At 37.1% G+C, this 267,176-nt stretch overlaps 17 protein-coding genes and 1 long non-coding RNA gene across 39 annotated transcripts in view; 11 read left to right on the forward strand and 7 right to left on the reverse strand.

The window, feature by feature from the left end:
- Window positions 1–11,666, forward strand: part of LOC113062556 (ankyrin repeat and sterile alpha motif domain-containing protein 1B) — a 124,002-nt gene extending 112,336 nt beyond the window's left edge. For 4 of the 5 annotated variants that reach the window (XM_026232481.1, XM_026232488.1, XM_026232497.1 and 1 more), the window contains 4 exons: window positions 187–324; window positions 1,121–1,288; window positions 9,123–9,214; window positions 10,373–11,666. In XM_026232481.1, the coding sequence (XP_026088266.1) occupies window positions 187–324; window positions 1,121–1,288; window positions 9,123–9,214; window positions 10,373–10,421 (447 nt within the window). In that variant the 3' untranslated portion in view covers window positions 10,422–11,666. Of the gene's footprint in view, window positions 1–186; window positions 325–1,120; window positions 1,289–9,122 lie in introns of all 5 variants that reach the window. The other variant, XM_026232504.1, reaches the window with a different exon arrangement.
- A 10,005-nt stretch (window positions 11,667–21,671) lies between these two features.
- On the reverse strand, window positions 21,672–43,290 carry apaf1 (apoptotic peptidase activating factor 1). Its single transcript, XM_026232525.1, has 27 exons — window positions 43,130–43,290; window positions 41,520–41,739; window positions 41,246–41,435; window positions 40,969–41,166; window positions 40,398–40,587; window positions 40,195–40,307; window positions 39,719–39,850; window positions 39,290–39,528; window positions 38,969–39,136; window positions 38,765–38,896; window positions 38,568–38,681; window positions 37,920–38,104; window positions 37,692–37,818; window positions 37,481–37,606; window positions 37,162–37,302; window positions 35,553–35,678; window positions 35,104–35,256; window positions 34,662–34,790; window positions 33,736–33,861; window positions 33,506–33,625; window positions 33,288–33,413; window positions 31,446–31,571; window positions 30,659–30,787; window positions 29,863–29,988; window positions 28,932–29,057; window positions 28,118–28,264; window positions 21,672–22,611 (listed from the first exon to the last, which is right to left on the reverse strand). The coding sequence occupies exons 2-27, from the start codon at window positions 41,655–41,657 to the stop codon at window positions 22,453–22,455; spliced, it is 3,786 nt and encodes a 1,261-aa protein (XP_026088310.1). The 5' UTR covers window positions 41,658–41,739; window positions 43,130–43,290; the 3' UTR covers window positions 21,672–22,452.
- Window positions 43,291–46,234: 2,944 nt separating this feature from the next.
- Window positions 46,235–50,920, forward strand: LOC113062591 (vasopressin V2 receptor-like). Its single transcript, XM_026232539.1, has 2 exons — window positions 46,235–47,774; window positions 49,814–50,920. Exons 1-2 carry the CDS (start codon window positions 46,928–46,930, stop codon window positions 49,891–49,893), a joined length of 927 nt encoding a protein of 308 aa, XP_026088324.1. The 5' UTR covers window positions 46,235–46,927; the 3' UTR covers window positions 49,894–50,920.
- A 1,029-nt stretch (window positions 50,921–51,949) lies between these two features.
- On the forward strand, window positions 51,950–53,875 carry LOC113062596 (dnaJ homolog subfamily B member 9). The gene is made up of 3 exons (XM_026232552.1): window positions 51,950–52,035; window positions 52,785–53,015; window positions 53,113–53,875. The coding sequence occupies exons 2-3, from the start codon at window positions 52,799–52,801 to the stop codon at window positions 53,535–53,537; spliced, it is 642 nt and encodes a 213-aa protein (XP_026088337.1). The 5' UTR covers window positions 51,950–52,035; window positions 52,785–52,798; the 3' UTR covers window positions 53,538–53,875.
- A 5,044-nt stretch (window positions 53,876–58,919) lies between these two features.
- On the forward strand, window positions 58,920–60,835 carry spic (Spi-C transcription factor (Spi-1/PU.1 related)). The gene is made up of 5 exons (XM_026223273.1): window positions 58,920–59,037; window positions 59,385–59,472; window positions 59,564–59,685; window positions 59,780–59,876; window positions 60,128–60,835. The coding sequence occupies exons 1-5, from the start codon at window positions 59,035–59,037 to the stop codon at window positions 60,613–60,615; spliced, it is 798 nt and encodes a 265-aa protein (XP_026079058.1). The 5' UTR covers window positions 58,920–59,034; the 3' UTR covers window positions 60,616–60,835.
- A 1,130-nt stretch (window positions 60,836–61,965) lies between these two features.
- Window positions 61,966–65,022, forward strand: spi2 (Spi-2 proto-oncogene). The gene is made up of 5 exons (XM_026223279.1): window positions 61,966–62,376; window positions 62,516–62,612; window positions 63,610–63,746; window positions 63,832–64,048; window positions 64,348–65,022. Exons 1-5 carry the CDS (start codon window positions 62,374–62,376, stop codon window positions 64,671–64,673), a joined length of 780 nt encoding a protein of 259 aa, XP_026079064.1. The 5' UTR covers window positions 61,966–62,373; the 3' UTR covers window positions 64,674–65,022.
- Window positions 65,023–69,216: 4,194 nt separating this feature from the next.
- LOC113062604 (myosin-binding protein C, slow-type-like) lies at window positions 69,217–101,343 on the forward strand. 16 transcript variants are annotated; one of them, XM_026232624.1, is made up of 36 exons: window positions 69,217–69,438; window positions 74,924–74,941; window positions 76,844–76,906; window positions 78,354–78,614; window positions 79,637–79,684; window positions 80,264–80,314; window positions 80,895–80,936; window positions 81,535–81,576; window positions 82,290–82,400; window positions 82,496–82,644; window positions 82,741–82,858; window positions 83,239–83,290; window positions 84,082–84,138; window positions 84,605–84,613; window positions 86,157–86,320; window positions 86,950–87,082; window positions 88,159–88,167; window positions 88,470–88,594; window positions 88,718–88,823; window positions 88,921–89,087; window positions 89,239–89,404; window positions 90,398–90,504; window positions 90,593–90,729; window positions 90,814–90,973; window positions 91,053–91,157; window positions 92,012–92,200; window positions 93,695–93,829; window positions 93,927–94,094; window positions 94,214–94,302; window positions 94,407–94,599; window positions 95,223–95,362; window positions 95,532–95,691; window positions 97,185–97,321; window positions 98,085–98,271; window positions 99,315–99,354; window positions 100,635–100,808. In XM_026232624.1, the coding sequence occupies exons 1-35, from the start codon at window positions 69,417–69,419 to the stop codon at window positions 99,329–99,331; spliced, it is 3,837 nt and encodes a 1,278-aa protein (XP_026088409.1). In that variant the 5' UTR covers window positions 69,217–69,416; the 3' UTR covers window positions 99,332–99,354; window positions 100,635–100,808. The 16 variants fall into 16 exon arrangements, with proteins under 16 accessions (XP_026088409.1, XP_026088351.1, XP_026088370.1 ...); XM_026232566.1 differs by lacking the exon at window positions 99,315–99,354 and having other exon boundaries at window positions 100,635–101,343; XM_026232585.1 differs by lacking the exons at window positions 88,159–88,167; window positions 99,315–99,354 and having other exon boundaries at window positions 100,635–101,343.
- On the reverse strand, window positions 69,392–73,080 carry LOC113062693 (uncharacterized). Its single transcript, XR_003278573.1, has 3 exons — window positions 72,881–73,080; window positions 70,137–70,290; window positions 69,392–69,494 (listed from the first exon to the last, which is right to left on the reverse strand). It is a non-coding gene; the product is annotated as an uncharacterized LOC113062693 (long non-coding RNA).
- A 2,197-nt stretch (window positions 101,344–103,540) lies between the features above and the next one.
- Window positions 103,541–111,575, forward strand: chpt1 (choline phosphotransferase 1). Its single transcript, XM_026232680.1, has 8 exons — window positions 103,541–103,967; window positions 107,623–107,770; window positions 108,100–108,241; window positions 108,347–108,431; window positions 109,426–109,557; window positions 109,719–109,877; window positions 109,988–110,113; window positions 110,207–111,575. Exons 1-8 carry the CDS (start codon window positions 103,728–103,730, stop codon window positions 110,321–110,323), a joined length of 1,149 nt encoding a protein of 382 aa, XP_026088465.1. The 5' UTR covers window positions 103,541–103,727; the 3' UTR covers window positions 110,324–111,575.
- A 385-nt stretch (window positions 111,576–111,960) lies between these two features.
- On the reverse strand, window positions 111,961–130,964 carry gnptab (N-acetylglucosamine-1-phosphate transferase subunits alpha and beta). The gene is made up of 21 exons (XM_026232673.1): window positions 130,646–130,964; window positions 130,354–130,439; window positions 129,991–130,110; window positions 128,860–128,910; window positions 128,381–128,577; window positions 128,041–128,105; window positions 127,004–127,138; window positions 124,441–124,602; window positions 124,140–124,319; window positions 123,778–123,948; window positions 123,017–123,140; window positions 122,678–122,884; window positions 121,256–122,277; window positions 120,365–120,564; window positions 120,003–120,222; window positions 119,318–119,431; window positions 119,100–119,185; window positions 118,928–119,026; window positions 118,677–118,844; window positions 115,746–115,836; window positions 111,961–113,100 (listed from the first exon to the last, which is right to left on the reverse strand). The coding sequence occupies exons 1-21, from the start codon at window positions 130,775–130,777 to the stop codon at window positions 113,029–113,031; spliced, it is 3,702 nt and encodes a 1,233-aa protein (XP_026088458.1). The 5' UTR covers window positions 130,778–130,964; the 3' UTR covers window positions 111,961–113,028.
- A 1,011-nt stretch (window positions 130,965–131,975) lies between these two features.
- Window positions 131,976–135,190, forward strand: dram1 (DNA-damage regulated autophagy modulator 1). The gene is made up of 7 exons (XM_026232686.1): window positions 131,976–132,287; window positions 132,856–132,923; window positions 133,488–133,630; window positions 133,861–134,038; window positions 134,212–134,270; window positions 134,374–134,466; window positions 134,636–135,190. Exons 1-7 carry the CDS (start codon window positions 132,157–132,159, stop codon window positions 134,678–134,680), a joined length of 717 nt encoding a protein of 238 aa, XP_026088471.1. The 5' UTR covers window positions 131,976–132,156; the 3' UTR covers window positions 134,681–135,190.
- A 376-nt stretch (window positions 135,191–135,566) lies between these two features.
- Window positions 135,567–138,183, reverse strand: washc3 (WASH complex subunit 3). The gene is made up of 7 exons (XM_026232695.1): window positions 137,999–138,183; window positions 137,813–137,911; window positions 137,658–137,723; window positions 137,282–137,404; window positions 137,048–137,155; window positions 136,397–136,461; window positions 135,567–136,284 (listed from the first exon to the last, which is right to left on the reverse strand). The coding sequence occupies exons 1-7, from the start codon at window positions 138,047–138,049 to the stop codon at window positions 136,191–136,193; spliced, it is 606 nt and encodes a 201-aa protein (XP_026088480.1). The 5' UTR covers window positions 138,050–138,183; the 3' UTR covers window positions 135,567–136,190.
- Window positions 138,184–138,896: 713 nt separating this feature from the next.
- Window positions 138,897–143,871, reverse strand: cwf19l1 (CWF19 like cell cycle control factor 1). Its single transcript, XM_026232702.1, has 14 exons — window positions 143,849–143,871; window positions 143,609–143,693; window positions 143,440–143,524; window positions 143,252–143,353; window positions 142,291–142,505; window positions 142,083–142,198; window positions 141,922–142,006; window positions 141,362–141,511; window positions 140,802–140,928; window positions 140,593–140,672; window positions 140,293–140,502; window positions 139,819–139,938; window positions 139,433–139,530; window positions 138,897–139,309 (listed from the first exon to the last, which is right to left on the reverse strand). Exons 1-14 carry the CDS (start codon window positions 143,869–143,871, stop codon window positions 139,165–139,167), a joined length of 1,641 nt encoding a protein of 546 aa, XP_026088487.1. The 3' UTR covers window positions 138,897–139,164.
- Window positions 143,870–147,844, forward strand: klhl42 (kelch-like family, member 42). 2 transcript variants are annotated; one of them, XM_026232708.1, is made up of 3 exons: window positions 143,870–145,568; window positions 145,641–145,834; window positions 147,053–147,844. In XM_026232708.1, the coding sequence occupies exons 1-3, from the start codon at window positions 144,802–144,804 to the stop codon at window positions 147,508–147,510; spliced, it is 1,419 nt and encodes a 472-aa protein (XP_026088493.1). In that variant the 5' UTR covers window positions 143,870–144,801; the 3' UTR covers window positions 147,511–147,844. The 2 variants fall into 2 exon arrangements, with proteins under 2 accessions (XP_026088493.1, XP_026088499.1); XM_026232714.1 differs by having other exon boundaries at window positions 145,641–145,786.
- Window positions 147,845–152,512: 4,668 nt separating this feature from the next.
- On the forward strand, window positions 152,513–172,857 carry LOC113062760 (nuclear receptor-interacting protein 2-like). The gene is made up of 6 exons (XM_026232723.1): window positions 152,513–153,125; window positions 162,753–163,103; window positions 168,828–168,910; window positions 169,447–169,574; window positions 170,092–170,144; window positions 172,465–172,857. Exons 1-6 carry the CDS (start codon window positions 152,973–152,975, stop codon window positions 172,582–172,584), a joined length of 888 nt encoding a protein of 295 aa, XP_026088508.1. The 5' UTR covers window positions 152,513–152,972; the 3' UTR covers window positions 172,585–172,857.
- Window positions 172,858–182,199: 9,342 nt separating this feature from the next.
- itfg2 (integrin alpha FG-GAP repeat containing 2) lies at window positions 182,200–190,104 on the reverse strand. Its single transcript, XM_026232733.1, has 12 exons — window positions 189,894–190,104; window positions 189,663–189,758; window positions 189,537–189,578; window positions 188,407–188,581; window positions 188,183–188,322; window positions 187,958–188,106; window positions 187,765–187,859; window positions 186,899–186,952; window positions 186,489–186,580; window positions 186,194–186,311; window positions 183,836–184,009; window positions 182,200–182,333 (listed from the first exon to the last, which is right to left on the reverse strand). Exons 1-12 carry the CDS (start codon window positions 189,987–189,989, stop codon window positions 182,254–182,256), a joined length of 1,311 nt encoding a protein of 436 aa, XP_026088518.1. The 5' UTR covers window positions 189,990–190,104; the 3' UTR covers window positions 182,200–182,253.
- A 1,258-nt stretch (window positions 190,105–191,362) lies between these two features.
- Window positions 191,363–198,065, reverse strand: LOC113062777 (ATP-dependent DNA helicase Q1-like). Its single transcript, XM_026232747.1, has 16 exons — window positions 197,796–198,065; window positions 197,244–197,294; window positions 196,621–196,839; window positions 195,839–196,018; window positions 195,636–195,742; window positions 195,368–195,566; window positions 195,122–195,288; window positions 194,954–195,029; window positions 194,380–194,528; window positions 194,183–194,300; window positions 193,700–193,838; window positions 193,380–193,471; window positions 193,087–193,303; window positions 192,864–192,990; window positions 192,392–192,531; window positions 191,363–191,769 (listed from the first exon to the last, which is right to left on the reverse strand). The coding sequence occupies exons 2-15, from the start codon at window positions 197,257–197,259 to the stop codon at window positions 192,415–192,417; spliced, it is 1,923 nt and encodes a 640-aa protein (XP_026088532.1). The 5' UTR covers window positions 197,260–197,294; window positions 197,796–198,065; the 3' UTR covers window positions 191,363–191,769; window positions 192,392–192,414.
- A 14,636-nt stretch (window positions 198,066–212,701) lies between these two features.
- On the forward strand, window positions 212,702–253,928 carry LOC113062792 (uncharacterized). 2 transcript variants are annotated; one of them, XM_026232768.1, is made up of 12 exons: window positions 212,705–213,026; window positions 218,052–218,117; window positions 224,132–224,309; window positions 226,907–227,383; window positions 227,497–227,958; window positions 231,322–231,477; window positions 234,962–235,177; window positions 236,236–236,321; window positions 236,921–237,032; window positions 239,104–239,172; window positions 244,991–245,220; window positions 253,858–253,928. In XM_026232768.1, exons 1-11 carry the CDS (start codon window positions 212,832–212,834, stop codon window positions 245,107–245,109), a joined length of 2,136 nt encoding a protein of 711 aa, XP_026088553.1. In that variant the 5' UTR covers window positions 212,705–212,831; the 3' UTR covers window positions 245,110–245,220; window positions 253,858–253,928. The 2 variants fall into 2 exon arrangements, with proteins under 2 accessions (XP_026088563.1, XP_026088553.1); XM_026232778.1 differs by lacking the exons at window positions 236,236–236,321; window positions 253,858–253,928 and having other exon boundaries at window positions 212,702–213,026; window positions 244,991–245,042.
- The last annotated feature ends 13,248 nt before the right edge of the window (window positions 253,929–267,176 follow it).

The raw sequence follows: 267,176 nt of genomic DNA on the forward strand, positions 1-267,176 counted from the left end.
TGAGGAAGCATTGAATCGATATTACGAGATGTGCTATTATAAGTCTCTTTATGATGTTTAATTGCAATTTTATTCAGTTGGCTAGTTTATACATACACACAAATCACATTATATTGACAGTATGTTAGAAATGTAGAAAAGAAAAAATATTATTGATTTTTGGTCGTATTTTTCTCTCTGATATAGAACATTATAGCCGAGCATGAGATCAGGAATATCTCGTGTGCCGCGCAGGACCCTGAAGATCTGTCCACGTTTGCGTACATCACCAAGGACCTGAAATCCAGCCATCATTACTGCCATGTGTTTACAGCTTTTGATGTGGTTAGTAACACGTCAGAAATAAATGCACTTATGAACTTCCTGATGAAGTATAAATGAAAAGGAGACATTAAATCAAAGTTGCAAAAAATTCAGAGGAATATTACATTTTATAAATAAAAATAAAATCATTATTCAAATATTAATGAAAATATTTGTGGTTATGACTTTAAAGAAAAGTATAAAGGTTATAAAGGAGTTAAGATTAGTATCACTTTAATCAATATTATCAAATGAACATGACAAAAGGTCAAAAGTGGTGAAACTATGAAAGTCACTTTTGTTTTTGTTTTTTGTAATCATGATTAGTTAAATGTATAGTGATTATTCATATATAATATATTATAGATAATAAAAATTGTTTGTGAAATCACTTGGTCATTTTATAGCATCTATGCAGTCATTTAAAGTACAAACCACATTTTCTTATATTAAATAGCTTTGGTGGCATGTTTTTTACATTTTCAGTTAAGTAAACTTGATTTTTTTTTTTCTGTGTTACCGTCTGTCACAGTAACACCACAGAGCTGTCTCTGCGTCAGCTATTCACAACACATTAATAATTTATAATATGCTTAAAGCATGTTTTTAATCATTTAAAAATCACTAAGCTCTGAAATTAGGTGGAAATGAGGAAATGTAGCTGCCAAATGTAGTAGCACTAAATTGAACTCAGATCTTGAGGGCATTTCCGTCATTTTCTCAACTGATTTGCAACAGCGTAGATCCCCCACAAGTGTGAATTGTGAGTTGATTTTTGAAAGAGCATCTCTGATCGTCTCTGTGTGTTTTCATATAGAATCTGGCCTATGAGATTATCCTGACGTTGGGCCAGGCGTTTGAGGTGGCGTATCAGTTGGCCCTCCAGGCCAGAAAGAGCGGCCACGGGTCATCCACTCTGCCAGAGAGCTTCGACAGCAAACCCTCCAAACCTGTCCCTAAACCTCGCGTAAACATACGCAAGTCTGTGAGTCACTTTGCCCTTTCAGCACTAACACACGCACAAACACTGACTAGAGCCTCTAACCTCAGCCTGTCTCACCTCATCCATCCGTACATATGTACACCTACACTGCTGCCTGCACACCTTGAACACAATCTGTGTGTGCTCAAGCTGAGTGATGCATCATGGGAAACAAAGTCTCTGCCTTGAGCTGCTAGAATGTGTGACCAGAATTACATTTTGATTTGGTGTACTGATTGAAATCTGGTGTTGATCCACTGTGTGTCAAAAGTTAAACTGTTATTAACAACAAAATCACTTGAATTTGCCAATTTCTTATTAATATCAATGCTGAAAACACTTAATATTTTTTACGTAAACCATGATACTTTTCTAAATACCAAAGAACAGCATTCATGTGATTATTAAAGATTTTGTAAGTCGTGTAAATGTAATTTAGTGTGTAATGTGTTTTTTCTATTTTTTTTTATTAAAACATCAATTAATTTCTTTTGTAATATTGCTATGATAGTTTTCGGAGTTATTATTATTAACTAATACTAGAAGGGGAAAAAAATCTAATCTTCAAACTTCAATCTTACTTTATTTCCGCCAGTTGCCAAAGCAACCTTTCTCATTTTCATTTAACTTCACATTATTAATATTAATTTAGTTTCACTAGACAAATTCAATTGAAATAAAAGACAAACTACTGTATATACCCATATGAAAAAAAATACTAAAACATTAAGTAAAATTAAAATTAAAACAGAAAATATAAAAAATCAACACCAATTCAAAATGTTAATAATAGTACCTCAATGATACAATATAAAACTCTGATATATATTCAATATAACATTTTTAACAACACCATGACAGATAAATACTTTAAATTGTTGTGTTGCACATTATAGTTCACATCTTACAATCTTATGTTTGTTAATTAAAATGGCTATTCTTTTAGGCCTAACTGTTTTGTTTTATTGTTTCAGAGGGAGCTTTTCTTGTCAATGTTATTTTATTAATATATTATTTTATCTTATCTTATCTGAAGGCCTAAAAATTTAGTATCCGATCTGGCCCTCAACCTAAAATCTTTGATCATTAAAAACAGCACAGATGAAACATGAATTTATAAGCCATTGATTGATTCCGACATTCGCATCATCTTCTTAGAGGCGCGCCAATATTTAAAATCAATATTGAGAAATTTGTGTTTGGCAGTTTTTTCTTCCCGTCAGCAAAAGTTTATTTGCATTCACCCCAGTGTGTCGCAGTCTGTCCCGAGGGACGGAGAGGTGAGTGTTTGATCTGTAAACGGCACACTCCATCTCCTCTCCCTTCAGTGTGTTTAAGGATGAAAGAGATTGATGAAAGCGTTTGCACGAAGCTCCAGCAAGTCGCTTCCTCCGGGGCAGCCTTCCTCTCCATCTGCCCTCATCCCAGTGCCCCTAGAGTGGGCACAGTACCTCCCTTCCCCCCTGCCACCAACAGGGATATTACCACTCTATGGAAGAGTCCCAGAATCATAAAAATAAAACACACCCTGCCTGTTGGAGTTGGATTACGATCAGGACAGAGAATAGACTGTTGCCTTGTTGAAAATAAACCGTTGCATTATTGAGTCCAGCTTGCAGAAATGACCCTCCCGGTGCTGCACTGTCTGTTTTAAAGACCACATAAAATGTGCGTCTATGTTATTAGAGTATATATATCTGTACAAATATAGGGCCAATATGGCACTTTAAATGGAACCATGGCATAACAGAACCATGCATGCAGTGAGAGATGTGGCTGAAATGGGCTTTGTAAATTCAAATCTGGCTCGCAACATTTTCCAATCCTCACACAGAACAGCCTCATTGACAGCAACCAATCTGGCTTCAGACTGCCTTAATCTCAGTTGTTAAAGCACTAAGACTGGTAAGAGCGGAATCCAAATCTTCAGTACTTATCCTGCTTGATCTGTCCGCTGCTTTTGACACTGTTAACCACCAGATCATCCTATCAACCATACTGGCAAAGGGCATCTCAGGAACCACACTTGGTTTGAGTCTTACCTATCAGATAGGTCCTTCAAAGTATCTTGGAGAGGTGAGGTGTCCAAGCAACATCTAATTACTGGGGTGCCTCAGGGCTCAGTTCTTGGACCACTTCTCTCTCTCTACATGGCATCATAAGGTTCTGTCATTCAAATGGCTTCATACCACTGCTATGCTGATGACAATCAACTCTACCTCTCATTCCATCCTGATGATCCAATGGTAGCTAGTCAGCTTGTCTAACATGCATTTCTTGCTGGATGATGGACCATCACCTTCAACTCAACCTTGCCAAGACAAAACTGCTTGTGGTTCCAGCAAACCCATCATTTCATCACACTTTCACCATCAAGTTAGGCACATCAACCATAACTCCTTAAGACCCAGAAGCCTTGGAGTTATGATTGATGATCAGCTGACTTTCTCAAACCACATTCTGCAGATTTGCTTTATTCAACATCAAGAAGATCAGGCCCTTTCTTTCGGAACATGTTTTTATATACAGCACATTTTTTTTATGTATATATTTTATTATTTCAAATAGTAAAAATGCCCTTAATTGAAGAGTCACCCATATGCATTCAAACGCAGGAGTGGACTCAAAGAAATGAACAGAACAGGTTGAAATAGAAAAAAGGGAGGGAAGGAATCTGTTCTGTATTGTGTCCATATGGACTAGAGGTACCTCAACATAATGAACAATTTCTCCTACACAAGGAAGAAATCAATATCTGAGTTACACCACACACAGTCACAGAGGATGCTGTTAGTGTTCAGAGTAACAATACACAAATAGTTTACTGTGCTTTGTACAGTAACAACTTTAGACAGTTTACAGTGCGATAGCTAGAGAAGTGTGCATTCTGTGCAAAATATGAGTAGTGCAAATACATTTAAAGTACTGTGACCAGAGCAGTAATAAAGCAGGTGCCGGTTAGATCAATTGGTGGTGTGGTGTGTAAAAAAAAAATATATATATATATATATATATATATCATGTAGCAAACACTTTTATCCAAAGCGACTTGGGTATGAGGACAGTGGAGGCAATCAAAAACAACAAAAAGAGCAATGATACATAAGTGCTATAACAAGTCTCAGTTATCTTGAACACTGTACAAGTAGCAAGGGATTTTAAATAAATATAATAAATAAAAAGAAAACAGAGCAGTAATAAAGCAGGTGCCGGTTAGATCAATTGGTGGTGTGGTGTGTAAAAAAAAAAAAAAATATATATATATATATATATATATATATATATATATATATATATATATATATATATATATATATATATATATATATATATATATATTAGTGCTGTCAAAATTAGCGCGTTAACGCATTCGATTAATTTGAAATATTTAACGCGTTAAAATAAAATAACGCAATTAACGCGGTTGCAGTTTTTTTTTATTTCCAGTTGTGGCCTATGTGTGTTCAACGTGCAAAGAAATATGGATAAGACCAAGGAAGGACTTTTAGATGGAAAGTTTCAGTATAAAACTCTGCCGGATTACTCTTCAGTCTGCCACAAGAAACATTATGACTGTATGACTGTAACAGTGCATAAATCAGACCTTTCTGTAACGCTAACGTTAATAAGCTTAAACGAAAATAAAGAAATAATTGTGTAGCGGAGTATTTTTTGTACACAGTGCCGCGAACTGTCAATCACTCCTGTGCGCGTGCATCACTGTCCTCCTCAGCAGCAACTTGCGCTCTCTCTCTTCATCAAGCTTTAAAACAAAAAGGGGACAAAAATATCATATTGTCTTTGTGCATAGGCTATAGATTAATTAGATAAATGAATATCTAAATTTGTGCCTTGCCGTCTACGGTATTTTTTTAGAACTTAGAAAAAAGATGCTGCAGCCAATGAACAGCCAGCGGGGGCTGCAGGACGACTCAACCTCCGCAGACAGTTTTTAATGTTTATCAGACAATAAATACTCAAGATTTTGCTTTAGTATAACTCACAACGAGTTTCACACACCTTCTCCGGCCACGTTGAGTTGTTGACACTTAACAGTGGGGAAAGCGACACATGCGCTATTCACTTGTATAACTTAAGGGTGAATGGGTAATGTAGTTACTGCTCTGGGTGGGATGAATTAGGAAGCTTGCATTGTGAAGGGCGCTCTGAAAATCGGCAGTGCAGGTAAAATCTATTAAAACAGATGTCCAAATGAGCGTACCGGTACGCTACAAGCACGTTCTGGGCGCACGGAGAGGTGGCGGTACGCTCAAGAGCTATATTTGGAAGTGGCGGTACTGAGTACTGGTGCTTACTGGCCCACTTAAAGCACTGGCAATGACTATACTTTGGAATTTTTTTGCAGTCCACTTAGAATTCAACATGGAAATCATTTTTGTTTTTTATTGACATTGATTGTTTTGAAATTCAAATGGTACTTACATGCCTGTGTTTTTATTTCTGTAATAAATATGGCTTTCAAGCCAACAGTTAATTTGGAGGATATTGATGGTTTATTGCAGGTATGTTGTTTACATGAGAAAATCTGTGTTACAAGTTAAACAAAAACTCCTCAATGTCATCTAGCAGACACTTTTATCCAAAGCGACTTGGGTATGAGGACAGTGGAGGCAATCAAAAACAACAAAAAGAGCAATGATACATAAGTGCTATAACAAGTCTCAGTTATCTTGAACACTGTACAAGTAGCAAGGGATTTTAAATAAATATAATAAATAAAAAGAAAACAGAATAGAAAAAGAATAGAGCAAGCTAGTGTTAGAGGTCTCTAGAGGTGTGAAGTGTATTATTTTTGGCTCATTAAAAATTCATCTTGCTGCCGTGTTCTGGATTAATTGTAAAGGTTTGACAGAACTGGCTGGAAGACCTGTCAAGAGGGCATTGCAATAGTCTGTCCAGCCTGGACAGAACAAGAGCTTGAACAAGGAGTTGTGCTGCATGTTCCGAAAGAAAGGGCCTGATCTTCTTGATGTTGAATAAAATATAGAGTGAATCCATTTGAAGTAGTAGTTACGTGACACCGTACTAACAAAAAGTACCAATAACTATATTGAAGCTAGTTTAGCAGGCAGTATATTTTTAAGTATATAACTATCCAATATTATAATTTATACATTTTGATACAATGAAAATCTCATTTCGGGGGAGAGCATTGAACATGAACAAATTAATGTTCTGAATATAACTATATCAACAAAAATACACCCTTATTAAATTTGTCAGTATTTTTAAGTTTGTAAGTACATTAAATGACTTAAAAATTAAAGTACACACACACACACACACACACACACACACACACATATATATATATATATATATATATATATATATATATATATATAAACCTGAACGGCAGCTTTTAACCAATTTTAACACCTGAATTATCTACTATACATGTAGGTAGTTTAGTGTAGAAGTCTGGGTTGGGGGCAGGCCCAAAACAGTGAGATCCTGCCAGTTCTATTTGAAGTGTGTAATTTAAGATAAAAATCATCTAATTAAAGAATTACCTATATACATTAGTGTGTCGACCTTCCCAAGCTTTGACCTCAGTGACCTTTTTGTTCCGCCCCTAGGTCATGCCCCCCTCTAGCCACTGGTCCCTGGGGCATATTTTCACCCCGCACCGGCCGCCTCTTCATCCTTCTCCTCTTCCTCCTATCTCACGACTCCTCCATCCACACAAAGTTCAATTTCAGGTCTTCTTACATTTCCCTTACCTCGATTTCTTTTCACCCTTTTTTACCTTTTTATTTTTAGGGCTGTTGGTTACTTAAAATGGTGAATACAGTATGTATTTATTATTTATTGTATTTTATTATTTACATTCATGTTAAATCGACAGCCCTAATGTGTTTTTTTTTTTGGTCTTTTTATTTTGCCCTTAATGTTGAACTCTCCCTTTCAAACATGAAATTTTCCTTTATTTATTAGACGACTCTTTCCAGCCAAACACATAATATTTCGGTGCTTCCATGTTTTCACTGTTATACACTAGATGGGCGCTATTATTAAGCTCCTGAATGAGTACAGAATCTCCTGATCAAAATCACAGACGAGGAAGACACAGAATAGAGCTATCACATATGTAAGCAGAGGGATTTGAAAATGAATGCTATCATAGTCAGTAATCCAATAATTTGTCAGCTTTTTGCTCAATGTTGCTTTTTTAAAATTATTATTACCTGCATTCAAGTGTTGATTAAAAAAATGATTGAAGCTATAATTAAATTGGTTTTTGGTAAATTTTTATGCATTGCATGTTCATATATTCCAATAACAAAATATTCTGGGGGTCCATGAAATTGTAGTGAAAAAGATTTAAAAAAATGCTGCCGGTGCCAGGAAACTTTTTCAGAATTGCTGAAAATAATTGTAACTCATTCCTTAGTTTGGGGAAGGACAGACATCCTCCACATTAAATTATATATATTTTTTTTAATTATTTTCTGTGGTAATCGATGTTTTGGGCTTTTCTCTAAACCAGACTATTCCTTTAACTGATTTCTTTCTATTATTTAACATTCTTTGTTCTGTTCGTTCATCTCTCTTTCTTTCCTGTCGTCCTTCGATGGTCCTTCCATCCTGAACATCAGCTGACTAAACACAGATAGAAATATTTTAAGAATTGTTATCCAAGACACCAACTCACCATTCCCTGAGCAGTTATCAAACCATTAAGCTCCTTTTCAGGTCGATGCCTCATATTAGAGGTTTATTGCGTAAGATTAGCGTCTGTTTCCTTTTTTAAAGCGTTTGGATGTGGAGAAGAATGAAGTTGGTGTGGGAGTGCGTGTTTGAGAGCAGTCAGAGGTAGCCAAGCAGTGTGAGGATTATGTTATTTGATATTCATACAGCTGCATATGGAAAAAGCTGATAAAGAACTCATGACAAGCCAAGAACAGACGTTAAGGACTCTGCGTCTGTGCACGCGTGCGCTCCTTCTGAGCCATGTATAGCTCAGCTTTATGTGGAGCAAGGCTGAGCTGCCGTGGCAACAAGGAACAGTGTTTTGATTGGTTGATAAAGATGTACTAGTTGTAGGGTAGTTTTGACCACAGCAGATCTGCAAGATGGATATTATGTCACTGATACTTATATCATATTCCATATATGAATCACATATTATGATGTCATACACCAGGGCTTCTATTTTCACAAGTAATTAATATTATTATTATTAATAATAAAAAACACTAAACCATAATGTGTAGGGTTAGGGTTAGTTGATAGATTACAAGATCATAAATTAGTTGAATTATTATAATTGAACATTAATAGTGAATGAAGAGAAGTGACAGAATGTGATGTCATACTTTATTATTCTTGGTATATTTTAGTTTATTTTAATTATCATTATTACTTTTAAAGCTTTTATCAATGTAGATTTATGATCATTTCTACGTTTTTGTATTGTAACTAACTTTTAATTAGTTGTAGCATATGTATTTTTAATGGACATGAATTAACAATTAAAATAAACATCAAACGTCAACCTAAAAATTGTTGACTGTTGTTTAACTGACACGAACTAGAAAATTATCAAATGCTACCATGATATTAGTTTAAACTTGTGGTAATCGAATTTTACCCATGATCAATTCTTAGCCAGGGAGTTAAATTGCGACACATCCTGCTGTCAAACTTTGTTGAAGTCACCTAAAGTTTAGTACAAAAAAAAAAAAAGACACATTCTGTGCATACGCATAAGATTGAAAGCGAGCGGAACCCAAGATCTAGCATGGCTGCTTAAAGCCCCTAAATTATTAGCGTATCCCGACTCATGTCTTCCTTTTTCCTTTGTACACCTCAGATGGAGCAGCCCTCAATGGATCAAAAGGGCCACGCCAACGTCCCCTGGATAGTCGAGCCAGGACAGGAAGCCAAAAGAGGAGCAAACACCAAGTATGAGACCACTATTTTCTAATATACACCCAAAATACTGTCCACTCCTGTGTGTGTGCCTTACAGAGAGCGCCCTCTAGAGGCCCTCCATGGAGCCACGGGCCCAGTGACCTGTGACAAGCCCGCGTCTCTCCGCCCGGCCAAGCCCGCCCGTTTACTGTGGCTTCTGCATGACGACACTGCCGCTGTCTTTTCTCTCTTTCGATTTTTTGCCCCTCTCTTTCTCTCTCTTTCTCTATCGATCTATCTCTTGATCTTACTCGCCCCCCACCCCCACCTCTCTGGCCGCAGCACGATACGGGAAGGTCCCGCCACACTGCCGATCCTCCTCCAAAGCACACAAAAAAAGTGTTGCAAGCGGTTGTTTTTCATTCAGTTTTTCCCCCTTACCTCTTTTGATTTCTCCTTCCCTCCGTTCCTCGCCATTCTTTCCTCGGTTTCTTCGGGAAGCGCCTCTTCAGCCTTTCCCCACCGCCCCCCTCGACTGCTTGAATGACAACTTAAAACTGTAATGCTGCTACAAGCCTTATAAACACACATGTTGTTTTGAGAGTCGAGATTTGCTTTCTATCTTTCTTTCTGACTAGACAGCGTAGGGTTAGCAAGGCGGGAGGGAAACGGAGAGATTTTTGCGAGGTGGGGCATCCGAAACGGCTGGCATAGAAGTGGAGATTGGACTTCACACAAAGGACATTTTGCTTGTGTTGCTTCTTTCGTCTCGTAGCAAAGTTTTCATTTTTAGTACCAGCGCTTGTCAGAGAGAGAAAAAAGTCTGCTGTAATTTAAATTCCCTTACTTAGGGGAGATTTTTTTGTTTTTTCTTAAACCGCTCACAATTTACTAGCTTGTTTTAGTCGGTCAAAGCTTAAAACTAAATGGTGGATGCATAAGTTTGTCAGATAGCATTTAACGAAGGCTTGCTTTACGACAAGACACTCGTCAAAAATTGTCTCTGAAATTGCGGTTCATAACTTTCCAAGATTTTTTTCCGTCGTATTTTCTTTCTCTCCCTTCTTTTGGTTTGGCCTATGAATGAAAACCCGAGCCAGTCCTGAGACATGCAGTGTAGTTGATGGAAAGCATGCAGTCCGTGTGAACTGGAGAAGGGGGGGCTTTTTTTATGGACACTTTGGATAAGTGATGTGATTTCATTCACAGGGCAATGGCGGACGCCCATGTCTATTACAGTGGAATTCAGAGAATGTAGCCTGCCCCTAACATGGACCCTCACTCTCACACGCATTGCAAAAACGGACCGCAAATACGGAACCTAAAAGCGTCACCGGAGCCTCTCATATCGCACTTGTAAGGATTCGCACAAGGACTTTTTCGCCTGGGACTTGGCTTTCGCGTACAAGGACCGTCGACATGGACCCGTGGCCTTTTAACGAAACACTCGCATGCGCTTGCACACACACACTGCATAAAAACAATAGGAGGAGACTTTGGAATCGGAATGTACACTTTTCAAGAGGAAGCGATCCGAATCACGTTCTGAAGGATTTTGTCGTGTGAGAAACGGACTTGGGAAAGATTCGGACGACTACACTGACTTTTCACCGAATATCTAGTCCAAAATACCATGGCATGTCTGGGCTGGGATGAAAATGGACATTTACATGAATTGCTGTATTTTTTTCCTTTTCTGTTTTCTATGTTTCTTTCTTCTTCTTTTCCTTATTTTCGTTTTTTTGTGGTTATTGATCTAAAAATATCAATATGCACAATGTGAATGGACTCACTGCAGTAGACAACAATGAAATGGACACGTCTCGTGCCAAAATCACTACGGAGCGGTTGTTGACGTAATTGGTGACGCCATGCAGATTAATATTCATATATTGGCAAGAAATTTTACTGTTTAATAGAGAACTATATTACCATTACTGTAAAATTTACAATTATTATAATTATTCTTCTTATTGTGCAATTCTCGTCTGATGTCGTCTTAATGTTACATTATTTTTTTATGACACGTTGAGCTCGAATACGTAGCCATCCGAGAAAACTAAACAAATATTATTCTAGTACTACGGAGGATGTTCGAACGTGTGGATGGCTCCACTTGTGTTTCAAATGAAAATATAAAAACAGATGTCTTATTTTCACTCATTGTCACTGTAGAATTTTGCCACAGTTATGTAAATAAATATTTTGTTGACTCATTGTTCATATATGTAATAAAAAAAACAAAGAAAAAACTTGTATTAAGAATGAGAAAAACAAAATAAATAAATTGCATTGGTAAACAAGGTACCAAATTTGGCAGGTCAAAGTGCAACACATTAAAACAAAACAACAGTATGTGCAACGGGTGGATTTGTTACATCATTGCTGACTAACATATGTGTAGATAGGCTTGGGCTTCCAGCATACAGATTTTGTAAGTTTGGTCTTTATTTATATTCTTGCAAAGCACACCGAATAAATCCAGATTGTAGATCCATTGTTCCTTCTGTGAGCCGTGTTCTTTTCTTTTCTCTCTGTATTTATTATGTGGGTTTTATGTGTGGTGTGTTTAACATAGTCTGGAAATTGGCAGACTCGTGTCTTAATAGAAGATTCAAGACCGAGCCTACAGTGGGTTTTGGTTATAAAATTGGTTGGTATGCATATCTGTCTATCTATCTATTGTTTGGTGTTCTTTTTATTTGATGTTCTGTCACTCCGTGTCCATATCTAAAGATTGTTTGTGTTATCTGTGTATGTACTTATTAGTGGCCTCTGGGGAGCTGCACCAAATTACGATTCTGTAAAGCCAGAGATCATTTAAAAGATGGTTATGATAAGGACGTGAGTGTGCGTTTCAGGATAACTTCCCCCTCAGGCGGGGGTGACATACGGTTCACTTCTCAAGCACTCTGTTTCCATGGAGCTTGTTTCTTTCTCCTCGTAGCTTGCTTAACACAGCTCGGTTATGTTCCAGGTACAGATGGAAACTACACAGCTAGTGTAAGACAAATGACTACTAGCACCTAACGAACCAATGCTCACGCTCACTGAAGGACATTTATACGACGAGCTAAATCATAGAGACCAAAAAGCTGCTGGCCGCGCTGATGGATTAGTTATTTTACAGTTTTTATAAACCTTAAAAAAAAAGAGAGAAGTTCGTAAAGCTTTTCTGTTATGTGTGCATCCAGTAGGCATTTCTAGCCTCGATTTGACCTGCAGCGCATTTTATTCCCCAATCTATAAAGCGTTTACAGCATCTTTCTTTCAGAAAATATATATAATCATATATAATATATTAATCAGACAGCATTTCAAGGGCCGTTTACATCAGAAAGATACGTTTGTGAGGTGAGACTATCCGACTGCCGTAACCTTTTATCAAATATCTGGCACTTTCCATTTCATGATGTTCTCACAAGAAAGCCAGAATGAGAGATAATGAGATAACTGTAGTCTTACGTCCCAGATGGCGCGTATCCCGAAGCCTCTGACTAAATTAAGTGTCAGGGGATAACCATTTATGTAATTATCTTACAGATCAATTAATTAACACTTACAGGATGTGCCAAAAAGATTTCTGCCGCGATAACTAAATAAAGGAGGCTTTACTTGATAGTTCAACCAGTTCAGTCATGTTGATATAAAAAGAACAAAAAGAGATGCGGGAGAGCTGAGGATAAGCGAGAACTGGGCCAGAGCTTTTGGAACACACAAAATCAAACTGTGGGGAACAAAAACAGCCCTCACCTTGCATTTAACATCTCTGACAAAAAGAACAAAGCTTGCTTACCCAACAATATCAGCAAATATTGACGTTTAGGATCATTGCAGATTAAAGTTACATCGGAAGCTATTATATGCGGTGGCGGGAAGCGTCTCGCTCGGTGTGACAGCTACAGCCTGATCTATCATGTAGCCTATTTCTTCAACTATTAAACCAGTTATTTCTTCAACGTTAAACCAGATTGCCTAATGAAAGAGAAAATGTTGGGGTTCCGTCTGGAGTTTGCAGTGGGTTTTCAGGATGCTGGTTTTCTGTTTCTGAATGAAATCAGATCTGTATATATATGTGTGTGTGTGTGTGTGTGTTTGTTTTACAACATTAAATAGTGAAACTTTTTGTAAAAACTTTAGGGCGCACATTAGTTTGGGGACTAATTGGTACTATTAACTATGACCTTTGCCACAATAAAGGTTAAATTTGCGGTTTATTAATAGTGTTTGAGTTCATGTATAGCCATGTAGAATAAGGAAAGGAATATGGGATATGTGCTTTCTAAGTGCTAATAATTGGCCAGGATGCTAGTAATATGCATGCTAATAAGCAAGTGAGAATCGGTTGCTAAACTAAAGTGTTACCAAGGTTTCTAACTAAAGTTGCTATAAAGATTTTAGGTTGTCCTTATTTTGTAACATGTTAGCGGCTTGAAAACTCCCATATGTTATTTATTTGCTTTATGCTAAGAATTAAATTTTACATTCACAGAATGACCAAGGATGCATATTAAGACTAAATTTGATTTGTTTGATTTTCTGTCGACTTCATCATACAGCTACTGCACAAAGAAGGTAGGTCAACGTGTAAAAATACACTAAATCATTAGAAATCGTGCTAATGTGAGGTAAGTAATGAGCTACTCATAAAACAGTAATACTATGTCAGTTTTGTCATTTGAAGGTATTTCCATATATTTCCTGACTGTGCTTGAAAAGAATGTTGAGGTTTAGAATTAAGATTTAATTAATATTGAGATATGAGTGCAGTATGTTGGTATGAATTTGTCTTGAAAGATTTAAACATTTTGCTTAAAGGGTTAGGTCACCCAAAAACCTGAACCCCTGATGTCACATGGATTATTTTACAGATGCCCTTGCTACGTTTGTGGACATGGGAACATTGCAGTTGTGTCACTGTCTATGGAGGGTCTAAGAGCTTGTTAATCATAACATGCCAAGATGAACAAAGGTCTTACAGTTTTGGGATGACATAAAGGTGAGTAATTAATGGCAGAAATGGGGAATTTTTGTGTGAACTATCTATAATAGATAGAACTTACTATATTTTTGAGTATGTTTGAGCCCTTTAAGAAATTATTTCCAGATGATGCAAGACCTAAATTTTCCCTCAGACTCTTATTCAAACCTTGCCATACTAATGTGAAGATGGACGATATAAAGGTTCTGGTAATGCAGGGTCAGCCATGTCGGTTGAAACTAAATCGGAAGTTACTCAGCATTAACTCTCGTTTTAACACAGACTTGTGAAACTTTCTCTTTTTTTGTGCAGACTCCGCAGGTTGATATTTTTTTTATTTTGGCAACAGGCGATTTGCCAGATGTGAACGACAACGACGTGCAGAGTTTTGCCAGTTAAAAGCAGCCATTGAGATGACTGGTTTAGTTTGTGAACAACTGTTATAAGAACCAGCTACCAATGCTACACATTTATACAAACATTTACGAATGTGAAGCATGGAAAAACGAATGATGTCAAATGGACGAAAAACTCTCTAATTTCTGCCAAATCGGACACAATGGCCCAAAAACTTTTTTGAAGTGTAATTTGAACCCAAAACGTTCCCTCGACCCATTATTACCTTTGAAAACACTGAAGTGTGCCCAAAGCGAAGCAGCCTTTATTCACACACTCGCACAAACAAGTTTGTCCGCCATTTTCTTCCCCAAAATCAGGCCTTGAGACATGAGGCGTTTCTCAATGTCAAGGATACTTCCTTGGCAGGACTGATCCTTCCAAGTCACTTCCTTCAGAGGCTAGGCGAGACTCCTCTTTCGCATTCGAAGAAAACGTAAATGGAACAGGCTAGCAAGTGCACGTAATTGCATCATTACGTCAGTGAAAAGGTTAGTTTGAATAAAGCTGTGAACGGTAACTTTGTTTGTGTTCTAAATGTAGAAAAATGTATATAATAAGCGAGTACACCATGAATCAATTTTCCAAACCGTGTTTTTAGCTCGTCCTGAATCACTAGGGTGCACCTATAATAAGTGTTTATATTCTGACTTTTAGATTGCTTCGGGGTACTGCGGCGGAGTAACCTAGTACCTTTGTGATTCTTCATAGACATAAGCAGAGAGAAGTAGTTCCGGCTACGATGTTCTTCCGCAAGACGCAAGCAGTTCTGTTTATTAACCGATAAAGCGTCAAAAGTTACCTACCGCAGCTTTAACTAGTTATTTATAAAAGAAATGCTGATGAAGCAACCAATTGTTATATGACCGGTCCGGTTCAGTTAACCATTTGTATAATTTACAATATCAATACGGTAGTAATTTGTACTGGCATTTAAACGTCAAACTTTACTTATATTTACTACAGTTATAACAAATGTTTGATAACGTAAATAAAAAACGTTAACGCCCCGACTACGCTAACGTTCGTCATTTTTGAATTTTTTAACTAGATAGCAAAGCTGCACCCATAGGATTGTGGGTGATTTGAGAGCGCGAAGGATACACATGCATCCTTTCCTGTGTATGGGATATTCTTCGAACGAAGGACTCAGTCCTTGGTTTAAATTCACAGGGTAGTAAAATGTCCATTTCACACTTAAGAATCTCGTTGGAAGTAGTCATCAAAGTACTTTCTTTGCTTAATGTTTTATAAATATTGTGAATCGGTGTCCTATGCAGTAGGAGTGTGTTCAATTTTGGAAGCGGCCTCAATTAGCTGGTTGTGGTGTGTTTAATTAGGTGTGGGGTTAAAGTTGGCTGCAAAACGGTCCTCCAGGAGCAGGATTGGAAAGAGTAGTTACATTTACTATTGTGCGTGTGAAATAGTCATTCCAATAATAATTTACATGATGTGGAGTTTTGTGCGAAAAAAGTTCAGTAAAGTGATTGCACTGCCTGTTTTACCAGGAAAGCATTTTGCACTGTAGTTTAATGGATGAGGAAAATACATTGAATGGTCATACAAGAGCAATATGTGAGTTTTGAGCTGCAGTGGATGGCAGTCACTTTTCATGGAGTAACTCCAAATTTGTTGTGTTTTCAATTAGCTTCAGAAGACATTGAATATAGTGGCAAACTCCAGCACTAGAGGGTCATCCCTGCTTGAAATTTTTTTTTTTTTTTTTTTTTTTTTTTTTCATGAAATGGAGTCGTTTGGGTGAATAACAGATAATGGGATTCAATGGTTTTCGGGTGAAGTATTTTAGTAACAAGAAACATAGCATGTATTTCCTCCAAAAGTTAACTTTGCTTGCAGCAGGACTAGAATCGTGTTCAGGAGCGGTATCGGATTGGAAGTTTAACAAGCATGGTAGAAAAGCGCAATAGAGTAGCCAGCGACAGTGAGAGCAGCTGACAGGAACCATTCTCAGGCCAAGGTTCAGGAAGCGGGGGCAGAAGATACGACACAGACGCACACGAGTCAAAAACATAGAGCCTCGCACAAACAGAGTGTCCAATGAGTAGTAGGATGATAACGACAGGTACTGATAAAGTGCTTTTTAGAAGGTTAAGCAGGTTTGAATACGTAAAAGTGTATTACATTGTGTAATACACTTTTACGTATTCAAACCTGCTTAACCTTTTTGTGACCTTGTTTGACTTTTGTATGTACGGTCATGTCTTGTAAGAATTTTGGGCTTTGTCGTGTCTTTCAGAGGACTACCAATTGTTCCTCCGCAACTGTGCCTTTTTGTGGAAAAGAAGTGAAGAACAGCTGTGAGTTTGTCAAGTGGTCTGTGACTGTGTAATTGGGCAAAGCAGAGTAAATAGTAAAAGATGAAATGTTCAGATGTTTCAAATGTAATTTGTTTAATATGCTTAAGAGATCCTTTGAAATGTGTAGTAGAGATCCAAAAGAGAAATTATGGGAGAGCTGAAAATGTAATGTTGTTCATTCTGCAGACGAGCTGGCTTGGGCGGTGGAATGTGTGTTGTAATTGAAAGGCTGACCCGTCCTGTGGGAAACGTAGCACAGGTGTGGCCAATCCAGTTTGTGGAGATGTACAGTCCTGGGCCAAAGATTTGGCAGTGACATCAATGTTGTGTTTTGCAAAGTTTGCTGCTTCAGTATTGTTGATTATTTATCAATGTGTTTCTACAGTATACTGAAAAACATTGATAAGCTTGTTATAAGTTTGAAAGGCTTTTATTGGCAAAAAAAAAAAAATATATATATATTAGTGCTGTCAAAATTAGCGCGTTAACGCATTCGATTAATTTGAAATATTTAACGCGTTAAAAAAAAAATAACGCAATTAACGCGGTTGCAGTTTTTTTTTTATTTCCAGTTGTGGCCTATGTGTGTTCAACGTGCAAAGAAATATGGATAAGACCAAGGAAGGACTTTTAGACGGAAAGTTTCAGTATAAAACTCTGCCGGATTACTCTTCAGTCTGCCACAAGAAACATTACTCTTCATTCAGTCTGCCACAAGAAACAGCAACATTAAAATCATGAACTCAAATGTCATTGTTTAAAATAAAAAAAACAATGACTGTAACAGTGCGTAAATCAGACATTTCTGTAACGCTAACGTTAATAAGCTTAAATGAAAATAACGAAATGATTGTGTAACGGAGTATTTTTTGTTGTCAATCACTCCTGTGCGCGTGCATCACTGTCCTCCTCGCAGCTGCAGCAACTTGCGCTCTCTCTCTTCATCAAGCTTTAAAACAAAAAGGGGACAAAAAGATCATATTGTCTTTGTGCATAGGCTATAGATTAATTAGATAAATGAATATCTAAATTTGTGCCTTGCCGTCTACGGTATTTTTTTAGAACTTAGAAAAAGATGCTGCAGCCAATGAGCAGCCAGCGGGGGCTGCAGGACGACTCAACCTCCGCAGACAGTTTTTAATGTTTATCAGACAATAAATACTCAAGATTTTGCTTTAGTATAACTCACAACGAGTTTCACACACCTTCTCCGGCCACGTTGAGTTGTTGACACTTAACAGTGGGACAAGCGACACATGCGCTATTCACTCGTATAACTTAAGGGTGAATGGGTAATGTAGTTTTCTGCTCTGGGTGGGATGAATTAGGAAGCTTGCATTGTGAAGGGCGCTCTGAAAATCGGCGGTGCAGGTAAAAGATTAAAACCTCTATTAAAACAGCTGTCCAAATGAGCGTACCGGTACGCTACAAGCACGTTCTGGGCGCACGGAGAGGTGGCGGTACGCTCAAGAGCTATATTTGGAAGTGGCGGTACTGAGTACTGGTGCGTACTGGCCCACTTAAAGCACTGGCAATGACTATACTTTGGAATTTTTTTGCAGTCCACTTAGAATTCAACATGGAAATCATTTTTGTTGTTTATTGGCATTGATTGTTTTGAAATTCAAATGGTACTTACATGCCTGTGTTTTTATTTCTGTAATAAATATGGCTTTCAAGCCAACAGTTAATTTGGAGGATATTGATGGTTTATTGCAGGTATGTTGTTTACATGAGAAAATCTGTGTTACAAGTTAAACAAAAATTCCAATAAACAATCATATTTTGAATTTAAATAGTTTCTTTGTCTTGAGTTTACATTAATTATTTACATTTTACATTTACATATCCAAAAAGTTTCAGTCTTTTAATTGCGATTAATCGCGATTAATTTTAAAAAATTGTGCGATTAATTAGTTAATTTTTTTTAATCGATTGACAGCACTAATATATATATATATATAAACCAAGTCAATCTTTACAGTGTTGAACTTTGTTCTTTATAACATCTCTCTCCAGCATGCTAGATATTAGCTTCTGGGCCAAATCCTGACTGATGGTGATCCACTGTCGCTCTGGGACGTCCTGAAGAGTTCTTCACTGCAGTCGATCCTCTCTCCTTGAAGTTCTTGATGATCTGGTAAATGGTTCTTTCAGGTGCAATATTCTTTGTAGCCATTTCCTTACCTGTGAGGCCTTTTAATGCAAAGTGGTGGCTGTACATGTTTCTTTGGAGATGAGCATTGCTAACAATAAACACAATGCCTGGAAGCACTTCTTGCAACAGCTTAAGCAGCAAACTTCGCAAAACACAACGTTTATGTCACGGCAAAACTTTTGGCCATGAGTGTACCCGACTGCAAAGATAATTTGAATCTCAAGTAACGAATGAAGTTCAATGAGAAAGAACACGGTTACATGGTATTTATTCCATGAAGTGTTCCAGATGGTAAGTAACAATTTGTGTGTAGTAGGTGTAGGCCCCATCCCTGGATATGAAGGTGGGACAGAGCAGAGTCTATCACCATGGATGAACACTGCGAAAAATGAAATGGAGTTGAAGCGCTTATATGCTCTAGTTTTCAAGCAGTGATTGGCCAGAGCTCTTAGTATGAATGGCATGACATTGGAGTGTCCTTGACCAAACCTGGGCTGAAGTTTGCTTTTCTTCAGGAGGAGGAGATAATTATGTTTCATTACTGTTGGAAGTGAATTGTGCAGGAAGGTGGATCTGTAGGAAAAGGATTGGGGGCCCCTGGTCTGGTGCAGTGTGAGATAGTGGTGGTGATTGGAAATGTTCTTGTCCAATCGACTCATCTAGTAAAGGAGCTCCTGGGACCTGGCAGCGTTAGCAGGCAGGTGTGTTGTCAGGTTAATGTAGTGCTGATTGAGGTCTACCTTTTATACTTAAACCTTGACATTATCACGAACAAAATGAGTGGAAGTCATTATGAGGCAAAAACTATTTTCTGACAATCTTTGTGAAATTACACCATGTGAACTTTTCAGAAGACAGTCAGCTCCCCTCAGAGACACATTCTTATAAACTTCCAAATCAATATTGAGGATTTTCTTCCAATGGTTCATGCAAAATGAACAATGACCGATCTTCCTGCTACTGTATTTTTCTCTGTGCGACCATCTTCAGTGTCTCTGGCCTGTTAACGCTTCTGGCGTTAACACTTCATATTTTCACATAATTGCATTGCAACAATTTGTGCAAGTCCAGTACAGTGTGTTAAATAAGGCAAAAAAAAAGGGTGTGTGGTAAGAATGTGAGGAAAAAAAACAAAACATCCAAAAACACAAGGAAAAGCAGGGCCTGTAGCACTCTTATTCATATAACGTCAGAAAAATTGGGTAGAAAGTAAGTCAAACTAGCCAAGTATTAATCCTTACTATTTTGCCCCCCTCCCTTTCTATTCTGGGAAACAGGCTAGAGCAGTGGTTCCCAAATCTCTCCTGAAGGCCCCCCTGCCCTGCACCTTTTATATGTCTCCCTTATCTAGCAGCCCTAATTCCACTCATCACGTTAGTAGAGACTGTGAGAACTAAATTGGGTATGTCTGATTAGGGAGACATACAAAATGTCCAGGGCAGGGGGGCCTCCAGGACAAGTTCGGGAACCACTGGAATAGAGGATATATCTTGTCCTCCCTTTTTCAGGGTAACAAACAGTAGGTATAGACAAGTCATTACTAGCCTCCTCCAGAAAACTACTGTTGGTCCATTCCAGTCCTGGATTGTTACCCTTCTCTGCACATTATGTATGCCTTTTCACACACCTCATTTACATCAACAGCTCATTACAAGACCTATCCATGACCAGGAAATGAGCACATGATCTCAATCAGGTGTATTACATAAGGGACACATACAAAATGAGCAGAGCAGGGTAACAACCCAGGACAGGAATGGACCCTAGTAACGACTTATTGGGGACTTCGAAACCTCATGTCTGACTCACAATATCCACTTTGCTGCAGAGTTATTCTCTAACACACACAAGCTAATGTCTTCAGGATCACTACTAAAACACCAGCATTGCAGGTGATCAGGGTTGGAGCCCAACTCTGCAGTAAAGTGGATCTCACAAGCCACATTTCAAAAGCGCTGCACTAAACACTACTTCCACAGCTTGCCCCCATATCCTCACCTCTACATATTTCCTATGAAACCTGCACTGGCACACCTCATTCAAATTGTCAGCTTACTAGTAGCTACTACAAGAAATGAATTAGGTGTCCAATTCAGGAGCCACATTACATAAACTGCTGCGGGAACAGGACAAGCTGGGGAAGCGCTCAATCCCTGACTGATCCTCCCGGTCACATCTCACGCCAACCACACCCTGCTGTTATCCAGTGTTTCCATACTCCAGTACTAAGGACCTGCCTCACACAAGGTTTCCCATGCTCCCTGGGACTGGAGTTCAGGAAAAACTAGTACAACTCTCCCCACTACATTGCCCCAAACACAATCCTGGATAGAGAGACTCATCTCACCTCAAAACACAAACACTACATCATACTTACCTCAAAATGCACATCTCACAAACGTTTGCAAACCACTACTGCTTCAGCTCCACAATGACATTTGGATGTGACCGTTCGCTGTCTGTTCCCATCTGCCAATAGGAAGTGTCAGAAACACACTCAATATAAAACATTTTTACACACCTTACCTGGGACATGAAGAAAACACAAAATCCACATGCATCTACTTTCATGCAGTAAAGTGCTGGGGAAAACAAACATGCAAATAATACATTCATCAACATCAATTGTACCATCAATGATGACACTTACACTTCTTGCCTTGCTCTTCCTTGATTGTATTGCATTTTACATTCACATTGCAACAGGCTTACGCACCAAAAACAATTACACTTTCACCTTTTGGTCATCCAATAGTGTATCTGCATGGACAAATTGGAGTCTAGTTACAGCATTTCACTGTCATATCATTACACACTGACTTACAAGCACCACAAGCAATTCCTTTTCACAGACAATGTTCAAATTGTGTAGTTAGTTTTTTCCTCATCTCACTGAGAAACCTCACCACTAACTGTGCTACATTCCCATGATTTTACTTATCCACGCACATTAAAGTCTGTAGTTCTATATTTACAATGGTGTTTGTCATTTCATTGGCAAGCCAGCTTAAATCCCTTGCATTAAACTCCACTATCAGTAATCACACCTGAGCCTTCGCTACAAATTTTTGTGCAAAAATAAAAAGCACAATGACCCAAAATGCACCTTACACATTAAGGCATTGCTTCAAAAGCTTGGCCTCAGAGGAAATCCCAGACTGGGCTCCGTACGCTCTTTAAGAAACGGATACGAAGGCGTCCGTCAATGTGGGTCACAGTACTTGCTTTAGATTACAACAGCACAAAGACATGTCATGGAAAAAGACAGATTGTTCAGTTCTATATTATGAAACATCAGTAAGAAAAAGCATTTAAAATAATAAGAATATGAATGGTTTTGAAGTCATCACGATTTTTTGCACGTACAAAGGTTCTCCAAAAAAGTTTTGATTCTAAACCTTGTACAGTACAGAAAACATTTTTTTTTAAACGATATCTAGAGGCTTCCTCCCTCCACCTTCTTTAAAACGTAAAGGATTCCAATGCCGTCCACAGTGACGAATGTGGTGAAATCAGCTGACACATGGATCTTTTTCAGATTGGCTCCCATCGTGTAGAACGTCTGCAAGGCCTCTCCGGTCTCCACGCTCCACCACTGCAACAGAGGGAAAAATTAACTAGAAGAAACGTTACCATTTTCAACAGCACAAGGACAAGCAAAACTTCACACGCTGACACCTTAGGGTCTCTGTTCCCTACAGCTGCACAGAAACAGAGAAAGCGGCAAAGGAAATGTCATCAAATGGCTGTTAACAGAACTGCTAAATGAGTGTGAATGCCGTTAGTTTGGCATGCTGAGAAGATGAGGCCACCGCGCAGCTACCGGCCACACCATCAAACGACGACAGATGCCTTCGATCGTGGTGCTCGTTTTTACGGTCTCCGCATACAGATGCACAAACACAGCCCCTGACAGATATGTTAATCAGACAGCCCTTTTGGTGAATTTGCATTTAACAACCTCATTCTCCACAACTTACTGCTGTGCGTTTAAAAAAACACACCCCAGTCAAGACTGAGTTTTCTGCCCAGTTTATCAAACCCCCAAATATACAGCTACACCGAGACAAGACTGCATTGCACAGATACCACGCATTGCATCGCTTGTACGGTTTCTGAAAATTTTTTTTTTTTCCCAGATTGCATATTCAGGTAAGAATCTGCTCTGCGTCTTCGGTCTCCAAAACCCAAGACAATAACAACAAAGGGTCAGCGCTAAAGGGTGAGTGGTCTGAAAACCCCATTCAGTCACAACTAACTCATTCGTTCATGCCCACGCGGACGTCACAGCACACACTGAATTATCTGTCAAGACATCACAGCCTACCATGCGGGAGGCTTGTAGATATCCCACCTGATTACTTCCACCATAATATGTTTGTAACTGCAGAGTGCAGTCCGGAAGACACACCTGACCTTGTTCTGCTTCATCCACTCTCCAAATACATATGTACCTTAAAATGCCACAAAAAAAAAAATTGCTTGTAGCCAAAGCAGACTAGACTGATTTCGACAAGGTTTTTAAATATTTTTTTCTATTGAACAAGAGAGGACATGACTCATCCAGACCTCAGAGTCTCAGTCAGGAGAGTGAGGGGAAAGCGTTCAAGGAGACTCTTAAATGAATAAGGACAATTTTATCCCTCAAGGAAGTGGAGAATTGCAGATCACCTCCTGAGACATCACATTTCCACACACACAAGCAGACTGGGACAGTTCAGGTCAAAAGATCAGGGGTCAGCGGTCACCCTCTGACACTACGGGCATTGTGAAGTTGAGCGACAAACCCGAGGGTACAGAGGAACTGGCTGCAGTGGCCCTGTTCCTTCTCGTTCACTCTCACCCCATGTGTTTTGGGTTGTTGACCACAGTGACTGGGTTGGTCAGGCTACGGCTGCTACTCAGTCAAAAACACAATGTCACTTTAAAGTGAACTTTCCATATGAAACTGTACCAGGGAATGCTTCTGTTTCTATCCTCTTTTGTAAACTAAAATCTACAATTATAACGGCAGTGTTTGCGTAGTGTTTTGGTCTGTTACTTGTAAGCCTGTCATACGGTTCAAAAGGCTTGGAATGTAACGTAAGAGCCACAGGATAGAAAGGCAATTGATAGTTGGGTAAAGCCGCTGCGCTATGGGTACGCAAGAGAAATAAAGAAAGCAGAGCCTTCAAGTGACAGGTGTTGCAATCTGTGTCAAGTTCTCCTGTGGTACAAGTGCTTGTTCAACCGTTGGCAATCAAAGAAAAGAGACAAATGGATTGAGTGAATTGTCTCAAAAACCATTAAACATTGAGGCTACAACCAAAAGTTCAAAACCAAATCAAAAGGAAATGTTTCTTTACCTACAAACAACTCCTCTAACTTTCATTTGGATTAAAAAGGCTAAACTGATTTTCCCATACATTTTGCACACAGAGTCCGAAATTCTCAGTTGAAATTTTCAAACATTAAAAAATAAATACGACCCCACCTCGTGTCAATCATGCTTACACGATTCCTACAAATCTTTCCACAGTCATAAACATGATTTAGATCAGGTCACATTTCCTACATTATCACATCCATAGCAAACATTCTGATAGGAAAGCATGACAAATACGAAAAAACATGAACATTTCAGTGTACAAGGACCTTTAAATCAGTGGCGACCTGCTGCCCATCGTATAATAAAATGTACATTCAAACAAATTGTCTCTGAACCATTTTATTGAAAATGAAAACCGACAAAAACTCTGTGTGCATTAGCATTCAATTCAGTCGAGTTTATCAACTACTCCTAGCAAATTTCACAACAAAATACTTTCATCTCCAAATCTCCCCTAGTTTTTCCCCTCCATTTCCTCTGTCTAATAACTGCCAGGATGGCTGTGAACGTTGTGTAGAAACGACAGTTGTGACAGTGAGACTAGAACAAGCCCATCTCCCTTACGCATCCATACTCCTCAGAGGAATTGTGAAACTCTGGTCATTCCATTGGGTTTAGAATTTCTACTGCTAAAAAAACAAATCAAACAGCTTTTTACTCACGGTTGTTCAACAGCAGAAACAGACAGAGGAAGTAAAGAGTCTCTTATTTGCAGGTGAATGCTGAGGGAGGACTCAGAGCAATAAACCGCTGTGATAGAAACGTTCTGTCTGGTAGAGGTGAAGGTCTGGATGCCCTGGAGCTGATGTGTGTGAATTACTATACCAGTCTCCCAAAAGCAGCCAAATCCTCCAGAGGACAAACACTACGTGTGTGAACGAAAATGAGTCTGGCGGTGTGATTTAATGCTTATGAGCCTCTTCCTCACTAAAGGTGTAATATCCTGGCTGACCTCCTCATCCGTTTCTGCTCTCCTCCAGGAAATATTTAGGTCTCACACGGAGGAACGCTTTGTCACTCGCACTCAGAGCTACAACAACCATTTGTCTTTTATGAGTGAAAGCTAAAGTGAAAGCAGCCTTTATAAATCACTCAAGCACACAACACATTTCAGTAGGGTCATTCTGTACGCATCCTGCATGCTATTTAACAATGCTGCCTTGATTTAAAATGAATAAATACAAACGTGACGCGATGGCCTGATGCAGACATCCTGACAAATGAGACTGAAAACAAAGCCGAAGGAAAACAGACAAGGAAACAGCATGAAAAGACAGATGCCCTGCCGATTTGTCCTTAGCAGATGAAACTGGGTTGGACTGGAGATGTCGTGTGTCAATGACAGACCGAGACAAAAGGACAGAACGCTCCTAAAATAACAGATACTGGTTTCCATGTCAATTAGGGGTGTCGATAGGCATTGATGATAAAAGTGATGCTTAAATGAAACTGATGTTTAAAAGACCTCCAAAAATGGTAATTCTGTTATTACTGACCCTCATGTCATTCCAAACCCATCAGACCTTCAGAACACAAATTAAGATATTTTTCTTGAAATCCAAGTGCTTTCTGACCCTGCAAACACAACTGACATTTTCAAATGGACAGAAGGGGTAGTACGGAGATTGTGCACAAAAAAAATATTCTTGTAGCTTAATAAAACTACAGTTGAACTCCTGATGTCACATGGACTTTCAAATTCCTTATCACTTCCTGGGCAATGAACATGTCAGTTGTGTTGCTGTCTCTCGGATTTCATCAAAAATATCTTAATTTGTGTTCTGAAGATAAACTAAGATCTTGCCTACAATAATAATGCAAACAACTCCAGTAATTATCTGGTTGATGCTTCAACAGATGGCATTGTTGCACCTAAACACTGGTTGCAACTTGTCTCAAAAATTACACAAACACATCAGAAGACTGCACCCAAAAAATTATGGTTCCAGATTCTTACCTCCTCCTTAAAACCCCATTTTGTGTGACTATCCCAAAAAAAAAAAAAAAAGGTAAGAATCTGCAAGCATTTACTAATTCCTAATGAATCCCCGACTCGCTGTATGACTCTAAACAAACCGAGATCTGTTACCGTGAGATGGCAGCAGGCCAGAGAACAAAAAAAGTTGTTTTTGTTCTCTGATGGACTGAACTGCAAATGGTGTCAAAGAACAAGCATCGCTGATGGCTCTATGCAAACAAACATGCCATTGACAAACTGCAGAAGGCAGACATCAAAAGATGCAGATGCAGCTGAGAGCCAGATCACCTCAAAGTGAACGCAGAAAGCTGTCGTGCTGAACAAGCTCAGGCATGGTGATGTACAGTACACCAGACTGTTCCTGCTGTCTGAATGACAAGCTAAACTCAAGAGTTTAATGGAGCAAACGAGGCTGCTGTCCCGGTGCATTATGACACCTGACAAGATTCAGCTTAATTTAATTACTTTGCTATTCTTTTAAATCATTTTGGGGTATTTTGGCTTCATTTTATAAACACGATTGACGATAGAGGAGAAGATGGTTAAAACGGGACAACATTACAGTCTGAACTGCTACGAGCAAGTTGAAAATGTCAGTGTTTGTCTATAATCACATGTCTGAAATAAAAGCAAGACATGGGCAGGAAATTAAATACCTAGGGATCAATCACAGGATCAACTATTGCAACAGAAAAAAAAGACTTCACAACATCTGCTCCGATATATAACCGGATCCTGCAGGCGACGCAAGTTCTCAAATCACAACAGAAGTGCAGGAGCCGCAGCGTGACGACTCGCGTTTCACACACCACACTCCTTTGTGTGGTCGTAGCAGATTTACAGCAGGTTTGGTTCGGTCTGATGAAGAGGTTCGGCTAGGGATTTGGCATAGACTCGGACGATGATTCATTTATCATTTGATATTACAGACAGCGGGATCCTGAGTGTGAGGACAGTCGGCGATCAATCAGAGCTTATTATCGGGTCTCCGACGGATCTGACGCTCGCACGCTCAAACGGAGGGTCAGCCTGATGCAGACATGTTTGATAAACTGACAGATTGATGTGTGATGAAGCATCATTACGCTTGTGACACTTACACATTGTACAGATGGCTCCGAGTATATTAATAAAGAAGTCTCAAAGCGTAATGGATAACGGCTGACAGTGCTGATGGAAGTTAGTCTCGCTCCGCTCCTGACACAATAATGTGTCTCTGTGACATGAGCGATCGGACGAGCGTCTGCATGATAATACAGATCAAATGGTCATGACGTCACAAACAACAGACTGGCAAGACTTCATCTTGGTTGCACTTTTGCAGATCTGCACAACGCCTGAAAGAACGCAGGGCAATGGAGCATTGCTATAATTAAGTTATAATTATAACAAAAATAATAAAAAAATGGTAATAGATTTTTAAATTGAATACGATTCAGTGGGTTTATTTTCATTTATGTTCATTTATTAAATATCTGCTGACGCTGTAAATTACAGGCTTTTAGACCCTCATCTAAGACACTCTTAGGCTCCTAACGTTTGCATTTTCTGAAATCGGGCGGCAATCATTTATGTTGCTTTATTAATTTACCAAAAAGAAAATTATGAACAATTGTATTTTTTTATTTTTAGCAAACTGTAAATCATAACCACACATTAAATCACTCCCAGGTTAAATTTAGAGTAAAAAAACAGCTATTTTCCAGAGTGCACCACTGAGGATCTGCTTGTAAACAGTGATGTAAATGTGTGTACCTTGATGTATCCGCCCGTAGAGACCAGTACCCCGTTATCAGGGGAGAAGTGCAGGTCAGTCACCCATCCACCGTGGAAAGAGTCCATGGAGTCCTTGGTGCCCCGTGAACAGGTCTTCAGAAGAGCTCCATTCAGCATGCTCCACAGCTTCAGATACACAAAACAACATTGTTACATAAGTAATAGGTTATCAAAATGCATGCAACACAATGTAGATTTCACAAGTGTTTTTATAATGCATCAGTTCTTCCTCTAAAAAAATCAGACATTTCTTATGAGAAGTTAAAACCCACTAAATACAAATTTCTCTTGTTTTACAGTACTAAAACCCGATTTACAGTTATTACACAGTGATGTGTGGCAGTAAGTCGTGTTAAATAGAGACATGAGGTTTGAAAAAGCACCACAGGCCATGAATTATAACATCACAGCATTTCTCTCTTTTTGTGGTTCTCTCCCTTTCTCTCTTTGCGAGAAGCATCTTTAATTGATGAGGTAGATTTTCTTCTTAACAGTTCTGAGCACCGGGCCGGTCTCCCCACTAGAAAAAACTTGCAGAACTGACAGATGGGAAGCTGAGTTTTAAGGTTTCAGGATGCATTTGTTCCTACATCACTGTTTTTAACATCTCTATTTGCCCTCAATGTGGCCATAACGTCTGCTCACATTCACAGTTACGAAAAGTAAAACGAAAGAGGCACTCAACATACCAAATCATAACATCTTTCTGAAGCTTGATTGGGGCTGCAATCAGATCTCTACTGCTTTTAACACAGATGATTTACAACTTGAAACAGATTAGGATTATACTTACCCTGATTTCTCCGTTGTCGTCGCCGGTCGCGAGTAGCATGTTGTCCCAAGAAAACCGGCAGCTACGGACGCAGTCCTTGTGTCCCTCCAGCAAAAAAGTCATCTCCCACGAGGCACTGCTCCACACCTTGGCGAACAAAATCAGCAGTTATGAGCCATTTTACTGCATGAACTGAACAGGAGCAAATCTGATAACATTGCCATTTTGTGCTGTAAAATAATTTGAAGCGATCTAATGGCATTTTTGATAGATCTCTTTGTGAAATTGTTAATCTAATGATAAATCGAATCGGAACAATGTTGAGCAAATGATCAAAACTGCTGCTTGAAATTTGTTTTTCCATCTCTAATTTTAGTCAGAGTTAATCATTATTTGTGGCGGCTCCATTTGGCATGAATTATTTTTTTAATCAGCTCTCCAAATTCACTTTGCCGTCCTCTCTCTAGTCAGTGAGTAGTTCTGGCAGGCAGACGTGAACATGGCGTCTCATTAGAAAGCTCTTCTGGTATATGCGGTGTCATACGGAGCGAGAGCACTTCATCTCATTACGCTCTCAGATGAGCAGACTGGACTCTGACCCCTGATACCACAAACAGAGGGCGTCATGCTTGTGTGTACATGTATCTGTGAGCTTTTGTACTGCACTCATGCAAAGTTAATTAGGCAGAATTTGGCTGTACATGGCATCATTAAGGCAAGCACCCAGGGCTCAGTAAAGATACTCCAGGTAGTCACCTAGCACAGTCCTTACACCGTGCCAACACAGACTCGCACCTACAGTACAGTAAACAAACTAACAGTGTCACGAGAGCAGCTGTTCACACAGTCAGAGGCCAGGATCTAAACACAGAGGCGGCCGAAGCTCAGAGTTCAGTGTGAACAAGATCTTGTACGCTGAGACTGATGTATGAATCTGTGCCTCTTCTCTGACCTTAGCCGTCCTATCAGCCGATGTGGTGACAAAGAGACGTCTGTCGGAGGACACGTCACATGACAGGACAGCACCCTTATGACATTCAAGGTCTTGCAGCATCTGACCTCTGTTCAGATCCCAGACCTGCAACAAAAACAAAGGGACTGCTTTGCTGAAAATGCCAGGCACTGTATTAATATGGCACACTTTGAGAATTGAAATGCATTACGATTGTAAACTTACCTAAACAAACTAAAAAAAAAAAAAAAAAAAAAAAAGGTAAAAACCATATGAAAGGGTTGCTAAATTTAAACAGTCTTCATTTTTTCACATTATTTTTCTATTGCTAGATAATTACACAACCAAAAAAACAATTCTAACTATTTAGACAATTGAAATGGAACCGAAAAAAAAACAAAAAAACTTTTGAATCAAGACTAAGCACCTCTTTTTAAAGACTGAATTTGAGTGGCTCAGGACCATTTTTGTACCCTATTTGTGGAAAGTGGCAGGAAGTTGTGGACCATGCAAACAATCTTTCCCACAGAAGCCCTGATTACAACTGGGGTAAAGTATAATGATGACTACTGCTGATGAGATCCTAGAAAAGCTGTTTGCAAGCGATTAAGGGCATGCATCACCTAATTATCATAATTGACTGTGCTTTCAGTCCACCATTTGGGCTTGATAACCATGTTCTGCTCTGAAAGCAATGCAGTCTATATAGTGTTAGATGAGGTCTACATGTCATCCTACATACTCAGTGGATTCATTCATTGGCAAAGGCAGAGAAATTAGAAGTTGTTCTGTTTACCTTAACAGTGCCATCAAACGACCAAGAGAACAGGTGAGAGGAAGTAGAGCTGTTCAACAGGTGAAACTTCCTGACCGGCTCCTTATGGCCCTCCAGCACGAGATACTCACCAGTCCTCCACTTCCACACCTGCAGACAAAAACAATGTTCATCCTCTCAAAGGTTAACATCTTAGGTCTCCTGAAACTGATTTCCCAAGCATACAGTATAGCATTGAAGTACTGATTTTGGTTCAATGTCATAAACTGTTTGTACTACAGTCTTATCCATTCTTTACAGCCATTCACAATCAATTACTAAACAGTCACTCCCCCCAACACTTCTTCTGCTTGTCATCAACGACACAATGAATCAATGAGTCCTGTAATGAGCCCTTTAATGAGCCCTGTAATGACCCAGTGCCCCAAACTTCTCAAACCAACACAACAGCTGTAGCGGAAGTTTGGGAGCATGTGGCGCAATTACTAAATTGCAAACTGGTAGACTTGTCATTCAACTCTACTCACAGCCAGAAAATAATGCATATAAAAAGGTTACACCAAACTTTTTATATATATATATATATATATATATATATATATATATATATATATATATATATATATATATATATATATATATATATATAGCCACATCCCAACACAAAAATTGCACAATCTTTTGTAAACATGAATGTTTAGCTAATTATGTTTTAAAAAATATTTTGTGATAATTAACATTTGTTTGTATTTGACAAAAGAATTGAACACAATAGAGCACATCTTTGTTATGAGAAACCGTGACTTACCCGGACAGTGGTGTCTTCTGAGGATGTGACGAGGGTTTCACCATCATCAGTGAACTGACAGTGGTGAACAGTCCTAGTGTGACCTGTGAGCATCTGTGATGTTCTTCCAGATGGGACCTCCAACACCTTCAGACAGATAGACAGACAATGTGAAACTTTTGCATAGTTTTACTGAAATTAAAACTAAATAAATAAATATAGTGACCAATATGGTGGTGGGGTCAACAAGACATTGACATTACCAAAAACAAAAAACCCTTTAAGTATTGAATGCATTATCTAAAAGACACAACTATACATGAACAACATTATAAATGTATAGGCCTGAACTACTAATGACACTCATATACAGCTGTAATCTCAAACTTCAGCAACAATACTTGTAAATGTGATTAAGATAAAGTGCACACTCAAAGATGGGTTAGTTTGCCCCTCTGTGTCCGGCATTCAGAAAAGCCAGACAGACTATCGGCCCTCTCTGCTGCATTTAAATCTTCCAAACGCAAACTTCAAAAGCTGTCTGGGGCTACGGGTGCGTGAGCTGTGTTTTTGGAAAGTAAATAAGAGGTATTTTTGCTTGCGGTGCTGGTGTTGTGGTCATGCAGGCACTTGTTCAAATGCAGTGAAAATGCAGATTTTAGAAGTCAAGAATAAATGTGTACAGAACCATCAGCTTTGAAGTTACATTATTCTTCTGAAATCAGTCTAATAGGCTGATTTGGTGCTCAAAAATCAGAAAATGAAAACAGCTGTGCTGTTTAATATTGTTACGAAGCCTTAAGCTTTTTTTTTTTCAGAATTCTTTGGACAGCATTATTATTGAACACTAAAGAAAAGGTCACAAGTAAAATCGCTGTAAGTGTGAACAGCCTGTAGCATTTCACATACCTGCCTCTCACTGTACCTGCACTGTACCTGTCTCAAGCCCTAGTGCCAGCACAAAATCACGCTGGAAATTCAGCAGCTGCAAGGCTCTCCATCCAACGCTCTTCAGAAACTGTCTAACTTTCCCTCTTCCTGTCTGCGCACACATACACAAACAAATACCTCCTCTCTTCATTTTTACACTCACTTCAATAATGCCAGGGCTCTCTTTTGGGGGAGAGCAGTAAACTGCATTTACTGAAAGAAAATTGCTTTAGTAGTGAACAGTTCACGTCTGCCCTTTTCTGCACAGTCCAGTGACAGTCTGGTGCCCTCTAGTGTTTCATAATGTTATCAACATTACCGCAGATGAAGGAAAGCCTTATATACATTTTTTATTTAAAGCTGCAAATTACTTCATAAAATGTTATATCAAACATGGTTTAAAAAAAAAAAGTAGTTAACTAAACTAACAAAATGCATAATTACAAAAAAAAAAAAAACAATTTGTGGTAAACCGTATATCACTGGCTTCATTTATACTAAACCGAGTTCATTGTTAACTGTTTTATTCATTTAAATTCATTTTACTGCTTTTCTAAATCAATCTGTCCATCTCTCTTTCAGGTGAACACACACAATCAGGCAGAGATGGAGAGGAGCAATCTAAATAAATGGTTATTTGGCAGTAAACAGGTGTAACGCAAGCTTTAGAGAGCACCACTTATTTTTATCAGTCAGCGGTTACACCTCTAGGCGTCCCCGATGCACCAGTCACATCTATTACACTACAGTACACACTGTACAACACAGGAGGACAACGCTCACCTCCAGCACGACCACATTCAGTAGAGAGAGAGAAGGGAAGGGCGAGAGATTAGAGGGCTAAGTGCAGTTGACAGCCATGGCAAATCTCATTGCTGGAGGCCAGTCAAAACACCCACAAGCATCCTGAAGGATATTTTTGAGCTGAAATACCTGTACAGTTCCGTTCTCAGTTCCCAGGGCCACAAACGAAGCATTTCTGCTGATGCATGTACAGCGAATCCTGGACGGCAACTCCTCGCTCTCAAACACGACGGCACCTGCCAGTCCGGTCCGTACCTGATTACAGAGTTAGTGTCATATATACACGCAATCAGCCAAAAAACAGCAGAATGCTAACACTAGACGCGCAGGTGTCTGATGGACCCTACCTGTAATCGGTTTCTGCTGTCTGGAACAACTATTGTAACGTCACTTTGGGAGAAGAGAACATCAGAATCCCTCTTCAGAGCCGCAGCAGAGGAGGTGTGAACCTGATCCGTCTCCCACAGCTAGACAAGCGTTAACACTTCTTGTGATAACAGGTCAATACTGTTCAAACAATAACTGCAAAAAAAAAAACTGTCAAGCTACAGGAAGAGAGGGACGGAAGCTAGCTTACCCTGATGGTCTGATCATCAGAGGAGGACAACAGGAGTGAGCCGTCAGGAGAAAACTGGACACAATGAACCCAGCTCAGGTGACCATTGCATTCGGCTTGCTTTTTACTGGTCTCAAAGTTCCACAACTTAAAACAAAAAAAGAAAGGAAATTAAATTAAGGTTTTATATTGTTAATTTATAATTCTGGTAATTCAGTTTCAAGATTTCAATACGATATGAATGTGGCTAATAACATTGATTGGACAAGGGCAGAACACATTTAACTTCGTCTGCATGTCCTGTAGAACTCAACTTGTTCACATTTATATCCACCTATTAAATTGACTCAAATGACAAAAAACACTTGATACCAATGATTTTCAAATTAATATAGTACCTTTGATCTACATTTTGACATTCCTATTTTCAAAAACTACAAATCTTCATGTTTTCAAAAAATTTAATCAGCACGATGTTTTCAACTTGTATTTAGCATCAAATCAGAATATTAGAATGATTTCTGAAGGATCGCGTGACACTGAAGATTGGAGGAATGCATGCTGAAAATTCAGCTGTCAAGGAAATAAGTTACTTAAACCTATTTTAAATATTTAACAATATTACTGTTTTTACTGTAATTTTCGATCAATTAAATACTGCTTTGATGAGAAAAGACCTTACAAAACAATCTCACCGACTTTTGAACAGTGGTGTATTATGAGGACACTTAAACACCTTAGTTTTGTTACAGAATCTAGAACACGACTAAGGGGTTACAGCAGGTGCAATGGTTTAAGAGAATTTCAACTGAATATTCAAGATTTCAGTCTTTTGGGCAAACAAAGTTATTGTATAGAAACAAAAACGCAAACCCAGAGTTAAGCAAGGCGGTGTATTTTTGGAAATGCTGTCTGCAGAGTAAACTCATGTTCATGTTGTGCTGTACCTCTACAGTGTAATGAGAGAGTGCCACGGCCAGCAGGCTGCTGTTGGGACATGCGTGACAGTACTGCACTGTGCTCAGACGACTCGTCTTCATCTCCAACAACATGTCTGATGTCTTCACGTCAAACACCTACAGTACATGCATACAACACAGACGATATACAAAGTTAACACACAAACCATGAGCACAGGGGAAACAGGAATAACCTCACATTAAAAATGTTTTTTAATAAAGTAACAATTTCAGTAGATAACTGATTTTATGAACACTTATCTGAATTGGTGCATTAAAAGTATATTCTCATAAGATAATGCCTGTTAAAATTAAGTGTTTGTGTGATTGATGTGAAAAAAATAAAATAATGAGCTGTTACAGGCACCAAATCAAAAATATTTAGTGGCGATGCCAACTCGTTTCACAACACCACTCACAAATCACTTACAAACACAGCGTTTCTGGCAGCACAAATGATCCGTGAGCCATCGGCCGACCAAGTGCTGCACTTCACGATGGCTTTTATTTCATCGTCACTCTCTGGGAAGAAATTACTGACATCAATTGATTTCCACTCGTTGGTAGATGACACCTCAAACAGCTGACAGATACAAAAGACAACAGTGCAAGAAACACATAAGACAACATCTGTACTGACCAAAGATGATCCAGCAGTTGGAAACCCTTAGAAATGAGAATGTAAATAAATGGACGAGGATGTAGATCAACTTGTTTTTATATTATATATATAATACTATATAATAGCGTTTAATTCTATAAGAAATTAATTAAAATTAAAACAAAACAAAAAACATGCATTAAATATGCAGGCACAATAAATGGCCAAGTAAAATTGCTGGCCAATAAATAAAGTGATCAAAGAAAGAGTCAAGCAACCTTCAAGGTGCCGTCACTGGATGAAGTGGCGAGGTAGGCATCATTAGGAGAAAAGCAACAGTGATTGACAGGCTCCATGTGTCCAAACATAGTGTTTTGAGAGGTCGGCTTGTTGGGGTTCCACAGCTGCAAGAAAAACGTAGAAGTGAAGGAGGGCAAAAAGCTAAGACAAACAGAAGAAAGGGATATCGTATGCTTTGTGTAGGGGTCTTGATCATTCTGTCAGGGTCTATTGAACAGGACAGCCTATGTAAGAGAAGAACATATTTCCTGCAGACTAAATGTCTTGTGTGCAACATCATATGCGGTTACATTCTCCAAATCTCATTTCAGGGTGTTTCTTTGGCTCCTCATGCCAAGATATTCCACGAAATGCCCCTATTGTGCTCACGCCTCCACTGGGGGGGGTTGCTCTCATTATATTTTTGACACTCGTGCTCGCTCACTCGGTTTTCGCACCCTCAAATGAACACAGCTTAACTGCAGACTCCTGCTGTCACACTCCTACAGATCTCCCACAATTCTCTGCAAAATTTCACAAGCCGTAAAATTACACGGCTGCCCCGTTCCCCTCCTCTGCTGTTCTGAGCAAGTGTCCTACCAGCTGTCATTCTCATTACTCATGTTCACCAAATCTGCCTCTAAATGTGGAAAGAGGAAATGGAGGGTGCGAAAAAAAAAAAAGTGCGAATGAGATTTAATTATCAAACTCTTTGGAGCTCCACTACTACACACCTGCTTTCTGCACAGTTATGCACTGGACATTATATGAAGCAAAATAGCCATGAATTCACAAGTGATCAGTCAGAATCATTCTGAGAAAATGCTTCCCTGGAGTGGCTATTGAAATAACTTGGTAACTTACTGAACAAATCGTGACTCAAAAGGAATATGTGTTACACAAAATTAGTTCATTAGAATATAATTACTTCGAGTACTCATAACAATTTACTTAAGTTAACAATGGATAAAAAAATAGCTCTTAAAATAGCACAAAAAAAAATTTCTAAACCTAAAAACAACAAATTATATTACTAAACTAGTAAAAATTCTAAAAGTTCAGAAGTAAAAACATTAGGGGAAAAAACCTTAAAGGGCTCATTGGATGCGACATGCACTTTTACAAGCTGTTTGAACTGAAGTGTGTTGGCAGCATGTGTGTGTGTGTGTGTGTACACAACCACCCTATAATGATAAAAATCAACCCAATCTTTTTTTTTATCTCGTTAAATAATTTCCCCTTTCTCAAATCGAGCCGATCTCAAATAACTGTCTGTTTAAACATCACAGAGCAGAGGAGCTCATTTGCATTTAAAGTGGCATGCAATAAAACAGCATGCTGTACACCGCATTGTTTTTGAGAGTAAAATATTAACCAAACCATGTTACAGACTTTTCATTAAGACCCTAAAGAATCATAACTTGTGGAAAATGGGCATCCAATGACCACTTAAACTAGTAAAGATTCTAAGAACTCTAAAAAATACAAATAAAAACTCTACTACTATCCTACTACTATCCTACTATAGGATAGTATACTATCCTACTATACACACACACACACACACACAAAAAAAACATTTTACAAAGAAAAATTCAAACTTCTCACCTTAGTGTTGTTGAATTTGTCATTTGAGCAGGTGGCCAGCAGGACACGTCGGCCTGTGTTGGTGAACTGGCAATGGTTTATCTGCTCCTCGTGTTCCTCCCCAAACTCTCTGATAAGAGTACCTCGCTCAACATTCCACAACTACAACACACAAAACAAACCTCGTTCTCCTGTCTGACTTTTAATCAATGTTCACAGAACTTTACCGCATAATGACAGTATAGAGTCAGACGTCTGTCAAGCAATCTGGAGCAAACTATTGCCCAACAGAAAGATTCTGACAAACAAATAAAATGGGCACAGAGACAGGCACACTAACCTTAACCTTCCTGTCACTGGAGCACGTTGCAATGTAACGGTCATCTGGAGAAAAGGCACAGCACAGAACGTCTTCGTCATGAGCCTGAAGCTCCAGAAGCTTCTCTCCAGAGGTCGTTTTAAACACCTGTTGATTACAAAGAGACAAATTTGGCCATCACATAATACTGCACAGTGTTGAGATGAACAGCTGGACACAAACTGATGTTTACCCGCAGTGCCTTGTTGGCCCCACAAGAGGCGATTTTACTCCCATCTTTGGAGAAGCCAGCGTAGTATACAGACCCCTGGTGAGGATGCATGACCAGCCGAGACAAACTGTCCTGATTATTTTTATTCCTAAAAAAAAAAGTCAAAACACCCTTTCAATCAAAATCAATCTGTTTTCAATCTACATTCTACTGCATGAAAGTTACTGTGTGAGGCAGTGAGATACATACACCCAGTCCAGATAGAGCTGCCCTCTGCTGGCCCTCTTCTGCGCCTGCATCAAGGCCTGTCTGTAAACCTCTGAACACACGGGCTGAGACAGAGCCAACTGCACTACGTCAGGAAACGGCTTCTGCTCCAAATGATGTCCGTTTAAAGACAGGAACTCCTGAAACTGCAGTCTCACCTCACTGTTCTGTGAAAACACCACAACATGTCATTGCACAGAACGGTAGGAGGTGTGTTATTGCGGCTAAGATCATGAGCAAAAAAATGTTCACAATAACTCTGAATGATCCATTACTTTTATACAGATTTGCTTTTTTTTTTTTTTTTTTTTTTTAAGTGCAGGGGGTTAATGTGCAAGTTTAAGGTTAATTTTTACAACCCAATTAAAATTTTTCAGACTTCAATATAAAAACATACATGTATAAAAAGCAAAAGTTAAGTTACAAATAAACACTTTTAAAAACAAGCCATTCTCAAACATGTTTACCATAAGTTGTCCAAACTGAGGCACTACAGTCAAAAAATCTGGCCTGTTTATTCAAACTGTATTCAATGTCAAATTTTATGTAAATACCGAGCAGCCTAAACTGATTAAGACATGCAACTGTAAGGAACATCAATCGAAATTAAAACTCAACAGTAATAAATACCTCTTTGTCTAGCATTTCACCATATTCTACATAATCGTTGATAAGATGGGCACATCCCATAAACTGAGCTTTCTCTTTGACCCAGTCCAAGGAAAACATCAGTGAATAAAGCTCCTGAAATGAGAGAACTGAATGTTCATGGCGTTTCAGTAAACATTTGAAGATTCTACATAAGAAATGATTGGCTGTAACATAACCTTAGACAGTCCTGCTTTAGACATGTGGTACGGGAGGAAGCGGTACCAATACGAACGGTCTATATCTCCAGAGCTGGGTGGCCTTTCGTTATAAAACTGCTGGTATTGACGGACAAGCTTTTTATGCAGCTCCTACAGGAAACACAACAATTCAGACCTTGTTCTCTGGTGGTCGCTCTTAAAAAGAGATGCAACCTAACTCACAGCAATTTGATCACGATTCTGTTCAATGAGGAAGTCCAGCTGCAGATCATGAAGGTAATAGTGGTATGGTCGCTGGTTACAGTCTCGAAACAGCAGAGATTTATTCACAAACTCCTGTAGGACATCCTCCACTTCCTCCAATTCCAGATCCCACAGCACTGACAGAACCTGCAGAACAGAAAACAAAATCCAACAACAAAAAGACTAGTTTACATGAGAGAAAAAAAGCCTCCTTATGTCACATTTGCAAGTATTGTAATGGTACTGATTCTGTACAATGTAGCACTGCTTTAGTAGTTGGCAACAGATTTTCAGCCTGACCTTAGCAGGCACTTTGACGTCTTTCTGCATGATGCTCAGGTCTCTGTACAAATCTCTGTGTTCGGGCTCCAAAACCTGCAGGCTGGCATCCATGGCCTGGTCCAGAGCTTCATAGTCATAGGACGATGACTTGCGGATCCGCTTGAACTGCTTCTTCTGCAGCTGTCGCAGGTAGTAGCTCCAGCGGTCAGGGAACTCCCTCAATAAAGCTCCAATGAGAGAAACAACCAGAGGGGAACCTAACAGGATGAGAAATATTTACAAAGGTCATGTGTGTAAAGGACTGCAATAAATGGTACTTCATTCCTATTACCATAGAATTAATCACTATAACGCCTTTTCTATTCAAAAAGCTGTCTTTAGGAGTTTGGTCACGTTTGATCATGTTTCAAGGTTCTGGTTCATTTTTGCATCAAGAGTAATTCGTACCTTTACATTCGCTCACAATGCTGCGGGCCTGTTCTGGAAGTTTCTGTGGTTTCTCGTTAACATACAAAGCAAGAATTTCCAGGCCTTTCTCCTCATCTAGACCACTCTCGACAGGCACTTCAAAGCTTGTACCTACAAACAGAGAGAGGCACACACACACAAACCCTTGTATTTCAATGAAATTAGGATGCTGAATTAAGCAAGATAACCGCAACAATATAGAGAAAGGAACATTTCTCTCATGAGCTCAGCTGAAAATAGCTTATCTCCAAGACCAGCTGCTCTCCATTATCAGTTTTATGTAGGCTAATTTAATTTAGTTCAGGATTTGCCTTTTTTTTTCAGATGCAAGCAGGCACAAGTTCCACCTAGACACAGACTAACCTAGACTTTTATTTAGGAATAACCACTCTGTGTAGTTGGCCCAGAACCCATCTACGTAACACAAACTGGATGCACTAAAGTTGACCACTCACCGCTTACGGAGTCAGACAGACTACGATTGCGAGTGGTTAGAAGAACTCTGCACTGGATATCAAAGGACCTGAGAGTTGAGCTGTCCCAGACGTCGTCCAGAATCAGCAGGGACCTGATGAACAAGAGAAAGTGGCTGATTTCAGTGGACTTGCATGTTCTGAAGTAAATACAAATAACTATTACCATATCCTTTCACACTCACCTGGGGAACTTGCGCAGCATTAGGAACCGTAGGCGCTCTTTGGCCTCCTCCACGGAGCAGGGTGGCCGCAGACTGGCTTCTGAACTTTGACCCTGCTCCAAACGGAAACACAAAGACTGCATCCTTACCAACAGGTCTGCCCGCTCACACTGGCCAAGAGAAACCCAGTGAACGCCACCTGGAAAACACTCTGAGCAACAGAGGAAAAATAATTACTTTTAGTCCTGCAGTCTCTTAAAAAAAATCCTTTCCCACTTTCAATAAATTTTTTTTTTATTATTATTAATTTGCCCACCATTAATTTAAAATTCATATTTTTTTGGTTTTTATTTTTACTCCATAGCATTTATCATAGATTATAGAATAAGCAAATAAACAAATGAAAAACTAAAATGCTACGACAAAACTTAGAACAAAGCCAAAAACAAAATACTAACATTTAAAAATAAAACAAAATACGCAAAGACAAATCAATAAATACTAAATCCAACAAAAATACATAAAATAAATTAAAAAGTGTACATTAAAAAAAAATAATAAAGAAATTTTTAATGAAAAATAAATTCATTACCCTTAATGAGGGCACGGTCTCGGACAGCTTCGGCAGCCATCACAGACTTCCCTGAGCCAGCCATGCCAAACACAGTGACCCAGCCTGGCGTATTCTGCAGTCGGTACAGCTTCTCCCGGATCAGGTTGAGCAGAGCGGGTCGGTTCACAAACACCATGGGTCTCTGAGGCACGCCACCTTCACTCAGAATCACCTGAACTAGAATAAAAACACAAAACTCTTAACAACTCATTTAAACCTCCTTCGAAAACAAGTTCATACATGTCTAAGTGGTTACCAGAGGGAGACACTCCATCAGCAAAGCTCTTCTCTCCCTCGGGGCTGAGCAGAGGAAGGTCACTATGAAGGAGGTTGGCCAGATCGCCATAACTCTCCCTGATCAGTGCGTTGTAGAAGGAGATGTATGCCCTGTTGTCTTTCCTCAATAGCACCTCTAACAGGGCTGCGGCCTGCTCTTTTCTAGTAGGCTGGGGAAGCAGAAACAGGAAAGCTTGACTTGCATTCACTTTTTATTCAAGTACAATGAAGCCTGTATGAAAACCACAACAAACCTTGCTAAGCACCCTTGATTCTTCTTCATTTGTCAGGACGCCGTCGCTGACCATGTGGTCCATCAAGTAGGAGGCTTTGATGTCCTGCTCCAGAGTGGTTTTGGAGCGCAGCAGGCAGCTGCGAGCACGTTCCTCCATCTCCACATAAGCAGCGGTGCTCTTCTGAGAAGACTGCACTTAATTGATGGTTACTTAATGCAATAGGGCAGGATACATTGAACTGTGTGGGAAAGCACAAACAAATTAAGCATTTTAATCACTAATCCTGGGGCCATAATACAGAAAAACCCAACTCCGAACACTTACTGGTTTAGTAAACCATGGGATTCTGTTAAACTTATTTACCACATTACATTTTTCACATCCTCACATTAGACTTGAGGTTTGTTCACACTAAGTTTCAATGACGGCTTAATTCTACGAGAATAGAGAAGTCTACAATATAACTAGAACCATAACAGAAACAATATCGTTGGAACCACTTTGTTGAAGTAGAAGATTTGTGAAATGCATGTTCGATCGCAGCATGTTCTTTATATATATATATAAAAAAAAAAATACAAAATTATTATGCATTGGTGTTGACATTAATATATTTATCTTTATAGAAAACATTCTTGGTGTAAACAGGCCTTTGGGGTGGGAGAAGTATGTAATGCAGGACCAGTACATGCACATGGTATATTTGGAAATTTACATTTTAGGCAACAGCTTGCTCCTTATTGATTTTAATTGTTAGTCCCGATCCTGGCTGTTGATTGGTCGGAACATAAAATCCACTATATTAACTGCTGAATTATCTCACTGCGCTGGGCTGATTGTCAATTCATTTACATTGCAACGTTTAATTAGGTCACGAACAACATCTTCTAGCTGAAGGATTAATTACATTAAACTAATAAATAAAATAATAATATGTTCTTAATAATGTGTTTTACTAATTAATATTCTTAAATAGTAACGGCTGATTAAGCTCTTAACACTAATTTTATTGCGCAACAACATTCAGTTAAGCAAGGCACTAAATCATCCAGCGGAAGGATGCCACAATAACTTTTAAAATATTTTGTTGTTGGTTTTTAATTTGGTATTACTTCATTATAAATATGGATCTTCAGACTCTTCTGTATGTTAAATAATAATCATAGTTACAAAGAATTTACTGCATAGTAGTCCTTCCAAAAAACAACTGCCTTCAAACCATGACAAACAAATTCAATCGAGTGTTTCCAAACTTTTAAGTGTTCTAAAACCAAAACTAAAACTTGTACTTTATTAACAAAAATAAAGACGTGGATCCGCTGTTATGTAGTAAAGTTACGTGTAACTTTACTTACGGTCATGTCACTGAATAAAAAGAAATATAAAATATTGTGAATAATTCATGCCAACAAGCGCACCCGTCCAAAAATATAATATATAATTTCAACGGAGAAACTACTAGGACGACTGGCAAGAAGAAAATGAATTCGACACACTTAATTTAAAGACTCAGGTGTGGTTAATCAGCCTAAAGTAACGTAACGTAAGTGGTGATTGTTAACTGACTTCTGATCACTTACGTTAGAGTAACAATCGAAGTTAATTTTAAAAGACATGGTTATACTTACAGATACTGTGCTTCGAGAAAAATTTGAGCGACATGAGAGAACATTTCCTGCTGTACAGACACAAATTACTTTCAGTAAAACATTACAAAAATAAATCCAGTTGATAAGAATCCAATTGTCCGCCCCTAAAATGTACTCTTCCTGCTTTTTGACACAAACAACTTCCCCGGTACGGTCTTGACCAATAGCGAAACGCCATGTAGTCACGTGGCACGATGAGGTAATGCAGAGATGCATATGTCTGTAACTAGGCAGATAGACGCATGCATAACTTTCAGAATTAACTTTAAACAACGGCTTTTCAGCAAAGACTACAGTAGTCAACATTTGAAGCGCATCAAAAAAAGTTGTCCTAAGACAAAAACGCATTTTGGTTTCAGGTTTTAGGACAATTTTGATGAAAGACTTTGATCCACTTCAGTTGTCTAGTGTAGGCTATATACAACTATAATTTAGGCTTAAACGACATGTCCTAATATAATAAATAATAAGAACATTAAATTCTATATTTATGTATAACAGTACTATTTTTATATTGCATGGTAAATGTTTCATTCATAAAAAGAGAAAATTATGACAAACTATGCCCTAAAACCTATTTTCTAAAAATCTATTTTGATCAAAATTTATCATTTAGCCTTTTAAAAGGACTAATGTTTAGACAGCATTATATATATATATATATATATATATATATATATATATATATATATATATATATATATATATATATATATATATATATACATACATACAATTATTTACAAACCAGATTCCAAAAAAATTGCACACTTTACAAATGAGTAAAAAAATGAATGGAATAATTTACAAATCTCATAAACTTATATTTTATTCACAATAGAATATAGATATAACATATCAAATGTTAGAAGCGAGACATTTTGAAATATCATGCCAAATATTGGCTCATTTTGGATTTAATGAGAGCTACACATTCCAAAAAAGTTAGGACAGGTAGCAATAAGAGGCCTGAAAAGTAAAATGTACATAAGGAACAGCTGGAGGACCAATTTGCAACTTATTAGGTCAATTGGGAACATGACTGGGAATAAAAAGAGCCTTTCAGAATGGCAGTGTCTCTCAGAAGTCAAGATGGGCAGAGGATCACCAATTCCTCTAAAATTTTGTGGCACAACATGGAGCAATATCAGCAAGGAGTTTCTCAGAGAAAAATTGCAAAGAGTTTGAAGTTATCATCATCTACAGTGCATAATGTAAAGCGCTTTGGATGGCCATGTGGTCTGTTGAAAGCGCTATATAAATGCAGTCCATTTACCATTACCATAATATCATCCAAAGATTCAGAAAATCAGGAACAATCTCTGTGCTTAAGGCTCAAGGCCGGAAAACCATACTGGGTGCCTGTGATCTTCGGCCCTTAGATGGCACCACATCACATACAGACGCGGCAAAGTGGAAAACTGTTCTGTGGTCAGATTAATCAAAATTTGAAGTTTTTGGAAAACTGGGACGCCATGTCATCCGGACTGTAGAGGACAAGAACAACCCAAGTTGTTATCAGCGCTCAGTTCAGAAGCCTGCATCTCTGATGGTATGGGGTTGCATGAGTGTGTGTGGCATAGGCAGCTTACACATCTCGAAAGGCACCATCAATGTTGAAAGGTATATCCAAGTTCTAGAACAACATATGCTCCCATCCAGATGTCATCCCTTTACAGGGAAGACCTTGCATTTTCCAACATGACAATGCCAGACCAAATACTGCATCAATTACATCATCTTGGCTGCGTAGAAGAAAGATCCAGGTACTGAAATGGCCAACCTGCAGTCCAGATCTTTCACCCATAGAAAACATTTGGCACCTCATAAAGAGGAAGATTTAAGAAGACCTAAGACAGTTGAGCTTGTATTAGACAAGAATGGGACATTATTCTAACTGGCAACTTGTCTCCTCATTCGTTTGTCAGTCCCAGACATTTGCAGACTGTTATAAAAAGAAGAGGGGACACCACACAGTGGTAAACATGGTCTTGTCCCAACTTTTTTGAGATGTGTTGATGCCATGATATTTAAAATCAACTTATTTTCACCTTAAAATTGATAAATTAGCTCAGTTTAAACATTTGATATGTCATCTATGATGTATTCTGAATAAAATATTGCAATTTGAAACTTCCACATTGCATTCTGCTTTAATTCACAGTTTGTACAGTGTCCCAACTTTTTTGGAATCAGGTTTGTATTTCCATTAATTTCTAGTGCCCTGTAAAATGCATTAATTACCTTGTTATTGTTAATGTTATAAATATTAATTATTCTCTTGTTTTTATTTGATAAAAGTTTATAGTGTTTGATAAAACGATCTATTATTTTAAGGTACTCAGGTGAAGTCTGTAAAAATGTTTAAATTGTTTCGGTTCTTGCTAGAGATGTTTTGTCTACAATAAAATACAAAAGTGCAAAACCCCCAAAAATAGGCCTATACTTTAATAGAGTATATAGAAGCTTTATTACGAGTCTTTGCTGCTGCAGTAAAGTAAAAAATTCTATAAATTAATCATAGCAAACAAATCAAGCTCATTAGTCACATTTAATCATATAGTCAAAGCACTCATCAAATATCAAAGTCAATTCATTACCAGTATTTTCAATCTTAAACACACAAATCCCAAAAGAATGATGATCAAAAGCTTGCTTTTATTTCAGCGACATCAAAACATTCTGCTTAATTAAATCTGAATTATGCTATAATTTAATATTTAGAATATGCATTTCAACAATAGAAAGGACAACCATATTTGAGGGTTTGGTCTCTCTCACTCTTTACATATGATGGGTGTTTTTTTTGCAAGAAAGTTTAAAATGAATTAAAAGGCTGAAATAATTAAATCAAGGGGGCTTGTAATATAGTAAGTATTTTTGCTGTTTACCTAGTCCCATAATGCAACACAAAATGCACTTTAAAGGTACAAACAGTATCTCTGTTAAAGAAACAGTTCACCCAGAAATTAAAATTGTCTCACCCTCAGGTCATTCAAGTTGTAGATGAGTTTGTTTCTTCATCTGAACAGATTTGGAGAAATTTAGCATCATCACTTGCTCACTAATGGATCCTCTGCAGTGAATGGGTACTCATGTCCAAACGGCTGATAAAAACATAACAATAATCCACAAGCAATCCACACCACTCCAGTCCCTCACTTAATGTCTTCTCATCTGATTCGGGAGAAAAAAAATTACAGATCAAACATCTGTTTGGACTCTAGTTCTGACGGCACCCATTCACTGCAGAGGATCCATAAGTGAGCAATTGGACTTATTTTGGCCAGAAGTGAGAGTTTAAAATTAAACGTTAAAATCTTATGCAAATCTGTTCTGATGAAGAAACAAATTCATCTAAATATGCATTATACAGAAAAATAGAAAAAGCAGAAAACTAATTTTATATACACTGCAGCACTCTTATGTCACTTTTCATGGTTAATAATATCCAAATCGTAAATTACCTTTAAAAGCTTATGGGAAGTACATCATAAGGCTACTTTGGTGATGCCATGTTGCGATTAATCTCAAAATATTAATGAGCTCAACCGCAGATAATTTGTCAAGTGTTTTTTCACAGCGTAATTGAATGTATGACTGAATGCCTGACGTGCGTGAACACAGGTACCGATGGTCACGTTAGAGTCTTCAGCACCAATTTGCGCCATAGCGCAGCGTGCAGTGTGCGTCAGCGCTCAAGTGCAGCAGTCAAACACATTCTCACATAACACACTAAGCAGACACATAACTTTCTAAGGTAGGATTTGATTTACAATGGCTGATAACCTTAATTGCAGCAGCGGTAACTGCTCCAGTGCGCAGGAAGCGTTTGATTTATCCGAGGGACACTTTACACTCGTGAAAGCTGCGGTTCTTGGGTGTATTTTCGTGCTGGCAACATTTAGCAATTTATTCCTCCTCCATGCCCTTTGGAAAAGACGGAAAAGACGGACTCGAACTCAGCTGTTTCTCCTGCACCTGTGCCTGGCTGACCTGGTGGTCGCTTTCTTCCAAGTGCTGCCGCAGTTATCCATGGAGATTACGCACCGGTTCAAAGGCTCTGATCTGGTGTGCAGAGCGGTTAAGTATCTTCAAGTGGTCGGGATGTTCGCGTCCACGTATATGATCGTGGCCATGACCATAGATCGTTATCACGCGGTCTGCAAACCCATGGTGTCGTTCTTTAGAGGGTCTTTCCGCAGGTACGTTGCCATAAGCGCAGCATGGCTCATCTCCCTGGCGTTCAGCTCTCCGCAGATGTACATCTTCTCTCTCCAAGAAGTTGAGAAGAATGTTTTCGACTGCTGGGCGACGTTTATTGAGCCCTGGGGAGGTAGAGTATACATAACGTGGATCACTCTGTCCGTGTTTGTTCTGCCAGCCGTAATCTTGATGTATTGTCAGATAAAAATTTGCGCAGGGATCTATTTCAACATGAAGAGGAAAGCCTTGCAGAGCAGCACAGGTGATGGGCGCTCCAGCACTAAAGGGATATCAAGCGCAATGCTGAAGACTGTCAAAATGACTTTTATTATCATCCTGGTGTACACCCTCTGCTGGAGCCCGTTCTTCGTGGTCCAGCTCTGGTCAGCTTGGAGTCCAAGCAGTGCGCCCACGCAAGGTAAGTCAAAGTGGCTGTCCTGATATGCTTCTGTTTGGAATTTTTATTTAACTTTGTGACACATGTTTTGCAAGTTACCAAGTTACCAGTATTATCAGTTTATCAAGGAATATAAATATGCACAAAAAATAAACAAAAAGGCAAGCAGGGACTCAACATGCAGGTTTGCGTAAAACCTGATAATCATGTTCTCCAGTATGGAACATCATAAACGTCGATGGAAGAGCATCTATGTCACAAATCTGCTTATCTGATTATATGAGCCCCCTATGTCTTAAATATTTATTTTAAATGTTATCATAAAATATTACTAAATATTGTTCAATATTATATTTGTAAATATATATGTCCACATTTCCCCCCACTAAAACCCCTCTTTTATGTTTTTTATTAAAGAACTTTTTTTCTGTCCTACACAAAACTGTAAGCATTACAAATAAAAGCACAGCAAGGTGAAACTGTAAAACATCAAGAGTGCAAAACCAACACATCCACTCACCACACACACACACACACACACACAAACATACACAGTTATACACACTAGGATGGCTATAACCATATAGCCAAAACGAGTCTGAAAAACACTGAAAACTAAAATAAGAGGTTGAAATCAAATCAAACCCAGAACGATTAAGCTCTGATAAAAAATTATGTGTTAATTTTTGAAGCATTTTTATAGAACTGTAATGTTATGTGTAACAAAATGCTTTCTCTGTGTTCAGGTTTGACTATAGTAATTTTAAATAAATAGATTAGATAAAGTTGTCTTTGAGAATGTTTAAATATATATCCAATCCCAAAACTTAATATAAAAATAAATATTTATATCTAAAAACAACTATAGAATTTATAGGCCTTTTATATAGTGCTATACAGGAATATATAGGCTAAACAATGGTAAAGCAGATGTTTTTCTTATTTTACTAGTTTACTCCCACCAGATGGCACTAATCTGGCTTTAAAAAAATAATAATTTTACAGGCATCGACTCTATTTTAACATAAAATACTGCATTCATTGAAAATTTATATAAAAATAGGCCTGTATTTATTTATTTTTTAATTATTTTTTCAATGGGCAGAAATTCATCAAAATTATTGCATAAAAATTAATTAGTGCCAATATATTATCTCAAAATACAAAATAGTTAAAAAAGTTACATTTCAGGTGTCCGGTCACTTTTGACTGTGAAGATCACAAATGTGACTCCCAAATGAGGAGAACCAGAGGGCTAAATATTATCATAGAATATTTTTTAATATTTTACAATATAATGTTTTTTATATTTCTACATTTTTTAATATTGTTTTTATGTTCAGGTCTAAATACATCAAAAACAAATTTAATAGGAACTGTTTTTTTCACATCACAGGTTTTGTCCTACGTTTGACCACACATCTGTAAATATTGCAAATAAAAGTGTCATTAAAAAAAGTAAATATAAATATAAAATAAATATGATCATTAAAAAAATCTACATATTTGGCTTTTTAGTAAACTTTCTTTTTATGTTCAAGTTTAATTGCATTAAAATACAAATATTTTGAATAAGAAACTGTTATTATATAATACATACTACATTTATATAATATGTTTATTTATGCACTGGTGAATTATATAATGTCCCACATCAAATAATAAAAAATAAAAATGAGTGCCTACATATACTGGTATAACCACATGCTGTGGTGATATTAACTCTTTTGATAATGTGACTAAAGGCCCATCAATGTGTATAAGTCATCATTTATGTACTGTATATATGATTACTCACAATCATTTTCTGTTGTGGGAACTGTCTATTTCCCCTCAGCTGCAGATATAGCAGGTAAATAGGCATTAGTAAAACCATTCATTAGTAGCCAACAAAAGACCTGATCAGATTAAACTGAATCATGTGTAGACACCAGATGGTGCAAACAGGCAATATTATTGCCCAGAGCACACAATCGGCTCCAAGTCTGAACACTTCCTATATGTGCAATTTGTTATTTTGTGTGTGATTCTTTATTTACAGTCTCATATCTGTTCTACAGGTCCAGTGTTTGTCACTATCATGCTCCTCGCCAGTCTTAACAGCTGCACAAACCCATGGATCTACCTGTATTACAGCTAAAACCTCAAGGACACTGATCACCCACAGTTCCTGCTGCTGAAGACTGCATGGTCTTAGCACACACTTATACATAAGCTATTTCTAACAACTGAAGGGATTTTGGCTATGGAAAGTTGCTGCCTAATTTGGCAGGGTCATTTGTTCTTATTAAAATAAGAAATATACTATGTGTGCGGCTATAAAGGGAACAAAGGAGAACTGTTTCCTTGTAATTGTTGCATGTGCATGTGCTAAACTGTAAATGTATGTAACTGTAGATATTCAATGATTCTGACAGGTGTATGACTAATGGCACCTTGCCTTTGTGTGATAATGTGCCCTGTGATTTACAGGTAATGAACCAGTCTTGTATCAAGAGAATAGTGGCTCTTATTTAAAGAAAATCAACTTTTATTATAATTATTTCCCAATATAGAAAGATATTTAGCACATTTAGCATAAAAAGAATCTGCAGATGTGACTGTCATTGCATGTGTGTGTGTGTGTGCGTACGAAGAGAGAGTCTTTTGTTTAATTTATAAAGCACTATGAATTGTTTCTCTAACCTCTGTAAATTGCAATCCATTTAAAGTAATTAAAAAAAGAAACATTATTTCCCATTCCTCATTTAAATGATAATGCAAAAGAGCCTGTGTATAAAGCTGTATAGGATTAAAATGATGTGTGACGGTTTCCATAGTCACAGTGTTTTCTCGTGCTTTCACACACACTCATTTCTTTGTACTGCAAAGCCTGTTTTCTGTCAAAGTAACTGTGTAGAGAATGCCTTCACGCATTTTGAAATGTGTTCCTTAAATAAAGTGGAATGAAAGGAGAATGTTCCTTTACTAAAAACCGGGAATCATCAGTCAGCATTTTCAGTGATCAGATTCTTAATTATATTTCCCTCCAGTAATTTCTATGCTTCTATTCCCTCTGATCCCATAAATAATGAAGGAATACTGAATATTTAATGCATCTGAATATAGTTCCTCACATATTTGTAGATTAAAAACAGTTAATCTTTTGGATGAGAACTCATGTGTTTAATTATTCTCAAAATATGTATTTTAAAATATTTATTTAACTAGGCCATAACTGTGCACTTGTAGCATGTTTAAAAACTGATTAATCCCATGTATGCACCAAAAAAAGAATATTCTTCATCCTTCAAATGAAAAACAATTAAATAAATTAACTCACGAAAGAGACTTGGTTAATGTGCTTAAGTTACAACAGTAAAAACATGCAACAAAGCATCTAACCTTTGTGGAATTGCCAAATGACACAACATAATTGGTTTGCTTTTTCACTGCACAAACTTTGTTTGGATTTGAGGCAAAATGGAAGCCTAAGGCAACTGTATCCAAGGTAGCTGTTGGGAAATGGAATTAGAGCATTTAGAGGCTGATAAAAATGGTGGAGACCATTATTGCCAAGGGTCAGGATGGAAGGCAGAAGTGACAATAAGTCAGCATTTTATGCTCCTTATCAAATACAATAAAGTATAAATTATGTCATTAAGGAAATGGCCTCTAAAAAAATAGGAGATTGGAAAGTATTACAAAAACAGCTGATTTATTTTGAAATTGAATAGACCAGCATCACAGTACACACACACACACACACACACACACACACACAAAAACAGTGATGATGATATGATCTGACCTCCCAGACAAGACAAAATCCAGGTACATTCAAAGAACAGTGAACTTGTAGAGATGTTGTTATGTAAATTTATGTTTTTTTTTTTTTTTTTTTTTTTAAGGATAACACAAAATAAACCTAGTTGAACATACAAACTCCTTATCTTATTCATCACTTTAAAAACGTATGTACTTTAAGAAAATCATATATTTCAGACGCATAAAACTGGTTTACAAACATACTTGTAAAACAGGTATAATGATGTCTGACGGACAAAAACACTTTGTCCTTTGAGTGCGGGCCTTTAACTGTTGACAGCTCACGCCTGCTATCGAAACAGAAAGTGACGTTCCGTCGATGTGGACCAATGAAAACGCTCGTAGTCATTCATCGCGGGAGTCAGCCAATCGCGTTGCGAGTCGTGGAGCAGTAACTTTAGCGCTGTCACAGCGTTCAGGAAAGCGATCAGCTGTTCTTGGTTTGATGTAACTTTAGCACGGAAACCAGCAGCGGGTAAGTAAAAACCAGCAGTTGTCCTACATCTGAAATGTTTAACTTTATAGCTTATTCATATAGCTGTTTGCGATATGTTAGCGAATCATTCTGTTCTGTCGCATGTATTGAGGATGAGGATATAATGTTAAACAGGTAAAAAGATTGTAGCTGTCAAGAACATGTCCAGATCACAAATCAATAGCAATATGAAATTATACATTTCTTTAAGAAAATGAAGCTCTTTTTTAAATTCATATTTATAATTGAGAACTATTCAAAATATATCTGCATCTCTTTTTCGGCACAATCAAATATTAGGATTAATTGTTGCAAATTTACACCTATTCTTAATACAATCATGCAAACAATAATAAAGTAGAAGTTTTTTTATACATTTGGTACCTTTTGTGCTGATTAAAATGTTAAAAAAGTTGACACTGAAAAGAAATACAATACATATAGGCTACAGATGATATAATTCATACTGATTAAAATGTGTGTTTGCACTCACACTATATATATATATATATATATATATATATATATATATATATATATATATATATATAGATAGATAGATAGATAGATAGATATAGATATCTATCTATCTATCTATCTATCTATCTATCTATATATATATATATATATATATATATATATATATATATATATATATATATATATATACATACATAGATAGATAGACTGAAATACTCCTTTGAATTGTCTCCTGACACAAAACCAACAAATGTTGACAATGTTAACAGGTCGGACCACAGGCATGGCAACAGTTCAGTCAGCGTTCACTTTGGCTGTGAGCATTCTGCTCATCACAGAGTTCATTCTGGCCGAGAAAGACTACTACGAGGTCCTGGGTGTACCTAAAGATGCGTCTGACCGGCAGATCAAAAAAGCTTTCCATAAATTAGCCATGAGGTATCACCCTGATAAAAACAAAAGCCCTGATGCTGAGGAAAAGTTCAGAGAGATCGCCGAGGGTGAGTCAGCATACCTGTGTAAAACAACACATGACACACCCTTCTGAATACTTTATGTGATGATCAGTTATTAAAACTATGTGTTTTTCATTACCAGCATATGAAATACTATCAGATGACAATCGGAGAAAGGAGTACGATCAGATGAGGAGCAGCCCGTTCTCCAGAGAGAGTCCGAGAGGAGGCGCTGACCACTTCCATCAACATTTTAGCTTCAACTTCGATGATCTATTTAAAGGCTCTGACAAGTTTGGACACAATCCTCATTTGCATAATAAAAGGCATTTCGAGAGGCACTTTCAGGCCCACCAAGAAGCACGCAGCAGGCACAGGAGGCACTTTCAGCAGTCTTTCGGTGGTGACATATTCGATGATATGTTTGAGAATATGGAGAAGATGTTCTCTTTTAATGGACACCAGACTCGGGCTCAAAGCAAGTCTCACGGTTCCACCAGGCAGCACTGTAGGACTGTCACACAGCGAAGGGGCAACATGGTTACAACATACACAGACTGCTCTTGAGTTAATGTGCACATGGAAAAGTCTTTTGGCTGTGTGTATTGAGACCACAATTAATTCTGTTTTGCATCATTTCTGATCATCTGCAAGAATCATCACATATTTTTGGACATAACATCCCCAGTTTAGGGATCCTGTGTCTGCCTTTATACAAAATTCACCATTCACAGCATATTAATAATGTTATTAACGGCTAATATTAAAACTTATTCTCAGTAAACACGATGACCTCATCCAAATGGCTAAAAATACTTTTTCAGATATATTTTAAATACATTTCAAAACATTTTTGTTTTTGTTTTAGTTAAGTATTTCATTGTATATTTTTGGCCTCTTTATATATATATATATATATATATATATATATATATATATATATATATATATATATATATATATATATTGAGTCTAAATTGATTTACTCGATTTACTCAAAATCTTTTTTAAAATTACATTTAAAAATGTATTTTCTTGTTCTGTTTTATCTGAAAAAAAATATTTCCTAAAGCCTGTAAACATAGACAGTATTAAGCATATGTTTAGCATATGTTTTAATTATATCTGAAATATATTTTGGCCAGCAAAAGAAAGAAAAGAATATATAGCCAATGGGGGTGGGGGGGGGTGAAGTAGCACTTTAACTGTTGATTATTTATAAACTCTTAAGCTATCGATCATTTGTTAAGAAGTCAAGGTTTTGGGTCCTTAAAAGCATATTTTGTTTTTATGGTAAATGGCTTCCGCATTAGTTTACATCCAATGCCTTTAAAAAACACATAAATAAGTGTTTATCATAAAGATTATTTTGGAAGAGTCTTGAACCTGTTTGAGAAACTAGAAGACACTCAAAGTTTAGAAGTTAAAAAGGCTTGAAAGCGTGTAAAAGTTTGATTTGCTTGATTTTGCACAATATCATTTAATTATCTTTTTTGTTGTTGTTTGCTGTCCTCGGCAAGTATTTAACACAATTTGTATATCTTCCATCTCTGTTAACATCACACCAAAGCAAGTAGCTCTTTTGAAGGGGAATTCCCTTACATGTGCAATAATGATCAAGATCTTGCTGTTTAGGGATCCTGTTAGCTATAGGGCTTTCCTGAGGGGGGGAAATAACCCACACAGCTGTATATGTTCAAATAAATGTCGTGCTAAAAAAAACGGTTACTATTTTGTTTCAGGTTTGGTATCATGTTAAATTTCCAAGTTAATGGAAGGATATTATAGCAATTACCTGAGGCACTTGTACAACAAGCCATGTATAATCATTCTTGTTCGTCTAAATAACCATTGAATATATATGTATTGTACACTCCCTTTGGTTCTGGAAATGTGAATATATTTATTTGACTCTCCAAAGATTTTATCTATAGCAAGACACTTTTGTCAGTTAGTTTAATCTGAAAACTTGTATTGCTGTGCCAATAAACAATTACCTCATGTTGAAGCTTTGTGTACAGTCAGAATGAAAAGCAGTATTAAAAACCATATATATATATATATATATATATATATATATATATTTTTTTTTTTTTTTTTTTTTTTTTTTTTTTTACATAATGGAAAGCTAATGGTGTTCATGTTTTGTATTAGAAACTGGTTTTAGTTTAAATGTAACATGCATTTATTGTAAAATACATGCAAGCACTTGCTTGGGAATGAAAAAATGGAACAGAGCAGCTGATTCCATCATAAACTAATATTCACATCAATATCAATAATAATTTTGGACTTCCCAAAGAATCTTTCAGAACCTTTTTTCTCACTTTCTTGTCTAGAACTATTTAATGATAAAAAAAAAGAACCTTTGGAACAATAGAAAGTTAAGTTGGATGTTAATGGTTTTTCATTGAACCATGACCAATACGCCAATAAAGCCAATTTTTTTTTTTTTTTTTTTTTTTTTGTGAACATGCAAATGCAGGATAATATTCCAAGTGCTTAGTTAACCAAACTGGGGATGGTAGTTATTGACTTACATAGTTTTTGTTACTTCCATAGTTTGGTGGAAACTCATACAGGTTTGGAACAATTTGAGGATGAGTAAATACTGACAGAATTTTCATATTTGGGTGAACTATCCTTATAAAAATAATATTTGAAGATGAATTTCCTTTTTTTTTTTTGCTTCAATAACAGCAGCATGAACTTCACATGATTCTAAGATACCTATTTTTTCTAAATGGCAAACGATTTAAAATCTGGTTTATTGCGTTTGTTTTACAATTTGGTTTAAAAGTAAATAAATAAATGAAAAGTTATCAATTAGAAAAAAAAGAATAAATAAACAAGCTGATCTAAGGAATATAATTAATCTGCTTTGTAATCAAAACAACCAAATAAATAAATAAATGCTTAACTTGTCTTAAGGTTAAAATGAATTGTATTGCTTTTGTAAATAAAAATAAATAAATAAATAAAGTGAAAAAATAATTAATTCAAATGTTTAGCTTCCCTTAAGGTTGAAATGAATACAACTCATGTGTTTCTGTAAAACAAACAAACAAAACAACCAAACAAACGAACAGAACTGAACAAAAACAAACATTTTAGCTGCCCTTAAGTTTGAACAGAATTTTCTTTTATAATCAAAATAGACAAATAAATACATAACAAATGTATTAGCTCCCCGTACGTTTGAAAGTGATACAACTCATTTGCTTTTATAATCCAAACAAACAAACTAGTAAATTAAACATGTTTTAGCTGTTCGAAAGGTTAAAAGGATTACAAATGATTTGCTTTTGCAATCAAAGTAACAACAGTTAAGGTTTGGGCCGGCTGTTAACCTCCTCTAATTGGATAGAAGACCACAAATGGTTTGCCATAAAGCTCTGGTATTAAATATACAAATGAGTCAAGCCAGGCCTAACAACAACAATCCGAGCGGTATTGTTTTCTTACCCAGAATCAGTAAGCCACGTTACTGAGGTTATCAGGCAGCTTAAGTGATCTGTTTACCTGTGCAGGCACTTTGGGAACTTATTTTGATTGAGTGCCAGTAAATAAAGAAGTTGAATAGGAGCTGTGTTGTGGTTACACTGCCCTTCCCTCATTGGGTTTGGTATTAATGGTCCTTTTGAATAGGGGTTGAAGAGAAGGGGAAGGAAAGCAGCTCTTTGTTTGAAAAGATAAAGCCCTCGCTACTGCTTCAGCAGAAAATGTAAATACTTTGGCAACGCATACATAAATTCATAAACCAATGGAAAAATTCACACAAACATTTAAAGACAGATAGCGAGGAAGGGATGGATCCAAAACAAGGCTTATTTAAAGGCTGTATAGATTTTTTTATATAACCTTAGAGTTAATCATTCATTTATTATTTACATATTTAACTTAACTTTTTTTTTATTGGTAAGTGTTCAGTTGTTATCTTTCTGTAATTTCAGATGTCAAACAGAAGTGACTCATTGACACACATTTTCTACTTTTTTTAATGCTTAAGATTACAGTATCCTTCAAGCACAGTTTCCCACATTTTATCATCCACAGCAGACAGGAAACAATTCCAAGGTTTGCCACAGATGTTGCAGAACAGTTAGACCCTGTCAACAGTAGAAGAAAAAAAAAAAAGAGGAAAAAAAACAGGTATGTGGTGTGTACAAAAATAAGTTTCAAAAGAAAATTTCCCAACAATGAAACTATTTTGCATTACAAATGATGGAAAATATTATTGTCCCCAAACCTTTGAAAGGTTTGAATTGTGTGTGTGTGTGTGTGTGTGTGTGTGTGTGTGTGTGTGTGTGTGTGTGTGTGTGTTTTCATGGATATATTTGGGGTCAGTAAGATTTATTTTATTATATTTAATTTGAAAGAAATTTATAGTTTTATTCAGCAACAGTGCATTGAATTGGTCAAAAGTGACAGTTGAAAAAATAAATGCTGCTTTTTTACACTTTCATTTAATCAAAATTGAAATGTGAAACAAAATGTGTTGTGGTTTTTATAAAAATATTAAACAGTTCAACTTTTTATATGTTCATGAAAAACTGTCGATCATAAAATATATATAAAAAAAAGAAAATGCAATAATATTTCGCAGTATTACTGTTTTCTTTCAACATCATTAAAAATCTTACAGCCCCCAAACGTCTGAATAGTAATGTAAAGTAATGTGGGGTTTATTGTGCAAGCTGTGACAGCTGTTTTCTTTTGTAGATAATTTATATATTGTTCATTTTAATTTATGGAAGTCTGAATATAATTTTGAGTTAAACCGTGTAATTATTATTGTTCCTAATAAAGTTATCACAAAAAGTTGTCCGATTTTTCCTGACATTTACAAGACTTTCATCTTGTGTATGTTGAATGTATAGATGCAACAAACATAACAAACAAATATAACAGCCTGTTTTGCCAGGGGATTCAGAATATAACTGATGAACTATTATCAGTGAGATTTGACGTTTACACAGTTTGGGGCCATATATTTTCACCAAACACGGCACAATTACATGCATATTGATTATTTGCCAGAACACAGCAATCTCAGTCGAGTGAAGTGCTGAAGTCTCACAAAATCTACCCGGGTTCTTTTATCAGTAAGCCTCTTTACTTTCATTCTCTGCGCACCTGAAAGGGGAACTACAAGAGCCAGTCAGTTGATATTTAAAACGTGTGTCATGAGAAGGTGAAATGAATTAACTGCTGTTTTATGAGCTTACAACAATACATGGCATAAGGACTAAAATGTTTTGATGGTTTGCCTTCAGCTTGACAGATAAACAATAGTTTGTATTCAAGATTTTCATCTTTCAGTATTTCTTTTTGCACGTTTAGTTGACAATACATCACTAATATGAATACGTGTACGAGTTTCCGAAACTACTTTTTCACACTCACGGAATCTGGCTAAAATGAATGAAAAAGCATTGAATTGGTGCCATTTTTTTTTTTTTAGATATGGATGAAAGGAACATGAAAATCCATATACACACACAAAAACACTTGTTTTCTGAAGCGTCCGTGAAATCTCTCAGCATTCTGCAGCTTTTCTCTTGCTGTGATTATCAGATTGGTTATTGTTTGGTGCTTCTCAACACATTTTTACAGGACCAATAAACTAAAGTGCCGTTGACAGCTTCTGACAGGAAATGCAAATGTTTTCACAAAGGAGAAGGAATCCTGGATAAACTAGTGGTTAGTCCCTCTCTCTCTTTCTCTCTTTCTCTCTTTCTCTCTTTCTCTCTCTCTCCCCACTGTCTATCTTTTTTTTCATGGATGGAAATATGGAGATTATAGAATAGAGGACTATGAGTCCTACCTGGTCTTCATTTCCAAAAAGAGAAGTAGAGTATCACCGACTGCTCAATGGTATGTTGACGTGGCACATTTAAATGGACCCATGTATAAAACAGACCACATTGCTTAGTTGGACAGTAAATCAGTAGTCCTTCTACAATATATCTGTCCACATTTAATCACTGAGACATAGAAGATATTTCCAGTTGTACACAGGCGAGCTCTACATAGATGCAGAATTAGGTTTTCCAAGGCCAGAATGGTGAGTTTGTTTGCCTCAAGTTTACTGAAGTTCATCAATTGTTTCAGAAATGTATTATATTATATTATATTATATTATATTATATTATATTATATTATATTATATTATATTATATTATATTATATTATATTATATTATATTATATTATATTATATTATATTATATTCATGGTTGATTTTATTATTTATTCATTAGAAACCACAGGCACATATTTAATATATTTTCTACATCTAGAAGATTTTGATAAGAAACAAGACATCTCTAATATACAGTCCTTATTTCAGAAATATGTACAAAATTCAAATTCATGCCTTCATTTTTCATTTTTTTTTCTTGCTTTCTCACAGGGATCTCTTGACAATGACATTAATCAAGATTTTCAGGATGCCATTGATGTAATTCAGCGTCACTCTCAGATCCGACACTGTGACAACGGTACCAGAAATCAATATATTATGCAAGAGTATTAAGTATAAATGCTCATTATCATCATTTTAATAATTAATCTTCTAATGATCTCTTTCAGAAAATAAATACTATGAGAATTTGGGAAGTCAACAGTCCTCTGTGAGACATGCCATCTCATACTATCAGTTCACACCTCATTTCGAGCCTCCAGGACCGGTGTTTGACTGGAATGAATCCTCGGTAGGTTTACAACTCGTTTCATTTCTCACTTGAATTGTTTCAATCGGTTATGCTGCAATATTTAGACACATGTTTTGTCTCTCTGTATCTGCAGTCATGGTCTCACATTGGGCCAGATGTGTCTCTGGGGCCACTGTGTTCCGCTGACTCTTCAGCGTTTTACTCGAGTTTACCACAGCGCCACGGAAAAGGTACAACATTATTAGCTTTTTTGTGAGTTTGAAATGTAATAATTCAATATGTGTGGGATAGTATATGCTAACATTAAAAATATGTTCTGGATCGAAAAAAGTTAAATCACTTTTTTTACAGTAGACATTAGATATTACCGTACTCCTAAAACAGACTGTTCAGCTTTTTCACGGTTCACAGTTTTCAACAAAGTTGAGTTCTTCATAATACAGAAGTGCTGAATGCATCGTGTATTCCTCTTCCTCATTAGGCCGTAAGAAGTTACGCTTATATGAATATTTGCACGAGGCTCTTCACGATGACAACATGGGCGACTCCATCCAATGGACGGACCGAGGAAGCGGGATCTTCCACTTCATCTCCAAAAATAAAGAAAAACTGGCCGAATGCTGGGGTCAGCGCAAGGGCAACCGCAAGACCATGACCTACCAGAAAATGGCACGCGCTCTCCGCAACTACAGCCGCACGGGTGAGATTGTCAAAGTGCGTCGCAAGCTCACCTATCAGTTTAACCCAGCTATACTGCAGCGATTGAGTTCACTGTCAGGCTACAGCTCGGGCCCTTCGTCCAGAGACATGGCCCTTCATCAGCAAGGCTCTGCTGAGCACGTCTACTACAGCTCTCCTCTACAGGACTGTCATTACTGGTACGGCCAATGCTCTTACCAGGCCGAGTACGATCTTGCTACTGTGCTGACAATGCACGAGGAGCCCAAAATTGGCGTTTCAGCTCAGTGATTCTCAAAAGAGCCCTTTTCTGTCATGCCATGAATTCTGACATTTCTGTCCTTTACATGGGAGATTCTTGCAAATAAACTTTGACATCGCAAAAATGTACAAAATTACCCACAGTGCTTTAGAAATGAGTGGATGCATGTAAATAGTTAAAAGTTTGTTTGTTTGTTTGTTTTTGAAAGAAATTAAGACTTCTGTCAGTAAGGATGCATTTAATTGATAAAAAAAAAAGACAGCAAAGATTTTCATTGTTTTACAAAAGATTTCTATATCAAATACATTTTTTTTTATATAAATATCACAAAAAAATCTGCATTGACATTGCAGGAATAAATTACAATTGAAAATAAATTAAAACAGAAAAGTTAATTTACATTCTAAATTGAAATAATATTTCAAAAAAAATATATATTTTATCTTTTTTTTTTTTTGGGGGGATCAAATAAATGCAACCTTGATGAGCATAAGAGACTTCTTTAAAAAAAAAAAATGGACCCCAAGCTTTTGAACCACTGTGTATATGTACAGTGGCCCTAAAAAGTATTTGGACACTCAAAATATGTTAACTATTGTATGAAAAAATATAAAACCAAATAACCCTTCTTTAAAATGACAGTAGAGCGAGCACTTTTTTAAACAAAACATTCAATCAATAGTTTTTAAATAATAATAAAAAAAAAAGGTTCATAAAATATTTTTTTGTGTTCCTGTGGCTCAAGGGGTTGGTGGGGGTGGGTTCGATTCCCAGGGGAAAATATGTTAGTCTGAATGCACTGTAAGTCGCTTTGGAAAAAAGCGTCTGCTAAATGCGTACATTTATTTAATTTATTTTGATATTTTGTATGCAATTAAATAACGTTATTATTATGTAAGTGTCTTATATCTACTTTTTGGAATCACTCTACTGTTTGTTATAAGTCTGTCTTCATATTTACTTGTTTACATAAGATCATTTGTTTTATCACTCAAATAAAGTTTCCTTGTCTTGAAAAAAATCCCAGTCAATTTGTTTGTTAAACTCTCCAATGTAAAACACATACGCTTGAAGCCGCTGTATAAACTTTTGCGCTGATTTCTTTGCAAATGCACTGGGCCGAGCTTATCTAATTCACAGAGAAAGGATTGTTTGTGAGGGCTTTCTGTGTCATATTACAAACCGATCTCAAATCATCTTCCTCTTTGAAAGATAGCGATCAGACTCTAATGCAGTGCTGCTGTATAATTTTCATACTGGACAATAAACACTGGAGTCATAACAACCGTGCTGTTTTATGACTGAAGTTTTCTCATCTATGTTGCTTTCCCTGGTTTTCTTTTTCAACATTTCAAATTTCTCGATCATTTGAGCACAGATGAATGTGTTTTTTTAATGTGGAGCCTGCGTGTCATTGTTAGGTGGCTGTGGTTGTTATCTGTAAGAGTGAAGAGGATGTGGTTACTGGTTCCATAAAGGTGGATGCTAGAGATGTGTGTTAGACCGAGATCAGGGTGTGGATGTTTGGGCCGACAGAAACTGTGGTTTTGGGTCCAAAAATGGCTGGTTATTTATGCACGTATGGTCGTAGATCATTTGAGAAAGGCCCGTTCACTCCCACAGCCCCCTTGCTATTGATAAAAAGAGGTCTGCACCTTTTCGACAAGACAGTTTTGTGGAAAACACACTAATAGTAACAAATTCTCCTTTACTTAAAGTATTGGTTATTCAATAATACAAGGACACCTGAAACAGCAATAACGAGTAAGGATCACACTAACACGAACATGGTAAGAACCGATCCTTTTTACTGTTTTGTTCTTTAGTGTTTATCATTCAGTGGACAATTCTAAATGTGTCAGTGACATTACAGCAAACTAAACGCTTTTTAGTGGCCGAGTTAAAAAAATAGTTGTTTCTTCTTACCAGAACCGTCAGCAGGAATATCAGACTGATTTGGAGGTGATTCTGGAATTTCTTGAGGAGCATTACAGACAGGAATCTCGAAGAAAAGCCCTATGGAACAGTAAGAAGGACGCTTACTGAACTCTGTTTTCATTTGCGCTTTGTTTTCAACTCATTGCAATGAAAATCAACCCAAAATCAAGCGTGCTTCATTGCATTCTATGTGCACTTGTAGTGTAATTGTACAAATCTTAAAAGTGTATGAGCACACGTATTTTAGTGTGTTGACTAACATACTAAAGCATAAGCAAAGTACCTGATTTCATTTTTACTGCAGTGTGTTATTCGATATTACATTTAGCAACATATCATTTACTAAAATAAAGCAGTTTATATATTTTAAATGTATTGAATTGCAACTTTCGGTCACACTTTATTTTAAGGTCCAATTCTCACTATTAACTAAACATTAACTATGACTTTTGCCTCAATTAACTCCTGATTTGCTGCTTATTAATAGTTTATAAGGTAGTTGTTAAGTTTAGGGCATTGGGTAGGATTATGGATGTCATGCATTATATGTACTTTATAAACACTAATAAATAGCCAATATGTTAATAATAGGCATGCTAATAAGCAACTAGTTAATAGTGAGAATTGGACCCTATACTAAAGTGTTACCCAACTTTCATATTACAAATGAGTAATTACAAATGTATCTAAATGCAAGTTAGTACACTTTTAAGAAAACAGATTTCAGAAAGACAATAGAATAAAAATATAAATTAACATACAAAGATGTACTTAAGTGGGTCAAAAAAAGTTTTGGTTAAATGCATTTAAAATCATTTTAAATGATAATACAGTACAGTTAAATGTAAATGCATCATGCAGTTAAGTCTCTGACTGCTTATTTTTAGCTCACACTTATTCCCCTAAAGTATATTATTAATGATCAGTTCTCTTTTTAAAAGTATGCATACTTTATGCATTTGTGTATGTCTTTTTCACAAGGCAATATTGTCCATTGACTTTTACTGCACGGATAAAAAAAAAAAAAACACTGAAATGATCAGTCTGTGTATCATCACTAAACTGGTTTTGTACTTCACTGGCAGCAAGTGATCTTTCTGTCATGTCAACCAGTGAAGATGTGGACATATCTAGAGAGAAGTTACCTGCTGGAGAGCATTCTAACATTGTGCTAGAAAAAGAAAAGTCCCAGCTGCAGCCTCCTGCACCTGCAGCTCAGCAGGTAAACCATTCAGTTCAACACTTTGTGTCAATCATGCACCAGTTCTTTTCTATTTTAAAACCAAGTTCTTTTGTCAAATCAACAGGTCATGGGATCTCTGGCCAAAGCAAACGGATCAGACTCATATAAAGACAGTGGAATGAATTGCAACAGCAACGCTGTCGATCAGTCAGCAGTCCTTCACAATGCACCTGACGGGCAAGTGTTAAACGCACTAAACGGACCAGAGAGACCTTTAACGCTGAATACAACACCTGAAAAGTGTGCCGAATCATTGCCCAGCATTACACCAGCAGAGAAAGGTCAGTTCTGCTTTTGTGGTTTATTTTGATGCTATCTCGAAGGTGAGGAATAACCTAGAGGAACTGCAGCATGGGAGCGGCCTGTCCTACCCATAACTGCCAAATAGAATCTCAGTTCTCCCTCATTTTCTCTGGTCTTGTGCACCATTGATGTGTTAGAGATGCTTATCTTAATTACGCCTATCGTAATACAAGCCTGTTTTTATGGGAAATCGTTTCCATAGGCCTTTGCGACCCCCTTCACGCACAAACGCACACACTCGAACACTGTTTGACCGCAGTCATCTCTATGATTGCAGGAAAAAAACTACGTCTTTTCCACTTCATGTTCGAGATGCTGGAGGACCCAGGCATGGCCCACTGTGTGTCCTGGGTGCCTGCTTCGGCAGGCGTCTTCCGCTTTTCTGCCAGACACAAGGAGCGCGTGGCTGAGCTATGGGGCCAGAGGAAGGGCAACCGGATGCCCATGACCTACCAGAAAATGTCCCGTGCCCTGCGAAATTACGCCCGCTCGGGGGAGATCATTAAAGTGAAAAAGAAACTGACTTATCAGTTTAGTTTAGCAACCCTCTCTACTTTACAGAGCCAACATGGTGTAAAGAAAGCAGCGTGCGGATCAAAATGAGAACTGAATGATTGTGTGTTACGGTCAATATTTGTTACTCTCATGATATCTTAATTGCCTTGGTAACAGGAGGAGGGTAAAGTTAGTTTCTATTTTTCTTTCTCGATGAAGGTGATAAACTGGTGTTTTGTATAGCAGAATCTTACCCTAAATAATTAACTGTTTGCTGTTCTTTGCATAGTATGATGCATTATAAAAACATGTCCTTTATAAATAAATAAAACTAATTCATATATAGTGAATCTATTTCTTTATAATATATAACTGTTTCTTTATCAGTTTTTCAGATGGCATTTGAAAAGAGGCAAAACAAATAAACACAGATTAAATATCTTCTTCCTGCACTGCTCATTTGTTTCCAGTAGGTGGCAAACTTGCTACGCTGCTTTTATGTGGATTTTGTCACTTGCTGGTTTTACTCATTACAGTTGTACTTTCTCTCTCTCTCTCTCTCTCTCTCTCTCTCTCTCTCTCTCTCTCTCTCCCTTTCTTTAGTTTTTCTGGACAACGACATAACTGTTAACAACTTAATGGCACAAAGCTGATGTCAAACATTACAAATTACATTGTGATTTCTAACATCTCTTTCTTTTTTGTCTTTACAGAGTTAAAGTGCAGATCGATGTTTTAGTATTATGTTCTATTATAGTATTTATCATTATTTGAATTAGATTCTATTTTCAGTGTTTCTGTTTAGTTTTAATACAATTGTATGCTATTGTAACCTCTTTATTAGTATATTTAGCTTTAACTTATTGATTACTTTTATTATTTTTTTATTATTATTTTTATGTTTTATTTCAGTAAGTTGCCAATGCAAAAAAAAAAAAGTTGCAAAAAAAAAAAAAAAAAAAAAAATAGAAAGAAAACAGGTTAAGGTTTTTCATATAATATTTATATTTTTCAGCTCTATTTCAATTAAAGATAATTATATTTTAAGAGTTAATTTTAGTTTTACTCACAAAACGCATTTGGAAACCCGTGTAATGGATAAAAATGTATAATTATCATTGAATGATGTATCAAAATCTCAAATCAAATTATGCTTTGCTTTTCTCAGAAATTGCTTAGATTTTCTGATCCATTTTTTTCAATTAGCATTTTTTAGTGAATGCATGAAGCCAAACAGTTTGAGCACGATCATTTTACCGTTTAAAACCAAACAAACTTCTTTCCGTGAAACGCTTAATGTGCATGTGCTGTCTTTCTTTACAATAAATGCGAATTGCATTGAGATTTAGTTTTTTTGCATGAATTTTTAAGCATGGGTTAAATGTTTGAATGCTTTTTAGAGACACTGTAAGCAGCTGTTGAGGCCGATCTCTTTACTGGCATCATTGTGGATACTGAAGTTGGACCCAGAGCTACTGAAAACACTCTACTAAAAGACAGATTGACTCTCTCTGACTGACTGACCGGCCACAGGGAGCTCCTCACACATGGTATTGTGCGATTCATAGATGGTCTTTCTCTCCTTTTATAGTCCCAAAGAGTTTTATTGACAGGGAGGAGCGGAATCTATTTTCTGCAGCGAGTATTCATGCTTTCCATGCTAGATCACTACATCTAAAGCACCGCCTGCTCCATTCTACTGAACGCACTGAATCTTAATAAGATGTTGAAATTCTGAGGGGATATCTGTACTTCTTTGTTTAGGTCCCTGTGTGTGTGTGTGTGTGTGTGTGTGTGTGTGCGCGCATTAGAGAGCTAAATCCCCATGGGCGTCATGAACCTTTAAACACCAGTCTGGTCAAAATGGTTTTGTGTGTACTTTGTGGCAGGCCCACATGAAAGTTCCCCAGCACCCTGCCTTTAGAGCCATACACACGGGGTTATAAATGGGCCCCTCGTTTGGAGGGTCCGATACCTATAAAGCCCAAAAATCATGCTTAAAGGGACAGTTAACCGAAAAAAAAATGCTCACTTAAGTTGTTTGCAAACCTCTGTTAGTTTCCGCCAAACTGTTGACTTCGGTCAACTGTTTAGTTCCGAACTAAATATCTTATTTTATGTTCAGTAGAAGAAAGAGAGTGCTTGAGAGTGAGTATGACACCATTTTCAATTGTGGGTGAATTATCCCTTTAAAATCCACTTAAGTCAGTCAAAATGGTTGGTTATGCAAGAGTAACCTACTTACTATACATCACACACTGCCAACTAAAAAAGCAATTTCAAATTAATTTAGCTATAATGTGACCACATACTTGAAAAATGAAAAATCCCATTCGAAACAAACGACAAGTGCAGCTCAGCTACAGATTGAATAACTGCTGGCTAATTCCTGACACAAGAACAGCATGAGACTACTGAAGAAGGGTCAGGGACTAATGCATAATATGTGTTACAGGAGCATTAGAACCATCTAATATTACTTAGCATCATTCATATGGCCCTCGGAGAAGCTGACATTTGCAGTCTTTGGCATAAACCATGTCTGCATTTCAATTAAAAGTTCACAGACATTGGGTCAACTGGCATGTGTTGCAACCATGAAGTAAATAGATATTTTTATTACACCTTGACATAAATTACACATACATGTTCAGTTTTTAATGTAAAATGTAACAATTTTTCAAGGTAAAATTTATTTTTTATAAATACCATTGATTATTACTCATTATATAAATATCACTAAGTCACATACCATCTTACATTTTACCACTTAAATTAACATGTTGTGCTATAAAAAGGTCAAATTATTTGATATTTTAAGAGACACAGAAAAACTCAGTATGACTTTTTATGTATTTTCTATTAAAAATGTAATGTATTTTATGAAATTAATAGACCTGGGGGGGGGAAATGGCATCATGTAATTGACCTCTGTTAGATTCAAACAAATGGATTTCAAATCTTTCTTTCTTATTTGAGATTTCTGATCATAAATTGCATGTAATTGCTCACTAAAACTATTGAAGCTGAAATTGCTGCTAAGTCTGCAAGAAGAAGGGCCTGATTTATAATGAGAATTAAAGTGTTAACAGGATAATTAGAGTCTTGACAATGGCAACATTCCCATGTTTCCACCGTCTTTCCATGCTAGTTATGTCAAATGTCAGAGTTCAGGTCTGCAGTCTAATTATAGAGTATAAAAGAATTGCTCAGGCATCTTAACAGAATTTATAGACCTGGCTGTTCAGATAACCGCCCTTGGCCCTCATCCACAATAGATCAAAATTATCTCTGGCACTTGGCTGAAGGGTGAAGTAAATGTTTCCTATTTTTCTCACTAAGTCCTAAATATCACCCGGAGACTTTCTAGAGAAAGGGTGGAGCTTAGACACTGGGAACCCCTGGATGAGAACATCACCTACTAATATCTCTTTCATTCAGCCTATAGTGAATGCCCTTGACATGGGCCTCGCCATGCTTTAGAATAAATCAGTCACATTGTCACATCAGCCACGACTGGGAGGAGTCGTATCTTCATTACAAACACCTCACTGACACGAATCAAGACCAAATATTAAAGAGCAGCTTGCATATGTACATATATTTACACATAGATAAATATGTAGTGTATTATTTAAAACGTTTTATGAAAAAATGTGACCAAAACGTATTATTTTATTTTTTGTATTATTTTATTTTTATTATGTATTACTTTTTATAATATATTATACTGTATGTGACCCTGGATCACAAAAGCAGTCATAAATAGCATGGGTATATTTGTAGCAATAGCCAACAATACATTGTATGGGTCAAAATTATTTATTTTTCTTTTATGTAAAAAAACATTAGGATATCGAGTAAAGATCATATTCCAAGAAGATATTTTGTCAATTTTCTACCATAAATATATAAAACTTAATTTTTGTTTAGTAATATGACTCACTAAGGAGTAAGGACTTCATTTGGACAACTTTAAAAGTTATTTTCTCAATATTTCGTTTTTTTTTTTTTTTTTTAATCCTCAGATTCCAGATATTAAAACAGTTGTATCTCTGCCAAATATTGTGCTATACGAAAAAATTTAATAAAAATACAAATAATAATAATAATAATAATTAACTTAATAGAAAGCTTATTAATTACTTTCAGATGGTATCGAATCTATAATAATATAATATAATATAATATAATATAATATAATATAATATAATATAATATAATATAATAATACAAATATATAAATTGTATAAATTTCTATAGATTTTTGTTATTACATTTTATTATTATTATTATTATACATTTTTATTTGTTATATTAAATTATATTTTGATGAATTATAAAAAAAAAAAAATTGTTAAATGTTATGCATTCAGCATAAAAATACCCTGCAGAAGTCTTTGTGATATATATTCAAAGCAATGCTATCTTGTCAACAAAAATACCTTATTTTTTTCTGCAATGCAACATTATCCAAAGCCCCTCTGACTGTCTGACTCCAGCTGGTGAGGAGACAGGGCACAGCGAGCCACATCTAATCCCAGGACTTTAGGAGCGAAGGGGAGGGAGGTGTTAGGGATGTTTTTTGGGCTCTATTATCAAACACAGAAAGGAGTGGCTAAGATGAGCGCTATATAAACCCCATTTATTCATCACCCCTAGATCTGTTACTTTCTCCTTCACGTTCCTGCATTGCCCTCATCCTCACTGACTTCCAAACTCTCTGGTGAAGCTTTCCTCATTCGGTTACTCCATCATAACACCCCTTGGCTAAAGGACAACCCTTGCCACACACAGACTCACCTCTGAACCCCTTCAACTGGTGACTGGTCCACCGGATAACGGCTCAAGATGCCTGAGCCCACAAAAAAAGGTGAGAACCAATCCTGTCCATCATCACGCCACAGATTACATAGTCTGATGGGGAATCTGTTGATCAAGAAACAAAAGGAAATGTTTTGCGATGGCAAATTTGACCAAATCAAGATATACAACAACATTATCAGTGACATCACCCCAGCATTACTAACAAACCTGCTGATAACAAATGAGCAGCTCCGTTTTGCTGGTTTGTTTCACCTTTTTCATTCTAATCAAAGTTTGAATCATTTTTTTTTACTGAATAGGCTTGAACTAACTTCACCTTGCAGAGTTTTCTCAACTGCATATAGAAAACATACACAGTATACAATCCTGCATTATGGAAAGAAGGCAAAAAAGTCGGAAAGTCATGCATTTTGAGTTACATGTGATGAAATTGACAGTTTATATATCATAAATCATAACATATGTTAGGTCAAGGTGTTGGTAGAAACAGGAGAAGAAGTTTGCATCATCCCTACAGTCATGAGAAGGACAAAATGACTCAAGCAGACATAAAAAGCTCAGGGATGATCAGGAGCCCCTTTGGAATTCACAATGTGCTGGATGATGAGGTGATCCAGGCAACTTTATAAAAAGCAGCTATTGTCATGCCTGTTGCTATGATGGATGGTGCATAGTCAAGGTGATTAGGAGTGCAGAGTCAGCTGATATATACAGGATTCTGGGTATGGAGTGGTGCTGACTTACCTGGCGCTGGGTTTGGAGTCATCGAGCCCATCTTTATTGTGGTGCCAGAGGCATTTCTGATGGATGATGCAATGCTGATGGCCCGGTGGGGATGCTACGCCTTCAGATGGACAAATATTTCAGGGGTGATGATATAGAGAACAGCTTCCACTGCCTAATGGATGGATGGAGAAGTATGAGGATGCGGTATTGTGTGTGCTCTTTGACTTGCATTGCATCGTTATTATTAGAATTAAATGGAAAAGACTGGCTTCGGTTTATTGGATAGTATATGAAAGCAGAGCTCTCGTATGCATGAGCGCAACAGCTCTGAGATTTCATCATCCGTGACAAGCACCAGTGACATTTACGTTTTATTTTTGGTCAGGCTATGGCTTTCATCTGAGGATGACTCATATTTTAATATCTGCCTCTAAACATATCCAGACTGGAAAGGATCCGTCCACTTCTGGACAATGGGGATTATGATGCAGAATGTGGTGGGATTTGGGAGATTGATGTTATGGTAGCTATTTTGATGATACTCATAAACATGGTCATAAACAAACAGGTGGTGCGATCCGTTTCAGATGCACCCAACAGCCGTTGTAAATGCCATCCGGTTGATTGTGATGATTTCTGTGGGTTGAAAAATGAATGAAAAGATGCATATGGTGACTGAAACCATCTGTCTATCAAGCATCCTTAAAGGGTTAGTTCACCTAAAAAAATAATCATCTGTCATCATTTACACTCACCTTGTTGCAAACCTGTTTGAGTTTTGAAGATTATTGGTTTCAAATCAGTTTTGGTACTCACTGATTTCAATTGTATGGACAATTAGAAAAAATAAAATAATTATTATATATTTTTTTTTTGAATTACAGCATTTACATTTTTAAGTGGGTGAAATACACCTTTAACATAACATAAATTTACCTGAAAACAAAACTGGATACGACATTAAGATTTTTTTTCAATATTTGACATGTTTTAAGCATAAATCTAATGAAATTGACCAAGAAAAGATTACAGTTTGCCAATGTGGATAATATCAAACATAATCTCTTACAGTTTTGCTTCTCAAGTAAATTGACCTTGTTTTAATGTTTTTAACAAGACAAAAATTGCGATTAAGAAAATGATTTTGCAATGCAACTGTCCCTTTTTTTTAAAAGTAACAAACAATTGGTTACTGAAAGATGAAAGCAAAGTTTGAGATGATAAGCAAAACTGTAATATTTAATTACGATGGATTCCATATACAGTATAATGCCTTCCAAAAATAACCTCAAGAGAGAGTAGACTTTGTGACCATGTCTGTTTAAAAAAGAAGAAAAAAAAGAAAAAGATTGTTCTCACAAATTTGGGGGAACAGCTGAAGGGGGGGGGCAGTTGGGGTTGCCGTGGAGCATTGACTCCAGGCTTTAAAAGGCTGGATGAGGGATGAACAGGGCTGGACCCTCGGGAACTGGATTCCAGACCCCTGGAATAGTTCAGAATGAGCAGACTTTTAATCCCCATCTCCCCTCTCTCTCTCTCTCTCTCTCTCTCTCTCTTACGCCTATCTTTCATCCAGTGACTTTATGTCTCTATCATGCTGGGAATCCTGAGCCCTTGTTTGTTTGAACTTTGATCTCTGCGATAAATTATATCAAAGGATGGAGGTTATGACCTAAATGCACATAGGCCAGCATCACAAATAGCATCCCACAGGAAAACAACAATGGAAGGGAACAAACTTTTGATGCATTAAGTCAGCGAAAGTTGATCTCTGGAGCCATATCAGGATAATTAGCTGGCCTCTGACTACTGACTTACAGATAAGGTCAAAGGTGAAAGAATCCCTGTGTCAAACCCACCCTACGTTACAAGGGGTGGCCAAAATTAACTTTTCACCACGCAGCTAATGGTGTGTGAATGGAGCAAATTTAGCTCCATTCACACACCATTATAAATAAATATATTTTCAGTCGTGAATTATGCACTGCTTTATACAAAAATCGAGTTGGAGTATGCTTTAAGTATCTAAAATGAAAACACTTCAGGTTTGTATTTATATATGTAGACATAGTTTCATTGTTATTATAGTGGTTTTAATAATTAATAAATATTTCACTTATGGGTTGCCATGATAGCTGGGTGAAAAGAACATTTTACGTATCCTACAAAACATTTTTCCTCTGTTATTTTATTATTTGTAGAAGGTCTGTGCGTCATTCGTTTTAATGCACGTCAGTTACTTTAACTATCACGTATTATGATGTGGTTCATTATACAGTTAGCAGCCAGCTGGCAACTTTTACTTGTGTGAGTGCTCATCTTGGACCCTGCATATTTCACTCTCACTTTTTCTTAGTCAAAGTGTCGCTCCTTCATGTCAGATCACTCATAAGTCAACACCAAGAGAAATAAAACATTCAAGCCATAATCTGCTCTCTGATGCCTGTTGTTCTCAGTGCCAGCAAAGTTTGCACGACTTCCATGTACAATAATACTTTTCAGTTTTACTTTTCTAGTCTGTGTTGGTCGTGCCAATAAAAATTTAGCTGCAGTGCATTCGCTTGAAAGACAAAAGCATGTAACTGAAAATGTTCTTTAATAAATGATGAATAGATGATTTTTATATGAAGCTGGAGGGCCGGCTAGTAGCGACCATTGGTGTGTGGGGGGTCAACATGAGCCTGTCTGTCCTCACGGCAGCAGTAGGGACAGCTGAACATACCTGCATACTGTTGTGCTGCGCTGCGAGTGTAAAACAATACCTTTCAAAATTGTGGTTATTGCTGGATGAGCCGGGGGGATCTCGAAACGGGCAGAACGCCACACCAGCCAGCTCAAGCGTGAAATAAATGGCTCTTTAATGGGTGGAAGGACCCACGTCATTGCCAAATCTGAGCAGAGAGGTCCAAAGATATGATCTGTGGGGTGGCATCATACACAAGACAAAGAGAGAGAGAGATAAAATAAGATTAGGTTTCTAAAAAGATTAATTAACAGGTAAACACATCCTGATTTTAAATTATTATTATTATTATTATTATACATTATTTTTTCACAGCATACACAAGATAGAAAAAAGAGAGATAAAAGGTAAGGGGTCTAATTCAGAGAGCTAATTCAGGCCAAAAAGATTAATGATTAATTGATTGATTAATATTGATAATTATCATTTGTTACATTAATGTTGTGTTTTTCTAACGACATTGACACGAAAAAAAAATAAAATAAAAGTCCAATTCCATCCAGATTGAACATTTTTACAATTATTATTATTATTATTGAGTTTTTCTTTTGACATGCACAAGATAAAGAAATAAAAAAAGAGGGCTCAAATAATTAGGTAAAATTATTATTAATTAAAAATGTAAAATAAAATAAGGTGTCTCAAAAGACGAATTAATATACAAAAACATCTTGATTTACTATTATTATTTTTGATAGATAAATTCAAGTTATTCCATGTTTGATGTATTATCATTATAAATCATCATGCATTTTGGCAAGACTTTTCAAGAAAAATTAAGCAACATAAGACTGGATAAAGCTTCAGAACAGAAGCTATAGTGAGTGACAATAAAGTGTAGAAAACACCCAGTGAAGGAGAGTTGGACTGACAGAGACAGCAAACATTACGAGGGAGCTGAAAGCTGAGAGATGTCAAAAATATCAAGAGGCTAAACAAGGAGAAGCGCACAGGTGTTCGCATTGGCCCTCCTGCGCTCCTGACAGCAGGGGGCAGGAATGAAACGGTCCTTTTGTGCCATGATCAGGGCTGGCATCCTCACAGAATTCACAGCAGCCCGTGCCAAGGCAACAGGAGGAGGACGCTGAGACTAAGCAGCTGACATTTACATCATGTATAGAGCAGAGGAAGGTTTGTTACTCAGAGGTAGCTTTGTAAGAGACCTAATGGAGCTCTCAATAATGGTCCAACTTCATCATGGTCTCATATGTTTCTCCTAAACCTCCCTAGAAGCTATAAAGATAGAAATGAATCCGGTATACAGAGTTTTGAGTTGATACTGAGATATCTGACTTTAAGTGCAGATTCCCACAGTTTGAGACATAGTTGAGATCTCTTTTGAAACTCTAAAGGAAACACGTGTGAGATTACAGGACACACATTGCCGTTCATAAAAAATAAAAAACACTTCTGAATGGTGTATATCTGAGAAGCAGGATGCTCCAAATACTCCAAATCACACGACCTCATGCTTTCTGTTTATAGGTGTACATTTATCATCAGGGCTTTCTAAGTAAAATCAAAGATGAGATAAGTTAATTCAAAGCTTTGTCCCGGTCACGTGTCCATGCTATGGTAATCTATAAATACAACAGCTGGTTTATTTCAGAACTGTCATACTTAGGAATGTATGCAGCCATTGATCTTGTCAGGCTTTTGTTTAACTCCTCTAATCACATTAGGGACTGTAGGAGCACTTTCATCTGGAACGCTGTGTCAACATGTGCCTCTTTAATTGGTTTGCTATATGTCTAGACGTTTGCACCGCAACTAACACAATACTGCTCACTGACATCCAGTTTAAAAATTAAAAGGACGCTTTAAAAACAGACAAAGCAGCACTCATCGTGCTTTATACAAATTGGCCTAAAAAGGATATCCAGAGTAAAATGGCATTATAATAAATAATTGGCATTTATTATAAAGAAAGACAGCACAAGGAACTTTGTTACTTTGGGTTGGGGTAGGGGGGTGTTCACAGTAATATTTTAGACAATTTTAAAGCCTCCTTACCTAAAATATAGGAAACTTCATGAAGCTGTTTCTCTTTTTTCCCTGACAGATGATGGCCAACCTGAAGGTGAGTGGTGAATTTCTTCAAATAAACTTGTCTCATCCTGGATCAGTTTTTATGAGTGAATGGACAATGATAATTGAGAGTAACTGAGGGTATTAAACGTGGTCTGACATAAAAATAAACAGTAGGCATATTTCTTTTTTTACAGTCAGTCAGTTACTAAAGCCTTTTGCTATAATGACCAGATTAAAAGCCTATAGTGAACATGTGGCATTATATCAGATTCTGCTTTAAATAATAAAGCATTCATATGTTAATTACATCATATACTGAAACAACAAATAGCTGCAAGCCATTCGATAATATGTATACTTACAGGCTAAATTTCCATATATTTTCATTCACATATAGACCACATACATTTTTTTCTTAAAATGGGGGCACCTGAGTTGCTATGCATCTATCTATTTCATATCCAAAATATTAATATAAAGAGTAATCAAATCATAAGTCTAAGGGTTTTGAGTCATGAGATGGCGCCAATTAGCTGTTCTAGCGTTATTTTGAAACGACTTCAAACGGTATGAAAAAAAGAAGCTAATGTTGCAATGGTTAACGCTGATCATCGTAATTCCAAAACTTAAATAAAGTAGCGATGTACGAAGCACAGTTTAAACAGATACAGACGAACCAAGCAGTTTTCTGTTATTCGATGAAGTAAACCCGTGTAAACATCCTGAACCCGTTGCGAAATCTGCATGGAGAAATCTTTCGCCCTCTCGCGAAATTCCAGATCACGGATAGCCTTTTGAAATAACCGGATTTTAACACGCGAAAATTCACTTAAAGGTAAGTAGCCTAAACGTGACCACATCTTTATTCTTAACGTTTAATTAACAGGCCTACTAAAGTCATCAAGGGGCATTTAAGATTCGAAGTAGTTTGAGTGTCAAAAACGGGCAAATTTGCAGTTAAAGTAGCTATGTTAATCAAAATTAAAGTAGGCCATAAGACAAAAAATAACTGTGAATTTGCCACAAGAAAGACCTAATAAACTGACCTGACACACATAGGGTTCTGTGAGTGTATAAGTGTGTCTGGAAGTACTGAAGCTGGCATGTTTTGTAAGACACAATTTCTGCTCTGAGCAAAGAAGTACGGTATAAACATTCAGTAAAGCTGATAAGCGCACATCACCGGTGTGCAAACATGGTGAACACAAATGTGGCACAAACATGAAGTAGGCTATTCACCCTATGAGTATCACTGTCATTTCATATATCAGCCAGATGGTCTGAATCCCTGTATTCTGTCCAGCTGATCATGGGTTGTTGATTCAGATGACATTTAGGCTAAGGCCCTTGTTACCAGTGCATGGGTAATATACACTTCTCATTTGAGGTTCTAGAATGATTTTTTTGGCTTCGGAGCCATTATTTGTAGAGCTTCTGGCTTGTACAAATATGGTTTGCTCTCACATGGATAGCGTTTGGACATAGTCGGTATGGTGTACAGCCAGTGATAGAAAGAAACCATATATAAATAAATGATATACAGTATACAATAAATGTTGAATGATGTCCATTTCACGCTTCAGAGATCATTTCATTTTCTTTCAAATGTTTTGGGGAGTTCTCCATTTTCTTTTGTCCTGACAGTGGACATCTTTTATGAAAGACAAGCAGAAGTTTATTTTGCTTGTGTTTTATGAACGAGGCCCACCGTGTGTGTGTGTGTGACAACATTTATATATATATATATATATATATATATATATATATATATATATATATATATATATATATATCTGTAGAAACATGTATATAAGTGTCTGTGAGTGAGTATATTGTATCGTCTCCTGTCCTTCAGCATATAGCCTATGTTATGTGCGTCTGTATGTGTTGTTGATGCTTCATGCTTTGAAAGAGGCACTTGCATTCCTAGCTATGTCTGTCACATACTCAGAGATTGTTGCCCCTGACTCTGGTGATGCCCCATCTGAGAATTCGGTTGTGTTGACCCCGAAAGGTAGGTGTTCAACCATGTATTTCCCCTCCCTGGGTTTCTCTCGCTTCCCAGTTTCACCCACGGCACTCTTACCTCACGTGTGTGAGAGTGTTTGTGTTTGTTCCACTGTGATTTCCACCAAATTATCACTCTGTGATCACAACAGTTCAGGGAAATCAGCTCATGAACTACAAGTGTACAAGCTACAGTAAACACACACACAAGCACATGCCTTTTGTATGGGCTTATAAGGGTTCACACTGAGATGCACAAATGAATGGCCCACACCTTAACCCACACCCGCGTCAGTACTAATAGCTATTCTGGTTCATGGATGGCAGGATTTTGTTGTGCAAATGCACATCAGTATATGAAGAAGTTTGATGTGAAGGTATAGTATATGAAAAGAAGCAAAGGACACCCACAGAAAGACACCTGTGCAGGAATCAGTCATTTACTGTGCTTTCAGAATCAAGTGGACTGCAGTAGAAATGCAGAATTCACACCGACTGTGGTTCTTATGTACAAATACATCTATATTTAAAAGTGTAAATGTAGAATATTTAAACTAAAATTATCTATTTTTATTTTAAAGTATACATTTAATATAAAGCATATATGTAAATAAATATATTCTAAACGTAGCACATCTATAAACCTCTGTGTAAGAGAAAACATAATTTAAAATATTGACTATAGTTTTCCTGTGTAAACATACTGTATGGACATTTATAATATTTAAATTTACAGTATTTCTATATTGTATATTTTTATTATTAAAATATGTATAAAGTATTTAAATAATTAAATTATAACACATTTTCTGCAGGAGAATAAATCATTCTCATAATTGACTATAGTAAAAAAATGTTAAATGTGTAAAAATAAGTTATTATATCAATATTTTAATACCAATACTGATTGTATTAACATACATTTTTTAATATACACCATATGCAAACCATATTTAATTTATGCAGAGAATAATTCATTTTTATTATTTACAAGTTATTGAGTACAAATATGCTGATTAATAAATATATAATATATTAATATTAATATATTATATTATATTTAAAAATATACTTTAAACATCTTTAGTAATTTTGTACATGAGAACAACTAATAGAATTTAAAATGATTGTTAAATCTCCACAAGTAGATGCGTGCAGAGCCTGTTGTACTTTGCTTCTTTTGGATTTACAGTTTCATAGATGTACAGTGACGAGATCAGTTTTGGTCACTTAACCATATTCAAATTGACTTTAAAAATGGCAGTCAATTAAATAACTATTTGTATGAAACCACACATTTAAATATAAGAAATGCTCGTATTTGACCAGTTTAGTCACTTTACGTCTATGTGAGTGTGTGTGTGTGTGTTTGTGTGTGTGCATGTGCAAGCATTTGAGTTGAAGGTGGCTTCCTGAAGTCTTGCTGCTCTAGCCTGGCTGTGTTTGCTGTACAGAGGCTAAAGTGGCAGCCAAAGACACAGATGCCATAGTGACTGTCACAGAACCAGAGGCAGCTGCTGAGACCCCTCAGCCACAGCCTGTAGTAATTGTGGTGACTGAACTAGAGCCAGTAGAGGGTGAGGTCACAGACCCACAGCCATTAGTGACAGAGCCTGTAGAGAACGGGCACAGTGAACCTGAGCCAACACAGGCTAAGAAGCATGTCAAGGTAACGGAGGTAAAAGAAGAGGAGCCTGGCACCTCAAAAGTTCCTGGTGAGTATTGCAAAGAGCAAAACCCTTAATAACAACTTGTCAGTGTTGGGAAGCTACTTAGAAAAAAATGAAAGCCACATTTCAGCATTTTTTTTTTTTTTTTGACAGTGGACTACTGCTCACTATTGGCACACACACACACACACAATAATATAAATGCACACACACACACACAAATAATATAAATGCATACACACACACACACAAATAATATAAATGCACAGTTTGCATTCAGCCAATATTTAACATCTAAAATCAGGGAGGTTATTGAGATGAGTGATGAATGTATTATGACATATACATTTTTTTTCCATATTATCCTTTTTAAATCTTCATTCTTGTGTAAAACATATTTATAAAAATCACACAGAAACAACAGTGACAATACAACAGTATTTTATTATTTTCTTTACACTCTGATTACACTACATAAATTCTAGCTGGAAAAAAACAACTGAAGTACTGTTAGATTGCTAAATATATGTGCTAAGTTATTTAGTTACTGTACTTTTTCCCCAACACTGCAAGTTGCATACAGTTTGGGTCAAGTACATGTGGAGCCAAAACTTCAATAATCACTGATATCAACAGAAGCATTAATAACCAGTATTTTCCATCATATTTAGCTTTGTTGAATCCATCAGGGATGTACAGCTTGTCTAACTGTCTAATATCCTTGATCTGAGATCTTTAATGTTTCATCAGCACCACATGTTTTGACCCTGGTGTTTCTTACCAGATCTCTCACCACCATCCAAAGACTCGAACGTTTCTTTCACTTTAACCTGCATGAAAGTCCTTCATATATTATTTTAAATCAGATTCCGTTTATAATGCAAATGTTACATTTAATTCCACTTTTGTGGTCTTTAAAGCTCTGTACTGAAAGTGCTTGTAAGATGTCTAGCATGCATGTGTGTGGTGTACAGCAAGTCCAAAAGAGTAAGAAAAGACCACTAAGATGTTGCAATCCTAGACTGTTTGTATTTGTGTCCACTAACATTTGAATTTATACTGATCAGCACCTTCAATGAAGAAGTCTGCTGATACAAAAGCTACCCCTATAAAAGGTATTGTATGACAACGGAGGACAGAGAAGAATATAAGTCAGTGTGTGTTTTGTGTGGAGCTGTGTGTATATGTGCTTTGAGCATTTACACTTACTGTGTTTTCTCTGAAGCTTTAATAATGTGGCATTCAGTCATTCAGGGCGCATTGCTGAATCTGTTCCTGTTGCAAAACAACAAATCTTCTGCAATAATTAAAGCATAGCTTTTCTCTGTGTATTGCAAAATGCTCATGGGTTTCACTGGCAAGCCAAAATATAACCTCACACTTCCTTCCATCCACACGTGTGTTGCTTCATGGCCCAGCGGGCCATCAGATAAGCTTGTGGTTGTATACATATCGCTTCTGCCTTGCAAAACACACTCTTATCCTCACATGTATACACAGCCACAACAAAGTCACATACCATTCCTGTCATGTTTGTCCAAGACACTGGCAAACACTCCCAGCATTCCATCTTTTCCTTGTAAGTGGGTTCATGTTGAATTGAAAGTTCATGTGTGCATGCTGTGTTTGGTCTACGGCTGGAAATGGAGTTCAGTGATAGGTTGGTGTATGTGTCAATCACACCTTTATTTCAGATAAAGATGATGATGTCACCGCCAGCACTCCATCACCTCCACCTCCAGCAGGTTGGTAACCATGACGACCCCTCCTCATCAAAACACTGTTTACACTTTTGAACTAATGTTGTTGCGATCAAAAAAAAAAGTATGCTTTTGAAATTCAAAATGCAAATACTTTGGGAGTATTTCAATAAAACCAAATGAAGACCGGACTAATTAAAGAGTAATATTTACAGCTCCAGATGAAACTCGCAAAGGAACGTATGTGCAAAAACACATGCACTCCATGTTTGTGATTTTTGCCTGATTCCTACAAGCATTTAGACCCTTTATATAATATATCATCATATCTATATAAAGGGAGGGATACAGTGTATACAGTATTTATACACATAATGCTTGTACAGAAATGCATAATTCATATTTTTGCATATAATACATGTTTTGTATTGTAAATTTAAAGTAAAATAAAAAAAAACGTAAAATTGAGGAAAAAAGGGAATTAAAGGAAGAAAATTCATTAATTACTTGCAGCAATTTCTTAAATTGAACTTTTCATAATTAACTTGTTTTAGGTCAGTAAACAGCCCTTCACTTGGCAAAAACAGATACTCATAATACATAATATTTTGTTTTCTTTCAACAGAGGATGGCAGCACTCCCAAGAAACTTTCTATTGACCTCCCTAGTAAGAGTCTTTCACTAATGAATGCCCCCTCTTACTTTCTACCCAGAGATATGTTTATTTTTAGACTATATGTGAATATTAATTTGTGCAAAACAGGTTGAAGATGAATACAGTTATTTACAGTAGAGCCTTGCCCTTTCAATTTACATTTACATCCAGTGTAACGCTCTCCAACACAAAATTCCTAATAATTCCATCATTTATTTCACCATAAAATATTTGTATGACATCAGCGTTGCGATAACATTATAATACAGTAGTTTTTAGAATATTCTAACATACATTTATCATATTTTAGAAAGAAAGACAGACTTTATATCTTAAGTAATTCAAATTAGGCTAACAATTGTACTGTATGTAAATATAGAAATATTCGAAGCACAAAGTTTCCTGAAAAGACAACTGAACTTGTATGGAACGACGCATCCACTGCGTCATATTCCCCAAATAGAGTGCCATTAACAATCTGTTCCTGATTTCTGTACATGTTTTATATGTGGAATTGTGTGCCATTGTGTGTTACAGTGTGTTGGCCGCAATGGACTTTACAGTAATATTTCTTATAATATGCTGTAAATTTGTCTCTGTCTCTGTTTAGATGATAGCGACCCTGAGTCAACCAGGGGGAGGAAAGACTCAGGTAATTCTATAACTACTGTAAATGCATTAACTGATCCCTAGAAGCCACAAACACTTTCTGCAACAGGAATACGTTTAGTGATAAGACGCTTTCTAGTGCCTAATTTTCCCACAATGGACAGCCAAATGATACCGGCACATGTGTACATTTGGCTAGAGCGGTGTCGTAATCCCAAACCCCACTTTGAAAGAAACTTGAGGGGTTTTGGAGATCATCTGCCACCCTCCATGGGAAAATGAATGGCACGGGTCATAATACAATATTATTTGGTGAAGATTTAATCTCATCATTGATCATTGACTAAAAGCATCTGTGAAATCTCACTGAGCGATCTGAATATTTTCCGAAATGTTTTTGCTACACAATGCATATTTTCATATGTTAACCGATTCTCTCTTTTCCCTCTTAAAGGTCATTGTTCAGTGTCTTATATGCTTTCCATGTTGCTTTGTGGCGGCAATGTGTGTTTGTTGAGTACTTGTGTGCGTGCGTGTCTGTTAAAACAACTGGATGATTGGAAGATACATGCATTTCAAATATTTTATAATAACTTTCATTAAGAAATTTGACGCATATAGAAATATGAATAGTTGAATGTGCACTACTGTTATTACCTATGAAGTATTACAATATGCTAATAAAAATGAAAGTTATTATAAAGTAACCAAAAATGTACGAGTGGGGTAAGAGTGTTCTGTTTCCTAATTGGTCAGTGTGGTCTCTGGGGGACGGCCAGCCTCCCGAGGAGCTCGACAAACAGATTGATACTCCGCCGCTCTCGATCCTGTTGATTGAAAAGCCTCAGAGTGGTTCCATCAATGTTGGTCAGTATTTGCAGCTTTTATTTCAGGCTCTCATGCACATCTTTTAGATCGCGCAGCATTTATTCAACGAAACCATTTATTATATTGTTTGAAAGGTGGAGACATCTCCTTCGTTGCTAAGGTGGAGGCCAAAGACTTGCTTCGTAAACCAACCATTAAGTGGTTCAAAGGCAAGTGGATGGATCTGGCTAGCAAGACTGGGAAGCATCTGCAGCTTAAAGAATCTTTCGATCGCTTCACCAAGGTGATCCCACTCAAAGAATGTGTTGTGTGGAGAAGCATTTGCATAACTTTCCTATTCTTCTATTAATATTTGGGATTGATTTCCCCTCTGCTGTAGATCCACACCTTTGAGATGCACATTATAAAGGCGAAGGAGAACTATGCAGGGAATTACAGATGTGAGGTCACCTACAAAGACAAATTTGATAGCTGCTCTTTTGACCTGGAGGTCAAAGGTTTGTTTTCCGATTCAACACGACAGACACATAATCAAAGACACCAATGCTACCGTTCAAAAGTATGATTTTAAATGAAATTGATCAAAAGTGACTGTGGAGACTTAATACAAGTACCGACCGCTGAAAATCAGTTCTGCATCACAGGAGTAGATTACATTTAAAAAATAAATACAAATAGAAAAAAGCCATTTATTAAAAAATTGCACAACATTACTGTTTTTTACACTATTTTATAATCAAATACATGCAGTCTTGGTGAGCATAAGAGAAAAAAAACATTTAAAAAAAGACAAAAACTTACTGAACGGTAGTGTACATTTTAATCTCTATGCTGTGTTTAATTTATTTCTTTTCTATTTCTGCTATTTTTCCCCCAGAGGTCTCAGATGGTTCTCAAAACATTGACATCCGCTCAGCTTTCAAAAGAAGGTAAAGGGAGAGCATCCTCCCTGGAAATTATTTTTATTAAGAGAAATGTATAGCAATGTAAAAAAAAAAAATAGTGATAAAATCAACAGCAATAATAAATTATAATCTTACTTTATGGTATGAGATAATTTTTTTAATTCTCTGCATTATCAAGCATTTTATTTATTTATTTTATAGAAATTATGTTACGATATCATTCAGAATGAAAAGTAGATCATACTTGATATTTGAAAATCTTAAAATATCACTTTCCAGGAGAAATGTTGCATCAAAATGCCAGAAGATCTTCTCAGTGAATGTTTACTCAATCAAACCAGGACTTCTGTTCCAGTAATCCTTAACAAACCGATGTACATAAACATGGTTTGTTGAAGGACTGGGTTACCAGAAAGTTCTCAGTTAACCATTTTGTCAAAAAATATTTACCACCAAATCCACCCGTCGTCCAAACCAATGTGTTGAACTGTTCAAAGGCCAACGCTTGCACCGGGAACTTCCACCCCAACAATGTGTCAGAAAGAAACGCAAACTATCCAAGCTCATACTGTTCTCCCAAAGTACCATTGGGAGAATCAGTCATGAGACCACTAGGAGCTTGTGCACAAATCAGTTCGCCCAACGCCAGTGCTATTGCATTCGGTCGTGAGGCGAAAGGCTCTTGTGTACACCTCAATCCTACATTCGTGCGGATGCAGAGATTGCAGGCTTTTGCGTTGTTCTTTTAGCATTGTTTGATTCTGATGTTTGTGACTTTTCTGATTCAGTTTCCATTAATCTCTTGTGAACAACAGCAGTGAAGGCCAAGACGATGCAGGCGAGCTTGACTTTAGTGGGCTTCTCAAACATAGGTGAGAACTCCAGTCTGGTCCCCCACTAGGACCAATTCTTTTTTTTTTTTTGTCCTTTTTTATCTTAAGCCCTGACAGGGGTGTCTTTTTCTTCATACACGATTTTACACTGTTGTTAAAATCCAACAGTATAAACGCTTTCTTAATAATATTTTTTATTGCAACAAGGCAACTACTCTTCTTTTAAAATGCATAAGACAGTATTTGTGTGCCATTATTATCAATAATAATACACACTTTGGCATATAAATAAGACTGCATAAATGTGTTGCAAACATAAATGAAATACTGGATTCACACACAGTATCTTCATATACACAATCTTCATTTTTGGGTTTTGCCTCTAGAAGCATCGTTTTTAATGAGGTTCTGCTTTGCTGTTAGTTAATATCAGAAGTTAAACTCCTGCATAATGGAAAAAAAAGAAATCTTGGCTTGTCTCTTTTCTTCTTCCCTACGCTTTCAGACAAGGCAGGTTAGTATCGTAGGTAATTAATCGATTAGAGGTTATCACCGGTAAGTAATATAATCCTCTAGCTTCCCAAGCATGACCTGAACGGGAACTGTATAAGCAAGAGTGTTGGCCTACTGTAGTCCGGTAACACTTTATTTAAAGACAGCGTTCATAAAAGATTCAGCAACGCTCTGAAATGATGGAAACAACCCTTCCAAGGTCAGAACCGGATGGAAAGGGAATGTTTTCCACTCATTTACGAGTTGTTGATGGACCACTTCTACATGAAGCTGTGAAATAGTGTTATCACTACTTTTGTTCATGGAATTTTGATTTATACTCGAGAAACAAGGCACACAACTGCAACCGCAAACTCTCAGTGTTCTTAATACTTGCCTGAACGACTGCAGATTTGAAACACACATTAAAACATGAAAATAATCATGTGACCTCCAGACATTCAGGGAAATGTCTGTGTAAGAAGAGGGCTGAATGACAAAAACTGATGATGACTAATTTAACCGTCTCACACCCTGATCATTAACGACTGTGATCATGTATAACACCAATATTCACTCCTAATAACAAACATTGACTTCTAACCCTAATATAAAAGAAAGCAAATATATTGCAGATGTGTTTAGACAGGACTCCGGCAAAGAGATGGGTACAGTTTAAGCTATAGGACAGAGTCAATAGAATACTATTAATGAATGAAGAATAGTAATTAAGGCTGTCGATCAAATCTCTATCTATCTATCTATCTATCTATCTATCTATCTATCTATCTATCTATCTATCTATCTATCTATCTATCTATCTATCTATCTATCTATCTATCGATCAATAATTATATTTTTTTGTCCATTGTTTTCATTGTTGGTTTATGTATATATGAATTACACCAACAATAAAACAAAATGCTTGTGTAATACTTGCATAATTCTGTACTCTAGACATGTTTTTATTGTTGGTTTATTTACTTTTTGCCACCATAAGTTAGTTAAACCTTTAAAACACATTTTGAGACCTGTACGAAATTAATTTTATATAGACAGCCCTAATTATAAATCTTATAATTGCACCCAAACAAACGTCACACTTCTCTTTTAGTAAATGATTTTAGTCTGTTGATCCATCATGAACACGATCATGTGTTAACCACACGATAACACAACCCCCCCACCACCCTTTTTTTTACTGACCTTATCCTTTCCGAACATAGTTCAATTGAAAAGTAGTACAGGAGCCCTCACTAAATTCTTGTCCCCAGTCATAAACACACAACCATCCCCTCCTTGATCATTTCAAACCTTGCGTAGCTAAAATCTAGTGAAGCATCTCTCCCTGTAACAGGTTACCATGACATAGGCAGGTTATCCAGCCCATCTCTTTGTGTGACATGTCTTGAGGAACTAGATAAAAGGAAGAAAATAGTGGAACATTCATCATTCTCTTCTCATAGTAAAGCCTATGAACATTCCTACATAGTGATCTGGTTCCTCAACACATGACGGAGAACCCTAGCCATGACCTCTGACCTCTTACTGCTCTGTGATGTCAGGGAGCACAAGCAAGAGGAAGTTCCTGAGGTGGATGTGTGGGAGATTTTGAAAAACGCCCGACCGGATGAATATGAGAAGATTGCTTTCATGTATGGCATCACCGATCTCAGAGGCCTGCTGAAAAGACTGAAGAAAACCAAAAAGGAAGAGAAAAAGAGTGAAGGTGCTGATTTCAACTCTTTTAGATGATTATTTTGCTTGATAAGTGTGCAGTATTCAGTTCACATTTGAAATGTATAATTCTTCAGTTGGAACACTGTTAATCATCTGCACTGAATATTTGGCTTACAATCATTCTCAGGCCATGCTAGGATGTAGTTTTTTGTTTTTGTTTTTTGTTTTTATCATAGCAGATTTGCAGAAATTTAGCATTACGTCACTTGCACACAAATGGATCCTCTGCAGTGAATGGGTGCCGTCAGAATGAGAGTCCAAACAACTGATAAAAACATCACAATAATCATTAGATGCCAGTCTATCAATTAACAACTTGTGAAGTGAAAAACGGTGTGCTTGTAAGAAACATAAAGGCATTAATTGATGGACTGGAGTTGGTTTATTTACTTGTGGATTATTGTGATTTTTTTTTTTTTTATTATCAGCTGTTTGGACTCTCATTTTGATGGCACCCATTCACTGCAGAGGATCCACTGTTGACCAAGTGATGTAATGCTAAATTTCTTAATCTGTTTTAATGAAGAAAAAAGCAATCTACATCTTTGGTGGCCTGAGGGTGTATTATCAGTCATTTTTCATTTATGGGTGAACTATTCCTTTAACTCTCCACTGCAGCATTTGCAAAGAGATTGGAACCTGCGTATCAGGTGGACAAAGGCGGAAAGATCCGGTTAGTTGTGGACCTTGCTGACCCGACCGTGGAGTTAAAATGGTACAAGAATGGACAAGAGATCCGCCCTACTCCAAAGTATGTCACCTCCTACAACTCCATTAAGAGACACGCTCTGTATAAACCAACCTGCTTAAACCCTTCATTTATTGTGTTCTTTAGCTTACTGGTCACAGGGGATGCAGAAATGACTCTGTTTGCAGCAAACACACTTGCCACACACAACTGACCATCAGCATTTCATACCCGGCAAACACGCAACGTTCTTCAAACATTAATCTGTGCCATATGGGAACTTCCAGAAATGTTTAAAGGACGTTATGTGATTGAAGGCCAATGTGAAGCTCTTGAGCTACATTTGAAGTTTTAAATGTAGTGTACAGTGAATGATTAACAACAGGAAACTGTACAGGAAAAAGGCACCAACCCCCTCACAGGACTTTAACAGAGTTGCAAAAGCTGCCTGAAACGTGTACAATAAATGTATATTTACCTCTAATGCTCTGGAGAAATATGTCATGGTAATATTATTATAATACAGTTTATTTTATAAGACAAAATAAACTTTACACAAAAATATTGTTTTGTTATCATTTGTAGCCTTGTAATAAATAACATTTTAAAACAAAATATTTTGCGATAATGTGTTTTAAAATAATTTATCAAAATAACTAAAACACACTTTTTATCTTATTTTTAAGACAACGTTTAATGCTAAGGAGTAAATAAAGTGTTTAATTTCTGTAACAGTATTCATGTTGCTTAATTTATTAATAATTGTAAAAGTTATTTGAAAATGAAGGAAAAGCATATGAACCCTCTTCTCAATGGTTCTTCAGAGCAACTAAATTAAAGCCATTTGGGTGGTCGGTGCAGTTTTCTGGTTGCTTATCTTCAATGATGTCTATCCCAGTGTTCCCTGCTTTTTGGAGGACTCTCTCTTTTTCTTCTTCCTACTTTACTCTCTCTCTTTCTCTCTATAAACAGTAACTGTAACACTAACAGCTCTTCCAGACCCGTTTGATCCAGGCATGATGTCTATCTGTCCTTTCTGTCTGTTATGCAATGGTGATTCCACCTGTCTGCCATATCCTCCACTTCCACCTTCTCCATCCTGTGCTCCGGCTGTTCTGGCTCCTCTGTTCACCATAAAGTAATAGGAAGTAAGTCAGCCAGTCCTCGGGACTGTCTTGTATATCTGAACCAAAGGAGTAAACGCATTTCTGCTGTATGGGTCTGTTCAGATGCTTTCAGTGCCATGTTGTATGTACAGTATAATATATTGCATATGTTGAATGGAATAACAAACTATGAGTAATCCAGTAATCACAAGCAAGAATGTTATTATCAACACACATAACTTAGACACAATAAGGCCAGTTAATTTGTCTGTATTTTCTCTGCCAATGAAGAAAGTTCCAAAACAAGCCAGTGACTTCCAGTAACTAATGAATTGATTGTGCAGGTATATCTTTGAGCACAAAGGCACTCAACGGATAATGGTAATTAACAACTGTCAGATAAACGACGATGCTGCCTACTCAGTCACTGCAGGAGAAGAGAAGTGCACCACTGAACTGTTTGTGAAAGGTAAGCCTACGATTTCATGCTCAAAAAGTGACAGAACTGATAAATGCTGTTGTTTTATAACAACTTTCCTGAACTCTGCCTGCCAATGATTTGATGATGCCCTCCTTTTGTTCTCCTATGTAGAACTGCCTGTGAACATAGTGAAACAGCTGGAGCCTGTAAAAACTACAGTGAATGAGAGAATTGAATTGGAGTGTGAAGTGTCCGAGGAAGGAGCCAAAGTTAAATGGTATGTGCAATGGAAATTTCAGGTGTTTAATACCCAATTTTTGTGTTAAATAAGCAAAACAAAATGACATCACCTCTTTGCTGACTGTCTGGTACAGGATGAAGAATGGGGTGGAGGTCCCCACAGGGGTACGCTCACGGTACCGCGTGAAAAGCGAGGGGACCAAACACTGGCTGATCATTGACGATGCTACAAAGGACGACACTGGCACCTACTCCCTGATGGCCACCGGGGGCACCACTGAAGCTCATGTTCAAGTTGAACGTATGATAAATTTGCTATTTGACAGTGACATTTGCCTTAAGGAACTTTCTAAATCTATTTGAATTAAAAAGAAAAGCATCTTTGTTTCACACTTTTTTATAAATTTTTCTCATTTCTTTTGTTTCCTGTTACCTGCCACTGGATGATTCAGTGAAGCCTCTGAAGATTTTAATGGATCTACAGAGTGTGACAGTGTTGTTGGGTCAACCTCTCAAATTGAACTGTGAGATTTACCCTGGAAACGTCCCGGGCCGCTGGTACAAGAATGGCCAGCTGATCCAGCCTAGCGAACGACTCACCATTATACACAGAACCAAGTACACCAATTTACTCAATTTATTCAATACTAATCCCAATCACGTCCGATCATCGACTCATATAGTGTACTATACACACACACACACACACACACACGCACATATATATATATATATATATATATATATATATATATATATATATATATATATATATATATATATATATATATATATATGTGTGTGTGTGTGTGTGTGTGTGTGTGTGCATGTGTAAAAATTAACTATAAACGTACCATGTATAGAAGTAGTTGTGGAACATAGTAACTGGTTTATATTCCAAAAACCATCTTGACTACCATAAATTGGTTTGTTGCTGGTCCAAGAATGTAATAAACAGTGTTTCTCAACTTCAAATAAAATTATATAATTTATATAATAATAATTATTATACTTAATATAATTAAGGTAATATTATAATATATATAATTAATTACCATAATTAACTGTTATTTCTCCTAATTTCTAAAAAACGGAATATAGAAAAGAACAGAATAGAATAGACTTTAGTTTGTTTTGCAATTATTTCGCAAAACCTTTTTTTTCATGGAATAATAATTATTCAGATTTTTTTTTTTTTACTTTTTATCTCACAATTGTGACTTATTTTTACAATTGTGAGTTAATATTTACAGTGGCCCAGTAGTGTACAACACAATGAAATCTTCACAACACAACGGAAACAAGCCACAACAATACGAAATTAGCACAACACAATAGAAACAAGCCACAACCCAACATAATTAGCACAACACAACACAAACAAGCCACAACGATAAGAAATTAGCACAACACAATAGAAACAAGCCAGTACACAGTGGAATTAGACAATATAATGAAATATAGTCATTTTTGTTGTGTTGTGGAGATTACGTTGTGTCGCGAACTACCTGGTCACTTTTTTGTTTGTTTATTTGTTTTTTGTTTTTATTCTGTTGTGGAAATGGGCTTCCATATATTTATTTTTCATTTGTGCTTTCTTTCAACTTTTAGGAATCACAGCCTTGACATTGAGAGCTCCACTATTCATGATGCTGGCGACTATACCTTTGTTCCTGAGGGATACACACAGACGCTGTCTGCCAAAGTGCACATCATAGGTACAGCAACAACCTAAAAGTTCTCTAATGCATATCATATTTATGCTAATAAGCTCTCTCAAAAATGCCATTTGGGTCAACTCCGCAGATCCTCCCAGGGTGCATTTAGAGGCACTGAATGTCCAGGACAACACAGTGACCATTGTGGCTGGAAACAAACTCCGGCTGGAGATCCCTATAAGTGGAGAACCAGCACCCAGAGTCGTGTGGATGAAGGGAGAACGGGTGAGTAGAAAAACTAAAATTAGATAAACATAAAATTTTTTATACATAACACCTGCATTAAACTGGGCTAATGGGTTGTTTCAGGTCATCCTTGACTCAGGAAACCGGGTTCGTGCAGAGACGTTTGCAGATCACACCTGCCTCACTATTGATATCGCAGAAAGAGAAGATACCGGAAACTACAAGATCGTCCTTCAGAACGAAGCTGGAGAAGACACAGCTAGTGTTAAAATCAAAGTTGTAGGTAAGACACTTTACCCTGAAAAAACAATGTTTGTTTGGGTAATGGCATAGTAAATTGTACCATATTTAATTTTATCTAGATATCCCAGATGCCCCTGAGGCTCCTCTGGTTACTGATGTGGGTGGAGACTGGTGCACTATGACATGGGAGCCGCCACGCTATGATGGTGGTTCCCCCATCCTTGGTAAATCAACTTCCTGTGCTTAAAAATGCATCATATTGATATTTTAGCAGCCTGCTAATTTTAGGTTTTGAGTTATTTTTTTATTTTTTTTTAATTACTTTACCTTTTAGTGGTGAAAACAGTAAAAATTTGAAATATGTGAAACTATTTTTTATTTTATATATATTTGTTTTCTATTTTAATATATTTTAAAATATAATTTATTACTGTGATAACAAAGCTGAATTTTAACAGCCATTACTCCAGTCTTCAGTGTCACATGATCATTTGGAAATCAGTCTAATATGCTGAATTGGTGTTCAAAGAACTTTATTATTATTGTTAAAAACTGATGTGTTGAAGAATATTTTTGTGGACATTTTTTTGCATTCTTTAAAAATAGAAAGCTTAAAATAAAACTTTTAAGTCTTTGCTGTCAAAAAATACCAATTGTATAAATACATGTATCAATAATAATTACTACACAACTAAAAATAGAAAGAGGAAAAATACAGACAAAAACAATTGCCATCTAATGCTAAGGAAATATAATAAATCATGTATCTAAGGATGCATTTGAAAAATATATTTTTACGGTTATTTTAGAAGAAATTATGCAGAGAATATAACATCACATTGTAATAAAACACATTTTCCCTAATCCTCTAAAATAAGATATAACTTCCAGAACTCAAAACTTTACTTTAGCATTCTAAATAGATCTCTGTGGATATATATATATAATAAAAAATGACCCCATTAAAGATGCAGTTGAGAATTAGAAGCTCTTATTAGCGTAACATTAATATGCATCATTTAGTAATTCAGTTCATTAATGTGAAGTGAATTCATGCTTTTGTTGACATATAATACAGGATATTTCATTGAGCGAAAGAAGAAACAGAGCTCTCGATGGATGAGGCTGAACTTCGACCTTTGCAAAGAGACCACCTTCGAGCCAAAAAAGATGATTGAAGGTGTGCCATACGAGGTGCGAATCTTTGCGGTTAACGCTATCGGCGTCTCCAAACCCAGTGAACCCTCCAAACCTTTCATTCCCCTGGGTGAGTACCCCAGTGGCCCATCTGAATTATCAATGGGATTTTGTGTCACTTCAAATCAGTTATGTCATGAACGCTGTGTCTATTATGTAACATAACACACAGCATGTTCATTTACACATATCCCATTGAGTGAGACAAAGACACCAGAGCTTTTCCGTTCCCTTTGCTGTGCAACAGGTGTTGATGTGCCTACGCCAGCATCCAAAACATTCGGTCTGTGACCTTCAGAGGACAGGCCTGAGATTTAGAACTGAGTAGGACTTTATAATGGCTGCCAAACCATCTGCAGATTATAATGTTATGAGATCAGACACAGCCTCTGCTTCAGTCACAGCTAAGACATGAAGAGTTGCGTGAGAATAGAAGAGTCAAGGCTAACGAGAAACCCTTGTGAAATGCATGAAATCCCAGTGAGATATGAGAGATCTCACTGGTATCTCACTGGCATTTGTGTTTTGTAATATTTGTAATATTAGTGAATAATGAACAAATACAGAAAAATAAGAATTTATAAATGGTATAAATTGTTCCTTCAACCAGAAAGATCTAAAGCTTGATTTTAAATAACGTAGGGTCACAATGGCAATAGTGTAACATATAGATTTAATAGTTTTTTTAGTGTATTAAAAACTTTTGAATGTGGGAGTCAAGCTTAATTTAATAATCAAAATAAAAAGAGAAAACAAATAGAAATCATGTATGCACGTAATTATTTATTTTTGTGGATTCAGAACAAATTATGGGAAATATTGGCTGTAAACATCCAGTAACACCAATTATTATACTATTCAAAACAAACCGAGAAAGAAATATATAGAAAAAAACGAACTTGTGCATCTAAGTTTAAAGCTGAGAAATATATATTTTTATATATTTCAGAACAAATTCTGCAAAAATATTAACATGAAAAAAGGATGCATTTAAACAATGTCTTGAGAGTTTATCAAACACTCTTCAATGAGGGAATCATGTTTTAATTAACAAAATTAAGGGGAAAAAAATGAAATTGTTAATGTAATAATATTTTTAGCGCAAATATATTGTTTGAATACATGCAGTAACCAATTATTACATAATTAAAAAGTAAAAAGAGAAAAATGTGGTGGAAAAAATAAGCATCTAAGGCTGAATTTGAGAAAAAATATATATTTCACACATTTAATCTGCAGAAATATTGGCTAAAAACATTCAGATACACTTATTATTACATTTATCTGAAATACATGCAAATAAAAATAGGTAAGCCCATTTTTAAACAATATAAATCATGTAAAAAATATTATTACAGTTATTGTTTTACAACAAATTATGCAAAGAATATTAACTGAAAAAAATCGAGACTTGCGACATTTATCAAAACTAAATAGGGAAAAACAAAAATTGGAAATTATATAACTATGGATGCATTTAAACATTTTTTATACTAGTTATTCTACAAAAAGTTGTCAAATGTCTAGAAAACGAATCACTTCCTTCATTTAATGCGTTTACTAGCTGTGACAAGTGAACCGACAATGCTGGTGGTGGATGACGTCACAGATACCACAGTGACCATGAAGTGGAGACCCCCAGACACCATCGGTGCCGCTGGACTTGATGGCTACCAAGTTGAATACTGCATTGAAGGAAGTAAGACTAAAAACATTTACTGTATGCTTTGCATAAGTTGTTCTCCACTGGTAGGTTTTCATGTGTTTTTGTGCTTATACAATACTGTATTTGACAGCTGATGAATGGATACTTGCAAATAAAGAGCTGATTGAAAAAACGAGGTACACTATAACCGGTCTGCCAGTGGAGGCCAAGATCTTGGTGCGTGTCAAGGCCATAAATGCTGCTGGGGCCAGTCCTCCACGCACAACCCAACACTCCATACTGGTCAAAGAGGTTATCGGTGAGAGACACTTTTCACAGTGTATTTAAACTAATAGCATATATCATTTAGAGAAATGATTTATGATTATAAAGATGTTTTAAGCCGGTTATAGAAATGCTCTCTTGTTTGTTTGGCAGAGCCTCCTAAGATTCGCATACCTCGACACTTAAAGCAGACGTTCATTCGAAAGGTTGGCGAAGTCGTCAACCTCGTCGTGCCATTTGTGGTGAGTCAACGGATCATGATATTAAACCCTCGAAAGAAATCCTCCTCTCTGGGTTACAAAAGAAAAACTTCAAAATGATTTTTATTTATACATTTTTTTTTTAGGGTAAACCAAGGCCAAAAGTCAATTGGTTGAAGGAGGGTCAGCCGATTGACCAAACCATCAACATTCGCAACTCAGACTGTGACAGCATCATGTTCATCCGCAAAGCTGAGCGCAAGCATTCTGGAAAATACGATCTGAGTGTACAAGTGGAGAATCATATCGACACGGCCACGCTGGACATTCAGATAGTCGGTTAGTTCAATAAAATTCTATTAACATTGTTATATTATTTATATTTTGAATTAGCTTTATTTTTTTATTTTTAAGTTTAAAAACATTGTTATGTGCTTTTGTCATTTTTATAAAAAAAAATGTATTTGAAAATGTATTTTTATTTCAGATTTTGAAGTAATTTTAGTATTTCAAATTAAACTTAAGTTCATTGTCAAGGTGACTGCTACTGCTAAATGCTAAATATATTGTACTAATGCTAACTATATTGCTAATAATGCTAAAATACAGAGTATTAACAAAGTGCTTTTAAGACCAGTCATGTCACTCAGTGGCCATCTTTGAAACTGCTCCTGGGAATGCAAGTGAACTCCTATCTCTTTGAATGGGGAAACATAAAATTCTCCAAAACTGTTTACTAAGCTTACGATTAAATTTCATATTTGAACTTACCAAAGAAATCTGACAACAACTGTATCATCAATGTTGTTTATTTTGCTCAAATAGCGTTATGATAGCCTATTTGCTCAAATAGCCTATACAATATTTCAAATATAATTCTGAGAAATACATGATGTAACGCTAGTCTACCATGTTCTCCATTGAAAGCTCCACTGAACATTTTCTTTTGCTGTCTGTCCCAGATCTTCCAGGCCCACCACAAGCTGTAAAGATCGAAGAGGTCTGGGGGAATAATGTAGCACTGGACTGGAACCCACCCAAGGACAACGGCAATGCACCCATAATAGGCTACACCATTCAGAAAGCTGATAAAAAGACAATGGTCTGAAAAAATGTCACTGTACTATATCATTTGCTGTTTTTTACAATAATACTTTTGTAATGTAATAGCGATTTAACTTTACTTTTAAGGTTTAAGCAATTTATATACATGTTTTTGAAAAGAATATTTGTAATATTTTCATTGATTAGCATGTGTGGGTGTGTGACAGGAGTGGTACACATGTATAGAGCACTACCATCGTACCTGCATCACAATCTCTGATCTGGTGGTGGGTAACGAGTATTTCTTCAGGATCTACTCAGAGAACATGGTGGGCTTAAGTGAAAGTGCCACTGCCACTAAAGACAGTGCTCTGATCGTGAAAGAAGGTAAAGCTCTGCTCCGCTCTTCTCCTTTGGAAATTAACAGCTTGTTTAAATCCTTTTCAATGCTGCAGTAAGTGATTTTGGTTTGTTTTTTGTTTTTAATGGAACACCACTTATAAAATGTCCCGGTGTCCTGAGAATTAAGATCTGAAGCCCGGTAGACAAAATAGGCAAAGTAGAATCTGTGCATTTTAGCCAATCAGAAACCTTGCTCTCTTCCAACCTCAACCAATGGGGTGAATTTGGTATTCACAATGTCAAAACAAAATAAACATTAAGTATGCAAATTAAGCTGATTTCGATAAAACTATCAACTAATATAATGAAAAAAAATGAAAACAATCCTTATTTTTCTAGTGGTTCTTTCGCTACTGGTACAGAAATCACTTACAGCAGTTTTCAGCCTTAAGCCTAACAAATTTGCTTTTTAGTAGTAATTTAGGTCTGGCTGATGTGGAACTGCATTAAGGTTTATTTTAATTTTTTTATAATCTGAGAAATCACAGGGGAATTTATAGCTTTTGTACCTGAGGGCTGATGTCCTAATTAACACTAATTTACTAATAAACATCCAGCTTGGTGTGTCTGTATATATTTGGTTGAGATGAAGGCTTTGTCCTAATATGAATACTGTACCTATAATACACACTAAAAGCATGTATGTTGTGATGAGAAAGTACATTGTTTGTGTATTTAGAAGGAGAGGAACATCTTGATATCATAGGCCCTCCTGCTGCATACCACTTGTATGAAAGCAATAGCTAATTTCACAGCTTCAAAAGAAATAAAAAAATAAAAAGTTCTTACATTGTTTTGTAAAACTTGTCCAAAGTGTGTTCGGGAATATTGGCTTTTTAACACGAATGCAAACATCAGAATCCAGCAGAAATATTAGAACTGTTTAGCGTACTATAATTTAGGAACAGTGTTGTAATTGTTAAACAAAGCAAAAATGTAATACAATTTAATTGAAACAAAGCAGAAAAAAGTTGTATAAATATTAGATGAAAATGTATTAAAATATTAAACAAAAATTTAAATGAAAACTAATTTCAAAATTTCAATAATACTATAATAGTTGTAAGAGTTTAGCATAATGAACTAATCAAGGCTAATCAAGGTTTGTGTTTTGACTCAAGGGAGCGTTAAAGGCTTTACAGGAATGTTAAAGGTATGATCTGCAATTTGTAGTAGCTTCACAAATCTGATGATTCTACCTGACATGTCTACATATATGCTGCAACCACAAAGATTTGTTTATTTGCCACAAATTACTGGAGTGACAATAACCAAGTGCATACTATATCTTTAACAGACTGTGTGTCCCGCTTTGCCAATGCTTATGATAAATGTTGTCTCTTCCTCATCACATAAAGGGAAATTCCCCCATGATACAGCTCTCGGCTCGTATCATGCTAAGTCCCACTCTCCCTTCCCCTCTCACTCTTCCTCCTCCTCCTCCTTTTCCTCTCGCTCTTCCTCTCACTCTCAATCAGGCTTGCAACTGAAAATCCCAGAGTATAATGACCGCGACTTCACCGAGCCGCCCATCTTCACTCAGCCGCTTATCAACACCTTCGCCGTCGCTGGGTACAATGCCACCCTGAACTGCAGCGTGCGCGCCAATCCGCGGGTAGGTGACTGACAGGACACTCCCCTAGAAAGCTACCTCAAATGTTCTTTTGCCTCATGATTTATTCTGACACCTGCTCTGACAGGTAAGTCCATGCTGCATGTTTGTTCAATTACTCAAACATAGTTCAATTTAGATCACACCTGATCACTCACTATGTCATATGTTAAAGCACAAAAATGGCTAAATATAGCCTATTTGAATAATAATTCTGCCAAAAATTACACAGAATGCTAGTTGAGGACTTAAAGTGAAATATAATACATTGTAATATGTAAATATGTAAACATGGTCAAAGAAACTCAATCCTTGCTAAGTGAAGTGCAGATAAAAAGGACTAAAAAGTGACATATATTGAAAAAAAATATGCATGGGTCTCAATGAACTGATGAAAACCTATTGGCTGACACAAGGTTCTGATGCATATTGTCCTCTTTCTTTCAAGTTCTGAGAAAGTCTTTGATTCCGCTGGGCTCCAACCATGTGCCCATAGCTTTACGCCTGTATTTAGCTCTTTGAGGCCTGACCTGCGAGTGTCCCAATGGGCTTAACTGCACCTGTTAGTTGTAATCTTTGAGCACAGACACGCTGGATCATATTGTCTTTCTGTCACTCAATACTCTACTGCAACCAGCTCATGTGAGAAGTGTAGCAGTTTTCACTCCATGTGTTTGATGGATTGCTGTTGCTTTGGTTCCTCTTCACCAGAAATTGTATCTGTTGTTTACTGCTTTCTCATTCTATGCTCCGTTACTGCTCACAGCCTAAGGTCATCTGGATGAAAAACAAGATTACCATCATAGACGACCCACGTTACCGCATGTTCAGCAACCAGGGTGTGTGTACGCTTGAGATCCGCAAGCCCTGCCCGTTTGACGGAGGTGTTTACACCTGCAAGGCTGTCAATGACCTCGGAGAGGCTCAGGTGGACTGCAAACTAGAGGTCAAAGGTTAGTCTGTGCATTAAAATGGTGCACCTACCTGCAGAGTTCAGATCCAACCCTGATCAAACACACCTTTTTGTAATTATCAAGTGTTTCTGAGGATAGGAATCAGCAGCTTCATTTGTGTTTGATCAGGGATGGAGATTCATTTTCTTGGAAGGTAGATCTCCAGCAATTTAAACTAGATTTCTAGTGAAGTGAAATAGCCTTTCAAGAGCTCCTTATCAACCTACACACTGTATTTACTTGCAACCAACCAATTAATATGCACAAGATCAGTTTTTTAAAACTGGTAATATGAGTATTCTTAATGTCTTCTGTGGATTTCCTGGGTAAGTATAACTTGGACGCCATGTGGTAAATGATTCCTATTCCTCTATATCTTTTTGTTCATATTCTGCACTTCTTGTAGTGGTACTGTGCAGCTTTTTGTCATATGTTGTTTACACAACAAACAAAGCCTTTATTATGGCAAGACTCTTTTCTTTCCTGAAATAGAAACAAATACGCCAGCATGGCATTTATGAGTATTTTATTAAAATATTCTAAAAATAAAAACTTAAGATAGATATGGTAGATGCATTTAGATTTAATTTTTTCGTCTCCAGCTACAATTGTACAGTGTGTGCAGACATGATCTTTCTGCAAGACCTCTCTCAACAAAATAGGACCATTTCAGTATGTTGTTGCTCCAGCATATATTACGACAGCATGCAGCAAATCCAAAGCAATTTCATCTCACCACTGGCACTGGACCACACATCCCATAAAAACACAGTGACATTGTTTAACAGGTCTGTGAAAAATCCTGGATCTGATCAAATCTCTGCTTAGACGCCAGTGTTTGCATATTGTATCATGTCCTGACATGTTTTCATACTCTATCATACATTGCCATATTGCTGTGTTTCCCTCTCGGTAGACTGTGGTATGTCCTTTAACTCCTTCATGTTAAATCTGTAATGACTAAGTCAGCGATGAACCCTGAGGCACATATAACTCCCTCATGTAAACTTTGGGTTTAATCCGTATTTTCTTTTTTCCCCCAGTCATCACTCAGGAATAGTTACTGTGTTGTTCTCATTCAAGGTAAGCTTTCATATGGTTTCGGGCATATGAAGCTTATTTTTCATTCATTCTGCATCCCTTGGTTGCCAATAACCCTGCTTTTGCTCTTTGCTGGTGTGTAATGCCCTAAAATTCAAGAATTATATTTCTGACTGGAGAACGTTTTACGGGATGCTACAAGAACTCCAAGAACCAGTTTAAATTTAAACTGCTTTATCCATACAGAATTGATACTGTGCATGCTTTTGATTGCTTTTTTGAAGTCAACCAGTATTGGGGAATGTTACAATATTGTGCTACCCTTTATAAAAACTAATTATGAATTACGTGCTAAATTACTATTTGTTACTTTTTCTCAGCAGCATCTAACTGAGACTCTTTCTTCTCCAGAATGGAAGCACTATGCTTGGCTTGCAGCCGTTTTTACCCTGGAAATGCTACTTTATGATGTGCTACTTTAAGTGTTTGTCCCCCCCAAACATAATTTGCATGCATTGACAAATAGACTATAGCACAAAAGGACTTTTTATTTCAATTTAGCAGCATTATTGTGAAGTTTTAAAACCCTAAATCTTCTTGTAGGTGAAAAGAAATGTTCTTGAAGCATGACTGACCAATATCCAACATGCGCACACATATTACAACAAACAAAATACTTCCCTATTCCTTCGAATATGAGTATGTCTCTTTTCTTTGAGACCATCAGTCAGATTCAAAACAAAGTCAAGACTAGCATCACAGCTCAAGAAACACTTAGTTATTTATTTCTGCAAATGCTTCCACTGTGAACATATGCTTCGTATATTTATAACCGTGTTCATATTGCAAAATACAGCCTAATTTAGAGCACATTCAACAAACTGTCCATGCAGCTCAACATGCTACAGCAAGCACTGATAAGATACGCATTGATGAAATGAGTTATGAGCGCCTCAATAGCTTGCAGAGATGATTGAACTCACTGCCTCAACATTTGTGCTGCACCTGCCGAACACTGACAAATTCCTGTCCTGATTTCAATGTTGTCCTTCTCCTCTTTTCCACACTTTTTGTCTGTCTCTACCCCTTCTCTCTGTATATAGTGGTTTAAAAGTTTTTTGGACACTTAAGTCACACTTAAAACCTTGAATGTCTTTATATTAGAAAATAACAAACCAAACCTGTAAAAAAAATTTGTTCACTTAATTTGTATTGACTGTGTGTGCTGTGTACTACTGTACTTAAGTGTACTTAGAGCATTTCTTAATTCTTAATTCTTAATTCAATGACACTCTGATAGTAATTTTTTCCCCCTTTTTCAGGAGGTTTTACATTCTTTGAGCTGATGAAGCGAGGCGTTCCCTTACACCTCATTGATAAGTACATGAACGAGTCTAAGACCTCTGAGAAGTCCGAGTCAGAGAAGAAGGGATCCATCTGAGAGCTGACTCACCCAATGATTACCCAGAAATCCCTGTCACTACTACAAATAATGGCACATGTGTCTAAACTTTGGCATGGTATGCTGTGTTCAGACATGGATCTATAGTTCTAGAAAACTCTGCGTCTGTCACTGTGCAATCAAGCTGTGTTTTAAGAAAATGCCACTGGAAATCAAATGCATGACTTCAGTAAACTGGATGGTTGCTTCAAAATATATCACAAATAGACATTTTATTGTGGAAAATCTAGAGCAGTCAGTTACAGATATGGTAATGTGGTTCATTTATGTTTTTCTGGGTTGGGAGACAAGGGTTGTCCGAAATGAGCACAAGTCTGGGTTTTGCTGTTTCTGTCTTTCTTTTCTTGTTTGATTTCCCCCTGAGTTTTCCCAATCCCTTTCCTTCATTCTTTACTGAATGTACTGAAATCCACTTAAATATGCAATATCAATACCATGCAACTATCAGAATAGTCATGAGATGAGATCTGAATGTTACAGAAAATGTTGCATTTGTCTAAGGATACTTGATGGTACATGCCAGTGTTCATTTCAGCATGTCAGTTGAATAAATGTCTCTGTATAAAAAACAACGGATTATTTTTTGTTTTAAAGGCCTATGTTATTTTCATGCAGAAGGCAAGTTTGGGAAACATTGTTCTTTGCGCACGAAAGATGTTTGCATACTGCATCTCCATCTCCGTCTCCGTCTAAATTTATGTAAAAAATAATTTGTAAATACATTTTGAAGGGGTCATTTGATTCTTTTTTTAAAGATCATTATTTTGTGTATTTGGTGTAACAGAATATGTTGCCATGGTTTAATGTTCAAAAAACAATTTTTTTCAAATACTGTCCATTATTGTAGGTCCTCTATGCCTCTCTCAAACACATTGTTTTCTACAAAGTCCCTCCTTCTGACAAGCACAGTCCGCTCTGATTGGCCAGCTGACCCAGTGCATTGTGATTAACTGATCACCACAAGCACTCGTCGGAAATGTAATGCCCATTTCCACAATCGCAAGCTTCATCTTTCAAAGTAAATGTAAAGTTAATAATGTCCTTAGCTTTACCATCAGTTCAAGCCTGAACGGAGAATAGAGATGTGTAACAGACACAGTGATGAAGAATGCATGTGTTTGCAGTACACAAGCCACAGATGGTTAAGACAGCTGACTCCACTGTGTGACCCTGTCTCTCTTTCACACACGCACACACACACACGCGAGATGCAAAACTCTGCATTTGAACATTCAATAGCAAATACTTAAAGTAATAACAAAACATACTTCCAGTAGCTGATTTAGAAGCACCAGATTGTCATAGCAAAGTCAGAATGACCTCTCCTAGGTTCACAAAACGGTCTTCCATAAAATGCTTTGCTGTTCTGTTTTAAGTAATCTTAAAGATTAATCTTAAAGAGATCTACTTTCAGAAGTGATTTTGCTTTCTCCTAGATACACACATCATCTCCCTGACATGACTGCTTCAACACTAACTGCGGTTACTGAAACCACGCCTTCTTTTTTTTGTGTGAACATTTGGGCGGCATTACGCAAATATTTCCACATAGTGATGTAGACATGTGGGGGTGTGTCTGAATGAGCCTTTTTAGGGGGTCGTGGCGGAGTCTTGACTTTGATAAAGAATATCTCTTTGGATTTTAGACTTTTGCAACTTTACAGATCTTCTTCGGGCACCAAGAGCTTTTATGATTCCAAAGAGAAAGGAAAAATTGTAATCACATCATATGACCCCTTTAATAAAAACTAAACACTATTTTTTTGCGCCCTTGCAAGCACTGGAATTTCCATTAGGAGATCTATAAATCTATAAATATTTGTGCAAAAATTGTACAGCATTTTAAATAGACACTGTGTCCCAAATGACAAATTACACATTAAATGGTTATTTTGTCATCTATGTCTGACATCATGTTTGTTTTATTTTATTTCACTTATTTGCAACATCTGGATTTGCACTTTTTGTTGGGAATTTTCAGTGTGAACATAATATTTATACTACAAAACGGCATAGAATTGAGACATGCCAAAGACTCGTAAAACAACATAATAAACACGTATAACACAATGATAAATAAGGACAGTATGGTTTGCCAATGTTCTATCTTATAATGATCTGATATTAATGGAAAGCACTCAAGCAGCGTACTGGTTAGCCCCAGGAATCTGTCTTATTAATGTTCTATTTAGTATTTATTAATATTTATCATTTGCTTTTATTTGTATATTTTACATTTTAGTTATAGTCATTTTATGTGTTTTTTGTCATTATATTAGGGTTTTTCATTTAAAGTTAAATAGAAACATCTTCAAATTAGTTTGTTTCATTTTACTAATTCAACTTATTTCAGTAAGTTGCTAAAAGCAAAATTTCTCATTTATGTCTCTAAGCTTTTCATCTAATATTTATTTAATATTTTACTTTAGCTTTATTTCAACTACCGAAAAACTGTTTTTATTTTTATTATATATATATAATCCATCAGACCATCAGAAGGTCACCATCCCTGTGGCCAGTTGCATGAATACTTAAGACTTCACCAACTAGAAATTGACAAGGGGTAATCATTCTTACTGTTCATATTCAGATTAGACCAATATATCTTTATGTAACTGAATTAAAAAAGTTAAGACTGGTCTTGAAGAAAAAAAAAAGAAAAATACATTTTAAGACTTGTCTAAGTAGTCTAACCGGCCCCAGGAAGACCCTGGTGGTAAGGCGCGGTACAGCACTCATTCAAATTTCCCGGTTTCGTCCTCTTCCGGACCGCAGTTTCCTGCGCCTCTCCGTTTATCTGCTCTCAACTATCGGGAACGGAGGAGACCGTCGGTTCCGCTTATCAAAAATGAGTCTCCACACGTAACCGCCTCATGCTAATGCCTTCTTTTAAGTGTACACCTGGGAATTTGGACCAAAACATCTCATTGCCCCTGACAAAAGAGCGATCATAATGCCTCAGTGCGGTTGTCCGGAGCCGCTGTCAGCTGTCCAGCTCAAGCGCCTGGAGGAACACAAGTACAGCGCGGCTGGTCGCTCTCTCTTCGAGCCGCCCTGCCAGGTATACTGGAACTGGCTGGTCCAGCAGATCCCGACGTGGGTCGCGCCGAACACGCTGACCATCACTGGACTCGTGATTAACATATTAACGACGGTCATTCTCGTGTATTACAGTCCCACCGCCACGGAGGAGGTGAGTTCAGACGCGAGTGGAACTTTGAGAGACGGAGTGACGTGTTTCGTTCTATTTAAATGCCCTGCCACGTCAGTTTTAAAAATAAACAATCACATTTCGAACCTCATTGCTTTCGGTGGTGCTGAACAAAGGCTGTAAATACATTCAAGTAACGTTTCGTGGCTTCATATTTGGTCACTGTTTTTTTCTAACGCATTGGTTTATTGATTCACGTTACGACGACAATGATGTATTATGATTTACTGTACTCAGCCGCTTTAACAGATGTATTGACTGTGCTGTTGACCTTCTCTATTTGATTCTGGGCAGTACTGTGACCCCATGTCACTGTATGTGTGTGCGTGTGCACATGCCCTGTGTCATATTTCCAGAATCACAGACTATAGTCCACTGACAAAGTCCAGATTCCTCTGTTTATTGCTATGCAGTTCTGGAGATTGTTGCTGAATGCACAATTTTAACCCACCTGTTGCCAGGCTGAAACACAGACAAAGGGGGCTTGGAGTGAACTTTGACCCAGAAACGCTTGAATTGGTCAAGCAGCCATAGTAATAATATATTTATTACAAAATGATATTATGATATTATTATAATTAAGCAATATTTGCATGAAGAGTGCTGCTGTATTGGATGACAGCACAAGGCCATAATCACAACTGTGCTGATATTCACTACTAGAGTATGGCTATGGCTGCATTTTTCACCTTTTAAAAAAGTTAAGAATCAAATTAGTTTTTTTGAATTAGACAGTTATAATTATATATATATATATATATAGAGAGAGAGAGAGAGAGAGAGAGAGAGAGAATGGCCTTTAAAGTTGTCCAAATTAAGTTCTTAGCAATGCATATTACTCATCAGAAATTACGTTTTGATATATTTATGGTATGAAATTTACAAAATATCTTCATGGAAAATGACCTTTACTTAAAGGTGCACCAAGCGATTTTTGCCAGACAATGTTGATATTTGAAAGCACCAAAACAAACATGCCCGTATCCCACAGGTCTTCGTCCCCTATTTTGATATCTCCACTCCACATGTACGTACACAACCCAGCCAATGACTTTCGCAGAAACAAGCAAAGATGACACACAAGCATATTCATACAAAAGCCAACACAGATAAGATTCGTGAAACAATGTATACGTCATATATAAACATAACATATTTTTCTTCAATATATACATGCATGTGTGTGTATTCATGTAAGTAATAATTGACGACGGGGCGTTGAATTATTAGAAAAATATTGCACACTTGACTGGAGGTGTAACTCCACTTGTGTCATGGCTGCATCACCACCTCGGGTGTGCTTTATTTTTCTAAGTCAATTACTCCACTTATACTACAGTTATCACACCTCAAGACATCAATCAGATGATATATTTAAAGGGATTCATCCGGTTTTTGCACAATTGCACTTGCTATTGTGAGTAGGATTATTTATTCCACATCTCATTCAATGCCTATTTGCTAGTTTTAAAACGTAATTTTGGAGGCTTGAGCCGTTGATAGCATTCTAATGCAGTTATTAATGAAGTTATTAGAAAGAGAGACAGAGACACAGAGAAAGCGAGAGAGAGAGAGAGAGCTTGTGTGAATTAGGCTACCTCTGTGCGTCTCTAGTTGCTACACTAGCTATATAGGCTAACTGAAAAAAATTGTCAGGGGAGAGCTGACATCACCTTTTTGTGCAAACTGTGTGACCGTTATATTAACTATGCGAAGATCTTTAATGCGTGATTGTTATATTAACGATGTGAAGAGAGCTGCCTGGAACTACATTCGCCTGTTACCCTGAAAATAATTGCACACCTCCGAATGTTCGTCAGCCAATCAGATTCAAGCATTCAACAGCCCCGCAGTATAAATGTGCATAATAAATATACACAGTACACACACATATATTATGTAAACAAAAACTTTTATTTTGGATTAATCGTGATTAATCGTTTGACAGCACTACTGATATTTACGCGGGTCCTACCTCTTGCCTGAGCATAACCCTTTTTTATGTTTTGTTTAACCCGATATTTTCCTCTTTTTATCGGCCAGTTCTCTCTAACTATAGTCGATCTGCTAATATCTGTCCTGTACACTCAAATTGAGTGCTCTCTTCTCTTTATACAAGACACGCCCCCTTACTGCTGAATGGCTGCAAGTGTGTTTTGGGACGTGGTCCAACACTGCACTTTTAAAAAAATTGCTTAGTGCACCTTTAATATCCTAAAACGGTTTTTGGCATAAACAAAAAATAATTTTGAACTATACAATGTATTGTTGGCTATTGCCACAAATATACCATACCCTGCTACTTATGACTGCTTTTGTGCTCCAGGGTCACATTTTTTTATATAACTCCAATTGTATTCATCTGAAATACAAAGTCAGATACACCTATGAGGGCTTTAGGGTGAGTAAATCATATGGTAATTTTCATTTTTGGGTGATCTATCCCCATAAAATAAATAATTTTAATAAATGCATCCTTATTTTATTTGACAACCAATTATAGCGCATCATCTTCAGTAACTAACAGTATAATGCAAATGATAGCTTGGCGTCTAGCATCAGTATGTAAATAATAAAAATTCACACCAATCATGAAATGTAACTGCATAGGCTTGATATTAAATTGTGTGTTCTCTTCTCCTAACAAAAAACCTGCTACATTTAGGAATCACATTCACAGTAGAAGACTTAACAGGGACATTATTTGATACATTAAATGCCTTTTGTAGTTTTTGGAATGAAAAAAAGTGATAGCTCGAACACACAGGGGGGTTATTCTGTTTTGTGACTGTGCAGTGAAACCAGATGGCCTGCATGTAGTTTCTCTGGGAAATCGACCTACTAGGCCACATGGACCTTTGCCCATATCAAACTATTACACACACACTCAAGCTGCCCTTATATAACAATTTATACCTTGCCTTCACATTTTAGTTTATCCACAATTACTAGTCATTTTAAAATGTCCTATTGGTTGTTCAGGGTCATATTTTAACACTTATTACATCTGTTACTCTATTACACTTCTGGTAATATACCAGTACAAGTATATAAGTCTTAAAGGTATGAAATTAATAAGTGAAAATTAGTCCTAGATAGGCAAAAAACTGAGCACTAAAACGCAACGATCTAGAGCAGGCAATTACACCAGACTCCTCAAAGGAATTCAATCATTTCACATTTGTAGCTACTCTGCATCTTCCTTCCTTTCACATCATTTGATTATTCTTACTACCTTTATTCTTACTACTTGTTACCTTTGAATAATATGTATAGCTGAAGTGCTTCTTTCCAAAATTGCCTCTCTAAAGCAGGCAAAATAGCAACGATAACCATATCTATTACAGGAAAGGAGATAAAACTGCTCATTCGTGTCCATATTTGTGAACCTTGATAAGCCATCCATATCTACAGTTAGAGGTCAAAGTTTAGTTTAAAGTTTAGTTTTCTCTCTTGGCACACAAACCAGAAACTGCGAACAAATCTCAAGAAGAGCATTTAATATGATTTTTAAAAATGATAATGCCTCATTGACTTCGAGCTTAGTCAAACAAGAAGAACCAGGTCTTATCGAGTTAGTCTTGATCAATGTCAGTGTACTGGTCTTTATGTTTTCTTTCAAATCTAATCTTTCCAGGCTCCAGGTTGGGCCTTCTTTCTCAGCGCCTTAGGACTCTTCATCTACCAATCACTGGACGCCATTGATGGGAAGCAGGCCAGACGGACCAATAGCAGTTCAGCTCTTGGTGAGCTCTTTGACCATGGCTGTGACGCTGTTTCTACAGGTATAACCAGCTAGACAAGCTTTCTCCATTTGGTAGTGAATAATATTTAATAGTGTTTCCATTAAGCACCATTAATGTTAACACGCACAGTTAGTGATCATAATAAACATCTTTTGTTTTGGCCTAGTAAACAACCACCTAGCAACACCCCACCATTCAAAATCTGTTAAGAAATCTAGTTTTTATATATTTACAATAGTCATATTTAAGTTTTAATATTGGACACTGGCTAATATTTTTTCTTGATTAGAAGTTAAGCCGTTTGTTGTTTATTAACATCTGTACATATAGTATGTATTAAAACCATTCTAACTGGATTGCTCTCTTAGTGTTTGTTGCCGTGGGAACATGTATATCCTGTGGGATCGGTGCTTACCCTTACTGGATGTTTTTTTGTGGCTTCGTGGCCATGTTCATGTTCTTCTGCGCGCAGTGGCAGACATACGTTTCCGGGACACTCCGCTTCGGATTGTGAGTGCATTTAAAAAAATTAATGGCTTACTCTATTGAATTTACTGAACCTGTCTGTGTGATTTTTTTTTTTAACTGTATTGTATTTTCGAATGTTTTCTGCAGGGTTGATGTGACAGAAGTCCAGATTGCTATTATAATCATGTATTTGATGACAGCATTTGGAGGAGTGAGTCTTTGGGAGACTAGGGTACGTCATTCACCTTCATTAGCATCGCACTAAGCCTCGGAAGAATCTTTTTCATTCACAATGTTGATAAATTCACTCCCATTATAATCACTGAAGCAGCCTACACTGGAAGAGTCCATTGTGGCCAATCACAATATATTTACTATATTAAATATATTAATAATATTAGTATAAGATATATTAAACATATCACATCTTATATTAGTAGTTTGTTTATTCGTAATCATAATGATACATTTCAGCAAAGAAATCACATATTGTAATTTTTTTATATATGTTTATTCATAATACTAACATAATAATAATACACTATTTTGCATATTTTTATTAATATTTATTGAAAATAAAAAAATAATATAAAATATAGTAATAATAACTAATATTAATACATTTATGCAAATATAAATACATTTTTAGTAGTTTTTGTTTATTTGTTCATTCATAATGACAATGAAAATAATACATTTATGTGAAGATATCACTTTTAATATTTTTATTTACACAATTATTCACAAATAACATAATACATTTGGGTAAATATAACATATATTTTATTAATAGTTTTGGGTTGTTAAAAACACTCATGTTAAATATAATATAATAACCTCAGTTGCGGTGTGACATGCAATCAGGCGCTTCCAGTGTAAATTATTTTAAAGGATTCTACAATCTTCAAATCTTCCAAAACTGTGAATCATGTCAGAGCCCCATTTCTGAATGTGTTCTTGTAGTAGACCTTCCTTTCTTTTGCTCTCTGTCTCAGCTCTGAGGACAAACTGCAAAAACTGCTACTATGGCTACCAGTCACCCATACACGTGCCAAAAAAGAAAAAACCAGATGTCAACACGCACATGAATCTTCTCTAACCTCTTCCCATTTTATAAAGCACGTTTAGAGCTTCAGCCCTGTCCCTTCCCAGCACCCCTGCTCGCTTGAGACAAAAAAACAGCTACTCTCATATTAAAGACACTGATTTCTCATTCTTTCACCCAGGTCCCTGTTCTTGCTGTGAATTTGCAAACCTTTCCAATTCTCGGCATTATCGGTGGCTTTCTGTATTCAACCTATAACTACTTCTACGTCATCCTGAACGGTGGCGTGGGCAAGAACGGCTCAACCGTTGCAGTAAGTGCTTTCCAGCAATGCAGTTGTTTTTGTTCCTCAAAAGCATGGATTCCTATTGCTGTCACGTTTTTGGCTTGTGATAACTCAGCTACCAGATTTACTGTAAGGAAAAGTTAAAAAAGTGACATCTTGAGGGTGATACAGTAACATGTCTTCCTCAGGACACCAGTGTATTGTCTCCTGGTCTACACATCGGCCTTATCCTCTCTCTGGCCTTCATCATCTTTAAAAAGTCCTCCAGTCAGGTTTTCGAGCACCATCCTTGCCTTTACATCCTTACATTTGGCTTGGTGATCGCCAAGATCTCGAATAAGCTGGTGGTGAGTGCTGCTGATGCCTATATAAGTCCAAATTTGGCCCTTGCAATCATGACCTTCACCATTTACATAAACAGTTAGCCAAAATGCATCAGGTATGCTTTCTTCTACAGGTGGCCCACATGACCAAGAGTGAGCTTCATCTTCCTGACACAGCCTTCATTGGTCCTGGACTGCTCTTTTTGAATCAGTATTTCAACAGCTACATTGATGAACACATCGTGCTTTGGATCGCCATGGTGAGCCAAGCCACTGCGTTTTCAGATGCACCATATCGTTAAATGTTTTCCGAGTCAAAACTAAACATGTCTCTTCTCCAACCCCTCGTTTAGGTGCTGTCCCTGGTGGATCTGACGCGTTACTGCACAGGCCTGTGCCTGCAAATCGCCTCCCACCTGCGAATCCGGGTTTTCAGTATCACCCCACAGGGCCACACACATAGAGACTGACAATTTGCCCGGCGGGAGGAGGAAGCGGGGTCGAAGGATGAAGACATTGTCCCGCTTCTCAAACTAGAGCAGGAGAGCCCCACCAACCAAAACCACAATGGCCTTGACAGTGTGACCATCACAGACTAACAGAACTGAACGTTTTGCCAGGTTTGACCAGACCATCTCGTATCGTTTTCTAACCACACTGCTGTACACTAGAATACATCACTGGATGAAAGGAAAGAGTTTAGACAATGTAAAAAAATGTGGCCTTGGGAGTCAGAGGGCAGCCCTTGACCTGACATGGTTCATTCTGTGCAGGAACACTTTAGAAATAGTTTAAAGGAGAAAAAAAAAAGGATAAAGGAGGAAAATCAGTGGGAAATCAAAACGCTAAGTTTGAATCAGTCAAAAACTTTTGCGTAGAATAATTTCCTTAATTTGGTCAAAGATAGAGAATCAAAGAATAACGGAGGGAACATGTTTGTTTCACAACAGTATTTATCACAGTAGATAAGTGCTTTGTTTTTTTGGGGGGGTTGATCGTGTTTGTCAATTTTTTACAAAAAAAGGGAAGCTACAACTGCAGTTTGGGCATCCAAGTCCATTTCCAAGCCCATCCAATTGTAATATCTTTTATTTCATTTAGGCCCAATTTTATGTCGGATCTTGATACATAAAAAAACAAAAGCAAGTATTACAAACATATTTCTCGGCCTGATATAGTAGTCAAACTGCCAAAAATAGTTTACACCACAGAACCTTTTAATACAGTTCAGAATTTTTAATGTTGATAAAAAAAGCAGCTATTTGTAGATCATGAGACACTTAATAGAAGAAAAGAAAACTGCCCAAACAGCCATTGTAGCTTTACGTCAACCTTTTGTGATTGTCCAGTGATTACAGTGTATTTGTTTTAATAATCCGACTCAATTTAGTGTGGAATTAAGTCATGCCTGTTTAAAACAAAAAAGTAATTGAAAAAACTTAATTGTCAAGGATTGTGGCTGTGTGCTTAAAACAGACTCATCTCTCCACCCCTCCCTAGTCACCCAATCCCAGTTTGCTCAGACTTCCTGATTGTATGTTGCACTTCCGAGAGCTTCAACTGAGCACAAACAGAGTTATTGGGCATTGCCTTTAGCTCTGTTTTGAGGGATTTTGGGGGGTTTTGAGCTGTGCCTGTTTTATGATGCACTCTCTGCCTGCTTAGAATCATCTCCTCCCAAAGGGCTAATAAAAACAATAAATGTTTTGTGATTTGAATAGAGCACTGTCTAACGTCCATTTCTTACGTGTTTTGGGGTCTTCATACTATATTAGCTACATTTCCTCCTCCTGGAAGCAAGATTCAATGACACAAGAGAGTGCTCAACTGGTAGAGCGTTGCGTTAGCAAGCAAGCTAGCACAAGGTTGGGGGTTCGATTCCCTGGGAACACATGATAGGTAAAAAAATTCATAGCCTGAATGCACTGTAAGTCGCTTTGGATAAAAGCCTCTGCAAAATGCACACATTTTTAATTTAATTTTTAAATGTAATTTAATTTTATTTAAATTTAAGAGAGGAAAGAATGTGACTCAAGAAAAGTTAGATTTGGCTAACCAATAAATATGAACCCAGTCAATGACATTTCAAAACAACAAGGCATAACAATGCATTCATGAAAGGTTTTTTAATGAATATATTTGGCTGTTTCATTACACTTCGGCGTTCAGATTATGTTCTTATTTCATTATCAAATTAGGCACCTGGTTGAACACAAAAGTGGTAAATTGTCAGTGTCGTTTAAAGACCTAAAATAAGTGTATTTTAACAATTATAGCAACATACATTTCCCAAATTAAAACCAAGATAGGCTTGTACATTACAATTATGTATTTTCTAACATAATAATAAAAGTAAACGGGGAAATCCATCCCAGAACTGAATTCTGAAAAGGTTTGGGGTCAGTAGTTGTAACGTTTGAGCAAGCCAAAAAACGATTCCCTTAAAAAGACCAATGAAGGTGATGAGTTAATTCACACACACCAGGGCCACAGGCAGTGGCATCTGAATTTCAGACAAGGTCAGCATTTACATGTCCCACTAAGAGACAATCACGTGAAGGACTTGCGACATGCAGTTAAAAAGAGAAAGAGAAGGAAATGGCTCAATTTTCAAGATCCTTGTCCAAATTTCCAAGTATCAGGATTGCTGTTCGGTTTTAAATATGCTCCTGGAGATTTTGTGCCACTTTGGAATAAGCAAGAGTGAGAGACAGATTAAGACAAATGCAAAAAGCCAAACGCAAGGCCAAGAGTTCCAGCCGTGCATTAGAATCCACTTCTTTCATTCATGTGGAAAAGAAAGGCACTGCAAGGAAAGACAGGACCAAGGGGGCAAGAGAAAGAACAACAACAATTACATTCCCTTATAAATTCAAATCAAGACAAATTAAACGTGTAAGGTAATATGCCAACACACTCAATTTGGGCCACTGAGTTCAGTTCACATTCAATACACAACCTGGAGTGTGATCGCAGGCTGAGAGAGAGTCGCTTGCCTCAAGGGCCACCGTGTGTCTCGCTTACACCCCTTTGTGGAGGAGGCCTGCACTTTGAAGTTTCTTCATCAGCTTCACCCATACAACTCCAAATGGGCATTTTCATCTGATGCCATTAACTGAAGTTCAGCTGTGGTACTTCATATTCACACAACACAACCTCTGTGAAAGGAATAACCTCACACCCGCTCCGGGTTCGTATCCTTGCTGACCCTGCGTCTGGGAAAGAGCCGCCGTTTCAACATGATCAGCTGAGGGACAGAGAGAAAAGGAAGAGCAAGGAGTGTCAACCAAACCTGTTATGAATGCTGTTCTGCAATTTCTGATATACATGGAGTATTGAATTCTAACTCATACACACACACACACACACACACACACACACACACACACACACACACACCTAAAAGATTATTAGGAACACCTGTTCAATTTCTCATTAATGCAATTATCTAATCAACCAATCACATGGCGGTTGCTTCAATGCATTTAGGGGTGTGGTCCTGGTCAAGACAATCTCCTGAACTCCAAACTGAATGTCAGAATGGAAAAGAAAGGTGATTTAAGCTATTTTGAGTGTGCCATGGTTGTTGGTGCCAGACGGGCCGGTCTGAGTATTTCACAATCTGCTCAGTTACTGGGACTTTCACACACAACCATTTCTAGGTAGGGCTGGGATAAACGATTATTTTTTAAACGATTAATCTAGCGATTATTTTTCCGATGCATCGATTAATCTAACGATTCATTTTTTCAGACCGATTCGATTTCGATTATCTCCCCATTAATTGACTACTAACAATTTATACATGTTGATTTACATATCTGAATGAAAAAAACATGAATTCCTTAACATTGCAATATATGTTTATTACTCTTAAAATTACAAAATAAAAGACTGACTAAGAATGCATTACTTTGCACTTGTATAGAGATAGCATTCAATAAAACCTTGAAAACACATAGCTTTCTGAACACATAGGGCCTAGCTTACTGAAAAAAAGTTATTCTTTCAGATGAAAATAACAACAACTTGATGTCTAGCATTCAATAAAAAGGTCACCCAAAATACTTGTTTAGAGCAATTGAAAGAATACAGTAACCAATGTAAACTTGAGGGCTTTAAGCTAATACAGAGAGTGCTTTTCCAAAAAAAAAAAAAAAAATTAACAGTGGGAGCCAGCAGCCTGTCATGGAGAAAAAAAAAAAATCTCTGAATGCTCCACGTGAAACTTTGGCGTTCCGCCCTTTTTCTAGCATTTGTGAAGCCACAACACGCACATCCTTGAGGCGAATAGGCTACAACAGTAGAAGACCCCACCGGGTACCACTCATCTCCACTACAAATAGGAAAAAGAGGCTACAATTTGCACAAGCTCACCAAAATTGGACAGTTGAAGACTGGAAAAATGTTGTCTGGTCTGAGGAGTCTCGATTTCGGTTGAGACATTCAGATGGATAATGCACCATGTCACAAAGCTTGAATCATTTCACATTGGTTTCTTGAACATGACAATGAGTTCACTGTACTAAAATGGCCCCCACAGTCACCAGTTCTCAACCCAATAGAGCATCTTTGGGATGTGGTGGAACGGGAGCTTCGTGCCCTGGAGGTGCATCCCACAAATCTCCATGAACTGCAAGATGCTATCCTATCAACATGGCCCAACATTTCTAAAGAATGCTTTCAGCACCTTGTTGAATCAATGCCACGTAGAATTAAGGCAGCTCTGAAGGCGAAAGGGGGTCACACACAGTATTAGTATGGTGTTCCTAATAATCCTTTAGGTGAGTGTGTATATAGATTTATTTATTTGATAATTTATTCAGAAAAGTTTGACAAAGAAACATGCATCAGCGAACTGTTTTCCCCCCCATACCTTATGGAGAAGTGCTATTTAAAAAGAAAAATAAATCAACTATTATTTTATTCATTTAAAAATGTACTTTTCAACTTTATAAATGTAGAAAAAAAAAATCCATATTTACAAATGTATAATTGTTTAAACATGTATTTTAATTAATTCATTAATAAGAATGTAGCTAAAATGTTTGAAATTACGGTTAACTGTGAATAGAAAAAAAAACCTGGGGAAATAATTTAAGCTGACATATAAATAGACATATTTATATCCATTTAAATTTTGTTTAAATTTTTTAAACGATACTTAAATGCAATGATACAATAGCACATTAATAAATCATTGACTAAATCACATATAAATTGGATTAAAAAATCAAAAATATTTTTTTAATGAATACATTAATGTTTGGTTTCACTGCATTTTAAGTGGCACTTCAGAACTAGTAATAATGCATTTATAAAAACAAATATGAGAAAAATGAGTCAACCATAAGCAGGAATTCAATCAAGAGAAACAGGATGTGGCCAGACAAGTTAATGAGGAGGCTGTAAATCTGTTCTGAAGATTGTTATTAATCCATTTAATGTGTGTCTGTCTGAGATGGGGATGCATCCAAACATGACATGCCTCTACATGCATGTCCACAGATAACATATAATCTCCATATTTGTACATCTGGTGAGTGTTCATATTACTGATCTGTCACTAAGGACAGATGAAGACAGACTGGTCTTTTAAAAGGTCACCGTGAACATTAACCTCTCCAAAAGACAGAAACCTGACCTCACAATTAATAGTGTCACTATTTGCTGCAAGCTGCCTGTTTGATCTATCATCAGGAAGATATTTTTGCCTTTACCATTTCCTTAAAAGAACACAGAGGGTTGCTGGGTAAAATTTGATATATTAATTGCTAAAGGTAATGAGACTAGCCAGAGTCCACTGTGTGTTTGTGTGTGTGTGAGAGAGACAAAGTGAAATGAAGAACAAGAGATAGTGGACAATGGACATGTAAGCTGACCCGAACTGACCTGCTCTGCAAAGAACGACAGGACAGTGAAGACGACTAGCGTCACCAGCACACAGTGGGTCCAGAACTTCAGCTTGTCTCTGTATATTCGCCTGTGAAACAGAAGATTAGCTCTGGTTAGCCTGTTACAAGATAGATGCTATAACTACACAATCTGGATCCAACATGAATCGTTATACATTGATAACACTAGCTAAAATATGTATTTCATCAGAGTACACAACAATATTTGATTGGCTGTCATTTGGTTTCCACTCCGAAGTGAACAGAAAAGTTTTGAATAGATCTCCAGGTATAGAATTCATCGCTGTGAAACTCCAAGTGAAGGAAATTGCGAAGCCTTTTAGAAATACAAGAGTCGATGTCAAATATATAATATAATGTGTATATTAAAATATACACTACTGTGTAAAAGTTTGGGGGTAAAGGTTTTGTTTTTAAATCTTTTATGCTCACCAAAGCTGTGTTTATTTGTTAGAAATGACAGTAAAACCAGCAATATTATGAGAAACTACTGTTTCTCAGTGGGAAACTAGATGCTTAAACTTTTTTTTTTTTTATATATATATATAAATCTTTTGTAATGTTTATGATCAATTTTATGCAGCACTGCTAAATGTTTTAATATAAAATAACTTTAAATATTAAATAAATACATTTTAGAAATATTCAAATTCAAAAACACTATTAAATAAAAAGTAGCACCTTTAATACAGGGTACAGACCTCAATCACTGTTCCTTCTTTCAATAATAATAATAATAATAATAATAATAATAATAATAATAATAATAATAATAATAATGATTTATATAATAATAATGATTTATATAATAATACTGTATGAATATATAATAATATTTATTCCCAGGTAAATCCATTTTATTTAAATTCTTAAACATATTTTCTATTCTAAAATATATATAAAAAATAATAATAATAATTCATAAATATCACTATCAAATGATCTGATTTCATATTAAATTATCTGGTACTGTACTTAGATACATTTTACTGACCTCGACAGGCAGCTCTGCAGGGATACATTATGACTTCAGATTGGTGGACAAGTTATTAAATATTACTAAACAAATTTGTTGAAAAAGGAAAATATAAATAAATAGATGAATAGATCAGATTATTAATAATATAATAGATAATTAAAAACATGCCCGCATTGTAACAGCGAGCTCATTCACTGCTGTCAGCACACAAGGGCAGGAATGGTGATGCTGTCTTAACTCTTGCCAGATTCAGAACCGTATATTTTTTAAGTCTGTGATTGACAGTTCACAGTGACTCAAGTTCTGATGTCATGCAGCAGGCTGTCGGAGGTGAGAGGGTGACAAGGTGACATCATCTGTGAGGAACACAGTCTGTTCCCCTTTTGTCACCGGCGTGTTTGTGTCTGACAGAGCCAATCTGCAGACACAGAGCTTTTAAAATCAGCCTATGAGGCTGCTCGAGCCTGGCAGTGCCCAAAAATAACCCTGGGCCTCAGGTCACACGCCTCTGATGGGGCTTAACGGGGCATCTGGGTGTAACAGAGAGACGCTCTGGCTGGTTGAGCATGAATGGCAAATGCACTACTCATAATTTCCAGCCTGTAACCCTCCAAAGGGGCAAAAGATACATAAACCCTTCTTCAACCACCTCCCCATTCCCAAAATTCCAGACTGTGCCGACAGCTATCATCCAACTTCACAGAGTGATGACAGGAAGGAACATTTACCAGTATTCACAAGAGTAAAGCAACAGAAACAGGCTATAAATCACACAACTTCACACAGCTAAATCTAAACAGACTTGTGAAACTCATTACAACAAAACCAAATATAGCCTCCCTCTAGACCAAGAAACCATTAACTTCAGGGACTAATGATCCGAAAGGTTTTGGAGACATGTTCTAAATCTCGTCAGGTGTAAACTGCTGTTTGAAGGCTTCAAATTGACTCAAAATATTGGATGAATCAATCAGTGATTCAGTTCGCTCGCTCCTCATGTTGTTCCAAGCAAATATGGCTTTCTTCAATGAAACACAAAAGGAGATATTTTGAAGAATGTGCTGGCTGCTTTTTAATGCAATAAGTGAAACTTAAAACGGCTTAAAGACTGAAAATGTTGTTTGCTCTTTACATAAAGCGATTACATGACATCTGAATCATAGTGCATAAATTAAATGGACTACTTTAATGGCATTTTGCATCCTCACTGAGGATACATATGTGTGCAAATTTAAAAATGTAAATCAATTTAATCAATACATTTTTGAGGCTTGACAATTCTAGTACCCATTAACTGTACAATTACATTTACATTTTATTTACCGAATACACTATTATAGCATTATTTATTACTCTGAAATGGTTTTAATTTGTATATTTTCAGTTTCTACTTTATTTTAAAGGGACAGTTCACCCCAAAATTTTAATTCTGTCATTAACTACTCAGCCTCATGTCATTCCAAACCTGTAAGACCTTCGTTCATCTTCGGAACACTAATTAAGATATTTTTGATGCATTCCGAGAGCTCTCTGACCCTCCACAGACAGTAAGAATCCTTACATGCTTAAGGCTCAAAAAACGTAGCTAGGAGGTCGTTAATATAATACACGTGACATCAGGGGCGCAACTCTAATTTTATGAATCTATGAAAATACTGGCTGCTACGCCTTTATTCCAACACTTTTTCTCTTTATTTTTTCATGTCGGTTATTCAGTTTCACATTCATCTATTTTCTGCTTTTTCTGTAGAGGGTTTCACTAAACTTCCACCAGACTTGGTCTGTCCTGATCCGTTCTTTTCATAATTCAGATTGAGTAATGAAACCTGAGGCATGCACACAGACCTGTTTGACTCTTCTTTGTTAAATGCTCGGGTAAGTCTTCAAAACCAACATGCAATGAACGACTGTTTGTGACTAAATCCTTACCACTCCTGCAGCTCTGTCATGTGAAGGAAACGGTTTCTGTATTCCCTGGGCAGCTCAAACTGAGACGGCAACGGGAACATTGACTCATAGAAGTCCCTCAGTACAGCTTTGACTGTGCTGGCGTCCTTATGGATGTGGTCAATATTGTCATTCAGGCAGACAAACTTCCTGTAGGCCAAAAAAAGGGGCTTAAAGTAAGATAAGGCTTCCCAAAGTGTGCAAAAAACAGGAAGGAAAGCCCCTGAACGAACCTAGGGTTCTTCCTGATGTCATCGAGCTGCCCCACAACATGGGAGACGTTGGTCCGTATCATCTTAAAGGCGATCTCTTCCTCGCCCATAATTTCAAATCTGAAAAAAACAAGGGCCTGCGTAACTAAGAGCTCCAGCTGAAGTGTTTGTGGGAAGGTAATTAGAATCTTACTTGTATTTATTCTGGTCCTTGAAGGCTTTGTGGATCCTCTCTGTGATGGGTTTGCAGTGGGTTACTAAACCTTTTGTGACGGGCGGCTACAGGAACATCCAAACAGGGTTTTATTAACAGTACCAACAAATACCATTACGATTTTATAGCGTACAGCCTGGTGTTGATCATTTAACAGATGTTTTGTGAGACCTTATAGTCTAATATTTGACTCTCACCATGCTGGGGTCGTAATAGGCCTCCTGAGTGGGGCGGACAGTATGGAGTTGTGTGAGGTTAGACGGAAGGGTCTTCGAGCAGTTTATAAGCATCTGCTCCAGACTGGTCAAATCCTGTTTAGAGTCAAATAAACAGATGTGCCTTTCCTCAACAGATGGGTAAGACAGACAAGCATGTGGAGACAAAAAAAAAAATTGCTATACATGCCTTGTGTTCACTTCACAAAACCCCTTCCTGTTCTGTTTTGTACATATTTGAACATATTTTCCTGCTTTATTGTTGTGTTTAATATTTTAAAAAGTGTTTTAATATTTTTAATATAAATTGAAAGTGAAACTTGTTTTTTTAAATAACGATTTACTTTAAATAGCATGTAAAAGGAAATAAATTAGACATTTAAAAACAAATTAGACTACATTAAATTAAAATATACGTGTCTGCATTTCAAATTAACGTATTAAATTAAATCAAATTAGACAACATATTACATAAAACAACTACATTTTAATTAAATTAGACTACATTTCAAATTACTCTTTTTAACTAAAATAGACAACATTTCAAATTAAATTTACATTTAAAAAAATAATTTGATTATATTAAAATACTAAATTGTAAATAATTTTTTCCTAATGTAAAAATCGTGTAATTTTCTCCATGCTGTGGCAGAAGAGTGGTATGTACCTGAAGGCTTAAGGGGAGTTCATGGATACGTGTGGCCAGCGTGCGAATCTCACGGTCAGAGAGCACGCCAGAGTGGTCTGTGTCAATTTCGTCAAACACTTCAGATATATTGAGCTGCTGCACCGCACTCATCAAGAAGTAGAAATAGGAAAATGCAAACTGCATGTCCTCTGAGTGACGCACACGGTGGAACGAGGTCTTATCAAACTCCTGAGGGAAGCTGAAGGAGAAAGACATCAAGACAAAAGAAAGAACTTTTGAAGACGTCCAAATTTCGGTGGCCAAAATTTTGTATCCATAGACTAACATTGAACTGATACATAAGTGTGTGTTTGTGTGTGTATATGTGTTGGGACTCTTACGTGTCCTGTAGCTCCTGCATGATGAGCCTGTCAATCATGTGAGGCATGTGGGCGGGCACTTTGCGGGAAGTGAAGCCGAACTGAGCATTCAAGAGTCTGTTGACATAGCGGAGTGAATCAGCAAAAGTGTCCCGCAACCTGCGTCCAGTGGCCGTCCCGTCAGCTGCATACTGCAGTTCACTCTGCAGACGCTCCTCTTCCTGTGATGCACAAAAAAGATACACACATACTGATCAGGAGAGATTGCAATGCTCAATGGGGCTGCAAGAAGTCCTGCTTTTCAGTTACAAGAACCAACTGGTTTTTTGTTTACTCTAGAACATTGGTTCTTAACAAGGGGCCACAGAAAACTTCCAATGGCACTGCAGGATGATAATAATAATAATAACAATAATATTTATTTATTTGTCTTCTCTATTAATATAACAAGAAATCTATCTATCTACTAATATTAATGTTTATATTAATAATATTTTTATTTTAATATTTAAGTTAATATTTTATTAACTTTATAAATCTAAATATTAACATCAACATAATTAAAATGGAAAATAACAAAATTAGATCATTTTTCTCTTCAATATCTAGTTTTAAGAATAATAAACTTTATTAATGTATAACATTACATTTTAACTTAACATTTATGTTTCCCCAAAATAAGTTGTTTTACTTTTTTTTAAAGAAAATACGTATCTTGCTACATCTGATTTTTTTTTTATACATTTTTTTTTCAACGTTTCCAGTTTCAAATTAAACAGCATTAATGTTTTGGTTAAAATATTATATTAAAGGTGGGAAATTACTTCAAAAGCTGACATTTTTACAGGATTGAGTGTATTGAGTGTATGTGTGTATATGTATGGGACAAAAAGTTGTAGAACTATGTCTCACCTCCAGCAGATCCTGAAAGAACTTCCTCTTCTCCCATGGAAGGAAACCTCGGTCCAAGCCAGAGGTGTAATACTGAAGTTTACGACCCACTGGCCGTCCGCGGAGGTGGGCTTCATTTTCTGAATCTTTCTCTTTAGACAAGTTCCCCGTCAGAGTGCTGAGAAGCTTCGATGCGAGGGGTTTCTCTATGCCGAACAATCTTGACTGAGCCTTCGGTGTAACACCATCAATCTGAACTGGGACAAGAGACAGAGAGTTTTTCTTGCTTTCCTCATCTCCATTTGCTCGTTTTACCCTCGCTGCTCTTTCATCCTGATGTTGACTGATTACAGAAGGCTTCTGGTCTTCATTCGAGTGTTTTGCTTCTATATCCTGGTCTTGTTTTTTAGAGCCTTTATTGTTTAGTAAAAGTTTAGCTTTGTCTTTGTATGGCCCCAGCAGCACTGCTTTGGTCAAATTAAAGCCTTTAATAGTAATGTCACCTAATATTAGCTTCTCGTTCAGCTTCTGTAACTCAAGCTTCACTTCCTCAGGCAAAAGAGATTCATTTAACGCAGGCACCTGTACAGTCTCTACACCGCCATGGGTTTTCTCTCTAACTCTTGGGCCTTGTTTTTCTTTGGGAATATTTTCAAACAGGACCACTGGTTCTGGGGTCACCGCGGTCGGTTTGGGCTCCTCGTCTTTCTCCTGCACCGGAGCGGATACGTTGGATCTGGGGAGCTCTCGGGTATCCACTGCTACAGAGAAAGTCATGGTGAAGTCGTGGTTATTCGCGTCCTGAAAGGTGATGTTGTAGTGGATCTGAGTGGCGTTGTGTCCGGGCAGCAGCAGCAGGTGGATGGTCTTCCATTTGTTGGCGACAGAAGTGTGACGGAGCGCTGGGTTATCAGCGACCTGTGCCTCGGACACACGGTTAGCCAGGCCTGAGAAGCTAAGATACGGTCGGAGCTCTCCCTGAGGCAGGGTGTAAAGTGTGTGGTTCCTCCGAAGGACGACACGGTGCAACTGGTTGAAATTATCTTATAAATGCACAAAAAACAGATAATTAGTTCAATCAATTACTACTAGACTTAATAAGAAATACTCAAGTGGGGCCAGGAAACATGGAGTTTTACATTAAAGGCTTGCCACATATCCAGAACAGTTCAAAAATACACAGAGAACCTCTCCGATGCTATTCATATTAATGAAAAGGATGAGTAGGGTCACATGTCCAGCCTTGTACAAAGTGTGTACACAGTGTGTAAATCTGTGTTTTATTCTTTTAATTTAGTTACATTTGTTCTGATCAGGGGCGTGGCTTTGATTTTGACAATGATGGGAACATAAAACAGCCCTTTAAATTATATATATGGCCCTACTGTATTAGAGACTGGAGGGACTGTCAAAATCTGTCGAGAACAACTGGTCAAAACTCACCTTGTCCGCAGTCACCAACATCGAACCCACATGCAAGAACGTTGCACGCCTGGTCACAGAATTTATCAGCCAACCAAGAGTTAGCGCAGCCTTGGTTACAGAAGGACACGCCTCCCAATCCTCCGAGACCACCGCCGAACTGCCAAGGCTGCCCGCCTCCGATCACAGCACCGCCCACTCCTCCGAAACGACTGCTGCCTGCAGTACCTGCATGGACAAATCAGGAAATTATGAAACGGATATAAAGATGGGATCAGAAATATGCAATTGGTTCAAATAAGTGAATAACAACAGAATTGTTGTATGTTATTCTGGGGTTAAATGACGGTGTCAAAGTACCTTGACAGTCTCCTCCATCCCAATCACATGCAGAGTTGTTGCAGGCCTTGTCACAGTAGCCGTCTTTGATCCAGGAGCCTGGGCAGCCCTCGGCACAGTTTGGTACAGGCCAGGTGAGATACACCTGTGAACAGAGAAAACACTCAGGTCATTATCAAGGCCAAATGAGTTTCTAATGGAAAGATTATATGTTTAATAATATAAATATCTTCCCTTCAAAAGTTCAGATTTTTCAAACTCTCTTCTGCTCACCAAAATTGGTCTCTACTTTAATAATATTTTAAAATAGAATTTATTCCCATGATGCAATGCTGAATTTTCCGCAGAATTAATCCAGTCTTTAGAATCAAAGAATCCTTCAGAAATCATTCCAATGAGCTCATCTGCTGCTCATGAAACATTTCTAATTATTATTAATGTTGAAAACAGTTGTACTGCTTTATGTGAAAACCATGATATATTTGTTTCAAGATTTTCAATAAAAAGTTCAAAAGAACATATATTTGAAATCGAAATCTCTTACAATTTAAAGAGACTTTGCTGCCACTTTTGATCAATTCAATGAATTTCTTTTGAATAACATTAATCATTTCTTTAAAAAGAACCCAAATATTTTGAACAGTAGAGTATGCATTCATAGATCTTTCTGTATGTATGCAAAATTTCCCTTTTAAATGTGCATTTATTTTACTTCAGCTATGTGCATAAACTGTTAAGACATGCGGTTCAAATAATAGTGACAGATAGGCAGTCTTTCTGACCTTTTGACCTTTAGAGTGGCTGTAGAAGTCATCAGGCCACACATCCTTGCCAAACATGACGTCATCATTGAGGTAGATGAACTTTTGAGAGAGTCCTGGGATTCTGTGAATGTGAGTCTCTATGGCAGGAGAACTGAATGTAGGCAGGTGGGTCTGGTTCTGAAAAATGTCCTGAGAGACAAACACAAACGACGACGACAAGACACACAAGACTTTGTCCATTACTGTAGGTTTTACATAAATACACCCAATAGTAGTAATAGAATGCATTACAGCACACGCTAATAAAAACAAGGACGTCCCTTCTGAAGATCGTTTAGAAATGTGTCTTTACTGGTCATCCAAGGGTTTGCAAAGCTCACCTGGTGAGTAATCACCGAAACACGAGGGTTATCCAGGTTTAGCCAAGACGGTATCTGTCCATTGGTTACGATAAAGATGTGCCGCACCCATGGTGCGTGTTTTTCAATAGAACGTAGTGAATAACGCAGCTCCTCATTGTCTTCAAAGCGACTGGCAGAAACATCCTCATCCTGTTTAGACTGAAAAAAGAGTAAGACTGCTTATTATGAAGTTATTATTACTTTTTTTTATAGTTAAGTGAATGCTTATCAAGCACACATTGGCTTACATTTTTGTGTGAAATTACAGTAAAATGTGCACCTGTGAGATAGCGCTAAGGTCCCAGAAGAGGTATGCCGGACTGACTGTGAGCTCTTTTCCTTCCAACGTCAGGTTCTTCTTGGCCTGCTGGGTGAGGTCAGTAAAATCCTGCGCTGTGTTTAGGTGGAGAAGAGCAATACCGGCCTCCGAGTACAGCTGCAACTGAGATATATACACACACATACAAACAGTCACTCAGCAGCACAGACTATTTAAGCAAAGCTGCTTATTCGCTTTCTTTACTTTTTAATTGCTGCTTATCACAGCTTCACAACCTGCATAGACCCTGCATTCACCCTTAACTGCATAGAACTACTTTTACTGTTTTGGATCATATTAATTTTCCCATCATTTCTAACTTCCTCTATCAGAAGGTTCTAGAAACACACCACAGCCATGTGACTGCCAGCATGCAGCCAAAACTCCTGCGGTGATGAGTTTGCTTGTGCGATCAGGTTTCCCTCAAATCAAGTTTTAACACTTGTCACAATGCTGTTTACAAGCAGAGGGTCTTCATTGTTACCGTTCCCATTCCTCCAGTTAATGCCAAAAGAAGACCGCAGAGAGTTAAAATAGATATCTATCAATAGCATTTACACAGAAAATGTGTTTCCAGGAACGCCATCACTGCTTTGTCTGATTGAAAAGGCTTTCTTCAGAAGTTTAGTGACTGCCTTCATCTCATTTAGAAAAACACGACCTGCAGAACCCAAATAGTTGAGGGGGGAGTTTTTGTATTTCTAGGTCCATATTTTATGTACAATATAGACAACAGGCTAAATAAAATGTTTTAAACCTAATTAGTTAATTATGTAATTAGTTAATATTTTATTAAAACAAACGATTCTGAACCAAAACACTAAAACAAAATTGTTGCATATTTATTTTGTTATAAATATGCAACAATTTTGTTTTAGTGTTCATTATTTATGAATAGATTTTCCAATTGAGGACATCCCCAAAGGGACAATTTGCTAGATTTAGCTTACTTCTGGTGACAAATTTGTCCCCAACCTATAAAAAAGTAGATTCCCCCCCCCCCCCACACACACACACACTTCACCGGCAGTATTTCTTGTGTAACAGTGTGTGCATTGGACAGAGGTCAAGGGAGAGCTTTCATCAACATTGCAAACAGGCTAACACAAACTATAAATACAAGTCATCTCTAAACACTCAACTTCTCACTCACTCTCTCTTTCTTTATCTGTTCCTCAGCTTCATCCTTTGCTATATTACCTTATGTGACCCACATTTGGATTGTAGATGCATACAATACTAAAAGGAAAAAACCCTACAGAAGACTCCATCGTTCTGATTGGAATACAAGAATGAGCAGAACAAGATAGGCAAGGAAAGTTGTGGAAATTTCTGTTAGATGGAGGGAATAGGAAAACATTTTTAAGATAAGAGTTACAGAGGGTATGCAAGTGAAAAAGCAAACAAATACAAGAACAAAAGAAAGTAGCATGAATGAAATCAAGCAAAAATCTAAATAAGCCAAGAACACACACACAAACTACAAGGAACAAAAAATGGAACAAAAAAAATCAAAAACAATCTTTTGCAAACAAGATTAAAGAAAGAAGAAAAATAATCAAAGATCAAACTAAAACAAGCAAAGCTGAACAAAAGCAAAGCAAAGTGAATGAAAACAAGATCATTAAAAAGTCAGACAAGAAACAACAAAACTAAGCAAAGATAAACACAAGAAACAAACAAAAGCAAGAACAACCTTTTGGAAGTAAGAATAGATTAAATAAAGCATAGACTAAAACTAGCAAAGTCGAACAAAAGCAAGAACAAATTAAATCAAACAAAAGTGACTGAAATCAAGCTAAATCAAAACAAAACCCATATGCAATCAAGAATAAATCAAAGTAACCAAGAATGAACACAAGAACAAACAACAGCACATACAAATAAAAGCAAGGAAAAACAAAAACAAGCAAAGACGATCAAAGGGATTCATGAAGGTAAGGGTGGAAGAAACAAAAACAAGCTAAAGCAAAAACAAACAAGAGAAAGAACAAACAAAAGCAAGCAAGTACAAAGCAAACAAATAAAGTATTGTGAGGTATACAGAGATCTGTGGGGAAATAAAGGAGAGGTAGAGATAGAAGGTCATCTAAACCCTGATGCCTTCTCCAAGTGCAGGCTGGCGCCAGGCCATTTCAAACAGTTGTTGTACTGTTAACACTCCTGTCAGTCCACTCAAGTGTCACTGTAATACCCTGAGCTCTCATCACATGACTGCACACAGCAGGACGGAGCCCAAACATTGCCCTAACCAATGAGATAAACAACACACAAAACACTGATTATTATTTTATAGATCAATGGATGGGCAACGGTTATGCACCTCGATGGCAAGTAATAGTTCAATAACAAATATAGTAACTTCATTGGGGTTGTTGATGGATTAAGGCCTTAAAAAGCTCTCTTCAAGACTCAAACTGGAAACACGCAGAGACGGCTGTGTCTTTCAAATGGATCTTGTGTGTCACCTTGTGGTCATTTTGAACACCGCACTCTACAGATTGTTTTATTTGAGAGGTTTTACCTGTTTGATTTTACTGGTCACCACAGCTGGTAGTTTGACCCTGAGCTGCTCAGTTTCCTTCAGTGACGCAGGGAACCCGCTCAAGTAGGCCAGAGTTTGCATGCGGACCAGCCCCGGAGCCTCTTTATCAGTCGTCTGTTACAAAAACACACTTTTAGACTCCATGAGTTTCACAAGGATTTGTTTCACACACATGTGATGTAATCCATTATAATAACACCTACAAAGTGTACAGTGATGTGGGTTGCCAGGAACAGGCTCAGGAATAAACTAATAAAACATTCATCCTCTTGTTCCTCTTGTTGGTTAAAGCATTACCATAAACATCATACAGCAGACATCACAACAACAAAAAAGTTCCCTTTTCTGTGAATGAAAGCATTAGTTTCTGGTTTTGTTCAGTTTTCTCCTTATATATGGGTGTGGGATATTCCTGCTCATGTTCCCTCTTTTTAGGTGGGAAGGTGACATACAAGAAACAAAATGGCAATCCATTGTATTCACATCTGTTTTGCAATATTTGATTATCAAAATCAGTGTACTTTTGGTATATTTTATATACCTGTTCCTGTAGGTCAAGCGGTAGAGCATTACGTTAGCAAGCGCAAGGTTGTGGGTTTGAAACCCAGGGAACAAATGTTAGGTGAAAATTAGCTTGAAGTCACTAAGCGTCTGCTAAATGCATGAATTTATTTAATTTAACACCTTTATAGTATTTATGAATATTCTAAAATAGATTTAATATGTATATTTTCAGATTGTCGTTTTCTTAGCTATTAACTTTACTAAATTAAATAAGTAATTTTAGTACTCCAACCTGTTTAAATTCAGTTAGCTGCCAATGCTATTTCTAAGGTTTTTCAGTTTTTCTAAGTTTCTGTGATGTCATAAATCCACATTTTGGTGAAGCTGGAATTTAAAATGTCCGAGTGTCGTTCTGTTACGAGCAGCAAGCTGGAATTTTTCTAACGCTCAGAGTGACGTGGAAAGCAGAATTAGTCAATAAGGAGTGTTAGCACAGCAGTTATTATTCTCACCAGATAACCTCTGCTGATGGAGTGTGTCAATGCATCCTTCAAAGCGTCTGTATGGGCTTTTTCAGCTGCAACAGGACATAAAATTAATGTTAGACAAACACTGAATCAGTTTTGTCCCTATTAGTGGACAATAAATGGTGAAGTATACAGATGTTGAATGTATGTAATTCTTAAGAGATTGCTTATATGCATAAAGAATTTACCGATTATACATTAATATTAATTAAATAATTATATTTTTATTCCCAACTTCCGTTTAGTGTGAGAGAGCATGCGAGTCTACTCTATTCAACATGTTGAGTCATACTCTATGAGGGTGAGAAGTAGGTCACAGTTGTACCTTCACCGTGGGAGTGGAAGAGAAGAACAGACACACTTGAGGAGGGGTGGAGAGGTTTTGATACTTGTAAGAGTTGTTTTGCAGTGGAGAATGCTACTGAAAGAGTTGGCAGCTCCTTCAATGTGATGTTGGCAGGAAGGGATGGATCCAGCACCAGCACAGGACCCATGATGCAGTGGGACAGCAGACATTCTGGCCTATCACAGGACACACAGACTGAATTAAAGCTTTGATCTAGAGCTAATCTTTATGAGAGACACAGCCATTCACACTGTTATTCTGTAGTGCAACAGCTGCTTTTCACACAGGAAAGCTCTGGTGGCATAAAAAACAACTGTGGCTGTGACAGAGGACCTGCCTGCTACCAAACAGGAAATGTATAAACCGCATAATATTTAGTTTGCTTCGTGTCCTGCAGACATATGAATAGGATAAGAGTGAAATGAACCCTGGCTTATTTACTTCTTTAAAACACTCACCTTCCCTTAGGAGCTTCAGTTATTTCAGAGTCATTTTTTCCAAGACGCTCCCTAAAAAAACAGCACATAAAACACTTTTAAACATCTTGAAATACTGCTCTTCTGACATTCACACTTCTGTCAGCACTGCCAAATTAAGATGGGTGCGTCCCACCATAGTAAACACTAAAATACAGGACACAATCAATTCTGCATAGAAACTGCACATACTAATATTACATCTGAATTTTTATTTGATTAGCTTTGGATGCATGTGGATACAGTGCGCAAATATTCAAAAGCCACGAGATGTTAAACCTTTGCCCCTTACTCAAAATTCAATATTTACAATCTTCTTTTGCAACAGACAGGTGTGCAATTAAAAATACATAATAACAAATATATCCAAACAAAATATTAAATAAAATACATTTGCGGTAGTAGTATTCCTGTTCAAGAAGTAAAAAAAATAAAAAATACTAATATAAAAAATAGAGTTTTTCCTCTTTATGATTTAATAATGAATGTATAAAACGATTAAATGAATGTGATCAAATTAAAACCATGCACAATGTGGTAAAGCATAAAATAAAATAAATGAATACAATATTATGATTAGTAGTAGTGGTGGTTGTAGTAGTAGAAGTAAAAATAATAAAGATGATAATAATAATAATAATCCTTTTTTAAAGTTAAAATAAACATTATATATTGTTTCCTTTATTATTTAATTATCCATTGGCATGCAAAATGTTTAAAACATTGTAAAACATGTAAAACATTACATTTGTGTAATTCAAAATACAATGTTTTTCTATTATAAAGCAAAAACAAACATGTTGATTATTTTTTTATTTTGAGGTTTACTAACCCAGTAATCAAATGGTTAAATAAATACAATCAAATGTCCACCATTCAGAATGTTCTAAACCATGTGTAATTCAAAATACATCGTTTTGAATAAAAAAAAAAAAAATGAACAGTACTAGCAGTAATAGTAATACTGTTTTAAAGTTAAAAAAGACACATTATGATTTATTTATTTAAGTGGTTAAACAAGTACCATCAGATTTCTCCTCAATCCCAATCTCTCCTCGGATGAGGATAAATGAGTACTACACTAATGGTGTGTGTGGTTTATAGGCGGAGTACCTCAAGGCCTTCTGTTCATCTTCCAGCTGCTGTCTCACAGCACGAAGTTCCTTCAGCAGGTCCACGTCCGTGCCGTTTACCCAGGTGTAAACCACATCAATGGGCATCGGTAGGCAAAGCCTGCAATTATACAAGCATATGAAGCAAGGTAGGGACATGATTCCAGAAGCATATATATGGAAAGATTTTTTTTTAATCATGCATTTAAAATGTTTATCACAGTAATGGCAGACTGAGCTGAATTAGTCATTCTCAGATATGTTAAGCATGCGATAACTGTACCCTTTTAAAAAGAGTGATCAGTTAACACGTGACTTTATTACTGTGCATGAATGAAGCTGGTGTCTTTGATCTGTTGCTCACCTCGTCTGAAAGGACTTTCCTGCAACATTATCTCTGTAGGAATCAAACAAAACATGGTACTGATCTCGACTCCACTCCACCACAACCTGCAAACCAAACCAGCCAGTTAATACACAACCCTTAAACCTCACTAAAAATGTCTACGTTTGATTTGCAACCACTATATAGCAGGTCATAGTCAGATAACACGATCAGCTTTTATTAGCAATCAGTGATTGACACGTTATGCAAAGATGAGAGGATACACGCATGGCAGTATACTTCTGAACTGAACCCTACTTAGTGTGCATACCTCTCCAAACTGAAAAGCAGACACTATCATTAGGACTAGTCCTCCGAAGCACAGGTACAGTCCATAGCGATGAGACAGACAGGTGTAGGTCTGCCGCTGCAGCAGTTTAAGCACCGAATTAATGATCATCATGACTCTCCCCGGCCATCAACATATCCTCCGCCATAAACACTTAATGAGGACACATGTTTCCCTCGGGGAAATTAAAAATAGCTTAATTCCACTAAAACATACTGTCACATGATCGCATGCTCAACAATCAAACGCTGTAGTTCCTCATTGGTAGTGATCAGGTGATGGTACGAGGCTAACTTCTAGTATATCTATGTCCATGGCAGACTCGCTGGCGCCCTCTATCGATCTGGAGGACGATCACTTCATGAATTAAAATAACAGGCCTACATTTAAATTGCTTTATAAATAATTGTATAAAATATTATGAAACTTAGATAAATACAATTAATAAATAAATTGTAATAAATTATTTAAAACGTATATCATTTATAACATACCATTTAAATGAATATTTAAATAGTTTTAGTAACTATTTAAACTTTTTTTAGTATATATATATATATATATATATATATATATATATATATATATATATATATATATATACTAAAAATATATTTAAATATATAAATATATATATATATATTTAAAACTATAAAGTATTAAAAAAATAAATAAGCTTAAGGGTATAAAAGCTAAATGTAAGAAAATCTGTTCTGTTTTATTTAAGAATCCGTTTTATTATTTCTTGAATGTAGGGATATTAACAATATAATAGAGGATAAAAATTCTTGATTGGGTTTTAAATGTATTTTTAATGTGCATTATATTAACCCCATACAACTGCGGTTGTTATTGTTTGCAATGGATTATTAAATCTAACTTCCAAAATATAGATTGTATTATTAACCCTTATATTGGTTTGTGCTTTACACTTTTTATGTAATATGAGCCCCTAGTAAAATAATAATAATTGTGTGTGTTGTGAACAGAAAATGGGCATAATAATAATTTAATGCTCTCTTTTTGTTTGACTTTTTCTGTTTTCAGTAGCCATTTAAAGACATCTTGCTCAAAAATATTGTAATGCCAGCTTTCAAATTTCACCTGCAAATAGCTGACAAATAGCTAAACACAATTCATTACTTAAGCCATCATGGCAAAGTTTGTGTGTGTGTGTGTGTTTTCATGTATGTACATTAAAAGTGAACAGAGAGATTTAATGTATTAATGCAGTAAACGAAAGAAAGAACTGATCTGTGCGTTGTTCACATGTGCTAGTGGTAACAGTATATGGGTAAAACAATGAGGAAGAGAAAGATTCCCAGTGAACACGTGACACTGTAGATACAGTTATAAACGTCGAGTAATTGTACATAGTTCACACAGTATTTGTTCAGTGAAGTTTCCGTGTCTTTATGTCTGATCTCTGCTGTCCACTTCGCTTTTGTCTCGGTGGATGGTGATGCACCGATCACACCCAGCCCTGAGGAGAGATGTTTTGGTTCATGCAAGGAATGTGCTTTTTACCTACTTTTCTGGTAATCTGGTCATCGAGCACGTTCATTATATCATACATCATCGCATTATTTCGACGAGATGTTGATGTTGTCCTTCCTTATATAAGGTATGTCACTTGTCTTTTTATCTTGAGCTTGATTTAAGTTTGGTTACACATCTGGACTACACGACTTCACAACTCTTAAAATAACAGAAACCAGAAATAGCGTATAAAGTTACGATGTTAGGAACAATACTGAGTTTTATGTTTTAATCTGGTATTTATATAAAGCTGGCAGATATAAGAATCTGAATCTGAACAACAAAAAAAGTTTTTGCAGTCAGTTCGTTTAGTTTCGTTTTCTAGTCAAAAGTTGAGTGTTGGCTCGAGTTCAAAATCAGTATTCAGTGCAGGAAACAGGACAAACTCTTTAAAAACGACAATATTATATTATATTATAAATAAATATATTTAACAATGATTAAACCCTATATTAATGAATAATAAATATTTTTAATTCAAAGTCATGTATATGTAATGGTCATTCAGTATTATTGTCAGTCAGTAAGCTGTGGAAATTGCATGTGTTTTTAAATATAAAATATTGCACGTTTATGATTAAATGTTTCTGAATTGCTTCACAAATATGAATGTTCTTTATATTATTATTATTTCTGTGAATGTCTCTGAAAAGTGACACGGGGGCCACTCCGCCGGAGAGCTGTGTGTTTGGATTCATGTCGACGGTCACTGCCTTTGCAGGTATGACTAACAACCAGTCATCTGATTTCACTTTGATTTGATTTCATTTCCAGCTCATAATTCAGAAAGTGCGAATCCCCCACCTGCAGCTTCAGGGAACTCCTTGTGATTAGGCTTTCTGTGTGTCACAACCTATGGGAAATTACACAACTTGAAGTCAGCCGCAAACGGCTTGGTTTTGACATGTGAGGGGAAAGCAGTGGGAATGTCTCAAGTGTACTTTTCTTTAGTAACAGTGGAATAGCACTCAATCTGGTCTCACTTCTCTTTCTGCTGAAAACGAAAAAAAAACTATTTTCCCCATCCGTGACCCAGCTGGAGTTCAGTGTGTTATAACACAGCACCACAACTAAAACCTCAAGCAACTGCAGAAATGAAACATAATGCCAAATCACAGAGTAGCACTGCAACAACCATCATAGCAACTCTACTGAATTCATGTTGAAATTCTATTTTCAGTGCATTATCCTGCTTGTAGTTGCATTCTGTTTAAATGCATGAGTGAATATTCTGTTACAGCAATTTCCACTGTAGTTTTAATCCGTAACATCTATTGTTTTCCAGCCTTTGCTACTATGTATGCTGAATATAAATTTGTGGAGAGGGTCCATGAGAGAACCGGCGCTGTGTCCCCTTGTCTGAACAAGGTTGCTTTTGCTTTTGGCATCGTCTCATGTGTCGGCATGTTATTGGTGGCTACATTTCAGGTATATCTAGCTCAGCCGAGAATTTTTGACTCGCTTTTTGACACAATGTACTTCCAAAAAAAGATAGTTCTAGTGTGTTTTATCCATAAGTCGCTGAGATCCAAAACTTCTTTGGACCTCACTGAACAGACAAAAACATAATATCTCACTGAAGAAAGAAAGTCATACAGTTTTGGAAGGAAATGCTACCTCTCTCTTTAATGGTGCTCATGTATGCTGTTGTGTTCTAGGAGACGACGGTGATGGCAGTCCATGATTTCGGTGCTTTACTATTTTTCTTGTCTGGGGTTATATATGCTGTCATTCAGTGTGTGATATCATACCAAGGTCTTCCTTATGGATGTTCTAAGTTTATTTGCCATTTCCGTGTGTTCTTCGCTGGACTGGCCGCTCTAGCCGTATTACCCAGTATCCTTTCCCAGCGGTACAAAATATGCTGTTGGTTGGTTTTTCTGGTGTAGATTGGCATCTGCTTACATGGCTGGTCCAGTATTGTGATCACAGCATGCTGGTTTTCCATGTAAAGAGATGCATTGTTTATATTTCAGATCAAACTGATTGTCTTTAACGCCTCCTTCTAGCAATTTTTTGTGCAATTCCCGTCGGAACAAGCAAACTTCACTGGGACACCAATGATAAGGTAGAGTTCATGTCACTAACCACACATTCCAGTGGTTGCATTTTAGCAAAAAATGCATTGCTGAATGTTTAAAGTTGCTTGTCTTGTTTCCCTGCTTCTAAAGGACTACACACTTCATATAGTGAGTGTCGCGTGCGAATGGATCACTACTTTCAGTTTTGTCTTCTTCTTTTTAACATACATCAGAGAGTTCCAGGTGAGCATATAAAATTAGACTTACACTGTTATTTAAAAGTTTGGGGCTTGACTTGACTTCTGCATAGATGCATTCATCGAAAGTGAAACTAATCAAAGAATTATATTCATTTGGATTCCTTTTAGTGCCTCCAAGACCATATTAACATTTATTTTATTTCTTTTTACAGCAATTCACACTGAAACTGACTGCTAATTTAATGGAGTATTCCTGACCATGACATCATACCGTTACTGAATGTTTCAACGTTTTTGTGCATTTTTAATAGAATTGTATTTTTATACAACTTACTACCTTTTTCATGTTGAAAGATCTGCTGAAGTACTGTGTAATCATTGGCAGTGTATCATTTTTGTAGCTTGTATTTTGTTCTAGAAAAAGGGCATAAACATGTACTTGAAATATAACCACTTGGTGCCTAATAATCTATAAAGCTTTGCTGCCTCATATCGATTCTTATTTTAGAATGCATTTATGATCAACCAAGACAGAATAGTTGAGTAATCCGCATTACTGTCAATCAGTCTTTGCTGTGTTTATAGTTTGAGCTTCTTGCTTTATGTTGTTTTACTCCATAATCATTTTGAAAATTCAGTGCAGCTGAAAGTGAGCAATAGGTGTGTTTTAATCTTGCACTTTATGAAGTGGAATGCAAAAATGTCCATGCTTGCACAATGTGTCTGACTTTGTAATTGTGAAATAATAAAAACACATGATGATGTTGTGCATGACTAAAAAAAATATTGAACTTATATATAAAAAAAATAAAACTTCATATTTGCTCACTCACACACACACACACACACACTCTCTCTCTCTCTCTCTCTCTCTGAAGGATCATGTGACACTGAAGAGGAATGGCTGAATCACAAGAATAAATTACATTTTAAAATACATTCAAATAGAAAACATTAATTGAAATAATACATTCAAATAGTAATCATATTTTGCAATATTACTGGTTTTACCGCATTTCTGACCACATAAATGCAGGCTTGGTGAGCATAAGAGATTTCTTTCCAAAATAAAATAAAAATCTTACCAATCCCTAACTTTGAATGGTAGTGTAGGTTTTAAAGTAACTGCATTTCACTGATTTCAGATATAACAACTTTTAATAGCAAGTTTGATTTTGAAAAAGACACTATAAGCAAATCTGTAATGACTTTGCAACACTTAGTATTATTAGAAACCTACAAACAAATCTAACACACAGTCATTTTTGTTATTTATAAAACTGACTCAAAGTCAGTTTAAGATTGTTGCAACTAAATTAACACATACAAAAAATCGAATTACTCTGCTAAATTCAATTTATGAACATTTACATTCAATTTATGAACAGATTTACAAGGCTGCTTTTGTCCACTTCATTAAAACACCCAATAGCATATTTTTATTGTTATTAGATGCACATACTAGGCATTTGACATGTACATGTCAGGCAAGAGATGAGAGATTCATGATAATTCACATGAAAGTAGCACTGAAATGGACCAATCATCATCACAATCATTAGCGATCTCACCCAGTAGGCCAGTGCCCTCAGAAACCACCACTAAAGATGTCAAGTATGTGGTCTCGGAGATGTAAAACAAACTTAGTGCCATCACTCAGTGTCTGTCCTCTGTAAAGACATTCAACTGCATTTACCCTCCTTTGAGATGAGCAAGGCTCAACACAAGTCCAACAAAACGCTCATTAGCCGTGAGGGGCGGAGCTGATTAGTCGCTGAAAGATGATTCGCTGCCTGAGCTGTCATCATCTTGATCTCCCAATCCTTTTTTGGCTCCATCTGGAACAGGTGCATCAGGGGTACTAAAAGGGAAATGAAATAAATCAATTAGCTACAATATAAACACTTCATTGCCAATACATTTAGTGACTATAAACATGTATAAATAATGTTTTTACTGTTGTTTACACTTACTCTAGCAAACCAGGGTCCAAACCCTCCATTACCATCTTATTTTTAATGGCCATGACTGGAACACCCTGTGCGAAAGAGCAAAATATTGGCATATACATCAACTTTCCACGTTAGTCATGACTAGACAAAATGTGAGTTTGATAATGCCGAAACTCAGGTTATGATTTAATTGTAAACGAAGATGTTCACCCCAAAATGAAAATTTGCAGAAAACTGACATCCAAGATGAAGATGAGTTTATTTCTTCATCAAAAAAAGATTTGGAGAAATGTAGCTTTTGACTTGCTCACCCATGGAAGCTCTGCAGTGAATGGGTGCCGTCAGAATGAGAATAATTCAAGTAGCATTATTATAAATTATGCCCAGAAGTGATGGATTAAAGTTAAAATATCTTAGTTATGAATGTGTTTATTTTCACTTCACAAGAAATTAACTGATGAACTGGAGTTACTTGTGGATTATATCCGGCTTTAATGACAAGATGCACATTAAATATCAACTGCGATTTATCGCAGCCCTAGTTTAATATAATACTAAATTTCTCCAAATCTCTTTCCTATGAAGAAACAACAAAGCTTATCACCTTGGATGGTCTGAGGCTGAGTAACCTGTCTGCATATTTTCATTTTTCATTACGAAAAACACACATACCACTTGCACCATTTTCAAGTATCTGGCATATCGTGGGTCCTTGGCTACAGTCATTACATTTTCTGCTGGGGCATCTGCTTTTGGCTCCTGAGGGGCCACTTGTGCTTGCTGAGAAACCCGAATGGACAAAGACTGTGTATTAATACCCAAAAAATTGCCATTATGGCTATAAATACCTCAAGAACACAGGGAATAAATGAATTTTGACAATGAAATCTCAAGAATAAATGTTACCTCAACAGGGGGACCCAAAGTGGGGCCCGTGGCATGACTGCCAGCCGCAGCAGGACCGTTTGTTTCTGTAGATGATCTCACTCCATCCACAGTGACATCTTCCAAACCAGGAATAGAAGCTAACTGCACATTTATATAACATATTTTTAATCAGGATAATCCTAAAATAGTGGTTTCTATTGAGCTACTGTATTAGATTTTTTCTACTTTTTTAATATTATTTTACTACTAGTAGTATTGCATTTAATTTTTTTTAAATATGACCTACTCATTCATTTATATTAATTTACTAAAAAAAAAAAAAAAAAAACTTTTTTGCTGCCTTTGACCCCCTGGCACTCCACTGAGACTCCTAGAAAACCCTTCCTTTGTTTACCTTTGCTTCTAAAATGCTTAGTGTGGTCTCAATCTGTTGGATTCGTAATGATACTGTTGCTAGTTTCTGGAAAAGAAAAAAAAAATATTCAGGTCACTTAAGTTACATTTAAGTTAATGTAAAGAGGGGAATAATGTGCTGACAGGTGAACAAACCTCCTCACATACTGTGGAAAACCGGTTCAGGAATCTGACGGTGTTAACGATGAACTGGTTGAGGAAAGCGACAATTTTTCGCTGTTGAATAGCTGGAACCTTAAGAAAGAAAGTATAATTATCACTGTTAACTTCTATGTCAGACGATCATGTGAGCAGTAGCTGATGTTGCAATGTTAAACTAACCTTTGTCAGATCTACCCCTGATCCCACGATGGGCAATCCGTCCTCGTCCATATCAACAACTCGTTTGCAGATAGACAGATTTTTTTACGCTATAAACGTGCTAAAATGGTCAGAACTGTGCAACGAATGCATTGTTGTGACAAATCCTCACGTGACTTTAGTGCCTCCGGCTGCAGCACTTCCGCGTACTGAACATAAAAGTCCCCGAAGCATTGAACTAGAGTCGTTTATTTTAATTGCAAATACATTTTGTGTATTTTAAGTACATGTCGTTTTATTAAATGTAAAAGTATTTAAATAGTGTATTTTACAGATTTACTCTGTGATGTAAATTAAATTAATAATAAAAAAAAAGTCTTTAACTACTTCTACTTTATCAAAATAAAGGTCTTGTCACAAAACAACGAAAATTCGACTTAATTATTCGAGCAAACGCTGAAAGTTTAAATTTATACTTCATTTTAGTGACATTTATAAGTAATACGTGATTAGTTAGGTTATACATTATCCTTACAATTAAAAATTTACTAAAACGACGTTTGACCTTGTAATGGTCATAACTTTTTTGTATTAAATAATGATATTTGGGTTATTTCTGCTTTAACTAATACTAAAATATTTAGAGTGATTATTTGTATTATTATTATTATTATTATTATATAAAATTATATTCAACAATCCATATATAATAGTTTTAAATATGGATTTAAATAGTTTTATTAATATTTAATATTAATATTTTAATAACCATTTTGTTTTAAATGTCTTTTGTAGGCTGTGAGATGACATGATTGTTAGTGTACTTAAGTACAAATTCAAACAGCAGTAAAATCTCAAAAGGACATCAAAACAAGCAGAGGATGTAAACCACACTGTTACTACAAAAGAGAAATGCAGATTTTACAAAACTGAAAAATGACTTTAATTATGAGTCACAACTAAATTCCACACTTAATTGTATATAACGGATGAGATACATCACCAAAAAAAATCTCTTGAAAGACCACTGTGATAACAGCCATCCCCTAACTGTTTGCAAATGATAGGAAGAGGAAAATGTATATGGTAGACAATTTAAAAAGCATAAAACGGTAAAATAAACAGCTAACACACTGACTGAGTTCATTAATGTGAAGGGATCAAGTCAGATGTATCTGAATCGTTGCTTAGTCATCGAGTGCGAAGTCAAAGGGCTCAAAGTCCGAGCGCATTTGTTTGGCCAGATCCTCTTCCTCCTCTTTTGTACATTTGCACTCTCTCCAGTCGGCACGCATGGGGATGTTCAACAGCGCCTCGCTCGCTAACACTTCCCTGAGGCCCAAACACACATATACAGACCGTATAAGCGCTTATACAGAGCAGGTTTTTACAGACGAGCAATAAACATTCAAATATGTATAACTCATGGTGATGAACTGTCTGTGTAACAATTACCTGCCAAACTGCAAAGGGAAATTTTTCTTGATGCGATAAAACAGCTTCTCGCCCGTATCCAGCTCCACGTAAAAGTAGGGCGTTCCCGGTGGAGCGATCTGTAATGGGGGATATTACAGTTACAGTCACAGTGCAAAACAGATCCTCTCGGTCTCCTCGTGATCTGCTTTCTCATTCACTTCATAGATAATATTACATAGATCAGTATATCAGAGAGAGGGAAAATGAGTGTAACCTGACAGAGCGCACAAACCCAACAGACAAAAATTAAATCCAGTCTAACCTTTTAAAACATTTAACATGCATTTCATTTTTAAATTGATCTATTTTAGATTACATCTAAATCTTTGTGTTTTCATTTTGAGATAGAGACAGATGGCATGTACCTGTTTAAGGTCTGTATGAGCTGGAATCTCCATCAGCTCCATCTGCTGCTCTTCAGCTTGTGTCATGAACGCCTCCTTGATGTCTTCTGTACTGCACTTCTCCATGGACACCGGCACTACCTGACGACCACAAACGAAGGTCCCGTTAAAACCATTATGCATTGCTTCTTCATAAGGAGGTCTTTGGAAAATCACGTATTTGGTCATCACTGGGAACACGTCCCTCAGAACTTGTTATTCGCCATCGCAGACAGACTCTCTATCTGCTCAGACTTAAACTGATGAAATGATGTCGAAGTCTGTGATTGGTGGAGGGCTGGGGCGTCTCTCACACTCTCCACGCCGCTATCAGTTTACCAGACTTTCTCTTTCATATATGTGGTGCTGCTAAGACTGACCTGGGATCTGTCAAGTTCAGTCCATTCAGGCAGACGCCACAATCGCATTATGAATGAGACTAAGTTTTGTCTGGACCTGTAGTTGGAGGTGCTGGCTGCGGTAGTTCCTCTCAAACAGGATGCACCGTTGGCCTCTGCTTTTACAGAACTTCTTGATTGCACCCTTGTATTTCTCCATCTCTTCAACCACCTCCGATGCCAAATCCACCACTGACTGGTAATGTCCAATGGGCAGCAGGAGAACATGGTCGGGAGTGAGACCACCCTTAGCAAGAGCCATGTAACACTGGAAATAGATTAGTCACGTTAAGGCACAAGGTTTTTAAAGCTTTCTATAGTGACATTGGGCTATAGAATACATATTTTGTGGACTCACATGTGTTCCGATGCTTATAACCAAGTGCTTCTCGACTTCTGGACTCGCAAGGCAGAACCAACAGGGTCCAGTGGGCTGTGCTGTAGTGAGAGAAGAAATCAAGGCTTGAAATACATTATGCTGAATATTTCTACAAGGTTATAAAAACCAGTCCAGTTTGATGCATTAGACTGATGTCTTTCTACTCCATTAGAGTAGAATGGACTCACGGGGTCTTCGGGGCTGTTTGGGATAGTTAGGTCTGTCTCCGTCTGTTTGTCTCTTCCTGCCGTGACGCTGCTGGTGCTGTGGTTTATTCTGGGCCAGATCAAAGAAGAACTGGGGTGCTGGTTCCTCCTGAACAAAAAGGAGAAGTTCAGATGATCTTTTCACTGAAATAAGATACATTAAGAAAAGACAATAATAATGTTCTAAAAGATTTCCATTCAAATACATCCTGTTCTTTTTTTATGATTTATTTTTGGCATATTTGACTTTTTATTATTGTTATAGGACATTATATGAGAGAGGAAGCAAAGTGGGAGAGAAAGAGGGCGGATGGAATAATTCAACAGAAAGTTCCACAGTGCTATATGTAGGTGTGCTGCCCACAAGGCTATTAGCAGCACCATACAACTGTTCAATTGAACTTTCTATTCATCAAATAAATCCTGAAAAAAAAAAATCATTTTGCTTTTGCACAAAAACTGATAATAGTAACTATTTTTGATCAAATAAATACAGCCTTGGTAAGAGATCTCTTTCAAAAACATAAAACACACACACAAACCTCTGCGCCTGTCATGGATGGTGGTGGTTTTTCTTTCTTTCCATCTTTCAAAGGTTTCCTGTAGGGATTTTCTGTGACATCCTGAGGCTGCTTGATTAACTCTGCAGGGTCCATGTTTTTCATCGGGACAATGTTGAACGCATACAAATACTAGAAGAGAAGATTCACAAATTCAGTCGGTCTAATAATTAGTTTCATGTTAAGGATTATATTAAAATTATTTTTTCTCCAAAATGTTAAAATGAAACACAAAAAAACTCAAATGAATGCATACAAGTGAATTCAGATATGATAGTATTATAATATGCAGTATGAAATACAGATATTAATTCTGAGATTTGCTAAAAATTATAATGTGTTAATTAATTATTGTTTTTAAATATTACATTTAAGCAATTCTGTTATTAATTAAAAACAAAAACAAAAAATCATTTGAAATTAAATATAGCAACAAAATGAAATAACTTCTAAAATAAAATAAAAATTAAAAAGACATTTAATACAACCAAATAAAAAGACTAACTACAATAATAAGTAAAACTTTACAAAAAAAAACCCACCTTCTTTTTAGCAGGATTGTTGACAGTTGCCAATGCGATGAATCTGCTGACATGCTGAGCATTCTCTTGAAGGACCACGTGATTCCTGCAAATTCACACACATTTTGTAAAACAGATATCATCTGAAAAGCAAAACATATCCTAATGCTGTAATGCCATACCTGTAAGGCAGCCTCTCATAATGAACCGATTCCAGTCCTGCAAAATGATAGCGGGGCTTCAGCTTGTCAGCGAGATCTGCGATGGACGAAACCCCACAAAACTTTGTATCGGTTTCCTACAAAAAGACAAGAAAGTAAAAGACCCTTGAAAACATTCATGAATTTCCTGTAAAACTGATCCAAATGTATTAAAGGACACAGGACTGACAGGACTGTTTCCATACTGCCACACGCCTCGAGGCCACTGCGAGGTCAGGAGAACGTCCACTCCTCGAAATTTGGAGTTGGACAGAAGCGGGGCCGCCAGGGCTGCAATGTCTTTAGAGGTGAAGCAGTGTGAGGGAGCAGGTTCATGTTGAGCTTCTCTGCCACTGACATAGGCGATCTGAAGCCCTGATGCCCCGGTGAAAATACCCCTTCGACCTGTGCAAAAAAAACAACAAAAAAAAACAAGCATACTTGTTTAATTCAAACAGAGAGCTTCATTTTAAAGCATTACACAACCCTGCATCATATTTGCTGAATGAAATCCTATACTCATTCCTTACTTATTTTGAGACGTTGACTAGAAAAACAGTGGCTGTTTTGCTCTAGCATGTTCTCACAAAATATGATGTGCATTTCTTATCAGGTGAAGAAGTTTTGTATTATCCCTTAATCACCAGAACGACAAGGATTTTTTACATTTATGAATGATTCTCAAGACATTATTTTATGCCTAACCATGAGCTTCAAGGTTAGAAGTTTGCCCAATGACAGAAGAAAATGAAAATATGATCCAAAGGTTTTGAACTACATCTGTGAAGGTTTTATTGCTTTTATTATGTGTAAAAAGCTAGTGCATTTATAAACTTATGTAAAGTTGAATGCAATCAATATAGTTTTTAAACTTTTTTTCATTCCTTTACAAATTACAAAAATTACAAAAAGCTAAATTATACAGTTTGAGAGTAACATTTGACAGCTTTTGTTATTTTCATAAGTGCATTAAAGCTTGCAAAACTTATGTTTTTGAATTTAGCATTTTCATATTGGTTTTTTGAGACTGCTGAAAACTTATTTTAGGATGCAGGGCTGTGTTATGGATCTATTAGTTTAAAATTAATCTTCACTTATTTGCTAAATAAGTTGAATGAACGAATGGTTTTAAATATATAGGTCAATCTTACCCAAACATGTGATGTTTTCTGCCAACTCGCAGCCATCAGAGTTTGGGAAATACTTCACAGTCTCTTGGCTGGCTGCGCCGAGAATGTATGTGTGAATAGGTGCTGGGGGATTAGAAAAAAACACTCATTAATTCAGTGCTTGGTGTGATTTAAAAAAAAAACATTTCAAACCTAAAAGGAAACCTTACCCTTTTTGGCACCAGATTTGTATGCTTCCCATTCTGCTTCAGCCTCAGGGGAACTTCCAAAAAATTCACCAACACACAGCAGCAGCTGAAAAACATCGTTTTAAAGTTAAACCAACAGCTCGCTCTTACGCGTGTCGCTTTAAAATAAGAGTTCCACGTGCAGACCCACATCAAACTGCCCGCTCTTCTTCTGAATGGCGTTCACTCGGTTGAACAGAGCATTTATTCGTCCTTCAACGTCACCACATGCGAGTCTGAGAGGGGATGAAATATAAAAACAGCGTGGACACAAAAACACGTGAGTCTTTTACACGCACACGTCTACTACGACTGAAATTACTCATTACCAGGGGTGGCGAGCCAACTAACATTCACACAAGCCCCTTTTCAACCACTAAGCAACACTTACACTCGTAAAGGCTTTTCTTCCATTCCGAATAATATATTAATGTTCTTTAAGATTCTTAAAATTAATGTCTCCTGTGTCTGAGCATTGGCGTTAAACTGTGTGCGTCGACAAAATAAACCCTGTCAGAAAAGGGAGTAACGTTAAACAATTCCGGCCGACTATTTATGAAATATACACCTTAAGGAGAAACTTCGTTTTGTGTGTGTGTGTGTGTTAAAAATTATTAAATATATTTCATAAACTACAATATATAATATACAATTTAAAAACGCGATAATAAATTATGATAATAAATCTCCCCGGAGGAAATACAAGAATGGTACAATAAAAGCGTATTAAACGCCTCAAGTATGCGCACATTATTCGCAACATTAGCGCCACCGATTATCAATTTATAGTTTAATAATAACCGTTAAATTAAACATTTATAATGCATTTAACAAAACAGCCTAAAATATGTTCTTCTGAGGCGTTAATCTAACATTTTCTTATAACGTATATTAAATCACACACTGCGCCAGAGACTGCGCTAAAGAGGTGCGAGCAGGACGCATCGTGACGCAACACAAACCACGAGACCAAAACAGGAAGTGATTTACATTTGAAAACCCGAAGTGCAGAATGTAATAAACGACAATAAACTGCCATTTCATTTAAACAACAACAGTTTATATAAGAGCTGCGTTTAAATAAGTGCGAATGGATCGCAAATGGACTGTATAAACCTGCCAAATTAAATCTATCTAAACAGGCAGATGAATCTATAAAGCATCATTCCTTATGTAGTGTGTGTTGACCATCCGTTTGTTTGCATTTGCATCTGCAATTGCAAATGACGTGCTTGTTTATGAAACATATGCATGCACGTGAGCTGAATGCGCGGAACATTTCCATATATAGGCTTCGGCACCAAGCACTTCTGAACGACAGCCGCAGATCCCAGCACGGCAGACATGACATCCCCCGAGCAGATCATCGAGATCGTGATGGATGACAAGACGTACAATGTGAGTAAAAGCAAGCTGATCGAGAAGAGCGATTACTTCCGCGCGCTCTACAGCTCCGGGATGCGCGAGTCCGCGGAGGAGTCGGTGCAGCTACGGGGACTGAGCGCGCCGGGGCTGGAGCTCGTGCTGGAGTTCATCAACACCTCCCAAGTTCAGGTGGCAAACGAGACTCTGGAGGACCTGATTGAGACCGCGTCTTTCCTGCAGGTCACTTCCATTTTAAAGCTGCTGCTGTCGGAAATCAAGCAGGAGAACTGCGTCGAGCTTTTCAAGCTCTCTGATATCTACGGGATGCACGATCTCAGAAAAGCTTGTTTGAAATTCATGAGCTGCTATTATCACCGCATGCTGCGCAGGCCGGAGTTCAGGATGCTGCCAGCTCCCCTGCGGGATCAGATCCGAGATATGCGCATGAAAGGCACGGCCACTTTAGTTGCAATAGGAGATTTCACTGACACCTGTCTGGACCTGGCAAATCAAGACGAGCCTTGGTCTATGTTGAGGTATAACGAGCTTGAACAACGCTGGAAACCTCTAGCCAACAATCTTCCCCAGGACATGATCAATGTCCGAGGATATGGATCCGCTGTGCTGGACAACTACTTGTTCATTGTTGGTGGATACAGAATGACAAGCCAAGAGATCTCTGTGGGCCACTGCTACAACCCCTGCAAGAACGAGTGGAACCATGTGGCACCTTTGAACCAGAAGAGGTACGATTCACTCACGATCTGTCCAATTGTTCTGGTTTGTAAAGTGCATGTAAGCGCTCTTTCTGTGTCCAGATCCAACTTCAAGCTCCTGGCCGTGAGTGGGAAGCTGTATGCGGTCGGAGGACACTGTCTGAGTACGGTGGAGTGTTATAGTCCCGAGCAGGACTGGTGGACGTGTGTGGCGTCTCTGCCTGATCCTCTCGCTGAGTTCTCTGCCTGTGAGTGTCAGGGCATGATCTACGTCATGGGCGGTTATACCTCTAGAGGTGTGTTTTACTGCGAGATGAGTTCAGTCACACACACACACACACACAAATACTTAACTATCTCATGTTCTTGGTCTAACATTTAGATTACATTTTCCTCCATTCAACACTTAATCTTTAAAACATTCCCTATGTTCTTTATCAAATCACAAAATATCTATATCCATATATCCATACATCAATATGTATTGTACATTATAAATAAATATACAAAAGATATGCAATGCTTAATTCACTTTGTCATATTTAATATAATTGCTGTAAAATAGTGTAAAATTTGTATTACTACACGGTTATTTAGCAGTTAGTGATCATAACAAAAAAATTTCCTCATTTGCCATAATTTTAGTAAAGGTAATAAGTTACCTTTAAGTGAGTATTCAATTATGGCAAGGGTAGCAGCAAAAATATGGAAAATGATGATAAAATATATAAAATGATTATTATTTAATTTAACATCTGCCAATATATATAATCTTTTTTTATTGTGAATTTCCCCTATTTTTGCTTTTAGATCATTTTTGCCATCATCTAACACTCAAAGGCCTGGTTTCACAGACGGGGCTTAGACTAAACCAGGATTAAACCATAGGTCAATTGGTATATTCAAGTCATTTTTATAAATGTGCCTTAGGAAAAATATAACTGGTGTGCATCTTGAGACAAAACAAAGGCACAGATATATTTTAAGATCAGTCAGTGCAAGTTTCTTTCAGTTGAAAACAATTCAGACTTACATTTTAGTCTGGGACTAGGCCTAAGTCTTGTCTATGAAACCAGGGGAAAGATTATAAAAATTCTGTCTGATAATATATTTGTTTATTATGGCTGATAACTATTAAACAGCCATATTGTACCAATAAATTGTCTGTGGTACAGTGAAAACGTCTTAAAAATTGCACCAAATGTTTAAAACTGATGATTTTCAGTTGTAATGGAATACTGTGCTTATTTTAAAGGATGTAATTTATATTGGACAATAATCCCTCGTCACTCACATGAGATCACAACCATTAGCAAACAACGATTCAGTGAATTCTTGATGGACTAAAGTCTGGTCCTACATTTGAGAAGCCGCTCAACTCAAATACTTTACATACATCTTAGTAGGGAAGAAAAGCAACTGCAATTACCATTTCATTCTGATTTTAAATTACTGCATTAAAATGATCTTTTATGATTCAATCATCTCAGTGTTTTTCTCCTAATGTCTGACAGATAGGAACACCAATGTATTGCGTTACTGCCCCGCCTCAGACTCGTGGTCCGTGTTCCGTTCCTGTTCGGCTCATGTGCGCAAGCAGCAGATGCTCTCAGTGGAGGACACCATCTACCTGGTGGGAGGCTACACACACGAGCTAGAACCTGCAGAACTGGGGCGGCGGAGGCTCAGCCAGACGGAGGACATGCTGACGGTACAGTCCTACAACGTGCAGACGGGAGAATGGTTGCAACTTAAGGAAAACACGTCAAAGTCTGGCTTAAACCTCACCTGCACGCTACACAACGACGGCATCTACATTATGAGCAGAGATGTCAGTCTGCCCACCAGCCTGGAGCACCGCGTCTTCCTCAAGTACAACATTTTCTCAGATGCCTGGGAGGCTTTCAGGCGTTTTCCTGCTCTGGGACAGAACATGCTGCTTTGCTCTCTCTATCTACCCAATGTCCTATGAGCCACACTGTTCAAGCTCTGGGCGTCTGGAGAAGACTGTAGACTGCTGGGGAACACCGATTTCTTGCTAGAGGTTTACCAAAATGCTTTACCAGATCGGATTGATCAGCCAACACAAAGAACCTGCAGGGGACATTAAAGGAATAATACAGCCAAAAAAATTCAAATTTTGGTCATTATTTACTCCCCTTCATCTGTTTGACTTTAAGAGAGAGTTTACATTTTTATTTGTATTTTTTCATGGAAGGAAAAAGGTTTGAAACAACACGTAGCTGAGAAAATGATAAATGATGACAGATTTATTTTGGTGAAATAGTCATTTAAATTCTAAATAAAGGACAAAAGTTTCACTTTGATTATGAAAAAAAATCAGAAGTCATGAAAGTTTGTTTAAAATTCACGCACCCTCAGGCCATTCAAAGATAAAGATGAGTTTATTTCTTTATCGGAACAGATTCAGAGCAATGTATTCAGCATTGCATCTCTTGCTCACCAGTGGATCCTCTGCAGTGAATGGGTGCCGTCAGAATGAGAGTCCAAACAGCTGATAAAAACATCTCAAGAATCCACACGCCTCCAGTCCATCAATTAACATCTTGTGAAGCTAAAAGCTTTGTGTTTGTAATAAACAAATCCACCATTAAGGATTTTTACCTTAAAAATACAAGTCCATAATCCAAATGACTTCCTCCAATGAAACAATTCATACCCTCTTGCCCTCTCACAACACATTTGTTTAGAACTGTTTTAGACTTGTAAACAGTGGTAGATCAGTGCATATTTCTCTTCTGATTCAGACAAGATGGCTTTTTCACTGGAGAACGCAATATTATTGATAGACCACTCATATTCATTCGTTTGTACATAGTTAAAAACATCTTGATGGATTTGTTCATTAAAAACACAGCTTTTTTCCACTTAACAAGATGCTGGTTGATGGAATGGAGTCATTACTGGCACCCATCCACTGCAGAGGATCCATTGGTGAGAAAGTGACTTAATGCTACATTTTTCCAAATCTGTTCTTTTGAAGAAACAAATTCTTTTACATCTTGGATGACCTGAGGGTGAGTACGTTTTCAGCAAATTTTCATTTTTCTGTGAATTACTCTTTTAATATCTCCATCAGAAGTTCTGTTGAGGTATTCAAAAGCAGTTTTAATATACATGTATCATTTTATTTATCTTGGCAGAGAGAGAGAACACTACAAGAGATGCACCAGACATTTTCAACCTGCACAGAATCTTCCAATGCCAATGCATGAACAGTACCTTAAAGATATATTCCATGACTTACTAATATACAGAAGCACAAGTGAAGGCTTCAGATTTATAAAGCCTGCAGATGAAATGAAAACACTAAACTTGCACAAGCTGATTAAACAACTTAACATAAAGGGTAATTAAAGACATCAAAGAGATAGTTCACTCGAAAATGAAAATTCTGTTATCATTTACTCACATTAACGTCATTCCAAATCTGTGTGATCATCTAACCCTTTTTTTTGGTCCATAAAATTAAAGTCGATGGGGTCTGATGTTGTTTCAGACCACACTAACTTCCATTAAATGGACAAAAACTTTAAAATATCTTAGTTTTTCATAGTGGAAAGAAAGCAAAAACGTGATGTTAGTGTCACAGTGTTAGCATTTTTGGTTGAACTGTGCCTTTAAGATCCAATGTGCCAGACTAAATGGTGATTGTTGAAAATGTTATAGACTAAAAGTTGTCGATCTTTGACTTAATTACACTTTCAATAGTCTTAGTTGAATTATTTCATTTAAGTGTCTTAAAATGTGCTGCACAAATGAAGCACAAATATATAAGCGCCTGACCTAACCGCTGTGATGCATTTTTGCATTAGGTTGAGTGAGATGACCTGTTCTTTTGAAAGAAAAGGAGATTAATTTTATTTTAAGTGTTAAGTACTTTATACTTATGTTCCATTTACTCTTGGTTTTACAATGTTTTGATTATTTTTTATATGTATGTTGAGCCAAAATGGATGATGGTTTTGTTGAGCATTCCCAAGTTGCCTTGAAAATGTAAAGGAGTAAGTTAAAGATGTTCAGGGAGGCAAATAAAAGGCTTTATATTACTTATTTCTTTGTGTGTCACTGTTTTTACCTGTATGCATTAGGCAGATGCCAAACTGTCACTTGTCCTTCTTAGTGAGGTCACCTTCTGCTGTTGTGTCCTGACAGAGGAAGTCAATGCATAATCGGCTGTCCGTAGACACACTGCAGTGTCCTGTCACATCAGCTGTGTCATTGTTGCAGCAAATGGATGAGATACATCGGATGAACTCACTGCCTTTGAATCAGACCGTTGTACACTTTCTATCCTCCATTCATTGTTTTGGCATCTGCACTGTAGATTCTCATAGCATGTGTATGTCCATGATTTTGGTCACTGGCTCTTAAAGTTGAGCAGATGTCCCAGCAAAGACAAGCCTCCTGTAGGAGATAATGGTAGGCCAGTGGATGGCCAGTGATTTGCTGGTTAAGTATGACAAAAGAGACTAATTAGTTATCAAACATACTGATAGAAATACATTTTCTGTCATTTGCTTTGGACTTTTACTGCATACAGATCACTGAAGGCAACCGAAGAGAACTTTATTACATACATTCCCATTAACTAACTATACTACTTTTGCCTCAATAAACTCCTAATGTTAATGTTGGGTATGGGGTTGGATTAAGGGGTCTAAAATGTGGTCATGTACCATAAGGCATAAAAATATGTGGCTGTCCATACATCTATGTAATAATAATAATAATAATACAGCCACTGGGAGGCGCTGCAACTTAATTTTACATAAAATATATATTTTCACCACACATGTACACGCACACACACAGTTCTGTTTAATTACTACAAATGCACTGAAAAGAGTATTTACGTATCAAAACCATCAATACCAATAAAAATAAATCAAAAACATTCACAATATATATTGAGTACCCATGATAAAGAACAGGCTGCAAAGAGCAGATATTCTTCTGTGTTACAGTGACCTGTTTTCAAATAGCCAGCAGCGTGATTTGTACTGGTTGGGAATTGGGGGTTGAGTGAGGGGAGTGTGTCTTTTACTGATTTTCTCTTGTACACAATGTGGTCCACTGATAACATCTCTAGCAAATCAGAGCCCAAAAAAATCGGTCTTTAATATGTCACTGCTGTAGAGCGCTGACTCTCTGATGGATCACAGGTCTCAAGCTGGAAGAAATGTAGCAGAGACAGCTTGTTCGATTTGACAAGTCACATCTGCTCTGTATAATGATGGACCTCACAACTCTCAAAGTAGCTTCATATAGCTGTTTTGATACACATACAACACCAATTAATAAAAAGAAAAGAAAAGAAAAGAAATAAAAAGACCAGAAATCACCACACACACACACACACACATATATATATACATATATACAGTGCCGCCCACTAATATTGGCACCCTTGGTAAATATAAGCATAGGTGGCTGTGAAAATAACCTTGCATTGTTTATCCTTTTGAACTTTAATTCAAATAAATTACAAAAATCAAAACTTTCATTTGAAGTAAAACAATGGAAAGTGGGGGAAACTCACATTATGAAATAACTGTTTTTCTCTAGGTCACGTTCGTCTCCCAATATTGGCACCCAATTATTGCAACGTCTTTTTCTCAAGATAACAGAGTCCATTCCTTCATCCAGAATCCCTCTAGATCCTTCAGAATACCAGCTCAATGTTGGTGCTGCTTCTCTTCTCATCTTCTACAGGGTTTAAGGTAAGGGAACTGAGACAGCCATGGCAGAAACTTCATTCCGTGCTCAGTGACACATTATATTGTGTTGATATTGATGCTTGTTTTGGATCAGTGTCTTGATGGAGGATCCAAACATGCTCCATTATTTCTTATAGAGTCTGTCAGGTTTAGATTTGTTATTCAGTTGGTATTTGATTGAATCCATGATGCCATGCATCTGAACAAGACGTCTAGGACCTCATGCACAAAAATAGGCCCATAACATTATAGAACCAGCAGTATATTTAAACATGGACCTGGGGTACTTTATATCCCGGATTGCACCAAATCCATCTGGTGGGTTTGCTTCTAAAAAGCTCTTTTATTATGTTTCATCTGACCATAGAAGCCAGTGTAATTGGAAGTTCCAGTCGTGTATGACAACTGAATATTGTGGAGTTTGTTTTTGGATGAGCGAGGAGTTTTTTTTTTTCTTGAAACCCATTTGAACAACATGTGCTGATAGGGGCTGTTTGATATACAGTAGGTTTTTAGGCTTTCGGCTCCAAAGATTCAGCTAATCTCTGCAATTCTCCAACTGTGATCCTTGGAGAGGAATTTTTGTCCTGATGGTGGAAATGAGGATTCTCAATGATTTAACTCTTTTCTTACAGCCACTCTCTATTTAGTGATGCTCAACATATAAATTTTTACTCCTTATGATGGATGATAAAGGGAATTTGGCTTTTGTGTTCCTCATATTTATAATTCTGTGGAACAGGAAGTCACGGCTGGACAATTTCATGTTTACCATCACCCTGTTACTACTGAAAACTCAGCTTTACCATCACAAAAATAAATTACATCTTAAATTGCATTAAAACAGAAAAGTTATTTTTCGGAACATAACACAATATATCTTTGTTACTGTGTCAATCAAATCAATGCAGCCTATTTTGAAAGACTATATATGAATCTATTTTTGCACAAGCAGAAGAAATTCTATTACATCTGAGCCACATGTGTGAGTTAGAATGAGAAGACCGAAGTTGAAGGCTAAACACAGTATTTCAAAGCAGGCTTCATCATTCCAAGCTAATAATGTTACCTACTGAAAGAATCTATATGATATAGAGACAGAAAGATGAAGAGAGACACATGGAAGAAAGCATGAGAGAGTGTGAAAGAGAGGTAGGTGGAGAAAGAAAGGGGGAGGTGGAGACAGAGAGAGGAGGGGAGGAGAGATAGAGAACGAGAGGAAAACAGGAGGACAGTTCGCCTCTGCAGCACTGCAAGGACAGAGTGAACATCTCCGGGACGGAAACGGACCAAAGCTCTCAACAATCACATTCTCTTCACCATGACAGCCATGCCAATCACTGCACTGGACTGACAGCTGTCAATCACATGACAGGAGAAGATTATCAGGATCACCTGCTACAGGAGAGATTACAAGCTACTATAAGGGACTTAAGCGGAGTAATTCCAACTTGGTTGGTTGGTTAGAAGTTGCTATCCAGAGGGAAATTGGCCATTTTTGATCTCTTAACTGAACGTCTGCATGTGTTCATGAGTGTGTGCTTTAGGGGGCGTGTGTACGAGGTTTTCTTGCTGTGTATCAGGGTCACAGTCTTACTGGCTGTCACCCGTCAGTGTAGTGCCACAATAAGCTTCAGTAGAGCCTGTTTAAGCGGGTAGCTCTGTTTATTTTTGCATTTTAGCCAAGAAAACCATGAGTGAGGGCAAGAAGGAGTTAGAGATGAGGGACAAAGCCATCATGCACCAGCAGAGGAGACTGAAACAGGCCACCCAGTTCATGCACAAGGACTCCGCGGATCTTCTGCCTCTGGATGGGCTGAAGAGGTTGGGAACTTCCAAAGACCTGGTGAGTGGCTCTTTTGTTTACGCATACAATTTCTGAGGCGAATTTACTGTGAATATGCGAAAGGATGCATTCTTGCAGTTTTACATATATGCAAACCAGTAAGCAGTCTCAAATGTTTCTGCATCCCATCACAAAATGCTGACATGATGAATTATTTAGCGCTCCAGGCACGACAGTGAATGTTTCTGACACATCAGTAGATTCGGTATTCAGCTTCCCTTCCATGCTGCTAGATGAGAGTCACACACTTTCACACACACGTCATGGTTTTTATCATGATGAGGACCCATTTGACTTATTCTGTAGTTGAATCAAGCTAATTATTATAATTATTACTACACCATAATTCTACCTCTTTCAAAAAAAACTTTTTATATTGTTTGTTCATGAAATTAAGTGATTAATTAGTCATTTATGAGGATGATGAAAGGTTGCATAACACAATTTTGAGTGTAAACTGTTTCTAGGCTGACCTAGACCTTGGTCACCTAAGAAGAAACATTTTATTATGTATATGTTTATTCTAAAAAAAATGATGAAATATTGCATTGGTTACAATATATATATTAGTAATGTTACAGATGTGCTGTACTGAATGTGATTCTGAAATTGGCACGAGGTTGCTAGGAATCACAACTGTGCTTATCTTTAGTTAGACCAACAACATAGCTGTAAGTTAGGCATTACTTTTATGTACAGTTCATTAAACAAAAAGTTAATATTGAGTCATTTACATTTACATAATACAGCCACTTCTGTATTTTTGCTCTGTCGATTCAAATTTTGCCAAACAAAGTTGACTGTTTAAACGAACCAATCAGCTGGGTGAATAATTCAATGACTCACTCAAAAGGACATTGCTTGATTTTTCCTAAACGAATCAGTGTAAACAAATCAGTTGACCGAGTCAACCACTGTTCTAGAAATCTCATACTTTCTGAAGTCCTACATTTGTATAAGAACTTTCTTTACAACATGAGAAAAAGTATGTTCTAGGAAGTATGCACTTCAGTATCTCACTAGAAGCAGTAGGTCATCTGGGTACATTTCGCCAGCTGTTCAGTGAATACTAGGCTACACATTCGCTCAAATTATTTTCACGTACTGTTTTTGACTACTCTATAGTATACATATTTGGACTCAAGTAAGGATTCATTAAGAAGTCACTTATCGCCAGCTACTGGTGTAACAATTTACCCTGCAGAAAAAGTCACTGACAATGCCCAGTGCATATTACTGATTGATATTGAGGGCTAGAACTAATTGTTATAATTAATAATAAATAATGTTATCTAGATATTTATTATTGACTTTTGTATTTTCTTCTACAAAAAAAAATAAATAAATGTTTTGTTGAGGTTACATAACCAAGAATGAAAACTAATAATATATTTTCCTCTATGAGCTTCTGCACGGCTATGGAGTTGAATTCTCTGTAACGGTGCCCAAATTAATCCTGTCTTGAATTAATAAGAGCTGTGCATTTCCACAGAAGGTTTCTCACAGCTTAAACTCTTTAGCTTTTCCCCACATACTTTAAGTCATCAACATCAGAAGCTTAGAGAGAAATATGGGTGGACACATATAATGGTTTACCTCATGGCAAGATAATTATAATATCTTACCCCTAATCCTAATACTTAAATATACCCTTTTCTATGTTAGTCCCTTTATTAAGTCTCACCGGCACCACAAATCCCCACAATGTAGGCAAGTCAATTTTTTACAGCATAACAATGTGCCAATAATGAACCAAGAGCAAATGTTAAGTTCAGTTACTGATATCCTCTCCCTCATTAACAGTCATTGACTTGTACTGGTTCTGTCTCCCCTGTACAATAACTGTCCCGCTGTCGTCTTTAGCTACTACTCTGATTAGATGGCACATACCCAAAATCCCAGGGTGCACTCCAAGAAACCTTCACAAACTCAGTGCGCACGCGTGTGTTTATATGTGTGTGCCTATGATTAGAGGATGCATTTAAATGATCTCCGTGCACAGCGGGAAAGAGCTGAAGCTTGTGTGCACAGCTTACGATGTCAGAGCCTCTAGAAAGTGTGAGCTAAAGATAACCGGCTGTCACAGGCAGTGGAATGGCTTGTCTTATCAAACCTATTGAAATGCTCAATGTTTCTCAAGGAATAATATCATACTCTGTTTTGTGTTACTGTTCATGCGGCTGTTTTTAAATCCCCTTCTGGTTTCGCAAAAAACAGCAGCAACAACAATGAAACAATACTCTTTCACTGTCTCCTGCCGGCTTTGTGAAGCTGTCATAAGCAATTATTCACTAGATTCGATCATGACACCCTCCGATGGCACAGATATGTCACGCTTGTCCTGCCGTGGCGAGAGGGGCCTACAAATGCCTACTTAGACAGATGGTACTGTCTTGTTGCACTCTACAGTGGGCTGTGTACCTCTTAAGGGCAAAAGGAAGATTATGTCCTGCATGTTTTTAGTCATTATAGAGCACATGGTGCAAAAAACAGAGACGTTTGGAGAAAGTCCAATTCAATTTGTATAATTGTATGTACTGCATATGAAAAGATTTCCACAGCATGTCAATAATATTTCTATAACAAAAAAACGAGTCTAAATCAATGAGGCCTGTATACCTGTAGGATGCCATTTCATACCCATTTATCTCAATGGCAGTTGCTTGGCTGACACAGACCTGTTTTTAAAGAGTCATATCCTATAAAAGTACTAATGAAATTATGAAGTGTATGAATATGTGAGAGCAATGATAGTAGATGTGTTCTCAAGTCCCCCTGGTTTGCTGCTCTCATTAACTCACGAGTGTCACGTGAAATTGTTCTTGTTACATAACCGTACGTTTGTTTTCCAGCTCTTTGGCCCTTAGGCCTTTTGCAACCCCTTCTACTTTCTCTCTACTCCCTTGTTCTCTCTCTCCGTGAACACAGAGAGCAAAGCAGCGAGCATGAAAAGGGCACACTCAGAAAGGCACTCGTGCGCAGGAGATGTGGATGGAGTGAAAAAGAGAGAAACCCATCTTCCTTACACTGGTTCCTAATGCACTGAAGAACTGTGTGCTGTTTATGTTGCTGTTTAATTAGTCCAAGGCTGCACATTTCTCACCATTCAAAAAAAGGATCATGTAGGCAGACAATGACTGAATGAAAAAGCACATACTCACAGCCTGCATGTCTACTACATGCTAGTTTTTTCTGCAGAATCTATATATATATTCTTACAATAATTGCAGAAAACGAATTAAAAAAAATAAAAATGTCAATGATACAAAATGACACAAAACAACATTGTGAGTCAGATATTGATTCAATAAACTAGGGTGACCATATTTTAGTTTTCCAAAAAGAGGACAGTGGGTGCAGGTGGGGCGGAGGGCTGGGATCTGGTTGGTTGGTGGTTAAAGTAATGCCGAATCACCCAAAGTAGCGCAATCTCAAATTTCAAAACTCGAAATATGTCATTTCCATACCTACATATTTTACAGTAACTGTTAAGCATATTTATCATAAACAAAGCTAAAAAATCTTCCTACCAGTAGCCGTCCTTCACAAAACTTAACATATAGAACAGTTTTATCATGGGTAAAATTCATAATGATTCAATACAAGAATTTCTGTAAAATGTAAAACATTTCCCACCTTTAACCCATGGGGGGAAATCAAGCCATGGCAACAGTACCCCAATCCCATCGAGAAAAAAAACTAAACAAAACCTTTTGACACTTGAAATGACAATCCTGCATCCAAAACGATCTGCAGGAGTCAGATTTGGCCTAAGAGTCACTAGTTTGGGAATCTACATATACTGGTTATGTTGAATGCAGATGATTCACTAAAATAAACCGTTCATAAGAGGTAATAGTTTGGGAACCAGACTAAACTGGTAACTCTGAATGTTTTTGATTCACTGAATCAGAATCAGCTCCTAAGATGCATTAGTTTTGGGAACCAGACTAAACTGGTCACTGTAAATAGTTTTTATTCAGAAAAAAACAATCAGCTCCTAAGAGTTATTTGTTTGCGAATTAGACTAAACTGGTCATGCTAAATGTTTTTGATTCACTAAAAAGTACTTGCTCATAAAAGTCATTAGTTTGGGAATTCGACATTTGATTCATTAAAAAGAAAATAAAAAGGAGCCACTACATCATAAGTCAGTGTATACATGTTGTTCTACGTTTTTGCATGCAGCCCATGAGAACAGCTCAGTAGAAAGATGTTTCTCTACATTATGTTGCTGTCTTTTTATTGCATCAGATTCATAACTTAATTTTATTGCAACACTTACAGTATTATTCATAACTCAGGTAAAATCTGATTTATTTTGCTGTAAAGCAGTACTACTGTTCCAAGCTATTATGAATTGCAATGTCTAGAGCACCTGCTAATAAAAAAAATGAGTGTCTTTTATTGCACAGTGCTGTAGAGTACTTGATTCTGATTGGTCAACTGCAACATTCGACAATCAAGTATTATAATTCATATGGTAAGAAGCCTGATAATGTACAGCTATCCAGTCCATATTGCAAAATAAACACCAACAGCATAATCTTGCTACATTTTCAAACATGATCCCTTATTCACTATTGATACCAAAAAGAAAACAGTGTAAAATTGAGTAATGAGAGCTATGTGTCCACACTATAACCCCTCGGAGGCCTCATTGATCCTGTTTTGCTAATTAGAAACATTAACGCTTAATTATTAGGGTTACTTGATGGATAGCTGAGACTTTTTTCCTCACCTCCATCCCTCTTCTCCATCTCTTGGGGGCCGACAAAGGCTGAGATACAAAATGTTCCTTCAGGAGAGACGCTAAAAATACTACCTGTGTCACGAGGGAAAGTAAACAGCTGTACCATAGCTTCACAGAAGGGAAGGCAAGGGAAAGGGTTAAGACAGAGAGAGAGAGAGAGAGAGAGAGAGAGAGAGAGAGAGAGCAGCTGGTTGTGCGTGTTGTGTGTGTCAGAGGATGTCTGGAGCAGGAGATCAGGAGATCAGGAGGGGAGAGCAGCCATTAGGCAGGTCACATGACGCTCTGAATGAGAGAGAGGAGCCTGTTGCAGTCTGATAATTAGCTATTATCTGATAATCACACAAAGAGAGAGAAAGAGAGAAATCTCGTTTCGGGCAAAAGCCCAAAATCATGCCCAGGTCATACTTCACCCCAGAAATCAGAAAATAAAACAGTATTTAAAAAAATAAGGCTGCTCTGTTTTGTGTTATTTTTACATTTACTAACCCTCATATCTTTCCAAAACTGTGTGACTTAACTTTCTTTGTTTTTCTCCATATAATAAATGTCAATGGGCCGCACTGATTTTCAGTGTATGGACAATTTTTTATATATATCCTCTGTATTAATCAATTTAAGTCGATATATAATGCAGCATATTATTGCTTATTTCTTTTATATTTAACAGTTAAATATAAAGACAGACTCTGTCAATAAAATGGTTCTCTCAAAGGTGACTAAATGAATATTACCTGCTGCAAACCCCAGTCATTTCACCCGTAATAGCCACAGACCTCTATTTATACACAATTCAACAGCACAGTGGTTTTGGACATGCTGTTCTACACGAACAAGCTTTCATACAATGATCAGATCTGACAGGCTGGCAGAGATTTTACTCATGCAGACCAGGGACGAATTAGAAATAATACACATCTAATTCACAAGACCTACACAAATGAATCATGAATCATTCATACAAGCCCTCGCAGCATCCAGAAGTTAAAATGGATTTTTAAATAATTCTTCTAGTGGGACTGAATAGATTTAGAGGGGAGATTTGCATATGATCATAATTTGTCCATTGCATATTTGACTTTAAAATTAAGAAGTCTTTATATAAGAATAACGCAGTTAAAATTCACACAAAAACTGCTCTTGTAAGCACACTTACATGACTTATTATGAAAGGTGGCCATTTCAATGTCCTGATTAGAATTTCATTATTACTATTATTATTTTTTTTTAATCTGGTGTGTCAATGAATTTATATAATCTGATGCACAACGTCACGGATCGTTTCCAATCTAAAACTATCAGAGGATGACAAGAGCATCGCTCTATCAAGGCAACATAACTCAGTGACCATAGTGACAGTCAGCTCTCAAAGAAAATAGGGCAAAAGAGACAGAAGAACATAATCAATCCTGTCAAAATCAATCTACTCTGATCTGTGAATCAACCCAGATAAAGAGGAACATGAGTTTTATATATAGAACGGTGGACTCTTACCATAATGCTCTTGTTTCAACCCTCTTACAATATCTCATTCTCAGATGTAAGGCTGAATCAGAAGAGTCCTGAGGTCAGAAGCACTCAAGAGCCTCCATCATCCATCCATCCTCACTTCTCTATTAACCTTCCACTTTTGCAAAATCCCTCCCAGCCGCACTGAACATGAATGATCCTGCCTGTGTATTTACACACGTACACATGCATGGACACATACCTCATTAACAAGAAGAGTGTTGTAATGATGTTCATTAAAGCAGAGTGAACCTGACGGTTACAAGGGAAAATGAGCTAATGGCATGCAGCTGACAAACAAACACAGAGGATCATATTGAGTAGCATTGGGTCTTCTTGAAATCAATTATTATTGGGAAAAGTATTTTGCAGTCTCTTCCTTAACATAAATATGCAAGGTAGACTATGGAAGAATAAGTCTAAGAATAAGTAATAAAGCATCTTTCCATATATGATGCCAGTTTTTTTTTTCCACTAGTTTTTAACATTACATTTTTAAATAAAATTAAACTAAATAAAAAAATAGAATAAAATAAAAGACAAATTTCAGCAATAGTTAGTTGTATTTTGGTGTTTACTAGCTTTTCACATTATTCTTATCAATACACTAAATATATAAAACATTTTGTGTCCACTTATGGCCACTACATTCGAAAAGTCTTTTCTCAGTTGTATACTCCGTTCAGATCTAAAGTGAGAGGCTGCCAGAGATTCATTTAGACTTAACTCTGTGTAAGGTGGTCGATGTTGTCACAGTTCAGAAAGTGATGCAGAGCGGATGTTTTTTTGGGCTAAACAACATATGTGTTGCGTCATACCCAACATGCACTGTTGTGTTGTGCTGTGATCAAACAATGGCATTGTTTCACTTTTAGACATGCATGATCTCACACTGATTACGGTTAACTACCAGGTCAATGTCCTGAACGGTGTACTTTTTAGGATCGAGGTCATACGTATTTTTGCTCTTATAGTCACATATTTTAATGCATGCATTCATACACGTTTGCTCTCATAGTCACATATTTTAATGGATGCATTCATACACTTTTGCTCTCATAGTCACATATTTTGATTCATACATTCATAAATTTTGGCTTTCATAGTCCCATACTTTAATGCATGCATTCATAAATTTTGGCTCTCATAGTCACGTTTTAATGCACGCATTCATACATTTTTGCTCTCATAGTCACATATTTTAATGCATGCATTCATACACTTTTGCTCTCACAGTCACATATTTTAATTCATGCATTCATAAATTTTTGCTTTCATAGTCACGTTTTAATGTACGCATTCATACATTTTGGCTCTCATAGTCACATATTTTAATTCATGCATTCATACATTTTTGCTCTAATAGTGACATATTTTAATGCATGCATTCATATACTTTTGCTCCCATAGTCACATATTTTAATTCATGCATTCATACATTTTTGCTCTCATAGTCACATATTTTAATTCATGCATTCATCAATTTTTGCTCTCATAGTCACACATTTTAATGCACACATTCATATATTTAACTCTCATATTCATATATTTTGCACACACATTTGTACATTTTGATATGCAAATCTGTTCAAAGTATACATTCAGTATTATTTTTTAAAAAAGTGTGTAAGAAGAAAATGCAATGTATATGTAAGAGAAGAATATATGTATGTGTGAGATGAAACGGAAGGCAGGTTAGATGCATGACTGAGGGCACAGGCGCAGGCTTGACCGTGTTGCCAGATACACTTATTATAAGCATCTATGGATTCATTTTTTCCACTTAAGTGTTTGAGAATAGAAATGTATGTATGCGTAAGGAGAATGTACGTTTTTGAGAGCGCTAGAATGAATTATGGCTTGTACGGCCCCTCTTATTTCTCTGTGTATTTTCAGCTTCCCCTTTGAGACTCTCTGAGCTGTACTTTCAAGAGGTCCTGATAATTGTATTATTAGAGAGGCAGAGAAAGTTTAAACGCAGATCAAATTGCAGTCTGGTCTCCTCAGGTGACCCTGCTGTTTAACTGACAGCTGTAGTTTAACAAAGTTATAGGGATAAGCAATCTCAGACAGTAACACAGCACCTGCACTATGTACAGCTGCGAAGATTGCCTTCTGTATCTAAAATTCACTTATCTGCCATAAACATCAATCCGCAGGATTTGTTTCTTAAATAAACCTGCGATATTGTGCAACCTATCCAAAAGAAATATAGCAGAATACTAGAATCACTAAAATCACAAGGCTAAAAAATACAAAATAAAAATGCAATAAAGGCATTTTCAAGGAATTTTTCTTCTCCACATCAACTGAGAAATGAGAAATTGAGAAATTTTATTTGAGTGGTTGACATTTAGTGTTACACTGGTATTTATAAAATATGTCTCTCAAAGGAGACGAATTGCAGCAGTTTGTTAAAATTGCACAATTGCTCGAAGAAGACGCTGTAAGTCAGTGTCTTTTGGGAATGAACAATGTTCTTGGTAAAACAGAGACACAGATTTGAGCAGTAATTAAAGTGATGGGAGTCATTCTGGCGCCGTCATGGTTGTTAATGGAGTTAACTTCAGCACTCAGTGACTCTCTGTTTACTTCACTTGTTTACTGTCTAACCCTGCAATGATGAAAAACTGAGTGATAAAACCTCCTTGTACTGGTTTTATTTCCCACAGGCCTCCAAACTGCAGTAATGTAACAGGGAAAAACAATTCAAATGAATCTTTAAAGTGCTCAGCCGAAACATATTTCACAAAATTGCTCCACTTGTACTTACTTATAATGTCTGAGAGTATCCTACTGATAAAAATAGCTTTCTCATAAATTAGAAATAATTTTCTCCAGTAAATTTATTGACAGAAAAAGTAAATAAATAAAAAATTAAATTTAATATTTGTATTGTGCATATTTTACATTTTAATTGATTACTTAATTTACACATTTAATTTAATATTAAAATTGTAATTGCAACTAATATTTTTATATGCTAATCTTTTATTATATTTTTATACACTCTTTAAAAATCTTTTAATTATTTAATTGTTATTTAAATTAAATACAATTTAATCAGTATTTGACACCAACGTTGATTGAATGCAATAAATAAATACAATAATATATTTAGCATTAAATCCAGTTAATATATATTAAAAACAGACTGACGTTACTTTGGTTTAATTTGAAGTCTAGTGCATTGCATTGTGGGATACAGTATTTGTCAAATGTAGCAGAAAATCTATGTTCTCCTTGAGTACAAAAAAATCAGCATACTGTCAAAAACATGCAAACTGGAGTATTAAGGTAGTATGCTATTTTGAACAGCCATGGCAACAACTGACATCATTTCCTATTCTGTGCTGTGCCCCATACAGCAACCCCACAGCATCATTCAGCGCCGTCTCCTGGAGGGCAACATTCCACGTTTGCGTGGAGAGGCCCGGGACGTCCCATCTCATGTTCGTTCACCCCTGGCAGACAGCAAAGAGGGCGGCGAGCCGGAGGAGAGGAGCGAGAGCACGGTGGATGACTCCACAGAGGAGAAGGAGTCTCCAGAGGAGAGCGAAAAGAGCCTGAGGTCTGATGAGGACGAGGATGAAGACAGCAGCGATGCAGGTGGAAAGATCGAGTCCAAGCAGAAAAATGAAATAGAAGAGAAGACGAAGAAAGTGCTTGAAGAGGATGAGAGAGCATCCATCCTCTCAGCTCTAGTGGTCCAGTGTAAGGTAGGCATTCTTACTGATGAGCTGAGCTCTTTTCAGCCTTTCTCAGCTGTCTGTGCCCATAATAGAAGCCACAACAGCTTGCCGTAATGACAAAATGCAAGCTCTGGCTCCCTATGACTCATGGTTTTATTTTCCTCACAGCCGATTGTTCTCGACGCTCAGGTTTGAGAGGGTTTTAGAGAGCCAGTATGCATCTAAAATGCCCAAATCAGTGAAGCACCTCATGCCAAGTTTACAACACAGATGATGTAACTGGGGTGCAAGTGACTCATTGTATGGTGATATAACACCGATCTGACCCGTCATTTTCAAAGCTTCAGCAACTTTAACACAAGACACAAGCAACATTCAAAAGTTCGGGTTGATCAGATATTTAAAGAGCCACACAGATGGGAAATCAAAAATTACCTGTATTACAGTGTATGATGTAGCTGTCCATCAGTGTAAACAATGTGCAAAGTAATTAAACCAAAAAGTACACGATTTATAAAGTTATTGGCTTCTAAAGTAAGGAGTCGACTCTGAATCGCTGAAACGAGTCGTTATAGATTTCAAATCTTTTGCCCATCTCTATGTACGTCACTAGGAGCACTTTTCATAATAATCTCCGACTACCGTTTTGGGAGAAACGGAACTCTGAAATGCCAAAACCCCAGAGACCCCCACCCCAGAGACGCTCTGGTTGGTGTGAGAGCATCATGTCGAGGAGACAGTGTGTTTTTAATTGTAAAGGCAAGTTTGTTTTATTTTCACTGCCAAAGAATGAAGATCAGAAGAACCAATGGCTAAAATTCATTTTTACCACAATAACAGAGCAGTGCAACAAATCCCTTTTGTTGTGTTCACAACATTTCACTGATGACTGCTTTTCTAATCTCGGTGAGTACAGCGGGATTTTCAAAGCATTTGGCCATAAAAGAGGGTTCATTACCAACTTTATTTAGACCAACAACCATCTCCGAATCACAACGCAAAGTATGATTATGAAGTCATGTGTTCGTTTTCTCCCGAGCGTCTCTTATCAGTATGTGTGCTGTCTGCAGCCTTTGTCTGCGCTGATCTTCATTTACAAACACGTCATTAAAATGAACTGTAACTCCGTGAATACTCAACGAAGAGACATGAGAGAGATATCTATAGAAAGCTTGACATGTCTACTTTAAGACTAAACAAATGCTGCCGAAACAGATATTCTGTGATAAAGTAATCCATATGAAAACAACGCGATGTCTCAAGTCTCCCTTCATTATATCTAATGTGACCACACCCCCGCGCTGAACGCGCTATTCAGATTCAAACTGAAGCGCACAGCTTGAATACACCCACACAGAAGAAAAAGCAGCGAGACTGTTCAAGTTTTTTATTTTACTGTTTGCTTCGCAATGAGAGGAATAAGAAATAATTCACCCCAAACAGATGCTAACGCATTGTTTACAATGAAGTTGGGTGCGGAACAACCAATCAAAACTGATGTGTCAGTTGACCAATCAGAACACAGTATGCTACCGAAAGGTGGGGTTTAAGGAAACTGAATTTTTTGAACAGCTTCGCACGAACCGTTTGGGGATCTCTGAGAATTGAGGTAATTTTAAAATGATATTTTGACAAAATGACAATGTTTTTTAACCTTGGATGGATTTAAACCTAATGTACAGGACTTATAAACAGTGATAGGAAGCTTAGAATTTTCATCTTACTGGCTCTTTAATGTTTTTTAAAGAAGACTCCTAGGCTCATGGAGGTGTTTATTTGACCAAAAATACAGTAAAGTCAGTCATATTGTGACCTATTTATTACAATTTAAATTAACTGTACTATTTGAATATATTGTAAAATGTACAGTAATATCACTTTTTAATGTAAATTATTGTAGAACGATTGCAAAACTGAATTTACAGCAGGCATTACTCCAGTCTTCAATGTCACATTATCCTTCAGAAATCCTTCTAACATGTTGATTTGCAGCTCTAAATAAATAAATAAATGCAATTTTACAATCAAAGATAAAAACAATTGTGCTGCTGTTCAAAATGACTGAACTACATTTTATTGTATTACTATTTTTTATGTATTTTTCCATTTGTTTGAGGTTCCTGAACAACTGTTTTTATTTTAATAGCTAAAGACCTTTTTAAGTAAAATTATTTTAAATTACTAACCAATTCAAATCATTACTTTAGGCCTGGAAATAACCATTTTAAATTTCCCTGATATTTAAAGTTTTCCAGAAGCATCCATTTTACAGCAGTGTCTGTTTATTTAGAGCAGACTGAACATCATCAAAATCACCCATCTCCTCTCTCCATCACTCTCCATTCATATAGAGTTTGAGTGTGGTAAAAATAGACCCTAAATTAAAGTAGATTAAACCACAGGGTTGGGTGTGAATTTCCTCAGCCTCCACATATCAGCTGACATTTCAAGAACAACCAGACAAATAAATGGAACACTGACCTCAAATTAGGAAATCGAGGAAATATGTTTTCTGATGTGATGCAATGTTAGCTTGCCCAGCTCAAAGCAAGTTAATAATGGAGGCAAAATGCATAGCAGAATTTAATTTGTGATTATGACCAGCTGGCTGTAGTTTATTTAACCCAAAAGTAGTTTTTAATTAATTGATGTAAAAAAAAAAAGAAAAAAAAAAAAGGTTATGAGTTAATGTCTTGGTATCATGAATTACAGCATAAATTAACCTAGGTTAATGTTAATTTCTACAAATACAGTTTTAACATTTTTATTATATAAATAAATAACAGAATATTTTTCAATTCACATTAACCTATATTAATAAAAAGTGTAAAAAAAAATCCCTAATGAATAGTATTATACAATTATTATGTGAGCGAAAAAAATCATCAAATCATCATTAAACTAGCATAGGAAAACTACAGCTGCAAATACAAAGGAAAGCTAATGCCGGAAACAATATTATACAACAAATATTTATGCACAATTAAATAAAAGCTGTGTGATAAGACTCAGAATTAAGGAAAATTAATGAAAAATTGCCATCTGAATTTCAAATGAACTGAATGTTCTGGAATACACATGCAGTCGTGTTATCATAGGTGAGCTGAAAGACGGAAAGAAACCATCAGCATCTAATTAAAGCTTCGATAATGAAGAGCCAGATAAGTGGGGCAGCGTTTTACATAGCGAATCCACTGTAGTGGTTCATGCCTCCTCTTCTGGAAAGATAAGTTTCAGTTTGAGGCAGACAAGTCATGCAAGATTTTTCTCCACGCAGAACTGCCATCATTATAAATGTATCACACATGCACCAGTGCACACATATATACAGATATGTAACAGCAGCAATCAAATAAAGACAAAAGGCAACTCATAAAAGTAATATCTCACCGAGCTCAACTGTTTTTATAGCGTCAATGGGAGTTTATTTAAATAGTTTCATATTTATTCTGCAATTTAAATGAAGATTCTTTTTTTTAATGTACTTAACCTCAGGCCATCTGAGATGTTAAAGTGCATCATTGGACCAGATATAATTACAAATGTATCATTACATCACTTGTTCACCAATCGATCATCTGCAGCAAATGGGTGCCGCCAGAATTAGAGTCCAAACAGATGACAAAACACCACAATAATCCACAAGTAAATCACACGACTCCAGTCCATCACTTAACATCATGTGAAGCAAAAAGCTGCATAAGGCACAATTCCAGGCATTTAACTTTAAACTGTAGCTTCTGTCCAAATTACCAGTCCATAATCCATAAAAACGCTTCCTCTAGTGAAAAAGTGCATCCTCTGTCCATCCTCTTATATCAAAATATATTTATTATTACATATTTGTTTAGAACTGTTTCTGCTTGTAAACAGTGTTTGATCAGTGCATATTTCTCTCCTGATTCAGACAAGATGGCCTTTTCATTGGATAAAGCAATATTAGCAGTTATTTTAGAGGGGAACAGGTGTTCAAACTTAAAAACATCTTAATGATGTGTTTGTTTGTTACAATCATGCAGCTTTTCACTGCACGAGATGTTCAATGATGGACTGGAGTTGGGTGGATTTTTGTGTTGCCTCATTCTGACGGCACCCATTCACTGCAGATGATTTATTGTTGAACAACTGATGCAATGCAAAGTTTCTCTAATTCTGGTCCCATGAAGAAACAAACTCATCTACATCTTGCACTGACAGGGTGAGGCAAATTTGTCATTTTTCTTTCATTTTTACATCCTGACCACAAGGTGCAGGGAAAGAAGACACTGAGAAAGTAGCTGGAATGAACCTGACAGAGATTTGTCTGAGAGTTTGTATCATCTGGCGCTTTGCCACCTCAATGTGTTCATGTGGACGTGTTTCATTCAAGGTGTCTCGCACAAAAAAACAAAAACAAAAAAAAACTTGCAACACAGCACTAAAACCTAGCAGAGGAAGGAACAAGTGTGAAATAATGCAAGGAAACCTGCATGTCTGTGCAAGTGTGTGTGGAACATACTAGCAGGGCCGGAACTATGTGTGAGAGGGGCTTAACGGTCCCCCATGTTTGCTCACTGAGACTGACGTTCTGGTGCGTCCCACCCTTTATGTGGTAGGAAAGTTGCGGGGGTGACAGCTCACCTTGAGTGACAGGAAACTCAGAGAGGTTGCAACAAAGCTCTCATCCACTTATTAATCTTGAACGGTAGAACAGTGCTGACGCAGACCTCATCCCTCACTCACTAAATGTGTTGTTAGAAAACAGGCAAAGAGCAAAAGCAAAGCTTGACAGTGCTTAAGCTGTGTGTAGGTGGAGCCATATTGTCTTTAAGTCCTCATGCATGCTGAGAGACCATATGCCACCAACAGTTTCCAAATACTGAGGCTTCCTTCCAGGCTCCCACCACACTAATTAACTATATACTAACACTAATATTAATACTTATACTAAGTATTATTGTTGCTGTTGTTTGTTGTTAGTATACATCGTATGCCATGAATAATGTATTAAACTTATTAAATACATTGTATTATCATTATTATTACAATTCCAGATCCAAATATTTTTTTTTAATGGACATATTTATCAAGGGCACAATTTTTTCTAACTTTTTGATGATCTACGATGAAAATTGTCACACATAACACATATTAATAGCTAGAGTCAGCTACTGCATTCACTTCTGTTAATGTGGTATGACCCAAAACATGGGACAGGATCCATCAGAAGACAAGCTGATGGCTAATGAGTTAAAAAACAATCCACTGATTGTGTTAATACCAAACAAATTATTTACAGATAAATGTCAAGCAAGCAGCATGAACAGGCATTCAGAGCTTCCAAAGAGCAAATGCTGCAAAAGAACAAGGTCATTATTAATCTGACGAGCTCTGAATTCTGCAAGCACTGATGGAATTTCAGGTGAAAGGACAGACCTTTGACAATGGCGGTCCATTATTAACCAGAACGATTATCCTCAGAACATATTAAACTATCAATCCTGATACTGTCAGACGATGCAAAAACACTACCTGCCACTGTCTATTTAAAAGACCAAAAGCTTATATCTGTGCTTCAACATACTGTATTGTCTCAGCTTGGCATCTGGATGAAACTAGTTGGAAGGCTGTGCTGTTGTTAGACTCTGCCTGATAATGTGGTCTGCTATTTAAAATCCCTGTCACATGAACGTTGTGGTAATGGCATTATAAGGGGAAAAAAGATTTTATCAGGGAATTCATCTGAGTAAAGACCAAATGTTTGTTTTGCAGTGTGGAGATGCAGAAGTGATGTTATCCATAAACACAGGGTGCCAACACAACCATATCTCTAAAACATGCTGCAGAAGACTTGGGCAAGTGTATTCTACACACACACACACACACACACACACACACACACACACACACACAAACACAAGATAAACAGGTCCATTAGGATTTTATGGGCCTATTTTTCGAAAATCTGTAATGACTTTTTTTTTTGCAGTGAAAACATACCAATCATTATCCGTTTAAGTAATTTGTTTTAGTGAAATATATTTTTTTTATCCATAATAACTAAAATGTTTAAAATGCAATTTTTTTTATAAACTTGCTTTTTATTTAAATAAAAAGTCTCTTATGCCCACAATGGGTGCATTTATTTGCTGAAAAATGCAGTATTTGTACGATTTAAAATAATTGTTTTATATTGGAATTTTATTTATAATATTTCAAATATTTCAGCAGCCATTACTCCATTATTCAGTGTCATGTGATCCTTCAGAAATCATTCTAATGTGCTCATTTGGTCGTCAAGAAACATTTATTATTGTTATTGATATTGTAATGTTACAAAAGATTTATATTTCAAATAAATGCTCATCTTAAGTACCTGTATTTTCTGCAGACTGAAAACCAACTTAGAAGAGAAACCTCATGACAAGCTGCCGCTCAGTGATTCGACAGTGGAGACAGTAAAGTCCCTGCACCTGCAGCTGGGCACAGAAAGAGTGCAATGCACAGCCCAGGTCATAGGTCAGACTTCAAAGTTTCTCCAGTCACTTCTGAAAATGCACTGCCTATTGTGTTTAAAAAAACTGCTCAAAACCACATACACCATACAATGATTACACCATGTTTCATAGATCTGACTGAACAGAGAATAGGACATTCAGAACCATGTCTAAATATAAGTTCAATGCAAACAGAAAAGTCTTATGAGAGTGCAAAAAGGGATATTCATATGCATTTCTTCAGCTTGTATTTGCATTCAACTCTCACACTGAGCCACTGGCCTTTTCCAATTTAGACAGCAGTCTGGGAATGCTTGGACAAAGTGACGTGGGCAACACACAGGAATTACATAACAGACGAGTGCATGACCTGCATGCATTGCATACAGATATATTATAAAGCTACTCATGATGGCAGTTTTTTAATCAAGGCTCCTTATGTGCTCTACTAATTAGAGAAAGTATAAAACTATGCCTAAAGGGGATTCATATTCTCTCTGTCTCCCACATTCTGAGTCTCATCTTTCGTCTGTTCACAGAGGACGCCACATTTGAGGTGCGTCTGGGTCTACAGACTCTGCTGGAACTCAAAGTAAGCCTTGGTTTTATTTAACCTCATTTTCAGAGTCTTGTAATGCATGGTTTCTAATCTATTAGCCTTTGGCTTTTGAAAGTTTTCAGTCTGAGCTCAAAATGTATAGATAAAAGTATTTTTGAAAGCCATTTGCTTCAATTTGTGTTGGTCATCTAGATAAGATGTTTTTAAACTTTTTAATGCCACTGAATCTCAAGAAAGATGGTTCCCTTGAGTGTATTTGCATGTATAAGAACCATTTTATACTGTAAAATAACACAAAGATTTTACAATAAAATATACATTCAAATATTATAAATATGTGTGGAATATTCACCCCCTCATTGGCTGAGTGGCATAAACTATGATTTTCAAAGCAGAATAATAATGTCAAATGTTGTACATTTTAAACATATTTTGTCATTACTAATGAATAATAATCGACAATAATAAATATTTTTTTTAAAAATTATATTTAATACTTTTTTTCAACTTTTTCCTTTGCCCCCAGTCTGAAAACCACTGATCCAGGTCACATCTTCATAAATATAAATTAGACTTAATAAATGCAAATTACATTCTTATATTCCTAGTTTAATTGTCTAATTTATAATCATATTTTAATTTGCCAATTTTAAAGATATTTACATTTATTTACACCAATTAGCAAAATGACTTATTTGATCAAAAGGGTCTTGAAGCACATTCAAAGTATCAGTTTTATCAGTAAATCAAAGCTGAAGCCATTACAGACATAACATGAAGTAAATCAAATTATAAAACAAGCATAGCAAGGGGTTGCGGGAATTCTGTACAATTCTGGACAGTATCTGTACAAGTATATGCAAATTATATATTTGTCAGAAGAAAAGCTAATGTATGCAAGGAGAAGGATCCACAAAAACTAGCACAGGCCTATGTTCACCCAATAAACATTAGAATAATATGTGTAAGCCACTCTTGTTTACCTGTAATTATGAAAAGATCTTGTTTCAGTGGGAAAACAACACCAAAACATTTCCACCAACAATTTTGCTCAACAAAGGCACAATACAGTAATGAATGACACTTTAACAGAACTAAGCTGTGACTGAAATCAGGTCTTTAGACTATGATCTGTCCTGTGACATACAGGTTTGGTTCAGCTGTCATCAGTTGAACCAAATCATCAGATTCAGAGAAGAGAGACTGTGAAAAATGTTATCACATCAATTAAAATTGAATATACAAAGCCTCTGGTCTCAGTTCCAGTGTTGCCGTAGTTACGGTGTCTTGAAACGACCTTGCTCACAATTCTTATCAAAAATGTTAAAAAGGAAAGTTCATCAAGACAAACTTTGATATTTACAAGTCTACAATAGTTTTAAAAGCTTAAAAGATTATAGCTGATTTATGCAGATCTGACAGACAGACAGACAGACAAAGAGAGAGACAGAGACCTGCAGGGTTGCTAGGCAATTGCATGGGTGTTCTAACTGGGTGATTGACAGTTACTAAGATGTTGGTTGTTAAGATGTAAGTGGTTGCTAGGGCAGATTGAGACAGACAGTTAGACAGAATGACAGACTGAATAATAGACAGTATTATTAAGAAACGACAGAACAATCGAACGGTCAAACCATAGATAGGACAACAGATAGAATGATAAAACAATAGATAGAACGAATGATAGAAGAACAGATAGACAGACAGACAGATATATAGATAGGGTGACAAACAGACAGACAGACAGACAGACAGATAGAGCGACAGACAGACAGACAGACAGATAGATAGATAGACAGAGAGCAGACAGACAGACACAGATAGATAGATAGATAGATAGAGTGACAGACAGATAGATAGATAGATAGATAGATAGACAGAGCGACAGACAGACAGACAGATAGATAGATAGATAGATAGATAGATAGATAGATAGATAGATAGATAGATAGATAGATAGATAGATAGATAGATAGAGTGACAGACAGACAGATAGATAGAGCGACAGACAGACAGACAGATAGATAGAGCGACAGATAGATCGAGCAACAGACAGACAGACAGACAGATAGATAGATAGAGCGACAGATAGATCGAGCAACAGACAGACAGACAGATAGATAGATAGATAGAGCGACAGATAGATCGAGCAACAGACAGATAGATAGAGCGACAGATAGATAGAGCAACAGACAGACAGATAGATAGATAGATAGATAGATAGATAGATAGATAGATAGATAGATAGATAGATAGATAGATAGATAGATAGATAGATAGATAGATAGATAGATAGATAGAATAACTCCTATAATACACTGGATGTGATACAGTGATCTTATCTCTCTTGCAGTGCTGTGTGGATCTGAACTCCAGAGTGCTCCGGCTCCACAGCACAGAGCAGGAGCTTCCCTTCCTGGATCCACCTGCTAGCAGCCTGTGCCATCACCATGACAACAACAAAAACATGTGACCTCGGACCTACGTGCCCAACAGCCACCATGACTGTACCCATGTAATCAGAGAGGAAGTCGCCAGAAAGACACCTGCATCTGGACTGTAGTGTTCCCTTGTGCCAGATCAACATAGACAGGCCTCTCCTCTCTCATCTTTCCTTCTTTATTCTTTGTTGTTTGTTTCTGTGCTATTACAGAAATCTGCCAACTATGATTTTATATTACTATTTGCTGTACTGAAGTAGTTTTGATTAAATGTAATAAAGCAGAGGAGGAGGAAGTTTGTGTTCTGACATTTTAAAATTGCCTTCATTGAAATGAAAAATGGGGTGCACAGCTAATCCTTAAGAAACTGAACTGTTTGAAGATTGAGAAGTAATATTCTCTAACATTTGATTTTAACTACGAAGTAAATTATATTCTTATTAATGTAACAGAGAGTCTCCTACACAATCCCCAAACCTGATTTTATTCTTTTAAATTTAAAAAAATAATAATAATCTGAAAGTTTCTTTCCCCAAAACCTCAATTTTATTCATCCAAAACTGCCTTGTACCAACAAAGACTGTGCTTTTGAACCTCATTTCCCTTTAAAAAGCCAACTCTGCCCTTAGATGATAAGAAGGACTTCAGCCAGCCCAATCAAATGTTAATTGAGCCCTTGGGCTGCAATCTCACTCAATGACCCCCAAAACCAAGCAAAACACTTGATCTGCATGATTTTATAGACTTCCTCCTAGTATTTTTCTGGTTTTGGTGTGTGTCAGAAAATGCAATGATTGTCACCTGGAAGTTTTTTCTTTTAGAACGGTTGAATTCTCTTCATCTAGAGCCCAGTTTCTAGAAACCCTTTTTTTTTTGGTGCTCAAGTCTGTCCTCATATTAAAACCAGAGGCATTTTCTCCATCACCTACACTTTGATTATTGTTTTGTTTGTTCGTTCATGAAGCATAACTATGACTGTCTTAGTCCAGCCAAAGGCTCCCACTAAAATGCCAGTCGATGACCTAAAGGGCATCTAAGTTGCACACAAACCTAAACGGTGTGGATAATTCAATTGTTGGCACACAATGCTCAATTACCCTCATCTGGCCTTTTAACACTATGGATGACTTTTCAGTGAAGGACATCCATATATTTGCTGATTTTATGTTCTTCTCTTTCTTTCTATGATGTGTGAGGGCCAACTGCATGAAACAAACAAACAAACAAAAGTTTATTTTTGGTGTTTTTTATGGTTTCCTTTTCTCTGAACAGTATTTTTCTCTGCCTAAAAATAAATAAATATGTATTCTGGCTATGAAAGTCTCTGGTCGTCCTCAATGCACTTGCTCTACTGCTGACAAAAACAGTGAAAACAGTGCTGTTTCTCAATCTTGCACTTGAAGGTTCCACACAGAGGTTCATGTGGCTGTAACGTTGGTTTGCCCTGGGCAGTAAATAGGCTATTTAAAGCTACTTTCATCTGATGATGGAAGGAAACGATGTTCCCACAACCATACAGAGCCAAATGGGATGACATCACTGACCCTCTGCTAAGGGCAGGCTGCTCCTGTTCCAACCAGCATGAAGACTGAAAATGGCCCAAAATTTCTCTATCACAGTCTAAAAAACATCGAATCCATCCATATAAGAAGCAATGCAATGATACTCTAATATATTAATATAGAGTATTTATAAATGTATATATATATATATATATATATATATATATATATATATATATATATATATATATATATATATATATATATATATATATATACTGTATATATCATAAAATATATAGAATTATATTATAATTAAAATGTCAATGCATTGTGAAGTACAGGCCACAGTAAAATCTCATTATTTCAGTCTTCAAAATTCTATATTAAACCTTAAATACTTTCTAACTAAAAGATTTTTTTTCTACTGTAATGTAACAAACCATTCAGGATAAGTAAAATAATATCAACAAATGGGGTCAGCATCCATGTTAACTTTTTCAAATCAGACCGGTGTAGAAAGTCCATCCCTATATTATTTTAAACCGAAAATTAGTTTACTTCAGATATGTTTACGTAATTCCTTTTTTTTTTTTGGAGAAAAAGGATGAAATTCTAAATCAAATGACATTATAAGGACATTTGTTACATCACAAAAAGACAGCAGTGCTTTATAAGACTCAGTTCATCTTTTCATGACCACGTCGCATGCTGTGCCCCATGATGTCTTTCTGTCACATCCAGTGATGACTTCATAATGAAAGCTAATCCTGTCGAGTCTCAGTGCCACAGAAGAGAACAAAATGCTTTTTGTTTTTATTATTCAGGCAGTGTTCACACAGAGATGGGCTCTGCTGCTTTTTAACCCACTGTGCAACGGGGGGCCTGTGGCGTTTTCTTCTGACTCAGTGAACATGCCACATCCTGTCGCAGTTGTAAAAGACACATCTTATCGTACAGGCGCAATAAAAAGGCGTTGATTTACAGAATTGCAGTGTAACCACTGACACGTTTGCAAAATTTACAAAAGAGTATCTTGTCGGTAGCACTTTATTTTACAGTCCTGTTCCTCATGTACATACTATGTACTTATAATAGTAATTACAATAACTATGTAATAACTAGGTACTAACCCTGAACCTACCCCTAAACCTAACCCTACCCCATGTAGATACCTTTTATTACCAGAACTTCCTTAGATAAATACACTTTAAGTACACTATAAGTACATGTTAAAACTTGTACTGTAAAATAAAGTGCAACCATCTTGTCTTTATGCAAACTTATTATATTGCATATAATATTGTTTCTATACCAGTCAAAATAAATTAAATGAATGAAACTCTAGTAAAATGCAAACATGCATTAAATTTACTACTGGTTATTCCAATACAACTATAATACAATCTACTTAAAATATAATGAATATTAAATTAACATATTATTTTCATATTATTTATTTATGTTTGAACACTAGACAAGTAAGGCCTTTCATGTTGAGACATCTTGCAGAATACCACTCTGAACAAAAGGCCAACTTGAACTTAATAAATAAAATTCATTTGTGTAGACCTTTGGATCTCTGGAGGAATGTTTTATGGAGTGATGTGACCAAACTGGAACTTTTTGGACCCATGGATCAGCGGTATTTCTGCTGCAAAAAAGGCAAAGCTCATAAGCAGAAGAACACCATCTCCATCGTCAAACTTGGAGGTGGATCAGTCCTGTTATGGGGTTTCTTTACTGTAGAAGGAAGTGGAAATCACGTCTGTATGAAGGACACCATGGATTCTTTGAAGTATCAGGCAATTTTAACAAGAATTATTATGCCTTTGGTGCAAAGACTGAAGCTAATGATCAATGGACTTTCCTGCAGGACAGTCATTCCAAAGTACACATCCAAATCTACTACAGCTTGGTTCAGGGATCAGTCATAGAATGTACTTGAGTGACCTGTTCAGTCTCCGGGCTTAATTCTCAATCCAAATATCTGGCTGAATTTGAAGAAAGCAGTGGCAATGTAAAAAACCAAAGATTATCAGTGATCTGGAAGCTTTTTCAGGTGAGGAATGGGTCAAAACTGTAGTAGAGAGGTGACAGAAGCTTCTAAACACTTACAGACAGCATTTATTGGTGATTTGAAAGAATAAAAGATTCTGCACAAAGGGGGTTGAATAATTTTGAACATGAATGTTTAGAGCCAATTAGAATTTTATCATGATTCATCAGTGTTCCATTCCATTAACAAACTTTCTCTAATACTTTACTGATGCCTTTGTTGAATTGATTACATAAAATGTTGTTCTCCGCAGCAAAAAGTTTTGCAGGTCAAGGGGGTTGAATAATTTTGATTGCAACTGTATATATATATATATACAGTATACCTTTTTGTTGTTTTTGATTGTTTCCACTGTCCTCATCTGTAAGTCGCTTTGAATAAAAGTGTCTGCTAAATGAATAAATGTAAATGTAATTAGTTTTATATATGTACATTAATAAATAAATATTATTAAATACATGTAGTTAATTAATATTACTCCGTATTTAAATGTTTATTTAGACTGTAACAAGGACACCTTAAAATAAAGTGTAACCCCAAATTCTTGTGTACCACTCTAAAAGGAATCAAACATGCTGATTTATTCACAGAATCAACAGAAAAGATACTTTTTGTATGGCTGTTATTTAAAATGTAAACAAGAATTTTCATAGGTAATGCAGTAGATGTATGAAACTAAAATGCAGGGAATGAGCTTCCTCACCCCACACAGGTGGGGACAGGGGTCAAGCTTTGATTGACATCTTGATAGAAAACCAAAGAAATAAACAGAACAGTGTCTGGGCAATCTCCCAGCCCCTACTCAACACCAATCCCATCCACCTTCAAAGGCGTTGTGATATTTCCATTCCCTTGCTGAGCTCTCCCTGCAGGGATCGGGAAACATCCGCCACGAGTGTGCAGGTGGAAAGAGAAGCATTGATTAGAGGAAAAGACTTGCATGCTGGACACCAGATTTGCAAGTCCAACATGAAGCGGTGGAGGAATAAGAAGGAAAAGCCATCTTCCTGTCCATAATGAACATCACTAAGAGCTTGGGGTTTTCACAGAATCACAGTGGAAGGACCACAGAGGTGTTTAATATCAAGATCTAATGAGCTTTGCACCTCTAACGGCACAAGTGACGGAGGATCGCATTGAACAGCAACCCCGCTGCCAGCGGGATAAACATAGGGGCTTATTAAAACTGCCATTTGTGTTTCCATCGACAGGAGCGCCTCGGAGGGGGCTGATGAGATGATAGAACGAGGGACTATTAGGACCAGCACTAGATGAGTTAAGTGTCCATTAAGAAAATGGCAGGAAATGGAAAACGAAGAGGCCGGCATGTGGAGCCTCTTGAAGATAACGCCTCGCTGTCAATCAATGGACTGGAATCCCTCTCGGTTGGCAAAGATGCAGTGAGGGGAAAGACAGACACTGGCATTAGTTTCAGGGATTTGGAGAGGCATAATCTTTCATGATTCACTCCCTTCCCACCACGATCAGAAGTGACTGGGTTAGAAGAGGCCAGCGGTATTTGCCGAGGGCTGGTTCTATTGCACATAAAGAGGATATATTATTATGAAATGGGTTTATGGAAGATAAACACATTTAAAGTAAATGACCCTGATGTGAACAAAATGAGAATAGGAGGGTTAAGACAAGATGACTTTGGACCGCTTTGCCAAAGCTGATATCATGCCTGACACATATTTGGACTTTTCGCACTTGATTAACATAATCCTGGGTCATTTTTCTGGGTAGACTGTATGAGGTTAATAATAAGAACAGCATGTGAGGATGTTTCAGTAAGTGCTTGTTAATTTGTAGCAGTAATCTTCACCTCTTCTGCGGCTCTCAAATCAAATACTGTATAATGCAGGTTTGACATCATTGTGATTAGTTACACAAACTAGTGATATTTGTTTAATGTTGAATATGGTCAGGAATAATATGTGCTTTATAATACTGATAAACAGCCAATATGTTAACAACATGTTAATTGTAGATAGTGAGAATTGGTCCCTTTACTAAAGTGTTACCAATATTCTTGTGGAAACCATGACTAGAATTTGAGACTGATGGATAGAATTTAAAATAATAATCTTTTGTAGCAGTATAAATGTCTTTAGTGTGATGTTTGATCAATTCAAATGCCCTTGCTGAGCTAAAGTATTTTCCAAGAGTAGTGTATACAACTTTCAGTTAATTCTACATTAGCATATACATTAATATAAACCCAAAAATGAAAGAGCCCACTGGCATTCCTCATTACATTTCAGCAAGATAAATGAGCCTAATAAATGAGCATGTGCATGCTGATGAGTCATAAGACGCAGCAAAAATTTTATTATGTACAATCAATTACATAACATGAGTCACATTCAAGCACCACAGACGAGAAACGTTCATTGATGCAATTAACCTTGATCATGTATTACAAACGGCATCAGCACGAACACAAACACATGAAGACACACTTGCACCCACACGTCATGTCCTTGTTTTATGTGCAAATAGGCCAAGGAGCCTCTGAAGAGCTTGGCTCCTGGCTGTCAGTAACCATAGTCTCCAACTCAGCTGGCAACTCTGGACTACTTCCTCTAGCTTTAACCAAATCTGACACACCATTACTCTTATCCAGGAGCTTCCCCAGGTGCATTCATTTCATCTTCACAAAGTAATCTTCTCTGACCCCTTTTGGCCCACTCAAACGGTTTTGAAATGAAAGAAAATTGTGCTGTGTCCCAAACAATTGAAAACATGTGTACATGGCACAAGAGTCTCTTGAGCCTCTGTGATGGAGTTCACACAAAAACACTTTCAAAAGAACAGCATCTGGCACAGTCTGAGGGGTTTTGACTTCATTTTCAGAAAAAAATTGGTACAAAATTAGGGCAGCACCTTTCAAAAGGTATAGGCATTTAAGGATTTATATTTATACTTAAGGTACTAATATGTACTTTTTAGGTAACCGCACGCACCCTTTAGGGTAAATAAGGTACAAAAGTGACAGCAGGTACAAAAGTAAGGCACAAAAGTGACAGCTTTTGTATCTTTTTTTTTGTGAATATGATGTTGAGCTTATTGGTATTGGCCAATATTATTATACTTTGTCACATACAGATATTACTTAGAAGCTAATTCTGTTTTTTAGTTGCGCATGCACACTACATGCAACATAATGCGATCTTCAACATAATTCGATTTGCTGGAATTTTATTAGACCTAATCAAACAAAAATGTGTAATAGGCATCAATATAATAATAGAACATTTGTGTAGGATGTAGTCTAAGCTAACAGGCTAATCTGAACATTTATAAGCTAAGCTAACAGACAAATTTATCTATTTGTGTAAGGTATTGTCTAAGCTAAAATGCTAATTTGAACAATAGTGTGGGAGCTAAGTTTCTAAATTCAATATCTGCAAAGTGCACTATATAAGCTAACAGGCTAATGTGACCAATTATATAAGGTATGGGCTAAATTAAAATGTTAATTTGAATGTTTGTGAGGGGTCAAGCTAAGCTAAGCCAACAGGCTAATATTTAAACATTTGCATATGAGCTAACTTAAAAAAAAAATAAACAACAAAGAATGAGAAAGTTTGCAAATGTATTTAATAATGTTTTATTTATTTAAAATTTCTGTCGTTAGTTATTTACTGTTCTTTGTACATTTAATATGTGCATCAGACATTAAATACAGCGCCCAATAAAGCCAATGGCTTAAATCAATGACAACATTTTTCTCAGCAGTTATCCATAAAAATATGGCTCAACAGATGATCGCTGGTTTGAATGGTGCATTCTGGGAATTTATTGGGACTGTTTTACTGCACTGCAATGATTCTGACAACGGAACAGTCCTAGAAAAGGTCAACTCCCAGGGAAGTGCATTTGGGGTTGAGACACACCCATAGATGTTATAAAGGATTCTCAGTGCAATGACAGGAATTCTTTGCTTTTCTTTGCGCAAATACACAATCACTAACACCTGGAACTTCTAATAAACCCAGACACACACACAGCTGAAGCCTGCAGCACAAACAAACTCAACCAACTTTCATATTTTGGCTGAGAAGACTCCCATGGGTGGTCTGTTCCCAGGGTCAGCTATCTTCTGGCTCCACATCAGCTAGTTTTTTGCCCAATGTTTTCTTACAGCTGGACAATGAGTTCAGTTCACACAGAATTAATCAAACGCACCTCCATTTAGAATTCATGATCACAGTTTCCATACTAAAAACAATAAATATAACACATCCAAAGCCACCACAGACTTCATGTCATACAGTGCCACTAATTTCACAGTGTGATCCTGAGGAGTAGGTTTCTCTGATGGCTACTGTGCCCATGTATGGTAAAACAGGAAGTAGCTTTGACGAGACCAACGAGTGCTGACCATTCAAGACTTTTTCCTACTCTGCACTTTTAAGGGAAAATCATTTTGTGCATGGATTTTTGGGTGGCTGAGGAATCAAATGAAATTAGTCCTTGAACTGTTCGATTTCTTAGAATAGATTAACAGTAGTAGACACACCATTAGATGATGCAAACAGTAATTTCTTCCTTAATAAAAAAAAAAAAGGCTTTATTTAGAAAGAAATGTTTTATTTTACATGGAGTGGGTTACCGCACAGGAAATGTTGACTGATTTTGAAATCACAAGACCAAATGTTGTTATTGTTAACTAGAATTAAACTGTTAAAGTTGAAAGACTAAAAATAACGGGAAAAAACCTAACTAGTAATATTAAACATGAACAAAAATATTAATTTACTTAAGCTTAATAATAATAAGTAAGAAAACGCTACAAAATATTAATGAGTATATTAATAATAATTATAATAATTAATATACAATTCTAAAATAAAAATACGAATATAACATTTTACAAGATTTTTTTCCTTTGTTTAGTTTTTGGTATATTTTGTATATTAATAATATTATTATTAAAAATGATCAAAACGTATAATTTAGTTAGTTGATAATATTTTTTTTTTATATCCGTTGAGGGAGAAATCCTAAATGGTAAAAGCCAAATAAACATAGTAATTTTATACTTTCCAGTCTTCAGTAATAATAATCAGTTTAATTCTCAGTGTGTGAACTCTTGAAAGGCTAAAGCCGTGTTGCGTGGTGAACTGCAGACACACATGGGACTAACAATGTTTCAGTACAGCTGAATTTGAAGATGGACATACGCTTTAACCTGTCCTCTCTCCTCAGCAGCAAGAAACTTCATAACGCATGATGACACCTGAGCCCATCGTTGCTCCTGCCCTGAAGTAAACACACACAGCCACAAAAAGCTGAAATCAATGGGTCTTCCTCTACTCCCTGAAGCACAGTCTCTTCATAATGCATGAAGCTCCACAGGCTCAGAGCAGGTGGTGGGGCACTGAATCCTCCCCCTGGGCTTCTCCAACATTACAGACACAAGGTTTCCAGGCTTTCCCTGGAAAGCATAGGTCTACTGCTCGATTCCTGGCTATTACTCATCCTCTGCAGTTATACATCGCTCAGTAACAATCAATACTTCTAAAACTGAAACTGTATGAATCTTTTCTATTACACCGTACCTTTTGAACTCTGTAAACACTTCTCTGTGTTGAGAAGTATTTCTATAAAAGACTTCACCAGACTTTCAGAAACAGTCTGGTCAAACTCAGGCATTCCAACTTTATTAATTATTTACAAAATGACAAGAAATTGAACAGGGTGGAACCTAAAAATAAAGAGCTAAAGTTAGACATTGGGTAGTGAGGGATTGAAAACTGGTTTACGTCAGGATGTCAGCTTCAAGTTCTTTGTGCTATTTTTTAAGCATCATTTTTAAAAATGCTTTCTGTAATCTCATTAAATGTATAGAATGTTTTAAAATTCAGTAAACCAAATTAACACAAAACAACAAAGATTCAATCTATTGCTAGTACGGATGTTGTTTTGCCATCATGATGCCACTTCCTTTTCACAAAAAAAATAATAAGGCATATTATGTTAAAGATATAAACATTTTTAATAATAATAATGAGAGGAAACGGTGACAGAAGAATGAACTGAAAAGCATTAGTAGCAAATGACAGACATAGACACAGAGGAAATATCCTGATGTACTTTTATTAATTCTATTTACAGAAATGAAGAGTCGTGATTCATTCTGTGTCGTCTTTCGCTATGTTCCCGTAGAGCACGTCTCCAATGAGTTTCCGAACCGCTACTGTATCACTGATATCTGTAAGGTGCAGAGACACACAAACCCAGATTATGCTCATTTGGTGATGTGTCTCAGAAGCAAAACACTGAAAATGGTGTTGATACAAACCAAAGCATATTTCAAGTCTGTATGTGTGTATGTGGGTGTGTTATGAATAGGAATGTGCCAAAAGCACTGCGTGTAGTAATTATAAATGTAAAAAATGGGCACGAACTGAGCCCTTTTTGTTGTCAGAATCCATTTTAGACTCATCGAAGATATTTTGGAAATGCCACGAGGAACATTCATCAGAGGTACTAAAAGCCTTAATTCTAATTCATGCCTCCTAATGCTTTCTCAAAATATCCCTTTGAATACATTTGCATAAAATAGTTATTTTACAGATTCAGTAAAATTCGACTAAAACAAACTTTCCAATTTACTGCTACTTAATATTAGACAAACCCCTAATTTTTAAATGTTCCCTCTGGGAATCAATAAGTCAGTAATTAACCTAGAAATAAAAAGCTGCATGGAAACAGAAAAACACATCTGTTAAACATTCTAAAATTGACTGGAAGTATAAATAATATAACATAGTAGAATAGAAAAAAGGATAAAAGACTAAATCTAACATATTACTAGGGTTTTTGGAAATATTTCAGGATTTTTTGAGACTTTTTGGAAAGTTTCCATCCCATTGCAACTCTACATATTACATTTTATTGGTAAACACATTGATCTTATGTTTGGCATGTATCTCCACCTACAGTTTATCCTACAATCATCACGAATCGTCTCCCATCTGCACTTCTCCATCTTTCGTGACTCCTCTCACCTGCAGGCGTTCAGAGCTGCTGCGTCCTGTGGCACGGTAAGCTAATAACGCTTTGAAAATCACGTTGTGGGAGCACATCAGACTCAGAAGATGAATAATTAACAGTGGCCCCAGGAAGTCAAGCTGGCTTTTCATTAACAACTGTGCATGTGGCAGGAGTCTAACTGAGCAGAATAACCTGACCCCCTTCGGCCCAGTCAAACGCTTTCCAATACTAAGGCAAAGTGTGCCGCGTCTCAAGGAATTGAAATGATGTGGCACAAGAACAAGAGTTCAAGAGCCTCTTAAGCCTTTGCGGTGGAATCCGCACTTAAACACTTTCAGAAGAAGGACATTGGTGCAGGGTTATTTTTTTACACCAGAGATCTTTTTCTATGCCAGTTTGCACAGTAAAATTCTAGACTAGAGTTCAAAGCAAAATTAGTATCGATTCAGAATATAATCTCTCTTAACCATTATCGGTCATAGTCTCAACACTAAAATGCATGTGTTTCATAACTATGTAATGGCATGCGCTTTGTAGATGTTTGATTACTCCCCACAATTCTGATTTTTTACAATTGTAAATGTATTCAGAAACTTGATTTCGGTTATACAACCTATTTTCATCAGCTCCTCCAGATGGTGATTGTGATTGATGTTAGAAACTACAATCACACACACACAAACACACACACACACACACTGACAGATGTCCACTCACCCACTCCCAGTCTGTGAAGCAGGTCTGAATACTCGGGTCTCTCTTCCAGCACACTCAGCAGGTTGGTGGGCTCCATCCTCTCCAGCTCCACTCTCCAGTACACATAGATCTTATGGTTAAAGCTCACGTAGACCAGGCAGGGGCTGTTCCTCCCATCTTTACATGCATACTGGCCTAATAGAGAAATTTAATGCATGATTAAAGACAACATATTACATTAAAGACTAGAATAAGTAAGTAAATAAATAAATGGGAGTCATAAAAATGGAAAGTTCTACAGGTGATCTAAAGAGAATTCACAAATTAAAGAACACAGACGCAGCCGGATCATTTCCATAATGACCAATGCAATCTACCAAGACCAAATGAGCAACTATCCCATTCATGTTGAGCATAAAATCAGTTAATACAAGCTTTTTTGGGTGTTAAATAATGGAACAAATACTAGTAAATTGACTACTACAAACCACCATAAATAATGTGTTTGAAAAGAAAACTCCTACAAATGCATATGAAACAATGTCAGTCGCAAAAATAACAATGTCTTTGCTCTGATGCTAGCTGTTAGTAGATACGGCCCTATATTACTAAATGTCAAAAATACAAAATTGTAGTGTTAAAATAACTTACATTTAATAAAAACTAATTATAATCTAATATTCTTCTTAATATTAAAATATAATTGTACATTTTTACACACACACACATATATATATAATATTTTATTGCAAATAATAATAATTAAGTTATCATATTAAATTACATTTATTATAATAAGTTTATATTAACGTTAAAAAACTGGTATAATCAAACAGTAAGTAAAATAATAATGATTAAGACAATAATAGCAAATAACTAGGCATTTCAATATAACTGATTTTAAAATACAGATATCTCCTGTCTTGGATTGTAATTGGTCAATACAGCATTTCAGCAATGCTAAAATACACAATATTAAAATATTTGTTTAGATCGATAGATAAATTCAATTTTTTTTAAATATTTCACATTCAAAATAAAATACGCATTTAACAAAAATGTATCCTTTTTCTTTACTGCCTACAAATAAACGAAGATAAATAAATATAAAGGTTATGTTGCTTACCAGAAATAGGTTTTATGGTTTAAAAACCACCAAGATACAGCAGTATAACAAGAACATGGTCATGTGGTAGACACTGATAGCTATTTGAATTAACACCTGTTGCTTAATGTTTAAATTGGACTAAAAAACATAGGATCAAATATGTAAATTTATGCAAAAACTCTGTTTACTATACCTGCTAATATAAAAACATCGATCAACACGTTTCGAGCTGATAAGCTTGAATGAATGCCTAAACCTCAGCATTTTTGTTTACACTTTTAGATGGAAATGACCAATCAGGGTTTCACTGGGGTTGTATGGACAAGGCCACAGAACGTTTCACATGCCGTCTGATCGGTTTAGCATTAGAATGTGTTTTTCTCTGGAGAGACCTCTCCTCGTCGTTCCTATCATACAGACTCCCAGAGACTGGGACTGAATTTTAATGAGCGCACACTGCCTCCACATTTGCTTTCTGCATTTTCACAAGACGACAATGAAGACACAGGTGTATGAGCTGATAAAACACTATCCGTACGGTGCGAGGCTTTGTTGTACATGAGTCAGTGCCTTTTTTCAATGTCAACGTGAATACAAGGCATGATGCTTTTGTGCACATCACATCTCTCCATCAATTTAATCCTCTTAATGCAACAAGTTCAATACATCAGCGATGTGCAATACAACAACAAAAAGAGAGAGTGGAAAAGTTGATAAAAAGAACAGGAAGGTGCAAGCAGAAGTGAAAGAAAGGTACAGAAAAAAAACTAGTTTTATTTTCCAGCCTGCAGGCTCTTTATTCATATATATTTATATAAAGAGAAATAGTCTTTCTGTCCTTAACTTTAAGCATTAGTCACATTATGCAGTTTTTATAGAAATATATTAATTACATTTAAGTACATTCACATGAATACCCCTTTTTTTTTTTTTTAAACGATTAATGTAATGCAATTTTTATAATTAAGTTTACTTAATATTTTTGAAAGTAGTAACTTATATTTAACTGTAAATACAGTAAAACATTAGTATTTTAAAATATGATTCAAATGTAAAATAAATGTTTTTGCTATTTGAATTTATTTTAAAATGTAATTTATTCTTGTCATTTTCAGCAGCAATTTGTCTTCACATGAGAGTCACATGATCATTTAGAAATCATTCTGTGCTGATTTGGTGCTCAATTATTATCAATTATTCTCAGATTAAAGACGAGTATGATCACGGATATGGTAAGTTTAAATCTGATAAAGAGCATAGGAGAAGCTCACCAGCACAGAATGCATTCACATTCTCGTCAAACTGGAAGCGGACCACCATACGTGCATGATCGATGATGTAAGTTTGGCCGTCCCAAGCACAGGCCACCACTTCCTCTCTCCCATCACCCTGTTTAAATGCACAAAAACTTTAAAACATTTTAGGCAGAGCAACTTTTTAAAACATGGAAAAGCTCTAGCATCGTTTCTTTGCTGATGAAACTCAGTTTGATATTTTTTATAGAATGCAAAAATATAAAAATATACTTTAAGTGTTTTTAACATTTGGTGCCATCATCACACTTACAGTGACATCCAGCTTCTGGAGGGCAAAAAGCTGGTGATCCACCTGCACAGACCACAAGAGCTTCTCAGAGCTGTCCATGAGCTTCAGCGTTCCTGAAACACCACCGTTCAACCAAAAACAACCACAACAGCTAATGAAAAACAACAACAGCTAACCAATCAATAGCATCAATCCACTGCCGCCTAAACTAAAATAACATTTTGTTGTTGCGTTGAGTGTGTACTTTGTAACTGAGTGGCTATGGAGAAAGACGTGAGGAACAAGACTACACTTTTAGAGTAAAAAGGCAATCTTCATTCATACACACCTGAGCCCAGAGTGACCAAAAACACAGGTGTCCTTTGGTCTGTCACAGTGGGCTCATGTTCACCCCACACTGAATAACCCTTGACATGAACTGGTGGACTCACCGTCAAGAGTGCACAGAGCAAACAAGCCGCCTTTAGATGAATCATCCTTAGAACCTACAGAAAGTAAAATAAGATCCTTCATTAGGTTTGCTGAAACTGTGACAATTATATGTGATTAGCGATGGACCAATGTTAAAATAAATAATGTCTAAAATACATCTTAATTTAAATACATTATATAACCAATTTCATACTTCATTTTGAAAAAATTATATAATTTTGTTTTTTTTAGTTATTTATTTAATTCTACAAATAGTGATGATATATACAATTATTTAAAATAATTAACAAATTAGAAATATATTAAATACACAAAATGTTTTCTAAAAAATAATTTTAAATCAAAATAAATATTTTATATAATATAAATGAGTATAAAACAAACTAAAAAAATTTTTTTATAAAAAACATTTTATTATTTTCATGTAACCATTAGTTAAGCAATAAATGTGGCCATTATTCAAAATTAAGTAAATTGAAAATAACAGGAAAAGCTAAGATAAATAGTTTTTAATGCTACAAGTGAATTTAAGCATAACAACATTGTAATGTACAGAATGAAAATGGATATTCATTTTGAGATTTGCTAATTAAATGTTAAGTGTTAGATGACAGCAAAGTTAATCTAAAAAAGGGGGAAATTAGCATGCACAATCACACATCAAACAATGACTAATAAAACGAATCTTAAACAATCTCTGATTTCAATAGCCATCATGGTACCAATATGTGTCCAATGAATCCCTATTCGTGACAGTCTTTAAATGTTTAATTTTCTACTAGCTTCTTAATCTTATTATTTTATCTGAATATTTTATTCTAAAGTTTTTGCAATCTAAATGTATGACAGCATGCTTTCTCAGTACCTCTGCGGATGCTGCCTATCAAATGAGTGGACACGTTCTTGTTATGGATGCGTCCACTGGTAAGATGAAGGACGACATCTCTGGAAGGACCCTCCCTGTTTACACATACACAAGTGGAGTTATTCCAAAAGTCAGTTCTGCTCTGAATTATATAGCACTACTAGAACATTAACCCTCATTGTGGTCTTCTCACCTGCTGGGAGTTGCTGTGTTTTCATCCCCAGGTCCTGCAGCGCCCTCTTGTGTCCAAGAGCACATCAGAATCGCATAGCCACAGCCGGGCTGAGACACCATTAGTTCAGGAAGACCTTCTGGACTCGGGTTAACTGAGAGACTGTCAACCTGGTCAAAGCAGATAAAAAGGCTGTAGTCATTTGATGTGGTGTTCACATTAAGTTTAATGCATCTAAAACAGTACCTGACCCTCCAGAAGCCATTTCTTCAGTAAGACCAGCTGACCAGAGCTCAAGTCTGTAGCATCAGAGGGTTCCTCCCACCTGAACGCCCGCACCACCCGGTCCGTGTAGCCAACGACAAGCTCACAGCGCCCGTCTCCGTCTTATAAGTGCACAAACACTTCAATATTTGCATGAATTAAAAAGGTTTAGAAATTTTTGAGTATGTCATACGCAAACTCCCCACCGATATCACTGATGAGCATCACTTTGGTATTAGCGGGGATGTGCTGGGTGTAACTGGGCTTCTGCTCGTCCCCGAGCGAACCGTCCTGCTGACTAGAGGAGTCTGCCTTGGCTGCAGCAGCGCTGATATCAAACAGGTGAAACCAGCCCTCCGCACCCACCGCCACAACAAAGTTCTGCCATGCACAAATGTGAAAGAGTGACTTTTTTTCTATTTAAAACAAAAGAACACTAGCAAAAATGTACAATGGCATTTTCTAAATGTAGAACTATTATAAATGGTGAAGCTAGACCGCCAAGCCAAAAATTGAAATAAATAAAGACAAATACCTAAATTAATGAATTAATAAAATGCATTAATACAATACATATATTTAATATTATTATATTAATATTTTATTATTTCATAAATAATACAATAAATTAATAATTTTGATATGATTTAATGCATTCATATTATATATACACACACATATATGTATGTGTATGTATATACACATATATATATACACATATATATGACATTTGTGAATTATATACAATCAATCATACCACAGATTTAAGATGATTTTTGATGATGATGATTATTATTGTATATTTATTAGATGCATAGATTCACTAGTGAAACATGAAGAAAAGGAATCCGCACCTCTTAAGGCTAAAAGTAGCTCATAACTCACTGATTTAGAAGAAAAATTTAAAAATAATGGGCGTGTCAGTCCTAAATTTAGGACTCCTAAACTTTTGCTCTAAGAGTATTTCACAAAGTACTTTAGACTAAAACTGGCTCCTAAATCTGTGAAGGGACAATTTTGCTATATCCTTGTTTTCATTAACCAGTGGACAAGAAGTAACAGCTGTTCTTGCTTCCAGTTTGGTTTTCATTTGCATGTCTTACTATCAGCCATGATTATTCTACCCTATTAATTAAAAGGCTGTTTATATGCAGATTCACTAATTATCTACAAGAAGCATATCTCCCACAATCTCCCAGGATTAATACAGTATTCACTGACCAATAACATCTAAAACATCATTATACCATGGTACCACGATTGGTATTTATTTATTTATTTTTGGTAAAGGTAAAAAGAGAGAGAGAGAGAGAGAGAGAGAGAGAGAGAATCTTACCCTTCCTTTGTTGCAAACATCTCCCACTCCTACACACGTTAACTAGGAATAAAACAACATTTTTTATTTTTTAAATCAAATCATTCATTATTCATAAAGTACCAGCTGTAAGGTCTTGCTCCTCACCATGCCCACACATGTTCGCGTCATCCAGGGCTTACTGTCATCGTTTTTATAAATGTACAGCTTCCCACTACTGTCTCCTACCACCAGCTCATTCAACTGCAGAAAACAACACCATTAACCTCAAAAATGTAAGCTATTTTAACAAATATCAATAGTTAGTTGACAGACACCTGGTAATTATGATGATAAACGGAGTCATCTATCACACACTCGCACACACTTGGGACTTACGGAGTCGTTATCTGCATCTCCGAGACAGATGGCGTGAGGAAAGATTGTTCCGGTGAAGTCTAAACTCACGCGCTGCACATAACTGACCGAGCGCATGGCCTTTCAGCGCTGCACACTAACGATTAGAATATATTAAACAAGCACTTCTATGAGACAAATCATATTTCAGCTGCACTTCCCCTCCAGTACAAACAAATGCACATGACCGTGCTTCATTTCAAAATAAAAGCCCTTGTCTGTGACCTGACCCCGAGTGTGTGAATTAAATAATTGTGACGGTCTTCTTTATAATCTTATAAATTATTTAAATTTCAAACAAATGTTGTTCTTTTGAAAATTCTATTTACCATAGAGTCCTGAAAAAATCTAGCACGTATGCCTGAAAATAAATAAATGAGAATATTAAGCAGCACTGCTGTATTCAGCATTGATAATAATAATAAATGAGCACTAAAATCAGCATATTTAAATGACTTGTAATAATGGCTGCTGAAGAAAATTAGTTAATAAATTAAATACAAATGGATAATTTAATTTATAATATTTCACATTATAAATCGTTTTATTGTATTTTTGAGTAAATAACTTAAGCTAAGCTTTGGACTTCTTTCTAAAACACTGTAAATTTTACCAATCCCAAACTTGAACAATAGTGCATGTTCAAAAATGTGCAATTTCATTAACATTTACTCACAATAACTGCAGTAAATGGCATTTCGAAACTGCTTTCACAGTATTAGACATCAAGTGGCATAACTGCCATTAAATGCATTGCTGACAAAAATAAGCAACAACCATGAAACAAAAACAAGTCATATTTGTTTAAAATATTTTCCTGTGATTTATTTTCTTTTGGTCAGTTGTACATATGTAATTGAATATACTATGTCAAAAATGATACAAGTGACATTTAAGGAAGGTTTGCAATATAAATGTACTATTTTGCCATGTTCCCAACATTAAGTACTGACTGTAAAAATGTAGACTATTGATATATATTTATTTAATTACTGCAACATTGTCTCTAAAATCCTAAGCAATCAAGTTTAATGAAGTAAAATTCAACCCCCATTCATGGTTCTTTGAAATATGCAAATTATAAGGGTAAAATTGTAATTATCACCTTTCAGAGACTAAGTTTAGTCTTTGTAATTATCACTATAGCAGTTACAATGGGCTGTTTTTTCATCAAAAATTACTTAAATAACATGGCTAGAAGTGTTTTTTGTCAAAACCAACTAAAGTTTATTTCCCCCCAAAATTATCTTCAAACTACAAAATAAAATGCAACAGAGATCAGAAAGGAAACATAATTCACTGTATGAGCTTCCTCCTCATACTAACATGAGTCCATAAATTCTTGGCACCTCTGGCTATGGTCGTCCTCGATGGGAAACGGAGGGTTTTGAAGGGCTCTCTCATACATCTCAGCATCTCAGGCTGGGAGCTTTGCAAGTGCTCATGGGAAATGTAGTTGATTCGTCTCAACTGCTTGCTATAGTAACTGTGCAGATGGTGTAGCTCCTCCACAGCAGCTGCAGAGATGATAGAGATCTCAGAAGGTGTGCTAACCAGATCCGCCTTCGCCTGGTCAGCATTAACAGCACAGTTCTGAGTTAACGGATCTTACTGCCTCCTTTTCAGTGATGAAGATTGCTGTGCAGGGTAGTTTTTAAGGCCTTTCTCTTCTTCACTTTAACAATTCTGTTCTTCTACAAGATTGACCTCAACATCAATCTCAAATACTGAAGTTGGCTTTACATACACAGTTGCTTCCGAAGCATTGATTTTTACTGATTTTAGGTTTGTTATGCATCTGAATGGCCACGTTGGACACATCGATCAAGGCTGTCTCGACTTGCTCTTGTGTCTCAACCTAAGAAAAGAGAAGAAATTACTTGTTTGTATTATTAGTAGAGCTGTCATTAAGAGAAATGCAAAGCTAGAGAGGAGATTAATGACACATGCAAAAAAGCATTAAAGAGACCGCTAACCCAAAACTTTTTGTCATTATATACTCGCCCTTAACTTGTCCCAAACTCACTTTCCCAACAGTTGGCAGAAGCCATCAACTTCCATAGTATTTTTTTTCTTCCCAGTATGGAAGTCAATGGTTTCCATTAACTTCTTCAAAATATCTTTATTCGTATTCAGCAGAAGAAAGTTATACAGGTTTGGAACAATTTAAGGGTGAGTAAATGATGACATTTTTTTTTTTGTGAATTATCCCTTTAAGATTGTTAGTTCCAATTGTAATGTTCATTTTGTCTAGAACACAACATGCAAATAAAAAACACCATGGAATAGACTAAGCATATTTAAATAATATGTGAAGTTTGATGTGGATGCAATAAAAATCATATTAGGTGACTATCATAAACACAAGCACAAGCAAGAAAAAAGAAAGTGGTAGATGTTTCCCTCTTTACATTCCGGAGTGTTTATTTGGCAATGTTAACATGCTTTTGTTCTGTGAATATGGAATAAATTAACTGTACTTTTTGGTTCTTCTCCTTAAGAACTAGGGAAGAGTCTTGACTTTCTTGGCCACTGATTTTTTGCCGTCACTGTCAGCTGGTCTCTTTCCCTCTACTTTGGCACTACTTTTCTCCCCAGCACTTTCTGACACTTTCTTTACCTGTGGGGCGGCACAACAGCTCGTTACCTGTCGTGGGCACTATAAAAAGTCATATGAAAACATTTGGAACTAGAAACTGTAGGAACACAAGAGATGTTCAGTTAAAATTGAGCAAACACAATAAATATTTGTATTACCAAGTAGCACAACTGCAACAAAGAAAAGAATCAAGGATTTTGTTTATTGAATCTGGCCAGTTGTCACTATTGAAAGAAGTTCAGGAAAGTGTTGGCACTCATACAACAATTTTAATCTAGAAATGTGCCTGAATCTATGGAAAAACAGGACTGCTTGCACATGAAATCTTCTGCTGAATTTATTGACTGACTTACAGTAGCTTGTGACATCATTCTCCTCATCTTCATAGTGATGGAGTGATTCTCATTCTTCAGGAGAGCTGCCTTACGGCCCAGCTTTAAGTAGAAGTGGGTTGTGTAGGGAGTGAAGCTAAAGTCCTCACTTGTGAATGAAAGAGAACAAAGTTAAAGAACTAAACTAAAAGGACAAAGTACCTAATATAATTATACTTAAGCCATTAAGCCGGTCTGAAAATACCTAAAGTAGCCATGCAACAAAAGGTGGATGATAATGGACTCCACTTCCAAGCGTGACAGTGACGTGACCTTTATCGTTTTGCGATGCTTGGCAGGCCCTTTTCCCAACCAAGCATCACAGACTTTCAGAGGGGTCAACTTTTCATCCACAGAGCTGGCCATTTCTACTATGGTGACAACGTCTCGAGCTTGTTTGGTGATGTCCATTGTGATGTACTCTAAAAAAATACAAATAAATAAATCAAACCATACCCGATTGACACCCGGTTGGTAAAAAGTGTGAGAGACTCTTACCATTGCCGTGTCGACAAACATCACACATTTGGTTGCACTCATCATCATCCCAAACTTCATCAAAATGAACAGCCATCATAGCACGCCGGCACCTATATTTTACACGAGAGTCATATCTTATATACAAATACACAACCCTAAAATAAACAGGCCACATGAAGTTGAAATATTATAAAGTCTGGAGTTTTGCACTGATTTTCAGTCTAGCCAGTCTGATGATAGTTGATGGATTTCATGAAAAATTGCTTAGTATATGAGTCCTTTGTTTCAGAAACCAACACAACAGTGGTATCCTACATATTCTGTGTATTTTGACTCACCGGTCCACATTTTGACAATATGCCACCATATTCTGTAGCTTCTGCTGCCCAGTGTTCTCCATCACAACCATACTGCTTATTCTAAAGATGTCTGCAAACCCGAAGAATACAATACAGTCTGCCGAGCCATCATCCCTTCCTGAAATAAAAAAAAATATGAAGTGAATGATTAATTAATGAATAAAGTACAAACATTACTTTTGGATTATAATGTTAATGTTAATGGAAATACTTTCTTCCGCCATAGCAGCATATATAACAGATTATACCAGCATACTGTTTCAGAGTTAAACAGATTATTGAATTTTGTTTTAAAACATAGGACTTGTTCTATCCATCAGTTGCTGAATGCAAGAAAGGGGCAGAGATTAAAAGGACAAAATGACTGGAAAAGTCTGGCACCAAATGATGTCAGTTTTATTTTTAAAAAATTACAAAAAGGGAAAAAAGAAATAGAACATGTGTGGATGTATTGTTGCCTACCTGCACGTCCACTCTCCTGATAGTAATTTTCGATAGATTTGCTGATGGTGTGATGGATAACAAATCGAACATCTGCCTTGTCAATGCCCATCCCAAAAGCCACAGTGGCAACGACCACCTACACAGACACAAACATTACATTACAGGAGGGCAATTACAAAAACAGGCAACAACAACAGTAGCTCTGCAGGTGCAACCTGGATCTTCTTGGAGGACCACCGCTGATGCACCAGAGACTTGTCTGAAGGCTCCATGTTGGCGTGGTATGGCTGAGCAAGAATGTTTCTCTTCTGCAGGTCTGTAGCCACGGCTTCTGCATCCTTCTGGGAGAACACATACACGATTCCTGCAAATATAACATATATTGTGCATTTTGATTAAGTGGTTTTCAAATACATACTGAAGAAATTGTGACATGTGGAGAGCATAACAGCCCGTTCACTCCAAGAACAATAACTATGCAAGTATCAATACCAATACATGGCAACTTTGTTTATTATGGCTGCACGCTGCTGTTGTGTTGTCTGGCACTCTAAAAGCCCTTTAAAGGCAACTGCATTCTGATTGGCAGTCAATGATTTTCATTGTTCATCAGCTGGAAGAATTCAGTCAGAAAGTGATTCCAATGATATTGTTCCTCTGTGTGTTTATCAATATATCGGTGAAGTGGACATCCCTAGTCTCTCAAGAGTAGAACAATTCTTAAAACTTTATGATTATGGTTCTTGGTGTGAAGGGAAATTGACTCCTGTAGCAATTAAAATGAGTTACCTGATTGGTTTTTGTATCTTTCTCTAATCAGTTGTGCAATTTGGTCGGTACAGTCGTCGCTATCTTTAAAACGAACCTGTAGAAGTAAGAAGACAAATCATTCGGATCCGATTGGCTTATTCTGCAGTTTTCTAGCAGCGATAAGAGCGAAATAATAGATAAGCATACCTCATAGTAAAGGTTTGGTCTGTTGAACGGTGCTGTCAGAGTGATGGGTTCCTGAACACACAGAATCTTCTGGCAATCTTTAAGGACGCTGCTGGTTGCTGTGGCAGTCAGTCCGACCAATGGGACTTTAGGGAACTGGCGCTTTAGGATACCCAGAAGCTTGTAATCTAAAAAAAAAGGAATAAATGACAAATTCAATCACGGGGCATGATCTTTTTACCCAGTCAGGGTGAAACAGAATCTCACCTGGTCGGAAGTCATGCCCCCACTGACTGCAGCAGTGAACTTCATCAACGGCGATGCGTGCCAACAGACTCATGTTGTAGGCCTTTTCGAGTTTGGACATCAGTAGTTTGCTCTTGGCGATTTTCTCAGGGGTTACATAGAGCAACTTGAAGGGGCTGTTTTTATCTATCATCCCTGCCAAGACACGCTTAGAGTCCTCCTGCAGATGAACATGAACATCAGCATCGTATGTGTCTCAAATCTGTCCAGTACATCCGACCAACTGTACCTTTGTACTGGAAGAATTGAGAGTCACTGCCGGGACATTAACGGACTTCAGATACATCAGCTGATCCTCCATTAGAGACACCAATGGGGCGATAACTAATGTATAACCTGATAAATGCAACCATATGAAAGACATGCGCAGGAATTCACATCAGAGTACTCAAAATTCATTCTTTATTTAAATATGTGTGTGCGAGCATGTACCCTTAGAGCAGAGGGCTGGCAGTTGGTAACACAGGCTTTTTCCTCGTCCAGTGGGCATTACCAGGAAAAGGTCTTTCCCTGACATGCTGAGATTTATGGCCGTCCGTTGCAGGGGGCGAAATTTGGTGAGCTGGAACACGCTAGCCAGCTTCGCCTGCACTTCTTCAGACCATGAGAAACCTGGAGACAGAGCAGCAAAAATAAAAATTACAGAGATTGCTCCTTATATTTCTGTATTCAACTTCATTACACAAAACACACAACTTGAACAAGCAGAAGATTTTTTTTTAAGTTTAAAAAAAAACAACTCCTGTATCATATGCTCACCAACGTTTTATTTGTTCAAAAACACAATAAAAACCATACAATTGCGAAATATTACAGCAATTTAAATATTTAAAAAGTCTTCAATGTCAAATAAACCTTCAGAAATCATTCCATTATGCTGCTTTGCTGCTCAAGAAATGTTTCTTCTTATCATCAATGTTGAAAACAAGGGTTTTCTTGTGGAAACTGAGATTATTTTTTAATTATTATTAATATATTATTATTTTTTATTTTTCTTTGATAAAATAGAAAGTTCAAAAGAACAGCATTTATTTGAAACAAAACTCTTTTGCGATATTATAAATGCCTTTGCTGTCTGATCATATTAATGTATTGTTTCTGAATGAACTCCTCATAAGCTTCTTCTTTGCCACAATCAACTTTGTTGCTGCTTTGAAACAAAATGCATTGCGAACAGCACTATACTAGTCATTTCAACTGTGAGCGAGGGATACCTGACTCCTCATAGTGCTTTAGGTCCTGTTTGCTGAAGGATGGTTTGGGAGGTTTGCTGGATCCAGAGGGCTGCGCCGAGCTGCAGGCTCCCTCCAGGACCTGCAGGAGTTTGTTTTTCCGGGAGTTCAGCTTCGTCTGTTTCTCCAGCAGCTCAGAGATCTGCAGTTCCACCATCTCCAACTCTGCCTCCACCGAGTCCAGTTCTGCTTGAGCATCATCTGTGAAGAACAGGACTTTCTTGAGTCTCATTCTCTAACTAAAAGCCTGTACGCATTTACTAGAGAGCGTGTAACTTTTCCATGCACTGATTTTCTACAAAACACACAAATCCCTTGAGATTCAAGGTTCTAGTGCTGCATAATAATTCCCTGTGTCTCTCACATGAGCCGGGCTTCACAGAGAGATGATAGAGATGATAATGATAGAAGTCTCACCAGTGTTTACCTGCCTCGCTCTTCAAGGGAGCATTAGGAAACATCCTGACAGACCCATTCATGTCCTCAAACGCACACTTTTCACTTAAAAAATATATTCTATAATAATCATGTTTTGTATTTAAATCACAAATTACTAAGTGTGTATAATAACAAGATTGTACATAATGAATACAAGAGAGACTCACCAACATTATTCGCCATTTTACGCAGTTCTTCAATATCACAGATGAGGATGACTGTTGGAGACAATAAATCAGCATTTTTGCTTTCTTTGTAAGTAAAAATACATGAAGAAGATTTGAGAAACTGTAATGAATCAAGTTAATTTTTCTTCACAGGAAAAGTGTCATTCTACTTTATAAGCATAAACTAACAAAACAAGGAGTTTTGCTTTGTGCAGTTTAGCTTTTCAAATAAAATGTGCCTGTTTTAAAGACGTTCAGATATAGTTTTACCGGAATATAAGACTAAAACACTAATCATTATAACATTTTGTCATAGTAAATGCATTATTGCAACAGTACAGTATCTTTTATCAATAAGTTACCCATTTAAGACTGAAAGCAATGTGTCCTGCCAGCCATTTTCATGCACAATCTTTAATATGATGATTTTGATTGATGTAAGAATCGCATTACACAAGCAATGGACATATGCACTGTTGTGTCGACACGAGTCACGTTCAACATTTATTAATAACACGCCATTTGAATGAAAACGTATTTCTGGTAACTCACCCCTGGGCGATCATGGGTCTGTTTCACTTTCTCTTGTTTGATCTCGTTTCTCTGGTTCAGATGAAACCCTCCCTCGTTGCCCCACGCGACCATTATCCGGGAAACTTTTACTGACCAATCACGAGACTGGAAATACAAGCGTCCAGACCAAACAAGAGTCTTAAGCAATGGAAAAACAATCCTCCCGTAGTCCGAGCACAAAGCTATAGATGTAATCAATTATGCGTTTCAAAGAATATTTATTGTGGGTAACGTTAGTACATACATTGGTTTAAAGGAATGCATATTAGAAATGATACACACTGTTAAACAGGAGACCAGGAAGTGGATTTTTATTTTTCAAAATAAAAGTCAGTGTATGGCGTCGTGAATGACAGTAGACAATAAATTATTGAAAACACGTATTACACGCTCACTGATTTATTTAATTGGTTTATGTCCAGTGGGTATACATCAGAATTCTCTCAGATACTGCCTTTTCCAATGAAAGTCATGCTCATCTTTAAGTGTCAAGTTCAAAATAATAACTTGCTACATCTAGTTGTTTCTGAACCAAAAACACAAGCAGTAACTACAATTTGCACAGTAATCAAATGCACATGACTTGCTGATAAAAACTGATGAGACTGATACTCTTCACTACTTTTAAACATTGTCATCACATGCAAAATCATACATTCAGTTTTCAAAATCCGCCAGACATAAATGCAAATATGAATTTTTGTTTACAGTATATGTAACACATTGCTACAAAATACATGTTCTGTATACATTACAAATGTGCATATCATTAACTTTTACCTGCTGTTTAAATTTGTATCTAAAAGCTTAATGTGATACATAATAGCATTCAGCTAGAAAAAACTGCTTAAGTATACTGTATAGTATAGCAAGCAGTGTCAAGAAAAAAGTCAAACAAAAATTAAATGTGTATAAAGCAAAAAAAAAAAAATAAATAATAATAATAAAAATAAATAAATAAATAATGAGGCATGATTTCAATGTTTTGGGGGAGTTAATGCATTTTTTTTAGACATGTTAAGAATCCCATAAAACAGTTTAGGTAATGCTAAAACAGTTTGAAAAATGAGCTAAATAAAGAAAGTGGTTCACTAACAACACAATTAATTAATCTGTCCAACTTCCATTCCATCTATCCTATAGTATTGCAGGACTGCTGGAGACATACGTTCCAATTATGTTATCCATAATTTTTTACTAATTTGGACTATAGTAGTTTTAAACATGCAAGTATATTGATGAAAATGTTTGAGATGCAATCACAACAATCTCCACAAGAGGCTGCAATAAACAAAGAAATAATTTCATTTGCCTATCCTGATCCATAGGCCCTGAGAAAAATGTATCCTCTTTAAACAACGTCTACCTACCACCCCTCTTTTAATAGGATATTTCCTCTCCCTGTACCACTTACACGAAAATGCAATGAATATTAATTAAATGTAAATAATAAAACAAATATGTAGATTACTAAAGGAATGGTTTACTCTAAAATGAAAATTCACTCAAAACTTCCTCACCCTCGAGCCATCCAGGAAGTAGACAAATTGGTTCCTTCATCGGAACAGATTTGAGAAGAAAAAAGTGATCTGTGTCTGAATCAGTAGAGAAATATGAACAGATCAAGCAAAAACAGTTCTAAACAAAAATGTCAGTGGATTTTATTGTGAGAGGACAAGATGTATTTTTCACTGAAGAAAGCAAAAAGTGGCACCTTTCTTACAATCAGTTTTATTGCTTCTAAAGAGATTAATTGATGGACAAGAGCTGTGTGGATTATTAGTAGATCACTGTTATGTTTTTATCAGCTGTTTTCAATTCTCATTCTGATGGCACCCATTCACTGCAGAGTATCTGTTGGTGAAGTGATGTGATACTAAAGTTCTCTAAATCTGTTCTAATAATGTAACAAACTCATCTGAATTTTGGATGGGCTGAGGCTGAGTAAGTTTAGGTGATTTTTTGTTTTGTTTTTTGGACTATTACTTTACTCTCATGTGGGAACTGGCTTGCATTTTTTATACATTTATATCAAGCAGAAGGTATAAGATGTGATTTCATATCTGACCGTTCATTATTGCTTGTTTAATGTTTCCATGTTTCAAGCGTTACAGTAATGCTTGTCTTTCCTGTAGAAGCACTCTGGGCCAGATTACCTGCTTTCAGAAGCACTGAAGATTCAGGCAAGATGTGCCCCATATGCATCCAACAAATGCCTTAAAGACATTTTCACAAGCCAGAAACTGAACAAAGCAAGTTCCTTGCTTCAAACAGGCTTTAAAGGGCAGCCCTTTAATAAAACTTCGGCAATATGCTTTTCTTTGAGAGACTAAGTTCCCTGAATCCCTGTCTGGCCACTTCAGTGTTTTCAGCTCAAGGCCCAGCTGTTACATACAGTCAATGCGACACTTATTTTTCCATTAAATACTGTATACTTTCGGGTTCAGTGTAATCAAAAGTCATTAATGACAGACAATCGCGTTTCTATAGTTGAGGCGTCTGAATGTACAACAGCATTGAGAACAGCAATGAAGGTCCAACACAGAGGATCTGTTCTCACAAGTTCTTGGCCCTAGCAGATGTGCTCCATGACATTTAAGCATTGCTTTGGAAAAAGAAAAAAAAAAACCCTTCTAATGATCTGAACCGCAACGTTAAATGAAAAATGAAATGAATTGTCATTGGCGCGCTGAATTGAAGCTTTACTCTCAATGACAGTGCAGTACATTGAAAGATTAAACCAGTTTTACAGGCTTTAAATACACCTGAAAGGAAAATCTATCCCTGAGTTAGTTTATGCAGGTTTTTTTTTTTTTTATCAAGTGCTTGCTGCATTCATACATTTATTTACTAAGCTTAGATAGAGTTCCTGAAAATTCAGCATTTACATGTTTAAATGTACTATTTTATTTATTTATTTATAGCTCATTATGTGTGTTTTAATTGAAAATTAGCCATTTAACGATTATCTGAGGCAAAAGAAACCGATAAACTGTAACATAAACTGAAAAGATAAACTGATATGCATGGCAAGATAAGGTCATGTTATACATTATGACAAATACATTACTGTTGAAAAGTTTTATTTTTTAAATACTTGCATTCAGCGAGGATGCATTAAGTTGATCAAAAGTTACAGTAAAGATAGCTGTCTGCTATTTGCTATTTGACCAAAGGACAATAATGTAATAGTTGAAGGGATAGCTCACCCAAAAATTTTTAATTCTATCATTATTTACTCACCCTCAAGTTGTTCCAAACCTGTATGCATTTCTTTCTTTTGTTGAACACAAAAGTAGGTATTTTGAAGGAACTTGGTAACTAAACAGTTGATGGTAGCCATTGACTTCTATAGTAGATTACCCCCCCCCCCCCCCCATTCCCCAAAATATGGAAGTCAATGGCAACTGTTAACTGTTTGGTTACTAACATTTTTCAAAATATATTCTTTAGTACCTAAAAGAAGTTAAAAAAAAAAAAAAAAAAAAAAACTCATTCAGGTTTGAAACAACTTTTTGGGAGGTAAACTTGCCATTTAAGGTTAGGGATTTGAACAAACCTAACATTCACAACAGTAATAATGTCTTAATAAGAAACACAATAGATCTGTGCATTCATAACTCACTTTAATGAGATGAAGACTATGAGAGGCACTGAGTGTATTAAAGAGAACTCTGTTTTGACTGATGGATGAGGAACAACTCCTCTGCACATGCTCCAAATGTGGATTGTCTCACAGCCTTCGGCTCAGAGTCCACGGGGGTGCTGAAGAATCTGCACTGGCCCTTCCTCTGCTATTGTACGAGCTCTTTTCTTACACATAAAGACTAGAGAGAGACAGTGGAGGAGAGGGGGCCGAAAGGGGGTCAAGGGAGAGTGAATTAAACGTTTTGGAAGCTTTCAGCGGCGCAGCTTGAGAAGGAAGGATGAATGAGTGAGGGAGTGACAGAGAGGGACATGGAGAGAAGGAAAGAGAGAGAGAAAGCGAGGGGTCGAGCGGGCAGCCACATGGGCAGTTCTCACTCGGGATAATGAGAGTCTTTTCTGTGGCACTTAACCTCCAAACGGCACGCTGGGAACCCACAGCCGCGCGAGCTGGTCCACACAACAGCCACGCTCGGACACGCTCGCCCACCGCTTAATCAGATTTTACACCCAGCGCAGTGCCCCCCCACTACACGTGGCCCTGACAGTCTCTCTCCCAGGATCACGCTCACCCAGAGGCCATGCAGAAGAGAGGAATAGAGGGAATGCTAATGAAGATGAACACGACTTTCAGGAGGAAAAAATCCAGCACATTTTCTGCAGACACAAGTGGTTTTCTGCAATAGCATGACACAGAGCAACATGTTGTTGGACAAAGCTTATATCAAATGGAAAATCAATGGAAAATGGCCCAAATATTTTCTGAATATATTTATCTAAAGCTATTTTTCCACTAAATAATACCAGTGAATTATAATATAACAATTTCTTTAATATTTCCAGAGCTGTATTTAGTTGTCTGCAGCACCTAGTGAAGCTGATGAAACAGGTTTTACTGATATGCAGTCTTTTTTTTCTTCTCCTGTTTGTATCACTCCGCTTATCTGTATTATTTCAGATAGGCTGTCAGTCTGTGCATTCATTGAATTTTCATTGACTCTTTCTGCAGGTTACATCAGTATAAACAAATGAATTCCTTCATTCAGGAATTAAACAAGTGTCTTTATGAGTGAGTCATTTAATCATTCACTCAACTGATTTGTTCAAAACACTGATTCATACAGGGATGAAACAAGTGTATGTCTTTATAGGAGAGTCATTTAATCATTCATTCATGCCAATTTTGCAAAAATAAATAAATAATAATCAGCAATTCATTAATCAACAAAAGTGACTTGCAGAAATCGGAATAGCATACTAGTCTTACTATGACAAAGTGAGATTAGTGTGTTTGTAAGTCAGTATTCAGCCATAAGCTGTGACCTAAATGACACACTATACACCTTTATTATGCACTATGTTTTCATCCAGCAACAGAGTCTGTTGAGTGTATGAAGTGTCCAACATTCCACATTTTTCAGTTAATTGAGTGCATCATCCAGGCATGTGAAGAGCATTTTCTTTTTGGAATTTTCAGTGTAAACACATTAATTACTGCTTATACTAAAAATGGAACAGAATAGTGAACAAGTATGCAAATTGGGACACACCTATGGTCTTTCTAAGTGAGTTGTTGATTAACTCGGCTGATTTGTTTAAAAATACTAATTCATTTATCAATGAAACAAGTGACTTGCTAGATTCGGAATAGCATACTAAGCTTACTATGAGAAATAACAAAAGTAGTATGTTACTCAAAAGCAGTCTTCCTAATTTTCTCAACTGATTAATTAAAAAATAATAATTAATTCATCTGCAAAACAAGTGACTTGCAGAATTCAAAATAGCATACTTATCTTACTATAACCAATAACAAGAGAAGTATGCTAGAATGCTATTCTTAATTCAGCCACATGCTTTTTAAGACAGCCATTGATCCAATCAAATGATTTGTTAAAAAAAGTAATTCATTCATCAATGAAACAAGTGACTGGCTGAATTCAGAAAAGCATACAAGTATACTATTTTTGCTATAAAGATATGCAAGAAATGGCAAGAGTATGCTATTATGCTATTCTGAATTTAACAACAGCCATTGAATCAAACACACACACACACACAAAAAAAGATTCACGGAAGAATGAAATTACTGCTACTCAGACACATAAAATGTTTCATGCTTTTGTTTGGTTAAGAACTATTTTTATTGGTATCTGACAATATTGTGTCTAAAAGTACTTAATTTGAACAACTTGTTGGCTGAACTGTTCTATAAATTCAATATCATAGTCAGATACATAATACATGTTTTAGTTTGGCTGTCAGTCTGTGGATAGCTTAACCAAAGTCTGCAAAAGCCTTGCATTTTTCATAAAGTACACTGAGTTAAAAATCTCAAATCCCCAGACCCCTTTCTATTCAGTTTTGATCCATCTGGCAGTTTGAAAGTAACAACATTGGTGCAGGCATGAGACAGCAGCATAGATAAGATACAAGGTTTACTGGCCTCAGGGGCACTTCTGTTGTCAGTCTGAGTAATAATTAGAATGCGAGTGACAAAACACTCCCCTGGGTATTAGAGTGTGCTCAGCGCGATGGCTACCTGATGAGCCCAGTGGAAAAGGGACGTGGGCTGCAAGAAAACTGCTGAATCACTTTCTCCTGTCACTAAAAGCATCCCCTCTGATTCCTGATTGTCTGCAGGTGAGTGTTCATGTGAGACAGGGCAGTGGTGGATTCACACCTCCTTTAAACACTAAGCAGGATCAGAGCAATAACATTTCTGTGTTGATATAGATTTGAAAATTAAAGGGATGCTCTGGGTAACTAAAACTGTGAGTTTCCACAGAATTAATTTTGATTTGTTGTTAATAATTTCTGTGTGTAACTACTTAGCAGTTTAAAAAACGTAGGGAAAAAAGCAGTTAATGATGAGGAATCATACTAGTCACAAGTGCATTATGGAGTACCTCAAGGCTCAGTACAAAGGCCACTGATTTTCACGATTTAAAAGTTAACCTTTGGGGGATATCATCAGGAAACATGGTATTAGCTTTCACTGTTATAATACACAGCTCTATATTTTTTGTGGCCCAATGAAGCATATCAATTTGCAAAACTAACATTGCATAGTTGATAGAAAACAATTGGATGACTAGAAATATCTTACTGCTAATATCTGATAAAACAAAGGTGTTAAAGGGATACTCCACCCCAAAAATAAAATTTTGTCATTAATCACTCACCCCCATGTCATTCCAAAAACCGCAAAAACTTTGTTCGTCTTCAAAACACAATTTAATACTTTGGATGAAAACCGGGAGGCCTTTAACTAGGGCTGGGCGATATATCTAACGATATGATCATGCGCATCTATTCAGTAAATCTAGTTCCGTGATTACCGCTGATTAAATCCATCACCTGCTTTGAAATGGAGCACAATTAAATAGACAGAGCCGTAGATCACTGACAAGCTACGCAATATCGCATTCATTATAGCCTTTGATAAATATGCAATATGAACACGATATTGCGTAGCTTGTAAAAGTAAAACACATTGTCAAGGTCCAGAAAAGTATGAAAAGCATCTTCAGAATAGTCCATCTGCCATCAGTGGTTCAACAGTAATGTTATGAAGCAAAGACAATACTTTTTGTGCACTAATAAAACAAAAATAATTACTTTATTTAACAATTTGTTTCCATAACACCTGATGTAGAAGAATGGCATATACGCTAATATTAGTCTTTTTCATTGTTATTCCTAGGTCACTGTAACCACCCAGATCTAGTCTGTATCCAGATCAGATGGTCACTGCAGTCACCTAGACAGCCATCTGGACAAGACCACAGAAGAAACTGCTGGTTTCGTCTGGCCAGAGTAGAATGATGAAGTTTTGGTTCCTTCAATACACTATTTTCCTATTTTACACTGCAAAGCTGCTTTGAGACAATCTGAATTGTAAAAAACACTATATAAATAATCATGACTTGTCTTGACAAGATATTCAACACAAAATGTGTTGGCAGAAATCCACTTACAATGAATGTCTAAGGGGCAATGTGGTTGTGTAGGCCTATGTCTAATTAACCTCTATTATAAAACCTCTGTTTTAAAAACCACATGTAAGTTGTTTCTTTTTTTCACATGCTTAGTTAAAAATATCTTCTGTGGTAATAGAACCCAATTTGCATTTAACTTGTTGTAACATCTAAATTTATAGTGTTCACAGTGCCATGCCAATAGATGAAGGAGGACAGAAACAGTAATAGATGAATAGATACAGGTGGACCACAATATAGACAGACAAGAATAAAAAAATAATAGAGAGCTAGGCAGATAGACAGGTAGTGTAGATCAAATGATACAGAAAGGATAGTCGACAGAAAGATGATAGATAGGCTAAATAATGATAAATATAACAACTGAGATATAGACTTAACAATTGAGATGGTGAAAAGATACAGATGGAGAGACGGACGGACGGACGGACAGATAGATAGATAGATAGAATACCAGACAAGTATGATGTGGAATAATAGAAAGACATTAAATAATAGGGTAAAATAAAAGTGTGATGTATATAGACACTTGAAATGGCTCTGGTGTATGTTTGTAATGGAACTGTAATGGGTCTCTCCCACGCAAGGCTCTTTCAGTGGAGTGTCAGACTGTGTGCTTTGACTCTGGACTGAATGCACAGGAACCGTGTCTGTTTATTAGAACTCCTTTAAATGATAGGCTGCTTCCAGTGACACACTTCTTGTAATGCACAACATTTGTTTGTACTGTCTATTGCTCGATCCCAGCTTGTCCTCACCTCTATATCACCGTTTGGAAATTCCGATCACAGACAGATGCATTTGTCATTCACCACCTACAAATTATGTCACAGATTTACTCTCACATGCATAGATACAACATCAATATTGCAACAAGCAATGCCCCCTTGAGCATATCAGTCAGCATGGGCGTGATGATAGCCTCTGCATGTAGCTTAACCAGTAGAGGGTGACATTTTTCAAGTTCCTTTTAGATGTTTCCCGGGGCAACCTCCTCCATATTCCTGGACGGGCCCTCTCCTCAGAGGCCTAACCTCTCCTAATCCTCCTCCCCCAGTTTCCGTGGCAACGGCTCAGACGAGCAGGTGACGCATTGACAGGGAGCAGATGGTTCCCCGTGGAGGTAAGCATGGCTGAACAATAACTCCATACTCAACATAGAGCCCTTCTTTCTAAACGCTAGTCTCTCTCCTAAACCACACACACACATGCGCACACGTACACATAAACACACACAAGCCCATTTGAACTCTCACATAGAGACTTCCACAAAACATAGACATAGCCCCCCTCCTCCATTTTCACCCAGCTGAAGCCCTCTCCATTCCTTTATAGCAAACACACACACACACACACCATCACACTACCCTAATCACAAAAACATGATCATACTCACACACAACACTAATGTGATGCCCTTTCATCACATGCACACTAAAGAAATGTCGGACTGCTTTCCCCGTGGCACATGCAAATGACGTGGGATGTAGAACAAGGCTGCCCTATAGATCAGTGTTTCCCAACCTTTTTTTAGTCGCGGCACCCTTTGGAAATTTTTACAAATTTGTGGCACCCTTAAAAACTTAATTTTGTCACAATACTTGAATTTCTAACTTCGATATGATACCTTGAAAAGTATAGATATCCGGCACAGCAGGAAAGAACTGCAGAATATACTGTAATTCAGATATTTTGTAAATCAATGGTGGCAATCAGTAGGCTCATTTCTAATGAAGAGACCAATTTATATGACACACTTTCATGTAGGCTTTTATTTATATGTAAACATTGTTTAATTACCATTATAACTAGCTGTGCCTCACATTTTTGCTCGCTCTGTGTATTTTTGATTTTACAGTGGAGTCATTTTGTTGCAGTAGCACAAGATACAAATTAAATAAACTGCTTTTTAATTTTAACAGTAGAGATGAAACAACAAGAGATTAATTTGTTGTTGTTGTTTTATACCAATTAAAGAAATGTGTAGAGCATGGTGGTTGGCAGGTTTAATGGAGAGAAAAATACTTTTTCACCCTTCACAAGGAGGGTAAGCCACAAACATTTATTGTTAAAGAAGCTGGCTGTTCACAGAGTGCTGTATCCAAGCATGTTAACAGAGAGTTGAGGGGAAGGAAGACGTTTTGGAAAAAAAGATGCACAACCAACCGAGAGAACCCCAGCCGTATGAGGACTGTCAAGCAAAATCAATTCAAGAATTTGAGTGAACTTCACAAGTAATGGACCGAGGCTGGGGTCAAGGCATCAAGAGCCACCACACACAGACGTGTCAAGGAATTTGCTGAACCACAGACAATGTCAGAGGCATCTTACCTGGGCTAAGGAGAAGAAGAACTGGACTGTTGCCCAGTGGTCCAAGTCCACTTTTCAGATTTTGTATTTTATTTGGAAACCAAGGTCCTAGAAATATGAAGGAAGGTTGGAGAAGCTCATAGCAAAAGTTGCTTGAAGTCCAGTGTTAAGTTTCCACAGTCTGGGATGATTTGGGGTGCAATGTCATCTGCTGTTGTTGGTCTATTGAGTTTTTTGACAGTCCCTGCACCTGTTTACCCAGAAATGCTTTGAGCACTTCATGCTTCCCTCTGCTGACCAGCTTTTTGAAGATGCTTATTTCATTTTTCAGCAGGATCTGGCACCTGCCCACACTGCCAAAAGCACCAAAAGTTGGTTGAATGACCATGGTGGTGGTTTGCTTGACCGGCCAGCAAACTCACCAGACCTGAACCCCAGAGAGAATCTATGGGGTATTGTCAAAAGGAAGATGAGAAACAAGAGACCAAAAAATGCAGATGAGCTAAAGGCCACTGTCAAAGAAACCTGGACTTCCATACCACCTCAGCAGTGCCACAAACTGATCACCTCCATGCCATGTCGAACTGAGGCAGTAGTTAAAGCAAAAGGAGCCCCTACCAAGTATTGAGTACATGTGCAGTAAATTAGCATACTTTCCAGAAGGCAAACAACTCACACACACACACAAAAAACAAAACAATTAAAAGAACCAAAGACTAAAACTACTTCAGTCTGTGTGCATTGAATTTATTTATTACATGAGTTTCACATTTTGAGTTGAATTACTGAAATAAATGAACTTTTCCACGACATTCTAATTTATTGAGATGCACCTGTAACCTAGAGAAAGAGTCACCAAATAAATAATAATTTTGTTGAACTGAATCAACAGATTTAAGTCTTTTCATAACTTCAACCATTAACCAAGCTCTTAAGGCATTTCTACCTTTGTTATTGTTAACTAAAGTTAAAACTATTTAAATCATTTTTAAATAGTTATAATATAAATATTTCATATGTATAACAAAATGCTAAAATAAAAAATAAAAAACTAAACAAAAAAACTAAAACTCAAATAAAAATAAATCTAAATATTGAAATTGACAAAACATGTTTGGGCATGTTAGGCCCTGCAGTGAAGAATTAATTATTTTTGGGAATGACTTTCAGCCCTAATTAACAATATATAATAACGTTTTCTTATCTTGTGTTGAAGTCAAATAACAAGTTATCTACAAGTAATCTATGAGTTTCCTTCTTTTTGTGGAGTGCATAATGTCCATTACCAATCATGCAGTTGGTCGGGGGGCTGGGAAGTGTTGTATATGTGTATGAGAGTGTGTGCAGCGGGGATGGAAGGGATTATTATGGAGATCAGCTAATGCATGTTGAACATTGCATTCTGGATTTAAATGACTAGTGTGGAAAGCACAGCACAATGCACAACCTCTAACTTTTTTCTACATTCTCTCTCCTCTTTCAAAGCCACACTTTCTCCCAAAGCACCTGGAGATCACACAAAAAAAGATGATGAGGCCCCCCTTCCCAACCCCTCCCAAATCGCACACATCAACCAACTCCACACTGCGCCTACCTATCAATACAGTGAGTGTGGACTGCGGGAGGCTGTTTGGGGTGGGCTACGCTGAGCCTGAGGCTTTGCCATAGAGCCTCACAGCCAGGAGCCATTGAAGTGCTCTGCCTCCATAATGGAGTCACTAATAGGTGCCCATTCAGCAAGGAAAGTGTTTTCTGAAAAAAAAAAGAGCGAGAGAGAGAAAAGAAAGTTTTAGGGGAAGCGGCAATCACTATGTACGCTGCCTGGAGTATGTAAAATTTATTCAGGCCTCCTCCCACAAAAGCCCCATTCCACATTTTTTTCTTCTTCTTTTGACTGTTTAGGAGAGTAAGGGGGAAAAAAAGAGGAGAATAACAAATCACTACTGAAAGGGCTTTATAGAGAGTTTGGAGTTCTCTTTTCTTCTTTACTTGTAGATGGGGTGAATAGCCTGTCCAGGAGTGAGTACAGAGCAGAGTCCAGATATTGTTTGGATGTTCGTAGTTTCTCGCCTCTGTGCACTCCCTCAGTTAGCTGCGCCTCTCAGTCATACATTTGCTCACATATGTGTAAACACACAGCACTGCAAATGTCTTTTATTTAGGTGTTTAATGCATATATTTTGCATTAAATTGCATATATTTTAGTGTGTATATATATATATAATTTTATTTTTTTCATGCTTTTTCATGTAGCATGTGCAGTAATAGCAATCAAGACTTCATTTACATTCTCGAAGACAGTGTACTCCATTCATTTTCATTCAGTTTCTAGTTTGTTAAAGGAATAATTCACTTAAAATAATTCTATCATGATTTTCTCATCCTCATGTTGTTCCAGCCTATGAGCTTTTTTCTCCTGTGGAACATGAAAGAATATATTTATGAGAAATGTCTTAATGTTTTTGTACATAAGATAGAACCAAAATGGTTTGGTTACCAAAATTCTTACAGAAAAACACACTTTATACTTAATTTCTAGTGAGAAATTAGTCTTTCAGTTATTTAATATTAGCCTGATTATTCCAGATCTCTTTAGTGTGAATAAAACTAAATTTGTCTTTCAAGTTATGCCTAAAGTGACTATAAAAATAAGAGGAACAAAAGTTTAAACAGAACAGTTAATGGAAGTAAATTATAAACTTCACATTTCTGCTTTCAAATGTAAAAAAATATTGTGTTTTATTATTATAATATTCTGAGTGCCTCACAGTAAACTTTTTTGAAAACCAAAGTTATGAATCCCCCCACATAATCAAGATGTTATTGACTCTTGAATATTCTTATAATGCCACCTTATGGGCTCAGATATATGTCACAGTTATTTTTCCCAAGCAAAATCACTCAGTGGGGTAGAAGTAGCTCCACTGATATAGTGTCGCAAAAACCATATTGTGAAGAGGGAACATTAAAGCAGAGATGCAGGGAGACCTTATTGTAGTGCATGTGTCTGTTCTTGTTTGACAGATTGATGGAATGGCTGTATAATGGCCCAGTGTGGGCTCTCAGGCCGAGATGAAGTTTAGGACTAGAGTGAGTCGGTCCCACAGGGGGTTCGGGTGTCCTGCTGAGATGGGATAAGCCCAGAACCACCAGCTTTTGTCCTGTTGCTTTTAAGCTAACAATACCTGGTAGAATGGCTAGATCTTATTCACTTCAGACATTTACTTAAGCTTTCATATGATTCTAAGATGCATATTTCAAAGTCTTACATGCACGTTCCAGTACTAGTGATTTTTGGTTCAAAGCTTGATAACATTTAGCATTGATTCTTTTTCCTGTTTTTGCTTATAAGGTTAGGTTATGTATCTGCAAATGAAGGGCAACAACTATATCACTCTGAGCCATTAAATAGCTAAACACGGCTTTTCTCTCTAGGAAACATTTCACTGACAAAGCATTTTTTCTGTGCGTGCCTTAGCAACTGGCTTTGTTGCATCTGGATTACCCAGAATTAACAATCTCTGTTGTGCATAATAGAAAGATCTTAAAGCAGGATCATACACTCTAAGAGATAAAAAACATTAATAATACAATCTATACATTCAGTCAAATAAATACACCTCTTAAAATGTTTGGTATATTTTTAATATCTGAAAACAATTATTGGGGGATAAAAAAATACCATGATGAAGAATTTCGAAATATTTTTTGTGGTTTAAGGAATATATATGTCTTTTGACTTGATTGCTATGTCACATGACTTTTAAAGGTCAGTAAATACACTGTAAATATAATGTAAACTTTTTTAATGGTATAAAGGGAATGGTACAATTTTATAATCACTATTATCTAGTTGCTTATTATTATAACCTATTAATAAAACATTGGCCATCTATAAGTACTTATAAAGCACATATTCTATTTGACCATGTACATCCCTAATCTTACCCAATACCTGAACTTAACAACTACTAGTAACACTTTATTTTAAGGTGTCTTTGTTCCACATGTTACATGTACTGTACTTACTATTATAATATCAATTAATTATGCATAATTATGCAAGTAAACCTAAGCCAAACCCTAACCATATAGTAATTACACATGGTTATATTACTTAGTACTCAAATGTATAATTACACTGTAACAAAGACACCTTAAAATAAAGTGTGACCCAATTACCTTACAAACTATTAATAAACAGTAAATTGGGAGTTTATTGAGGCAAAAGTTGTAGTTAATTGTTTGTTAATAGCGACAATTGGACCTTAAAATAAAGTGTGACCAAAGAAATCCACATCGGATCCAAACAGTACATTTCTAAGAACCAGGCTTTCAACTAGATTCTTTTAAATATTTTTCTGTTTATTAATCATGGACACATCAACCATATATCACTGACCCTCATTCTGATTGTTTTCCTGTTGATATTCTCTATTTCTTGTACCCAAGCAAAACCAGTAAAGTTTTTATGTCTGTTGACATTTCTGGTTGTATCCAAGGGAACAAGCTCACATTAGTAGTTTGGTTAATATTTCTCCTGAATATTTGGTCCCAGCTGAAGAGCGAACGAGCATAAGACAACTTCAATCCTTGAAATCCTCTCACACTAATGAGATATGATTAAAATGGCAGATAGACAGCAGTCCCACTGACGTGTTCAAGGGGAAACACACACTCGCACACATTCCCTCTAATAAGCTTTGATTTGTAGGACTGATAGTGTGTGTGGTTTCCTTAAAACGACTCTGTAAATTCTCAGTAATGTAATTAAGCACAACGGCAGATTTATGCATGTAGCAGGAAAGAATCTGATCCTTGCCTAGTCTTTCCACGCTCTGAAAAGCCCTTTGTCTACCGCTGCCATCCACTGTTTTGGGCTTGTGTGTGTATTTCTTAATTTTCGATAAAGATGACTCACCTGACTGGTTTAGTATAATCATTAACAGAAGCAATGAGCTCTCGAGTGTTTCATTCCAGAGAGCAAGACCAAATCGGCTGGATCACAAGGACAACAGAAGCCTAGACATCTCTTTCTGTCCAAATAACCACCAAAAACATGAGTTTTAGAGTAAAAAGGCTGTGCTACAGAATACATACCATGTTGAATAATGAGAATGGACCTAACAGGCACATTTACAGCTGGAAACCACATTCTGTCGGAGGCACTCAACCTTGTTTCGGTCACCCTGGGAGATGTAACAACAGCAAGGCCTGGCATCTGAGCTCCAGACCCCAGCGCTGGAGAAATACGGTGAGTCTCCGGCACACCAGGGTTCTTCAAAACCCTTTAGCATGGATAACATTAAGCTCGGCCTGTCAGTGGATCTCTGATCTTTGCTTTAGAAATTAAAAAGCACTTCAAATCGACACCATGTTGAGAGGATGAGGAAGCAGGGACAAGAGAGAAGGCAACAGCAGGCCTGAAATCAGAGCATCTGCCCAGGTTTTCATAATGAATGTAAGCAGGTTAGCTGCTGGGGTGCGGCTGTGCCAGAGGTCAGTGACGGGCAAGGCAAACTTCAGCTTTATGGCCACCCTTGGAGAGCCTTCGAAATCGGGCAAGGTGCTAACTCCTGCTCCTGCTATTGTGGCAGTACCACTCACCATATTGATCGCTGATGCTAGCAGATTAGCGCATAAAGAAGGCTCTGTCCAAGCAGTGGGGGTCTGCTTCTGATTCTCCGGTCTCCTTTCGGGGTCACAGAATCTGTGGAGCCCCTCTGACCCTCAGAGTCAACACGTACACACACCATTGGCTCTGCAAAGGTGGCGAGGATGGACACTATTAAACCAGATTGGTTGGACGGTTACATTCATGGCTCATCATAGCTGACCCGGCGAGCTGCAGTGGGCCATTGGTTTTGTGCATGTGGTTTACACCGGTCTCCTCCATGCTGGGGATCAAGGCCTGCCTCTTTTGTAGAATATTAATAGGGTTGCAGTTTGGAGACCTCATTGTTTTGGGAGGAAAAGGATTTCCTCATGTGTTCGCGGTGCTTTTGTGGTTTGATTGATGTTCTGTGTTGTAATGTTGTGTGTGGATGATGTTAGGGTGTGTGTTTGTTGTGTGTTAGCTTGGTAATTCTCTTGTTGCGGACGTCTGTGTAATGTGGTTTGTCAGAGATTGCTCCATAAGCTAAGACAGTGATCTGTTTATATTAACTCAATTGAGACTGAAAACTTTATCTGTCTAGGCTGAATGAATATCAGTCATCAATCTGGAATATTTTGTTCCTTTTTTGTTGTTCAGAGTGATGAGTTCTTAAAGGTTTAGTTTAGACAAAACTTATTCTGTAATTAATTGCTCATCCCCATGTAGTTAAAACGCTTCTTTGAAGCACACAAAATGAAGATATTTTTAATTAAACCTGACAGTTTTCTGTCAAATCCATATGAAAGTCCCAAAACAAGAAGTTGATGCTTAAACATTTCATTTGTGTTTTGAAGATGAGTGAAAAGTCTTATACTTTTTTAATGACAAAAAGGTGAATATGTAAAGACAGAAATAAAATTTTGGGGTGAACTGTCTCTTTAAAGGAAAGGATTGTAGAAAGACCAGTAGCAAAAGCTACACAAATATGTGTAAAATACTTTATTTTAAGGTTCAGTTCTCACTATTAACTTACTATCAACTAGTAGGAAGTTGTTAAGTTTAGGTATTGGGTAAGATTAGGGATGTAAAATATGGTCATGCAGAATATGTGCTTTATAAGTAATAATAAACAGCTAATATGCTAGCAAATATGCATGCTAACAAGCAATACTTAATAGGTAGAATTAATAGGTCCCTAAACTAAAACTAAAAATATATAGATTTTTATGATTAATCACAATCTTCACTTCAACATTCCTGATAATGATTCTTAAATTTCAAGATCAATCTTTGATTCTGTTTTCAGTGACTGTGTGACTGTGTATTTATACAGCCTTTCCCATCCTGCACATCTCTGCTAATTCACTTAACATTTTGTGTCTCTCAGCATTTATTGTCTCCAGAGGAGGGCAGCTGAGATTTGTTAAAAAGATAAAAGTGTGCTTGTGTGTTTGTACATATCAGCCCATGAAATATGGCCAATACAGAGTGATCGTCTGGTCTCTGACTCACCGCTTCAATTATCGTCCATAACACTGATTAAATCTTATCTTCTTATATAAGACAGTTTGCAATAATTGGAAAATATGCAAGAAGGTTCCTTAAGAAATGGACAGATGGCCCACAAGCCAAGAGAGAAAGAGACAGTGAGGGAGGAGAAGAAAGGACCACTTTGCTTATTAGTACATCAAGTAATTTGATCTTCCTTCTTCCACCTACTTGTTTTTGACAAGCTTCACATTTCCTGTGTCTCTAAACCAGCCGAGGAGCATTTCCTGTCTGGCCTCATTCTGTGTGATGCAATAGTATACAGTCTCCCTGACAGGAAAAGCCCAAAGGACAGGGGCTCTGCTGCGCCTCTGAGACACTGAGGCAATGGAAAGTCCATCTGCCTGGAATTGGCCTAATCTCATCTGGTGAATTGGACGATGGGATACAGAAAACACCAATCACGCCTGTCCAATTTCATTACGGATCTCAATGATGAGAAGTTCAGAGAGGAGAGCAGAATGGTGTGGGCTGACTAGACGCAGTGCAGACCCGCTTATGTTTGCTCGAGGGCCCCGATTGAAATAAGACCATCACCCTGTGACCTCTAAGGCAGGGTGTTGGATTACGACATGAATATGACATCTAATCAAGGCCGCTGTTCACCCAAGCTGCCCTCCTGATGTTTAAACGCAGCCTGTGGTGTTGTGACTTTTAATGAGTCTTAGGGTCTCATGAGGTCTGCTGGTCTTGTCCGTCCCTTTGCCAATCGGTGTAGAATGAATATTACTGTCCTCCTTCACAAAAACACAAGCACTATATTCTTATGGTCTCTAGGGTCTAATCTCTGTGTTCTGCTGCCTCAGGATCACCCATGTGGACCCAAACATACTTGAATTCACATTCAGGGAGTAATTAGGGTGAAGACAGGTTATTGTGTACTAAGAGGCCACAATTCAGCTATGGGATTTGGCTATTGTGCATCGTCCAGCAGTCGTTTGGGTGAAGAGCATAATAGGACAAGCAGAAATTGAAGGGCATTTTATCTTTAAGAGTCTTTAGTTAAGAATGTTGACCGCAGTTACGTTCAGAGGCAGGTAGAGAAGTCATTTTTAACTCTATGGCACTGGTGATTGTCAGCTCTGTTCCCTTAGGTTAAATTAGCTATTCAAGATGCATTAAAGATGGTAAAACTGATAAATAGATGTGGAAAAATATATCTACAAATATATCTACAAGTATATTTAAATATATATATATTATCATATATATATATATATATATCCAGTTATAAATTCCCAGTATGTTCCTAGTTGCTTTCAAAAGGGGAAGAATGGTGAATGAACTTTTGTTGAATAAATATGTGCATAATAATGATGTGTCCTAAAGCTTCTACAGAGCCAGACCCATGCACATTTACAATGGTTTTAAATGTGGCTAAATCCAACGGTTTTGTACCAAACAAGCCTAAATCAAAACTTAGACAAGAGGACAATGCCGCAACCTGTCAATAGTGATTTTCCTAATTCTTCTCAATGGACAGGTTCAAGCAGGCGTTCGATATTCTTCCTTTGGTCCCACTCTGCAGGTCCCACTCATTGCCCACAGGTGGGCCGGTGGCTTCATATGGCACAATTCCCTGCCCCAGTGTGTGGCCACTGAAAGAGAGGAAAAAGCACCAGGCTGCCAGGCTGAAGCTGACTCAGAAGCTCTGGCATCTGCAACAGTGAGACTGATGACCTTAGAGGAGCTAAATACGTGACCTCATTGAACAGGGACAGAGATAGACAGAGGAATTGTGAGATGTCTGTGGTGATGGATGAGTCTCTGCTGGAGCCCTGGGCCACAGGTCAGATAGATGAGAGTGTCCGAGAGCGAGTGAAAAGAAAAAGGGATCTGAGCGATGGAGTCGAGACCCCCACAGGCCAGCTGTATTGCAGCTAAAGGCAAAGATAGCTGATGAGAGCTTGATGAACTTCCTCAGAAAGGCTAGTGCAGTGGTCGGTATTCACTATTGAGATGCAACACAGCTCTCGGGCAAAGACAGAGGGTCAATTGACATTCTGAGAAAGAGGTCTATGAATCACAGTTGTGTGTGTGTGTGTGGTCATGTTAGTGTAGTCAATGTTTGCGCACAAACTGAGGAGATTGAATAAGAAACGCTGAAGATCATTTCAACAAATGTGTCTCATCATCTTCATACAAAAAATGTTCAATGCTTTCCTGTACAAAACTGTCCACCACAATGCTAGTGTGTTATATATGATTGTCAAAATCAGTTCATCAGTTTTTAAGGTGTTTGGAGGAGTTTTGCATGAGGTTGCTAGGATGTTGTGATTGATTGATGAGTGACTGCTTACTGGCCAGAAAGAGCTAATGCATTTCCCCTTCATTTCACTGCCGGACAGGTGGAAATCAAAAGTCCTTAAAACACATGTTTTCAAACTGACATCTGGAGCTGCAGTGGGGTGTTGAAGGGTCCATAGAAAATGTAAAAAAAACAATTATTTAGCAATATGTATTTTTAGGCCTGACAAAGTTAAACCTACTGTATGGACCTAAATAATTTTTTACCTTTTTTATTTTTATTGAGAATGCTTCTTCTTGCTGGCCTGCTTCAGGTTTATACAAACAATAGATATATGAAGTAAAAAAATGTGCATGTATGTGAATTAGATTTAGCAAATTATTTAATTATTTATTTAACAACAGGTTGTTATTAAAATTTATCAGCACCACTATTCAAAAGTTTAGGGTCAGTACGTTTTTATTTTATATATATATATATATATATATATATATATATATATATATATATATATATATATATATATATATATATTTTATCATTTTATTCAGGATTTTTAAAAATACATTAAACTGAACGAAAGTAATAGTAAAACATTTCTAATAAATTCTGTTTGTTTTAGCTTTCTATTCATCTCCCTGAAGTTTCCACAAATATATTATGTAGCAATACTGTTATCATTATTGATAATAAAATTGATTAACACCTGACTTGGAAAAGTAATGACGGCATTTCCATAGCACAAATAGTGCACAACGAACCATGCACTAGCGTTCATAAAACACAGTGACAGTATATAAACAATAATAATAGACATGTTTATCTTAGCAAACAAGTTGAATTAGTGTCAACATCAGACCTATCTAAACCTGTTTTCTGTCCCCCAGGCACCATCATATTACTTCTGTTTTGTGAAACAAGCTGTCCTGTGGAACAGAGGACAGCATCACACGGTAAGTACTTGTGTAAGAACACAATTACGAAAGCACGAGACTGCCATGCGTAATTATGCTTCATCAAAACACAACTCCAATTGATTTAGCATGCCGTGCATAGACATAATCGAATAAAACGAGCCTGATATTCAAATATGACTCCTGTAAACAAACACTATCGCTTGGAAACACACATGCACTGATGGCTTCTGCCCATCCACCTCACTGTCTCCGTCTTCACGAGGCCAGAGACTGTGAATGTGCCACAGGCAACAGAGAGGTTACCATGGGGACAGCGAGTTGTGTGGGCTGGCTTCCTGTCTTGGCCTCTGGTTAAAACAAACAAGAAAAAAAGGGCACAAAGATCCACCAGCCTCTAACATCTAATTTACATCTTCGTACCAGTACACAATCAGCCAGGGGCGCACGAGTATGAATAAACACACACATCTGCATCGCTAAACTTGAAAACACACACCCAAGCTGGCACGCATACATTCTTTGCCCTCAAGATGCAATAAAACACCGGGCGCATCACTGTGAACTTTACGGGGCCGTCCCAGTCCAAACATCTATTGAGAACAAGAGACGATTAACCCTCCCATTGGCTTCATACCTCACGGTCTCCATGGACATTGTCGCCACTGAGACGACATCACGAGGGCCGTCAGGGCCCTGAATACTGTACGCCCAAACGATGACACATGCACAGGTGGGCAAACACACTCGTGGGTCCGCCTTGCTCAGCAGACAAACACTGGTGTTTACACTGTGATTTATGGTTTGGTCTGGGGTGCATTCTGTTCGGTATGACGTCCTTTCTTAATGGCGAGTGGAGCTATACTTCCATTTTTGTGTGCATAGAAAAGAGGGTGGCCACAGGAAGGCAAGCTGCATTCAAACTACAAACTACACAAGCATCCAATCGGGACACAATGACTTGACTGTGTTTGTACTCAATAAGAGAGTACAATTCTGACTCTGGAAAAGTGAAACATACTGTTTGGAAATGAAAGGTGATTTGTATTTGTGATATATTTTACTACTCCAGATGAATAATCAAAAATAATGTATATATAATATATATATATATATATATATATATATATATATATATATATATATATATATATATATATATATATATATATATATATATATATACACACACACACATAAACAAATTATTAATTAACCAGCCTAACAACAGCCCTTCAGAAAGCATGTTAATTCAAAAAATATATATAAAGTGTTTGATTTTTTAATGCTTAACAACCCCAAGATTTAGCATTATACTATATTTATAGTGCTAAATTGTGGGGTTGTTACACATTAAAAAAATCAAACATTTTTCTATTTTTTTCGAATTAACTTTAACACAAATACAGTAAAATGGCAATATTGTCAGAAATTCTTACAATTTAAAATAACTATTTTCTATTTCAGTATATTTTAATGCATTCCTGTTATGGAGTTTTTGAATTTCCTCCAGCATCTTTTGTAGCATTATAATTGTCTTCTTTTGATTGGTCATCATTTCAGTTATTTTACACTTACATAGGAAGTCATACAAGCTTGTTGACATACAATACAGACCAAAAGTTTGGACACCCCTTCTCATTCAAAGAGTTTTCTTTATTTTCATGACTATGAAAATTGTAGAGTCACACTCAAGGCATCAAGGGCTATTTGACCAAGAAGGAGAATGATGGGGTGCTGCGCCAGATGACCTGGCCTCCACAGTCACCGGACCTGAACCCAATCGAGATGGTTTAGGGGTGAGCTGGACCGCAGACAGAAGGCAAAAGGGCCAACAAGTACTAAGCATCTCTCGGGGAACTCCTTCAAGACTGTTGGAAGACCATTTCAGGTGACTACCTCTTGAAGCTCATCAAGAAATGCCAAGAGTGTGCAAAGCAGTAATCAAAGCAAAAGGTGGCTACTTTGAAGAACCTACAATATGACATATTTTCAGTTGTTTCACACTTTTTTGTTATGTATATAATTCCATATATAATTCCACATGTGTTAATTCTTAGTTCTGATGCCTTCAGTGTGAATCTACAATTTATATAGTCATGAACATAAAGAAAACTCTTTGATTGAAAGGTGTGTCCAAACTTTTTGTCTGTACTGTAAGTAAATTATGACAGAAAAAATATAATTTTTACAAGCAAATAATAAAAGTGCAACTACATTCAGTCATGTAAATTATGACTTTTTCACAATGTGTGTGTCTTAACAACATAACTATCAAAGGTACAAAATTAAGCACAGCTTCAGCCTATTACTTAAAGAGCATTCAAGGTCGCCTGCTCTGTATTCTGCAGGATGGGACGAGCTGTTTTGCACAGGGCAGAAAGTTTAAAAGAGAAGGTGAAGTGGTGAAGAGAGATAGAGGAGATCAAAAAAGTAGCCTCATTGTCTGCCAGTACAGAAAGTAAAAAGTTGCTCAGAATGCTAAGCTGCATCTGAGCCTGGCTTCTGACACGAGCGGCTAATCAGATTTAGTCCTCCCAATCCTAGAGACTCCACAATGCTCCCCACTGTCATCTCTTCCCCTCCTCTCCTCCGCTTCTCTCTTCCTCATCCCCCTGTCGTGGAGCAAAGCTAATTACAGCGCAGGCAGAAACACAAATCTGGCTGATTGAAAAAGTCACTCTTTTTCAGCAGGGTTTAACCTTGTTAGCGCTAAGCCTGGCTTTCTTAGACGTCAGGCCTTTTTGAGAGGAATCTTCTGTTCCCCTGCAGACAGAGGCACAGAGACACACTTCTGTTTGGGCCCTGATCGCTTCGTCTCCCCCCGGCGGAGGGTTCACACAGAGGCACTGCTATTAGGCGTGCGTGTGTATGTGTACGTGTGTTTGTGAAGAGGCTGAGGAGTGTATGCAGGCCTCTTTTTGGGACAGGCCATCTGGGACTGGTTTACAGACTCCCTACATTCACGAGCGTACGCTGGCCCATCTCCATCAGAAGGCTGTCCGGCACGAACACCCGAGGTTAATGACATTAGTACAGGCGGTGTGCGTGTGTGTGCCGCAGTGCGGCCTGCCTGACGCCAGGGGGTCATGTCATTTCCTGTAGGCCTCTGAAGAGCCCACACACTGGGGCAGAGGACCCTCAGGCCCGACATGGGGCTACAATCACCATAACAAGGTCAAAGACACTCTGCGTTTAATATACAATGCCACTCTCAGATGACGCCAAACAGCTTCTGCAAGTAAATGCTTCGCTTTCATTGCTTTCAGGTTGGGGTCGGAGATGATGCCTGAGAGTTGGTTTTGGATATTTTGAGAGACGTGTGATTAAATTAAGGGCCTCATTTTTACATTTTCTGAAGTGTCTGTCTAAGTGAAACTCACTGGAACTGGCATATTGTCCATAGCACAAACGGTTTTACTTGGAAAAAAGTATGGGTTCCACTATTAATTGGAATAAAACTACAATCATGAACGATCCCGCACTGGGGCGAGCTCCACAGCAGACTTCTACCTGACAGACGAAGATGCCCTACATCATAAAAGTGCTGACTCAGAGGGAGACCGCAAGGGTTTAATGTGCCATTTGGGACAGGGCCGAGATTGCCTTTGTAGGATGGGCAGAAAAAAGGAAACAGGAAGTATCACATTGCTATGCCAACACATTTAGAGTGTTGTTGCGCTCGCACAATACTTAAATAAAAATGAAAAACTAAATTAAATTTACTTAAAGGAATTTTTTTCTAATTTTGGAAAGTAATTTGAAAAAAGAAAAAAAGGAAGAGGATAAAAAGGAACAAAGTTTATCTGTTTTTACCAGAGGCGATTTAAAGTAAGTTGTAAATGCCACATCTGCGCTTGTGTGTATGTAAAGAATCGTGGGTTATCTGTAGCAATGAAGGATACACCTCATGCATCCTCTGAATTCCTGTGAAAGAAGGTTGCATTTGAAGGTTGCATTAGGAGAGTCCTGAAATGCGACTGGCTCAATGACGTATACAGCCTTCAAATGCGACCTCTTTATGGTGCAGTCTTCTAAATGAGACACAGGTACTGTGTGAATGGGCCTTTGAATCATTGATTCACATGATTCGTTCAAAATGCAATTCATTCAGAAACTAAAACCTACTGGGTTGCTCTGAGATGCATAACAATTCTGTTGTGGCTTTATATACGTAATGTTTTTGTTGGCAAATCTGAGCAAAAACAGACACTATTGTGTAAATATACTGTAACAATATTAACTTATTATTTACTGAACTGTTGTATAAATCACATTTGCACTCAATATATTCGGGACAAACAGCACTCGTGTGATGCTGACGCTTATAAATATCGACAAAAACTCATACAGGGGTTTCTTAAATTTTAGGGCATACCTGCATTAATGGAGTTGTTGTCCTGCATCATATCTGTCAACAGTCAACTGTATGAAATGTTTAATGATGTAGCGGTCTGGGGGCGGAGCCAGTGCATTAACTGCATTAAAATATTTTAATTGCGTTATTTTTTCATAACTAATTAATTAAGTTAACACATTAAACTTACAGCCCTAATAGTAATACATAGTTTATTTAGTTTATAGTTTATTATACAGTGGAATATTAATACTTCTTATTTTGTGTAATATTTTATATTAATATATATTTATAAATAATATAAATTAATAATTTAATATTTCTATTTAGTAATAATAATAAAACAATTATTATTATTATTATTATTATTAAGAAGAAAAGGAATTTCATTGTTTTTGTTATTTTATTATAGTCTTAAATATTTCTTATTTTGCTTGATATTTTTTTAAGCAATAACATAAATGCATTATTTTTTCTATTATTATTTAGTAGTAGAATTAATAGAAGTACAGTTATATTGATACAAATAATCTAAATAAATAACCTAAAATATGTTAAACCAAACAAGCAAAGCAAACTGGGAGTTATTTTCTTTTAAAATAGTTGATTAAATCCCAGTGTTGATCAGAGAAACGTGCACAAATCTATTATTTCCCCAAATCGTGTGGTGGTGTTACTGCAATTATGGGCTTTAAGTGATCCTAAACATTAAGATTGCATGTTTCACTCACTTTAACAAGATAAAAAGGTAATGGACATAGGGATCCCTTTCAGGCGTTCAAGACAGATGTGTTGGGACAGGAGGACAGAAAGAGAGATGAAATGAATGAAAGAATGACTGAAGGGAGATAAAAGGTGCGAAAGATCTGTTTGTATCATAGGAGAGGCTTCATTAGTGTCAGAGAGAGAGTGTAAAATGGTTTCGGGTCACCGCTCTGAGCACCAATAATGCAGGGAACAGGGAGCACATGTCCCCTTTGATAACATTGTCAGCTCAGACATAGCCATGTTTACTCAGCAATTTACTGTCAGTCAACTGCAAAGGGATAAAGAAGACATCAAGACTTGTGTGTATTTGTGCTTGTTAACATTGCACTGTAGCACTGGACAGGTTAAAACTTGCTCTCTGACAAGTTATAAGCAGGTAGCACCCATCTGGCTACACAAAGCAAAGAGAAAGTGTGCGAGCACACACACAAACACAGAGAACTATTAAGAACGCTGTTCAAATTCCCGTAAAAATGTACGTTATGCGTCAGTACAAAACATAGGAAGTGAATTAGCCTGAGGATGCATGTTTGCTAGCTGGTCGTTGCAAAGGGCAAACAAATTAACCTTTCTAAATATCAATATCGACCAACTGCTGCTCCTTGCTTTCTTGTTGTCCTAAATTCATTAACTTAACTGAAAGAGGACCATGCTAGCCCTGCAGCAAGAATGCAAAATGTATGTGTCACAATGAAAGGCAATATTGAATAACCTGTTCAATAAGTCAACACTAGGGGGCACTGCAGAGAGGTGCTTATTAAAGCTAGGCTGAACCAGTGCAATGACTTTCCAAATGTGTTATACATACATATATATATATATATATATATATATATATATATATATATATATATATATATATATATATATATATATATATATATTTTTTTTTTTTTTTTTTTTTTTTTTTTTTTTTTTTTCTCTTCAGGTAATCAAACGTGAGAAATGCCCTCCACCCTTGTGTTCTCGTTTTCATGCTCATATGGAGGCCTGGCCTGACCATTTCAGAAACCCACATTTCCTAAACATGATTCCCAGACCAGGGCCTAATCATCTGGGGCAAAAACAACGACAGCAGAGTGCTCCACAACCTCAAAGATCTCCAGGTTAGTTCTCTCTACATTACTATTGACACCAACTTTGCTTATTGAAAGGTAATTTTTAAAAAAAAGAGAAAAGAAACAACAAAATAATAATTTAGCAAATCTCAAAATTAACATCCGTTTTCATTCTATACATTAAAATATAATGTTGTGTTGCCTAAATTCACATGTTATATTTATATTTTTATTTAAACGAAATATATACAATTAAAAGTATGCAAAAGTAGATAAATTTGACATTACTTGAAAATAATAATTGAGGTATTGATCAGTTTTATCATTTTCACATCAGTGTATCCCTTATTTATATTATAACATGATAACAGCAATTATCATTCAGTTTTGAAATGATCTTCCTCACCAAAACGTTCCATTTTTATAGCTCGACACAGCATACCATGTCTTCGTCAAAATTAATAAATGATCTGAAACTGAGCTACTGTGTTAATAAAGTATAAATCTAAATGCATCCATTTAAGCTCATACCTGTATATGCATGTTTACTGTGGCGCCGCCCTCCTGGTGGCCTGCTACTTCTATTAGGCCTCAGTGCTGTGGTGTGAAGGTATTTGGATTAGATCGGTCATTAAGGAGCATCACGACCATGTCTTTCAAAGCAAGCTTGGAAGTCAACAGAGATGGGAGCATTACTCTACATCACAGGCCAAAACTAATTATACAGCCATATGGTGCTCAGAGACTCTAACAATCAACCCCGACCTGCCTTTAGCTCCCCAAGGAGAGCAGGGGGGCGAGGCCACAACAGTGCGATATGACACATGTCGTTTACACACATACATTGTGTGTGTGTGTGTGTGTGTGTGTTTGTGAGACTGTGACAGATGGACCAGGCAGTGGTATTGTAAGAACAGCAGTGCAGCTATGTGCTTTCCAGCCTCTCTCTCTCTCTTTTTCTCTTTCCCCTCACTCAATCCTTTTCTCTCGCTGTTCTGTCCTCTGACTCCTCAGTGACACAGACTGAGTGGAACAAGAGCGTATTGTGTAGGGGCCTCTGGTCTGCTTCAACACAGGCCCCTGCTGGGGGACTCACAACATACTGGCCTGGGGGAAAACAAACGATAAGGGACGAGAGCGAGAGACGGTTAGTCTATTTGGTGTAGGTTTTTTTGCATTAATTTGATGACCAAATACAACAAATATCTACAGCTCGAAGCTGTCAACCTGGCTGGATAGCTAGACAGTTAGACAGACAGACAGACAGACAGACAGACAGACAGGTAGATAGATAGATAGATAGATAGATAGATAGATAGATAGATAGATAGATAGATAGATAGATAGATAGATAGATAGATAGATAGATAGATAGATAGATAGATAGATAGATAGATAGATAGATAGATAGATAGATAGATAGATAGATAGATAGATAGATAGATTAAACTCAAGGAGGCCCACTAGAGTCCTCTTCATTCTACTCTATAAGCTCAGCGGTTATGGGGCCCACCCGAAAACATGGTCCTGGAACCATTGAAATGTGGCCCTTAGAAACTTTTAGAAACCTTTGAACCCTTTGTCATAACTGGGCAACTGCACCAAAATATCACATGTCATTTCGGTTTCTTCAGAGAGAAAAAGACCAGCAATGCACACTACCCATCATGCGAGAGGAAACTCTCTGTAATTCTCTCCCAGCAGGCATCAGCATCAAGAGCCATTGAAGAAAGAGTCAGGCTTGGCTCATTTGTTTGCTTTGCTGTCATTGCATCCATAATTAGCTATATGGGGTGTCTAATCCCAATTATGAGAATGAGTTCCTTCATATAGTGGTTGCAAGTGGTAATTATCATATCTTAGAGTCACTCTGTATACTGAGCTGGGAACTGGACAGCTGCTCCTGCAGAGGGGCAGAGTTTTCGAGGGGAAGGAGGGTGTTTGGGGCCCTTATTAGGAACCAGGGGCCCACAACAGGCAAAAGACTGTTTGCTCTGAGGCTCAGTGGAGTAGAGCAGCATCCGTTATTGGGCTGGGTGGCCTTTGCCTCTCACCTCTCCTTTTTAGCTGTAAATGATGACGAATACGCTTTCCGCCTGACCCTCATGCTGGACCCCCATGTTAATTATTCAGGACCTCTTTTTGTGTGTGCCCCAAACAATGTCTGTCATTAAGCCTGTGTGTGTATGTGTGTGTTGGGATGAACGTGAGTGTGTCCTGTTCTTCTCTACATGAGACAGCTGCAGACTGGGTGCTCTGTTGCGGTATGGTTTGTTTAGTGAAGGATTTCTGCTCTTGTGCATTTGCAATGCCCTTTTCTCATTTGCATTTTTGACTAAAGATTCCCCCAACCTCATGCCGTGATGTGACCCTAACCTTGACCCAGATGTAATCCCCCACTTTGGCCAGTGGTTTCCAATCCTACTCTTAGAGCACCACCTTCTTGCAGAGTTCAGCTCCAGATCTAAACCCAACTTAATCTAGGTCTTAAGGGTTACTAGAAACTTCCAGTCAGGTTAAAACTAAACTCTGCAGTAAGGTGAGCCTACAGGAGCAGAATTGGATACTTCTAGTAATTGTATCTGAATCCCTGCTGTCCTCATATCCACATTATTTGAACAGATCTCAACCTCTTTTTTTGCCAGATGTCAGGAGGAACCAAAATGTGGATCATTCCAACAGGAGTCAATTCAGTGTGGTTCTACCACATGTACCTGGATGCCCTAATCCAAGTAGAGCTTCTCCAGAACCCCCATCAAGTCCTTCTCTGACGCTCAAGATTGTTGATCACCCTCAGAAATCCCAAACCTCCAATCCACACTTACAACTTAAAGATGAGGAAGAGGATGCATGCTCTGCTCCACAAAATCTGAATCAAGGGCACCATGAAATGGGTGAAGAGGAGACAATGACCCCAACAACTCTGTCCACCCCGACAACCCCAAGCATCCCAGCCACCCCAGCTACTCCTGGCACCCAAAGTACTCCAAGTAGCCCAGTCACTCCAGGCACACCAAGTTCATCTGTGACCCCAAATTCTCTTTCTGATTTTAGTGGGCCTTCATCAAGCCAGTTCAGCCGTAGCACTGACCTGAACAGTAGCTTCTCAGATGCCCTGTCAGGTACATCATTCTCCTTTAACACTTGGTTATCATCCATATTAAAATGAAAATGTAGATGTTGTAGTCAAGAGATCCTTAATTGATATATCTCTGCATTCTCTTTACATTACTAGTGAACTCCAGCATTGACCATTGTGAAGACAACAACACAGATGATGAGGATAACCATGCTTCTGACCTTGAGCAGAATAATTATTATCAAGAGGGCTGCTCTACTTCTCTCCCCGAGCTTCACTTTAGCTCTGCAGGAAGTTACAGTCAGGCCAGCTCACGAATGGATGCCCTTCAAGCACATCTCTCTAGATCTCTCACCTCCTGCAAACAAGAAACACCTTCCACGTGCTTGCCAGACACTCCAATTTACACCTCCAAAACCCCTCAGTCTCAGCAAAGCCCAGCAACCCAACAATCCACATTTGGAACCCTGCACAGACACCCAGGATCCAGCCAATCTGGCTTGAGCATTCAGTCACAAAAATGCTCAAATGCTAAATGCTCAACAGCGGATAGTCGATCAGAATGGAACCTCTGGCCTGTGCTTCCTCCCATCATGCCACAGCAAGATGAACTGCAAGGTGAGTTTAATGGGATATAAACATCTGTTTTTCCAAATATAATCTAATTCTAATGATTTTCTGACCCCCTTTTTTCAAAGAATAAAGCTCACGGAATTTTATTCAAAATTGTGCTTAAATCAAGAGATACAAATTTACCAGGTTAAGAGAATTACTTTTATTATTATTATTATTATTATTATTATTTTAAAATATATATTCTATGAAAGCCAATCATAATATTGTATGCAGAGTAACATTTAATATTTTTCTTTGCAAGCAGATTTCTGATTTCAAAATTTTCATGCTATTTTACTGTAAAACGTGACAAAAGTGAAAAAAAGTTAATTTTGCATGTGCATTATTTCTCATATATATATATATTTTTTTATTAATTAAGACAGTTTTTAGTCTATTCATGAGCTTGGCTCAATGATTTCGATTCTTCTGGGGACATTTTAGTAATTCCATCCCGGAAAGAATGGCAAAATCTGATCTCATACACACACACCTACACACACTGTACGCTTTATTAGATTGAGTCTCGCATAGTCATCCACACACGCTGGGGTCAAGTTGGGCCAAACAGAACTGAACATTCACTGTACCTCAGACATGAAAGAGAACAAAAGAAAATCAAAGTCCTACACCACGACCATGAGCTTCGGCTTTCTCGACACAGCGACTAAGTCATAAATATGGCACGGAGCTTTTCTCTTCTTCTCTTCACTGAAAGCGGAGGGAAAGCGAGGGGGTTCTTTTGATGAAGAATCAGACTGGTACCGTTTGATTCCCCAGTTCAAAGCAGCCAAAGCCTTTACAATGGGGGGCGTTGTGGGGGACGGGGGGGTGGTGGTGATGCCGGCTGCATCGTGTTCTCCCCTCTGAGCCTCAGCCTCCTGCGTTCCCTTCTTTCTTCCTCTTTTCTCTCTCTATTCTCTCCTCCTCCTGAAAGGCAGACGTGTGGAGCTGTGGTCATAAATCCGAGCTGACCGCCGCCTCATTGACGGGCGAACAGTGAGCGAGCCTCAGCTACAATGCGTATCTCTTAGATGCTCTCCGTGCGCTAATTTACCATCCCCTGTAAGGATGAAGAGCTGGGGCACTGAAATCTGACTCTAACTGAGAGTTCATGAAAGAGAGAGCAAACAATTCAGAAAATAGAGAGAGATTTCATCGTCTTTTCTAGCTTTTTTTTTTTTTTTTTGAGTGATAAAGCAGCTATCAGCATCTTGTTTGCACACTTATGGGTCCAGACAGATAATATAACACTGATTCGAAAGTAGAGCCGCGGTTTAGTAATTTACTTTATTGCAATGAGGGACAAAAAAACGACACTTGGGGGGACGTCAGTGACCTTTTCCTAACTTTCTTCAAGTCTGTCTTTGTGCAGTTGTGTGTATACAGCACTATAGGCCAGTCTGGGGGTCTGTTTTGTAAAACTGACCAGCTTTCTGTCACCCCCCATGCTATGGTCCAGCAGTCAGTGGCCGACCCCACAATGACCTCTTTCAGCCCCATCTCAAGAGTGTAACTGTCCTTGACAATAAGCGGGACCCCCAGGCCTCACTGAGACACCCATACCACACACACACACACACTCACACACACTGCTTGGCCCTCAAAATCTCCATATTGTGTGGCCAACGAGAGAAAAAAGGAGAGTAGAGAAAGGAAAAGGAAAAAGAGACACATATGGCACATATGTAGCAAACTTTCTGACTATAACATGCACACACAACTTGATATTTGGGATCAAGACTAATAATTTTCTACTTTCAAATTTTGAGCACCTACAGAATAACTGGAATAAGGGTCAAATTTCACTCAAAAGAAATGACTTCTAGTTACTGATTGGTTAATGAAAAGTGTCACACAAAGGCTTGGGGTCATATGAAGTATAACTATATATTTACACACTGTATATAGTCATATACTGTATATATTCAAATGTTTGGGGTCAGTAAGTTATTTTTTTATGAATACTTTTATTCAGCAAGGATTCATCAAGGAATTTTATATTTTATAATTTATTATTATACATTTATTATAATACAAATAAATCATGTCCTTTTCATTCATCAAAAAATCCTGAAAAAAATGTATTACAGTATTAAACTGTATTAAAGTATTAAACGGTTTTCCTCTTTGAGAATGTTTCTTAAGCACCATATCAGCATATTTGAATGATTTCTGAAGGATCATGTGACAAATTCATTTAGAAATATATTAAAATAGACAACAAAGTGCAATACTATTTCACAATATTACTGTTTTACTATATATTTTTTTATAAATGCCTTGGTAAGGGGGCTTCTTTCAGAAACTTTAAAAAAAACCTAATTGACTCCAAATGTTTGATCTTTTGTGTGACATTTTATTTTTATTTTAACAAAATATAAAGTTATTTTAAACTTTCTTACAAATACCTTTTATGTTTTTTAAAGGGGGCTTCCATATATATTAGCTACACACACAGCAACACTCTTTACACAGCAATGCTGATATCTGACAGCAACTGAGCCACTAAACCCTTGAGTAGATATGGAACATTATTAAATATTTTATGTAATTAATAGATTTTTATATGTATATATACACACATTTGTACTAATATCAGTTAATTTGTCACCTTTTAGTGTAATTTTACCAATACATTTCTGAGCCCGCCTTCATCCAACCTACAGGCTGGTGTACACAAACCCCACACACACACTCACTCAGACACATAGACTGTCTCAAGAAGCACTTGGCTGAAGATGACGATGAGCTTGACAGCACCAATATGTTCTGAAGTGTCCAGTCAAGTCTCTCTATTGTGTGTGTGAGTGGTAAGCCAAAGGATGCTCCCATACAATAGCTGTGTGCGTGTCTTAGTGCAGACAGACAAGGAAGCCTTATTTGAATATATATGTATATGTGTGTGTGTGTGTGTGTGTGTGTGTGTGTGTGTGTGTGTGTGTGTGTTTTTTGTCTGTGTGCATATTATTTTTGCCTGTTAGGGTTTAAAACGAGAATTGAATAAGAAATAACCTATAACTGTGCACACAAATGAATTACGAGGTACCTGACTGTTAGCGTATCTGTTATATATATCTGTTAATCTACACTTGTATATCAGAAGCTTCTGGCCAAAAGCCATTCTCTGGAACTGAGAGAGCCCTGCAGGGGAGGGTGTAATGATGGTGGTGGTTTGACTCATGGAGGTATTACAAAAATTAATCGGCCTGGAGCAATATTCAAACAGTATTCTGGTTGACAGCTGAGGAAATAGGTTAAAACGTCTATTGAGCTAAAATGCAAATCCCTCAAATGAGCACATGAGGGATGTTTACACAGTATATTGCGTTTGTAATTACTTTTCATGTTCTTGGACCGTTTCAGATGAGAGCTTACTGGGAGGGACCCCTGACTCCTTGTCCGACAGGTCACAGTCTGATATCTTTGCTGAGCTGGATGATCTGGCCCCTCGCTCAAGTTCCTGTGTGTCTCCAGACCACCCAGCCGGGAGTCAAACTGACCGATCCTCACCTACCACAGGTAATACTGCCAAAGCCATGGACACAATTCAAAAAGAGGCTTTTTATATTGTCACTACACTAAACAAATTTAAGCGATTAATTATCACCGGGAAGATTTACTTTGTGTTAAGTCAACAATGCATTTTTTTTTTCTAATTTATTCCTGTGATTGCATAAATGAATATACTCCAGTCTTAAGTGTCATGTGATGTGATCCTTCAGAAATCATTCTAATATGTTGATTTGGCACTCAGGAAACATTTCTTATTATTGTAAAAAAAAAAAAAGAAAAAAAAGAAGGTATTATATAGGAGATATGTTTCTATGAGCAATGGAATGTTCAATAGAACAAACTTTGTGTTTAATTCACTTTTTACATTATATTGTCCTTTAGTCACTTTAACCCACCCTTGCAGAATTAAAAATGCAGATTTGTTTTTTTCTGAATAAAAAAAAAATCTTACTGGCCCCAAACTTTAATATAATATTTTATATATAATATAACAGGTATTAACACTTTTGCTTTTTCAACATTCCATGTTTAAATCTTTCCAAGTTTTCAGTTTATTGTCTATACTTACCTTGTGAACAGCGATTACCCTGTTTATTTGAAAACTTGTTCAACATGCCATAATTATTTACTCTCTGTTTCAGCAGAAATGTCCAAATAAGTTATGCAGTCAGGCATGGAAAAAACTCAAATATTGTACGGACCAAGAGATTAAAATCACTTGCCGCTGTGTAAACTTTGTTTACCAGTGTACTAACGGCATTGTCTCGCCGCAGACATTATTTCAAATCTGTTTGTTGTTGTGAAAAACCTAATCCTTCAATTAGACACAGTCCCTGTCTTCACCCTGTCCCGAGGATTATTGCTGTGTGTTTGTGTAAAGTAAAGGAAAGAGAGGGGGACAGAAACATTACCTAAGTGAATTTTTCCCCTTAGGATTTCCTCCTGAATCTTGACAAGGTGTTAAGCGTTTCCGGGTGCCTGTGTGACCTGACCTCCTGACCTGACCCTCTCACCTTTCTAGCTCCCTCGGGGTGGCTAACATGTTCAGCTGCACTGTAATGCGTGTCATTATGTAAAAAGAAATCTCAAATGAGATCTCTCTCATGGATAATTTTGTTTAATACTCCTATTTCGAAGATTTGTATGAAAAAGTGAGTAATCTCACATGTGTCTCCTAAAACCAGCATATTGGTGTACTAATGGTCGACCAGACTAGACCATCACTAAACTAACATAAACTAGCTGGTTTAAATTGGTCTTTTTTAACAGGGTTTAATATATGGGAAATGTAATCCATGCATTTTATACATAGCTCTATACTCTTGTCCTCTATACAAGTTGTCCTATTGTCAAATTGTCCTATTTGTTTCTAGTAGTTGTAGGGAAAAAAAGACAAAAACTGATATTCAAACCAGGCCGGTTCTAGACATTAGGAGGCCCAAGGCAAAATTCATGTTGGAGGCCCCCATCCCCAATATAAAGAAAAATTTGATCCCTAAGCTTGTTTTTTTATACAACATTTAATTTTAAATGTTGCATATTTTTACTTACACAATACAAATGTTTGGACACATAACTATTTTTTTATGTTTTTGAATAAAGTATCTTATGCTCATCATATATATCTCTTTTATAACAATATGTCTTTTCTATCACTTTTTATCTATTTAACACATCCTTGCTGAATATTATCATTATATTTTTTTTAATGTATTTTTGATCAAATAAATGAAGGCTTGATAAGCATAATACATTTTTCTCAAAAGCATAAAAAATAGTAGTAGGTCATAATGTTTGCCTGGTACCTTATGGACATATTGATCAAACTTTATCTAAGGTAATCTCTTTTTTGTTTGATGCTATTGTTGTTATTATTTTGCTGTTTTAGTCAATGCATTCACAGTTCAAGAATAACACTTCAGTAGATTTATATAAGTGCTTTTATCATTTTTTTCCTAGCTGGGTATGGGCAGAATTTCCCAGATCCAATTTAATAAATATAGACTACAGATATTGTCATATTATCAATATCAATAATATTATATTATGTATTGCATTGTAACCTTAAATATAATAAATATACTATATGTATATTTATAAACACACACACACACACAAATCAAGTGGAAGAGAAAGACTACTAAGCAGAAATGATGCAGCTCACAAATCAGAATACGTTGCGTGTGGGCCCACTATTTTTAACTCATAATAAAGTGGTGCATGATCTTTACAGAAATGATGCTGATTGACAGAACAAGTTCATATTTAGAATACACTGCAATCGCTCTAAAATAAATGACAATAACTCACGCACCTGCATTAAGAGCTATACTTCTCTGCGTGTCTATTTAGCTGTTAGTATCACACAGTTCGCAGCACCTGATGGATTGGTGACAATTAAACAGTATCCATTGAACAATGAGGCTATAATTTGCTGCCCGTCTTGACTGGTGGACTAGCATATAAGGGATGCTACATCTATAGAACCTATAGACAACAACAGAACCTTAAGGGCCTGTTTATAGAGCCATATCTCTGAAAGGCATTGGTTAACAGTAAAAATTGTGTCTGTATGTTTGTAAAAATAAGGTTTGAAGTGCTGAGATTCATGTTTAGAGTGAGACAGTAGGGTGAATTCCCCTAATTGCCACACCTCAGTAGTGTGGGTTGGAGATTTGCATATGTGGCCCATAGCGATAGTGATCCCATTTCTAGGGTGTGACCGCAAAAACAGCAACCTTATGACACATTATGAAAGTGTGATCCTTAGCACTCCCTAAAAAAAATAAAAATAAACAAAATAAACAAAACAAGAAAGGCATCTCTAGTATTTTGATTTTAGACATAAGAACACTTTACATGACACCAGTCTGTTTAAAATTTATATGGAAGACATTTGTTTAACTCTTGAAGCCCTGAGTATATTATATTATATTATATTATATTATATTATATTATATTATATTATATTATATTATATTATATTATATTATATTATATTATATTATATTATATTATATTATATTATATTATATTACAGTTATTAGCAATTACTGTCACGAAAAAGATATGGTACAAATTATGATTTTACAATATTTACAAACAGCCTTTCCTCAAACAGCAGGCATGTGTTAAAGCTCAAAGGGAGAGATTGTCTTTTTTTAAAAAATGTTTTTTTTTTCAAGATAATGATTATATATATATATATATATATATATATATATATATATATATATATATATATATACTTTTAATAAATATTAGTGAAATTTTAGAACATTATTATTTTGTGCTAATAGAGTTCACAAAATGCACCAAAAATACAAATATTTCCCATTATCGCTAATTCTGATCACTCTTCCACATTTATTGCAGATTTGACAAAAATAAATTAAAAAAATCTTTAATTTATCTTTTACTGATTCCAAAAAACTGTGTTTTCATTTAACTTCCACATCAAATTAGCTCTGACTGATGTGCATGTTGACAGATCTGAGTCCTGGACTTGCGGCACTGACTGTAGGATGTGATTCGGGTGATCTGGGATCTTTGTCCCGTGTGCAGCTCCTGCTATTGGAGCGAAGAGGATCCGAGAGTCCAGGTTCCATCCCAAGTCTCGAATGGTGTCGAACTCCGGACGGGGAGGAATATGAACCTGGCCTTAGAGTCTGGAGCTCGGGCATTTCCCAATATTATCAGTCCACAGGTACATTACATATCATATAGCAAGCTGCCAAGCACCTGTCCAGTGTAGCGGTGAATGTCTGCGTCCGTTTGTGTGTGTGGGTGTGTGCACGTATAAGCTTGCCTTTCTGTGCGCGTATTTGCGCGTAAAAAGACCGTAGCAGACACATTGGCCCTGCTATCTCTCCCCATCACCTCTCATCAGATTGCAATGTTTACATTCACGAGCAACAGCGCCTTGATTGCCTTTAAATAACTTTGAAAAATAACAGTTAGGAGGGGGGCAAAAAAATCCCAAGAGGAACGGTTGATTTGAGTTGGGGAAATTTGGCAATTGTGAGAGGGCGTCGGGGAATAACGTTACGGGTGTGCCGATTGTTGGCCGTCCTTGAGAGTAGTGTTTTTAGTATTTGTGTATGTGTATGTGTGTGTGACCCCGTTGCCGTTACCTTTGAACCAAAGCCGGCATGCCTCTCATCTGTTCCAGGGCGCGCGGCTACAAGTCCTTAACTGAAGCCATAAAGTTGCAGCGGTTTGTTGCTCCTCCAAAAAAAAAAAAAAGCTTTATGGAGTTATGAAAAAGTCATATTAATAAAGATAAAAAAGTTTATCATTAACCCAAAACCTCCGTTCATCCACACGTCTGGTCGCAATGGCCCCCCTATCAGGACGTATTCCTGCGATGCGGCTATTGTGCATTGTTCAGGCGCAATCCACAGATAAAGGCACTACAAAGGAAAGCCACATGCGGCGGATCAGATCTGGGTGCAATCTTGATCGGATGTGTTTTGAAATAGTGTTAATGTGTTTCTAAAGTCTGGCACAAACATGCACGGCCGCGCGTGGAGGCCAGGCTCCTCGCTAGGTGTGTCTGCACCTGGCATGCTGCGAGTAGACAGGTGCTGTTTGCTCGTTTGTGAGGCACCATTTCTATCAGTATTTGCAGAGGGATTATGGACCTTCAGTCCTGTCAAATACAAGGCATCAATCACTCACTGTCGTCCCTCTTCTTGCATTTCTTTTGCACTTGAATATATTTGGTCTGCCTCTTGTTTTCAAGCCGTGTGTGTCTATTTGCAGTCCCCGACAACCGCAAACCATTAAGTGGCAGAAACAGCAGCCAAGATTCTTTGGCAGCTTTCAAGGGACGCAGAAAGTGCCCCGGGGTGAGTACGTCGCTCATAAAACCATTTCAACACACACATAGAGGAATCTATGAGCCACTTTATGGCTGTCGTTGCTGTATGGAGGCGACTGGGGGATTTCTGCTTGCTGCTGGGCGGCAGGTGTGGGGCTAATAAGTCACTACGGATGACAAAAAGGTGCAGTCGCTTATAGAAAAGAAAGTTGGGCTTCTCTGACTCGCCGTGGTGATAAGAGGGCTGAATTTTAAAGCATGGATGTGCCACAGTGGGGCCAGAGGGCAAGGTTTAGGGGGTAAACAGTGACAGCGAGGGGTACGAGGACTCAAAGCATTGGATGCAGGTGCAAAAGGATGGAGGCATTAATCTTTCTTTTATGAAGGAAGGAGGAAAGCCAGGGGAGGGGTTTGGTGGCCTAAACATGAATGTGTTGTAAGCTGCCGTCAATTAAGTTTCAGTACAATAGATTTTCCCCAGGACAGATTACTGTGAACACAAGGGAGGCCACTGCTTCTTTGTAGCACAGCAGGGCCATGGCCACAAACACACATTCATATTTGGTGGTTACGCACTTCTGTCCTGTTTGTGCTAACCTGTGTCTGTGTGAATTGTTGTGCTTTTAGCTCATCAGTGTTGGGAGTGTATCAAGGACATCATCCTGTTGTTCTCTCAGCCCGAGGGTGTCTGAGAGCAGCTCAAGGAACCCAGAAGAAAAAACCACCTGTGATGACCGAGGTGTGCCACCACTCACACCACCAAACACATAACTGTTATAAAGGATCTGATTATACACCTGACAGATGGAAACCATAACAATGCTCAAACAGAAGTTGAGAATTAGCACAGTTTCCATCCAGTGAGTCAATAAGAACAAAATCGTTACTTTCTTATAAATTGGCAGTGAATATATTCATTTTCATATAAAATAATTTACTTGGACCTCAGAGTGAGCAGACAAAGCACAATAAATGCGGTCATTGCTTTTGGAGGTGGATGCCTGTTTGCGAACACAGTCGTGAAGTGAATTACTGTATGTATGGTTTGCTTAAAGGAATATTCCAGGTTAATCTCAATTTGTGGCATTAAATTCATTACCACACAAAAAATATTTTGACTCATCCTTCCTTCTCTTTAAAAAAGGACAGTGAGGCACTCACAATGAAAATGATTATGGCCAATCCAGAAACATTCAAAAACTCACGGTTTCAAATGTAAAGCCACAAGACCTGAACAACATGCATGCATACATGATTCACATGTGAAAAAAAAAATCACTTACTACTCCTTTTTTGTGTAAAGTTATGTCCAATTTTACAACGTTACAACATAACATCATAAACCCTAAAACGACTGTAAAAAAAAAAATGTTTTAGACAGATTTACAGATCAAATAATACACCGATTTTACACAGTCTCACCAAGGCTGCAATTACTTGATGAAAAATACAGTAAAAACCAATGCTGTGAAACATTATTACACTTTGAAATAACTAATTTGTTATTTATTTAAATATTTATGTTTTTCCTTGAAAGTTAAAAAGAGCAACATTTATTCATTTTTGATCAATTAAATAAATCCTTACTATATAAAACTATTAATTTATATTTAAAAACTCTTACTCAAACCAAGATTTTGAACAGTAGCAAGTTATTAAATACATTAATAAGCTTTGCATTTGATTTTAAATCCTCCAAAACATTTTACTTCCATTAGGTGCTTCACCGTAACCTCAATTTTTTATTTATTTATTCAAAATTATTATTATTTTTTTTTTACAGAAAACAAGTGGCAATATTGAATGATAGTTTTGTAGTTTACAACATTATGCCACAAATACTGTTACTGTGCTTAAATCGAATTGAACCAAGAATATTCCTTTAAACCTACACCAAAAAAGAGAAACCATTTTGACCATAAATGTGCAAAATTCATATCCTTGATTTGATCACATTTAACAACTTTCAATTGAATACCCCTACATCAATAAAAATGTCCTGCATGTGAGCAGTGTACGAACACCTGAGAGCTCTATCATAATGTCCACCTGAGGGATGAATACCTGCATGTTGCTAAGAGTGTACAGAGTTAAGGTGCACCTCCATGAAGCTCTCATCATTGCCAGGTCAGTGTTTGGTATCCTTGTGTCTCCGGTACAGTTAAGCCACATAATCCCTCTCAGAGGCAGCTGCCTGGTGCCAGGCTTGTCTTTGCTGTGTGACCATCTTATGTACATAAATGAAATAAGGGCCCAGAAAGAAAATTAAGAGTCTGCATCTTTAATGTACTCTCAGCCTAGTTCTCATGATGCAACCTCAACCAGACTGGAAATATCCTGCTCAAGCCTATTCTGCTATGACTGAGCTATATTGCATCTGTCATAGCTTTGAAGAATAATGTTAATCACCAACATCCATCAATGTGTTGAGGGAGTAATGTCCCATGTTACTTGATCAGTCATACACCTCCATTAGTGGCTCAGACTGGCATATCTGCAGGGCACAAAGGTGTCCCAAAAACAACCCATTCTAAGTCTCAAGGACATTTAGATAATTTATTTAATCTTCTGAGGCGCTTAAAAGGATAGTTTGAGCAAAACTCTTTTACAAACTCTTTTACTTCCATGGAATAATGCAGCTCTTTTCTATACAATGAAAGTGGATGGTGACTAGGCCTCAAGCACAAAACACACTTTAAGCATCATAAGGGTAGTCCTTGTGACTTTTGCACTGTAAATTATTGTTCACAAAAGAAAAACCATAAAAGATAACTATATCTAAAAAATATTTTGCTTCGTTTCATCACAAGGTTGTGAATCCCCAGATGACATTGCCCCGCTCTATTTGTCACCCCTCTCTCCCAGTGCTTTGCTGACAGGTGAGTGGTTTTGCTATAATACCAATGGGGTATTGTATTGACAATACTGTTTATATATATATATATATATATATATATATATATATATATATATATATATATATATATATATATATATATATATATATATATATATATATATATATATATATATATATATATATATATTTATATGTATAGAGACACACAGATATATATTTATTTATTTATACTCCACATTTTACACACCAAGTCATAGTCCCGACAACAAAAGACTTTCGGTTAATCATTTGAAACTAACCAGAACAAAATGAATAAGGGACCTTGGGTTAAGTTATTTCACTAAGAGGGGCAAATGAAAGTAATTCACCTCAAAAGAGATGTTACTCATGTAACCTAGGAGATGGTGGGAGTGTCTGAGAGCAACTACCCTCCTCAAAGTCCAAAGACATGGTCACTCCTGGGAAGAGGGTTAATGTGGGGTCAGTGCGAGGTCGATCCAGGGCCAGTAGGTATTGAAGGCCTCAATGTGACTGAAACAGTGGACATGAGATTAAATTCTCCTGCTGAGAAGAGCATTTGGATTATCACTGAGTGGGACTCTTGTGATAATCAAAAATAAGTCTAAAAAAAAAAACTCTTAAAGGTCTCTTTTTTTAGAAAGGAAAGTGGGAGAAATGAGAAAAGAAAGCACACCATTTACAATAAAACCACTAACTTTAAAGGGATAGTTTACCAAAATTGAAAATTCTGTCATCATTAACTCTCTCTCAGGTCATTTCGAATCTATTTGACTTTTCTTTGTGGACCATAAAAGAAGAAATTTAGAAGATTTTATATATATATATACATATATATATATATATATATATATATATATATATATATATATATATATATATATATATATATATATATATATATATATAATGATGGTTGTTTCGGACCCCCGGTTAATTTCATTATATGGACTGTTCTTCGAATACAAATAAAGTTATACAGGTTTGGAACGACATGTTCAAAGAATTATTAACAGAAAAAAAAAACTATAGTAATCTACTACATGCCTTCTGTCATCTAATTCAAAATTTAGACATTTTAGCAAGCACAACCTTTTTATTATAATTCTAAAAACATCCCTATTCAGGTTGTGGAACGTGTGTTTTTGGTGTAAAATCTTTACTGGTTTTTAAATTGTAAGAATAGCTTTTATATTGGTAGTAATATTTCAAGATTAACATATACATTTATCATTTTCCATATTTTTCTTCTTTTTTTTTCTTTTTTTTTTAAAAATCATGTTAAAATGAGAGTATTGAATATGATACAATAGGCCTCACATTAGACTATCAGTATAAGTTTGTCCCCACAGTAATAAGTACAGAGCTTTATTATAACACTAATCATTTAAATATTATATCATAAATATTATATCATACATATTATCCTACATATTATCCTATATTATACATATACACTATTATTTTTTGTTCAGTTCGGGCCTCAAACTGCCCAAACAAAAAAGCCTGATGTATTGTCAACAAAAAACATATATGCAAACCTTTACATTTTGTCTAAAGGTTCAATAAACTGTTCCATTACAAAAGAAATCTGACTATTATATCATACATCAGGCTTCACAGGGATAAAGTGATCAATTGTCTGCTTATGTGCGAGTGAGTTTGTGTCTTATATGTATTTATTTAGATTTTTTTTTTTCTTTATAAAAGCAAGACACCATCAGTTATTCATCAGCTCAAAGAAACGATTGATTTTCAAATCATGACTTGCACCCACTAATAAAGGTGTTTCGGTCACTGTTCAAAATGACACATGACACAGACCCGATTCCCACCAGTGTCGGCTCCCTGACAACTCTTTTGTGCTCCCGGCTCGTAATGAATTCATAGGTGTCCTAATCCCTTTTTGTGACGGAATGGCTACTGTTGCTTCTCCTGGTCACTCGGGTGACCCCTGCAAGTGTTTATTATAGTCTTTAGCATTCAGCTGAAACTGAAGATGTCACAGAGGGACATGAATGTGCCATCATCCCGGACAAAGACAAGGGCCTAAGCCGGACTGACCCGGGCGGATTGTTCTGGAAGACACCAGGCGCTGGCGAACAGATTAAGGGCGTGAATGAAAGAGATGGGGAAGGAGAGATTAGCCATGTTCGAAGCAGGATCGTTGTGCCCTAAAACAGGACCACACACTGACACAGTCACTTTGCCACTATTGTCTCTCTCCCACTGTCACAGAAGGCTCGGAAGCCATTGTTTGCCAAATCCTCAATCGTTTGGACAGCGCTGAGTCCTGGATACCGACTCTTTGATTGGCACTTGTCAGCGCTGCTAGAATGGAATGACGAGTTGGGAAACTGAAGATCCAGAATGGACAATTGGTACCATGAATAATAATCAAGGAGGGATTTTCCCTTTTTCCTCCTCCCGTCCCTCTATTCTGCTGAAAGTTGGAGGAGAATGGCTCTGGGTGGCACCGCTGAAAGCCTCTTGCCGCCCGATTGTGTTGTTGACGCTCATCCCTTTCTCAAACACACAAAGAAAGAGATACACGGTCGACCTTCTTGCTTCTTTCTGGTGCGCTGGATACTCGGATTTCCACATGGGAGGGTGGGCAGGTTGTGTGTTAACCAAGACGGACCAGGGGAGGTTTGTGTTTTGTCTTCTATGGCCTTGTGAGCATCAGGGGAGGGCCAGATGAAGGATTTGACTCTGCCACTCTCAGCCAAATCCAGCTATCTGTCTCTTTCAGGCCGGCCAGTTGGTATGGTAACCTGGCGTGTGTGGGTTTAAGATGGTTTCTAAGCAGGTCAGTGCCTTGTTTCCAGCTTTGACCGTTCAGTAATCACTGTTCTGCATTGAAGGATTAGGCAGTGTAAGAAAAGGAGGTTTTACAGGGAGAGATAGGCCCCGCTGAATGGAATTAGTTGGGTTTCGCAAATTACCCTGTGAAACTTGATTTCACACAGCGGTCAGGGTCTGGAGATGTTTAATCCTTTAAAAAACACACCTAGATTTTGGAAACACACTAAATCTGAAATGTATGTTGACTATTAGTTTAGTGGATCTTTCTGTAAAGCCTGACAAATGAAATAATAGATAGAAAAATCTGTAGTGTTCATTGCGTGGTGCAAAAAAGAGTGCAATGCAATACAATGATTTTAACATGATTTTTCTAAAATCTAATTTAAACCACTGGCCAGAAAAGTCACTAATATGATTAATAATTAACTATTCAAATGTGGTTTCTGTATTTTTAGAAGAGTAGTCAGTAAAATATGTTTTTCCAGTGGGAAGTACAGCCTGACTTTCTCTGATCTCACGTGTGAAGTCTTGCCAGATTTTTTGTAAAACACAAAACAACAAATAACTTTCCTTGACTGGCTGATGATAACATTTGCATGAACAGAAAACTTTCCATCATCAAGTTTGGGCTGCGGACTCAGATTACAAGGACCAACAGTCTGTGGATCATAAACTATGAATCATAAACTATGTAAACCCGTTTGCCCTTGCAGGATTTATGCGAAGGTGCCTCGTTGTCAGTGCTCTCACGTTGCACAGAGCTGATCACAGATCCATTATGGCCCATTTTTAGAGCCGAGCAAGTGCTTAACTGTCCTTATTCACGTCTCATTTGCCCGCTTTGCAAAACCATAAAATATGGCTGGTGTTTTCACACCATTAAATCTTGAATGTGATGTATCGGCATCTGCCAAGGTGAGCGATCCATAGCAGTATTAGCCTATATGATCAAAACTGAGACAGAAGCAGAGATAGCTGCTCTTATCTGCAATATCTAAAGATATGTAAACTGTGTAACTGTGTATAATACTGATAAATGATCAAAGTATACATAGCATACATAATATTTTGATGGAAACACAACCATTACAAGGAAGAAATTTTGTATCCAGCCATGAGACATTTGACTTCCTCCATTTATGTATATAGAAATATGTACCTGTATATATACCTGTTTATGGCACAAAGGTAAACAAACATATTGCATGCATCTTATCTAATAATCACAAATAGTATTATAAATTGTTGCAGCAAATAACTCATTAAAACAGGTTTTGGTTTGGACAAACCAAATTCTTTCATTGAACTAACTATGCACAACGATAAAATGCATTTTATTATGTGCATTTTGCATTCTTTCTACCTGCTGTCTATGATACTGAATATTATAGTGGACAACCACTTAGTCTTAGTGTTGGAACATATACATTTACTGTAGGAACATGATGTAGGAACATAAGGCTGAAATCAGAAAAAAAAGCTGAAATCCAAAACAAGATGTGTCTTTGTGGGACAGTAATTAACAAACTGACTCAGGAGTTTGTGTGTAGTTGTGTTAATGAGAATAAGAGCTGGTTTTCCTGCTCTCCTCTCTCTCACACTTCAGCACAAAGCCACATCTCTGTCCAGTGTTTTAGATTGAAATGCTGAAGAACACACAATCCAGAAACCCCCACAGGTTCAGTGCTAATCGATCTCACTCTTTGTGTCTCTAAACGCAGGAAGTGCTTTGTGAGGACTTCTCAATGAGTTCTAATGAAAGCTGCTAATTTGGGAACGCTGGCAAATGAACAGACCTCCAGGTCTCTCAAGAGAGCATTTTGCTTTTAAATGGTGTCTTTGAGGAAGGACAGAAAATGTGATTATGAAGAGTAAAGGAGGAAGGAAACAGAATAAGTACATTTTGAATGGAAGAGTTAAGGGCAACATTTAAGAATTCTGCCACAAACAGCCCATAGGTATCTAAATCACAGAAAAAGCCAAGTACATGTACAAAAAAGAAAGAAGGCGTTGTTTGTAGTCTCACATAGTGAATTATCAAAGGGTTACATCTTATTTTATTCTATTTTATATTTCAAAATACACTAAATGAGTTTTAGATTAGGAGAAGAAGCAATTAGAAGGAAATACAGAATATTAAAGGTCATCGTAGCAGAAATCTTTTTATGGGTGGTCCTCATATTTCTTGGGCCATAATGCGGGGGTTTTCGAACTGGGATTCAGTACAAGAGAGTGCTATGGTTGGTTTGAAAATAATGTTAAAACACCTGCAAAAGAAATCGAACACTGAATGATTTTTCCATTATTATATGCTTTCTAAAGACTGGTTGGAAATCATGATTTTTTTATTCTACTGGCATCCATTATTTTAATTTTGAGAAATTCAAGCAAATCTGCATATATATTAGTGCTGTCGAACAATTAATCACGATTAATCGCATCCAAAATAAAGGTTTTTGATTACATGATATATGTGTGTGTACTGTGTATATTGATTATGTATATATAAATACACACACATGCATGTACATATTTTAGAAAAATATGTTATGTTTATATTTAATTAATATTTATATATTTAATGAATATAAATATATACATGTAAATACATGTAAATATTTTCGAAATAGATACTGTATGTGCGTGTATTTATATATACAAAATAACACAGTACACACTCTTATTATGTAAACAAAACTTTTATTTTGGATGCAATTAATCGCAATTAATCGTTTGACAGTAATAATATATATATATATATATATATATATATATATATATATATATATATATATATTTGTTTTTTTATTTTTTATTTTTTTATTATGCATTATATGATATATGATATACAAAATATTACAATATTACAAATATTACATTTATTTTTGTGAACAATTTATATTTATTTTACATTTATTTAAATGTAATATATTACATTAATTTATATTAGGTCACTAATCACAAGTAACAATCTAATATGCATGTTATATGTTTTTATCTCTGCTATATTAAAGAAAGCCCAACAAACGGGGGACCATACTGGTCTCACAACGCGGAACCAGTGACCATGCTGAAAAGCAAAGAAACAGGTCCGACAGACTTCAAGAGAAGAGGAAGAGGAAGAAGGAGATGAAGAAGACAGAGGAGAGGAAGAATAAAGCCCTGCAGATTTACTCCAAACTTCAGGATGGAAAAGACCCAACAGAGCCCACTCATCAGAGCCCTTGCTCTAAGTTTGAGGACTGTAAGTACACGAATCCATGTGTAAACCAATCTGAATTTGAAGATTAATAAGGTGAATGTACTCTGATATCATTTCCAAGTCACCTATTTACCAGTCTGCCAGTATGAACTGGCAATTTCAGCTGTTGATTGATAAGATCCTTTCAGTAGGCTACCATTTTCATTTTAAGGACAATAAAAAGCTCACGCCATTCATGCAGAGAACCCCAGCGCTGTAATTTGAGACTGTGTACACACTCCAGTCGCCCCACCATCTCTTGTTTAGTTTTGAGCTCTGAGTTTTGCACTTGATTTTTTAATTAGCTATGCTTTCGAGTGCCGTTCTGCCGGTCTACGCCTATAGTCCCAATTTGCCAGTCCTTTTCATGATTGGATATGCAGTTTGGAGTGCTGAGGAGAGTGAGGGTGTGCACTGAAGGTCAAGGTGAAGGGGCGGAGCTCCAGAGGGGTCGTGGGAGGTCACGGGGCTTGTGTGAATGCAGGGGCATTGTGTGAATAGGCCTGATTGGACAGGTCCCTTCAGCTCCTAATCAAGCACAAGAGGAGGAAGCATGCAGCTGTCGCTCACATCAGAGATGAGTGTTGCTCTTTGTGTGTATGCGGATGAAAGTAAGAGGAGTTTGAAAGGGAAAAAGAAAAGAGAAAGAAGGCTGTATAATGTTAAAGATTTGAATCTGGTTCAAAGTGACTCACATTTGTCACTGTTTTTAGTCCTCTGGTTCTCCTGTAACGATAGGATTCCCTCGGAACGAGGTGGCATTCACCATAAATTGTGTGTATGAATATGTGTGAGGCCTCTCAGACACTTGTGAGTGTGGCTCCTCATTAGGGACTCAAAAGCCCTAATTAGACATAATTTGTACCCACTCTCTCCATACTGACCAAAAAATCAATGCACAAATGACAAGTGTCCCAAAATAGGTCTGGCCTTCCCTGTTCTTTCATTTTTCCCATCTTTCCCCCTTTCTGTTGTGCTTTCCCTTTCTGTTGCCCCTACCTGCAGAAGGTATTCATTGTTTGCTGTGTATGTAGCACTGGCGCGTGTGTTTTGGCTGTGTTTACTAGCATACTACATACTAGACAGTATATACTGTTTGTTGCGTATTATTTTTCAAAAAAGATAGTATGCTTGGTTGTTGTCACCTGACCTCAATAAGTTACACATTTCAATCAGTGCTTGGTTTCCAGTTCAATAAAAAAATTTTAAAAAGTTTTATAACGAGCCCTTACATGACATAAAAGGTGGAAAATAGATTGTGGCTATGAATTTGTTCCCATGCACGCCTTATAAATATGTGGCCACTTTTATTAATTTGTTCCCTAACATTGCAATTTGTTTTCTCCTTCTCATTTACAGTAGCTGAATCGTGAATACAATTTTACTAAAACGAGGGAGCAACTTAAAACAATGAGTGAACAAACTGATTAGACGTGTGAACACATTTTTTATTTGTAGCCACAATATCTCTTTTTTATTATTATTAAAGTTCATTAAATAATGTTCAAATAATCAGATATTTATGGTCAGTATCATTTAAACTACATATAATTCTTTCCTCACAGTGGAAATAGACATAATTCCAAGTGCATACAGAGTATATAGTTGTAACAGCCGATATTTGTAAACCCAAATATGTGCATACTTCCTTACTTAAGTATCCCAAATTCAGTTTTTCAGATTAGTTGTATGTCTGAATGAGCAGCATTCATTAAACATGGTAGGCAATAATTACCTGCATGACCTACTATTTACACTGAGTTTCTGAAGTACATATCCACTGGCACTTTATTATCCCATGAGGCCACAGAAAAGAAGTCACAATATTTGATATCGAAGACAGACATGGCTTATGTCTTCAGTATGACTGTACCAACAGGGCTGTTTTACAGTATTTTGTGTGAAATATATTCTATACACATTCACACTTTATAGAACATATTAATAAGCAGTACATACTTTGAACAATTATAAAAATTTTTAACTCTGCTTTTTTAATGTTTTATTCAGTTTATTCAGAATTGTTATATGTGACCTTGGCCCACAAAACCAGTCATTAGTCTTTTTTTTTTTTTTTTTTTTTGAGATTTATAGATCATCTGAAAGCTGGAAAAATATGCTAACAATATTTGTCAGAGATGCAACTATTTACTTTTTGAAAATCTGGAATCTGAGGGTACAAAAATATCAAAATACTGAGAAAATCATCTTTACAGTTGTCCAAATGAAGTCTTCAGCGAAGCACATTGCTAAACAAAAATCTAGTTTTGATATATTTACAGTAGGAAATTTACAAAATATCTTCATAGAACATGATCTTTACTTAATCCTAATGATTTTTAAGATTTTGACCCATACAATGTATTGCTGTCTATTGCTACAAATATACCCCAGCAACTTAAGACTGGTTTTGTGGTCCAGGATCACGTATATATTGTATCATAATTTTGCAGTATTATTAGTTAGTTTTATTATATTATATACTTAAGTACAATGTAAAATCATGTACAGTATGTACACAATGAGTGCACTTTATCAAATGATTAATTTAACTTGTAAGTACAGTTAAGGACACTCAATATAAAGTGAGTCCAAAAATTCATTTCAACAAACAAACTCTGGGCTTAAAGAAAGTTTGGAGTTCCCCACTCATAATTACAACTTTGTGGTGGCGTTCATACAATCTTTCCAGTTGCCCTTATCTTTCGTTTCTTCTGGTCACTTGGAGAAAGTGGAGATCTCTGATAAATGTAAGCATTGACAGAGAACACCTGGTAGACCTGAGTCGGCCCCACCCTGCTTGTTTGCTAGTTTGCTAGCGGTTAGTGTTCAGACTGTGTAGGAGGCTGACTATGTGGCTCCCTTGTTGAATAGCTTCTTCAAAAGCTCAGTATCCTGAAAGACCAGAGAGTGTGCATGTGCATGTGTATGTGTGTGTGTAGGGGTACAGTGCCTTTAAGCGCTATTTGCACAGCGCTAAAGGATGGAATAGCTGTGTGTGTTTACCATTAGCTCAGAGTGACTAGGCAAACAAACAGTACGGCTATTGACAAGCACGAAGCATGGAATATGCTCGCTGTTTTCAAAGCTCACAGCGAGAGGGAGAGAAGTGAATCTGTCAAAGACTCTATTATGCCGTGTCCAAACAGAGTGGGCCTTTCCACAATGCCCTTAATAAAGGGACAATGTCAAGGAGAGCGGCGGCAATAATGGCAGATGATTTGGCCATTGTGGGGTTATATCGCTGTAGATAAGTTATAACAGATGATTTGCCCTTTGTGGAGTTATCAGGGAGATCAGGGAGTAGTGGTTTGTGAGGGATTGTGGTCTGTGTGTGTTTGAGAGTGCATGGCATGCAGCCAGCAGGAGGAGTGTGGTGCCTGCGTGTGTCTTTGTTTGTTTTTTTCCCCCTCCTTTTCAAGGGCAGTGAAGGGGCGGAGCCACGTGTCCGGCGGCCAACAACAAAGCTAGCTTCGAGAGGTCTGCCAAAATTTGCCCCCTGCACTTGTTCAAAGGGAGCAAAGTACAGTGCCAAATTTTGAATAATCAAGGAGCACAGCAGAGAGTTGGACGGCCCGCGTAAGTTATTTGTCAGTTGGGTAAGCACCACAGCGACCAGCACGTGGCAGAGAGTGCATGCAAAGTGTGTGTGGTGTCGGCCAGGAAAGCAGCCACAGCGGGCACAAAAAGCATTTAGTAAGAAGAAAAAAATTCTGAATAAAATATGTCTTGTATTATATAACAAAATCAAGTATACATATCAAATATATTTACTTTAGTATGATATCAGCTCCTCTCAGATTCACACAGGTATTATACCAAGTAACATGTTTCAGTAACATCTTACAAACAATAAGTGTCCAAATACATATATTTATATTGTCCAAAATGAAGACAAAACGGTGTTTTGATTTGATTGCTTCTATTGTCCTCATTTGTAATTCACTTTGGATAAAAGCGTCTGCTAAATTACTAAATGTAAACGTAAATACTGTGAATTCCTTTTTAGTTTAACATTTTTAACCAGTGCAATCACATTCATAGATTTTGAAGTGTGTCTCAATCGTCCAAATGCTTTTAGGGCCGCACACTTCTCAAGAGCAGACATAAAAATTCAGTGAATCTGTAAATCTTTTACTTATTTTTTGTTTTTACTCCCATTAATGTGGAATCCTATTAGGACAAAACCTAGCTCATGTTTGGAAACCATTAAGTGTTAAAGATGCAGCAAAACATTTGGGTTTTACTTCTAATAAGGGCACTTTACTGTTCGAGAGGTTGATTTTTATTAAAACAGTCTGTTTTTTTCTTTCTGCTATTAGAAAAAAAGGCCTTTATATATATATATATATATATATATATATATATATATATATATATATATATATATATATATATATATATATAATATTAAAATATTAATTATTACTTTAAATAAATTAAAATGATTTACCAATTTTTACACAAAGAAATTTTGGCATAATTTCTATCATGTCCAATAATTGTTTTTAAAAATGTTATGAATTGGAAACTGTCAGCAAATTGTGTGACTTTTATTTTGTCTTTTTTTTTATCCAGCTCTAATTTTGTCAAATGTAAAAAAAATAATAAAAAATAAAGTAAAATAATAAAAATTCTTTTAAAAAATGCCATTTCCACTAGAATGCCATTAAACAATTATTAGAAACATGGTGGGAATGACATTGCAGTGAAATGTTCATGAAATAAAATGACAAATGCTGCATGTCTGTCCAGTGTTAGCCTTTAGTTTATTTTCTAGAAATCAAAAGAGTTAAAAACACTCACAGTTGAAGAAAAACTCAATTTTCTTGGTTTGACCGTTACAGCGCTCAACACATGCACTTTTGATATCTACTGCCATGCTTTGACATTTACTGTATGTAGAGCGACCCCAATTTGAGAAAAGAGGTCATAGTCTGCAGACTCAATTTGACCTTGTTAGTAAACTATGTAAGGGAGTCTATATGAATGATGATGAACATAAACAAAGCTACAGGATTAAATATGGACCACAAACAAACACAGGTCCAAAACGGCCTCAATAATGCACAATGAGTCTCTGTGTATGAATAACAGTGTTACTTTTGAGTGGGAACGCTTGTTTGTATATGTGGTAAAAAGTTGCATCATTCAATTTTCATGACAGATGTATTTAAACTGCAAATCGAAAAAGAAAAATGACCTATACTTTCTAAAACAGTAAGAAATTACCGTATCCAGAATAGCAACAGTGAACATCCATTATTCATTGGCTACAGACGTGAAAGGATGTGCAATCAGTGCATTGCAGTGAAACAGCTGTGAAGTTCTGCTCTGAAGAGTGAGTGTTAAATGGGATGTGACTACAGTTTTCTAAGGCGTCTTCAGCCTTTTGGATAGAATGATGCCGTCAGCCCTCATAGAGGAGTGACTCTGTCAAAAAAAGAGAGCAACAAAGCACAAACGCGCAAATGTGGTTGACGGGGTGCACATTGCCCGGCTCTTGTCACCTCGTCACACTTCCCTTTTTCTCGGACTTCCATTTGCTACTGAATTGCCGTCACTCACATTACAGATTACGAGAGAAGTTCTGTTCTTGCAACCTCGCTCTCTGTCTCTCTCTCTCTCTCCACCTCTTTTTTCAAGACTTCTTCTCTTGATTAACATTTTCTGCTAGGCTTCACACCAAAGGGCCCAACCTGTGTGCAGCAAAGCCCACAGTGGAAAAAAAGCCATCAGCCGCTGAAGCAGAATCAGATAAGGCTATCAGGCGGGAGGCGTTAGCCCAGGAGCTTTGTGCCCCCTCCATCCCCCTTCCCGCACGTTTGCCTGTGCTTCCTCCCTCAATCTCTCACTCCACTGCACCTTTTGTTCCCTTGATTCCACGGCACAGAGCCCCCCCCCAAAACATACGCATACACACACACACACACACACCATGAGCCACAAATCCCAGAGTGGACCGGTGGCCTGAGATGGGATGCAGTTCTCTGGTGGGGTCTATAGTGAAGTTCAAAGGCCTTGGGAGGAGGTCAAATGAGAGATTTGGTTCAGATACAGAGAGGCAGAAATTGGTGTACTGTAAGTGTAAATAAACCCAAATACAGGTTTCATATTTAAGAAAGTTAGAAAGATGATAACCGATATGCCAAACTGAAAATGAAACCACAATTTTATTTTCTTACCAGACTATAAGGTAACTTCATCAATATTTTGATTAAGAAAAACAAAATTCTTCACTTTTAACTCTCATTTTCCTAATAAATGTGTTATTTTGTTTTCCAGTAAAAAATAAATAAATAAGTTTTTGCTTAGATTTTGCTTAAAGAAAAAAGAAGCAAATAAATAAATGTAAGTTTATGCTTCAACATTTTTTTTAAATAAGCAAATAAATAAAGCAAGTATTTATTTATGTTGATAAATATATAAATAAGGTTTATGCTTAAAGAAAACTATAAAATAAGCAAATAAATAAGTAAATACACAAATAATGTTTTAGCTTAACAAAATGCCAAATAAGTAACTAACTAACTAAATAGATAAATATGGTTTATTTTATATTTTATATAAAGTTTACATTTCTAAAATAAGCAAATACATAGATAAATGAAGTTGACAGATAAATTTTATCTGAGAATAAACCTTTAAACTACGTGTGCATGTTGTGAGCATGCCATGACTCTGGCTGCATCCACTATGCATTTTTCATGAGCCAGACATGGCATTGGTAGACACAGGGAATACAATTGTCAAGTGTGAGTGTCCTGGCTGCACATCTCATATAGTGAGAAACCAGATAAATACACATGTGCAGCCCAGTCTGATCAGATCCAGACAGTGGCAGCAGGACTGGGACAGCAGATTCAGTGTCTTGGGAGCATCTGAGACAGATGAGTGCAGATAAAGAGAGAGTCAGTGAATACAGATCAGCTCAATGATCCGAACAGATCACAGTTTCAGATTTAAAGCTAAATCCAAGCGCTGCTGAGGGACCAGGGTGACACCAGAGCTCCCGCTAGCCGCAGTTATTTGCAAACAGATGTGCATCCCTGGACCAAGAGGTTTTGATCAATCAGGCCTTAACAAGTCAAGTTGACTACATGCGAATGTAACACTTTGCATGTGAATGGGAGAGGCCATGCAAGGCCTGGGTTTGATTAGGGGTGAGCTGATAAATGGCAGATTGAATCGGCCCCCTGTGAGCAGGCTGCAGCTTATTGGGCCCAGTGCTTTAAATCCACACTGATATCAACTCTTTGCTCCCTATTCTTCAGCCTCGCTGATGAATAGATCTATTATTCAGTGGATTCTGTCTATCATTCTTCTTCATTTCATGTATTGGAGTGGCAGCAGCTTAAATGAGGTCTCCACAGCTTCCTTTCCTCCCTTTTTCCTCTTTTTCTTTTTTACTTTTCAGTTCTGATCCTCTTTCCCTAACTCATCTTAGTCTTTATTCCCATCTGTCTGTCCCTTTGTGGCCAAATTGTTGATTTTCTGCCTTTCCCTGTACTTAAGGTTTCATTGTATGTGACTGGTTTCATGGTAAACAGTAAAATACATGGCTTTAGCTTCCCTGGCATTGTTCTTTAAGCCAAATACACTAGCATTCTAAAGTCTGAGGTCAGTAAGATTTTTGATTTTGAAAAAATGTATACTTTTACGCAGTGAAAAATGACAGTAAAGACATTTATAGTGTTACAAAAGATTTGTACTTCAATTCAATTCGGGGTGGGAATTGTGTGTGGGGGGGGGAGGGGGGTGGTCCTGAAAAAAAAAGGTATTATGGTTTCCACAAAAATATTAACTAGCACAGCTGTTTTCAACATTTATAACAATAAAAATTTCCACTTTTATATACTGCTTTATACAGTGCCATCTTTTCAAGAATAAAGTTCAGCATAATCATATACTCTTTAAATACTAATAAAAAGGGGGGAAAATATGCTTTTATCAGTGTTTTATGATAAACTTGACTCAATATAACAGTGAGACTACAGTAAAAAGCTTTTACTGTTCTATTAACATAGATTTCTGGGCGTTATCAGAATTCAAAAGTTTAGAATAAACCCGATACACTTTCTGAAGGATTCTGTGACACTGACGACTGGAGTAATGGCTGCTGAAAATTCAGATTCATCACATTAGATTTTAAAATATAATAAAATAGAAAACACTTATTTTAATTTATAACAATATTTCACAATATTACAGTTTTTACAGTAATATTTATCAAACAAATGCAGCCTTGGTGAGTATAAATGACAAAATTCAAATCGCCCCAAACTTTTGAACAGTAATGTATCTATAGTTGATTGTAATAGTTCTGACTCACATATTTAAATCAAAGAATATATATATAACTCTCTCTGTTTTCCTATTTACTGTACAGCATGGTTAATCCACTTTACATCTGTATGCACTTTTCTGTGACATTTTAAAATGAGGTTCTATTAAAAATCCTTACATATTTTTGGTCTATTGCTGAAAATGTTGCAGTTAATTGTAAATAATACAATTAATGAAGCTGTATAAATGTTGTAGATGCTTCAAAGTTCATGCTAACTGTGTTAATTATTGTTAATGTATACAGCCTTATTAAGTGTAACCCAGTTTTTAATACTTTTGTGTGCTCTTTTGCAGTTGATTTTCTGGCAAAGTACTGTATCCTCAGTCAGGACAAGCTTTCCATGTACAAAAGAGCTTTTGAGGCCGTGAGTAAAAGAAAATTCCACAATTTCCAGATCAAAAAGAACGGTTTTGTTCATTTTCATATATGCTGGTAATGATAGTAATCACTTAACTGTCAGAAACTTTGACTGTAATACTCTGTGCCTGCAGGCTGATAGTGATGGAGATGGTTATCTGAGCTGTCTCCAAGTGCTGCTGGCACTGAAAGAGATCATTCCTCCAGAACTTCTGACTGAAGAAGAGGAAATATATGTGTACAGGGTAAACACCATCTTAAAAAAATATATACGATCTGCCCGTCTCTCTTTTTTCTCACAATGTCTAGAGGCAACTCACTAAGAATGATTTGTGCTGGCTGATAGCGACATTTATTTGCATGCACTGTCTGTGTTGTTTTAGCACCCGTTTCACTAAAGGAATCATGCAAATTAGGTAACAGCGCAAACACACCCAAAAAAATCTGTGTCAAACACAATATGCCCAGTGCACCATACGTCCACATATATACCTGATTTTAGGATGTTTCTGCGTCATTTGATCATTTTGATTCACTGAAATACTACTGATTGCTAGAAAATCAACAGAAACATTTTTAGATTAAATTAATTTATAGGTTATATATATATATATATATATATATATATATATATATATATATATATATATATATATATATATATATATATATATATATATATATAAACAAAATTACAATATATTTTATCAATTATTAAATAACTGATTATAATTTAATGCATTAATTATTTATTGTTTTTTATTATTATGTTTTATATATTATCAAATATAAATACAAATATAATAACAATTTTGTATAATTGAGGAACTATAAACATTTTTATTAACATTTTGGAGTTTTTATTTAAAAAAAAATATTTTAGTCAAAGTTTTATACAATTTGTGTGTTTTGTCATTTCAAGTAGTAGTTTTCTATGTGCATATATAGTTTACATTAATTTTAATTTATTTCTTGAGCTATTTTCATCAAGATAAACAAGTTTTGCTGTAACGAAAATGTTTTTTACCTATTTTATTTCAGTTAACATTTATTTTGTTTCAAGCATTGAAATTTTTTTTCATGGTTTTGATTTTAGTTTGTGCTTGCGTTGAACCGTTGTGCATGCATTGAAAAAAAATTTTTTTTTTAAATTTAAACATGGATTTGCTTGTATATAAATATGTATATGATATATTCTCAGATTCTGGAGCTGGTTGATTTCAGAGTGACAAAAGGCCTTACGGATCTGCGCCTGTTTGCTGTAGTGGCCAGTTTGGCCCAGAAAATAGCCACACTCGAGTGAGTCAGCAGGTCAAGCATTCAACATACACAATAGCATTAGAAGAGGAGTCACTGACCTTCCATAAATATTCGCGGCCAGTTCGTAAGTGTTTGTGTGTGTAGGACCGAAAATGTATATATCCATTTGTAGCATCTGTACCATTCGATTGAACAAAAATACAAGAGCATGTGACATGCGACTGGAGGGTGACCCATGACAGCCTGGGCGGTCGTGTGTCGTCTTGAAGTCCATTACTGTGATGAGGGTTTGGGGGCATTTGGCTGTGATGCTACATTACAGCCCATATGCCAAAAATTCCCACACACAGGCTCTTTCATTCCCGCTCACTTTTTTTAGGATCTTTAACAGCTTCCACTCAACGCCGGGGCCCATTCTGGGTTTCCTGGGTTATGTGTGTGAGGGGATTTGGGGTCACGCCTCTTCGCTGATTTACGGCATTGCTCTTTGAGAGAGTGAGCAATGCCTTTTCCCCTGCACTAGTGGACAAATGAAACAAATGAAAAGGAACATGGGTGTTTCTTTGGAATGGACACAATAGGGACATTTATGTGCTTTAACCTTTTCCATCAACCTCTTCTGAACCCTGATATGGATTTGACCCCATTCATTAGCTACTATACACCCATGTTCACTCATTACAGTGGACATAACCCTCATAGAACGACTAAATCCAGTGCCTTGACTGTCCAAAGTCTCTCCTGCCACCTTTTGCTTTCGCCATCTGTCTGTGCTTTGGCACTTTCTCCCAGAGCTGGTCAGAGCAGTGCTCCCTCAAAACATAGTGTCTTCCTCTACCTGTGTGTGTTTTTGTGGGTTGGAAGCATAGGTAGAAACGTCCTGGGTGGGCTGCGTGTGGTCTGAGCTGTCCGAAGGTTCGGTTCCAGTGACGAGAACAGTAAATCTATGGCTTAATTGGACTGATTCAGCTGCGTATCACTGTGTGACTCACTGCACCAATACAAAACCAAAAAACGGAGGGAAACCTGAAACGACCTCCTTTAGCATCCCGCCTCTATCTCTCTTTCGCACTCTCTGACCCGGTCCAAAACATAAACACACTTACCGCCAAAACCGACCTGTCAAAACAACTCTGTCCACCCAAACTTTAAATGGGTCACCAATATGGCCCACCCCAAAAAAAATCCAACCATATCTCGCAACCCCCCTGCCAGAACCGCGAAACTTTGGCAATTACGTAAGCGTGGAGTCTGTGGTGATGGGGCGCAACAATAGAAATGGGTTAGCGCTATTATCCTCCTCTCTGTCTCTGGCGCGCTCTCCGTTGCCCCGGCTATTATCCACGCTGCAGTTCGGGCTCTTTTCTGCAAACCAAGTGCAATTAATGATCATTAGCTGGCCTGTCTCCCCTCATTCCCATCAAACCCCCTCCTGCCTTACCACAACCGTGAGCGAATGGGCCAATAGCGGTTAGTCTGAGGGTGGCGTACCAGCAGCTATTCTCCTCCCAGCATGCTTTCTGAATGGAGGGGCTCGTTAGCACGGGGATGACCATCACTGTGCCACACGCTGGACAGTGGAGCTCTGTACCGACTGAATAGCCACTGCCTCCAAGCAATTATCCCAGTGTGTGCATGATCAAGTGTATATTTGTGTAGGTGTGTGTTGGTCACATTGCTCCAGAGCATGTCCCCTAAACACCCTCCTCACATTGGGGCAGTTTTTTTTTTTTTTATCCGTTATACTGGCGGGTTGGGATCATTGTTTTAGGGGACAGGCCATAATGAGCAACCACAATGGGCTCAGAACACTTTAGCATCATCGCCCCCCCACCAACAAACCCCAAAACAACGCACCACACGATTAGGCCCCGCTGGAAAAATACCCGCCAAAATACAGCAGCATTTACCAGCTATCCTTGCATAACCCCAACATCTTCTGTTATTTGATGAAAGCAATTATATATATATATAATTATATATATATATATATATATATATATATATATGTATGTGTGTGTGTTTGTGTGTGTGTGTGTGTGTGTGTGTCTGTGATATAAATTATAACTTACTAATTCATTATAATTAAATAATAATAATATATTAAAATAATGATATATAATTAAACTTATATTGATTTGTGATAAAATGGTAAAATAATATTATATAATTATTGGACAGTGATAATACCAGTTATATATGTGTGATAAAATAATAGCCTAATAAAAATAAATATAGTATATCTTTATGAAGATAAATTAATATAAAAAATATTTGCTTTATTATGATTATTATTGTTATTATTATTTGATCAACTTTTCGTGTATAGAAATCTGAGAAACTTCTCTTTTAATTCACAGTGATTTCATGCGCTCCCTCATCAGCGAGATGGATTTCAAATCTCTGGAGATGAAGCTTTATAAAGCCAAGGTTTGTTTTCTATCAATGCTAATGCTATTTAGTGTAAAAATGAACATCTGTCATACTCACTAGCAAACTGTTCCTGACCATTTAGCAATTCTGTCCCTCTTTCTCCCTCTCCCTCTCTCAGTAGGAACTAATTACAGTGAAATAGAGACCATAAAACACTTTAAAGGCCAACTCAAACGCGGGCTTAGTAAAACTAGCTGTTTCCGTCAAGCACCTTGTATGTGAATTGAGAGCCGAAGTAAAAAAAAAATTTCCTTCAGCCTTCCCCCTCCCTCGTATTCATGGATTACAGGCTGTAATCTCATTAAAGTGGCCGGCAGTGTACATCCAGTGCAGCGTGCTCTGTAATCAGGCAAAGACATACTGCTCATCTTGGATAAAGCAGAGGTATAAGGTGGCCATTCAGTAGCAAGACCTGACCAGGCCCATTGAACAGAGAGGGCTGGCTGCTGAAAAGCATGGAGACTTAAAAGTTGACGGCGGAGGTTAGGGAAACTGAGCCCCTACCCGGTCTTGGGGTTAGGTGGAGAGGGGAGGCTAATTACAGAGTGAGCTGGACTTGAATTGTTATCGAGCGAGAGGAGAGAGGAGTGGGCGCTTTGCCAGGGGATTACAGGACACACACACACACACATATACACACTCACTTTTAGTCATTACCTCGGATGCATTTAACTGTGCAAACAGGTGTGCTCACAGAAGAGTAGGAAAAGGCCGCTGTAACTTGAGCCTTCTCAGACACACGTGTGAACCAAGCACATGCTTTCACGCATACACACATACACACACCGACATCAGTGCCCTGACTATCTAGAAGTGTGCAATGGGTGATGACTGGTGCCATATGTCCAATGAATGTATTCACAAGGTATTTGCACATGTGGATGGAGTGTTATATGTATGGACTAATGCTGCTGTGTACCACAAGTTAAAGCCTGGAAAAAAGCCTAAACTCAAATATATATGCTGCTGTGTACCACAAGTTAAAGCCTGGAAAAAAGCCTAAACTCAAATATATATATATATATATATATATATATATATATATATATATATATATATATATATACATACATACACGGAATATATATTGCATTCATTGATACTAACCTGAGTATGTGTGCTTGTTCTACAGCAGTTGTTCTTGTTCTTGCTGGAGGCCCAAACAGGGGGCGCTCTGGTGCCAGAGGGTTGCATTGGGGCAGAGCAACTCCTAGTGGAGCTCAAGGCAGGGGGCATCAGGCCTGAGCATGAGGCATCGGTGAGGCGGGAGCTTCGCAGTTTGCGCTCCCTTGATCTTCTCGACTTCCTCGCTCATCTGCCTCTCTTCATCCTCATTCATAACTCAGTTATCGCAAACCCCTTCGATGACACCAGCAACCTGTGATGGTATCAACAACAACTGTTTGCACCAATGGTTAGGCCATATTAACATCAAAATGAATACATATATTAGATACATATGTATGAAAAAAACTTTGGGGCATGAGGGATTTTTCATGTTTTTGAAAGAAGCTATTTTGCTTGCCAAGGCTGCATTTATATGATCAAAAATACATTTACAAAAAAAAAAATAATAATAATAAGTGTCTTCTATTTTAATATATTTTAAAAAGTATTTTTTTCTGTGATGCAAAGTAGAATTTTCAGCATCTATTAGTCCAGTCTTCAGTGTCACATGATCCTTCTACATTTCATTTTATACATTATATTATATTATATTATATTATATTATATTATATTATATTATATTATATTATATTATATTATATTATATTATATTATATTATATTATATTATATTATATTATATTATATTATATTATATTATATTATATTATATTATATTATTGGAGGGAATACAAATGTGTCAGTTAATGAAGTAGAGAGACACTTCAGCTTCATATCATATTTTGAATACTTTATATACTGTTTCAGTGCAAAAAAAAAAACATCACTAAGACTATACAAATACTGATACAAATGTTTGTGTAAGTGTCCAATTTATGTTTATGTCTGCTGAAAGTGATCAAACCTCAATAAAAATGAACTACAACAAAGCCTTGTTAATTATTCTTGTAGCATCCATGTCAATAACTCATTTTAAAAAAGGGGTAAGCACTGAGTGACTGAATATCAATCAAAATAACAAAACCTTACTGCATTTCACCAAAAACAGGGCATAGATTTCAGTTACTGCCCAAGACTGAGCCTTCACTGCTGAACATTAGCAGAGTGGAGAGGAGTGCTGTCTGTGGTACTGAAACACTGTTTGCATTGCACTCTTCAGGGCCAAAGTCAAGCAGCTCATATTTCATGCAGGCTAGAGCCTTTATTAATGTCATTTGCAATTCAGCGAGAGAGTGAAAAGTTTGCTCAGTGTGGTCGTCAAACATCCAATCGTCACTGATAATCACTCACCAAACCTGCAGGACTCAATACGGGAAATGGGAAGAGAAGAGCTTTGACAAGCATAGAGAGCACCATCACATTCAGACATTACAAAAGTGAGCATTTGTATAAGAAAGAGGAGAGAGGGGAAAAATGAAAAGAATCGAGGTAGCGAGAAAAACAGAGAACGACTGGTTTCATTTAGCCTAAAGAAATGGCCACAGACATTGGACAGTCGTGAAAAGCTTTCTGGGCACTCATGAGGAAGTGAGTGCTGTCTAACAGTCTGCGTCTTTAGATTTACAAAGTCTGCTGAAGAAGTTGAGAGGCAGGGATGGCAGCACTTTCAAAGAGAATGAAAGGAGGCTGGAGAAGAGTGATAACAAGGAGTCCCCATGAATTTCAACGAGGAGAACATCAGAGGGGCCCGGATCACTAATCAGTGTGGGTTACATGCTGCCGCTCCAGTTCCATTCAGCCGTGGCATAATGAGGAGGCAACATTCTGCCACAATGGGATGGACACGCGGAAGGGCTCGAATGGGCCGTGTGCACAACTACACACACTCCATTGCTTTCTACCGTTCCCTTGGACACAGTTGAGATTGAGCATGAATAGTTTTTAAAGGGAATTGGTGGCTTGTATTCTCAGGTTAACCATGAAGTGCATTAGGGTCATTATACGAAAACGTGCCATTTTGTGTCCCTCAGGAAAAAAAAGCTCTGTAAATCTTAATAAAACATAAAAGAAATAGAATATTTTAGATTTTAGTTTCCATAATGTCTCATAATATAAGAATAAATTATTTTCTGTTTCTTTGGTTTTTAAAGGATTTTAATCACATTTTTGTACAAAGCATCTTGAAGAAATGTTGAAAATGGCCTGTCCCTCAGTAAGATTTTTCTACTTCTACTTGCTATCGAGGCCAAAAAAGTCAAACTATCATAAAAAAACATATACTTGTATAAAGCCTTAAGTGTCAGTTCATTAGTCATAAATGGATTTTATTCTTAACTTGTCAAATAAAATAAAAAAACACACAATTTAGTCGGGTCCCTAGGTTCTCGTCAACCCTGTTACTTTTTATAAAAACACCTCTTTAAAGATAATGGACTGTTCCAAAAGTTGCATCAGTTCCAGGAAGTGACATTATCTGACTTTCATGAAGTTGATGGTAGAAGACAAGTAAGTGTTCTCTTCTTTTTAATGAATTTTCTTTGAGGTTATGTAATGTCTGAAAGACAGGGACACGCTCATTGTGTCAGCCCTGTTACCAGAAAAGCATATGTTAAAAAGTTTTTTGTACATATTTAAAAATTTACATATATGATAATATTTAAGCCTCTCACTAAGGCACGTAATGTAGTGTCATTACCTATACCTCATGGCTAGTAATGGCCGGCAATAACCTTTTTCGTCAACCCTGTTACCATCAACCCTGTAACCATTCCAAGGTAAGAGGGTTGACCCAAGTACGCTTTTGTGTGTCTTACCCATGTTGTATACACAAGAAGGGTTAAATCAAGGGCAACTGGACTAGGTATGTCCATATTTGAAGCTATTGCCTCTCATCCAAGGGGTTTCTTAATTTCTAAATGACTGATGGGGAGTGCCAGGCATTTAACCTCTGTGGGGTTGTCACCCCTGAGCCAACCCTTCTTGGATAACTATGACCTGGATGACTGAGAATTTTAACAGACATACTTTTCTTACAAATAGTATACATAATATACATGTTTTTACAGTTTTTATCCCTAAAAATCATGTTTTTTTATTTATTCTACTGATAGATAGGCTAAAATATGTTGAGGTTACTGATCTATACTGATACACACAAGTGCATTGGGTTTTATAAATGTGCTTTATAAATCAAAAGTCATTATTTTTTTTATTATGAGAAGTCAATAAATTCACAAGCTTTTCAGTTTGCATCTGGGATACTCTCCATACATGCACTCCATCCAAATAGTTTGAAAAAGTTTTCTTGTCAAAAAATAAATCAAGCTTGTGTGACTTGTATGATTATTTGATGGCATGTGAACTACTTACATTTACAGTATGCTACACAATCATAAATAATCAGGGCTGGGGTGTAACGAAATACATGTAACAGCGTTACGTATTGTCACGGGAGGAGCACAAGACAGACACAGTGGGCGTGGCGTCAGGCCTCGGAGAGGCTTTTATTAACAGAAATCAAAACAAAGGGAATAAAAGTGGCCAAAGGGGAAAAGTGTCCAAAATAACAGGGAATCTGGTGTCCTCGTCGTGCTGCGGGGTTCGTGTGGGTAAGGCAGTGTTCATGGAGGAAGGGTCCAGGTAAGGGGCGGAGTCCGGTGGCCGCACGCGCTCCCCTCCTTGGTCCGGGGCGCGAGGGGCGGCGGCTTCCTCTAGCGGCCGCATCTCTCTCGTCGGCCGCGGCGCTGGTAGGGGATGGACGGCCCGGCATCCTGGCCCGTCGGCCGTGTATACGGGTGCGGTTCTCCTCCGGATCGCGGGTCCGGCTGCTCACGTCTCTTGTGGCGCGGGAGTCCCTCAACGCACCCTTCCTGGACCCACGAGGACACCAGCGTGCATGCACGGGGAAGAGACCGGTCTCCTGAGGAGAGGCGCGTTGGGCTTTTAAACAGCGGCGGTAATGAGGCTCCACTTCCTTCAGGTGTGCCCCATCACACGCCGCCAGCCCTGACTCGTCCAGCGCCCCTCCTCTCACACACCCACTCCAGTCGGGAGCCTGGTGAAGGGCGGCGATTTAGGACGGGGTGCCGGTGACAATCAGGGAGGAGGCAGCTGACTCGTCACATTCCCCCTCCCAAGCGACATCCCCGTCCCCAGGGCGCCACCCACACGGGAGTGCTACCATCCTCAACCAGGCTCCAAACGGTCGGAGTGGGCGGGGCTTCCTCTCCGGGCGGTCCTCCCTCTCGCAGCGCACCAGAACAGGGACAGAGAAACCGGGTTTTAGTGACAGCCTCAACCAACCACAGGGTAAAATGACAATGGAAAAGTCACTTACCCCTTGTGTGGCTGGGAGGCTGTCCCCAGTTTTCCTCCGTCCCAGTCTGGGTTCTCACGAACGTTTGCAAGCGAGAGGGAGTGACGTCACCAGACGTTTCCCCACTGCGCTGTCTAGGCTCCGCCTGCCCGCATTCTCCACCAGTGTCACGGGAGGAGCACAAGACAGACACAGTGGGCGTGGCGTCAGGCCTCGGAGAGGCTTTTATTAACAGAAATCAAAACAAAGGGAATAAAAGTGGCCAAAGGGGAAAAGTGTCCAAAATAACAGGGAATCTGGTGTCCTCGTCGTGCTGCGGGGTTCGTGTGGGTAAGGCAGTGTTCATGGAGGAAGGGTCCAGGTAAGGGGCGGAGTCCGGTGGCCGCACGCGCTCCCCTCCTTGGTCCGGGGCGCGAGGGGCGGCGGCTTCCTCTAGCGGCCGCATCTCTCTCGTCGGCCGCGGCGCTGGTAGGGGATGGACGGCCCGGCATCCTGGCCCGTCGGCCGTGTATACGGGTGCGGTTCTCCTCCGGATCGCGGGTCCGGCTGCTCACGTCTCTTGTGGCGCGGGAGTCCCTCAACGCACCCTTCCTGGACCCACGAGGACACCAGCGTGCATGCACGGGGAAGAGACCGGTCTCCTGAGGAGAGGCGCGTTGGGCTTTTAAACAGCGGCGGTAATGAGGCTCCACTTCCTTCAGGTGTGCCCCATCACACGCCGCCAGCCCTGACTCGTCCAGCGCCCCTCCTCTCACACACCCACTCCAGTCGGGAGCCTGGTGAAGGGCGGCGATTTAGGACGGGGTGCCGGTGACAATCAGGGAGGAGGCAGCTGACTCGTCACAGTATGTAAAATACAAAATATGAGTAACTGTATTTCGTTAAAATTACATTTTAAATAAGGGGTAATCAGATTACAGTAACATCTGAAAACTATTTTAGATTACCAGTGATTACTTTTATTTTGATGTAATTTATTAATTTAATATTTAAGTTTGGGGATTTCAAACAATACCGCGACTGATTTTTTCCCGTTACAAGCACATAACGACACAAACATTCTCCTAGAAATCACACTATGCATTCAGTCAACAGATCCATACGAAGCATGCATAAAATAAAGGTTTATGAAGTCAAACAATAGCTTTATGTGGTTTACAGATGAACTTCTTTATTCATTCGAAATGTTCAGTATCATCTTTGGCTCGGTAATGCAATTTCACGATCCAATTCGTGAACAGATGATTCTTATTCGTGAATCTTTTAAAATAATAATTTCCTTTATTTATTTATTTAATGAAACCAGTGTGCAAACCAATGCTTCACTAACGGGATAGATCTGGGTCAGGGTATATTCTGGCAAACCGTTTACCAATCAAGTTTCTCAATTGGCAAAGCAAACTGTGGTACACGCCACTACCAACAGTTAAAACATTTTAAAGTTAAAGTTCATGCAAACAGATAAGGTTCGGTTTTTCATCATTTTTATGCTAAAATATCTCAATAGAGCCGTCTACATAATATGCTGATTAGTCATGTTGAATTAAAGGTTTATGAATGTCCAATTAAGACTCCATTACAACCATAATTGTAACTCAAACAAGCAGTATAATCAATACGGTAGCTGTTGTCAACCCTGTAACTGATGTGTCAACCCTGTTACTTGTATAATATTCTAATATAACTTAAAAAATGTAAATAAAAATGTAATCAATTAATTGTAAATGTTTAGTAAGAGAGGCTAATAATCCACTCAAAATTGAATTGAGGTGTTTAATTTTTGTTTCCATACATTTTTCTTAAAACAGAAGATGCTGGGAGAGTGTAATTTGGAAATGAACGTATTCATCCCCTTAAAAAAATAAAACTTTCAATATCCTCAATTCACAAACACTCTTAATGTAACAAGGGGGAGTATATCTTCCACAGTATATCAGATTTGTTCTATACATGTATTTAAAACCTTTTCAAAAAGTAATTAATATGTTGGTAACAGGGTTGACCAAAAACACACATTTAAATTAGTTAAATGAAAAAAATGAAAAAAATAAGATAGCCTGAGATGGCACGGCACATTTTCCTGAGAGGTAAGGATCTACTTAATCCAAAAAGGGGCTTAAAGATTTTCAAAACAGAAAATTGAAAATCAAACATTAAAAGTGGGAAATGGCACGTTTTCGTATAATGACCCATTAACAGTAGGTCAATGGAAAAGTTTCATGAAATTCACATTGCTTTCTATGGAGACTTCAAAAACAGAGAAAAAAATATTAGAAGAAGAAGGCTATTGAAGTACATTTTACAAGAAATAAAATACTATTTTAGTTTGTCTACTTCACAATGTAATGTGTTACTTGCTGTTCCTTTGTAATTGTTTGATTTTTGATTAAACAAGTTCCTTGAACAAGGTTATTGGAGAGAAGCCACAGATCTGAATGTGCTATTACATTTTCTATAGCCTAAACTTTCACAGAGAGACACAAGAGGCCAGAAAATCAAGTGGAAAATGTGCTTTATCCATCTGAGAGATGCCGATTTATTGATTTTTCCCCCATGATTTAAAGCAACAACAACAACAAAAAAGCACTGCCTCTCTTCCCCAAATTAATTTCACACCAGATAAATATGAAGCTCTAGCTATTGAAATGTAACTGACAAATGGGTCCAGTACCTTACAATAAGACGGTGCTTGGTCAAGCGTCTGATGGATGAGCACAAAAATTGATTTCCCGAGCTAGTCGACAGTTCAGACCCTTCCAATTTGGATGGTGGTTTAACATGTCATAGACTTTAGGTCACAGTGAATCACACAGTCGCAGGGAATTATGGGACACCTGACTGTATTTTGGGGGGGTTTCCACAGCAATTCCACTGAAGAACCCTTTAGGGTCCCACAAAGAACAGTTCCAAAACGAGTTTTTCTTATTGTGAAGAATATTGAAATAATACAACCTTTTCCACTAAACAACAATGGAAAAGTTTCATGGAAGTTAAAGTTTCTTTGCTGAACCATGAATGCCTGACTTTTATTTTTAAGTGTATCTTTTCAAAAACAAAATTTAGATACTGTTTTTGGTTAATCTTGAACTGTGACACACTAAAATCGTTTTTGTTGTTGTTGTTGTTGTTGTTTTGGCACACTTGCTAGACCCATGCCTGATCGTGCAAGTTTAAAATAAAAGCATAGTTTTGAATCTAAGACAAGCGTAAAACTTTGGCTACTTCATGAGCTTCTTACCCTAAACAAAGCACGTCTACTTTCGTCAGGGACATGTTTTCTTCTTCTTCAACACCTGCCTCTTGTGTACATCATTCGCTTCCAGACGCTGTGTTTTTAAAGGGGCAGTTGTTGAGTGCGTGTCGCCAGTTGCTGTCAGAAAGGCACACGCGCGTTCAGCCGACTCCACTCGAGCGCCACACACGCACACAGAGCTTTTCAATTCATTACAGCAGGCACGCGCCCGCCCCGCGCACACACTTTACCTGTCAAACTCCACGACTGTTATTTAAACTCCGCGACCCTGACTTACTTATCCCCAACTTAAGAAAAAGTGTATTTTTTACTGAATAAGTTTGAATATTGGGTCAGTGACTCCATGTTTGCATGTTCATCGTTGTACGTGTTTCTTTAAACGCAGAAGACACACATGAACACATTTGCGATTTCTGATTTTAAAGTTATTTAGATTTTTTTTTCTGTCCAGAGGTTTAAAAACAAAAAAAGGGCCTGTTAAAAGGGATAAATATAATAAGTTGATAAAAGCATAATCTTATTTTATCAAAATTCTATATTTTTCGAGGTCTGCACAAATCTATGTCAGTGTGGCAAGCAGGAACATGAAGGGAACCAACACATCTGTAAACACTATTTCCTTAACAAATATTTTATAATATATATATATATATATATATATATATATATATATATATATATATATATATATATATATATATATATATATAGCCAGTGCTGAGAACTATTGTGCCCTGTGTGCTTCACATATATTTATCAATATTTAAGCATTGTATTATTTTAATTGTAAACATTAATAAAAGCAAATAGCCTATGTTACGTTTTTAAACTCTTCACTCTTTGATTACTTGGTCTTTCGTGGTCTCTCTCTCTCTCTCTCTCTCTCTCTCTCTCTCTCTCTCTCTTTCTCTGTCATGCTCACCCTTA

Source organism: Carassius auratus, chromosome 4, assembly GCF_003368295.1.
Source record: "Carassius auratus strain Wakin chromosome 4, ASM336829v1, whole genome shotgun sequence".
In the NCBI taxonomy this organism is placed as follows: domain Eukaryota; kingdom Metazoa; phylum Chordata; class Actinopteri; order Cypriniformes; family Cyprinidae; genus Carassius; species Carassius auratus.

Coding starts and splice junctions, on each gene's coding strand:
- LOC113062760 (XM_026232723.1), top strand. CDS start 152,973: ATGAGTGAGGGCAAGAAGGAGTTAGAGATGAGGGACAAAGCCATCATG. Junction 153,126..162,752: donor TGGGAACTTCCAAAGACCTG/GTGAGTGGCTCT, acceptor TGCCCCATACAG/CAACCCCACAGCATCATTCA. Junction 169,575..170,091: donor ATGCACAGCCCAGGTCATAG/GTCAGACTTCAA, acceptor GTCTGTTCACAG/AGGACGCCACATTTGAGGTG.
- klhl42 (XM_026232708.1), top strand. CDS start 144,802: ATGACATCCCCCGAGCAGATCATCGAGATCGTGATGGATGACAAGACG. Junction 145,569..145,640: donor GCACCTTTGAACCAGAAGAG/GTACGATTCACT, acceptor TTCTGTGTCCAG/ATCCAACTTCAAGCTCCTGG. Junction 145,835..147,052: donor GGGCGGTTATACCTCTAGAG/GTGTGTTTTACT, acceptor AATGTCTGACAG/ATAGGAACACCAATGTATTG.
- spi2 (XM_026223279.1), top strand. Junction 63,747..63,831: donor CTGCACCTGCAGCTCAGCAG/GTAAACCATTCA, acceptor TCAAATCAACAG/GTCATGGGATCTCTGGCCAA. Junction 64,049..64,347: donor CATTACACCAGCAGAGAAAG/GTCAGTTCTGCT, acceptor CTATGATTGCAG/GAAAAAAACTACGTCTTTTC.
- LOC113062596 (XM_026232552.1), top strand. CDS start 52,799: ATGGCAACAGTTCAGTCAGCGTTCACTTTGGCTGTGAGCATTCTGCTC. Junction 53,016..53,112: donor GTTCAGAGAGATCGCCGAGG/GTGAGTCAGCAT, acceptor TTTCATTACCAG/CATATGAAATACTATCAGAT.
- LOC113062792 (XM_026232768.1), top strand. CDS start 212,832: ATGAGTTTTAGAGTAAAAAGGCTGTGCTACAGAATACATACCATGTTG. Junction 213,027..218,051: donor CCCAGCGCTGGAGAAATACG/GTGAGTCTCCGG, acceptor TCTGTCCCCCAG/GCACCATCATATTACTTCTG. Junction 218,118..224,131: donor ACAGAGGACAGCATCACACG/GTAAGTACTTGT, acceptor TTTTCTCTTCAG/GTAATCAAACGTGAGAAATG.
- LOC113062591 (XM_026232539.1), top strand. CDS start 46,928: ATGGCTGATAACCTTAATTGCAGCAGCGGTAACTGCTCCAGTGCGCAG. Junction 47,775..49,813: donor AAGCAGTGCGCCCACGCAAG/GTAAGTCAAAGT, acceptor TCTGTTCTACAG/GTCCAGTGTTTGTCACTATC.
- cwf19l1 (XM_026232702.1), bottom strand. CDS start 143,871: ATGGAAGAAAAGCCTTTACGAGT. Junction 143,525..143,608: donor AGAAGAGCGGGCAGTTTGAT/GTGGGTCTGCAC, acceptor GATGTTTTTCAG/CTGCTGCTGTGTGTTGGTGA. Junction 142,199..142,290: donor GGCAGTATGGAAACAGTCCT/GTCAGTCCTGTG, acceptor GTCTTTTTGTAG/GAAACCGATACAAAGTTTTG.
- spic (XM_026223273.1), top strand. Junction 59,686..59,779: donor TTGACTGGAATGAATCCTCG/GTAGGTTTACAA, acceptor CTGTATCTGCAG/TCATGGTCTCACATTGGGCC. Junction 59,877..60,127: donor ACCACAGCGCCACGGAAAAG/GTACAACATTAT, acceptor CTTCCTCATTAG/GCCGTAAGAAGTTACGCTTA.
- LOC113062604 (XM_026232566.1), top strand. CDS start 69,417: ATGCCTGAGCCCACAAAAAAAG. Junction 95,692..97,184: donor TGCTCTGATCGTGAAAGAAG/GTAAAGCTCTGC, acceptor ACTCTCAATCAG/GCTTGCAACTGAAAATCCCA. Junction 97,322..98,084: donor GCGTGCGCGCCAATCCGCGG/GTAGGTGACTGA, acceptor TACTGCTCACAG/CCTAAGGTCATCTGGATGAA.
- itfg2 (XM_026232733.1), bottom strand. CDS start 189,989: ATGCGCTCGGTCAGTTATGTGCAGCGCGTGAGTTTAGACTTCACCGGA. Junction 186,581..186,898: donor TGCTCTGTGCACTCTTGACG/GTGAGTCCACCA, acceptor GTGGTGTTTCAG/GAACGCTGAAGCTCATGGAC. Junction 184,010..186,193: donor TGTGAATGCATTCTGTGCTG/GTGAGCTTCTCC, acceptor TTTCTCTATTAG/GCCAGTATGCATGTAAAGAT.
- apaf1 (XM_026232525.1), bottom strand. CDS start 41,657: ATGGAGGAACGTGCTCGCAGCTGCCTGCTGCGCTCCAAAACCACTCTG. Junction 37,819..37,919: donor CAGCTCTATCTGGACTGGGT/GTATGTATCTCA, acceptor TTTTTTTTTTAG/GAATAAAAATAATCAGGACA. Junction 29,989..30,658: donor CGTTTGATGGCACTGTTAAG/GTAAACAGAACA, acceptor TTTTTGTTGCAG/GTCTGGGATCTGAACAGAGG.
- washc3 (XM_026232695.1), bottom strand. CDS start 138,049: ATGGACGAGGACGGATTGCCCATCGTGGGATCAGGGGTAGATCTGACA. Junction 137,912..137,998: donor CAGGGGTAGATCTGACAAAG/GTTAGTTTAACA, acceptor TTCTTTCTTAAG/GTTCCAGCTATTCAACAGCG. Junction 137,405..137,657: donor TAAGCATTTTAGAAGCAAAG/GTAAACAAAGGA, acceptor ATAAATGTGCAG/TTAGCTTCTATTCCTGGTTT.
- LOC113062777 (XM_026232747.1), bottom strand. Junction 195,743..195,838: donor GCCAGCCCTCTGCTCTAAGG/GTACATGCTCGC, acceptor TGCATTTATCAG/GTTATACATTAGTTATCGCC. Junction 194,301..194,379: donor GGTCCTCCAAGAAGATCCAG/GTTGCACCTGCA, acceptor GTGTCTGTGTAG/GTGGTCGTTGCCACTGTGGC.
- dram1 (XM_026232686.1), top strand. CDS start 132,157: ATGTTTTGGTTCATGCAAGGAATGTGCTTTTTACCTACTTTTCTGGTA. Junction 132,288..132,855: donor GTTGTCCTTCCTTATATAAG/GTATGTCACTTG, acceptor GTCTCTGAAAAG/TGACACGGGGGCCACTCCGC. Junction 133,631..133,860: donor TATTGGTGGCTACATTTCAG/GTATATCTAGCT, acceptor GTTGTGTTCTAG/GAGACGACGGTGATGGCAGT.
- chpt1 (XM_026232680.1), top strand. CDS start 103,728: ATGCCTCAGTGCGGTTGTCCGGAGCCGCTGTCAGCTGTCCAGCTCAAG. Junction 107,771..108,099: donor CTGTGACGCTGTTTCTACAG/GTATAACCAGCT, acceptor TTGCTCTCTTAG/TGTTTGTTGCCGTGGGAACA. Junction 108,432..109,425: donor TGAGTCTTTGGGAGACTAGG/GTACGTCATTCA, acceptor TCTTTCACCCAG/GTCCCTGTTCTTGCTGTGAA.
- gnptab (XM_026232673.1), bottom strand. CDS start 130,777: ATGATGATCATTAATTCGGTGCTTAAACTGCTGCAGCGGCAGACCTAC. Junction 128,578..128,859: donor ACTGAAGCTCCTAAGGGAAG/GTGAGTGTTTTA, acceptor GTCCTGTGATAG/GCCAGAATGTCTGCTGTCCC. Junction 118,845..118,927: donor GACATCAGGAAGAACCCTAG/GTTCGTTCAGGG, acceptor TTTGGCCTACAG/GAAGTTTGTCTGCCTGAATG.